This window comes from Trachinotus anak, unplaced genomic scaffold, assembly GCF_046630095.1.
Source record: "Trachinotus anak isolate AG129_WGS33_773 ecotype Australia unplaced genomic scaffold, CSIRO_AGI_Tana_v1 ptg000016l, whole genome shotgun sequence".
In the NCBI taxonomy this organism is placed as follows: Eukaryota; Metazoa; Chordata; class Actinopteri; order Carangiformes; family Carangidae; genus Trachinotus; species Trachinotus anak.
In genome coordinates, this window is record NW_027273867.1 from 16552501 (window position 1) to 16776728 (window position 224228).

At 39.7% G+C, this 224228-nt stretch overlaps 18 protein-coding genes and 1 long non-coding RNA gene across 32 annotated transcripts; 9 read left to right on the top strand and 10 right to left on the bottom strand.

Annotated features, from left to right (window-relative positions):
* Window positions 1-2860: 2860 nt before the first annotated feature.
* Window positions 2861-5993, bottom strand: LOC139634346 (CD59 glycoprotein-like). Its single transcript, XM_071500743.1, has 3 exons — window positions 5422-5993; window positions 3834-3941; window positions 2861-3072 (listed from the first exon to the last, which is right to left on the bottom strand). Exons 1-3 carry the CDS (start codon window positions 5474-5476, stop codon window positions 2912-2914), a joined length of 324 nt encoding a protein of 107 aa, XP_071356844.1. The 5' UTR covers window positions 5477-5993; the 3' UTR covers window positions 2861-2911.
* A 12146-nt stretch (window positions 5994-18139) lies between these two features.
* On the top strand, window positions 18140-26322 carry slc39a4 (solute carrier family 39 member 4). The gene is made up of 12 exons (XM_071500971.1): window positions 18140-18483; window positions 20406-20756; window positions 22152-22347; window positions 22520-22686; window positions 23123-23306; window positions 23709-23881; window positions 24017-24214; window positions 24392-24490; window positions 24773-24818; window positions 24937-25089; window positions 25183-25370; window positions 25466-26322. The coding sequence occupies exons 1-12, from the start codon at window positions 18274-18276 to the stop codon at window positions 25592-25594; spliced, it is 2094 nt and encodes a 697-aa protein (XP_071357072.1). The 5' UTR covers window positions 18140-18273; the 3' UTR covers window positions 25595-26322.
* Window positions 26323-30717: 4395 nt separating this feature from the next.
* On the bottom strand, window positions 30718-43956 carry recql4 (RecQ helicase-like 4). Of its 3 annotated transcripts, none has more exons than XM_071500688.1 (28): window positions 43561-43956; window positions 42790-42823; window positions 42587-42684; window positions 42354-42500; window positions 42042-42208; window positions 40410-41442; window positions 40223-40305; window positions 40035-40131; window positions 39504-39669; window positions 39138-39251; window positions 38742-38906; window positions 38551-38643; window positions 38311-38447; window positions 38099-38182; window positions 37531-37719; window positions 37132-37314; window positions 36808-37009; window positions 36413-36606; window positions 35956-36039; window positions 35505-35642; window positions 35247-35366; window positions 34765-35014; window positions 34260-34389; window positions 33895-34061; window positions 33477-33654; window positions 32906-33059; window positions 32709-32817; window positions 30718-31074 (listed from the first exon to the last, which is right to left on the bottom strand). In XM_071500688.1, the coding sequence occupies exons 1-28, from the start codon at window positions 43642-43644 to the stop codon at window positions 30953-30955; spliced, it is 4722 nt and encodes a 1573-aa protein (XP_071356789.1). In that variant the 5' UTR covers window positions 43645-43956; the 3' UTR covers window positions 30718-30952. The 3 variants fall into 3 exon arrangements, with proteins under 3 accessions (XP_071356789.1, XP_071356791.1, XP_071356788.1); XM_071500690.1 differs by having other exon boundaries at window positions 34765-35011; window positions 40035-40134; XM_071500687.1 differs by having other exon boundaries at window positions 40035-40134.
* A 1695-nt stretch (window positions 43957-45651) lies between these two features.
* On the bottom strand, window positions 45652-53893 carry cndp2 (carnosine dipeptidase 2). 2 transcript variants are annotated; one of them, XM_071500336.1, is made up of 12 exons: window positions 53758-53893; window positions 52562-52642; window positions 52055-52198; window positions 51609-51771; window positions 49849-49937; window positions 48300-48500; window positions 48054-48138; window positions 47783-47943; window positions 47491-47655; window positions 46753-46894; window positions 46103-46250; window positions 45652-45860 (listed from the first exon to the last, which is right to left on the bottom strand). In XM_071500336.1, exons 2-12 carry the CDS (start codon window positions 52619-52621, stop codon window positions 45794-45796), a joined length of 1425 nt encoding a protein of 474 aa, XP_071356437.1. In that variant the 5' UTR covers window positions 52622-52642; window positions 53758-53893; the 3' UTR covers window positions 45652-45793. The 2 variants fall into 2 exon arrangements, with proteins under 2 accessions (XP_071356437.1, XP_071356436.1); XM_071500335.1 differs by lacking the exon at window positions 53758-53893 and having other exon boundaries at window positions 52562-52780.
* A 1290-nt stretch (window positions 53894-55183) lies between these two features.
* On the bottom strand, window positions 55184-59986 carry LOC139634211 (zona pellucida sperm-binding protein 4-like). The gene is made up of 12 exons (XM_071500524.1): window positions 59771-59986; window positions 58808-59119; window positions 58596-58705; window positions 58273-58447; window positions 57781-57903; window positions 57510-57679; window positions 56825-56922; window positions 56567-56715; window positions 56250-56427; window positions 56025-56160; window positions 55344-55418; window positions 55184-55261 (listed from the first exon to the last, which is right to left on the bottom strand). The coding sequence occupies exons 1-12, from the start codon at window positions 59919-59921 to the stop codon at window positions 55253-55255; spliced, it is 1686 nt and encodes a 561-aa protein (XP_071356625.1). The 5' UTR covers window positions 59922-59986; the 3' UTR covers window positions 55184-55252.
* Window positions 59987-60945: 959 nt separating this feature from the next.
* dus3l (dihydrouridine synthase 3-like (S. cerevisiae)) lies at window positions 60946-68365 on the bottom strand. The gene is made up of 16 exons (XM_071500523.1): window positions 68069-68365; window positions 67569-67682; window positions 66275-66518; window positions 65817-66168; window positions 65555-65631; window positions 65335-65430; window positions 65062-65103; window positions 64682-64834; window positions 64382-64498; window positions 63765-63830; window positions 63512-63622; window positions 62850-62946; window positions 62594-62669; window positions 62131-62319; window positions 61251-61379; window positions 60946-61134 (listed from the first exon to the last, which is right to left on the bottom strand). The coding sequence occupies exons 2-16, from the start codon at window positions 67643-67645 to the stop codon at window positions 61062-61064; spliced, it is 1899 nt and encodes a 632-aa protein (XP_071356624.1). The 5' UTR covers window positions 67646-67682; window positions 68069-68365; the 3' UTR covers window positions 60946-61061.
* Window positions 68366-68634: 269 nt separating this feature from the next.
* On the bottom strand, window positions 68635-71094 carry LOC139633626 (transcription termination factor 1, mitochondrial). Of its 3 annotated transcripts, none has more exons than XM_071499406.1 (2): window positions 71010-71094; window positions 68635-70450 (listed from the first exon to the last, which is right to left on the bottom strand). In XM_071499406.1, the coding sequence occupies exon 2, from the start codon at window positions 70399-70401 to the stop codon at window positions 69241-69243; it is 1161 nt and encodes a 386-aa protein (XP_071355507.1). In that variant the 5' UTR covers window positions 70402-70450; window positions 71010-71094; the 3' UTR covers window positions 68635-69240. The 3 variants fall into 3 exon arrangements, with proteins under 3 accessions (XP_071355507.1, XP_071355509.1, XP_071355508.1); XM_071499408.1 differs by having other exon boundaries at window positions 68635-70432; window positions 71010-71074; XM_071499407.1 differs by lacking the exon at window positions 71010-71094 and adding an exon at window positions 70845-70964.
* A 4180-nt stretch (window positions 71095-75274) lies between these two features.
* akap9 (A kinase (PRKA) anchor protein 9) lies at window positions 75275-139297 on the top strand. 4 transcript variants are annotated; one of them, XM_071499398.1, is made up of 55 exons: window positions 75275-75523; window positions 83887-84159; window positions 87345-87389; window positions 88330-88392; window positions 89722-89871; window positions 90129-90284; window positions 90514-90711; window positions 90823-93699; window positions 95152-95235; window positions 96953-97100; window positions 97329-97399; window positions 97481-97598; window positions 97848-97945; window positions 98035-98128; window positions 98612-98846; window positions 100702-100762; window positions 101691-102038; window positions 102556-102834; window positions 104647-104786; window positions 105085-105296; window positions 107571-107803; window positions 113032-113194; window positions 115552-115646; window positions 116458-116575; window positions 117635-117673; window positions 118641-118873; window positions 120650-120769; window positions 123571-123747; window positions 124097-124201; window positions 124766-124918; window positions 125422-125508; window positions 125968-127017; window positions 127966-128103; window positions 128193-128237; window positions 128353-128493; window positions 129073-129117; window positions 129295-130131; window positions 130611-130668; window positions 131207-131328; window positions 131631-131819; window positions 131942-132109; window positions 132726-132831; window positions 133003-133198; window positions 133587-133737; window positions 133858-134190; window positions 134436-134735; window positions 134822-135048; window positions 135724-135829; window positions 136067-136261; window positions 136516-136719; window positions 136986-137218; window positions 137343-137437; window positions 137530-137677; window positions 137863-137993; window positions 138758-139297. In XM_071499398.1, exons 1-55 carry the CDS (start codon window positions 75476-75478, stop codon window positions 138799-138801), a joined length of 12483 nt encoding a protein of 4160 aa, XP_071355499.1. In that variant the 5' UTR covers window positions 75275-75475; the 3' UTR covers window positions 138802-139297. The 4 variants fall into 4 exon arrangements, with proteins under 4 accessions (XP_071355499.1, XP_071355502.1, XP_071355500.1 ...); XM_071499401.1 differs by lacking the exon at window positions 125422-125508; XM_071499399.1 differs by lacking the exon at window positions 117635-117673.
* A 999-nt stretch (window positions 139298-140296) lies between these two features.
* On the bottom strand, window positions 140297-144319 carry cyp51 (cytochrome P450, family 51). The gene is made up of 10 exons (XM_071499405.1): window positions 143986-144319; window positions 143792-143890; window positions 143451-143627; window positions 143176-143302; window positions 142798-142972; window positions 142475-142594; window positions 142106-142301; window positions 141721-141816; window positions 141337-141505; window positions 140297-140973 (listed from the first exon to the last, which is right to left on the bottom strand). The coding sequence occupies exons 1-10, from the start codon at window positions 144145-144147 to the stop codon at window positions 140795-140797; spliced, it is 1500 nt and encodes a 499-aa protein (XP_071355506.1). The 5' UTR covers window positions 144148-144319; the 3' UTR covers window positions 140297-140794.
* Window positions 144320-144379: 60 nt separating this feature from the next.
* On the top strand, window positions 144380-147068 carry LOC139633630 (uncharacterized). Its single transcript, XR_011693792.1, has 3 exons — window positions 144380-144469; window positions 146685-146840; window positions 146929-147068. It is a non-coding gene; the product is annotated as an uncharacterized lncRNA (long non-coding RNA).
* Window positions 145069-152729, bottom strand: krit1 (KRIT1 ankyrin repeat containing). Of its 2 annotated transcripts, none has more exons than XM_071499402.1 (17): window positions 152539-152729; window positions 150712-150881; window positions 150451-150607; window positions 150071-150163; window positions 149845-149974; window positions 149511-149754; window positions 149112-149227; window positions 148811-148954; window positions 148537-148693; window positions 147862-147969; window positions 147179-147335; window positions 146911-147062; window positions 146649-146815; window positions 146322-146409; window positions 146011-146217; window positions 145542-145658; window positions 145069-145406 (listed from the first exon to the last, which is right to left on the bottom strand). In XM_071499402.1, exons 2-17 carry the CDS (start codon window positions 150811-150813, stop codon window positions 145317-145319), a joined length of 2229 nt encoding a protein of 742 aa, XP_071355503.1. In that variant the 5' UTR covers window positions 150814-150881; window positions 152539-152729; the 3' UTR covers window positions 145069-145316. The 2 variants fall into 2 exon arrangements, with proteins under 2 accessions (XP_071355503.1, XP_071355504.1); XM_071499403.1 differs by lacking the exon at window positions 152539-152729 and adding an exon at window positions 152413-152531.
* A 1064-nt stretch (window positions 152730-153793) lies between these two features.
* On the bottom strand, window positions 153794-156112 carry rpz2 (rapunzel 2). The gene is made up of 2 exons (XM_071499413.1): window positions 156013-156112; window positions 153794-154869 (listed from the first exon to the last, which is right to left on the bottom strand). Exon 2 carries the CDS (start codon window positions 154814-154816, stop codon window positions 154124-154126), a length of 693 nt encoding a protein of 230 aa, XP_071355514.1. The 5' UTR covers window positions 154817-154869; window positions 156013-156112; the 3' UTR covers window positions 153794-154123.
* A 5168-nt stretch (window positions 156113-161280) lies between these two features.
* On the top strand, window positions 161281-164698 carry LOC139633627 (1-phosphatidylinositol phosphodiesterase). Of its 4 annotated transcripts, none has more exons than XM_071499410.1 (5): window positions 161281-161385; window positions 161484-161520; window positions 162297-162392; window positions 162941-163511; window positions 164143-164698. In XM_071499410.1, exons 3-5 carry the CDS (start codon window positions 162325-162327, stop codon window positions 164521-164523), a joined length of 1020 nt encoding a protein of 339 aa, XP_071355511.1. In that variant the 5' UTR covers window positions 161281-161385; window positions 161484-161520; window positions 162297-162324; the 3' UTR covers window positions 164524-164698. The 4 variants fall into 4 exon arrangements, with proteins under 4 accessions (XP_071355511.1, XP_071355512.1, XP_071355510.1 ...); XM_071499412.1 differs by having other exon boundaries at window positions 161290-161385; window positions 161484-161565; XM_071499411.1 differs by having other exon boundaries at window positions 161286-161565.
* A 1076-nt stretch (window positions 164699-165774) lies between these two features.
* Window positions 165775-169381, top strand: LOC139633634 (transmembrane protein 272-like). 2 transcript variants are annotated; one of them, XM_071499419.1, is made up of 5 exons: window positions 165775-166218; window positions 166293-166358; window positions 166459-166509; window positions 166614-166805; window positions 168591-169381. In XM_071499419.1, the coding sequence occupies exons 2-5, from the start codon at window positions 166298-166300 to the stop codon at window positions 168851-168853; spliced, it is 567 nt and encodes a 188-aa protein (XP_071355520.1). In that variant the 5' UTR covers window positions 165775-166218; window positions 166293-166297; the 3' UTR covers window positions 168854-169381. The 2 variants fall into 2 exon arrangements, with proteins under 2 accessions (XP_071355520.1, XP_071355521.1); XM_071499420.1 differs by having other exon boundaries at window positions 166296-166358.
* A 267-nt stretch (window positions 169382-169648) lies between these two features.
* On the top strand, window positions 169649-173726 carry mrpl9 (mitochondrial ribosomal protein L9). Its single transcript, XM_071499415.1, has 7 exons — window positions 169649-169908; window positions 171452-171611; window positions 171775-171899; window positions 171992-172045; window positions 172206-172307; window positions 172431-172514; window positions 172853-173726. The coding sequence occupies exons 1-7, from the start codon at window positions 169828-169830 to the stop codon at window positions 173174-173176; spliced, it is 930 nt and encodes a 309-aa protein (XP_071355516.1). The 5' UTR covers window positions 169649-169827; the 3' UTR covers window positions 173177-173726.
* A 1046-nt stretch (window positions 173727-174772) lies between these two features.
* On the bottom strand, window positions 174773-180872 carry prcc (proline rich mitotic checkpoint control factor). The gene is made up of 7 exons (XM_071499414.1): window positions 179212-180872; window positions 179064-179111; window positions 178134-178622; window positions 177653-177748; window positions 177265-177411; window positions 176692-176757; window positions 174773-175712 (listed from the first exon to the last, which is right to left on the bottom strand). The coding sequence occupies exons 1-7, from the start codon at window positions 179515-179517 to the stop codon at window positions 175626-175628; spliced, it is 1239 nt and encodes a 412-aa protein (XP_071355515.1). The 5' UTR covers window positions 179518-180872; the 3' UTR covers window positions 174773-175625.
* Window positions 180873-181198: 326 nt separating this feature from the next.
* LOC139633633 (hepatoma-derived growth factor-like) lies at window positions 181199-189082 on the top strand. Its single transcript, XM_071499418.1, has 6 exons — window positions 181199-181690; window positions 183877-183953; window positions 184564-184702; window positions 185243-185401; window positions 185508-185696; window positions 187161-189082. The coding sequence occupies exons 1-6, from the start codon at window positions 181604-181606 to the stop codon at window positions 187179-187181; spliced, it is 672 nt and encodes a 223-aa protein (XP_071355519.1). The 5' UTR covers window positions 181199-181603; the 3' UTR covers window positions 187182-189082.
* A 3883-nt stretch (window positions 189083-192965) lies between these two features.
* On the top strand, window positions 192966-196536 carry mrpl24 (mitochondrial ribosomal protein L24). The gene is made up of 6 exons (XM_071500692.1): window positions 192966-193096; window positions 193345-193531; window positions 194451-194546; window positions 194993-195096; window positions 195476-195606; window positions 196097-196536. Exons 1-6 carry the CDS (start codon window positions 192996-192998, stop codon window positions 196231-196233), a joined length of 756 nt encoding a protein of 251 aa, XP_071356793.1. The 5' UTR covers window positions 192966-192995; the 3' UTR covers window positions 196234-196536.
* A 6615-nt stretch (window positions 196537-203151) lies between these two features.
* Window positions 203152-222406, top strand: LOC139634367 (brevican core protein-like). Its single transcript, XM_071500775.1, has 14 exons — window positions 203152-203350; window positions 209699-209778; window positions 210008-210385; window positions 210949-211123; window positions 211430-211557; window positions 211836-212129; window positions 212391-213248; window positions 213829-215547; window positions 219560-219667; window positions 219840-219998; window positions 220119-220201; window positions 220708-220852; window positions 220999-221181; window positions 221534-222406. Exons 1-14 carry the CDS (start codon window positions 203331-203333, stop codon window positions 221653-221655), a joined length of 4452 nt encoding a protein of 1483 aa, XP_071356876.1. The 5' UTR covers window positions 203152-203330; the 3' UTR covers window positions 221656-222406.
* The last annotated feature ends 1822 nt before the right edge of the window (window positions 222407-224228 follow it).

Genomic DNA, 224228 nt, shown 5'->3' on the forward strand with positions numbered 1-224228 from the left:
ACCAAGTCAACAACTACTCTGAATTTGCTGAAATATGACGCATTTCCAATTCTGTTCTGTTCTATTTCTTAATGGCAACATTGTGGCTTTTTGCAGTTGCCTTTAAAGTTCAACAAAGTACAACGTAAAGATACCCTGTGGAGTTTCTGACAACTAATAGCTCTATTAATCCCTCTATTAATAGCTTCATTTTGAGTTCTCTCATGCAGACACACAAGGATGATTGTGTGTCTGCATGAGAGAACACAAAACACATTTTTGCACTCTAACACACCAGGACACAAGCACACAGGCCATGTGATACCTGCAGTATACCTGTAGCTGATTTGCCACTATTCATCCAAATAACATTGGCAATAACATGTAAAAAAGCATAACAATACACCAAGGAAGGCTATGAGGAAGAAGACTGCTAACAAGTACAGACAAATATTTAACTAATGTTGAATATGTAATGCAGTGTCCAACAAGGAGGGAAATGCATTCAGCATGTTTGTTAAAAAAGCGAGGGTACATACAATGTGCAGCATTTAGACAGAAAATTTAAAAAAAAATAATAAAACACTGGCACATCGAGAAACATATTTACCAATTTCACAACACAGTATAACAAAACATGCTGCAAGTACAGAGTGCACAACCAAATACAGAAACACAGTGAAGCTGGCCAACCAGTCAAACCCTGTCTTCTACAAATCATGTTTACATAATACCAATTTGTTTTAATGATTTGCAGTTACACTCCCACACCCCCATCACTGGGTATTGAGGCCACAAATGAAAAGCCTCAAATCAGCAGCTGCAGCAGAGAAGAAGCTGCTGATTGGATGCACGAACTGCAAGCATCCCAAATCAGCACTTGTACTTGAGTACAATTCTCCACTACTCTGACAACCCACTGTGTGCCGGCTAATGCAGCCTACATCATATGCAGGTCATGAAGTAATAAGTAACCTCATCCCCAACTCAAGCGCCAAGGAGAGTTCATTGACTTTCAGTGTCCACCAGAAACTTTGTTTGTTTTTAACGTCATTGGATTTTGTTCTGGGCAGCACTTCTGTACTTGCTTGTGTTTTTTACTCTTGCTTTTACATTTGTTTTTTGTTTTTTTGTATGTGTCTGTATCTCGTGGTGTTTTCTGTACAGTCAGTGTTTTTTATGGTGCATTTGTGTTGTCACATTGTTAACAGTGTTTCCTTCATTTGATTGCCTTTTGTCTATTTGCAAGTGTTCTTTTGCTGCAGTGGATTGAGCCCTCAGGGCCACTGTACTTTATAATTTGTATTTTGTTGATTATCCTTTCTTATATCCTGATTACATAACCAAAGGAACACTGATTCCACTCAATATAGGCCACTTTAGTCCCTTTTTCACACTCACACCTGGTCTTCTCCTCGGCACAATGTTAGCATTGAGATTCTGATGTAAAATCAAGTGTGAGAAATGTTTTTAATTATCTAGCCACCTGGACGGGGTTGTAGCACATACACACACCAACACACACATATGTTGCACATAATACAATCATGCTTCGATGAACATTGATGTATAAGAAAACATTTTGGAAATTTTTTTTCCAAAATAAATGTCCTCACTCGATCTCATTTTGTGACTTGTCAGGACCTCAGGAGGATAGAATAACGCACACACACACACACACACACACGCATGCATGCACACACACACACACACACACACACACACACACACACATTGTTTCAGGTAACAGATGTTGTCCTTCTTTTAATTAAAGTCAATGAATTAAGACATTATATTTACTCACTGCTGCAGAAACCCCCAACACACACACACACAAACACGCACACACACATGCACACACACACACGCACACATATTCATTTCTGTCCTCTCTGCATTACTCTATAATTGGCTGTAGGGGAACTCTTCAGCTTGTTTAGAAACTCAGTGAGATTTTAATTATTATTCAAGGGCAGCAGCAGACACTTACACAGTCCTGGACTTTGATGTTGTTCTTCAGACTGTTTTCAAGCTCTTGTTGTGCTTCAGCAAGTTTAAGACTCTTATTGAGAGCTTTTGAAATCACAGGTTTGAGTCCAGCCCTCAAACACTGGACTGGTGGTTTGTGCTTCAGCCCAATGAGCCACAAAGAGCATCATGGTGTTGACCCTGAATCTCTCTGCATGATTTTTTTCCCCTTTGTCTCGCCCTCCTTCTCAGTCTTTCCACATGTGGTCTGGATGAAAGGGATATATTTTATCTTCAAAAAATATTTGTTCTTGCTAAATTTTGTGTTGTTTTTGCTTCTAGAGATGAATGAAAAAATGGAACTGGAAATGGTGAATGTTACCTTGCCTTGAAATACCAACTAAAATCTGACATACAATAAAATCCTAATAAAGCATCCTTTATAAATTTATAACTAATTGCTTAATTAATGACTTCAAATCATGGCTAATGAAGGTCTATTGATTAGCTATAAGCCTTTAAGAAGAAGCACTTTCAGGGACAGTAGCCATATGGTTAGCACCTCACGGTTGACAGCATTTACAAGCAGTAGGCATTTAATAAATGGTTAATGTACTTATAAACAGATATTAGGACATTTTTAAGTGTCTCTTTTAATATAGAGTATTTTTCAAGTTACAGTTGTTAACATTAACACTTATATCTGCTAACAACTACATTATAGTGTGTGATAAACCGTTTATAAAATGTTTATGGACTGCTTATAGATAGGAGGTTTTGAAGTAAAGTAAAGTAAAAATAGAATGTGAAAAATCATCAAAATGATTCTTTCTGTTTGCAGGAGATCACTGTTGAGTGTTTAACAATGTTTAACAACAATTAAATGCAACAAATGAGAGTCAACACACCGAAATCAGGACTAAAAACTTTATTTATTTTTTATTTCTTTCTTCTTTTTTATGCATTAACCAAAAAAATCTTTAACTTTGTCAAGAAAACTTTTTTCTTGAGAGTTGCAGAGTCCGGACTGACAGCAGGAGTAAGTGAATTTAGTGACAGGGAATCTGACGGCCAGAGTCCTGAATTCACAGTCCGTGTACCTGATGCACTGGGTGTAGGTCGTTTCTGAATGGAGACAGTTTGAGAAGCACAGCATGAGTTTCGTGGGCTTTATCATAACAGAAAAAACGCCCACACACATTTTAGAGAAAGAGTATTCAGAGAAATTTTTGCCCTAAATGATGGATCTAAAATAACCTCCAGGGTTTCATTTGTCTAGTCCTGTGTAATGTACTTAACTATTATACCACATATACTGTGGCCAAGAAAGCCTGATGCAATGTGACATAGTAAAGCAAACAGACAAAAAAACACATGATGAAAACATCAGGTCCACTCTAACAACACCTACATCACAAAAAAAATTGGAGACAAGCACAAATTATGAAACGATCGCCAACACATATACGTCATAAAGAAATAAAGCATTGTTTCTTTGACCAATAGATGAGCATCTAACTAAATGAGCATCTAACTGCTATTGATTATTTTTTGAGACTTTGACAATAAGTATTAATCATCATTGGCATCTTGAAATGTTACCATCCAAAGTTTCTGTATGAGCAGGTCTGACAAGGACAAGATGTCTCAACCAAATCTAACATTTCCCTATGTATTGTTATTATCAGTTGTCGTAATAGTCGTAAAGTTTAGGTTAGAACACAACATATTTTCGTAAGTCAAAGCAGCCACATTTTCTGCTTCCATTCCTCCAGTCACATGAAACTTTATTTGATGTTATTTCTTCTTAAACAGTCATTTAATGGAGAACTTCAATATCATGGGATTAAGTACGCCCTGAGTTTTGTTTCCTTTACTGTGCTTACCTTCACTGACGAGTTTGAGGCAGCTGTCTTCCCCTTGCTCGCACTCCTGTTTGACTTCACATGTGGTGGAGGAGCCATCGGGGCAGGAGTAACACTGCAGCGAGAGGCCTGGGGAGACAGAGTTCACCTGATTCAGGCAGTGACTGTGAACATAAACTCACCTCCCAACATCACAAACCACAGACGATGATGATGATGCACTGAGATGGACTGAGATCAAGCTTTACTTTGCTTTACTTAAGGACGATTCAAATCCTCGCACTTTTGAAATGAATAGTTTGACATTTTGGTTGTTGTTAGGTGAGAAAATTGATACCATTCTTTTTTTATTTTAATAGGAAGCTATAGCCAGCAGCAGGTTACCTGAGCATAGAGAGCAGAAACAGGTGAAAGCAGTTGGTCTGGCTTTGTCCAAAATCCACTTGTCAGCACCTCTAAAGCTCTTTATTTAACATGTTATACCTCTTTTTGTTGAATCCATACAAAAACTGAAGTGTAAAAATTAAAACTTGGGATGTTATGGGGGGTTATGTACTGTACTATTTCTTGGCCAGGTGTGGTAGCTTCCTAGTTGGTTGGTTGGAGGACTTCGTTGGTTGGTTGCAGACGTGCAGGACTGTGTTACTTTTATACCAAGACATATGACAGATTCCCCCTGTTTACAGGCTCTATGCTAAGATAAGCTAACTAGCTTCTGGCTGTAGCTTCTTAATTACTGTACAATCATGAGAGTGATATTAATCTTCTCATTTCTCTCTCTCTCTCTACAAGACTGTATCCAAAAATAACGAACTGGTCTTTCAATGCAAAGGCTAAACAATAGCTCTTTATTTTCACTGATATTTACATATTGAACAAACTTATATAGTCGTTTTCTTTTATTATGTGGCTTTACTTTGCATGTCCATGGTGTTTTTTACCTTTACCTAACCTATTTTGTAGTTTTCTCGTTTCTATTTCTGACTATATCTTAGTGTCAGACATTAAGGTGTATGTCTGTATAATCTGAATATGGTTTTGTGAGTCTATGTATATTTTTGTTTTGGTTTATGAAACTGTGGGATTTAATGTTGGGAAGCGAAACTTATAGAAAAATAGAAATAGAAACCTATGGCATACTGTAGAAGACAGACTTTCCTAAGATGAACTATAAAACAGCTGAGTATCACTGTAAATGTCACTACATGCCTGTCTCCACCTTGATGAATAAAAGCATGGCAGACTGTTAAAAGCTCAACAACTATGAAACAAAAAACATCCCTGACATGTTGTATTTTAATAAACCAAACCGAAAAGCTATACACAACCGTGTACAGAGCAAACTGCATGTTCTGAAAGATGATTGCAAATATTATGAATGAATATTCATCACCGACTTTTCATAGTGTGAACTGGAAGCACATGACACAAAACACAAACTATGCACTGATCTGCCAAAACGTTCCCTCAGGCTGTTATGTGTCCTCTTTGCGAAACATGTAATCTCCCTGACTTAGCCCCACATGGATGCGCTTTTCAATTTAAGAAAGAAAAGAAAAGAGTGAGCATTAATGAAAGAGTTTCTTCTTCAGACTCCCTTTTTTCTTACCAAATCCAAACATGGCAAAGCTGACAGCCAGGCACAACACCACAGAGCTCCTCATGGTGACTGGACGCACTGTCACGTCTGACAATCAAAACAAAAAGCACAGTTTCCAATTTTGTCACAGCTGGATAAAAGGCTGGGAATTAACTTTGTGGCAGTAAAAAAAGGATAATATACAGAGTGTAAAGAAACAAAAGACATTTGAACACATGCCACCTCTGCATCTTTCATGTTGTTGTCAGTTTGGTGAAGAGATTTTTCAGTGAAACCAGCCCGGTTTATTGTGTGCATGTTACTTTTTCCATTGTCATTGACTGTCTGGAGTTATGGATTACCATTGTTTGGTTAAACAAAACTAAATGATTGGAAATTCCTTCCATTAACTAACAAAATAGGACCTAAAATTGACTTAAGAGAATAAGACAGACAGAAATTAGGACATAAAATATAAACATTTGAAGGAAACACTAAAAAATATATATTATTAATATTTACAGACTTATCCATGAAATAAACATTTTCACTACAATTTGTTAGTTGTCATGCACTCACCTGTGTATGAGAAGGAAATGACTTTCAGCTGGTGAAGAAGAGGCTTTTTGGAACAGCAAGTAAACAGCCCACTTGTTTGGGTTCAGAGTCTATGTGTGGATTTGATTCAAATGTTTACAAATTGGCCAATACAGCCCAATGTTTGTGTAACACAGAGTAAGAAGATAGATACTGATGAGGTTCTGAGGTTTCTGTCAGGATATTTATTAATTTTTTTACTAATGCTTGTCTCTTATACCTTATGAAAATCTACATGTCTGTGGCATCAAGTGATAAGTCATTTAGAAGTAGACAGATGACACAACAGTCAACAGAGAGAAAATGAGGGCAGGCAGGGCAGTGACTGATTACATATCAATTATGGTAATTCGCCTTGTGGAAAAACACAATAATCTTATTATTGAGGTTTTTACCAGAGATTATGTAATGACAGGGAGAAACAAGGAGGAGCAAATAGACAAATTAAAGGAGAAAGCAAGGTGGAGTAGAGTAAAAGAAAAAGGAAAGAAAAGGTCATGCAAGACAGGAAGTTAGTACAACAGAGTCGAAGAAAATAGAGACAAAAGAGCAGAGGAACAGATGACAGAAAGACAGAGAAAGAGACTAAAGTTAAACAGTGTGAGACCATTGTTCATAATGCGACATAAGGATTGCTTTCTGTATCAGTTCATAACACATCCACTCTGCCTGAACGGAGGAGTCATGTGCTGTGAGCTGGTAAACTATTGCTGCAGGATTCGCCCTTAAAGTCAGATAAGTGTAATATTTCTGTCCATCACAGAGGGAGGAGAGTCAGCACTTTTCCGCAGAGAGAGAGGCTGAAAAGAATCAGCGTTAACTCTGCTGAATTTGTAACGTACCTTCAGGAGGAAGAAAGCAAACAGCAAACCTTCAAGTGAAGCTATAAAGATAGCATGGACAAAACATGTGTGTGTGTGTGCATCATATTTTATCTGCTTATTTGATCAGATGAGCAGAAGTGGACACAGTTTTGTTTTATTTCAGTTCTTTCTTAACATGGCAAAATACTTCAACAATAAGAAATACGTGTATAAGAAGAAACTTAAGTCCATAAAGTTTCTTGCAATCTGAGAAGGTGTTGAGGATGAGTCTGGTGATATTTTTGTCTTATTCTTCAATAAATTCCATGAAAATACTCAAACAATTTTATTCTGCTAAGTATTTCCTGTAGCTCAGTTCCAGTCACTAGTTTTCATTGCACGTTCACTTGAAAACACCAGAAATTTAAAAAAAAAAACTCCAAATATCACAACAAATAAGATAAAAGCAAAATGCAACTTTGAGAATAAATCATCATATGCATGAAGTTTGTGACTGAAATGTTTAGTAAAGAGATGAAAAAGGATCTGTATGGAGAGATGAGGAGAATGTAACGTTCCTCAAAGTAACACATGAAACAAGCAGAATTGCCACATTTTCAATCATCTTTTCTAAGTTTTTTACCACAACTGTAAAGTTAGTGCCCCCAGCTGTTTACGTCTTCACATTACAGCCATTGATGGAAATGCGCATTAATTCCCATTTATTTTCTGTTGCAGACTTCTCAAAATTCCGTTTAAATTGGTGCCCCACTGTTAAAACTATTAAAACACAGTGAGCCACACATCCCTTCACTACCATGAACATGACCACTGTAGTTTATTTTGAATCAATCCCACACGCGCCATCCTGCTGCTGTAAATAATTACTATCGGTAGAAATGTGTATTCATTCACAGCTGAAAATAGTCCCTAACAAAGGTTCTATTTACGTCTGTTCATGTAACATTTGCTGAAAACAACAGTGTCCGGCTGTTCTGGAAACAAATGGTTTAAAATAAAACTGTATTATTATAAGACTTACATCTTCAGTAGAAACAAGTGGACGTTTGTTGGCATGAAACAGGCAGAACAAGGAGGTTGGAACATACTGAGAGACAGACTACTTAGTTGTTGCTTTTTGTCTGTTCATGAGATTTATTGACAACAAGAAATTATAGATGCAAACGTTATCTAATAAAACAGAGCACTAGTTAAATCATAATGTGATGGTAAAAGCACCTGAACCAGCAGTGACCTGAAATGACTGGGACTCAAATCAAGGAAAAAACTTTGTTAAACCTGAATCTCAAATTCAGAAAACCAAAAGACTTCAACCCCATCAAATTCGGTTTGAGACAAATAGCTTCATGCTGTGTTTTTCTATTAACAATGAAAACTGCCAGGAGAGCTGTTTTTTTTATTATGAAGTTTTATTTCTGTAAAGTGACTCAACCTCCCACCGCTGTCAGCAGTGACATAAGTTTTATGTCAATAAACATTCAATCAGGACTGAAACTCTGCTGCGAGTGTTATGAGTTTCATAATCCTGAATTCGTATTAAGTCCTCTTTCTTCACGCTCTCTCTGCAGGTCATTGTATGCTGCAGAGCCTGCTGGAGGCATCGACTCAGAGTTCACACACACACACACACACACACACTCATATGCATGCAGCAGAAGCATGAAATCAAGTTCATGTTACAGTTTTTCCACTCTAAGTATTTTCTTTATGAACCTGCAGCTTTTTGAATCGGCTCTAGCCCCAGTGCTTACAGGAAGAAAGATCATTTCAATGTATAATAGATAAGATTATATTATAACCTGTAAAAGTTTATAGTAATAAAACTGTAAAAGTTGTGTCTTTACAGATCTACGAGTAATAAGAATCAATTAAAAAGAATAATTTTATTTGGGAATCCAGTCTGTGTTATGTTTAATTCAGAGGAGTCTGAGGTATAATTGTGTATCATTTTTCCCAGGGGAAAGCTCCACATTTTCTCACAGAGGTTTAAACGTCGCCATCTCAAAGCAACATGACTTTCCTTTGCCATTGCAGCTATTTAGGTTAATGACTGGCTGTCCTGCTGCTCATTACTTCTTGTCTGAGCCCGGGTTAAAGGCTGGTGTAATGAGGCAAACCAACTCTTTCATTTGTATCTGCTGCTGACTCCAGCTTCAGTAGGGTTTTCTTTCTCAGGCAGGATTTCCTACTTTTTTAGTTACATGTTTAGTTAAAAAAAAAAACAAAAAAAAAAAACACTGGCATTATGTGATGGCTTTGTTTTTCCGTAAAGGGCACAAATGATTGTAAAGTCAAACTGCAATCAAATCAATGGTTTTATGAAAAGGTCAGAACTTCTTAGCCGCCATGATTTCAAAAGAGAACCTGAAGTACTGTTGCTGTTGATACAAGAGTAATATCTTTGTTTTCTGTCCAGACATGACAGAATTCAATAATGTAAAAAAAATTGACCTCATTCATACTAAAGCTAGTTTGCAGCCAACTATACCATGCTCCCCTGTAGTTACTGTTGCTTCATCTGTCAGGCTGTTTTCTTCACATCATATGTGGTGTGCTCACATCATATTAGCATGACCAGTTTACCACTCATAAATAACGTTCATGTCAACATCCAAACCATAATAACTACTGGGAAAGTCACATTCCTCTGAAAGCCCTGATACATCTGACTTGACTTAAAAAAACCTTAACCCCTAGCCCGAACACAACAAATGTCAACAAGTGAACAAGTATTTTTAATCGTAACGCATCCAACTCAGCAGTAAAAGAACCATCACTCAACTTTATTACACTTTGTTTAAATGACTCTCTTTCATATGTGGTCATTAATACTGCCGCTTTGCAATTTTTTTTTTTTTTTCCAAGTTTGTTTTTGTGGAAATGAACAGTTTGTTTCATTGTGGACATTTTGTAATTTCATCACCGCAGGCCGGAGAACTACACAGTCCAGCTCTGACTTACACAAACAGAGCTCCCTCAGCCAGGAACGATGGCCTGTGTCAATGATCTGACAGGTTCAACTGACCATTTTACAGATTGATGGAGTTTGTGATTGGCAACACATTCATGGATAAGGGATTAAACAAGTGGAATTAACCTCAAACTGTCATAAATTTCCCTCATAATGCTTTCTTTCTCTCTCCCTCTCTCTTCTGTTCTCAATCCACGTTCCCCTAGGGTTCCTTTTCTTGTTTCTCTCTTACTGTCTTTCCCATCCCCCTTTCCTTTTTTTCTCATTTTGTCCTTCATTCATTGAGTCACTGCTCTTTTTCATTTTTTTTTCTTTACTCTTTTTACATCTCTCCCCTCTCTCTCCTTCAATCTGCCACCATTTCTCTCTGTCTTTCTCTCATTTCCCAGTCCACTGAGTTAAATATGGGAAATCCAAACCAATCAGGCCATGACATGGTTATTATTTTTAACTGATTTTTTTAATTCCCTCTCTCTCTCTCTCTCTCTCTGTATCTATCTCTCTTTCTCTCTCTCTTAGCCTGTCTGTCTGTCTCTCTGTCACTTGTTCTCTTCCTCCCTCCCTCTACATCGTTTTATTCTCTTTGTGTCTCAGTCAGTGTTCCGTCCATCTGCAAGGTTTCTGCACCTTGAGATTTAAAACCATGAATTAATAAATCATTAACATTTGACCAAGGTGTGTGTGTGTGAGTGTGTGTGTGTGTGTGTGTGTGTATGTGGGTGCCTATTGGAGGATTCTCAAAAAAATAAAGCCTACCATGAATTAAGAAACCATCCACTGGATGCGCACACACAAGTATGCTCTGAAGTATTTTTTCCACTCGGATGATCCACGAGAAACTCTAAATGAAAGAGGTTCCATAAGAAATGCATGCAGATTTGCACAAACTACATGTATTATGCAAATTGTGCTCCAACCGGGCAAAATTACTCACCTCATCCAGGGAATAAAACACACATGTCAGAACTCAACGTGTGGAGCAGATTGTGAGTGTTTGTAATATCTTGTGCAGAGATGGGGAGGGTGCCTGCAGTTTTTGGATAAATGATGCAGCAGCAAGGTGGAATATAAAAGTATAGATCAGGAATCAGGAATGATTGTACTTCTTCTTGTTTGATTTGTGTGAAAACCCATGGCAATCTTATAATTTCATGGAAGACTGAGTCATAAAAACTGCTCTTTTTTGGCCACTTGGGGGCAGTGAAAAGAAGTTGTGCATATACTATTAACAAATCGATATCCTTTAAGCTGATATGGTGAACTTTTTCTCAAACAGTTGCATCTTCACACATCCAGCAGCAACAACATCACCAACTCCAGAAGGAAATATCTTGATCTTTAGCTGCTAAATGCTCCATTTTGTTCACAACCTACTCACTAAATGTGTCTGTTTGCTATTTAGCTTTGAGCAGGTAGAGGACAGAGGGGTTTTTAGAGCTGTTTTGCCCAAACAATGCTATGAGAGTGGTGAGAGTGAACCAGAACAGTAAAGTGGTGGGTCAGACAGCTAAACAACAAGTTAAAGCCAAGAGGAGCTTCAGATTCAGGTGATAATTCTCTGTAGGTTCATCACTACAACATTAAACCCCTTTCACAATGTTATATTGTTTTTACTTTGTAATTTCATGCATTGGTATTATAGAAAATATAGATTATAGCCACTATATCACATAGGCTACTGTAGTTTCAGTAAGATCATTGCTGTGAAACTGCCTGATCTGTCTCACATCTTCTACTAGGCAGTAATTTTAGAGGCTGGAGTGAAATAAATGAGTAATAAAAGTATTATATTGTGAGTCTGAGCTTCTCCCCTGAGGACAAAATTTAGAGTGAGAGGGTGAAAGATTTTTTTATTCATCCGGACATAAAATTGTTAAATGCTCACAGTCTGTCACTGCTGTGGATACATCTTGGATTTTGATGTCCCATTATCTAAACAGTTTTTTGTTATCTTGCTTAGTTCATTTTACTATCTTTAACATATTTTTATAACACTGTTTATGTATATGATATACTTTTATGTACATTTTTATGTTTTGTGGGTCTTGCGTTCAAGTGTAACCTCATTGATATAAATGGGGTGAACAAAGTCATAGAAAACACTTGTGAGTATAGCACCACAAACTACAGCCTCCAGAACGATCACACAGGTGAATCAGCACCTCTCTGAAACAGTTAAAGCAAAAAAGCTAACATTACAGCCGTCCCCTTACATTTCCAAGGTCATATTACCTGTGATGTCCTAGTTCAGCACGCATGCATGCATGCATCAGCATGTGTGACACAGGTCCCTGTACTCTGACAAACTAAGGACATTCGCTCAGACACTCAGATCCCACAGGACAGCAGTTTTCAACCTGTCCGGTCATTTTCAGGACACTCACGATTAAGTGGTGTAACTACCCTTTAATTAGATGTAGGAAGAAATGGTGTCCTCATTAAGGACGTAATTAACTCAATCAATGAACGCTAAAGAGCACTGAAATACCAATTAAACCTCACATACATGCACAACAGTTGTCGTAGTGTAATGTGTAGTGTGTAGTGTGTGTGTGTGTGTGTGTGTTTTTAATATCTTATAGGGTCCAAATGTCTAGAGAACAAACCTGTGGTTGGGTGTGTGAGGGTTAATACACTAAATGAATAACTGTATAGGGTTGAGAGAGAGAGAGAGAACATGGTATAGGTAGTATAATTATCTGAAGTGACCTGAGTGTCCATGCATGTAGGACATATCTGTTCTCTCTCTCTCTGATTCTCACCGTTTTTACTTCCTCTCTCATCCTCTCATCCCTCCATCTTCATTCGTTTTTCCACACTTAAACTTCATAACTCTCTCAACCCATCACTGTCCCATCTTTCATGATTCCTCCTTAACTATTTGAGGATAATTCACCTCTTCCACCCACTTCATCATACCTCCATCGCTGGACTCGTTCCACGTCCCCATAACAAAAGTCCAAAGTTTGTGTTGCATTTTCAAATATCAAAAAACATGTAAAATTAGTTAAGACTGAAAGTTCATTCTTGACCTTGGAAACAGCACCTGACAAAAAATATCTCACCAGAAAGTAAAAGGAGCAAAATAACAAAATGTTAGGTACAGTAACAGATTCCATGAAGAAACTTTGCTATTTTCAGTGTAAAAACATACACATACACTCAGTTTATGAAGTACAGCTACTGAAACTAATGCAGTGTAATACAACAGCTATGGTATGGTAGGGGTTTAATGTTCAGTTTTTGTTTAAACTGTTGCTCCATTGCTGACTCTACCCTTATTGATATAACATAATATTAGGCGTTGTATTAACAACACCAGTATGATGTAATATTATCTAACAGCACCACCATCATCTCCCAAATGGTAAAGAAATGGGTTTCATATTGTGTACAACTGAAATGGCTTGTCTTTATCTCTAAAGCATGAGAAAGCAACTGTACCATAGAAGAAGTTAGAAGATTCCTCTGGATCAGGGCAAGACTAGAGTTATTCATTGTGTCTTATTCCCTTCTTAGAGAACATCTGACCAAAATAAAGAAATATGGTAAAATTCAAAAAATACAATGTAAGTATGTGATCATTTATTTTTCAAATCTATCTTTTGTGAGTCCACCAACATATACTAAACATATACTAAATATTAAATTGCAGGAGTACTCTTTTAATTCTCAAGGGGAAAAAACATAATTTGCAAACTGAAAAAGAGAAAAGCAGCCGCCCTGTTCTTCAGTGTATCAGGACAATCAGGACTGTATCCAGACTGTGGACAACCTTCTACCTCTGAATCCTACGTCTAAATAATGAAATAAACTCTAAATGATGTTCTTAATGAATTAAAGAGAGAGAGAAGTGAGGAGGGGGGATCAGGATCAGGTCTAGGACAGATCTTATGTCTTCCTTTACCCTTGTTTCTGCCTTGTTTTTTCACTTCATTGGAAGGATGTGCAGCTCTGTGGGAAATTGTCTTGGTAGATTATCAGTGCTTGTGTGTGTGTGTGTGTGTGTGTGTGTGTGTGTGTGTGTGTGTGTGTGTGTGTGTACATACTCATGGTCGTATGTCCTTGTTCATGTCATACATTTTGTGTTTGTGTTCATTTTGCCATAGTGTGTGTGCATGTGTGTGGATTACTAATGTTTGGTATTTATTTCCAGAGCTGTAGAAAGCTCTGTTTGACTTTTTCACAGCAGGAGGTCTTGCTTCAATCACATGCCCCCTGTGTGTGTGTGTGTGTGTGTGTGTGTGTGTGTGTGTGTGTTTCTGAGTGTTCTTTCTGCAGTTTCTATGTGTGCCCATATTTGCCCAGTTGCAACATGTGTGTGTCTTTGAACTTGCTTTATTGTGTTTCAGCAGATTTTGTGTCTGTGTGTGTGTGTGTGTGTGTGTGTGTGTGTGTGTGTGTGTGTGTAGGCATAATGTGCATTCGGGTGTGTGTGTGTGCACGCATATGTATGTGGGGGTGTGTGTGTCGTCCAGGGTACATATAACTGGATTAGCCGTCATGCTTTTATTTTTGTAATGGAAACATCAGCTTCAGAAAGAAAGTAGGGCTGTGGCCAGGCAGCGAGTGTGTATGAGACACGGGGGAGAGGGGGAGAAAGATGGGGGAGTCGGGTATTCTGTGAAAAGAACTTCTTCCTCCAAGATGTTTTTCAGCTTCATGTTTGCTTCAAACAGCAGTATAGAAACTGAATCTGGGTTGTCATCTGCTATGAGAAAGACCTGTGCCTCAAATACCAGCACATTTAGAACATTTTTCAAATTTTACTTTATTTTGAAAAGACATATATTTCAAACAGCAATAATAACACCAAACAAGCAAAATGTGGGAGACGTTTGATATAGTTGATAGGTGGCTGATAAGTTTGCACTTATTATTTGAGGACTTAATGTATGAAACATGAATAGCATAAAGTGTGTAGGATAAGAGGTAGTTTAAGTTGTATTCCAGAAATGTATTATTGCACTTCTATAAACTTGGACAATTCCTTATTTAAATAGGCAAAATCTGTGCAGCATTTGCCAAAGTGTTCTGATATTTAGTCCCTGATATAAGTCAAGTAAAAAAAAAAAAGTAGTTTTGATTTAAATATATTTATTTGTTCATTTTGTTTTGACATGTTTTTCATTCACTGCTGGTAGTTGTTTTTAATTGTTTAGGTCTCTGAAAAACAACACTATCAGGGAAAAAAGAGCAGTGGGTGGTCATCAAACATCCTTTTGGAAATGGTGAAGCAAAGATCAGTTATACTGTATGTAATGCAAACTGAAATAGTGATAAACAGTTATGTGTGCTTTGTGTCCAATCAATCATAGATATATTTAATAAGCATGTGCTTTGAGATTGCATGTGTGTGTGTGTGTGTGTGTGTGTGTGTGTACAGTGGTGGACTTGATGAATGTGTGTGTTGAGAACATCTACAGGTTTGCATGACAGACAATGTAATGGAGAGTGACATGACGATGGGGGGTGTGAAAACAGGTCACTGGAAAGTGTGTGTTTTGTCTCAGAGATTAGCAGAGCAGAGTCACCATGCCTGTGTGTGTGTGTGTGTGTGTGTGTGTGTGTGTGTGTGTGTGTGTGCAGGGGCAGATGTCCAGGGTCCCATGCCATAAGCGAGCTTGTGTGTGTGTTGCTGTCCGTTCATATGTGTGAAGTGACGTGCAGCCAATCAACTCAATGTCCTTCTCTTCAGTGATTTCTACGGCCGACTGTGAGTCACTGTTGACGCGATTACCGCTCATGTTTCATGTTTCAGGCCTGAAGCAACAACACAAAAAGTCGGGATTTGTGAAGCTCACCACTGTGAAAGTACAAGCAAAACAACACTGCAGTAAAAACAGCTATGGCCTGATTCATTTCTAGAGACAATTAAAAGATTAATTCCTCAGCACATTTCTTGCTGTTTTCTTTTTCCTGACGATTTGTTTCAGTCCACACTCCAGGGAAATGAACTGGCTGGTCACTCATGTGCAGGCAAATTTTGACAACAACAGATTTTGAGACTCAGCAATAAAAGCAATTTTGGCAATGCTGCAGAGCTGAACATAAGTTTAGGAATAGATTACAAGACCAAGCTCTACTGTTGTTTGTCATTTTACAGCTAAATGACCACAGAAGTGAGAGAAACAGCTTTCCCCTGCAAGCTTACTTCACTCATGTGAACTGGCTCCTTAATTTCATGTAGTAATTAAGTGTTAATAAGGCTTTAAAGTGCAGCTGAAGAATTGAATGAATGAATGACATGTACACGCTGGACTTTTTCTGTTTCAGTGCATGTGTGTGTGTGTGTGTGTGGAGGAGTGGGTCTTTCTGTTGCTGTATTGTTTTCCACTGCACTGTTTTATTGGGAGAAATTTTCATTTTGTGTAACTATTATTTATTCATTGTTTGTGTATTATTTACAGGCAGCATTTTCAATTTCAAAATAAGTCTTAAATCACATGCTAAAATAAAAAAAATCATAAAATACAGTATATTAAAATGTTTTATTCATTGTACTTAGGCAATAACTAAAATTGTTAACCTCGACATAAGTTAACAGCATCTGTTACCAAACTAAATACTGACAGCTTGTTATTTAAATCCAATTTGACATGTAATTATATTGTAATAATTCCTATAAATTCAATTCGAACCTTAAACACTTAAAATTCTTCTACTCACACCAGAGACCTCATAAGCTATCAGATTTAATGTTATGAGCCTGTAAAGACTCTGGTTTTATTGTTTGGGGACATGTAGAGGTTTCACAGAGACAGATATATGAATGACTGTGATATTACACAAAGCAATTGTACCATCTAGTGGTTAATACAGGAACACACACACACACACACACACACACGCGTGCACATGTTTCACATTTGTAATGTCTGTTTAATATTCATGTTCGGTGAGAGTGTGTGTCAGTAGAGGAGGATGAATGTTTGCTGTTTTTATGCTAGAAGATAAATATGTATGTGAACTACATCGAGCTGTGAAACCACAATCAAAAGGTTTATGTGCTTGGTGTACCTGTTCTTGTGCAGGGACTGTCAGTCAAAATACTGAGTCAGTGTTTCTGTGGTTCACTCATGGGGCATATTATCAATGTTTGTAACTCTAACCCTTAGCTTAAATTCATTAGGCTAAAACATGAGTACCTTTGAGCTTTTAATGTTAAATTACTTGTGGACTATGCCACCAACCCAACATGAAATCCTTAATTTCCTTATTCTAGGATGGAAAGTTCTTTGCCTTAAATTGTTGAAAAAAAAAAGGTTATTTTGTGACTGATTGTTTTTCAGGAAGCTATCATCTAACAAGGAAACATACAGACTGACTTTAAAACCACATGTTCATTTTTGAAATAACTCTTAATAACACAAAAGCTCTCTGAGATGACATTAGCCTCACGCCATTAGTTTCCTTTATAGATGCAACAATCTGTTCAACTGATGATACATTTGGATAACCACTTAGCATACATTATGTTTAATATGTTATTGCTGATTAGGGTGGGAGGTTAAGCAGCTCAATGGCCCCTTCTTCTTGTAACTATTGATTTACCGGTTTAACGAGACTTGTCTGAATATCACCTGAGTAATGGTGATGGTTGGTCTGTATGTGAGGTTATTATGCAAAACTGAGTAATTCATCAAAGTGGATCATATCAGTGGCCTGGATCTAATCAAAACCTGCTTAGTTTGACTCATTGTTTTGTTGACTTCTAAGTGACATGGTCAGCATGTGTCACTGTCAGTGCGTCTAGCTAGCACATGTTGTTCTGTTATGCCAGATAGGGTGGGGACAGTTACAACGAGCTGTTGTAACTGTCCCTGTAACTGTCACAGTAACAGTAGCTCCATTACTGTTATTTAATAAACATTATTGAACAAATAAAGAATACTATAATAGCATTGTATAAATAAATCACGCTATATTATCGTAAAACAATGCATATTTTCAGAATACTATGCTTAATGAGGCAAAAAGCAAAAGTTAGTAAGTGAAATTTTGATATACTTTCAATATGTTGCAACCTTCGTGTTGCATCTGTCCCCATGTCGGGGTCAGGCGCATAATTATAAATCTTCCATTCAAATAAGTGATGTGAATGATAAGTCATATGTAATCATCTATAAAGGCTATAGCTAATTAGCAGACAGATGTAAGTAACATGTAGAAGTTTGGTTGGTCTAGTCCAAACAGTGCCCAGTCTCCCCCTAGAGGTGATGTAGACCTCTCCTCTGCCCTGTACAGGTGTCAATAGGTTTAATGGACAGGTATAGGACAGCACAGGCCACGAGTCTCAGCCAATCACAAGCCAGAGTGCAGGTGCAGTGAAACTGCAGTGGTTTTAAACCGAGAACAGCTGTGAGCTGAGCTCTATATAACTCAATGTGTCTGTAGAAATACATTGGGACTGTGTCAGCCTTCATCTGCCTGTTCTGCACTGTTTTCTTAGTATTAAAAATTGTAAAAGATTTTAAATCAAGGTTCAAGATGCTCTCGTCTGCGCTTTTCCTTCTCTCTCTGTTTGCTGGTTGGGGTTTGCTCGCTCCTGTCTCGGGCTCTCCCGCTGTGGAGGCAGTCTACAGGGATGTGGTCAGCATCGTGTCTCCGGGACAGCAGTCTCTGACCGGGGAGTCCCTTCGCTGCCTCTTTAATATCCTGGAGAAACGTGTGCAGTGCGGCGAAGTGTCGTGTGAAAAGGTAAGCTTTATTAACTCCGCAGGCAGGCTGGAGAGCCAGGTGCAGGGCTGCAGGCTCTGCGGGGAGAGGTCAAGGTCCAACAGCTATTAACCAGCTCTACCTGCTGTTCCAGCGACCACACTGACAAACTGGATTTCTTCATGGAAATCTTTCTATACCCACCAAGTTACTTTATCATATGAATTTTTGCCCCCACTGTGCATGCAAGTGTTGTACTGTAGAAAGTGAGGATTTGAAAAGTTGGATTCACTCTTCACCGGCTCTCAGCCAAAACCTGAAAATCACTAATTGTTATTTATCACAAGTTATGTATTTTCATTATGTCTACATGTAGGATAGCTTATTAAACTCATTAAACAGGGTTCTCAGTGAAACCTGAAATAGTAAGTGCGCTGTAATCTCATGATGTCCTGTTGAATTTAACCAGCAGGTTATATAAATAAGGACAAATAGATGTGAACACAGTCATGAGAAGTCAAGAGAACCGACATCTCCAAAACCAAGACAATTCATATGTGACTTATTAACGAGAAGCATGTGATTTAAAAAAAAAAGTAAAATAAAAAATCTAACCCCTGTGCATACACACAACACATGTGGGCGATGATACTATATTTTTCTGATTATTATTATGTCACTAAACTACACAAATCCTCATGTAGTTCAGCCGTGTTGGCTTCACAGTGTCAGAGCCTGGCCGCTGTATCTTGCTTGTGATTTTCTGAATGTTGCACATGAAGCTTTTTCCTTTCTGTTAATCAGTAGTTATTGTAAAAATGTAACCGTCAAGTCCATGGAGGCAGGGTGGTTCTGCATACCTCGATCCAATGCAAATATTTAATAATAAAACCAAGATTTCAGTCGCTATGCTTGGGCGATGTTTGACAGAAGGGTCTCTCAAAGCTTATAAAGGCATCAGCATCAAAAAGAATGCACATCTTAATACAACAACCTATTCATATATATTTCTTAGTCTGAGACGTTACACTATAAACTTCAATTACTTTATCACAGTTTTAATTCACAATCTATAGTTACTGGAGCACTAGTCCATATGTTTATTTTATGAAGGGCACTTTTATGTATTTGCAGGCAACTTGGATGAACCCATTGTGTCAGTGAGTGTGAGTGAAGTTTTTGAACTTCCAACGTCAGCTGTAATGGACAGTGCATGTCAAGTGTTCACAACTAAATGAAAAAGATGAAAAACAGCTTTAGCGCACAGGTGATAGCTCGGATTGGATGACTCTTACCGTTTCTAAAAAAAGAACTGATATCAAATGAAGCAGTGAGACTTTTCAGTAGTTATACAGGCTTGTAATATTTTGTGAATTGCCTATTGCCAGTAAACTTGAAACAGGCTCAATAAAATAATAAACCTTGTCTGATCCACAGTAAAAGTCTTACATGTCTGTTTGACACTGACATTGACAAAATGTCAAAGAGTCCTGTACTTTCACCTGGTAATTTAATATTATGGCCACATGCAACCTTTGTTTCCTGTTTTGACTGTTTAATGGGTCGATTCATCCAAATTACAAAAGTAAAAATAACCAACATATTTTCTCACATACCACCACTGGTATTTAACCATGTTAGATAGTTTTGGTTTTCTGTGCTGAGTCTTCCTCTAAAATTCAATTTAAAAATCCATCATCAAGGTTACTTGCAAAAAAAAACTCCATATAAACCATATTCTATTATTCTATTGCCCTCTTCTTGTTATCTGAAAAGGTTTCTAATAAAAGGCACTAAAAAAGATGTAGATTGACTATAGGTTGTTGTTTATCAAGTGTATGTAAGTGTGTGTTTTTTTCTGCATTGTGTGTTTTTATCAAAGCTAATTATGCTTATAAGGTTATATGTGTATTATATTCTATTAATTGCTTTCACCTGTATGTTTTTCTTTGCTGTCTGCACAGTGTGATCTAACAGATGCCGTTCACCAGCTGATCAGCAATCACTCCATGCACGGAGAGGACGAAACTGGAAAGGGCAGCAGAAATGTAACCGTCAGTGTATCTCAGTTCACCCATGTTGCTGCTGGCTGCGTCCTGTACCTGGCTTCTCCGGGCCTGGTCTGCACCGCAGTAAGCCAGGGGAGGTGGGGAGAGGAGACCGAACATTTCCTGCACAGAATCACACATCATGACCACCATGAACACCAGCACGGGAGTAAAGGGGTGCGCCATGACCACGAATACATCGACGTTCATGGATTAGAAGTCGTGCTTCAGGAGCTTCATCACCATTATGAGCCATCACACAGTGAGGTGAGCTTGTGACTACAGCCAAAAAAAAAAAAAATCTGTGGTCTGTTCTTACCGTACTACTTACTATTAACACTACCGAAAAGTACCAACATTAATAATTAACATTAATCAGTTCCTGCAATTATTGCAGTACAATTGAGTAATTAATGTTGATTGTTTCACCAAAATGTCTGCTGTAAAAAATGTATATTTAATTCCACATGGACATGGTAATTTGCAGTTTGTGATCATTGCTGCTTTTTTATTTATTCATGTCTAAATATTAGACTTTCCAGACGTCACTCACGCACATGCAGAGTGACAGTATTTCAGCCATACTTTACTCTTGCGCTTGGTCCTTGCAGTATTTATCTTATCGTACTTGGGTGATGCCTGCAGTTAGACCTGCTAGGCTTTGCCCTGTACTCAGCCACATCACCGTCACACCAGTCATCACAATAAAAACATGTCTTTTGTATCTCAGAAGGCATACGAAAGAGAGTTCAATAAAGTCAGCCACCACAGCAGTGATAAGTTCACTGAACATGTCTTTTTTTCTTCCTGGAAGGAAAGTCTTTATTTTCAATTTTCTCAATTTTCTCCAAACATCTATCCTTTTCTATATTTAGTTTGTTTTGTTTTTTTGGTTTTTTTTAAATTATGTTGTTTGTTGATCCTCTTTAGAATACAGTAGATGAACTTTTGTTCATCTCTTGTATTCTGTTGTCAACTGTGTTTCCATAATCTGGGCATTAACATTCCTATGTAGCTACTTAAGCAATGTTAACAGTGACAAAACTATCAGGAATCCTTAACAACAATACACATGCTTGTAACTGTTAATAATAATAGAAATAAACATAAACATCTGAATTAATTTGACGCAAGATGAATGATCAGTTCAAAGTTTCTTCATCAGTTTTGAAAATGGAAAAACCAACTGAGTTAATTGAACCCGGGAAAATAAATTCATTGAATTTAAGATATTAAATTGAATCAACAACTGATCAGTCATTCCGACAAATAAAAACTGGAGTTTAAATCAAGTTGAAATTTATTAAACTTACATTTAGATGTTAATGAGAAAATATTAGTTGAGTCCATTAAATTCCTGCATGAAATTGTGATAATGAATATCTCAGTGATGTTAAATTGGAGTAAAGATTTAGATTTTGAAGTTACACCAGCATTACCAGGATATAGCAGAGATGTATTCACAGTTATCTACATAATGTTTTTAATCCCCCTCCGTGAAGTAGCCTCAAAGCAACTGCTTGAATTCAGTTAAAAATATGAAGACAGTGAACACTCCTGACACTGATATACACAACTCTACTGTGGTTGAGTGAATTAGTAAAACTCTCTGTCATCCCCCTTTTCCTTGTCCTTCCTCTTCATCATCACCATGGTAACCAGAACTGTGTAGAAGCCAGTGACATCATGGCAGATGCATCATCACCAGACCAGAGACAGGAAGTGGGTGCGGCTTTGGGTCGCGTCCTGTATCACGCCCTGCAAGGTGACTGCTTTGTCAGCCAGTCCCTGCCCGAGGAGAGCTTCTTCCTGGACTACATCATAGACCGTCTGGGCTCAGAGAACTTTACTGTCGGGGGTAAATATCCAGCACAAATTCTAAAGAAAAAAACATGGACACAGATACATACATAGCCAGAGGTGCAGAAATAAAATAAAAAAGAAATAAAAAAAGGTATAAATGTGACAAGTAAAACTGAGTTAACTGGAAACCTACATGAATCCGATGGTTGTTTATTTGTGCTCTGTAGATTTGGAGGCTTTTATGCAGAGTCTGAACATAGGGCCTGTGCACGAACATGAGCATGGTCACCTGGAGGATGATCACGCTGATCATGATCACAGTGGTGCAAGATGGAGGAAGAGGAGCCGTCATGGACATCATGAAGGGCACGAAGGGAACACTACCTGGGATCAGGTATATATGGCAACATACAGTGCACAAGATGTGATCTGTTTACACCTGACTTCAGACAGGTGCATAGGTGAATAAGTCATGAGTCAAAGCCCAACGTTGTAACAAAAAGACTCTTAAAGACACCACCTTTAGCTGTGATGTTATTTTCTGACTTTCTGGAGTAAATAGTAGTTAGTAATTGGCAGTATAACTGATAATGAAAATAAGCATTAATTCTAACAAAAATAAACTGACATTAAATAACGAAATAGGTAACAGGATTTTTGTTAGTGGTTTTACTGACTGTTAAAGGAGCAAATTTCCTTGATTTTCATGTTTTCGTATTTACAGAAAAACACACAGTGCATGAGGAGCGCCAGTGTTAGATTTTACTACAGTCCCTCAGAGAACATCAGGCAGCTAACAACCAATGCTCAAATGTTTTGATTTCTCCCAGCACTGTTTCTCGGCTGAAGACCTGGTCCTGATCTTTGGCCTGGAGGACAACAGCTCTGCCTCCTCCGGTCTGGGCCGGTCTGCCGTGGCTCGACTCAGCCCTGCGTTCGTCCAGCAGATCCTGAGCGGAGCCTGTGCAGACATCGCAGAAGAAGTAAGACCAGATGGGCTCACCAAGACTGAGAGTAAGTGGGTGTGTTTGTGTTTGTGGACTTGAGTGACTAACAGTGATCCCGCCTCCACTAGCCTACTGGAAATATTAGAAGATGCCAGTGCGGATGTTGCATGTTGTTGAGTGAGCTTGGGAAATAGTTTTGATTCACAGGTTTTCATGTTTTGAGGTTTTGTTCACCTTTCAATAAAATAAGCCAGTTTGCATACATTTTTTAGATTGTATTTTTTATACATTGCGTAATTTAATTTACATTATTTTTTCTTTAGATGCATTTCTTTGCTTTTTTTTTTTTTTTTGTTGATGAACATTAATAGGAACAACATCTTCCTCTTCTCTCTCAGGTTCATGTTTGGCTCTTATTCAACACGTTGTTGACCCCGATCCCTGTCTCTGCTCTTTCTTCCTGTTGCAGGATACCTCTATGCAACCATCGCCAATGTGGTGATAACACTGACGTCCATGTTTGGGATTGTGGTGCTGCTGTGTACCTCCTGCACTGGTGTGTTCCAGCTGTGTATCCAGTTTTGCATCAGTATGGCTGTAGGTTCACTGACTGGAGACGCCTTACTGCACCTGCTACCCATGGTGAGCGATTGAAACCCTTTCAAAGCTGCATCAAGAGATTGTTTTAAACCACTGAGTTTATACCTTTAACACTCATGTCGATTTTTTGTGCAACATATACTGATTTTGACTTCTTCTCGCGGCGTCTTTGTCCAGTTTCTAGGTTTACATGTGCACTCGCACGGAAGCGACAGCCAGAGGCACTCACAGCAAAGTCACCACGAAGAAACTCCTGACTACATTTACAAGTTGTTGGTTTTGATGGCTGGGATTTACTACTTCTACCTGATGGAAACAATCTTCTCTCTGGTCACATATAAAGAAAATCACCACCATCACCAACACCATCATGCGGTGAGAAGAAAAAACAACATACCTCTACTGCCTTTTTATTCTTGAGTCTGCCTTGAAATGCTTAGAAATTATTTGTGGTGCATAAAGGTGTATTTCCTCCTGGATGACTTCTCTTCCTCTATTCATTCTTCCTCTTGCAGTCTTTAACCAGTTTTCTCATTTTCTCTCTCTCTTCAGGAAGAATCAGAGCCTCACCACTGTGACCATGGGAGGGTTTTAGAGATGTATCAACAGGAAAGGAAACAAAAAGACAAGTCGGCATCAAAAGTCGACCTGGTGAGAAGTGTCACATTAACACCTGACATCTCAGGTGGAATACTGATCAAAAGTGGGAATGAAAAGATTTTTTAACCAGAAAAAATAAGAAATAAAAAGTGTATGTGTTCACTGAACTTGCTTCTATTAGTTATGAGAAATGTTGGACTGTCTGAAACCTTCAGCAAACAATTTGGAAAAATTTGAACCAGAACCAAACATATTTAATGTCAATAACAGGATGTGTTACTGGATGTTTTCTAGGCAATTAAATTTGATTTCTACATGTCATCTACATTTCAGGTTGGCAATGAAGACAACATAAAATCACCAAAAGACCGCACCAGGGGTGAGTAAAGTAGTTTCCAACAAGAACAGGCACGATATCATCAAGCTGTGATGATGGTGCTCATCATTGCGGCTGCTATAACTACAATAATTGTAACTTTGTCTCTCTGCGTCTGCAGAACAGCGTCTGCTGCCTTATATGATTACGATCGGTGACGGGATCCACAACTTTGCAGACGGCTTAGCAATGGGCGCAGCTTTCTCCCTGTCATGGAAATCTGGTTTGGCTACATCACTGGCTGTGCTCTGCCATGAGCTACCACATGAACTGGGTAAAGAACACACCCAAAGGCAGGCAAGTGTCTCGATATGATCATTTTTCAACAATTTCTCAACATCATCCTGTTGCGTTTGTTTCTCTCCAGGCGATTTTGCCATTCTGCTGCACAGTGGCATGTCTGTCCGCAAGGCGTTGCTTTTGAACGTTGGCAGCGCCATGACCTCGTTTATCGGCCTGTACATCGCTCTGTCTGTCGCCACTGACGTCGTGGCCCAACAGTGGATAGCTGCCATCACTGCAGGACTCTTCCTGTACGTGGGACTGGCTGATATGGTGAGTGCGTGTGTTTTACAGTTAATGAAAGACAACAGAATGAGTCGTGTATAAATGATAGACAGAGAAAGATGATTCCTCCATCTCTTCTCCAGCTCCCCACCATGGTCCACATCAGCAACAAGAGACCCTGGCTGATGTTTCTGCTGCAGAACGTCGGCCTCCTGAGCGGGTGGGGTATTCTGTTGCTGTTGTCACTTTACGAAGAGAAGATCAGCTTTTAATGCACAGACTCGTGACAAGACACAGTCTGTGTGCTTTGCTTCTGGTATAATCCATGCAGAATGTAATATCAATGAATGAACGACACATACAGTGACATTTATGCACATTACACATAAGCAACCATGGTGGACACACTGAAAAGGCTTAAGTAGAAAGACCACTGCCAGACACTCCGGATTCCCACTGACAAAAATGTAAAAGATAAGGAACTAATCCAGTCCTACATGTTTTTGAAATGTGATTAAAATTAGCTCTGCACCTTAAATCCCTTAAACTCCAAAATCCCTTCACTAACTTTGTGCTGAGAAATTAAACAGTGGCCTCCCTGTGACCTCTCCTGTGTATTTGTGTGAATTTATTAAGTCCCACAAATAGTGGTGGGAAAAAATATTAGAAGCATCTTACTACGTAATGCAATCCAGTACAAGAACACAACAAACTACAGCCAGGAGATCATATCTGTACTGTACAGAATGTTCTGGTTAAAAAAAAAAAGTTAACTCTTTACCAGTGCTGACATAATCTCACCTCATCATTGTTCCTCACTTTTTATGAAGCGTTTTGTGACCGGTGACACAGCCACAAACATCATCTTCGCTCAGCTGATTTTTTTACAGATAAAGTAACTTAATCATAAAACTACAATTGATGCTGGACTGTTCAGTGAGGTATATCTCTTGTATTTTTGCTGTGTTTGAAAAATTTAAATAAAAAACTTAAAACACTTTATGGTCATTTCTTTTTTTTTTTTTCTGCCTAAAGTGTATGAAGAATTAAAACACATTTACACTTTGGAAATAAGGAGGCAAAACTGCCTTCACTCACTTCATGCAGTGGTTTGGACCTTTGGATATTCTTCATTGTGTCTTTGATGAATATAAATTTTGATTTTAATGTTGGCATTGAAAGCTCTATAAAATGTTGGTGTTGATAAGATTTAAAAAATCAAGATTTAAAATAAATTAAAAAATAGATATGTAATCTAAGTAAATGAAGCCAGAGGCACAGTGGAAACTGGGCTTTTTATCTGTTTCATCTAATCTCCTCGACCTACAGGTTATGTGAACATCTTCATGAGGGACAGAGTCCACTGACAACTCACCGCACAAAGAGGGAGACATACATTCACTGAGCACTTTATTAGGAACACCTGCTTATCCGTGCAATTATCCACTCAGCCAATCATGTGGCAGCAGTGCAGTGCATTAAACACATGCACATACAGGTCAGGAGCTTCAGTTAATGTTCACATCAAACATCAGAATGGGGAAAAATGTGATCTAATGTGATGCTCAGCCTATCTGAGTGTTGTTGCTGACTACATGCATCTCTTTATGGCCACAATTTATCCATATTCTAATGGCTACTTGCAAAAGCAACAGTCATCTCAAACTGGTTTCAAGAATATGACGGTGAGTTCAGTGAACTTCAGTGTCCTCCCAAGTCACCAGATCGAAATCAAACAAAACAAAGGGAGGCCCTACCTGCCATTAGTATGTGCTTCTAATAAAGTGCTTTGTGCTTTGAAGTGCTAATAAAGATTGGAATAGAAATAGGATGAATTTACGGGTTGATTCCAAAGTGTAGAAACATCTCAAAGATGATCAAGAGAAATCGGAGCCACCCAAGACAAAATCCTGTTTTCTTTTTAGTTACTATAAGGTATTCAGTGTAGACCGGGGTGGCACAGTGGCCCCGTCTTACCGCCTCACAGCAAGAAGGTTCTGGGTTCGAACCCCTTTCTGTGTGGAGTTTGCATGTTCTCCCCATGTCTGTGTGAGTTTCCTCCGGGTACTCCAGCTTCCTCCCACAGCCCAAAGACATGCACATTAGGTTAATTGGTGACTCTAAATTGCCTGTAGGTGTGAATGTGAATGTGCCTGGTTGTTTTTCTCTATATGTCAGCCCTGTTATTGACTGGTGACCTGTCCAGGGTGTACCCCGCCCTCACCCAGTGTTGGCTGGGATTGGCTCCAGCTCCAGCCCTCCCTGCGACCCTGCACAGATGAGCGGTATAGATAATGAATGAATGAGTGTAGATTGATGAAGAAGAGAATGAATTTAAAAGATTTAAGCATAAGGCCGTAACATAACAACATGTGAGAAAAGTGAAGGGGCCTCAATACTTTCTTAATGCACTGTATATGTTTGCATATAGTACGTATGCTTAGTCATGACTAGTGTCTACTTTCTCTCAGACAACATGACCCATTTAATCACCACATGTAGGATGTGTACTTATCCTTTAAGCATATGCCATAAAAAATAAAAAAAAATACAGAGATTATAGCATGTGGCTGCTGACAGAGGACAGAGGATTTTCTTCAAGTCAGCTTTCCAACTTGGCATCTGTCATTTAAAGAGGTTTAATGAGCCCCTTGAGTCATATAATTTTACCAATAAAACACTTCATAAATACATCTAAAAGTGGACCTTTGAGCTGAGCATTATAATAGATAATATGTCTTTTCCTGTAGTGTTGACAGACACAGTCTGATTTTACAGACAGAAAATGAACAAAGAGTAAAGAAAGACCAAGACAGAGAGCCTTGTCTAGTTGGTTTTTACATCTTCATAAAGAAGTGTGTCTTTATGTGTCTAGTGACATAGACAGATGAAAGACTGAAATAAAAGAAACAGCAAAGGACTGAAAGAAAAAGCCTTAAATAAAAACTGCCTGTGAATGGATGAAATGTCAATGTGGACTTGAGTTACTGTAATGTCTGGAGTGCAAGTGATCATTTTTGAGACACACACAGTACAATACATGAAGCGTGTACAGTGATTGTTGAGACTGGATGACTGTTATTAAAGGGAGGGGATGAGTAATGTTCAGGTTAGTCTTGGTCAGGTCACTTGGTGACAGCATGTAGGTAGGTGGTGATGCTGTTCATATCCCACACTTAGATGTAACTGGGTCAGTATGTAAGCTGTGCTGAGTCATATGTTGCACTGAGCCCATGTTAAATTCTGTACCATGTTACATGTTTTTCCAAATGTTGTTTCCTAAGGAACCTCACTCAGTAAAGTTAGAAAAATCCCCCTCTCTCTCTGTGCCACATATTTCAAAACAGAAGATAAACCATCCCTTTAACAGCCTGGGTGACCTTGACCTTTGACCACCAAAATCTAATCAGTTGATCCTAGAGTCCAAATGGATATCTTTGCCAAATTTGAAGGGATTCCCTTGAGCAGAGGCCAAAACTGTGTTTTGTGGGGTCACCGTGACATGAACCTTTGACCACCAAAATCTAATCAGTTCATCCTTGAGTCCAAGTGAATGTTTGTGCCAAATTTGAAGAAGTTCCCTGAAGGCGTTACCGAGATATCGTGTTCCCAAGAATGAGACAGGGAACTTGAAAACATAATGCCTTCAGCCCTGGCAGTCGCAGAGGCATATAAACATTTATCAAACATATATAAATACCAAAGTCAACTGATACTGAAGTTAAATTGATCAACTAAAGTGTACATACACATGCTTCTGAGTTTTTGTCTCTACCAGCTCACAATGTGTTTGTTGACCTGTTAAGAAAGAATTAGTCAGTTGTGCTAAGACAAGCACATTCCCTTATTTATCTAAAGAGCCAGTCTTGTTCAAGAATAAACATTGACAAGGAGTGGCTGTCATTTGTGCATTGATCGATGTCACCTAATCCTCTTTATTAACCTTTCCAGAAAAGGCTGAATTAATGACCCAGTATTTCCCAGAGGTGTGTGTATTATCACATGACAGCTAACTCCAGTAAGCTCCTCTAGACTTCAAGTGTTGGCCACTGGGCAAACCTTGAAAACCTTGAAACCTTGTATTTGTCATGGGGTTGGCATGTCTTTAAAATTCAAATAAATGTTTTGAGTATTGTTCCGGCAGCCTCGTTTAAATAACCCATCCACCAACATTAACAGATGGTGGAAAGACAACCATGGGAAGTGCATTTGACCCCACAATTTACAATATATATGCTCAGTGGACAGATTTCTTGACATTTTATGGCATGTTTCCAAAGTCAAAGCAGATATGCAAAAGTCAGAGTCCAATGTAAAACACAATGAGTGGCTGCCACCTCAGCCGTGTAGCGGCATTGCTGGCTTTCACCCTGAATGTTGGCCTGGCTGTTTCATTTTCCTCATTCTAAACAGCACGTCTTATCTTTCATCTTTTATCTTCTGCATTACAAATTAATGTGAGGCGGTATGTTTGCCATTTCTCTTAAAATCAATACCACTCTCGTGTCTCTAGAGTAAATATGAATCTGCAGCCAGGAGACAGACGTTGACAGACAGAGACAGTTAGCTTAGCTTAGACTGGAGGCAGCTGAGACATTTTGCAAGTCAAGCTATCTGCTTTCCCCATTTCCAGTCTTTGTTTTTAAGCTAAGCTAACCGGCTACTAGCTGTGACTTTATATTTAACAACATATTGAGGTATTTGGTATCCTATTCCCCAAAATGTCAAAACTATTTCTTTTCAGAAAATGTACATTTTCAAACAAGTAAAACATGGCAACTGTTGTAGAAAATAAACAAGGTTAAATTAAAAGCAAGAATCAAGTCATGCTGTTGCAGAATCATGCTTCTTTTAACTGTAATAAACTCATTTGCTCACTTATTCCACTACTGCTCTTTATGGTAACGCCAGACAATTAAACCTTGTGTTGTTAAAGTTTATGATTCACAAGGTCCGTGTGCGTCTGCTGAAGTTGAGAAAATGTTTAACAAAAGGTGATACAAAGGATTTGTGGAAAATCCAGCACACGACTTCAGAAAGTGACTCACCAAGAGTCATAAGGTATTGTGGTCAATACAAGTCAATATTTGCATTCTTATCCAGAGTTTCGTGGTTCATTGACACAGTGGGGTGGTGGGAGGAGAAATCCCACTCTGTTTTTGCTCTTCAATTTGTACTTCCTCATATCAGGTCATTTCTGGGTCAGGACTTTTCTTTTCTCTGATGTTTGAGTCAGTTTAAAAACCAAACATACTACATCCAAGAGTTTTTTTCCCCATTTATGTGAAAATAAAAAAATCTCAGAAAAGTATTTAAAAATCACCTTCCCTGTCTCCCGGCCTCCTGAAAAGATATTCTGGAGATATTTGAAATAGATGTCACTGCAAGACCAAGCTAGAAAAATAGGAAGATTTTATTTAAATACAGCCTACAAAGAAAAACTTTCAAATACATGTACAAAACCTAACATTGTAGAAAACAGCACAAGTTAAATGATTTAACATGATGGAATAAAAATTACATATAAAAACAGGCATTTTATGGGAAAAATCCACAGATGTGAGTGACCGAGTTAGTGAACGCACTCACGGTATGCATGTTCAGATTTGTTTATGTGCACATTTGGTCGATCACTTGAAGCAAATGATCTCCTGAGTGGCCAGTCTGATGAGCTGGTTGAAGTCAAACTGGATGTATTTCCTCCAGTAGCGTCTGTCTTTGCCGTAGGTCTGAGCAGGATAGCACGGACTGCCTGAAAGACACATTTCAGCTTAGGTATATGCAAGTCCTTAACTTAAGCATCAATGCTCATTCACGGCTGATGAATGCACTTTAGACTAGGATAAAATAACCCCTGATTCATCTCTGCCTACAATCCAGGAAGATACAGATGTGGCCCAAAAAAATGGCAACCCAACACCTCATTGAAACAAAGCTCTGTTCTTCCTGAGACGTGTTGAAATGAAAAGCTCTTTTGTCACCTGCATGCTTTTGGTTTGCTATGAAGTTACTCAAAGAAGCTGTGGAAAAAGGTTTCTAATGGAACGGTGATAAATAAGTAGATTATGGTGATATTTCAAGCAGACTATTGTCTTCAGTTAATATCACATGTGTCTTCATTCTTACAATTTGTAGTTTGGTGTCATTGTGCGCACCATACTGAACATGCACAAGAGGAAGAAGAGAGTTATCTGAGGAGACAAGGAAGAAAATAACTGGAAACCATGGTCAAGGTTAAGGTTATAAGATCATTTCCAAGCAGCCAAATAGTCCAACAGCTGCTAATAATATTGACACATTTAAGGTCCATGGGGCTGTAGCAAACCTCCCTGGATGTGGTTGCAAGAGGAAAAGTGATTTCAGATTAAAATGGATTGATAAAAAGGAAGGAAAAAAGAAAAAAAAAAAAAACAGATACAAGCTGATGTCCAAGATCAAGGTACTACATTGTCCAGGTGCAGCACACACTGCTTTCTGAAAGTGGGCTGCAAGAGCTGAAACCCAGAGTTTGGAGAAGGCACCCATCAAACTTGAGAGACCTGGAGCAGTTTGCTCAAGAAGAGCAGGATAAACTACCGAGTGAGAAGTGAAGATGTCTCATGAAGAGCTACAAATAGTGCTTGACTGCAGTGACAACAAAATATTAGGTTAAGGGTTGCAATATTTTTTTCCCCATGTCATTTTCATTTGTTGTATTATTCAAAATAATGTTTAATCAAAAGTAACATAAAGATCATCTTCATTAGGTAAAGAAAGTAAAGCAAAACAAAAGCAACATCACAAGTGTAAATATAAAATCCTGGAATATTTACAATTTCTCATGTCACCTTTTCTTCTGACAGTTTAGCTGAGAGATAGCAGCTGTATTAGTTTTGGTTCATGAGAGTCTAAAAAGGGAATTAAAAGGTAAGCTCTGAAATTCTGGATGCAGGGGATGGGAGCTGTGGAGTGGGCAACAGCCTGCACCAGGTGAAACAGAGCCAGTGAGTTTGTGTGATCGAATTATAGGGAAATCAGTGAGCATGTATTAAGGTGTTGCATCGTCATTTTGTAATTAAATATGTTTTTTAATTTGAGAGAATATAATGTTTGAACCTAGCTCAGTTTTTCAAATATCCCCCAGACAGAGCCCTGTCTTAGTGATTGTTAACACTGTCAATCTCACAATTTTCCTATTGGTCCTATAACGCCCTCTAGAGGTCCAGAGATTCATTGGATAGTCTGATGTGCTTGGCTTTGAAAAACTGACTTGTGATAAAAAAGTATGAATAAAAATATTGTTTAGCTTCATAAAATACTTGCTTAGTGCACAGGAATTTTAGGGCCTGGTGGTTAAATGCTTTCACATTATGTAGTAACATTGCTCAGAGGTTTGTGTGTTCTCACCTATGCCATGGAGGATTCTAGCAACAGCTCTTCCAGAAAACTTCTCATCACTCCGGTTGGCAAGAAAACTCCTGATGTCTGCTCTGATCTGACTTTCCCAGTCAAGCAGCTACAAACCAGAATATTCAAAGAATTCAAGACTATATTCAGCTTCATATTCAGTCATATTTGCCTGATAACCATCCTGCATGCTTCACCTTATATTTGTCGAGCTCCTCAATGTCCACTGGTCTGAGCGTGTGGTCTCGGTCTCTCCTCTTGTCAAAGTACTCAGAGAGAAGGTTTTTCAGCTGCAGACTGCGACTCACATCCAAATCATCAACGCAGGATGAAACACTTTGGAAGGCAACGCTGGGAAAAACAGCACACACACAGCTTTGAGTCAGTCCTTTTAACCCTCAAAAGCCCCTGCAAGAGACCGTTTGAATGCTGCTCAACCATTAGATGAGATTTTTGCAGGTTTCTCAAGAACCTATGCTGTTTTTTGTTTTTTTGCAACATTGATTAATTATTTATTTCTTGGAAATAATTGAGAGATCAGTGGGGTTCACTAAAGCAAAACAGATAAGGCCATGTCAGTCACAAAGTATGGAATAAACTGCAACCATCTAAGACCAATACAAACAAGAATATCCTATTAAAAGATCTGAAAACATTCTCCACATTTATTATTCACAATTGTGAAAGAATCATTTCTAAGCTGAACAATACAGATAAAGAGGAAGTTAACTGGAGGGTGAAACATTACAATTTTTAACAGTTGTGTACCTCTTGAAGGACTTGAAACAGGTGGTCAGCTGGTAGAGCTGTGTCCTCTCTTGGTCCTGCACTCGATTATGGAGGAACTGACAAACTTTGTCCATCTCCTCATCACTAAGGTCTCCATAGGAGCGGAAGTAGAAAGATGGTGAGGAGAATTCAACGAGGACACCGCTACGCCCGCCAGCTGTAACACAAGTATTCATAACCAATTGTTTCTGTGTATCAGTAGTCAACCTTTCAACATTGTTGGCTTTATCAGACACTGACAGTAAATCAAAAAGAGGGTCAGAATGTTTGTTACCCATAACACAAAAAGATCCTGGACCTGGACCTTGCTAATTTGCAGATAGTTCAAATAAACTAAACTTAATTAACACCAGATGACAGTAAAGGACATAGCTCACAAACACACTGGTAAACAAACCTCTATCAGTGCTCCACTGCAGCTGTCTGAGTCCTCTCTTCACAAGAGGAAGCTGCCATCCCATAGTGTCCGCAACCTCGACAACATCGAACTCCAATTGATCACACGTCTCCACTCGCTCGCCCGCCATCCGCCTTCTGGCCAGAACCACAGCAACAGGAGGACAGCTGTGGGGAGGGAAAAGTAAAATTAATTCAACCTGATTTCATTCTAATCTATCTAACGATAAATAACAGATCCATATCTTCATGTAAACAGACGCACACATTCATGCACACACACAGTGCAAACTGGCACATACAGTGTGTGCAGCTTTTTAAGGGCACTGTACCAGAATATATTTCAGAGCGTCAAAGATTTCATACATTTTAGTGATTTTCTGGAGCTGCCTCGGTCCATAATAGCAGCTGACTTTACACACGGACATGGTGGGGTGGAGAAGTTCCACGAAGCGCTGAGGATGCAGCTCCAGATAGCAGAGCAGAGTCTCCACACCTGAAACACACAAAGAAAGAGAGAAAGAAAGAGTTCAACGTTTATGTTCTGCTCTACTTGTTTGGTCTTATTTAGTGTTTCTCCTATCAGTGATTTTTCACTGAAGTTGGTGCATTTGGAGCATCACAGCCACCATATTCTTCCACTGGGCCCATCTTCTCTGGGTTGAATTAGTATTTTAATAGTAATTGTAATTTAATTGTAATAAAAATGTTTTAAAAAAAACAATAATTTTAAGATTTCTGTTTATGTAACTCTACATGTCATTGACCTGTTCTCCAACGTACATACTGCATCTACTACCACACTTTTTTCCCTTTTTTTGATGTATTTATTTATGTATATGTGTGTACGTTTGTGTGCATTTCGACTTACCTTCCTCTGTGATGTCCAGAGCCTCGACGGTCTGCTGGATGGGAATTGCTCTCTCGTGCGTGTGACACACTCGCTCTCTGGGCCAATCACTGCTCTCTCCTTCGTAGTCTCTTGGCGAATCATCAGTCCCTTTCACTTCAGCTCCATCATCTTTTACTGCCTGCTCCTCTTTCTTCTCCTCCTCCTTTTCCTTTCCTTCATCTCTGTCTTCGTGGACGGGTAACTCCGCTGAATCGGGATGTGACGTCTCCTTGCAGTGAAAACAAGGGCAGATAATGCACTTGTTGTGTCCAAAATACTGATGCCTACTTATAACTTTGTAAAATGTGTCCTTGTTAAAAAGAACTAAAAATGATCAACAGTACACTGCTCAAACTTCAGTGTTTCAATTGCCTTATTTTCTTCAGTGTTATCTGCATTTTCACTGTCTTTCATTTGGTTAAAAAGAAAGAATAAAAGATATTAAAGAGCATTTTAATTACCTGTGCAGCAGCAGGTTTTGGTTTGTCCGTATGCACTATGTCCTGCTGAGAAGGAGGGTTCAGGCTGCTCTCCTGTTCACACACATCCATCATCTCCAACAGCTCAGTGTCTTCAATGTCCTACACATACAGACAGGCACAGCGTTTTTTTGTTTTTTTTTACTTTACAGAAACGTTGAGTTACATGGACTCAAAAACACTTCTTGGAACAGCATGCAGACAACAGACACACACACACGCAGAGCAGGGGGCAGTTACCTTGATGAGTTCCTGTTGTTTCTGGTGTATCTGCTTACATTTGCATGGAGGGAAAACTTTCTGGACCAGCCTCTTCACTGTGTAGTAGTCCACTGTGTCTGCATAGATATGACGGCGGAGCTCATGGAGGTCTCCACCCTGCACACAAATACACAGGCAGTAAATTCACTTATACTTGGAACACAGGACCAAGACACACAGATAAAAATTTTTATCAAATGTAGCCAACACAACTGAGTTATCCCAAAATATATCTTTCTACAGTCTGATCAATTTGCTTTTATTGTTTGAATCACAGTTTAAATACTTTCACAGATTAGTTTATATCACTGGAATAAAAAGTAAGATGACATTGTCATTATCCAATAACAAACCCTGTGTTTTGGGCTGTGAGCTCTGAAACAGTTAGAGTCAGGTTAGTTCCTTCCTAAATAAACAGTTTAATTCTCACCTCAGGGTCCAGGAAGAGGTGACAATGGGCCGGTTCTCCATCTCTCCCTGCCCTCCCAATCTCCTGAACATAGCTCTCAAAGCTCTGGAAAAACAATTACCAGTCAGAGAATACTGATACAGGCAGGACTTGGGCCATAATAGATATAAACTCATATATCTAATAAAGTTTGGAAGCTCTCAATCCACTAAATCCTCATGCAATAAAAAAAAAACAATAAAGCAAAACTGCCATGGAAAAAATGAGTTCCTTATTCTTGCCAGATTTTGGGTTTTTGTTGCAATGTGTGAGTTTAAGATCCAGTTGAATCTCTTCAACCATCTATGTTTTATTTATGCTTATGGCCACAAGCATTACCACTATTGATATGGTTGCAAATTACAAGAAGAGTTTATTAGTCACACACTGAGTCAGGGCTGTAGCTTCACTGGGATTACAGAGTTTGAAGACGACGCACCTTTGGCATGTTGTAGTGGATGATACCACGGACGTCAGATTTATCGAGGCCCATGCCAAACGCCACAGTGGCCACAACTATTCTAAGCTCCCCGCACATGAAGTTGTTCTGGACCCGACGCCGCTCTGATGCCGACAGGCCGGCGTGGTACGACTCGGCCTGCCATTTCAGTGGTTTACGAATCTTCTTCCTCGCTGAGTACAGAAAGACGTGACATTGTGAAAACAAGAGGGAGGTTTTGATTAACGTAATACAGCAGCTTTCTATCATGTTGTTGGCTGAAGTTTAGCATGTCGTGTTATTTTAAGTTTACACCTTCCCCTGACATTTCTCTCTCCATTTTATTGAAAAATGAATTAGTCTTTAATTGAAAACATGAATTATTCTTCCCTTACCCAGCTCTTTCTTTCTCTGTCCTACAGGGTTGTCCTGTGCCCGGCTGCTGCCACTGGTTTGGTTGTTTTCTTTAACCAGCACTCCCTGCAGGCAGGTCCTGAGCAGAGCTGCCACGCGGGTAGTCTCCTCTCTTCTGGTGCAGTAGACGATGACGGAGTCCAGACAACCAAAACGATCACCTCTCAACAAGGACACCAAAGCCTTAAAATTTAATGACAGGGGAGAGGCAGATAAAAAGAGAGTAAGAGAGTTTTAAATATTTATAAACAGAAAGAAGGGAACAGATGGAGTCTGTGAGAGGGGGCACACATAAATAATCTCACCTGATCCTTCTCTCTGTCCATGGACACAGACAGATGCAGGTTAGGAGGCACTGCTGCAGATCTGACTGCAATACCGTTTTGATCAGTGATGTCCAGATGCTGAGCGATGTCCAGAGCAGTAGACAGCGTGGCTGTAGCAGTAAGTCCCAGCAGGCACTGCACTCCCAAACGCTCTCTTAGTACCTACAAATACACACCAAAAAAAAAAAAAAAAAAAATCAGACTGTGTTGTAGTTATTAGTGATACGTATATACATCAATATGCGAGAGTCAAAATTTAAGCTATGAACAGGAGAAAAGTCTGAGATCAAAATGTACAATATTCTAAAAGAATGAGCAGATTGATGAAAGCACAACAAAAGATACCTGCAGTCCACACACACACCATCATCCACCCACCTTGCAGAGCCTCAGGTAGCAGGGTCTGAAGTTGTGTGACCACTCAGAGACACAATGAGCTTCGTCTATACAAGCGAAGGCCACAGGAGGGAGCTCCTGAGCAGAGGGCAGACACCCTGCACCCGAGCCACCTCCACCAACCAAAGCCTCTGGAGAGAGGAGCAACACACACACCTGGCCTGACTTCACCTGGACAAAGAGAGGAAGAGAGCACAGTCAGGGCGGGAAATACTACTAGACATACAACAGTCTGTGTCCAAGCCAAGATTTCTCTTTGGTTTAAGAATGATCAAAACAACACTAGACTATGCTAGGTTATTTTTTTTTGCACAAAAAAATCTGTGACAACTGGACCAACTCCATCTGCTGATGAAGATCATGTGATTAATCAAAAGCTCCAGGACAGCTATTAAATACACCTAGAGGTGAGATTGTGATTGAGAATTAGACAAGACTGGATTAAAAAATAAATTATTTCCAGTAACATTTTGTGATTTTTGCATTAAACTCCCTCAGAACTGAGAGGGAGAGGAGTGGTGACTGTGGAGACTCCTGTGATGGGCGTTACCTTTTCTATCGCAGCTTCTCTCTGTTTCATCGTCATGTTGGAGTGGATACAGGCAGCTTTCAGCTTGGCTGGCAGGCCAGACAGCTGGAGACACACAAGAGACATTCACAACAGCTGCATCACTCTTCACAGTGAGAGTATATGTCTGTTTTGTGACGTTCAAGTATGACAATAAAATGTTGTCTGATTTCTTCATGTGAAGTTGTGATTACCTGATCATCCATTAGTGAGACGAGAGGTGAAATGACCAGTGTGATGCATTTTGATCTCTGAGCGTATAAGTAGGCTGGAAGCTGATAGCACAATGATTTACCCATCCCTGTTGACAACACTACGAGGGTAGAGAGACCTAAAGAGAGACAGAAAAACGTAAAAAAAAAAAAACAGGTGATAGCTACACAGATAAAATACATACAGAGAGTCTGTGTAGTGTGTTTTGTGAATGTACGTACCAGACAGGATCCTCATGATGGCCTCCTCCTGTCCAGGCCTAAATGACTTATAGCCGAGGTCTTGCAGAGCTGCATACACGTCAGCAGGTGTTGCTAAACACACATATACACAAAGAGTTAAAGTTTGAGAAAATCTGTTGATTTTTATCTGACCCATTTTTAAAAATGCATGGCGTTACTTGTGTGTTTACCCTGGACTTTTCCATCATCTGTGAGATGATACAGCGGTGCCATCGGTGGCGTGGGAGCAGGCCGCTCGTAGTCGGGACGAATCACATTCAACAACACCTCATCTTGATGTTTACGATCCGCTTCATTTTCTTGGTGCTGCTCCGCGATGACACTGGGAGATGACACTGGAACACACAAACACATCAGGATTCACACAAACATGACAAACACACAAGTAATAGTAATTATTGCTAATCAAGAAAGTGCAAAAAACAATAACAACACACATTTATTTGAAAAACAAATAAACATAAAAAAAATATATTAATTGTTTATACATAATAAAAAAGATATTTTCTCAATATTTAGGAACAAAGACACTGGTTAGTTGAGGTGGAAAACATCAACAGACGTACCGAGTGGCTGAGGTCGCAGTGTTCCCGTTGCCCTGGCGACCTCCTCCAGAGTTGGCAGCTCAAACGGCTCCTCTTCAACAGGCTGCTCCTCAGGAACAGGAGGAGGAGGAGGGGCTACAAAACAGGGTTCAGGGGTATTTGTTGTTGTTCATCAGTGCAGCTTTTCAGACATGATGACATGTGTGTAACATAGCGCCCATAGCTACAGCTAAAGAATGTGAGTGGAATTAAATATGACAAAGTGAGATGAAGTGACAAGTTAAGAAAAATATGGAAGCAAACCTTCAGTTTTCGTGTCATGCATTTTTTAAGTAACTAAGTAAAAGTAAAAGGTTTTCATTTGTTATGCTTTTCACTCTCTGATACCTCGTCCCTTGCAGTCGATGGCCCAGTGTCCAGTCCCTCCACACTTGTAGCAGGTGTCACCCTGACGACTGAGCCCCCCTCTAAAGCCTCCTCTCCTCCCTCTGCCAAAATATCCACCACCTCCACCAAAGCGTTCACCTTTCAGCTGGAATTTCTGCATGTACAACTGAAACACATACAACAGATTCAAATATTCAAAAATACATAAATACAGACATGCTTTTGTTACTCGGGAGTCATGTGAATATATGATGAATATATAATGTATAAGATTTCTGGGAGAATGATACACAAATACATCCATTCTTCACAATGATTTTGAAGCTAGGTTGTGTATATTTAGTAATAAACAAAGCTAATCAATCAGATTTGGGTGGGAATTACACAACACGACACAGCAGGACAACTGAAGACAAGTCATACCTTTAATATTTCAATTCTAAGGTCAATTCTCTAAACACTAGGGATTAGTCATAGACACGTCAATATATGGGAAAATCCTGCATTCACACACACATACACAAAACTGACCTGTTTGCGTAGAGCCATCCCTCTGAGTGCGTATCCTTTGACGTGAGATTTCTTCTTCAGATTTATCTTCACAAAGTTACCCTCTGCACCTTTCATGCTTCTGTCAAAATTAAAAAACGATTTCACACAGGCTACAAAAAGAGACACTGCGGCAGCATTCTGCAGTGCAGGGTTGTGTATGATCTTACCTGGCTCTGACAGGCTGCGTGTGATACATTCTCTTCGACACAAACTCCTCCTCTACTTCCCCTAACAGGTTCTCCTGCGGCACCTTGACAAAAATGATACCACATCTGTTCATCTTCACTGAATGTGTCTGCACAGAAACACTATGAAACAACAAGCCCCAGGATGGACAGAAATTTAACTCCTTACCTTTTTTGGCACCTTAGTTTGTTTCTCCTCTTCTCCCTCTTCCTCTACATTTTTCTTGGCTCTCCTTTTCTTCCCTTCTCCTTGAGCTGGGCTGGAGCTCAACCCAGAGCTCTCCTCTTTCTTTTTCCCATTCCTCCTTTTCTTTTTCACTCCTCCCTCCTGTGTCACCTCTCCCTCCATGTCCTCTCCCTCTCTCTGCCTCTTCCTCCCTCTCTTCTTTGTACCTTTGGACTTGGGACTGCTCTCACCATCACCGTCTGATGTTGGAGGCGGCGTCAGCCCTCTTTGCATCTCTTCATCTCCCTTTCCTTTCACTTTTTCCTCCTTCTGTCCTCCTTTGCTTTTTCTAGTGGGTTTTGGTGCACTGTCACTGCCTATTTTGTCACTAGCAATGCTCTTAAAGCCTTCATCTCTTCCCAAGTCTACTGCCCCTCTTCTTTCTCCCTCTGTACCTATTTCTCCTTCTCCTACTCTTTTACCTCCTTGCATTTCTCCTTCTGTTTCTCTCTCTACTTTTCTGCCCATCTCCAGGTTGCCTGCTCCAGGAATCTCCTCTGCTCCCATCTCCCCAAACACCTGACACCTCTCTAACCACTTCCTATCAACAAAACTCATCCTCCTGGCAGGAGATGGTCTTCCTCCAGTACATTTACCTCTGAGACCTCCAAGAAACTGTGGGCTTCCTCTCAAAGGACCAAAACCTCGATGTGGAGTTCCTAATGTCTCAGAGTTCTCCTTTTTCTCTCCTGAAGCTAATTTACTGTCATTTAACTTTCCCGTGGTTCCAACATCTTCTCTTGAAGTTTCTACACTACGAAGAGGAGACAACAAGGCAGAAGAGGGAGCTAGACTAGAGCCATTTTGATTTTGTGAGCTAATGATTTTACTGTTACTACTACTACCACAACCACTGGCAGCATCTGAAGGTTCATCACTAAACTCTCTGACAGGTTCGAACGGTTCAAACGGCTCTTCAGGCTCCACTGGATCCAGCGTCTTTGAAGCCAGGAACCCCACACACATCGTTACTCTTCTGTGAACAAGGACGTAGTTAGGAAGGACTCATTAGTGGTCATTCCACTCAAATCAAAGTTTTTAAATAGCTTGTATATTTAAGATGGGGGTACATAGCTGGGCTACAATTATTTCATTACAGTGGTGGTTGTTTAATAATAAATAATAACAACAGTTTCTATAAATATTTTATAAAAGTTAGTCAACTTTATACTGAAAAATCAAAATATCTGTGTTTGTGTACTGTCTTGTCAAATAATATTACAAGTCAAATTTTAATTTGATTATTTTGATTATTGATTAAATATTTCAGTCATTTATGAGGCAAAAATACCAAAACACTTCTCTGGTGTCACTTCTTCAATGTGAAGATTTTCTGCTTTCTCTTTTTGGTGTCATTGTAAATTGGACATCTTTGGGTTTTAGACAGTTGGTTGGATGACTCTAGAATGTCTTCTGACAATTCAAAGACTAAACAATTAATCAATAATGACAGTAATCATTAGTTGCAGACTGAATTGCAATGCAATACTCAGCAAAACATGGTTATTTATCTAACTGTGAAAATGCACAGATAATATGGCGCTACCATTAAAAGCCACTCTTTAATGTAATTACCTCGGTGTGAAGGGGCTGGATTTGGGGTCACTGGATGTGGTCTTGTCAGCAGCAGCAGCAGCAGCAGCAGAAACAGGGCTGTTTTTCTGACCTGTCTGTCCACCTTTTAAGGAGTTTAGAGGCACTCGACCAGGAAGGACCGATTTCCTCAGTGAGACAGGTTTCTCCTGGAAGAACAAAAGGAAATTTTAACAACGGCACAAAGCGGCTGTTACCGTGATCAATCACTCCATCTTGGCAAAGTGGTGAAGCCCGGGTTGTTTTCATAGAAACAAATCTTTTCCCTCATTCAAACCATAAAGTGCGCCTCACCTTACTGAGTGTAGCCAGGTTGTTTTTAAGCTTCAGGCCATAGTATTGGGCCGAGGCCTTAAGACTGTCTCTGTCCTGGGACGTCAGTCTAGGAGAAGACACAGGCAACGTACTGCGATTCAGGTGGGCTCCCCAGCTGTCTGACTCCTGAACAGACAGACGACAAAGACGCATGACAGAGAAACAAACAACGGTGGAGGACAACAAAGAAAAGTACAATTTGGACGTCTGACCTTAGCTGTAGATCTGGACTGTTCAGTGCGTTCGCTGGCTGCATCACTGCTGCTGTTCTCTTTGGCTTGTTTCAAATTGCGATACTCTTTATACAGCTCTGAAATACAGACACATAAAGTGATTTATGCTGCAGTTGGACTAAATGTACAAGTCAAGGAAATATATACGTTTATCTATAATGGAATTAAAGGCCAGTACTCACTCCTGGTCTCCTCTGGAGCTTGGTCAATATCCTCCTAGAAATTAAAGAGCATTATAATATTCAACTTTTATTATCATTAATCAAAGCTAAAAGAAAATAATTTCAAACATGCCAATTATGCATATCCTTCCACTGAATTCTTTAAATTAAGATTCAATTTCAAGAGTAATGTCTACTCCTTTGAAACATCTTTTTCATTGTCTTTACCAGCTATAATGGAAACAAAGGTAAGAATCCTTTAAACACAACAATACATCTGTAGTATTCAAACCACAGGTAGATGTATGGTTTGGTTGTGAAACTGGAAAATCTGCTGAGTGACACAATTGTCACAATGGCAAAAATACTGAATACACAAAGCAAAAAAAACATGAAAACCTGACTCACTTCATAACAAATATAGGGTGTAATGTAAATCCCTGAAATGTATGAATTCAAAATCTGCAAAAGCACTGCTGTGCAGTTTAATAGTGCTTGACAGTACTAACCTTTAATTTACATTGAAGACCAAGTCATGTTAATTTATTCATTTTGGATTCAGTAGTAGTTTATTTTATCAGCTACAATAATCTGTATTGTTTTTGATTATTATTATTTTTTTTTTTTAATTTCTCCTACCACTCAGACATACGCCAAAGATTTTTAACACCATGATTGACCTGAATTTATCTTTTAAGAAAGGTAAATAAACGTTGGAGTTCGTGAATTAAAAGAAAATAACAGTATAAAAAACATACAGAACATGCTACTGTGCGCTAACATTTAACTCACCTTGTTGGGTTTCCTCTGGTGCTGTTTGACGAACCCCAGCTCCCAGCCCTTCAGCTGCAGCTTCACCTCGTTGTAGCGATCCATGAAGACCCCAGGGTCGAGAAAACAAACACACCACCTCTCCGACACTTTCAGCACCACCTCACTCTGCTATGCTGCGAACATAATGTGGGGCGCAACTGCATCGACACGAAAGTTATCCAACTTTAAAAACGCACCGCCATTGTTCGCATTTTCTCATAGTGCTTTAGTTTTTCAAACCTTCATGTTTTTAGTGAGTGTGACTTATTTCAGCTTCTCATTCCTTCAATAAAAGTTGCTGTTACGTTTGTAGTGCTGCTTCCGCTGTGTGGTGTTTACGATTTTCCCGCGCCGGAAAAAAAGAGCGACAATTTGTGTTGCCAGGTTTCTTCATGTATCCCCCAATCTTAGAAAACACGCACTTCTATTCTGTGGTGAAAACTTGTATTAATGACCGTAATCTTATTAAAGACTAATAATGAGCATATAAATGACAGCGGTAAAAAAAAAAAAAAAAAAAAAAAAACTTGATGTAATATGTAGAGCTGTCTCTAATTTCTGATTCATGCATGAAAAAAACAGCACAATGGCCAATCAAAACCAGCCAACCAGATATCAAAACAAGCCTCTCCCAAACCATATACACTGCTTTTAAAGTTCAACAGCATTGTTATCATTGCCAGGTACATTTTAATGTCTACAAATTACCACCATAAACCTTTAGTGTGCCAGCATTAATAGCAGTTTTACCTAAACAGTTGTTTCACAGTTATTTCATTATCATAAATAAAATGTATTTCTGTACTTAGTTACATGTTGGTAGGATTTTGGTATATATTTTTTTTTTCATTTGCAATATGGATTTTTTGAATTGTAGATATCGTGTAATTTGCATGTCTAATAAGTCTACCCAACCAGCAGGCAAAAAAAATTCAATCAGTGGCAACACTTCAAAACCAGCCCAATTCCGTAGAAAAATCGCAAATCTGGCAACCCTGAGCAGCACCTCCTCTTCCTGGCTCCAAACGGGCGCGCGCGCGCACGCACACACACACACACACACACACACACACACACACACACACACACACACACACACACACACACACCGCCTCCTTCATTAAAGCGACAGTGTGACCTTTGTCAGATCTATGTTTATGACACAAACTGAATTTAGTGATCAAAACTTCTGACATGACAGGAGACAGGACATATTTCTTTCACTTGTCACAATATCACCCTGCATAAAGCCATGTGATTCAAAATGTCATAAAATATACTGTACAATCATAGCCCTGTTTTGATTTTTTCAAAGATAATGAGAAGAAAAATACTTTCCCCCTTTTTCTGTTCCGTCAGTAATGTACAATGTGTTCTGCTATGTATTGGTTGTTACTAGTATTTAAAAGAATCACACTTGCAAACACCAAAATCATCAACTACCATCTTAACAATCACCACATGCAGTTACTTTATTTAGACCATGTAACAAAGCCTTGCACATTTTTGTCAGAATGAGCCCACAGTGTTTAGTTTAAATGATGTTAGTCTCTGAGTATATGGCAGGACATTTTCTGTCCAAAGCTTTACTTCATTTTTAATATTCTTTTTCAGCTAGATTTGGCTTTGACTTCACAGATCTTGCTTTTGTCAGCTTCTTGTTACCGAGGCCTCAGATTGGAACAGTAAAAACTGCTAACATTATTTTCTACTATTCTATTTTTTTTTTCTTTATCCTGATCTGTTATGGCAAAACAATCTGATCTTCCCTTTGCATTTACACCTGGTATTTTTTATTGCATTTTCATTATCCAGCTGCAGGTGTCAAAGACTGGATATAAGGTAAATGTAAACCCAAACACAATGCAGGACAGACTATTTCCAGAAGTGGTCATGCTGATCCAATCACATTCTGATCAAAATGCACTTACCCTTTGCATTAACATGCGTTTTTGCTTATCCAGATACAGATCACAATTAAATACCAGCTGTAAATGGGGTGATAGTTAACCTAAACAGAGAATTGATGTTCTGCATTTAAGCAACAACAATGAAACAGGACAGCAACAGTAACAAAGAAAAGCTGTTTTATTACCAGGAGGCAGAGTGTATAAAATGTTTACTGTGGATGGTCAATAATGCAATATAGGCTATGAATCTGATAGTGAGGAAGGACATTATTTTACATTTTTCATGATGAGACATCATTCATTCATTCCAGTTGGGAAACCTCGTGGAAGTATGCACCCAGCATCTTTGTTCCCTGAATGTAGTTGGATCTGAAAAAGCAAACACAAAAACACTGACGATTAAACAGTGAATAGTAGTATTTGCTTCAAGCTGCAATAATATATTCAAAATTGTCACTGTAACTTTTGGGTGGAAAACCGCGACAAGAACTTATACTGGTACTTGAACTATAACTAAATTTAACATAACATAAAACTAAATGTGGATCAACAGCCTCAAAACAACCTGAGTAGTAATTTTTCACACCTTCTTATTCTAGTGACCAACATACCTGTTGATTTTCTCATTCTGGGAGTGAGCTCCATCATCAGAGGATCCAACTGGAAGCAGCATGACGTTACGCCCAGTGGCCTCCTGGAAAGTCAGGGTGACGGGGATGCTTCCACCCTCGCGTGTCAGGTCAGGCTCCACACCAAAGACTAGAGCACAGCAAGGAGCACGAGACAAAGACAACGACAGGAATAGTCAATATGAGTAAAACATGGAAATGAAAACAACAATGAAATTCAATGTCAATTCAATATCAATTTTAAATTAATAATTAAAATGTACTTTCACCCAAATTACAAAAATATTTCTCACTTATCCTATGCAATATCAAGTCCTTCAGAGTTGGGCTTTTAGACAGACTTGAATTCTTACCATTTCTTACAGTGACATCTGTGGATTACCCTAAGTAACCAGGAAATTGTTTGTGAGGAGAGACCCTAGTTTTGTCTTTCAAATTTTTTTTCCAGTAATTTCAGCACTACAAACAAAACTTTTGTAGCTCTTTAAGCCTAGGTCAAAAACTTTGGCCTATAAAACCAAAGCTAAATGAACAGTGGGGGTAAGTAGAAGTATGTGTTCAGTATTTTGAGTGAACTAATTCTTTAATTATATATATATTTCTGTCATTCTCCTGTCATTCCATCTTTGTACCTGTCTTCATGGCCTTTCGACCGGCCATGTAGTGTGGGTGGTTGAAGTCAGAGACCCAGGCCTTGGCTCCGTGGCCCATGTAGACATTCAGTTTGTTGGGGGTTCCCAGTTCAGCAAATTTCTTCTTCAGATGGTCAATAACCTTGAAAATATAAAAGAAAAATATTAGTGAGGCCCAAGCACCAATCAGACTTTCAATAAGTTTGTTTGTGAGGACAAATGTTGGATATTTTAGTTAGAGGTTAAGAGGTTATTAAAAAGAGTCCAGGCTAAGGCTAGAGCTGACATTTCGTCCAAACTCTTGTCGTTTTCATGCTGATTCAGTCTGTTTTAAAACATTTCTTTGACCACATCTTCACAAACATACAGTTATGTAGTTTTTTTCATTTGGTGCCGGTATCAGCAGGTCACACTCATTTTTCCTCTGTAATGTACATTACATTACAATTTATCAGTCAACAGCTATAATTTTATACATTTAATCAAAAGGCCAAACAACAACAATTTAGGTTGCCCTGTAAATCTGCTTCACTGCAACAATTTAAGTTGTAGATGCAATATTCTCTCCAAAGCAGCGTGACCGAGTGAGTTATCTGATGACACACAACCTGGGGCTCAAATGGTTGGCAAAGTCATCAAGTTTTTAGTTCCATTTGCAGACACTAATATTTTCCACACAATGACCTTTACAGGATTCACATCACATGAGCACTCCCAGATGATCAGAGTGAAGGTTACCTGCTTCTCCACAACTTTGGGGTCCATGTCAGGGACAAGGCGGATGGAGAACTTGCCGATGACCTTGCGGGGGATAACAGTCTTGGCTCCTGCTTCAGCAAAAGCCCCCTCGATACCATGGAGAGAAAGAGATGGGTACCTCCAGCGGTGCATTAGGATTTGTTCCTACAGGAAAAAATTAAGACGAGTACACGTTAAATTAGGATGAACTGCCTTTATGTGACTCAGAGTAGTGCAGCAGTGTTTTTATTTTAACTTTAAGTGATGTAAAGAACAGAAATCAGTCCCTTGCCTTGGAGTCATGCAGCAGTTGTTTCACTCCAACATCTTTGCAGTACTCATCCAAGTCAAATTCGATTTTCTCATACAGCTTTGTCTCCTCTTCTGTCACATCGGCCACGTCCTTGTACAAGTCAGGAACCAAAATCTTCCCCTTCTTGTCTACCAGGGAGCCTGTTTGGGAAATGACAAACATGAGAATAAAACTACTACAGTTCAGAGAAACACACATTTGTCTCCAACACTGCACTAAAATGGGTTTTATATTAATCAGCTCCACTTGCCCATGAGTGCAATAAGATCGGTCATGGCCTCATGAACAGAGCCGCCAAACACCCCTGAGTGTAGGTCCTTCTCACAGCACTCCACCTTCAAAGTTAGGAATAAATGAATCATTTTAATGTGCTGCATCGAAACCCAGTTTCACAAAACGCTGGTGTACACTGGTGTTAATACTGCAACACTATGACAGTAGGAATAGTTTCACTTTTCCTACAGTTGAACTGATTACACAAAAAATCTGACTCCACCTCAATGAAGAAGTAGCAGATTCCTCTCAGCCCGTAGGTGATGCAGGGTTTGGTCTTGCCCAGCCAGTAGTTGTCAGAGATGCAGACATAGTCCACGTCTTTTAAGAAGGTGTCTTTTCGGTTAAACACCAGTTCATCCAGGCCCTCGGATCCAGACTCCTCCATCCCCTCAAAACAGAATTTGATGTTGATGGGAAGCTCCTGCAACATGGAAAAATGTTCACATCTGTTAAAACTTCATCACCATCACAACAATAAAGATCAGAAGGATGAAAGACCAGTTTAAGTTGAAAATGACGGTCGTTCTGATCCTGACTGCGTTGACTGGAGCTCTTTAATTCATGTTCAGCACATCCTATGTCATTGTGATTTTTTTTTGTAAGACAAACAGTTTCAGTTGTCAAATACTGTTTCAGGGACAAATAAAGGTGATTCCAAAAAAAAAACAGGTGACATGACTTGGTTTAATCATTAAGTGATCAGTGGATAAGACCAGCAAGACCATTAACCATTTCATCCAGAGACCTTTGACCACTTATCCTGCTGACAGCTCTAAAGTGATCAACAAGTAATTACCAAATCAGCTCTGAACTTTAACACAAAGATAATCAATTTTTCAGAGTGATGCAGAATCATTTTGGAAAAGAAGTTAATCAAATCCACTATGCTTTATCTAAATATTCCATATCTATAGTTTTTGCGTTAACACCAGTTCATCCTTCATTAAAAACACAACATCTTGTCCTGGAATCAAGATGTATACCAACTTTTAAGGCCATATCCACCCAAAAATACAAATTAAATGTATCATATCATAATTTAGAGCCAGTTTAAAAAATGCATGTTTGTTACAATGACATATCACTATTATATCCACAAAAAAAACAGAAGATGGTCCTTTTAGCGTAATATAGCACAGCGTCAAAGTCAAAAATCCAAAAACCTGAAATGACTTGTTACAACAACGCAAGCTGTTCCAAACGCAACTTTGAAAACAAAAGACAATATTTCAGTGCGAGTACACAAGAAATGGTTGCAACCATGAATCATCATTCTATTCGCTCTACATAGCGTCCAAACAATAAATCAATATACCTCCTTATATTTCCACCTCAACATTCAAACAGCATTCCACTCAGTTCAGTCTGATTGTTCTTAACATTTCCCATCACTGGTCAACCACACCCAACTTACCAAGTCATGCAAAAGCAGCTTCAGGTTATTTTGGACAAACAGGTTTGCTGTCACCATCCCCAAAGTAAAAGGCTCTAAAAAACTGTCATTATTGTTATTGGCTGGTTGGACATCAAGATGACACACAGTTGTGTTTGCTGTTGTGTAGCTCTGACTCTCACATCATTGCATTATTTCTGATCATTTAAGCCATTTGTCTCGGCATATAGAAAAGACAAAGCTTGGTTTGTGAGTGCATGACACTGACAGAGCTGCTGTCGGGCTCAAAGCGAAAGGTCTGATTTACTTGATGCACGGCGCATCATTGTAGAGTTTTAGATCCAGTAATAAAAACCAAACTGTGATGTAACTTCACCTGCTGGATCTTCTGGTAGGCCTCAATGCAGTTAAACCAGGCCAACACTGGACCCTTGTCATCAGTTGAACCTCTTCCATAGAGCTTACCTGCAAAAAGAAAACAGTGTTTTAGTTTAAAGCCCCTGTGAGCAGAATTTGGTTGTGATCAAAGCATCTTTCAAATTTCAAGAAACACTTGACTCAGGTAACATCTTTTTTTCCCTGGTGTCACCCTACTAGTCATGGATGTAAGAGTAGAAAAGTTATCTATCCATCCATTTTTACTCAAGACAACAATTTTGTTCTCTACTGTGTAATAACAACAACCTCACAACCTCTTGGGGTTGCTATGGCTATAGACCTTTAGTCTCAGTCAAATAAAACACTCAATTTGTGCTAATAGGCAGGGACTAGCTAGTGATACACACAAAGTTACAGAACGCTTCCACATAATAAAACAATGCTAGACAAAAAGAAGTAGATTACAAAACATAATATAAGCAAGAAAAGAGCTGAACAGACAGGAATGAGAAAGGAGGAAGTGGATGTGGTGCTTTCTGTCAGCTGACTAACACCAGAAAATACACAAGATCATTTGGATGCACAAAAAAAAAAAAAAAAAAGGCAAACAAAAGAAGGAAGGCAGCAAGATGTTGTCCCAATATATATTAGAAATAAACTTCCAATATATGTGGTTTAATACTGTGACAGAACAGATGAGTCCTAATCTGTACTGCACAAGGTCAACAGTGAAAAAGGAATCTGAGGGTCAATTTACATTTACATTTAATCACTTGGCAGACCTTTTATCCAAATTTGTGCTAAGACACTTGGTCACAGGTTTTGTAACCACATCAGCGAGTGTTGTTGAACACACGATAAAGGTCATTTAAGTTAAGCATTTGCATCAATGTGTCAAGTCTCACTGTGCACAGGCACCAGTTCAAGAACGCTGTAATGTTTCTGTCAAGCAAAAACAATGCAAGGCATTTAGTCACATTCCAGATTGTGAGTAGTGAAGTAGAAGGTGTTTAGCAAATGAATATGGAACATAAGTACACCCAAAAAGACTCAATAGCATATGTCACTGAGCAATATACTGTATTTACTAAATAAAATGTTTAACTTGAGCCCCTTTGTTTTCTGAAAAGCTGAGCCTATAACTGATTCTTCTCAAAAACAACAGCACTGGTTAAACTTGAACTGTGAGGTTTGCAGATAAGATTAAGGCAAGGTAACTGGGCTGGACTTTGGAAATATGCAGCTAGCTGTGATACAATCACAAGTACAAACCTGATAAAAGCTCAAAGAACAAAGTTACTTTTAGTAATGATGATGAAAACAACTCATCTGTTCACCAAAAAAGGGGATATTATGTTATTCTTATGTATACTGGGGTGTAAATGACATTACGCAGCTTTTGATAAATGGTTCTGATGCTAAATTACCAGTTTCATTTTCTTCAGTAGGGCAGTCACGCCTCACTTAAACTAGGTGAGGCATGACTTCATTCCACTGTCCTCTTTGTTTGTCAAAAGGACATGTTAGTCATTCATTTCAGTTTTGATGCCATAAGTTCACAAAGCTAAGAACGAAAGTGGTGTTATCATTAGGTAGAAGACTGGGAACAGAGAAGCTGAGATTAATCAAATCATGTCTCATCTTCCATTCAAGTCTTCTTCAATAACATTCAGCAAAGTGGTTTCATTTTGCAAATCCTACCAAAGTAGCTTCATGGTAATTTTATACCAAATGTAGTTGAATAAGTTCTGCTCTTACCATCTTTCTCCACCAGAGTGAAGGGCTCTGTATCCCAGCCGTCATCAATACTGGCTGGCTGGACATCAAGGTGGCCGTAGATACACACAGTCTTCTTACCCGGGTCTGACCCCAGACGCCCCAGGACGATAGGAGGCAGGGGGATCTCCTCTCCAGAGGGAAGCTATATGAACAAAATGTTCAATATAATGACTATAAAACACAATAGCAGTAGAGAAATGGCCTAGATTGGAGGAAAGGTTAAGGTTTCTAATAAAAAGTAGCTGCATCCTGTTAAATCAGGCACAGTGATTCAAAAGCAGCATGATCCCCTAAACACAGGTTATATATTAAAAATCAATATAAAAGTTATCCATTAGTCATTGTGACATACAAGTTAAGTTAACTGGCACAGCAAGTAACAAATGAAACTAACAGCACAACAGCATTCTCTCATGCAGTCTTACCGTCTGTTTGCCGATGTCCACCATCTCCACTGTGCCCCCCAGCCTCTCAATGTCCTTGGCTGCCATCTCCATCATCTTCTTGATCTCCCCGCGCTTCTCAGGCCAAGCAGACACACTCTGGACTCCGACCCATTCAGCGAGGCGCTAAGAAACAGGATAAAATCACACACATTTAATTGTCTAAGAAAACGTAGGTAGTTTGAGAAGGCTCAGATTTAGTGAAAGCTTCAGTCAATCCACAACAGCTACAGTTAACGTGTCACTGGATCTACTGTGATTTCATGACATCCACTGGCTCAACATTTATGACATTTGGCATACACTCTAATTCAAGCTCACTCAAAGTTGCTCCTCAGTTTTAAAGACAACACTAAAACAAGTCAAGAGAGGTATTTGGCTACAGTCTCATTACAGTCAATGATTAGCTGGGCATAACAGCAAGAGGTCCTACAGAGAGTAATCCTACATTTAAATATTATGTCAAATCCTCAGTCAGATTGATCTTACCTGCACATACAGATCCTGGTGTTCGTCCACATACTTGAAAAGTGCGGTGAGATGAGCCATCTTTGCCAGTGACAGGAGGAGCTGAGGGTTTCACAGGCAGAACGGTGTGAGAGTCTATCTCAAACCCTGTGCTATTTTATGGAAGGACAAAGAACACGCCCCCCGCTAACTGCTGACTGCTGCTGTATTTCCAGCTCCTCTGTCATGCACATAAGCGGTGACACTGACAGAGGAGCGAGGTTTATATCAGGAAGTGGAGCTGGTGCAATTTTGCAACGCTACATACACAGCTGACTGGACTGCAGTTTCGATCTTGGAGTTTTTAAATCAACACCTGAAAGAGTACAGTCAAGTTACATCATTATATGCTAAATAATGGTATATACTATGGGAGAAGGCTCAGCTTCATCTACCACATCACAAGAAAATGTCAGATGCTTTAACTTTAGTGCACTGTTGCCCGTATTCATTCACTGAATTTTTCATTAAATTATTTCCCTTTGTGACTTTTGTGACCTGAGAGATTTGTCCAAGTTACATACCTTATAATGTGACAATTAAAGACTCCACTCATAAACTTTATTAAAACAGAAAAACAGGCTCTGAATTCTTGGTTAACTCTGTAAATAAGCTTTCAAGCAAACTGTTTAATAGGAAGTGTTTCAGTAGAATAAGAATAATACTGTATATTAACAACATATATATACTTTGGACATTAATATAGCCTATAAATCTGTGCATACCTTTAATATTATTTACACACATACTTCTGTTAAGAGAATATTAATTATTTTTTCACATTAAAATAATCAAAAGATTCGTTTTAACTGGGACAGTCATTTGTTTGTACACCTGTACTTTATAACTACACATAACTTTAACTGGAGCGTTGAAATGACTTGGTCAAGTTTGCTACATACTGTACCAACACTGCGCTTTGAAAACAAGCCTAGATCAACAAATCTCCAGCTAACAGAGAAAGCAAAGCAGAAGAGAGACATGTGATATTAGCTGGTTGGCTAATTCAATGCCTCAAACAGCAGATGTATAACTTAAGGTTTGCACTGAAAGAGAGCTAGCCTGTCTGGCTAATTTCTGAAACGCATGAATTATCACTGAAACCGCCTGTTCAGTAGTCAGGACTCACTTCGTATCTATCACCAACACAACTGACCGCCACATGTGACTCCTCTCACCTGACACACGGCTCCAGTGTTTGTTACCGACGGACAGCGCTGTTGCTTGAATGTTGAGGCAGAACCGGCAACTCACTCCAGTTTATGACCACAGTGGACGTTCAGGCGCAAAGGATTGTGGGTAAGCGGCAACTGCCTCGTCATGTTGACCCCATGTTGACTGCGGTGAGCCAAATGGTCCAGAGACGTTTTAAGGAGGAGAGCTGCCTCCACTACATTTATTTGATAATTTACACATTTAATGTATATCATTGTAGGTTAGCATAAGGAAACACTTTATTGATCCACTGGGGGAAATTTTCAAGCAGAATATAAAATTACCCCCCCCCCTTTATTGATTGCATCATTAAAGTGATGAACACAATGTATTAAAAAATGATAAAATACACATTATTTCATATTTTTCTTAAATGGGCCAATCTCCAAAAGGAGTACCTTTACTTTTGCAACTTTAAGTAAATATTTCTGCTATGTAAGTAAAAGATCAGATTTTTTTCCCCCCACAACTGATGTGAGGTCTTTTTGAAAATAAAATTTTGAGATTATATTGCTTTATTTTCTTGTAATCTTAACCTGAGTTTTGGCAATTTATAAATTGTCTTTTAATTGTCTTCAATTTAACACTTCATTTATTGTCATTTTTTGCTGACTGGAATATGTAGTAAAGCCACTAGACATAAAATGTATCTGTAGCCAACAACTTCTGGTATCCCTACAGAGATAATTGAGCATGATCACATGACCTACCACTATATGGCCCAGGACAGCATCCTGAGAGACTGGCTATTTCATTTGGTCTGTCTATTTGTCTGCTTTAGTGAAGAGCAAAGGCTCCACTACCATCAAATTTGATGTGCATTCATGGTCCCAGCAGGATGTTACAACGTAGTGAACGTTTATAATAAAGTGTGTGGATTCATGTTTTCCAGATTTTGAACCCTTTATATTCAGTTTTCAGGCCACAATGTTCTGAGGATTCCATTGCATTCATTTTGTACCCGAACTCTCTCCAGTAAAACAAGACAATTTGTGCTTGTGTTTCCAGGTTAATGTTCATTTGATTACTTTTCATTTCATTAAAGAAATGGCAAAATGATAGACTGTATAATAAGATGGACCCATAGGTTTCTGAGAGGTATACAACATACTGACAGACCAATATATCTAGACAGTTTTAGTGGTGTTTGATGTTGAGACAGTCCACATTAGTATTTTTCCATGAAAATGATAAGTCATAGCATTTTATTTTTCCTTCATGTTGCCATTTTCTCTGCTCTTATGATACACCTTATATTTTATACTGAATCATGTGCATAGTAACAGTACATTCCTTCAAATTGTCTGGAAAATGCTGCAAAAAAGTTTTGCAAACTTACACACCAGTAGTAATCTCTCACATCTACATTTTAAGAAAGAAACCACCAGAAACTGTTACCATTTTATAAAATGTTGCATTTATCTCCGTTCATCATTCTTAAGTCTTTACTGCAATTCCTTATGGTGCCTAGAAGGAAAGAGAATTTGATTAGAAATTTTCAATTTAAAAAAAAATAAAATAACACAATTTATGAAGTTTACAGGCTCACCTTCCCATCAAAACACCGCTCTTCACATGTCTTTTCTGCTGGCCTACAGACTTCTGCAGAGCACATGAAATAGATCTGCAGGGGAAAGATTCACCATGTGAGGAAATTAGGTTTATGACAACAGCATTTTTAAAATTTGAGCACAGACAAAACATTTTTAGGCAAGCAGTACATATTACCATATTTTGTAAATCTAATTTTAACTTTGTAATAATTTGAGCGTAAGTAAATTTCCTCTAGTCAACAAATAATTGTATTAATATAACAGACCTCTGATGTCATCTCATTACTGTGTCAAGGCTCTGCAACAGTGCTCATGTGAGTCCATCCCATACACAAACCTCACCCGGTGGTTTTCTCAATACACCGAGCCAAAACATCATGACCACCCCAGCCTAACATGTCATTGGTCCTTCAAGGCACCTTATGGTATCTGGTAGTTAGCAACAGATCCTTTAAGTTGCATAGATGTTCTTGCATACACCACCCCGTCCTCAGGTTCACCTCACTACTGCTGAGCAGAACACTTCATAAGCCTTGCTGTTCAAAGATGCTGCACTGCAGCTGCCTGGCCATAATGATTTGGCCCTTGTTAAAGTCAATCTGTGCTGTTGCTGCAGGACAATGTTATTTGGACTAGTGAGTCATCACAATGCTTTAGCTTGGTGTATTTTGACATACTTCTTCATTGAGGTACTTGTTTGTCTTTTGATCCATAAACTGGAAGGCATTGACCACAAAGCGCCTCTGGTGGCGATTTTTGGGAAGGTCACTGACTTTAAGGATGGACACATTTGGATCATAAGGGTTGGCACACCTACAGAGGTAAACATATCTTATTGTTAAGTGGACAGAGGGCAAAGATGTGTTTTCATACCCGTGCAGCAGGTTCACAGTCATGCTTACCCTTCATAAACAAGTACAAGTGCATTCTTTGCAGAGCGAGGGTAAGCTAGACAGTAATTGACAAGAATTACTGCATCTGGTTTTGGAGACTTCAGGCGCAGTTCAAGATACACGGGATTGCCAAGAAGCAGTCGCAAGGGCTGATGGTAAGTGGGAAGGTAACTTGAATATGTCTTATCTGTTGGGATTATACAGACAAGCAACAAACTGAGTGAAATTAAATAAAATGTAACATTTGAGAGATACTTGTGTACAATCTCACGCCAGCCAATATTACATACTGCATTTGGTTTTAAAATAATGCATGAATACCAGACCTTTAGCAATTCTCAGCTGAACACCATATAAGCCAGTGGAAATTACTGATGACGGCAAGTCAGGAGTCGGGATCTTGACCATGTAGCCAATGCTGGCCAGTGATTGGTGACGAATGCCGTCTTTGCCATACCGGCACTCAACCATGAACCTACAAAAGATGTGGGTTAAGTACAGCATGTTTAAGCTTGGCACAATATGCATGAGAAGATGAGGCTTTAAAAAGCAACAGCATTAAATGTACTTTATAACCCACTAACCTGAGTGGATCACTTCTTGTAATTATGCCATACTTGAGGTTTAGAGCTTGGACAATAGTCTGCACCTCAGCCAGGTAGATCTTTGTCTCACCAACTTCCTGCAGAGAAAAGTCATTTTTCCTTTCCTCAGGTAGTAGCCTCAGTGTCTCATGTTACACAACATGTATGATGTACTGCCTGAAGCACATCACCAAGACTACCAGTATGTTTAGAGTGATGTGTCGTCTTAAAATCTCAAAGCCCATAAATATTTCATCTTATAGATGAGACACAAGTAGTGACTGCTTGGACTGATGTCACAAGCATGTTGCTATATTCAAATGTCAGTAACAAGACTTTCTGAAGAGTCTTGTACTGCAATACTACATGTAAGCATCTCATGGCACCTGATTAAAAAGGACCAACTTCTGACAATTTTGCCACAGTGGCAGGTCAGTAAGTCCTGTGTCAATGGTAAAAATGTTGGTACAATAAAAGCCATCAAGTCTATGCTGATGAGTTACAGCACCACATTTTTGGATATTTACCTTCTTTAAAAAGCATTAGCAATCAAACTCAAGTCTTAGGACCCTCTAGTTTTGGACATAAACACAAGATATGAAGCATTCCAGCTACAAACTGACAACACTTGAGAGCAGGTCAAGAGTCATTTAAAAAATAAAATAAAATTCACAGGACAACTTACATAAGCGCGAGCTCCACATTCTGTAACTTTGAATTTAAAGATGGCGACCTTGTCATTAACAATGACTGGTTTACAGTTTGTACCAGGAAGAACAAGCTTGGTGGGGTCTATAGTGATGGAGGCAGAGTCTTGGCGAATGGCGAAAACGAAGTGTTGATCCCCTGTGCACTCTAGTGAGAAAATACAGTTATACCAGAACTATCAGTTACCCAATTTCCAAAGTTCTTATTAGAGGATGAACTAAGAAAAAGTATCTAAACAGAATCCTTACCATCCATTGGATAGTAGCAGGCAGATGTAGAGGAATCCACACAGCACCCCATCTTTTCACAATCTGAGGAAGATATTCCTGACTGGCCACAAGTCACCTGCTCCCCCGAGACAACAGCACAATCTGAAACAAAGAAATAAATGCAACATTCCTTTTAAAAGCAGTCACCTTAACAAAAAAAAAAAAAAAAACCAACCCCCCCCCCCCCCCACACACACACACACACACACACACACACACACACACACAAGTCCATCTGCCCAACCAAGAAAAGTTAAGCCAACTCACAAAAGACAGAATCTGGATTATGAGACCAAGAAAATGCATTGGTCTCATTAAAGAATTCACAATGCATACTGCGTGATATGGATACAGCATCAATATCCCACATGTATGCACATTTTCTCTTATAACAACTGTAGTAAATCCATCACATCAGCAATTCAGTTCTTGTATTCAGATAAGTTGCTGTGTTGTTGAGTTTGCACTCACTTTTTGCTTTTGGTGCAGTGGTTGGGTTAGGGCAATTTTGCTTGTGTTGGGGTTTGTCACTGGAGCGAGGGAACTGGCCAGGGTCAAACTTCAGACTTTCCTCACAAGATGCAGTACCGACTTGTGTCTGACCAAACTCATCGACGTACAACAACTGCAGGCTGTAGCCGTCGGTCTGAAATCATTTCAAACAATTTTGCACAAGACATTAACTGAATTTCAGATAAGCAGACAAAACTACATAGAATGGCAATAACATTTAATTGTACTCAAGATTTTTTAAAAATTAACTGAGCCAAGGCAGTTACTTTTCAACAACTTACATGTTTCACGTTGCACCCAGTGAAGGGTACAGTCAACGTGTTCTCGAGAAGGTTCACGTCATAACCACAAGACTCTGGAGCATCCATGACAGACAGCAGATCCTTTGAGCCTGGAGGGAGGGGGGGCATAAGTCATAGTAAGCAGAGAACATGCATTCAGCAAAATTAAGGACTTGACTTCAAAATAAGCAGAGAAGTCAAAAGGTACGTACCCAAAACTTTAACTTCACTTAAATAACCTGTTGGCAGAGTAATGTGGAAGCCATCTTCACTACAGACAACAGCTAGCCCAGAAGAACGCGGACTGGTACTGCTGGTCCAGCTCCTTGGAAGGGCGTCTACAAATTCCACCTGGTATCCACCATTTGTACCACTGGCCCAGTTTCTTGGACCAAAATCTTCACTTTCCAGCTGGAATCCATGGTCAGCAAAAGGGTCTAAGTTGTCACTGGTGGCAGCACCTTCAACTTCAGGAAGTGCATCTTCAGGAATTGTTTCATCACTGTCAAACTCATTGCTGTTATCTGTAGGAGACCATCATCACAGCTTATTTAGTACACATGGCCGCGCACTGATTTTACTTAATTTATCTGGGCAATCAAGTTTAATACATTAGTCCTCACCTAAAAAGATCTGTATTCATTTGTATCAAGAAATATAGAGAGATGGATGCTCCCATTAGAGTTCATGTTGAGCTCCAGCCCCAGGCGTTCTTTGCTCATTCTGACATTTTGGAGACAAAAACAGGCCTAAAAACCTCCCCCATGCATGCCTTACATTTACATCTGGATCTGAAAAGGTTACCTGAGACTGAAATTTTAAAATAATGTTAAAATCTCTGGTCATCCATGTTTTTGATTTATGGAAACACTAATTTCTTGGCCAGTCATATTATATTACCCCCTGAATTAGAGTTTATTGTAGCTATTAAACTGCAGCCAATTGTTTAATTTGGTTAAATAAGCTGCAGAAAGCTGACTGAATAATTAATAACTTAAAGTGTGGTTTAAAGAACAAAAGCCAATGCTAATTGAAGATTTAAGGCAGTTGGGCTGGTTTAAGTCAAATTATATTTGGTGTAAATATTAAAATGTAGGCTAATGCAGGAACAGCAGAAGTAAAGACATGTAAAGAAGAGTCAAAGTCAGTGAGTTTTTTGTTGTTGTTTTTTTTACCTGGCGATGTAAAGCCAGCAGATTCACCCCACTGCCCTGACTCGTAGAAACTGAAGAGCTGAGTTTCGTTGATCCGCTCCCAGCCCCGGACTGAAGCCAACAGCAGAGCCCCAGACAGGACCACCAGAAACTCGACCCCGATCCCAGCCATGGATCCAAGCGAAAGCCCGCCTGCGCCCGCTGAACGCCGGATAAAGACGCCGCCTCCTGCCGCGGTACTAGTAGTGGTTTGGGGTTAATTAGTTGCATCTGGTAGGAGCTAATCAATGTCTCACCTGCGCAATATGAAAACCGCCCATTTGCGCTGAAGAAGGCTGGAAGAAATGCAAGGTCAGTGTCATGCTTCTTAATAACTTAAAAAAAAAAAAATGTATTTGCCTTTACAACAATTTTGTGGCCTAAATGCATAAAATACAAATTAGACTTCATATATATAATATACTTTGGACACATTTTGAAAACTTGAAGGCACCCGGTGCAGTGCAACAGCTCTGAAGCTTATAATGGTCAGTTTTGAGGTGTTGATTCAACTGTGCATCCATTATTGAGGTCATAAATAGTGGCAATGTTGTACAAAGCTGCTTTGTATTGAAATGGGTTTCTAATAATCTTCCTTAATGTGCTGAGCGAGACACCTGTCAGTATGTTGTAGTCCAGTTTAACACCACTGCAAACTACAGCTTCAGTAATGAACAGTTACATTAATACTTCTCTGACAGTATCGATCAAAACTGAACATTATCAGTCTTAGTAAAGGTAAAAACTCTGGCTGAGTTTGTATCGGACTGCATTTGATTTTACAGGTGTACCTAATAAGATGGCCGCTGAGTCCATTTTTCAGACATAAACTCATTCTTTTTTATAGATGTTACAATGTAAAATCACACTATCATCACAACCATATTTTGCCGTGCTCCAAGAACATCTCCTCCTTAGTGTTTATTTCCGGTGACTCAATTTCATAAAACAACAAAATGAGTAAACTCATCTATCTTTTCTCCACTAATTAAAAAAGACAAACAACATATGTAGAGATTTCACAGAACATCACAGGATTATTACTGGGTTTTTGGGTTTTGTGTTATAAAGTTATTCAAATTCAAATCATAAATCATACCCTTTCTCATTTTAAATCATTGAAAAACATTAAAAAAAAAACAAAACATGGAAATATCTTAGTGTGCCCAAAGACTTTATTGCATATATTTTAAGTACACAAACACCCATGTATTCTACAACTGCACCACAGGTCAAATAAACAGACTATTACACAGTCTTTATCGTTTGAAGATCACTTGTAGGCATTTGCTTTATGTTTCGGCAAAAAGTTGAAATTCTTCGGTACAGGTCCAAGTAGCATTTCACTGGAGAATGGAGAGCGTAAAAAGTTATAATCATAAAATGCATTAATTTAATTTATTTTTTAATCTTAATGCAGCTTTATACTGAATAGTGTTATTTAAAACAGTTTTAGGCTCACCTAATCCTGACCCAGTCCCCGACATTTTGACTGGCCATCAGTGACTCCAGGTAGTTTCTGCCCATGTAGTACGGAGGTCGCTCATTGATCTTCTGAGGCACTCGCTCCAGCAGGCCCACTGGAATATACCTGAGTCAGAGAAAGAGAGATCATCCTTACTTTCTCTCCAGTCCACTTTTCAGTTGGTATTCAGTGTTAATAACCAGATTATATTTGATGGTCTTGTTGTCACAGTTCAGTATTTAAGATATGCTAATATCTAGATGTTAGGCCTTTTGGCCTAATTCACAAAGTGGAGCTGTGACAGAAGAGCCTCCTTTCTTCTTTTTCTGAGACCCCACAAAATGAATCTCAAAATAAATTGTGGTGTCAGGTATGTACACTTTTCCACCACAAAAACGGACACTGAAACTTGTGAGATAAATGCTATCTCCATTATATTCTATTTCAATCCCACCAGGTTTGTAAACTGTAAATAGTTCAGGGTATAGTAGTATTCTATAATTTCAGTTAAATCTTGCTGTCACATGTATATGTAGTCACTTTTAATTTCAGCTTTTAATTACTGAAAAAAAATGAATGAATGAATTTATGCCCTATTGACCAATTCTTCCATTCATTCATAAACATCATTTATTTTGAGTACAAAACTCTTCCCTTCTCTCATTCCAAATGTATCCATGGCAACATAAATTGCCATGGAAATTTGGACAAAAATCAGTCTGTTAAACACATTTTTAAGATATCAAACAGTTTGATGACTTAAAACAGCATGACTAACAGTGGGCCTGCTATTTAAATACTGCATTACCTTATGAAAAACAGTATTGAATCTTGCTTGTCTATAGTTGAAGAAATAGAATATTATGATGGTGCCCACCTGCACATGAAGGACAGCCACTCCAGCATGAAGGTGCGGGTCTTCTCCACACCTCGAGTGTCAGAGCCCCAGTGCTCCAGACCGAAGTTGGTGAAATCCCTGAGGATGTCCAGTCGCTCACTGGACGAGATGTCCCAGTGTCTGCTCTCCTTTATCTCAGTGAAGAGCCAAGGCTTAATGAGAGCACCCCTGAAGAGACCAAGTAAAAACATGCATAGCTGGCTGAACATTTTACTCAATTTTAAAATTAAAGTTAAAGTTCATCACAAAGATAATTGGGATCTGTAATATGGAGTAAATCCTCCACTTGGGATTCCCTGTGGATTTACTGTCCTCTTAGTTACTGCAAAAGTAAGAAAGCACAATATAGCAAATAAATAGAGGGAAGACAAAATAAAAAAAAGGATGGATGGAAGACATTGACTTGTAAGCCCTTATTTATTATTATATCCATACGGCGTACCTTGCAATCATTAAACCAGAAACTCCGGTCTCTCTTGCTTTCATGGCATCTTCATAGGACAGAATGTCTCCATTTCCTGGAACAATAAAATCAGATCACCTTAGTTCACCTGCAATAAGTTATTCTTCAATGGCCTGTTAAAGATTTTACACCCTTTTTTTCCACATTAGTGGGGGTTGTTTTTCTAGTATTTGTCTCCTTATTTACATTTTGTGCTCATCAGTACTCTTTACAAACTCTCTACAAATCCACATACCAAAAAGTGAGATAGGACTAGCCAGCTTGGAGCAGGTGGTGATATAATCCCAGTCAGCTAATTTAGTGTAGCGCTGCTCTCTGGATCGGCCATGCAACTGCAAAAAAACAACATCATCAGCTCTATATCATCACAATCTGACGGTGACTTCATGTTTTATTCATTTTCAAACATAAAAATAAAACAGACAATGGAAAAAAATAATATGCATGACTGATAAAAGACAAGGTGCTTGGAAACACACCATACAGAGGAATCATTGTCAGTATGACAAGGACACACATTTATTATATTATTATAATAAGAGTGAAACAAAATGAGAAATGGTAGCTCATCTTAGATAAACAATCGTATCAGGGGGATCTTTAACATTACATTTTAAATTGTGCTCTACTTTGTTGAGTGATGAGCCAAACACAGCATTATGCCAAAGATAAAGGGGGTGATTCACCCAAAGGTGCCCAGTCCACACAGACTTACAAGACATGATTGAAATTAAACTCATGTGTTTCCACATCTGTGCTGTGACTGTATTAAATATGATTTTCAACATGTGAAGTGGGACGATAGCTTTTCACACTGCTCAAACCCATCTCTCTTTTTACAGCTGCAATAACGTTTCACATTCACAGTATTAATGCTTCTGCTACTAAAGCACTTACTGTGATCATGGAGACACCCCAAGTTTTCATCTCTGGGATGAGTCTGTGTGCTATGTTGCTCTTCTCATGAACACCAGTGCGGATCTTGACTGTTAAAGGGACATCAAGGACCTTCAGGAAGAGAAACCTATGTTTTTATTCAGCCTTTGTAATCCAAGACAGACACTCTCCCTAAAAAGTCAACAGCATTAGATTGCCTCAATGGAAAAAACAATAAATATAATGTTTTAAAGTAGGTAAAGCACACACTTACATAGTTCATTCCCTTAACTATCTGTTCAAACTTTCTGGTGCGTGTCATCAAGCCACAGCCTCCGCCCTGATGAGGAAGAGCAAACAAACACCATCTGTGAACGAGTGCCATTTTGATGTTTATCATGTCCTGTCCAATGCTGGTGTCTATGCTTTACACACTGTATCGTAAAACACAAAAATTCATCTGAGCTCACAGGTACCATCATGATACCATGTTTGTTCACCTTAATTAACCTCTCTTATTTACCCATGTAAAAGTAAATGTCTGTCGCAGGGGTTATCCACTTCACTTCAAACATCAACAAAATATGGAATTTGGCCAGGGGTGACAGAATTAATCAACTCTTTCTCAACCAGTGCAGAAAAACAAAATTTAATTGCCTAAGAGCAGAGTTTGATGAAATTTTACGGAGCATGATTGTCATCCTCTTTGTATGTGGTTTAGATATAGGTGAAACTAGCCAAAAAAGGTTTGGCAGTATTGATTTGAAAATCTCTCACACTGTGGTCCATGTGTGTAAAGTTGCAAAAATCTACACTGCATGGAGGGAGAATGTGAACACTTGCAATTGTCAATAAATCTGAATGGAGCAACCTGGTTAGATGAGGGTTTACCTTCTTGTAGACAAGATCAATGGGGCATCCAGAGTTGATGTCCACAAAGTCAACATCAGTGTTGTTGTTGATGAGCTCTGCACACCTCGTCATGGTGTCAGGGAAGCAGCCCTCCACCTGGAGACACAATGTGGACTTCAGAACTGAGGCGATCCTCACTCTCACACAAAAACCTTTCTTCACGGGGAAGCAGACACTGCCAAAGTCCACAAGCCTTGTTTGTAACCACAACATGAGCAGAGTCGCTCAACAACTCTGAGGAGTTCTGAAGAGTTTTAACATCTTCTAAGATGACCTCACCTGGACACCGAAAAGATCTTCACTTTCATGCCTCTTGAGGAGGGCCCACTCTGACTGCTGCCCCTGCAGCAGGTTTGTGCACATGGCCATCTCCCCACAGGTGATGTCTGCACCAAAACGCTTGCACACACGACGGAAAGGCAGATTTCCACACTGAGAAAAGAGAGGGAAGCTTTTAGCTAGTCGAAAAGCTAATTTATGGGCTTTAATATAACTTAGTTAGCAATCTATCTAATGTGATTGGGTTTAAATTTAACATAAAATCAAGTACCCTGCACTTCTTCAACTTAAAAATATATATTTTTTGTAAACTGACATAATTTTGAACCATTTAACACATTAACACAGACTTCAATATTCATTTCAGTGGTTGTACTTACAGTTGTTAGAGGAGCAAGGTAGAGCTTGTCTCGAAAATCCACCTTGACCACAGAAACACAAAAACATACTCCTTATTCATGAACCGACACTACTAGTACACTGATTTTATTTCTCTTTCATATTTATCAGTATTAGTTGGCTTTTACTAATTTGTACAATTATTTTGCAAGAAAAACGATTACACAACATTCCTAGTGTTATTTCAAATTAGTCACCAAACTACTTATAAAAAAAATAAATTTTTGGAGGAGAGATAGTTGGCTGAGATGTACCTGTTTCTTTTCATATGGGCGCAGCTTGATGACATCTGCATCAGTCAGTGGGCCAATAGTCTGCACTGGAGGCTGTTTCTCTGGACTGGCCTGCAGCTGGTCACAAAGAAAACATGTAAAAAAAATAGCTGCAAACCACCTTGCAACACTCAACACATCCATTCATCAGCAAACTGATAGACTGGCAATAAGAGGTGGTGCTGTGAGTAGATGTTTGTACCTGTGTCTCTGCTTCAGTCGACACAAGCTGCTCCCCTCCTGTTGGATCTGCAGATACCTGAGCTGCACAGGCTTCACCTGGGAATGTCACAGAACTGAATTACAAAACCAAATTCAAATCCATTGAAATTTCACATTTACACATTCGTTTACACTGCTGATTGTGGAAACACTGGCAGAATACTAACAATATTCCTGGGGGGAATTTGCGTTGCCATTAGATCATGTGTATATGTGAAAAGTAAATATCTAAAACCACTTACCGTTACCTTGCTGTTCTTTTTTGTCTCTGTTGTTTGAAAGTGTTTTCAGGTACTCTGCTGACTTCTTGAAGGCCACCGAACGCTTCCTCAGACGATTCTGGAGGTCCTTACTCAGGCTGTTCTTCACCGGGTTTCTGCCTTCATGAGCCTTAACTAGATCTGTGTTCTCCATGGTTTTGAAGTCAGGTGTCGTGTGCGCCTTGGCAAAGCGGCAGGAGAGACCATAAGCACACTTTCCAAATGTGTCATAGACGTAGCAGCTTTGCCCGATGTCAGCAGGCTTAGAGGCCATGTACTCAGCGACGTCATGATGGAAGTGGCATTTGTCTCCGAAGGGACATTCCCTGTTGGCCTACATGGACAGGAGAAGTCATGACAGTGACTATCAGATGACACAGCGATTGAAAAGTAGGTACTGTATGTGGCATTTGTGAATGGTCATTTAAAGCTGGATATACCTGAATGACTGATTGACACAGTCGCTTTTCATCATAGGTGGTTGGCTTTATGTGTGGCCTTGACTTATTTTGCCCTCGAAGGCGTTTTCCATCTGGCTCGAGTTTGACCTTTTTAGCCTCTGGTTCCTCCACACAGATCTCCTTTGTCTCCTTGACTGTGTCATTATCACTGGCCTTTTCTCCCTTTGAGCCCTGCCACTCAGAGTCAATAAACCCATGAAATTTTTCTTTGGTTGTTAGGAATCTGCAATGAGAAGAAGAAGAAATGTAAACATCCTGCTGTTTCATAGTATGACATGTAACATACCTGAAGAAAGTAGTTGTGTCCCAGTTTTGTTCTACATACTATTTCTAAGCATTTTTTTTTGCATGAAGTGTGTCCACATTGGAAAAGAGGCAAAAGTTCACTTGATGGACACTAATGTCCCACAATGCAATGGACAAGGGAAATGCCAGACAGTTACAAATCTTGAAAACCTAAAAAAAATAAAGTATTAAACTTCTGGAGAGCCAAATTTGTTTATCTTTGTTAATAACAGAAGTAATACAAAGACATAGTTTGACTGGAGGGTCATGTATTGCAACACCTTCTGTTAGTAGAAATGAGAAAAAGACAGATTTCTTGTATACTAGCTATAAAAAACAATAAACAGAGAATAAGCATGAATTAATTCACATTACGTTTTATCAAATTTGCTCACTGTTATCTATTTTTACCATCTCTGTTAATGGTAAAATGACTTAAGCTGCTACTGGTACAGACCAGCCTGTCCTTGTAAAACTGCAGCAAGATATACATCCATACTCTGTGCAATAAGTCAAGTGCATTCAGTAAAGGCTGTTAAGACTTTTTGCTGACTGTGCAGTTCTCTTTGCTTCATCAGACAAAGCAGCAGGCAGTGTGAAATGGTTAGGGGAGGGTGCAGCAACTCCAAGTTTGAGACTGTTATACTGGGAATAAAGGTGGACTGCTCTTTTCAGATTGAGTTACTATTACTAGTTGGTGCCCCGAGGAATTCGAGTATCTGAGTATTATTTCCCAGTGAGGATAAGATGGAGGATGAAAACATGAGTGGTGGAGGCAGTGATACTAGCACTATAATGAACAGAAGTCATGATGCCTAACTAGTGTTTTGTCAGCTGTCACATCATCTGTCTAACTTTAGATTCTTCCACCAAAACACTCATACACACACTTTAGATAACACTTCAAACCTCATGTCTGAAGTGATTTCCAGTTTCAAGGGCGACTCAGATTGATTCTGATGTGTGCCACACATGGCAAGTTGCTTACTCTGGTCTGATGGCAGCTTCACCCTTTACAGCCACATTTGTCCCTGTTTTAACAGCGTCTTCTGCTTCTTTTTCCATGACACCTTCGCAGGTTTTTCCCCCCCAAGTCCTTTCGCTGAAACAGGTGATTATATTAGTTTATCACTTTGGATCAAAATACAACATGACAATAATAATCATCTCATGACCCTGAGCTGTATGTCTTGCACACACTTAACCTCATAATCAAAATCAGCTTTTTTTGGCCAAGTATACTGTGCATACAAGGAATCTGGCCTTCAATGTCCTTGCACTAAGTACCAACAACATGATGAGGAAGATATATAACACATGTATAAACATGAACATAATCCCACGGCATCCTCTCTCTTGTTCTGTTCTGGTAGATTTAACTGCGCTCCACATTATTGCTAACTTAATCTTAACCTATGCTCCGTTTACTTTTCATATAAAGTGGCTGTGTGGTTAAGTTTAACAATCAATATTACCCGAGGTACTTACCTGTAACTTTTAAGGTTTCAGACAAAACTGCTACTGTGGTATACTTTTCTGCAACGGTGAAATTAATGGATTAAGCCGGACCCTGCTAACAAGCTAACAGCTAACAGAAGACAGTTGACATCTGTAACACCCTGGACAACAACTAATGTAATTTTCTGCTGTTTAAAAGTCTCATTAAAAAATGTCGTCGAATAAAGTTAACTTGTCCTGCACATCTGTTTCTCCCCCCTGAGAGGAACAGCAACAATCCGGCAGCGTGAAGAAAAGCTTGTGCAGCTGTTAGGCTAAGTCCGTGGTGAACTGGCCGGCGAACATTGGTTCCGCAGAGTAGAGAGCATATTCCTTAGCTTTCAGATTAAACTCTTAAATAATATAAAGGTTAAATTACTGAATCATTTTAATGGATGTCTGTATTCAAGAGATGAGAATACCCTTATTATTTGAATATGCATAACATGTTTTACTCAAAATGGTACAGACCCATCTTTTATACTGCTAAAAACAGACAAAAAATACCTGTTTATACAAGTACATAAAAGAACAGGAAGTATGGATGGAAAATGTAGTCAGATTTTATGCCCTTGTTTGGACATCACCTTTATTTCAAGATTGCATCTACATTTAGTCATTTACAAACAATGAACAAGAAAAAAAGCAGCCTGACAGCTTTGAGCAGCTGTCAATATTTAACATACTTTTCAATACACTACTGAAACAGTTAATAGTCCATTAATTGATTAGTCAGTCAACATAAAATTAAGTGATACCTTTTTTGATACTTGATTATTTGTTAGTCTTTTTTTCAAAAATGCCAAACATTCAAACCCTCCAGTCTCTAAACTGTGAGGATTTGCTCATTTCTTTATCTTGTGTGATGGCAAAGTGAAGCTGATTGGACAAAACCAGCAATTTGAAGATGTCACCATGGACTTTGGAAAGCTGTGAATGTCATGTTTACTATTTTCTGACACTTTAGAAACCAAACAATTAATCAAGAAAATCTATTGGCAGATTCATGGATAATGAAGTTGTAGCCCTACAAGATAATGGAACTTATATTTTAGTGACAAGATGAAGTTACAAATGTTGAAACCAGAAGGTATGATTATCCTGAAGCTACATTCAAGTATAAGCAGCCACCAACATTGTCTTAACATTATAAGCAACTACATTCATTCATCTGCTGAGACAGAAAGCTTTTCTATCTTTGCATCAAACCGCTTTCGGCTAGAGTCCAGGATGTTGATGCCATTCTTCTGGAAGTCATATCCCACTCTCTGAAGCTCCTCTAGTCGCGCTGTAATGTTCTGTGTGCTGTAGTCCAAAACCTTGGGCTTCTCCAGTATCTGCTGCATCGTTATTCCTCCTGCCAGGAGACAGTCCAGTTTAGAGCTCAATGTGTCTGGCCCAATGTAGAGAACCATTGGATAGCTAATGATCAGTTTTTTGATGTCAGCTTTCTCACAGCCAAGTGAAGCCATCTTCTGCTGAAGGCTGTTAAAATTCTTTTTCAGATACTCATTGGAAAGGTCCAGAATTTCTGCTCCAGGGCCTTGCAAAAGAGCCAGCAGCTCTGAATCGCTTAGCTCGAGAGATGCTCTCAGGTTATCAATGTTTGTCTTAACTCTCTTTATGCTTCGGATAAGAATGTAAAGGTTTCTGGATATGACAGATCTGACAAACTGCTCTGGATTATTCCCACCAAGCTCTGCACAGACATCTTCCAGAAACTCCACCATCTGCTTGTTGAGCTCTAAGCTGTTGGAGAAAGTCCGTGGTGCTGTGGTCAGAAGCCGGTGGAGGTCTTTGGTGTTCAGTCCCAACGAGGTCAGAAAAGCTATGTTCTTCTCCAAGTTCCAGTTATCACTGGACCGAAAGAAAGACTCAGGTGAACGTTCCAGGATGGTCACAATTTCTGAATCCGTCTTGAAGATGTTTCTCCACAGCTCCCAGCGCTGTTCCAAGTGAGAAATGGAGCGGGTGATGGCGCGAGGATAACGAGATATGATGCTGGCGATGACTCGGCGGCTGGCACCTTTTCCTTGCAGAAACTGAGCAAGGCCTTTCTCGTTAGTGAAGGCTTTACGAAGCACCCCAGGCTGACGCTGGCGTGCCATCTTCACATCAACTCCCATGAGATTCAGGTTCTCCAGCAGAGATTCATTCTCTGTGTTCACCGGTGGCTTCGTCTCATCTCCTCCTGTAGGAGCACTGCAAAGCCTCCTGGGAAGGCATGTTGCTCTCAACAGTACTTTGATGAGCCCAAAGCTGTGCTGCCAAGTCGCCGATTGATGGAGGCTGAGGAGAGCCCTCACTCCAGGTGCCACAGCCATTTTCAGTGAGGAGAGCTACTCTGTCACATCACTGCCAGTGTCAGTAGAACTACAGGAAGAAAAATAAACATTTATCTAATGTCAGGTCAAAATAGCAAAAGAACTCAAACACAACTCAACACAGATAACAACTGGTAATAATGAGAATGTCTTCATGTACTCAGATCCTTCACCTTCACAGATGCTTGAAATAAAAGAAGCCATACCACACTATAAAAATCCCCTATTACCAGCCAAAGGTACATATTACTGAAATAAAAGCACAGGCGGTATTATAGGGTGTCATATAACTTTTTATGTGTGTTGCATTTACATATTAATTATTATCAATTAACATTACATTGTTGTATCTGGTTAAATTGGAGCTAAGTTGAACTCTAATTACATTTAACTCAAATAGAAAGGAGTAAAAAGCACAAATGTAAAGTTGTCCAGTGTAGCACCTCAAATCTGAACTTCAGTGTGTGTTTCCTGCCACCTCTGCAGCGCTGAGGTGAACTTCAAACCGAAAGTATCTGCTTTTTTTTTGTGAAGTTGCCCCTCGGTAGACTGACAATGTTGCATGATGCCTTTAGCATTGTTGCAGAAACGTATCAAACAGCACATACCATGTTTATATCCATATGCGGCTTCTCTCTGTGTGGTAGGTGCCGGGGAGATGGGCATGTTTTTGGACAGGACACAGCGGAAACGTGAACTTTGACCCCCACCGTGAAGCATGTTGTTGATTAGGGCCATCTAGCGCCGTGGAGTTAAAAAAAAAAAAAAAAAAAAGTGTAATTTTCAACCACTAGATGGAAGCAAGGGGCTGACATTTAGGAGTTTGGTTTCCACATGAGATTGTAGCGTAACTGATGATAAAATGAGAATCAGTTGGAATAAGAGGGCATTTAACCCGGTCACAATAATGTTGCTGTGTTCATCTAGGTCAGTACATCACAGTGATGAGGTAGGAAACACACAAGTTGCAGCTCTGTAAGCAGGATTTTAGAAATTTTTTCATCAGCCAAATTGATAAATGAAGTTGACAATTCGTATTAAATAAGTAAACTGGTTCAACTGTTTAATTGTGTTTTCTGTACATTTTCTTTCTGCAGTGGATGGTGTGAATGTTCAAGGCCTTCTCCACAATGCTAGGGTGTTGTTCTGGTGGAAATTGCTGCTTTATATTTTAATTTAATTTCACTATTGTTACATAAAATTAGTCTATAAAGTGCTGTATTCTATGGTAGAGAGGAGTTTACATAAAACACCCAGATTTCCCCATACAACACAAAGGGCAGGACCTTTGTATTTTCACTGGTGGCGACAGCCCTGTGTAATTACTGCTACTTTGCACAGAATGTACACAGACATTTTTTTTGGCTATTCATAGCTATATTATGATACCTGGGAAGTTTAATGCTTTGCATAATGATAAACAACGCTAAGTTACAGAATATATTCGACTGTGGGTTCAAGACATTAATGCTCAATTTTGTGAGAGCCATATGGCTGACGTTGTTGTATGCCCATGAGATACAAGAGACCATTTGGCATGTGTTGTGGCTCACAGCGTGGCAGTGAAAAACCTGCTGACCCACTGCCTCTCTTTACAGATGAGTCCACCACTTATGAATATTTTAATACAGCACAGTGATACTGTCATTATGCAAATGAACTTTCTCTCTGCTGCTGTGAGGCTAAAGTGAGTGTAGTGTTTTGGACAAAACAGTTTCCTCCATTTTATTTAGTCTCGGTCATCATCAGGACACCATTTATTTTCCGTTTATACATGTAGTTCCACTTTTCTCACACTTGTCCAAAGCACTTTTGACTGTGTTTGCATAACGATGTGATTTGGAGAAACTCTTCTGGCCTACGCTGCTGCCTGATTAAATCATTTTTAGTGAAGGGCAAATGATGAGACGGGAAAAGTGGAAGAGATGAGACAGAAAGTTGCATCTGAATTTGATCTTACGCTGATAAGAGGGAACGAATCAGAGCCCATGGCCACTCAAACTAAACCTGTGGCTTATGCTACATAATAATTTTTTAAAAATCCAATTTTTCAAAATAAAAGAAATGCAACATGCATCTTCCACCACTCTTATACTGAATTCATCTTGTGTGAGTCGTGTTCAGAGGGGCATTGATTCAAATTCACAGCGTTTATAGGTGTTTTCTAAAATGTGGTGTAGTGTACCTAATAAATAGGCAAATTAGTGTGCAGCATGCCCCTTTATTTCTGGTTGAAGTCAACTTGTGTGCAGTTCACTATGTGTCTGTTGAAATCCGGTCACATCGCCTGTTTTGTGTTATTGCTGAACGTCTACTGGACATTGTGGGCTCTTTTGAAACAATAAGGCTGCCATTCTGTCAATTATTAGGCAGCCGTGTCCTTTCATACAGTGTTTATCCTGCTAATGACGAAAAAATAAGATAAATCAAAAGGCTGCTGACTCAACTGATTTTAAACCTGCAGGAACTGATTATTTGGAGAATTGGGGGCAGCAGAGATCAGGATGGAAAAACATCATTGAGCTAAACTGGTGAGTTATTTTCTGTTGTTACATAGGAGCCGTGGCTGCCCTCAGTGTAGCTTCCACACTCCCACAGAGGAGACATGGAAAGCTCTGATGGCTGGATGGACGCCATGGTATCGGCTGTCAAGGGCAGCAGCTGAGACCAGGCCTCGGCTCCAGGTGTCACCGCTGAGCTTCAAGCTTGTGCTGTTGTCTGGAGGAACAAATCCTGCCTGATGCACAGTTCTGCCTTCACGCAACACTGCTGTTGTGTTTTTAATATTACATGGAATCCTGTCCTGATCCATTTGATGGGGTCTACTTGGTAAAGTTTCTTGGTTAACGGTTGACACAGTACTCCTTCAGTGAATCAATAATTCAGAAACTGACGAAGCTTTCAAATGCTCAGTGGCTCCTGCAGACTTTGTTGCACAAGCAGCGAGTGCTCACAGGTGGGATCAAACAGGTTATAATGTCCAAAAGAAGATGGGTGGAATTCAAGATCTGCCAGACGATAAGCTGCTCAGCTCCTGTCAGCCGAAGACGCAGAGCATCCTCTCCTGCTGCTGCGGCTGCTGCTGCCGCTGGTATGTTTCCATTCAGCAATTTAAGAAGCAGAATAGAAACTTACAGTGTGGGAACTTGTGAATGCAGCAGGTTTTGTTTGAACATTTCATATTTTATAAAAATCATGTTGAGCCACAAAGTAAGAGAATATTTTAATTTAAAGATGCTTGGACAATAACCAGGGCTCTGGCTAAAATTGAGGACAAAATGTGTTTGTTTTCTGTGAATGTGCAGTTTCTAACAACCTGAAAGGGAGTTTGCATCTACGTTTAACTCTCCACCAGAATAATATGCATTATTTTATTTTATTTTATAATTGACTGACATTATAATATAATCTGGACTTATCATAAAGTCATAATAGAGTTACATCCTGGAAATGTCTGCAGAGCATATACAAGGCAAGTCTTTAGCTTCCAACAAGTGACCATGCATCATCATATCCTGTTCTAATTATATGTGAACTATTTGAAGAAACAGATCACTTCCACAATGAGTCTGAAGGTAAAATATTGGCTATCCTTTCCACTATTGCCTCCCATCTGTCCTAGAAGCTGATGCCAGTCTCTCATGTTACCTGCTGTCCCCTTTCAGCCATGCAAGACAGCTCAAATGTTTCCTCTTTAAGGAAATAAATTCCACTATTGTTTAAAACATACCCAAAATAACCCAGTCAGCTGTTGTACTGCAAAATGTGAGGTGATGGATGAAGCCTTTATCAGGAGAAAATACAGCTTTGAAATGAAAATATTTAGTGTTTAGTCTCAAGTGGGACAACTCGGGCAACCTCTCCTCCTGTTACCATAGAAACTGTGCAGACATTTTAAGCAGAATTCAGACTGCATATAATACAGTGAAATGTATGTCATTATTAAAAATTATAATAATCACATATGTTGATTATATTATTGATAATAATTCACAAAATTGCTGTACATTAATTGTAACATTTAGTGATTCTACAATTGTCTGTATTGCCTCGATAAATAACCATTTCTTTTAAACTTCAGTGATTGAAACATGAGAAAAAACTAAATTAATAAGCAAAAATAACAGAGATATAAAGTTTATTCAAGATGTTTTAAAGAGTCAGCAAATGTTCAGTTATTATGCTGCAAGTACAATTACTAAGATGCTGTGTTTCAACAATTATGGGGTACATGCATCCCCATTTGATGCCACTTTACAGGTCTACTCCACAAAGAAATATTGTACTTTTTACTCCACTAAATTAATTTTTAAGGTATATTGTAGTTTCTTTACAAATCAAGATTTTACACACAATATGATGAGCTTTTAAAATAAATCCAACTACTCACCAGTATGTAAAGTGGTTAAAATTACTTCCACCCTGACATAAAATGGCACTTACAGATCATTTTACCCCCCCCCCCAGGATTTGGAAAGGCACACACGGGGTCTCACTGCTTACAATGCATATCAGAGCAAAACCCAAACCATGAGGTCCTTCTGGAAGTTTCTTCCCTCTCCACACAGGTTTATGGAGCTCAACCCGAGTGACCATCAGGTCCTTGGTCACCTCAGGTCCTTCTCCCCTGATTGCTCTGAAGGATCCCTGTTGTTCCACCTCATGGCTTGGTCTTTGCTCTGATATGCACCGTCAGCTGTGAGGCCTTACATAGACAGGTGTGTCTGTAGTACATCAATGGCACAAACATATTCGGATAGCAAAGCTGATTCCGATTCTGAGAAAAATTCCGACCTTTATAACGGCGCCTGAAGGCACCACCAGTGGAATGACAGTGGGCGTGGCCGTGAAGGCACCTACACGACGTCATCATGGTTGAGTCTCATGTTTACGTGGAAAACATGGCGGCGGACTACCAACAAGGAGACAGCAGCTAGTAAAAAGCGGGTGGAAGTCTCTGACAGCGAGCTGTGAGCCGGACGACAGAGATCTAACCGCTGGCTTTTTAGTTTTCTCTCGCTGATATTTCGTATGAAGCAGCTTCCCTCTCGTTTCCGCAGCAGGGACAGCGGTGATGGAAGACGAGGAGAGGCAGAAGAAGCTGGAGGCCGGCAAAGCAAAGGTAGGACTCTCAGTTTCTGGTGTTAGCTCAGTAAGTCAGTAACACCGCTATCACGGCTGTGAAGTAGTAACTTAATGTTGCTGACAACTTATTTTCTCACAGCTGGGTCTGTCAGCTGTTTTTTTTTTTAATACCCTCCCCCCTCCCTACCCTTCATACCCCCCCCCCCTCTCAGCTGTCAGTCCCAGCAAACATGCGCCCCGCACTGACAGCCGGCGCTGGGTTTGCTGCAGCTCGCCACCACCTCCTTTGTCATGCAGCATGTCTGAAACGTTACCCCGGTGCCGCCTTTCTGTGCCCGCGACGTTAAACTTAATCACCCGCAAGTCAGGCCGCCACATCGTTACCGGAGGCTTACAGACGCCGGCTGAAGTGAGGCTTGACAGGCTGGTGGAACAGGATTTACAGGACATATCCCCACTAGCTAGAGCAAACATTGCCCCACATGTTAGACTTGTGCTGCCATTAGCGTTATCAATAAGCAGCATCAAGAATTAGGTCAGGACAACCCCCCCCCCCCCCCCCCCCCCCCCCCCCCCACACACACACACACACACACACACACACACACCTTCTCACCCGCCTTGCCATCCAGCAACTTATGCCATAGGGTAGGATAATGGTGGATCTAATGTTGCCTTGTAAACCTGGGTGAATATCCATGTCAGTTTTATTTTGTCACAGAAATGAGCTTGTTTGGTGGCAATGAAATAAATGGCACGCTGCACTGCCTGAGACATGCACTTATAACTTTGACTGAGGTGTTGCATGACCTTGCAGCACAGTTATTGATAAATGTGAACTCAAACATCTGAATTCTTCAGAGCAGTACGTGACGTGCAGACCTCTCTCTGGTCCCATAATAGATAAATGTACCTTATTATAATTCACCCTGAAGACAGTCGGCTAATTGGATCAAGCATGTGTACAGCAGAGAGTGCAATTAAATAGGAAAATGTTTGGATCAGTGTATAATCTAATTAGTGTATAATTAATCCTTATCACTTTATTTTAGCTGAAGTACTTGTCACCACTATTATTAACTATTCCTTACTCTCCAAATTGATGCTTCTCTGTAAACCTCATACATTTACGGACATTATAATAAAAGTCGGTATTGAGAATCTTGACTTCAAAAGGTGCTAAAATCCAAACACTTTTCACCCTGACACTGCAGAGAAGCATCTGATATGCTGTGCTGGATGTGTCATTTGGTCTCTCCTGGATTCACAGTAGTTTTGGTGCTCTTGCTTCTAGGTTCGCACAGTGGGAGGGACCTTAAGAGAGACCATCTCCCTGGTTATGGCTTTGGCATTTTGGTTTATAAAAGGCCCCTCTGTACTGCAGGGGGATTTCACCGCTGTTTTCATAATAGTTCCATGTCACCATGTTGTCACATGCAAAGGAGAAACCTGCACAAGTAATTTCACTGAATAACACATTGATAATGGCTCACAGGGATATCCAGGACATTATTATTTATTAATAGCCTCCCAAACTCTAGCTGGATCCTGCAAGCTTACATTGAATCCAAGCTGATATATGCTGGAGTCAGTTAGCAAGCTGTGGGCAGGGTTTGGATGATGACATGACATGACTTGCTTTAGCGCTTCCAAAATTTAAGAAAACTTGTTTTAACTCTAAAATAAATAATGACTCTGCATCCTTTGCCTCATTTTTTTTTTTAACAGAAATTGATTTTGGTGATAGTTCAGAAAAATATGACTTTTTCAGAACAGCAGTTTGAAAAGACTAGTGACAGTGACTGGTTGTTTCTTGAATCAGGTGTAGGAAGCGTCCATGCTGATGTCTGAGTGAAGTTAAAACTGTCAGTCATCTATTGTATAGCTTGCTCGAATTGATGTACGAAGAAAGTGCCTATTAGTCATTCCAAACAATGAGCAAAGCACCAATTGTGGGCTGGTGTTTCCAAGCTATTGTTCCAAGACATTAGCTGCAGATTTATTGTTCTTTTCACTTCTCTGTGAGGAAAATGGGCCATATTGACAAGTGCCTTAATGGCACCCTTAAATCTCATCTTTTGAGAGTGTTCTTGAAAAACACCCATCACTGCAACAATGATGGGTGTAAGATGGTGTAAGATTTTGTGTCAGGTCAAAATAACTCACAGGCTCAGATGCCGTATGACACCTTTTACAATCATTACGGGGGAAGATTGTGACTTCAGCGCTCTCGCTTCTTGATATTTCTTCACCAACATGTTTGCTATGCTTGCTTCAACAAGGCTTCTAAGAATAAAGTCACCTTCTAGTGCCACTTATAGGAAAAAATTGTGTATAATTCTCTTTGTAGTCCAGTGCAGTTACATTTTATCAACTTAAACATGGAAACGAGATGTTTCATGTCAGTGGTTGTCACAAGTTAAGATTGAGATGTTTGCTTCTTTTTGTCTGTACATCAGTCCTGCTCTGTCTGTCCGTCAGTCCATCACACTCAGTATGCTGAGCAGCGCTGATATTTAATGTCACTTTAGGGAATAAAGTGTGCCAGACCATTTGCTGTTCCTGCATTTTCAGAACTGTACCGATTGGCTCAGGGGGTGGGCACTGCAGTATTTGCTTAATTTGGCCCAAGGGATGCAGACGTGACTCACTAAGGATCGCATGCTTGTTTGTTTCTCTGCTTCTCTGATGTGTGTTACGGGCACATATTACAAATGTGCAAGTAGAGCTTCTGCTATTATGCTAATGGCTTAATGTATTTACTTTGTATCCATGCAGAATTGGGTAGCTTGCTGCCAAATGAGGATCAGGGAAGTGAATATCTGGTGACCAATGTTGTAATGCTTCTGTTTGTGCTTTTGACTGCTAATTGTGATGCTAGAAAGATGCCTTATTGACATTATCTACAAGCCAAATTGCAATACGCTATAGTCTTAAACGAACCTTTTATAGTGATAAAAGTAGGCTTTCTCGGGGTTTCCAGATAGCCTACAGGTCAGTGTCACTGTCGGGCAGCGTTGGAGGTTTTGAGGACAGCAAAGGTACAAGTTAATCTACTTAGCAAAGGCCTGAATAGTTAATCCTTCAGGTGACTAAGCATGAATACAGTCTGCATCGCTCTATGTGGTGAATGGGCTATAACCATCATGGCTTATTAACTGGCTTAAATGATGGAGAGTTTTACTTTCAGGCTACAGTATTTATCACCTGTAATGCAACAACAAAACACTGAATACTTTTGAAACCCTTGTTTTGGCATGCTCTGCTGCTCGAGAAGGGATTGCCAGGTGATTAATTGAATGTGATGGTCTAACAGCTGCCCAGTTTTAATTAGCTACAGCCTGGATGATGACTGGACTGAATTTTCTGTGCCATTCTATAAACGTTCCTGATGACGGGGGGGGGGGGGGGGGGGGGGGCACTTTACCCTCCTTTGATAAGTCGTTTTCATTTGATGCAATATCGCAATAGCCAGCATCTTGCAGAGAGCTCTAGAGGCAGGAAAGTATAGATGTCATTTGAAGATGCTCTGGCACACCATAACTGATAACTAATGGACATGATGCAAGAGGCTGTCTGGGCTTCACTGTCAAGTATGAGAGAAAATGTTTTCAGACTGGAACAAGCATCTGTTTGCACAAAATGCCTCATTCCTCACAGCTTTAAGACAATAGTTTGTTTCATCAAGATCAGATTTTAACTCTTGGGACCATAATGTTTTTTTTTTGCTGTTTTTTTTAGTCTCGTGTTTCGGTGTGTTTGATCACGCACATAATATTTTTTGCCAGTCTGGTTTGTGTCAGTTCACAAGCTTGGAAAATGTTAAGTCATGACATTGTGTTAGAGAACAGCTGCAGTTTGTTATGGATGAAAATGTATTCCATAACTTACACAAACTTCCAAAAAAAACAAGGTGCTACATTTTTGGTGTATAAGACAAGGAAATGAAATTATGGGATGGAAGAGGGTGAGGACATGCAAAAATCACCCTGTAGGCTAGATTCAAACCCAGGGCGGTGCACCTACATGCCATGTACTTCAGATGGCCAAATTCCAGCATATAGTTGAAGTTAGATTGGATTATTTTAATAGAAAAATATTATTGGCCCATGGTTCATGCCAGTACTGAGCTGTTACACATGAAAAGAAAAATTTTAAAGCTGTGGCTGATGTAATGCATTGCTTTTTTGGAACAGCCTTCTTTTGAGACGTTTCTGTGTTTCATGGTGGACTCAGTTGTCTCTAGGATTAGGAAGGAGACTGTGGCTGCTGTCATTAGGAGGATGATGCTGCACAAGCACCTCAATAATTCTCTGGAGTAGCTATAAGATACTTGACATTGACTGTGGCTCGGAGTTCGTGAAAAAGCAAAGGCATGTAGGATTGTGAAAAATAAGATTATATTTCAGAGAGAAACAAGAACCACCTTCTCTCTCACTACGATTCTGACAATATTTACAATAATTATTCAGCCCCATTATGCACATGAGAAGTATTGCTGTTAAAGGATATAAACCACAGAAATGACTCTACTTGCCACTCAAAACATTGGTGTAAAGAGACTCCAGTACAGCTTTTAACCCTTGTCTTTAAGACATACATGTGACATGGTGACTCCTCTGCCTCTATGTTTGGAGCCTCTTTCACAGATGTAGCTCCACCTGTTGTGCTGATGGTGAAACAGGTGGGGCTGACGTAGCTTCAGTTGCTGTTGCTTTGTTTTCGGGTCTATTAGCTATCGTTGCCGTGTTAACTGGTAAGTGTGTGTAAAATAGGGGATTTAGGCCCTCAAGTAGCTGCGTGTTGACTAACACAGTGTTTCTGGCTCCGTCATTGGCACATGACATGACATGGGAGGCAGTGAGCTTCCCTTTAGCGCCAGTGGACTGTTTACAGCAGTGCTGGGAAATCATAAAATAAACTATAGAACTCCACTTTGTTACTTACTGTGAGTTACTATGAGTCCTTTGTAAGTTACACTTGTTAACAGTATATGACATAAGCCTCACATGTACTAAACTACTTGCCTTAAATAGACTTGTGCGTTAAGTGTGCTTTTTTTTTTCTTCTGGGAAGAACATTAACTTTTTGTATGTCATAATTTCATAAAAACATAAGAGTTACTGATGTTGACCTATTGTTATTGGCCAGCTCTGTTTCTCAATTATTATCATGGATAACATAAAGCTGTTCAAACCATTTCAAATAAAGTTTGTACATACTGATATTTGCACTTCTTGATGTTAACATTTTTATAGTAACAATTTACAGGGATGACTAATAGCCTAAAGATCAAGATGCTTGAGAGCCAAAATGTGTTGGCTGTACATATGTAGGAGTGGACAGATTTTCTATCAAACCAACTGAAAAACTGCAGATAGATAAAATAATCAGACAGTAATATGTGTTTTAATCACTGATGTCATATCAGTGTGATATCATATACAAGTCCAGTATTGTCATTGATCAGTCCTGTTCATTGATTACAATAAAGCCCATAATGGCCTGATACACCCAGCAACAATAAAGGAATAGCTATTATAGATATAATAGATATTAACTCTATGGTAAAATGTATTTTATGGTAGACAAGTCTATACAGTGCAGTGATATTATTGTTATTGCCAGAACCTTATGGTGTATTTATACAGTAAACACATTTTCCTTATGCTTCCACAATGTCTAAAGTTGCATAAGGTTTAGACATACATCAGTGTTCAATCAACAGTCACAACATTCGCTGTCACCTGTAACATTAACGCCAGGTTGTCATCACCATTTAGTGGAGGTCACCACCTTAGAAAAATCAAACACAGTTTAGTGGATGTTGTTGTTGATGCTGTTTGGCAGCTACTATTAGACACAGATTTAAAAAAAACAAAACAAAAACAAAAACAAATAGCCTCTGTATAAAATAAGCTTGTGTAAATGTTTTCAGACAGCAGATGGTGATACACCTACGTAGTCTCTGCTTCCCAGATGGTGATATAGCTACACAGGCTCCGTTCCTCCATATGCTCAGCCAGCGCTCTGGTCTGCCCTGCCAAATAGGACAGCCCGCTATGATAAGCAGCTCAATGAAAGGCCGGGGTTCCCTATATATTTTTCCAAAACACAGGGTGATTTCTGCTGGCAGGTCCATTGCATATTGCACATTACTGCTCGCGTGTTATTCTGATTCAGTCAGAAATAAAGAACAGCCCTGTTGTAGTCATTGTAACATCACAGCACTCAGTTCCCATTCTGTAAGGCTGGCATTCATTCATATCTCACTCTGTGTGCCCTGCTATTTGATGGATAAAGCGCTTCTGATAATACAGATAGGTAGGTATATTTGGACCAGGGGTGGAGCGTGTGTGGAGGTGCAGAGGCACAGATCAAGAGCCCTTTGAGCTTTTTAGCTGTGTGTTGTAGGTGGGGTACGTGATCATGACACCCACTCTCAGCTCTATCCTGTCAACCTCTAACCTTTTGTGCAGCATCGCCAAAACAGACCAGTCAAAAAGTGCTTACTTTTGTGCTAGCTCTGCTGCTACAGGAGAGGGGTTTGGTCATTTTTCAGGCTACAATGACCAAACATTTTGATTCCACCTTCTCAAATGTCAGGATTTGGTTATTTTGTGACAAGCATGTTTGTGATAAGCTGTGATTAACTGAATATTGATGGGTTTTTGGACTGAAATAAAACAAGCTTTTAGAATTGATCCCCTTGGGCTGTGAGGCATTTCTGTATTGTTTTTATTTCAAAATAATCACACTTTTCTCTAGAGCCAGTGCAGACCCAAAGCAAAGTATTTAAAGTCTATACACTGTAGTTGATTATACTTAAAGGTGGACTCAACAACACTAACATGCCTTGTATGTATCCTTGGGGCCTTGCAAAGGTGTTCAGTACTTTACCTTTCCAATAAAACATTTGCATACATGCTGAAACCTGCATTGTTTACATCCATGTTTACTTCCAGTCTAGGACAGGATATGACTAGATGTATTCTAGTTTAGGTCTGTGATGTCTGTCATGGGGCACAGAGGCATTTCCCAGACAGGTGAGCAGGCATTAGCACGGTATCCTTGGCAACAGCCTATCTATATCAATGTCAGTCCACGCAGCACCTGTGGTATGACACCTGTAGCCCTGCTGTCTGCCCTGTTCAGCTGACTCTGCCACCTCTTTTCTGTCACCCGCTGCTCATACATAATGGAGATCTGTAGTACTGAGAGAGAGAGAGGGAGAGAGAGTGATACCTCACGGCCAGTTGGAAATTAGATTAGCGCATGTAATATGTGCTCATATTACATGTGTGACTTCACCTCATAATTATAAGTGTGTGTGTGTGAGTTGGTTGAGCAGGTTCATAAGTTTTTCATAGCTATAACAAGATGTGAAAAGACATTTCAACATGACACAAATGATGACACTGGGGGGGAATACAGTATGCTAATTTCCTAGAAGTTGCAACTTCTAATTCAGCTAATTAAAGGAAAGTAGAGACCGTTCAATTAGTACACTTCCAATATGTGACATTCTCCTACACCTCAACATATATGAGTTACCATAATAAATGAATAATGAATTCATATTTACTTACTTATCTGGAGCCATGCTTTTAAGGAAAAAAACTTTTTCCCTATAGCTTGTACCACATTACATTTTTTTTTTTAAGGAAAACTGAGATCCAGTGGTTATCTACAGTATGGGTTTCTGTTTAAAGGAAGAATTATGGACTGATTGAAACCAATCAACCGATTTGACAATATTATGGAGAAAACAAAAGATTTATAGCTCTAATCCCAGATATGAAGCCTCAGTAAACACAAACACTCCCTTGTTCAATCCTTGGTACTTGGTACTTCTACCCCCCCAAAAAAGTTTTTTCTATTCTCTTTCTCACTATTTAAAATACTAATCAGGAACATGTTAATGGTTGTTTAGACAGATTGTTGACATAGTTTAAAAATGTAATCCCTTTAGTCGGGATTAGCGCCTGGCACAGCAAGAAGCATGTGTCGGGTCATATGGACACAGGGAGGGAGGATTCACTCTGAGCAGGGAAGACGCCGTTTTGGGGCACACAATGTTTCGCTTGAGTTTCACCAAACTGTGCAGACTAAGAGTAGGTTGACATGTTTTATTTTTTTTTAAATGTATTACCTCTGTAGACAGACTAATTAGTTGTGAATTAGGCTAAAGTAGGTGATTATTTCCCTATAGTCTGAGCATTAGGGTCAAACAACATTTTGAATAGAATCAACGATGTAGACTAGAGAATACTCAAAAGGATGGTTGCTAAAGTGTTTGGTACTGTATTTATTTTTTTTTTTTACCTCCAAGGACAACCCTTTGAAGTATGAATTTTAGTTTTTATCTTTAACCTTCCTGTTTCTCTGTTCCCTCTCCAGCTGGCTGAGTACCGCCAGAGAAAAGCTCACGCCGACTCCCAGAAGAAACAGAAAAAGAAGAAGAAAAAGAAGACAGCGGAGGACTCGGAGGGGGATTCGCAGGGAAGGGTGGAGGTCGAGCCGGATCAATCTGTGGGAGGAGAGGAGGTCTCGGGCGGTGGACAAGATGGGTCACAAGAAGGAACTAAAGCCCCACCCACCACGGAGTTTACCTTCGCAAGGACGCTGCGGAGCGGAGAGACTGTCAAGCATGACCAGACCTACACCATAGAGGTAGATACTTAACACTGGAAATATTGACACATACTGAGCTCAAGTCTATTTCCTTTTGACAAATTTTGTGTTGTTGGACAAAGTGTTCAAATTCAGCATCTGTGGCACCAAAAATCATAATGTACAAATAATGTTATTTCACAGTTCAGAAAGGCTGCAAGTTATGATTATTTTCTCTCTCAATTGATTTGGTGAATCTTTGCACGATTAATGGCCTGGTCTTTTGTAGTTTAGTGTTCAAATTTCCTAAAGTCTAAGCTGATATAATGAGACTGGTTGTTTTGTCCAAAACCAAAGGATATTCAGGAAATGTTCACATTTTAGAAGCTGAAGTGAAGTCACTGAGCCTTTGCCATTGTTACTCAAAAAAATACTTAAAACAAGAAAATGATTATCAAAATAGTTGCCAATTAATTTTCTCATGAGCAGCCAATCAATTCATAGACTAATGATTTTTATGTATTCAGTCTATTTTAATTCAGAGTGCAGCTAATTTTATGGAGAATTGTGGACAAATCAGTGAAACCATCAACCTGTTCCTAGTATTCAGAGTAAAAATGACTTTCTTCCAGTGAACTGCAGTGCTGTATGAATCAAAAAACAAATATACAGATGCCATGTCCCGCCAAGTTGATGAAAGGAGTCGATTCTACAGTCTCCAATTGAAATTCATGACTTGTTTGCAGCATTTTTATCTCCCTATTATGTTTTTAGATTGTCCGTCTGTCTATCCCACTCCCGTGAGCTTGATATGTCAAGAGCACCTTGAGGGAATTTCTTAAAATTTAGTACAAACGTTCACTAGGACTCAATAATGAACTGAGTAGATTTTGGTGGTCAAAGGTCAAGGTCACTGTGACTGCACACAACACGTCTTTGGCCATAACTCAAGAATTCACACGCTAATAAACTGCAGCTGGACAGGTTGTCGGAGGCATTCAACTGTGAGGTGGTAATTCTTGTTTAGTTTAAGATTTAAACAAAATCATATTGACAGTTACAAATTTGTTAAGCCACAAAAACAAACAAATAAATAAGTGATATTTCAAGTACTCATACATTACCCAAAATAAAATCCATAAATGTGCATTTGTAATAATTGCTTAAGTTCATAAAAGACATCTTGTAATAATAAAGCAATTAACTTTATTTTATGGAATGAATCATTAAACTATGGCTTCACTATTTTATGCTAGCTGGTGACACCTCAAGATATATTCTTTCATTCATTCTTCCCGTGGTGTTACAAATTAAAAAGTTCAGTCTCTAAAAGCTTAATTTTATTCGTGTCACGACTGCTCCCTCTGCACCTAGAAAGTCTTTTTGGGCTGCAGGTTCATTTTATTGCTTCAGTTTTTTTTTTTTATTATTAATGTGTACTTAGCTTATAGGTTATGGATTTTATTTGATTAATAATATAATACTTACAGCTTTAGCTTTAAAAAATCCTTGAGCCAGTGTCCAACAGAGATACTTTGCTTTTTATGCATTATGTGTGTGTAGTGCTGCTTTGTGGCCATTTATGTGAAGAATACACAGAATTGCTGGGTGTAAATTTTAAAATATTCCAAACTTGTGAAAGTTGTTTGGTTGTTTGGGGATTTGGTGAACGTTCAGCAGCTTTGTTCTCTCCTTGCATAATACATCACTGACGGATAACTTCATCAAGCATGCTTTTTGAATCTTAACACAGAGATGATAAGATTCAATGTTGATGTATTCTGTGAATTCATTTCCTATTCACAAGTACTACTGTAGCCCTTCCAAGCCCTGTTTCTTGTGATTTAAAAAATGGTCAGTCAAAGGAATATTTCTTTTCCCACATAAACATCTTTGAAATTCTAATTGGTGTTGGGTCTCTAAGCTTTGCAAACATACACGACCTTCAAACCTGTAATGAATGCATTCGATAAATGGAAAAGCTGCAGCCTGAACATTCAGGCTGTATAATGATTATGATAAGTAAATATTCAGGCAGTTACATTATCCTGTAGAAAATCAGCCGTCTAAAAGCGCGACCCGAGGGCCCTTACACATTTTTTAAATCATCGTTCGAGCCCTCTCAGGCTCTTATTATTGGCACTGTGCAGCCTCTCTTTCCATGAACCCACTGTACATTTGATGCAGCACATGCCCACAAAACTACTGGTTGCCATGGAAACAGACAATTGCCTTTAAACAGGCTGAGATGCGTCGGTCCGCGCAACCAATTCCTGTGGCCTTGCAATACTTTTCAGCAGACCTTAAGGTTGATTGAATGTATGAATGTGTTGTTTTTTTTTTTACCTTGGGAGCAAACCTCATCTGCTCTGTTACAAAAGACTGTGGGACATGCTGTATTTTTCTGCTGCACAGATAGGACCTGTTATCTATGCATTGCAAACAAATGAAAGTTGTGAATTTTGAGATCATGCAAGGTGGTATGTGTGAATTATCTATGCAGATAAATGGTTTAACCACTTAGAATTAAATATTTGGGTTCCCCTCCGTCTTTGTTGTTTTCCTCTCAACAATCTGTTGTTCTTATCCCAGACAAAACGGCCACGGTGCTTGGTTCTCTGCTGCTTTCTGTGAGCATGAAAGGGTTGCTGTGGAAACACAACTGGATCAAAGTTTTCTATACCGTCAGTACAGTCTTTCACAGGCATCTGAAAGAGATGAGAACTGAAAGTACAAGTGTGTTGACTCATTGATGCCTGTTAGACATCAGCGTTTGCAAGTAAAATTTGCATCACATTCTCTTATCAAAGAGGTTTTAATAAAATGCAAACATACTATGTTTAGGGATATATTCTATCACATTCGATTTCTCTTCTGTTCCAGCCTGCACACAGTTTCAATTTATGACCCTTAGAATTAACCCGAAAAAAGATTTCACTGATGGCCGTCATCAGTCTGTGGGAGTGGGAACGGGGCTGTGTAGCAGAAATGGGTTAGACACACATTTGATTGCAGAGTGCCTTCTGAAGTAGACTGAACATTTTAGTATGTGCATTTTATATTGCATTTGAAGACCCCTTTTCATCTCACAATAGAAGACCCCACGATTTAAATGAGGTTCAGCTGGAATTAAGTGTTTATTTGTGGTTAGTGTGATGCAGTGATTTGTCTTGTGCTATGATTGAAATCACACAAACTGAAATGTGAAGTATTAATGAAATTGCTTTACTTTTTCTCTTTTCCAGCCGGAGAGTGAAGTGTCTACTACTGCTGAAGATTATTCCTCAGAGGTGAGATGACTTCTCTCAAAACATGTCATCACCATTTCTTCAATTTCATGGTGACTCAAATTGTTTTTCACAGTGCCAAGTTTATATTCGTGCAGACTAAGCATCTCTGCATTCGGCTGCTAGTGTGGCTGTGTCATAGGGGATTTATGGGCTGCAACACACTTTCTGTTTTGGAAAATCCTCATCTTGAAGCTACTGATGGGACTGTTTGATAACTGACTGCCAGAGGATGCAGTTTACAGAGTTTCACAGACTGAGGAAGATTTAGCCCAGGGCTATATACATGCCCTTAGTTGTCATGGTTTTGCATTATTTACATGTAGCTTGTTAATTAGTTTGGCAGCACGTTCTTGCTGTTTTCTTTGGAGACCGGCAACAAGTGTGGAAGGATGCAGGTCACTGCAGTCGGTCAGTTTCATGGCTTATCTCGTCATCATTATCCGCTGAGTCAGACCACTTCACAGGTGATAACGTGATCATGTGCTGAGAGAATTTGTCTTTGGCGCATAAATAACTTTTCCTGTTCTGATACTGTGTCCCTGCCTGCTGCGCAACCTGTCTGACTGTGAGCCAGTCGAATAAAACAGTCGGTGTTTGTAACAGGGAGACAATTCAAAGGCAGCAGCATCTGAAATTCTTAAAACTGTTCTTCTTTATTTGCTGCTGTTTTGTTGCCAAATGACACTTGACAATACAGGTTAAAACATTGAAAGCAACTATTATTAATGTAAGACAAAATCTAAAGTAGCAGTAGGATGATTTATATATGATTTATATGATTCATTCTTTTAGTAAAACCAACATTTAATAAAGAATATAAATCGTACAAATCATCAGACTTGGTACAAATCTGCCCAGGGATGATTTCTGAAATTATGTGGGCTTTTTCATTGCAGTTGCCAAACTTTAATGTTTCACTGACAGCATTGTGAATTAACAGGTAAATGGATGCCATGATGTGATGACAGAGAATCTAATGATGTCTTCGAAGGATTTTATCTGGGTACAGTAATCTGATCAAGCAGTTCTTTTGGCTCTGCTTTTAGCTTTGCTCGAAAACCCTCCGACTGCTGGATTTTACTCTCTTTTTGCTTCACATTTTAATATTCTTCTGCAAAATTTCCTGTAGCCCACTAACCACGCCTGTTTTATGATGCCTTTAACTTGACTGGATAGCAACATGCAATACTTGTAAGGTATTTGAAATGCATGCAAAGAAGAAAAAAAATCATACTATCTTATAAACTCTCGTTTTGAAAGCACAAATGACTCAGGAGTTTAGGCTTTAACCGGGCTTTGTGACATTTTAGAGGTGTAAATTATCTCTGAAAGCTGGAGGAGAATGACGTGAGCGAGGGTGAATGATGGAAAACGAGGGAGAGGACAGTGAAGTGCTTGAAGGAGAGAGCACAGGAGGTGTTACACAAAGACTTTCTCTCTTTAGATTCATTGAGGTGATAGTCGAACAGAGGTGCAAGGATGACAGTGAGGTGTCAGGGACGAGTATTAGTGCATTAACCAAGTCAGAACTGATCTATAGGACTGAGTACTGTTTGAAATATATCTGCGCTAGCATAACTTACCATTTCGACATTTTCATTGAATTAATTATTCAAATGAAATTAAAGAAATAGTTGTTATTTCATCGTGGGAGATGAAAACTATTAATTATTTCCCATATGATCAGCATTCAACAGCATTTCAAATGAGAAGTGCGACACAGTGATATTAAAGCATTTTTTTGCAGATGTGGGACATTGAGTTAGGTCAGATCTCATTTGGGCTCTAGTGGTAGCGAAAGGAAATCTAAGAGATGGAATTGCAACCATAGTTGAACAATTTTGAACTTAGAACCAATTTTACCTGTACTGAGGTTATAGGTTTTTATTTACAGCAGAAGCCTATATTGTTATTTTTCTAGTAATAAAGAAATATCAAATATAGGCATTGCTTTGTTCCTCTGATTCCCTTGAGTTACTTCGAGAACCCACAGAAATCAGACCTAATTCACTGTCAGCAATCTGAAGAATTCAAGAAACCTGGAAAAAGGATAAATACATTTTAAAAGCAATAGAGCATTTTCTTTCCAAGAACAGACTTAACTCTGCTTAACTCTGCAACAAAATAAACAAAACATTTTTCAACAGGAACAGTTGATAACATCGATATATTTCCTACACATTTCTTCATGTGGCTCCTGGCTCTTGTAACTAACTGCTGTTGCTCTGTGGTGGTGACTAAGTGTGGAACTCACTCCTGAAACCTCATCTTAGATCCTTTGCCAAAACCACGTAAATGCTGTGCTAACTCCTACTGTTACTGTCCTATTCAGGAGGAGGTGGAGCCTCTGCAACAGGTGACAAAGGGAGGTACGATGCAGGATATGGAGGATGCGCTCGCTGCCAAGACCCAGGCAGTGGAGGAGCTGAGTCGAGAGCTTGAGGAAATCAGGGCTACCTTTGGTACAGAAGGAGTGCAGCAGGTTGATATTTACTGTATACTGTATTATATACATTCCTTTGGAGTTTTAGCATTTCTGTACATCTGCACATTAAGACTACTGCCAGTGAAATTAGAAAATATATAGTAATAATATATTAGTAAGAGATTATTTTAACAGTTTTGATTATCACATTTCAGCATTTTAAAATACCTGTTTCTTGCTGTTGTTTCATACCTTGGTTGAAACTTAAGTTGAATATGGGGTAATTTTACTTAATGCCAATTTTTCTTTCATAGCTGCAGGACTTCGAAGCTGCTCTGAAGCAGCGAGATGGCATCATCACCCAGCTCACAGCTAACCTTCAGCAGGCTCGTGAAGAGAAAGACGAGATCATGAAAGAATTCCTGGAGCTGACAGAACAAAGCCAAAAACTCCAAATTCAGTTCCAGCAGGTGGGAACTCAGAATTTTTGTTTTAGCCTAAACTATTATATTATATTCCTCCATTCTATCCTTTTACACACAGTTAATCATTTTGTACTACTGCTTTTTCTCCATCTGTCCAATTCGCAAATAATCTGTGTGTGGGGGTGAGCTTGCACATATTATGAACAGGAAGTGAAATGCTTATCCTTAATTTTTCCGTATCCTGAATACTCTCCACTCTGACTAATAATCACAGCTTCAGGCGGGCGAGACACTGAGGAATACCAGCCACAGCAGCACAGCAGCTGATCTTCTGCAGGCCAGGCAGCAGCTCGTCCAGTACCAACAGCAGCTGGAGGAAATGAACATGGAGGTCAGAAAGCACCAGGAGAGGAGCAGTGAACAGCTGGAACACATCAACCAGCTCCAGCACAAACTCAGCGAGATGGAGATGGTAAGAAGTTGCCTAGTTTGTTAACACCAGATCATTAGTAGGTATATTTTAGACATTTATTCGAGTGGTTACACTCTATGTTCTCAATGTTACCTTTTGTTTTTGTTGCAGTCAGGGAGAAGGTCAGAGGAGTCATTTACACAAAGGATAAACAAAAAGGACCTGCTGATTGCTGAACAAGAAAAAGTCATTGTGAGTCAGGAGCAGTCGCTGACAGAGTTAAGAACAGCAGAGCAATCTCTAGCACAAACACTGAAAGAGAAAAGTCAGTTCATTTCAGAGCAAACTGCAATAATCACAGAACATGATAGGTCATTGACCCTCCTCAGAGAGGAACTTGCTAATGTTGGAAGGACTACAGATGAGAATGTTATCCACCCTTCAGATGAGAAAGACCTGATGATAGCGGAGCAAGAGAGAGTCATTTCAGAACGGGACTGCTCTCTTACACAGCTCGAGGATGAGCTTGAGTCATCTGAAAAACGCCTGCGCGACCTCCAGCAGCGAATGGCTGCAAAAGAATCAGAGCTTGAAAGGTGCCTGGATGATTTGGAAAGCACTAAGTCTGACTTAGAAAGCTCTAAAAGTGAAATGGAAAGTTGTAAATTACAACTGGAGAAAGAGAGACAAGAGTTAGAAAGCTGCAAGGGTGAACTTGCAACCTCCAGGCAGAAAGAGCGAATGTCCTCTAATGAAATCATGCAGCTCATGGGCACGGTAGAGGACCTGCAGAAACGCTGTCACCAGGGCAGCCTGTCTGAGAGTGACACCATCCAAAAAATGCAGGAAGAGACTTTGAGGAAGCTTGAACTTCTCAGGGCAGAGCTGGATGAGATGTACGGCCAGCAGATTGTCCAGATGAAGCAGGAGCTTAATTTGCAACATGCAGCGAAAGTAGAGCAAATGATTCAGCAACATAGTGTTGAGCTTGAGCTTCTAAAAGCACAACTGTCTCAAAGCTCCACTGTTAGCACTGTTGAGGTGGACACTCTCAATGCTAAGATTAAGGACCTTCAGGAGACATTAGAGCAATCCCAAGCAATGCACGATAAAACCATACATGAGCTAAGCCAAGTCGCGCAGGAAAAGTTGAACCTGCAGGTTAAGGTTGAGGAGCTTCTGCAAGATCTTCGTTCTGCTAAAGAAAAAGTGGAGCTGGTCTCCCACAGTCTTATCTCTCAGGAAAACCAACAAGGTGAACTGCAGCGCCTCCAGAAGATGACTGAGAATCTGAAGAGTGAATTGGCTGCTGCTCAGGAAGCTGCACAAGAGGCAGAAACAAAACACGAATCAGAAGTAACCAATTACAAGATCAAGTTGGAGATGCTAGAAAGGGAGAAAGATGCTGTGCTGGACCGCATGGCTGAGTCACAGGAAGCAGAGCTGGAACGACTGAGGACTCAGCTTCTGTTTAGCCACGAGGAAGAACTCACCCTTCTGCGGGAAGAATTGCAAAGGGAGAGCTTCCTGAACACAGAAAACCTTCTCAACGAAGCTGCTATCAAACACGAGAGAGCATTGGACGAACTGCGTGTTAGTTATGAGGAAGAACTACATTTGTTACGAGGAGAGAAGGCGAGTTTTACTGAGGAACGAGATGAGCTTTTGCACCAGATTCTTGGCCTGAAAGAAGATCTAAACCTAGCTTTGCACAGCTCCAAAGCAGACGAGCTTGTCCTGCAGCTCCAAGAGCTTCAGGTGGAGCTCGAGGAACTTAGAAAGGGAGGAGAAGAACGGGGTAGAATGGAAAACGAAATTAAGGCATTGCGAAAGAAGACAGAAGCACTCGAAAAACAGACAAAAGAGAAAGAACAGTGTTGGGAGAACCAATGCAAAGAGCAGGAATTAGAAAAGAAGACGTTGATAGAATCTAATAACACTTTAAAAGGAGAATTAGACTCAAAAATTATGACCATTGAGACAGTCACAGCAGAGAAGAATCAAATACAGCAACAAGTGGATGGGCTTAGAGAGGAAATTGAAAAGCAGAAGAATACTTTCTCTTTTGCGGAAAAGAATTTTGAGGTGAATTATCAGGAGTTGAAGGAGGAGTACATGTGTCTCATGAAAGTGAAGACACAGTTAGAAGAGAGGACACTGAAGGAGACGCTGGAGTTTGAGGCGAAAATTTCCAGCCTTCAGTCGCAGATTCGGGAGCTGGAGGAGAGCAGCACAGAGATCAACATGGAGGACACAAATACAGATACTAAAGCTTTGATAGAAAAAGATACTACTGAGCTAATGGAGAAACTTAATGTTACTTTGAGTGAGAAGGAAAGCTTGGCTGGGAGGCTGTCTGAAGTTACAGAGCAACTGATGTTCGCAGAGAGCAAAGTGGGACAGCTGGAAGGAGAGCTGTTGGAAGTGAGAGAAGAAAACGCAAAGGTCAACGCCCAAAATGAAGGCTTGGGGAAAGAACTGGAAAAGAAACAGGAGATTATGAGAGAGCAGATGAGGGGGCAGGATGCCCAGAGAAAAGCTAAGTTCCAGAGGGAAGAACAAGCTGTTGAGCCAGTTTGTTCTTTTGAGGATCATCACCCTCAGATTCAATCTCTGCAAGAGGAGATAAAGGCTCTCCAGTCCCTCTTACGGACAGCTGAAGCCGAGAGAGACAGCATCAGGCAGACCCTGGAGCTCCAGAGGCTTTCACAGGCTCCATCTCCAGCAGCAGTCCAGTCCTCGGGGGAGGGACCTGTTGAAGGACGATCCTCCCCGCAAAAGTCCACAGCCTCAGGGTCAAGCAGGCGCAAGAGACGGCAGAGGTTGAAGCAGGAGCGCAAACTGGCCATTTCTCTGTCAGACAGCAGAGAAGAAAGACAAAGGGAGGAGGAAGAGGAGGCAGTGGCAGAGGAAGAGAGAGCTACAAGTGCCGCAGAGCAGGAGATGCAGCCTCAGATGGAGAGCCAGGTTATGTCATGTTCACAGGAGAGGGCCAGTAAGAAGGACTCCACTGATGGGTACCAGGGAGACGGAGACCACAACAAACGGGTAGGCACCCACACGCATCTACTGCACCACTCTTCACTAAAAACGGCCGCACTGCATTTTCTGTCTGATGAAATTATATGTTTGATTGATTCAAGGGCTTTTCCAAAAACTGTGCTTGTCAGAAGAAAGCGCTGTTCAAATTGCATGTATCACATTCACAGTTAATGCAGTGATGTCTGGTATTGTTATTAGCCTCATCAGAAATGTGTGCACTGCATTCACAGCCACACCAAGCTTTAACACTGAAAGAGAATATGACTGAGGCATTTCAGCACTGACATGTTTTCTCTCTAGTGACAAACAGTCATGATTGCAAATTGCCTGAGCGTCTGCAGGCTTGCTCTCAAAGGTAGCACTGAGCAGCACAGACACACAGACCGGTGTGTTAATAGATGGCCATATTTTTAAGTTCGTGCACACCATTCAGTGGCATAAAGTAGAGCTATTGTGCAGAGAATAATGCTCAAGAGAAAATGTACACGCAGTCCAGCCTGCATACAAGTGTCAAGACTATCGATATTCTGCTCATTGCTACTTTTAGAGGGGCACCATGCAATGTGTATGCTCTGCTTTTGTTTGATGCTGCTCGTCCTCAGTCTGACTCTAATGTTGTTTTTTTAAAAGGAAAATAATCACCCTCAATCTTCTGTTAGCTTTGAATCGTTGCCGTTGTGTAGAAATGTGTACATTCTAGTTTCTTTCCATCCTGCAGGGAGTGAAGGGTTTGAGGTGAGAAGCCATTTTACCCCAGTCACTTCTGTGTCTGTGTCTCAGTTACACCAAGCAAAAGATAGTTTACAGTGTCTGTCTGCCATTTCACATCTGTGGTTCATATTGTTTTTGTCACGTCCTGGGTTGGAGCACTGCACATGGTCCAGGATCTTATTGTCTTTGACCAAAAACACCTAAAATGCAATTGTTGAAGTCTTTAAAATGATTGAAACATTTGCCTTTGCTGCGTAGTAGCATGGGAAAATGACATTTTATTAGATACAACTTTGATGTTGCGTGTAAGACGTTCTACATTTGCACAGTCAACACCAGAACTTAAAGCAGGTGTTTTTTAAATGAGGTTCTGTGTATAGTCACACACACACACACACACACACACACACACACACACACACACACACACACACACACACTGACTAACTTCAAGCAAAGCTGATACGAGGGCTTTATAAACAACACTCTAGAGTAATTCTTCCTGGTGAAACAGAATTGAAATAAAGGTAAAATAGAAAAAAATATAGCAGATAGTTTTAATAACAATTTGACTTCTTCACTTACTATATAGTGACTGTCCCTCTCAGGAAGTGATCCATAATGGCACATCCTGTCTTTCTGTCCATTGATGTCATATTTGTCTGCATTTGTGCTGGGACAAGATTTCAGACAGTTTAAAAAAAAAAAAAAAAAACTACAATATTTTTCCTCTGCTTGCTTATTTAGGTGAGCAGACATGGGATGGGCGGCCACCACATGGATCCAGTCGTGTGTCATGGAGCAGAGGAAGAAAGAGACACCACTGAGCATGTAAATGCCACTTAAGCTCACATCCTGCCCTTTGCTTTGCAGTGTCAGAAGTTGCTTTGATGCAGCACATCATACAGTATAAAGGTCGATAAATACAATGGGCCTCATGTGATAACAGTTTTGTGTCCTTATCCTGAATCTCTCTTATTATTTGTGAGGTCTTCACAAAAGTGTTTTCTTTTTCTTAACTGTGCTAATTTGTCAGAAAATGCTCATTTCAGCCTGATCAAGAGGATGTGTACTTGTGAGATTTGATCGTTTGCATTATCACTGTCCCCAAATTGCTAAATAAGGTTACTTGCTCTGCTTGGTTTGTGAACAAATCACACAAATTAGAGCACAAAAAAAAGAACAACTGAACTGTCCTGAGGTCACAAATCAACAGAGGAAAACAGCAACTTGAGCAGTGTCACCAGTTATATTAGAGGGCTGAGCTGCACTGTGACAGAAATGAAGGAGCAAAGCAGTCCATGACATTACACTGTGGGTGCAATGGATGATCCTCGACAGCGCCCTGAGACTGTCGTCAGAGTGAGAGAAATTTCCTTGCAACTACTGCACCGTATAAGTTGCTGTGCTAAAATATGACGATGAAATCTAGAAACCATCTGAAGCCTCACAGCAAAATGACATGGTGAACACAATAATTATTTGACCATAAGTTTATATTATCAATGTATTTTATTGTAGTGTATTCCCATTTGATATTAAACTCCAAATGAATTAATATTTTGACAATTCGTCCTAAGACAAGTATTTTTCCCTCAGTGGAGACAGGGAGAGTATCTGTACATGACTCGAAAAACAGGTTTGGAATATCTTGTCCTCATGAAAAAGCTAGGCACGTAAAAACTGCAAATTGCCACAAGTTGTCTTTAATCACTCAATGTGCCACTTAAAAACAAAAGTAGTGTAAGAGTTTGTAAGAGGAAGTCCTGCACAGGGGCCAATAAATGCAGCATGTTTATTCTAGGTTGTAGTAGTCGGGGTTATGTTCCTCAGCAAACTTGTATGATTTTCACCATTGAAGTATTTCACTTTTTGTTGTTGGTGTGCGTGTAGCAGCAGCACATCACAACACAGCTGCAACCTGTTTGTTACCTGCATGTTTTCGAGCAGCAGCATCTGAGTGGTCACAGCTTTGAAAAGCCTCTCGTCCGTGCACCATCAGATGTAGCACGGATGGGGATATTGTATCATAACAAAGCAGTTTAAATACAGCCTAATTAAAATGTAGAGGGCACTTTAAAAGCATGTGACATCAAAGGTACCAGAATTGTAATTTCATAATTGCGTAACCCTGACAAATCTGTGCTAATGCATAATGCATAATTAGAGAGAGAGGCTTCGATGTGCGCCTTTTGTTCTCGTTTACAGAAGTAATAATAGCAGATCTCTCATCCTGGAGACAGATGGCTCGTGCCACTGCTCTGTCGTAGACACAGGATTATGTTATTTAATCATTTAGCTCTTCTGATTAGCAAATGGAGGTGCCATGCTGCATATTTGAACTTGTAATCAATTATCAGTGATGTGTAAAACTCGTCAATCTCTAGCTTTCTCTTTTTCCCATTCAGAGTTGTCTTGTTGACCACTTTTAGGAATATTAAGACAAATGCTCAAATATATAAAAGCACATTATATACATTGAAAATCGTGTGCCCATGTGCATTACTACAACTCTGTTAATGTGATGGTATCTTCTTCCTGTGGTAAGGGTGAGTGCAGGCTGCAGATGGAGGCCCAGCGCATCAGCCTGTCGCAGATCCATGCTGCCCAGCTCGAGCTGCTGCAGGAGGAGACGGACGCCCGCACTTACTCTCTGGAGCTGAAACGGCAAAAGCGGAAAGATCATGGTGACCTGGGTGAGCCGATGTGTAGTTGTTTGCCTTTGTGTGTATCTGTGTTTGTGGCAAAGCAGTGGTCCCCTCAGGAGCTTTGATCCATCATTCATGAGGGATCAAAAGGGAACAGGATTTTGGTTGGCTGATATATCAACTGTTTGTGCTTTGTTATAGGTGTATGTGTGTCTTTGTCAATGAAACATTGAGAACATTTGAAATTAAATCTGTCTTAATTTTACATTTTTACAGATGAGCCAAAAACCTTCAAATATCAGAACATGTTACAAGCTGTGTCAGAAGAATGCAGTGAGATCATTCTGGTAACTATTGAACTCAGATTTTCTGAATTTCATTCACATGTTTTTCTACATTACCATAACATGCAACCATGTCTCTTTCAGTCTTTCCGAAAGATGTTTGGTGAAGATGTGTTGGAGAGTGTTGATGTGGGCCAGCTGCCTCCTTCAGAGGAAAGACTAGAAACTAGTGAATCCACCTCCATTGTACTGGAGGCCAGAGGTACATTTTTAAAAACAGTTTTAAGAACTAAAAATTAAAAAAATAAGCATTGCAGATACTAAAACCTGTGTTCCAGGTGAATGTCTGTATATGTTCTTTATATTTGTATCCAACTCTGCATATTCAAAACCCAGCAACACATTTGTACGTAATCAAATAAAAAAAAAAAAAAAAAAAAAAAAAATCTAACATGAGGTTAATTAAAATTTCATGTAATCTAATAACGCTCATTGCTTCTTCTTATTGTAGAGCTGTACAGAAATCTTCAGCAGGTGAGGGAGAGGATTGAGCAGGAACATCAGCAACTGTCACAGCTCCAGGCTCTGCTGAAAGCTGATGGGAACAAGGTGAAATATGTTGATTGAGTCTATTTAACGAACAGATAGGATGGAAGTGTGTTAACAGAGAAACACTAACCAATCTGTCGTTGTCCTAGATGATGGAATTGCAGGTGGCGTACGATGAACTGAAGAGCAGCAGTGAGAAGCAGATCTCTGACCTAGGTGTGCATATTGCCAACTTAAGCAAAGGTAAACCTGGAGTTAAACTCACTCATGAAAATTTAAAAGCAAATAAGTTAAACGCGAGGGTCAAGTCACTGAGCGAAAACACAGATATGTTAGTTGAATATTCTGTGGCATCCTTTCTGTTGCACACTAACAGTTCCTGGTTTTCAGCCACAACTCATCCAGCATTATTTACTCAAATGGTAATTAAGACTTTAATGACAGTGTTAAAACATTTCACACCCTGCATGTGCATATACTGTAAAACATATACCTGTAAATAGCAAATATCTGTTAACTTGTTAATTAGTTTTAAAAGGGTTTAAAAAGGTTTTTGTTGTTGTTGTATTGTGGCTTTTATTTGTTTCTTTCATTGCTCTCTGCGCCCTGATGTCTTACTATATGTAGATGTGACCTTTTGCCACTGCAGAGGCGCATTTTCCCCAGAAGGAACATTCAAGTTTCATCTTACAGGGTCTGATCTTCATTTCACTCTGTATCGGTTAGATTCAGAGGAGCGGACTGGAGCACCATCTACCTCCCTAACCATGGAATTACAGAGGCTGAAGTTGGAGGCTCAGGAGAAGCAGCTGCAGCTGGAGGAGAGTCACAGGCAAGAGATGGAGCATCTCAGAGCTCACTACCAGCAGCAGGCCACAGAGACCGAGGAGCGATACGCCACGGAGCTCTTCATGCTGCAGCAGCGGCTGCAGGAGGTCACAGGCTCTCAGACCCACTACAGGTGATGCCATAGACCTAGCCAAGTGCCTTTGTACAGCAAACACTCCTTACGCAGATAATGATTGGGGACAAAATTTTGATGAATGAAATGTTAACTACAAGAAACATAAAAGGTGACATTTTCAAACATAAAAACGTTTAAAACTCGACTTGTTTCACATTTGAGTTTCAAAATTCTCATCTCTGTGATGTTATGATGCAAGAGAATATACCTTTATATTTGTTCCAGTATATCCAACGAATATCCACTGGTTCCTCTCAGGCATGAGAGCTGTTTACAAAGAGACAATAGTGATCTGATAAATTTTGTAAATAATTTAGTTTGACTTTCTCTTTCTCTCCCATTTTCAGTTTTCTTTGATTAAGAAAAAGTTGTCTCAATAGTTGTTCACTTGATTGATTTCTACAGTCCATGTGTCAGAGGAGTATGAGCTGACTGAGCTACATGATCTCCTCCAGATAACTTCTAATGCAAGCTGGTCTGCACATCCTGTGTAGCACGTGGAAGCTCCCTGACCCAGTTACATTGACAACAACTAATGAAATATTCACTAGGCTGTTTAAAGCCTTATTCATGCCTTTTGTTAGCCCACTAACCTATAAAAGTACCTTTCAGCCATTTCAGATGGCTTCCTGGCAAGTGATCCTTGAAGCACAGTAGTGCTGGAAAGCAGACGAGATGAATGAAACATCATGAAGCACTCAGTAGGAAACTGATTTAGTTTCTTGATGAACCTCAGGTTCACACTGAAATGGAAAAAGTATCAGGTATTTGCTGTCAGGTGCAAAGATATATAAAGATATGTAAAGATCTTCATGTATAGTCTGTAGTATAAACACGTGTATCACCCATGGTTTAGTACACAGGATATATTCCTCTTAGAACAGTAAATTACACAGAATAAGAGGTAATTTTTTACTATAAACCACTCATATCTCTGACATACTAGTTGTTAACTTCTATTCTGTAAACTATATTACTGAGGGTGTGCTCTTCCTTGTGGCTGCTGAGGAGTCCCACTATTACAATGAAAACGGAGATGCTGCTGCCCTCTGCTGTTTGATTTTGTGAAACACTTATTACAGTGGTTTTCTTAAAACCTTGTTTGCAGCCAAACCCTGGCTGTGTTCAAGAAAAAGATTCTCAGGCATACAGTAAAAAGTGGAATCTAATCACATATATCCAGATACGCTATATGCACTGTATTATGTAATATTCATGTCCACATACATGGGTTTTGGAGTCTTGGTTGGACAAAATAAGGAACTTGAAAATGCTACTTTGGATTTAGGAAATTATAAAGGGAAATGTTTCTCTTTTTTAATATACGTGTTAACCCATTAATCAACACATTAATTGATAATGGAAATAATCATTAGCTGCAGCCATGACTTCAGTTTGTATTTACTTAAAACATTTTTTGAATTTCAATATTGTTTTATATATAATATGTTTTGTTGTTGTTTCTAAGCCCAATTTAAAATCAAATGGCATCACAGAGAAATATTGAGACTTAAATGCTCATAGTTGGAAAGCATGTGAGTTTTGGGTTTTGCACTTGACTTGTATGAAAGTAAGTGGGATAGTCTCCTTTGTCATATTACTGTAGAATTTTTTGGTAATGACAGTCCAGGATGCATTTATGGTTAGTAATACCGGAACCAGTGTCCCTTGTGAGCTTCAGGGTCCTTATAGATGCAGAATTTATATTAATTCTTGCCTGTAACATAGTAATAAAACAAGTCTGGATAAATATTTTTTGAAGAGAATGAAGAAAGGAGAATCTGTATCAAACATTTAAACTTATATGAGATCTGCAGAACAATTCATTTTGACATTGCGTTTTGTCTTTCAGCCTGTCCGCAGTTCCGGAGTCCAGCTCTGAGAGGACGGAGGAGCACAGCAAGGAACTAAAGGTTTGGTTCCTACATTTTACCCTCATCTAAATCTCCCATGTCACATGCATCACATCTAACTATGAGCTTAAATGTGTACATGCATTAAGGCGCTATGACAGTAAGGGTGGATGGGAGGGGGCAGTTGCAGCCTTTAGGCTAAAACATGTCCTGAATCCCCAGCTTTGCTCCAGAAGCAGCATCGTGAGCAGACCTATATCTCACGATTAAAAGGGTTGGATGTTATATAACCCGGCACTTCAGCGTCTTACTCAGGAACCAAGCGGACTTACTCTAGTCTTGGCGGCTGCATGAAAGGAGGATTCTGTCTTGCGTGAAGGAACTGCACTGTGTTTAGGCCATCCCTCACTCACATCACACCAACTCCCATCCTCTCTTAGTGTGTCATTCTCACTCCCTCCAACCTCAGAACTCCACAGCTCATGTGTTTGAGGCTCTGACATCCTCATGCCGAGATCAGAGAGGAAGACAGTGGAAGATTGAGAGACGCTCAGGAGGAGCAAGAACCGGAGCGGAACTGAAAAAACTGGGCATGACATTAAGACATTATATGTTTGGGTTGGAAATGTTAAGCTTGAGGCGAGTGGTAGGGAAGAAGCTGAGTGACTGTGAAACAGACGAGACAGGGATTCATCATGAGACAGAGCAGTAGTGTCTTAGGGGAAAATGTAGCTGTAATGTAATGCAAGACATCTCTTTTTTGCTTTATCATCCCTGGGGTCAGAGAGAACAAAATGGTGTATTTATCAGTGGTCAAAGGGAGGGTGGGTTTTGGCTACAGTAAAGATGTTTATTTCAGGAACAGTCTTGAGGAACTTTTATTGTCCATAACTTCATATCTTGTTATCCACTTCATTTTAAAACACTCCACTTCAATTTTTGTAACTCTTCCTCCCCTCCTCTTCTCTGCTTTCTACACTCTTCACAGGAGCTGGATGAGGAGGAATTATCAGAGGCAGGTGGGGAGCTGCGCTGGTCTACCAGGTCTGCAGGCCTGACGGCACAGCTGCAGGCACTGAGGAAAGCGCTCTATCACAAGTATCTCCAAGAAGTGGCTGCACTCAAAGAACAGCACAGCAGCGAGCTGAGGAGACTCAGAGAGGAAAGGGAGCAGGAGAGGAAAACAGAGGAGCGCCAGAAAGGGAGAGGAGAGAAAGAGCAAGATCTCAACGGTATCATCGGCGCTGGAAGCTCCACTGAGAGCCTCGGGGCTGCCGGGCAGGTCGTGCTGGAAGAGAAACAACTCCTGGAGAGAGTAGAGGAGGAAGTTGCCAAAGTAGGTGGCCATGCATTTTGTATTTTCATGCATCTGTCATGTGCAGCCAGTATCAATAAAACTGTAGTCAGTAGATAGTTGTATTTTTTTATTCATATGAAACAAACAGGAGAAAAATCAGTAATCACTTAAGACATTTTATTAAATGATAATTCACTGGTTCTTGCTTCTCAAATTTCATGAATATTTCCTGCTGACTTGTGTGATAGTAAACTGAATATCTGTGGGTGCTGGACTGTAGAGTTGACAAAACAAAACATCTAAAGATGTCATATGGGCTTTGGGAAGTTTCATTTTCACTTTTTCTCACGTTTTATTGACCAAACAGTTAATTAACAAAATAATCGGTAGAGTAATTGATAATGAAACTAATCACCACAGCCCTAATTATGGCACAAACCTAAAAGGTGACACAAAGAGAAAAGAAGACCCAAAGAGTTATTCTGAAAAATATGAAATGTCCCACATCATACAGAGGCTTAAAAAAATATATCTTTGTTTCTGTGTGTTCTGACAGGCCATAGTTCAGATGTCAGTGGAGTTTGCACAGCAGACTGAGCTGGCCCGAATCAGCAAGCGTGCCTGCCAGGCGAGCACCTCCATGCAGACCCAGCCGAATGAGGAGGAGGTGGAGGAGAGGGAGAACGAGGAGCGGACTCCCAAAGCTTCTCTCACCCTGGGCGCCTGGCGGGAGGAGGTGGAGAGGGAGAGGCTGGAAAGGGAGCTGGAGGAGAGGAACACCGAGATCCGAAAGCTAAAAGAGGAGCTGCGGAAACCTGAAACAGCACCTGAGCAGGTCAGTGTCGCTAATGTGATGATTTACTTTCACTGCCCTTCAAAAACAAATACAAAAAAATTTTATTCATTTCATCTGGGAGAAGTCATCACTGCTGTGTCAGTGATTTTTAGATGCACTGTCAGTGCAGTGAGGTGCTGCATCGATTGGACTGAATCTATATACTGTATCATTCATAATGTTGTTTTTCTCTGCCTTTTACCTGCTCACTGTGACTTTGTGTCCATATACTGCAGTCAGCTCTGCTATACTTACCTTTATACAATAAAGTGAGGGACTAACATGCATTGAAACAGTTAATTTAATAATCACACATGACCATAACCAGTTTTAGAGGAAAAATAGTTTCTCAGTATCAAAAAAAGAATATATCAGATTCTAGATCATGTACAGTTTCATCATCTTTCTACTCCATGTGCCCTGGTTTCCTCATGTTGATTTAGGTTTCTTTTTTTCAAAGCACTGCTCGTTCCTCGAAGAGCTAATCCCAGGGCCTGTTAGCCTTTCACTAACCATTTATTGCATGATTAGGCTTTAACTGTGTGAAAGCAGTGACTGTCAGGTTCAGTGTTCTTTGTCAGATCAGTTGCTCCAACACACTCTTGGTGGTGATTTAGATTCATGGTTATTTAGTAAAAGTTCTTAGGATCCTGTTACTGGTTTAGATTAATTTTAATGAGTCACTGGCATGTCTTCTTTTGTCCCAGCTGAGATGTTTACATGCTCTATGTTATTCTCTCCTAAATTCTCCTGACTGATCTCAAACAAGCCCGACCGGACATCCAGTCAAAGTGATCATTGTGGAGTTGATCCACAGAAAATAAGAAGGTTGATAAAGGTGATTTAGAAGGCCAGAAGGATCTGTTGTTAAGACAACTCCAGCATAAAGCTTTTATTTTGGACAAACCTTCTCAAATGTAAAAAAAAATACGGATGAAGTCGGTCTAGATTATAAATTCTGAGAGTGAAGTTTTGCCTCACAATTTCACAAAACAAACTAAGTTGGTAATGATGAGCCTAAGGATGAATAATCAATAATCGATTATTTGGTGTTACAGTTCATGAATGCTCCATGGCTTTGTATCCACCTCTATGCACTCTATGCATAATTGCATTACTATTTTGCCCAATTTGTTTTCTTCTTGTTTTAGTTGGTTGGTCAATATACTTTTTGATTTCAATACCACAGTCATGTAAATTTGAATCTGGTAAAATACACAATTTTTACTTTGTAGCATATTAAAGAAATACATGCAATATAAAAAAACAAATTTAACTGTAATGCAGTTTACCACAAACCACACACTTGAAGGATCACTCCAGACAAGTCAGTCCTGTCAAGTCTGCAGTACTGAATGTTGTCTATTAGAAAACTATAGTGTATAAATGTCATTGAAAACATGTGTCCTTATATCTGGCTGAAAAACATGTTCTTTGGTTGAAACCAGTGCCAGTCTCGCTCATCTGCAGTCTCTGCACAGTGGTTGTGTCTGTGAGAGAAGCAGAGCTGCATTTCTGCCGTTTCCCCAGGAGGTGGAGTCACTGTGTCTCAGGTGCACCTGTTGCCATAGCAGCACAAAGATAGCAGTGTTTCTCTTGGCTCCAAGGGGGTTAGAAGTGCGTCTTTGTGTGTTTGTGTGCTTGTAAAGGGGCTGTGTGTTAACGTGTGCCGTATTTGAATTCACTTTTACTAATGGTCGCACATTCAGCCACACTGCCCACTGCTGTGGAGAGTTTTCAGAGGTCTGTTTATCCAACTGCAACTTTGCGATGACGGGGCTGCTGTCTGTGTTCTCTCTCCTGCCTGTCCAGGCTATTAAGAAGAGAGAAGATGATCAGGGGGAAGATGAGGAAGAGGAAGATCCAGGCGGGCCGGGAACAAAGCAGGCTTATGAACACAAATCATCCTCATCACAGCATGATGGAGAGTCCACCGATAAGGACACTGAAAGGTAGTGTTGCATTCATCCTGCTCTCTAATCTGCTAATAATCAAATCAGCATTTGTGCCCATAGAAAAGTTGTTCCTTTATGATAATCCGCTTCATGTTTCTTTGTTTTATTTTTGTACATAAATCAGAAAAGATTAATGCTGATTGAAGCCAAAGTAGGCTCAGTTTTTACTGTGTTACAAATGACTTGTTACTGTAACCTCAAGCCATTCTATTAGCCAACTGACATTCCCTTTCTAATTACACTTGAGATATTTAATCGCAGTTGGTACTAACTACATGTTTTCTCTTGTTTTCAGAAACCTGTTGCGTAAGGCCAACGAGAAGCTTAGTCAGGTGCTGATTGATGTCCTGAAGACAACTGCAGCAGCAGAGGAAACTATGGGCCTCCACATGCAAAGTCTGCGTGATGCTTCCGGTGAAGGTCAGCAGGCTGCACTGCCCCACTCCACCTCACAGAGAGCAACCTGCCAAGGGGTCAACACTCAGCCCGTCAGGCCTTATACTGCAGGCAAGTATCACAAAGGTTTAGAAATAGTTTAGGTAAATGCTGATCTCCTCATACCAGCAACAGATTCAAAAGTCCATCTGTAAATAGAGAGTGCTCAGTTTGAACATTGTGCTACAGTTGTTTGTGGGTTAGAGTTGTTGTTTAGCAAAGAAAACATCAGAAAGAACAGTATAAATTTTACAAAGTGTAATTATGCATATTCTTAGTGTACAAAATCTCAGTATTGGACTTTAAAAATATTGCTGTGCTCTGCAGTTCCACGATTGCATCTGCACTACATAAGGATCCAGGGCCATCATCGGACTGGGATCCCAAATCCACTTTATGAAATATAATAGAGCGGATCTTAGAATCAGTTTGCATTTATTAAGTAAAAAAAAAAAACATCTGCAAACTAAGTACTACAGATTAATTTATTATTATTTAAACCACATTTATTGGGGTGTTTAAATTTGTTTTAACTTGGACTTAGAGAGTTCAGTTTCAACTGTGATTTGTGAAACTCACAACAAAGTATGACACATTGACAGCATCAAAGTCACAGCCAGAGTGTTGTTAGTAGCAGTGACTCCTCTGTTGTTAATGTTGTCTAGTGCAATGGAGCGAAGTGGCCACCATGGCAACATGATCAACAAAGAGTTAACCCTCTTCTCTTTTTTCATTTAGCCTAAAGTTTTTAGTTCAGTTTCTATATTGATATAGAATGCATACACAAAGACAATGTGATCACATAATGTACAAATTGCTGCAAGGACAGTTAGTCCTTTAATTCATATCTCAGATATAAATATCATGTTTGCTTGCAGCCTGAATGGTTCATTGTAAGTGAATGTGGTGACTCCATGGCAGCAAGAGACAACAAAGTCTCATGATAACAGTACAATCCTAATCCTCTGACAAAACCGTACCTGGTGATTAATTGACCAACCTATCATTCAGCTCTTTCTTTTTAAAAGTAAAATAGTAAAATCTAAATTTAGAAAATGTGTCAACACTATGTGCTCAGCTTCATTCTGATCTTAACTATGTCTGTGCTCTGTTTCAATGCTTTCTGTTACTTATAATACAGTATTACAGATATCTAGATATAAATTGAAAATTGGTTTAAAAAAAAAAAAAAAAAAAAAAAAAAAAACAGTTGTCCCAGTCACCATATGGTCACCTAGGTGGATGGTTGCAGCTGATCTTATCACGTGCTTGCAGGCAAATTATGGTTGGTGCTTGTGAAATTACATACCTGCGTGAGGATTTGTATGTGCAACGAATGCAGCTGTTTATCAGGGTTTGTATGTAAATAATTTTTAAATTAGGTTAAGTAGCAATGTTCCAGTAAAATACACAAAAGCACCACTTACAGAGGGGCAATTATATCCAAGCATCATGCCACAGAACTGCACATCTCAGATAGACAACAGTACTGTGCTCTATATAAGTTATTGCATGTGACCGTAGAGATTGAACCATAAAGTTTGGCCCATACTGCCGCCTCGTGTTGTCATGATATTCCTCTACAAATGTGAACATGAAGTTACAAAGTGAAGTAACTGAATGTGAATGATAGCACAGTAGCTTAAAGGCAGTTGTATGAGTGTAGTGTTCCAATTTGGCCTGTACGATGTATGCACCTACTTCCATGCTATAGTTTTATTTTCAGTACTTCAAGTCATCAGCATAAACCACACAGCACTCGCATCTTTATGCCTCTGTGCTGGTGACAGCCGTGACCAGAGGCATTATGTTTACATCCGTACGTCCCATTCTTGTAAATGTGATGTATCAGGAACGCCTTGAGGGAATTTTTTCAAATTTGGTACAAATGTTCACTTGGACTCGAGGATGAACTAAAGAGATGTTGGTGGTCAAAGGTCAAGGTCACACTTACCTCACAAAATATGGCCATAATTTAAGAATTCATATGCTAATTCTGACAAAATACACTTCCCTCAAAGTCTTCACCATATATCTGGACAAACATGGATGTAAACTGCAACTTAACTGGTTGTGGGAGGAATACAATCATTAGGCGGTAATTCTAGTTGAAGGTTGCATTTGTCCTACACAAAGTTTTTTTTTTTTTACTGTTTAACTTAAAATAGCTTAACATTTAGTATTTCCAGCAATATTTTACATGGTTGTATAGGTGATACCTTCACAGTACCTTGTTTTATCTATCTAATCAACTTATAAGCCATAAAATATCTGAGTGGAGTACTGCGTTAAACCTCAGCTCTGTGTGTGATGCATTTCTGCTCTATGTTCCTCTGGTCACACCAGGTCCCACTGCAGAAAGCTGGAAGGGCGGTGAAACCAGCGCACACGATGTGAGGTCGTGGTCTGGGGAGACAGAGGCCGACGGGTGTCTGGAGGTATCCCAACAGATGATGGACAGCCTGCTGTTGGGGGCGGGGACACAGTTAGAGAACGAGGAATATCTAATGGGCATCAGCAGCCGACTCCAAACAGCTCTGGAGAAGATGCTAATGGCCATCTCTGACAGCACTAACCAGGTACAAACCAAACATTGTTGGCCGTGTGGTCTGGGATTAGAGTTTGTGTTAGTCTGCTCCCATTCACAGCACCGACTGGTTAGCTCACCTCATATACTTGCCTTAATGCAAATGGCTATGAACTATGAAATATCATATAAACTGAGCATGGGTTATCCTGGTCCCAGAGCTCTGAATCACTGCTCACATGTCAGATTTGTTTAGTGATTCAATCAATAAAATGTAAATATGCATTAATTCTAACACAATTGTGAACTAAATTAATGTAAGTTAAGGAACATGAATGAAGGTTATCTTAGCTTAGCATATAGAATAGAACAGGGAAAGAAACAGATATCCTGGCTCCGTCCAAAGGTAAAGAAATACACTTAAACACACCTAAAGCTCCCTGGTGAACACATTATATTTTGTTTTTTAAAACTGTTCAAAAGTGTAGAAACTACAGTTCACCAAATCTTGGCTAAGCAGCCAGCCCTATGGATCTTCTTATCAAATCCTCTTTGATTAAGCATAACTCCCAAAATGTCAAACTATTCCTTTAAAAAAACTAATATTGCTCATTTTAACTTAGAAAAGTTTCCTGATTCATATAGATTTGATAATATAATATATTAAGCCAGACATCTGAAGCCACCTTTATATACTTGACACATTTTTAATACTCATCTCTACAGGCTGTTAAGGTTCAATACCTGTACCTAGTTTACCCCTGGTCAGGTGAAGTGGATTATGGCAAGTTGAGGTTTCAGAGGAATTCATCATGAACAGTCCTGTGTGTTTGTGTGTTTGTGTCTAAATAATAACCAATAAACAGAAAGCTCTGGTGACACATTTAGCTTTTGTCAAAACATTTAAATGACCGTACGCAACACTGTTAACCCTCTCTGTGGGTTTCTAAGCCTGTTCATGGAGGTATAATGGGGATGATGTTGCACAAATGTGGCAACAACAAAGTTGGCCTGTCTAGAATTCACACACAAAGGAGCTGCCTCATTCCCAGTGGTTGCCTGTAGATACGAGCAGTATTTACACTGTTCTTTTGTTAAGCTGACCAGCCTATCGTCGTCCAGTGGGACAGAGCAACTCCACCCCCCCTCAGGCCGTCTGTGTAGCAGTGTCAGGCCACAGAGACGGGGGCCAGCTTAACTAGGCCATTGAATGTGTTACTGTAACTGACTGCACGGCGCATCTTCCCGTTGGCTGAAATTCACGCGTTATTCACGCTGAGATGGGCTTTATCTTGGTGATCTAAAAATAGCTTTAAAGAAATTTCAGCCTGAGTAACACAACATCATTTCCCCTGCATCCATCCACACTACAAAATGCATGCTCTATTCTGTTGAATCATTTCACATATTTTGGGTTTTTAAAGAGTAAATTCACCAGATTGTGACTACAATAAACCCACACTTGTGGTTTCTTTTGCCTTAGATGATAATCAAACTAGTTGATTTTGTCAATTTGTCATTTTTAGAATTATTACATAATATAGCTGCAGTTCATTTACTATGTATATTTTGACATCCGAGTCACAGTCAAGTTTTTGTGTTACTAAAGAATAGTGATGAAATGATAAGTTGATTAAATGGCAACAGCTTTGATTATTGAGTCATTGTTTTCTGTAGAATTTATTTTTAACAAAAAATAATTGTTTTATTATGTAAACGAGAAATGGTTTTCAAACTCTTCTGAGACAGTAGACTGGATATCTTTGAGTTTTGGACAGTTGGATGGATAAAACAAGACATTTATATATGACAACATGAGTTCTGGGAAAATATTTCTTAACAGATTAATGAACAAAATAATGAGCAGCCTCAGTAAGGACGATATAGATATACAAGCTGCTTACATACACCATTTACATCTCATCCAAGTATACACAATTAACAGCACAATAAACTTGTAACCAACAAAGCCTTTAATGGTTTACTCAATGATTTTCTTGTTGCCATCGATCCAGTGTACATTAGTCTTTCAGGGAGCCGTGCTGGATCATCATGTCTGGGCTGTGAAGCTGCGTCGTGAACAGAGATTGATGTATCAAGCCGGACAGGAATGTTAAGTGTCTTTGTTGAACTCCTGCTGTAAATAATTTGCTCGGGGAAGGTGTTTACTCACTCATCTCACGCCTCCCATTATCTACCGGTGAGACATCTCAGTGAGACGTAGAAATTGTTCATGTGCAGCGAGTTATGACGGCTGACATGCCAAACAGAGACAGTAGGTGGGACCAAGAGACCGAATGTCAGAACACCTTAATTACTTCTTTTTATGGCTATACAGAGAGGGAATCCGGTTTGACCACTTTTTGTGGAAAGGGTGTGTATTGTCTGTGGTTATTTGTATCTATGGGGAGGGTGAGTGAGATCTATTTGCAAATCTACCTGGCCCCTCAGGATTGAAGCCACGCCTGCTTCCCTCCCACTTTTGCTGAACAGTATTCTGCTGTGTGCGATCAGTATAGGAAGTGTTCCTGACTGAGTAGGGAAAGCTGCCCTGGAAGTCTGGGATTTCATCTTTTTTTTTTAAAAGCACATGGGTAGATGGAGGAAATGTGAGTGTAACAGAGTGACATAAGTAAACCTCGGCTGACAGGAGAGCTATCCGGCATCAGTGAGTAATGTGGTGTGAGCGAGAGGCATGTGTGGAGAGGGAATGACAGTCCAAGAAGGAAGTAAGGAGGAAAGAGTGAGCGGCTGTCATTTCACCCTCGGTCGGCTGCCGCTTGGACTAAACAATTAAAAGGGGCCTCTGGGAGGCTTCCCTGCAGGTCGGGGTTGCTACGGTGGCATAGTATTGTTAATGAATCTCCAGAGAGAGAGAGAGAGAGCAGAGAGAGAGAGAGAGAGCTGGAGCAACTGCGGGGGAGTGAGGTTTACAGAGCGGCATGATATGCTTTTACTCTGAAGAAAGAAGGTCAGAAATAACATCAAGTCTTCAAAGAGGACATGAAGAGGAGAAATGCTTGCCTTTGTGTTTACATACCTTCTGTGGTTATGTTCAGGAATGCCCTTTAAGCTGCTGTACAAAGCTATGGCTTCCACCTGCTGACGAGGATGACACTTTTTGGAAGGCCTATAAAAATTCTCACCGTTGCCGGATGATTTTCTGTCTCAATATTTACCTGGAACTTGTTCTACCTCAACTAGGCAGCATGTGATTGACGTGAATGTCACCCCCTCCAAATGTTGTTTACTCTTCTTGCGTGTGTGGCAAACACATAGAAACTGTTGCCTGGAGCTATCCACAACGTCCTCTCACTGCTTCATTCCCCACTGGACTTTATTGTCATTTGCGGTTGCACAGCTCAGCCTGTCGGATCATGGCAAATTGAAAGGTCTTTTGATGATTCCAGAAAAACAGCTCCAACGTAACAAAACAAGGTTGGAAGTTCTCCCTTCATTCATCCATCCTTTACCATGGATTCCTACCGCTCTTACTGGAACTCGAGAAGGGAGAGCAGCATATGGGTGGAGGGGGAGGATCAGGATGTGTATGAGGTGGAATCTCGTGTACCCCTTCCCCGACCTTTCCCAATCTGCAGCACCTTGAACGAGAGGAATGCTGTGGTGGTGCAGACACAGATCTCGCATGTCAATCACAGGACTAATGGTCACTTGCTTAAGGTTATCTCCAAAATCTCCCTGCCCACTCCTCCTTATACAGTAAGTTTTTCACCTTTAACCCACATCTGTACAGTTTTTAAATTATACATATTGAGTAGGTTCATGCAGTTTTAAACAGTCTCTACATTCAGGACATGCACTGTTGATTAATATCTTATAGGCAAATTTCTTCACAGCCTGTTTATGTAGCTCAGGTCTACAAATGCAGATGTGATGCAAGTTAAATGCCTTTCTTAAGCAGGCACACAGCAGTTCTTTCTGTGCTGCTTTTGAATCAGTAGGTGAAAGATTATATGACTTCTATGTGGCAGGGTCACTTTACCACTTCCTGCTTCCCGTAATATTACAATAAGACCTTTGCTCAGGGAGATATGGAAATCTATGGAAAGTAACTGTGAAATGAATGTGGCCACGCTGGAGGTAAATTGCATAATGACGACTTTATGGCAGTTCCTCAAGGAAAAGATGCTTTCTGTCACCTGACCAGACATTTAACATAGAAACGTGATCATTATCTCAGTGTATTTCTCACATTTGCATACACCTTGTTTTGTTATTGACTTTTGTACAAGTTTCCTCTTTTGCGCAATGTAAGTAATGCACATATGTTGGGTAAAAACAGATTGCAGTAAAAACATTGCACATTATACATAAAGACAATTAACTATGTTGTCAAGCCATTTGCAAAAGTGGTATATTCTTAAAGGTGACAACAAAATGCAAAATGGGAGTAAATTAAAAATAGCTTGCTTAATGTCATTTATCAATTTGCTTTTTGTCTGGAAAACCTTTAAGTGAATCAAACTGTTATTGAGCTAAAATCTGCCTCTTTTATTAAGTAGACGAAATCAAAGTTTCCAAAATGGGCTGGAAGATTTACTTGAAATCAATATCTACTGTATGTATATATAGAATATCACAATATGGCAAATGTATACAGAATCACATGATGTTGACAGCAAAAACTAATTTCAGAATTATTTATTTCTGAAAACATAAACGTGTAGAACAATAACATGATATGATCATGTCATCACATGATCATCATCATCAGCAGGTAAGTGCAGCTGTATTCTTCAGTACCACTGCAAACAATGGATTTCATAATTAGCCCTTTCACATGATAAATGGATATCTTGTTTGTCATGGGATAATCCAGGGATTTAATATGTCGCTTCCATAACGTTGTAGAATTAGCAAGAGACAGATTTGAAAAGAAGGGTGAAAACTGAAGCAGCAGCGACTAGACATCCTGACTTGTAGATCCTATTATTATGGGTCAAACTCAAAAATTATTACATTTTCCACTTCCATTATTGCAATTTGATAGTATCTCTGATTAGCTTTCCTGCCTCCTAAATGCCCACTTCTTTTTAACTCTAACCCCAGTTTGTAATTCAAGCTTTCTGCTGTCTCAAACCCATTATAACTCTGATGACACCATCAGCCACCAAAGTAGTTCTGCTTATGACAAGCAAACTGATCTTCATTTGTGAAAATAAAGCGATTAACATTAAAAACATCAGAAATTAATGTTTGCTAAGATTATTTAATGCATAAACCAGTCATTCCTTCCAAACACCATCTCTTTCCTCTCAGCTTGAACATGCCCGGATGACCCAGACCGAGCTGATGCAGGAGTCCTTCCGCCACAACCAGGAGATGAGTGAGCTGCTGCAGAAGCAGGAGGAGCTGCAGGAGAGAGTGTCAGAGGAGGCCCGGGCACGGGAGCAGCTGGCTCTGGAGCTTCATCGCGCTGAGGGTAAATGTTGTTTTGTTTTTTTTTTAAACATGAAAAACTGTCTGTATTGGTCCATTTTTACAAAATCGGATCAGCATGAAATGAGTCGCATCTTAATTTGATATAAATGTTGAAGGGTTTTTATGTGCTCCAGGAGGCTTAGCACCAGCTTTCAGTGTTTACGGGCCCTCTCAAAGACATTTCCTTCAAAGCAGTCACTCTCTTTATGAGAGGAAATGCAATTTCACTCACAATTTCTCTGGGCCTACTGATTTGTGATCTAAGAGTGATTACAGAAAACAGAGCACGCTGCACTAGTGAGCATAAGGAACTGAAGTGAAAATACATGTGTGCATGTGTTTGGGGGGGTGGGGGGTGTTGTTACTGGGAGTGAGGGGATCAGCTGTTTGAAAGGGAGAGTGAAGGAGCGTGAGACCATCTGTGGTGAGAAATCGACAAATGGTAATCAGTGTTTGTGAGCCTGTCTCTGGTTTGTGTTTGAACAATTGATTGTATCTGCATGACATCTAAATAACTGTGTATGGCAGTGAATGTATTTATGTGGGAATCGATCCTCAAGCCAATGACAGTAGGATGTTTTTTTTTTTTGCAACTTGAGAACAGTTTAAGTGCAGTGACAGATTTTTTCGGGGAGGGGGGGCAGCTAACTCGCTGTCACATCCATGTCAGAGACAGCTGGTCCATGAGGGTCAACTGTTTCAACCACATCCCCTCTCACACACACTAAACCCAGCCGACTGGGCTGTTTTCAAGTCCCCTTCAGTAAGTGTAATGTCCAGCCGTCATTTTTGGACACACTGAACAGTGGTGAGTTTATAGCTATTTCTAATATGATATTGTCTTTTACTTGAGTAGGATCCTGTTACGATGCTTGTTTTATGGATATCCAACAGAGCTGCTGAAGAATAGCAAATATTTACCATCATAGAAAAGCTTTACAATTTTATAGGTCTGACAATCAAAGAGGGAGACCATAAAGAGATTAAGGCTGCAACAATAATCCTTATTAGTTAATTTGCTGATTATTTTCCTGATTATTCATTTAGTCTACAAAATGTTTAAAAATGTGGACAAATTTATTGTAGAAGTAAAACCTGAAGTTTTAAGAAGTTGATACTAGAAAATATTTGATGTGTTTATTTGCACCTAAAAACAATTTTCAAAATAGTTGCTGCCACACAGCAAAGAGTTACAGAGCAGCTGTTCCTATCGGGTCACATGCCATGTTTCTTCTTCATTAACTCTGAGGGAGTGTTTTAGTGTCTCGTGGACATCTACTTTGGTAAATGTCAATGAATTGAAAGACAAATATTTCTTCTTCTATTGTGTGGATGAAACACGCAGGTAAATGCTCAGGGTGTGGCCTTTTCAAACTGGTTTTGAGTTGAGTGACAGGATGATGTGATGGTTGATGGGGCGTCTAATATATCAGTGAATGCGAAGCCTGTCTTTGAACCAGGGAAAAGGTTAAGTTAGCTGGCTGTAATGTCATGATGATGTGTTTTTGTAGAGTGAGGAGAACTCTCTGTGTTTATTCAGCCAGTAATCATGTGCATCTGATGGCTGTGTATCGTGGAGGGATCCCTCCTTAAGCAAACTTTACACACAGCTTCGGTTCCTGCTCACGTCTGAAATAAAATGATCCGCAGAAAACACAGGTGACATTTACCATCTGTCTGTCTCAGTTTTAGGTCAGATAAAGAGCTCTTTGAGGCCGCATGAGCCACAAACAGGCAGAATCAGGACAGAAAATACATAAATTTGACCTTAGCGCTGGCCTCATTTGACACCAAAGTTACAGTTACAGTAAATAAATAAATATTTTCTGACCAGTCTGCTAGTGTGTGAATACCTCCTCTGCTGTATCTATGAACTTAATGCCCTCCTGGTGCATAATGCTTGCTGACCTGTGACAGAGCAGTACAGTAATCATAGAGCTTTGCATTGTGTTTACAGCTCAGTCTTACACTTCATGTCAAGCAAAATGGGTCAGACATGTTCATCTCTGCATTTGTATGCATGTTTGTGGGCCTGGGTGTGTTTCTATGTTTTTGTTTGCCTTTGTATTGTTGGTAACCTTGGATTTTGTATCCCACTGTTAAGTGCTCATTCATTTGGATGGCTGCCTTGTGTGTGTGTGTGTGTGTGTGTGTGTGTGTGTGTGTGTGTGTGTGTGTGTGTGTGTGTGTGTGTGTGTGTCTGTGACGGAAGCTTGACAACAAGAATCAACAAATTCTCAAACTAATTCTCCTGTTGAGTGATCGCAGGATTGGGATAAAACAAAAGATGAAAGAGGGAAATTTCAAGTATTTCAGCATCGTTTCTAACCATCCTCCTCTCACTTTATCCACCTTCAGGTTTGATTGATGGCTACACGGGTGAACGGGCTGCATTGGAGGAGCAGTTGCGTCAGAAGGAAGAGCTCCAGCTGAGCCTCGAGCAAGAGCTGCAGGTGAGGCATTCCAGCTGCAGAGAGGAGGAAAAAAAATTTTTTTTTTTTTTTTTTTCAATGAGATGGCACATGACTATGTAAAGAGTAGATTTCCGTATTTTGCCTCTGGCATGGCATAGTAGTGACTCTGCCAGAAGCAAAAGCATAAAATGTGAGGCATTAGATAGTGTTGATTCTCTTGAGAGTCATATTCATGTATGATCACGTCCAGGTGATATTATTATGCAGTATTCTTCTTTCAGCAAATCTCATTAAAAGGCCCAAACCAACAATAATTTGACAGACAGGCATTTTCCATGTAGCTAAAATCAAATATATTTTTTTTCCATTCTCCATTGTAATACATTAAAAACACAGCCACTCTCTTGCACTGGGTGACATGTTCCTTCACTACCATGAACATGGGTGTTGAAGTTTATTTTGAGTCAAGCCTACATACACCATACTGTTGCTGTCAATGTCACTAGTGCACCAAATCCACCACTGAAAATAGTCCCAATAAATGCCAAGTTTATCTTTTGAGTAAAATGTTTTTAAAAAATTACAGTCTTCTGCTCATAAGAATATATACTGTACATATACATTATAGTTTATGACTAATTTTAAAGATTTACGTCTTCAGTAGTCCTTTGGGCTTAAAGACACAGACAGGGTTGGAAATTACTGAACTAACACAAAATTGGTTCTGGTCTGGTTTTTTGTGGGATTTGTTGATGAGAAGAAAAATATGGAATAGCATCACCCTTATCCTTTACGTAACTACATTTATTTAAATTTAATTTCTCCTGTCCTCTTACCTTTTTCCCTGCAGGTTACAAGTAGCCGGCTGCACGAGTTGGAGCAGGAGAGGCTTCAGATGCAGGAGGAGCGGGAGCTGCTGGCACGGCAACAGGACGCTATGAGGGAGAACGCGGGGCCCCGTGAGCTTCGTACGTATCCCAGAACTCTCTTACCAAAGGCGGGAAGAAATAGACATGCATTTTTAAATAAACTACAGTACTCAGAAGTTGTTATTATCCTTACATATGAAAGGAAAATATTTGGAAATCTAAGTTATTCAACATGGTCTGAACATTGAGTGTAGGTGTAAATTTTTTTGGTGTGTAGACATCATTGTCTACGCACCTGTTTTTCTTTTTGTCAAGCAAAAAGAAAAACAGAGTAAATGAATCTCAGCTCCTTTGTCTAAAGTAAGTAAGGTCAAAGTTGCTCTTGTAAACTGAAACAAAAACCATCCTTTGAATTACTTGCCATGGCTTGATTTGACGTGAATCAATAACCAGAGTCAGCTGCTTGTCGTATAGCAGTTGTCAATGTTTTAGACCCTCTTTCAAAGCACTGTATACATCATATTTACAGTATACAATTCCTAGATCTGCAATTATACTGGTTTCAGCGAAAGATCTAAAGCTTATTTAAAGGTGCACAACACTCATTTTGATGTCTTCTGTAGTTGTGTTGCTGTGTCCTTATGAAAGTGATTTAAAAAAGTTTATGAGTATGAGATAACTGCGCAGCAATATCAGTGACAGATTTAAAGACCAAGGGTCAAAAAGTCAATACAATTTTTATTTTGTTGAATCTTTTTTTTCAATGTAACAATACTGAGCTAACTCTTTGGGTTTATCTACATTTCTTAAACTCTTGTGACACAAGTCATAAATTTACAGGTACTTTCCAAGAAGTGCTCCGGAAACATCAAGTTTGATAACAGTATCTGCTAATTTTGCACTATATAACCCCTGTATTATCAAAAAGGTATCCCATGAGTTCATTCACTTATTAAATGGTGAGTAATCTGTATTTAAGGGTATAAACCAGATTGGGCTACTTCAGAAACCTTTTCCTTTCACAGCATCCTTTCTGCAGCCTTAACCTACTATGAGACAGACAGAAAAGCACTGCCAGTCTGTCTTCACCTTTCTTTCTCCTGTTCATGACAAAAACAAGAGCATGTTAAACTCCTGTGCTTTCTTATTCTCCTGTAGGCCTAGTTGAAGCTGCATTGGTTGCAGCACCTGAAGCAGGTGTGTCCTCTTTGAGCATGGCTCAGTCATATCTATATGTTCTTTTAATTGTCTACTGTAGCTGAGTGACAGTGTATCTAACCCTAATCCAACAACTCACCAACAAAGCTTGGAGCTTGCTTGCTATGGGCTCACAAACTCACTCAGTTCAATCACTAACCTTTGCTTCGGCTTTTCATTTTGATTGATTTTGTCCTGGTTTGTCATTTTTAATGTCTTGGAGTCAGTGTTAGCCCTCATTTTAGCATGATGAAATGAAAGTAATCTTCAGACATTTATATGTAGTCATTATTTCCTAATTGTCAACCATCTTCACTCTGAATTGAGGTATCGTTATGAATATTTTAGGTCTGTAGATGCTGTGTTTACAGTATTTGTTTGAGTGAGATGATTGACCGTTCAGGAAGTCCTTCTCCCCTGCCTGTAAATGCTTATTGGGCATGGATATTGCAATGTCTGGACTGTCCACGTGTCTGATCTGTCATCTGCACTCTCTCACCTTGTTACTTTTGCACTAATCCTGCGGGGTTTGATCCTGGGTGAACTGGCGGGGGTTGTTCACTGGTGACAGCAGGAGGGTAAAGAGGCACCATGATGGGTGGTCATTTTTGGTAACGGGGCATTATGTTGGGAAGCTGACTGAGATGTTAGAAGAGTCTGACTTTAGCCATTTATTCAGATGGTGCAGTTGTAAAAAGAACCAAAGTACATGAAATCAGAAGCATTTTGAAGAGAACTATTCTTTTAAAACCCCAATGTTGCATGGGAAAGATGATCAACACGGCAAAACGCAAAATTAGCATTAAATCTAATCACAAGGCTCAAAGACGTCAGACTCTTCAGATCCATCTCAGCATCCTGTTGATCACTGAAATCAAACCTGAATGACTAAATAACTCAACCACCTTTGGTTGTCAGGCAGTGTCAAGCAGCTAACCTCTCCTCTTTCCTCCATCGTATCCCGTAGACCTGCTGAAGGAGACGGAGAAGCTGATGAAAGAGAAGGTGGAGGTCCAGCGTCAGGCAGAGAAGGAGAACTCCGACCTCCTGAAGCAGGTGAAGCTGCTGGAGGCGGAGCTGGAGGAACAGGTCAACAGGGTGATCGAGTTGGAGCACGCTCAGAGGACGGAGAGTGGAGACCTGCAACAACAGGTCCAAGCTCTGGAGAAACAGCTGGAGAAGAACAGGAAGTTCCTCGACGTAAGTGACAAAGAAAATGAACTCTAACGTCTGATGCTGTTTTATTAAATGTTCTTAAGTCTGTAAGATATAGGTATATTATATTTTATTCGCGTGAATCATTTCAGTACATCAAATTCTTTCACCAGTTCTCATTGGAAAGGAAATGATTAGTTGAGAATTTTGTCAGTCAAATCAAATCCATTTTAGGCAAAAATGCAAAAACAATTATCTGTTTCCCTTTTCTTAAAGGTGAATATTTGTTGCTTTTCTATTTCTTTTATCACAGTAGATGAATATTTTTTTTTTTTTTTTTTTTTTTTAGACTGTTGAAAAAAATGCAATTTGAAGATACCACCTTTGGCTGTTTGAAATTGTGATAGGCATGTTTAATTATTTTCAGACATTTTATGAATTTTAATTTTAATTAATAATGAAAATAAATGTTAGTTGCAGTCCTAGCTCTGAATATATTTCCTCTTCGAGGAAACTTTTTTCTGATCCACTTGCATCTTATTGTCCCGCATCAGTCACGCAAATAACCAAAGCAGCATGAAACAAATTATATCTGTCTTGAAGCTATGTGCCTTATAAGGTGTATATTATAATAATGGTGAGTCTTTCTTGTGACAGGAAGCCACACAAATTATTTACTAACACCTTTATATTTTCTATCAAAAGGTTTAGCGTAGAAAGTTTACTTTACTTGTTTGACAGTTGACTTTAGGACTGATTTAGATATTGGTAAATAAAAGCTTAGTGTTCACTTGCAGGTGGATAATTTGAAACAGGGATTGGGTTGAGGCAGGGCTAGCTGTCAATGACAGGTTAATGCTCGGCCTAGTAAGCCTATCTGAAAGCTTAACTGATACTTCTCATGTTTTTGGCAGACAGCTACCTCATATTTGTCTCATGGTCTAATGAGTTTTGTTCCCATCATCGTAAATAGGCCACTTGGCCAGGAGCTGGCATGCAATTGTCTGGATGTGGTTTGAATGCAGAATCCTTTTATTCTGTCCTGTTGTTGTCTGTTACACACAAATATTAAATAAGCACATTTGTTAACATGTAATTTTCTAATTAAATTATTTGGCCAATCCTCTATTATAGGCATAAACACAGACAGTCTTATTTCTGCAGTAAAAATGGAAATCCTGATGTCACTTGCGTTTCTATTTTGACAGCAACATGTTTTTCTGTTTAGTTAATGTACTCGACTTTTTGTGACCAGTTACCAAGTCATTTCATTTCAGTTCATTTTGAGCTCAGGCTTTGCTTGAAAGTTGAGACTCTGTAGTTCAGTTTCTGTTGTAAACATTTTTGAGAAAAACTGCTGCACCTGGATATATCACTCCTGCCATGTAGTTACATGTACTGTAGTACATGTTACTTGTACGATCTATAAATTATACAAAATTCACATAATGTTTGCATATTCTCAACTATACATTCTCTATATAGCTGCTCTTACAATCTGTAGGTCTCTCTCTACATAACTATTCATGGTGAATTACTACCAAGTTATATTATCATCTGTAGGATGATAATAAATTATTAATAATAATCCTACTAACAGTTAAGCTAATCTAACTACGACATGAGCTAACGCTTAAAGTGTAGTACTTCCTTTAGCTCAGATTTGTTCTGTAAAACAGAAGGGAAGAAATACTTCAAGTCCCCAATCATTCAACAAACTGTCAAAAATATGTAGCTCTCTTTAGCTTCTCTCTGTTTTAACATTTCTACTATTATTAATTTATCTGCCTTTCCCCTTTCGGTCTTTATTTTGGTGTCCAGGAACAAGCTGTGGACCGAGAACATGAGAGGGACTTCTTCCAGCAGGAGATCCAGAAACTGGAGCAGCAGCTGAAGAATCCGAAGAAGCTTCAGACCGGCTCTGAGCAAAGAAACCAAGAGGTAACAGGAGAAAGATCTGTTCTCTGCCAGGGGACCAGGCAGTAATAGAGATGCTCATTTTCTGTGCATAACATTGTTGTGGCTACAACACTAGGCTCAGAGTCGCACAGCAGAACAATAGAACTGGTAGAATTACCTATGCTGCCTTGAAAGTGATACCAAATAGTGGGAGTGTTACGCAGGTTAAAGAGTGAAACTGATGTTTGTCCATGTGATCTTTTGTAAGTTGTGTAATAGTGGGTTTTATTTCCATGATCATCAAATACACAAAACACTGAAGGTGAGGTCTAACACTTGCTAACATTAATCACTGCACCGGTGCAGCTTTTCCTCAAGTATAAGACTCTCTTTAAAATAAAGCCAGGTGTCTGCATCAGGTGCATTTTGATTACATAATATGAAATTTGACCTCTGATGTCAGTGCATAATCATGTCAGGTCATGTGACAGTTCACAGACTAAATTCAAATGATTTTGCTTAAAGCTGCTCTAATCAATATTTTTATATGAACAGTGGATCAAGTTACTGTGTGATGTGAAGGGGTCATTGGTAGAGACGAACTGAAAGAGAATTATCATGTGTTTACATCTTTCTCCACAGATTTTAACCATGCCTTATTTAAGCTGTCAGCATGGTCACCAAATCACAGAAAGATATTTCATCTCTCATCTCATTCTTCACAGCAACTGTTTTTTTGCGTATTTTCTGTGCCTGCGTTGCTTTTGCTGTTCTGCTGCTCAAGTACCCGTCATTATTTACCTTCACCATCTAGCCTCCAGTTTTCTCTGGGCAATGAGAAATGTTTTGATCAACACTGTCATGTTGTGGCATTGCAGCACATTTGTAGCATTAAGTCCTCAAGCCAATCGATTGAATCCTTGTTTTCACCCTGTTTATCGTCAGATTTTTTAAAATATCAGCTGTTCTGGGACATGGACCCTCAGTGCATTTCACTGGTCTGATCTGAAACGTCATTTGACAAGATAAATCAGTCATTCATTCAGGGGAAAATGACTGTGATGCTCAGTGTTATCAAAACGTTCTGTCCTTTCTTACAATACTGTCTGTAATAACTGAACTATACTTGTGTTGCACCTACTGTTTATTAGTCTTTTACCTGCCTGATCAGAGCAGAAAAGATAAAGGTCAGAGTGACCAGTTCATTCCCTCTTAAGTTAGATCAAGACTCAAATAATATAATTTGTGATTGCAGCTTTACCCAGCCCTTCGTTCTATGCGTTCCTTGTGTTTGAAGCATACATTTTATATTCCAGTTGCGTTTCTGCTTTAAACTCACAAGCTAATACCCCTGAGATAACCTCTACCAATTCTATAATTCCCAGATTCATGCCACGTTTTTATCACTAAGTGCTTTTTCACCCCCTTTTACCCTTGAACTCTCCATCCTCTTCTCCCTTATGCCTCTGCCTTTTTTCTCCCATGGCTATTGCAGGTGGATGGAGTAACCTTTAAGGTATTGCTTCTAGCTTCATGTAGAAGTCTCTTCCCCAGAGAGCAGTTAGTGCATTTTAGTAATCCTGCCCAACCCTGTAGCAATTAATGACCAGTCCATCTCTGTTATCCCCTGCTGTTTCCATTCTCAAGTTTGATCCTTTTCTACTGTATGTCTTTGTCTGTAAGCGTCTGATCGTCAAAACTCTGTCGTTTCTTGACTGATCCATCCTCTTGCCTCTCACACAAATGTCTCATCATAAAATTTAACAACAAAATGATCAGATGAGGTAAACTAACCTCAAATTCAAGCTTGTTTTTTGTCAAAATTGGACCAAATCTTATTGTTGCATTGTTAAATTCCTAAACTTTTTAATGAAATTTTGATCGTGGCCAAGTTTTTGCTCATTATGAAAATGAAGCAATGTAAAATAAAAGTATAACAATCCAACGAAGTAATTTGTGAACCTAGCCACTTGGCTTGCTTTAACATTGTTTGCCACATTAGCAGTGCCGTTATAGATTTTTCTGTTCCTCAGACACCATCTTCAAATATTCAAAAATGAGCAGGTCTCTTTTCACGTTTGATATAAAGACAAACTTGTGTTGACTATAATGTCATCCATACATGAACCAAAAGAGAATTTATGGTAAAATAAAACTTAAACAACTATAAATAGCCTATTCTGTGCTGAAGTACCCTGATGAAGAGTCCATCCTTCATTATAGTCATTAATCTTTAAAGAAGGGCTGTCAGTGAAGGGATATATTTCATGTGGCTCACATTTTACAGTTTCATCTTGATTTGAATAGAATCTCTGTTTTCTGTGGCACAAGAACCATAAAAATTAATTTCATTTCATAGATGTCAGTCAGTCCTTGATGAGGCAACATCATTTCCTCGTCTAATTGATCAAAGGGAACAGTTTACTATCCAGACACTCTATGAGACACTCTAGACTATTCTACAATAAGAACATATCATCAACGTCTCCAAGTTCTTGGTTCATCCTAAACGAATCTTCCTCCCGTTGACCCGTCTTCCTCCTCCTCATTGATCTGCTGCTTGTTTTCCGTCTCACAGGTGGATCAGTTACCTGCCAGCCGCCCTCCTGGTTACTGTACTGCTCCATGCTTTGTGTCCTCCTGAATGAAATCTCTTTCTCCCTTCTGTCCCTGCACCTCTTTTCTCTCCCACCCCCCTCCTTTCTCAGGTGGATCAGCTGACCTACCAGCTAGCTGCACATGTACCAGCTATGCTGAAGCTAGTGAACGAATCTCACTGAACAATCACTCCTCTCTCTCCCTCTCCCTTCGTCTTTCTCTCTCTCTCTTCCTCTTGCTACCAGGTGGACCAGCTGACCTCCCAGCTGAAGGAGAAGGCGGATTGGTGCAGTGAGCTGCTGCTCAGCTCAGAGCAGCTGCGTCGTGAGTTGGGAGAGCGCGACGAAGAGATTGACAAGCTGGAGAGCCGCATCCGCGAGCTGGAGCAGGCCCTGCTGGCCAGCGCTGAGTCCCTGGAGAAGGTAAGGGAGGGGAGGGGAGGGGGAGATGAAGGATGTGCTGGAGACTAGAGTAGAGACAGACAGAGAAAAACCTGAACAGTAGCTGTGAAGCATGGCAGACATGGTGTGTGTGTGTGTGTGTGTGTGTGTGTGTGTGTGTGTGTGTGTGTGTGTGTGTGTGTGTGTGTGTGTGTGTGTGTGAGAGGATGTAGATGAGAGATGATTCCTTTGGCACAATACAGGAAACAATACGTGTGATTACAAGACGCTGCCTCTTCATGTCTTTCTGCATGTTTTAAATAACAGCTGAACTAAATAGTTTCTTTCAAATGTGTTTTTTTATTTGTGCGTGTGTGTGTGTGTGGCGCAGGTTGAACAAAAGAAGCAGCATGCATCCATCACAGAGACCAGACACTCCACACTGGAGGCTCAGTTGCAGACGGAGAGAGAAGCTCTGGAGCGGAAAGAGAAGGAGGTAGAGTGATGTTCAGTTTGTGCTTTAAGGGTTTTCAAATCAGCCAACCTGCTTATTTTATATCACTTCCCAGTATACATTGTTAGATCTTTGATAGTGAACAGTTCATATTAAACCTACATTGTGTTTACACTGACGCTCATAATATCCATTTACCAATATGTTATAAAGGACAGACATTGGTTTTTGGAAAGTAGCATACATGCACACATATTAATATGTGTTCAGTATGATGTCTGGCAAAAACATTTTTTGCAAATATATTTACGGATGACTCCTGGATTATTAAACTTGGGAGAAACAAAAATTAAACTGTACCTAAAGAATCTTTCAAAAGCAGAGAAGACAAGTATTTTCCTTCATGATGCAAAAGACCAGATCATTAACATAAAACAAACAGTCCTACAGGGAAAAAACAGCAGTGCTTATGATGTTAAGGTCATTAATATTCGGCATCTTCTGTTTAAGCACAGAAATAATAAACATTCGGTAGCTTTAGTCCCAACTCTGAGGTGCATGTTGTGTCTCTTCTAAAGTCCTTGTCATGTGTACCTGTCGCCTCAGATCTGTAACCTGGAGGAGCAGCTGGAGCAGTTCAGAGAGGAGCTGGAGAACAAGAGTGAGGAGGTGCAGCAGCTTCACATGCAGCTGGAGATCCAGAGGAAGGAGATCAGCAGCCAGCAGCAGTACCTAGAAACAAGGGACAGCATGCTCCAGGTGAACAGACATTATATCTGTAAACAGGATTGTGAAGTCCGGCTGTTCGATGACACTGGGTAGCACCACTGGTCTAAAACTACTGACCAATGTGATATATGTAACTTTGTCAAGTAAACTTCCACTGAGTTAAAGCTGCAACATAACGTTTGGCTTAATCAAGAAACCGAAACTGCTCCCTACAGTTGTAAACAGATATATAACACAACAACATTATTTTTTATAACATTGATATCTCTGCTCACAAACTGCTAAAATGCTTTTGTTCAGATGGTCAGTTTTTTTAATAGAATATTTGCTCTATGTTGCTGATTTTAATTTGCACATTTTTAGGTTTTCTTTTGCCCATCATTCTGCCATGTAAGACGAAAGACTGCCGCTGCGACACATTTCTTCTTTGACTCAGTTTTTGAACTTTCAGTAGTCCACCACTGACTCTGAGTGGACTTTTCGCGTGACGTGTTTATTAATAGCCATCGCATTATAATCTCTGACTTTTGAAGGTGATGGAGGACAAGGACAGGGAAATAGCACTTCTTAATGAACAGATCACTAAGCTTCAACACATGGAAACAGCTTCCGATAACAAGGTAACACAATATGCGTATACGAAATAGAACCAAAGTCTATTTCGAATACGCATAGCTCCGTGGTAGTGCATCATTGTGTGTGTTCTCTGGTTTCCTTTTCGCTTATACTTTTGTTGGCTCCCTTTTTATTTCCCATTTTTTATGTTTTTTGTTGGGTTTGTTTTTTTGTTTTATGCTTGTTTTGTCTCGGTAAGTAGATCCACAGCACCATCTTTAGTTGTGAGGTGATCATTTGCTCGTGTGAGGTGGCTTATTAAACCTCTGAGTCTCTATATGGCACTAATATTGTGTTCAACAAATTTTGATTAAAAATGGCAGTGAAAACTACATCTTCAAGGGCCAAAGAATCTTTCTAAGCTCAGCAGGGGCTCAGAGGTTTAACCAAGTAGCGGGATATCCATTGACTCCTCAAAGTTGAGTATTTTTATGGTTTAATAATGTCCATGTTTTACTCTGTAGGAAATTGATGAGAGGGATGAGCTGATAAAAGACCTAGAGTCCCAGGTGGAGTGCCTCCGGAGTGAACAAGAGCGCTTGAAGAGGAATAATGAGGAGGAGCTTGACCAATTGAATGCAGTCATAGATAAACTTCAGGAGGAACTGGCCAATATCGAGCAAAAACAGGCTGCAGAGGAAGACGAGGACGTCAGGGCTGAGCCAGAGAGCAGCGAATGGGGGCCAAATAAAGAGGAGTACGATGAAATGAAGCAGAGAATGGACCTGGCCACCATCGAGCTCGATACACTGAAAACAGAGCACAGTAAGCTGCTGGAGACATACCTGCACTTGAAAGAGAGCACTGAAGCTTTGGCTGAAACAGAGAAACTGGACAGTTCAGAGGGCGAACTTGAAGAAGCTCTCAGAGAGAAGACTGCAGGTCTTGTAGTCATGCAGGCCCAAGTGCAAGCTCTAGAGCAGAGCGCAACATCCAGGGTGGAGGAGTTAGGGGTCCGTATCCGGGAGCTTGAAGACTTGGTCAGTGAAAGAGACAATGAGTTAAGCCACTGTCGCCTCCTTGTGGAGCAAACACAGAGCCATGCAGATGGTCTCCAACAGAAGGTCTCTAATCTGGAGGAAAATCTGAGGGAGAAGGTGGCTGAAGCACTGGTCAGCCAAGCCACCCTGGAGGCCTTCCAGCAGCAGCAGCAGCAGCAGCAGCAGCAGCAGTCACAAGGATCCAAAGAAGACCAGGACCTGCAGAGAGATGCAGAGCAACATGTGGAGCCACATGTCCACGACTTTGGTGACTTTGGTATTCCCCAAATGGATTTCAGCGGACTGGGTCAAGCAAGACAAGTTGCCACTGGGAAAGTTGTCCATCTGACCCAGAAGCTTAGGGAGCTGGAGGTGGGACTCAGTGGGATGCAGAAAGACCAAGAGCTCCAGAAGCAGCTGCTCTCCAGCTCTGAGGAGGAGGTGCTGGAGTATGAGAGGAGGCTGGCTGTGCTCATGGACCTGCTCAGTCAGATGAAGGCCAGGAGTCACGAGAGGACTTCACCAACTGTGGAGGTAAGAGTAGTAGTACTGTAATAGTCTCGCACCTAACCTCCCATAAAACCACAAATTGTTGTTTTTACTCTGTAGTAGTCAGGTAGTTTGACAACGTCAGAGGTGAGACGCAAAAATAATAGCATGCATTAATTAAAAGTAATTTTATTACTAATTTGACTTCTCACTGAAACGTTTAAGTACACAACTACACTTTTTGTGTAAAAATGTGATAAAATGTCACTACTTGTGTTGAAACTGTCACCAACCATACCAGTTTGAATCCCAGCTCCAGAATGGACCTTAGAAGCTTTCATCTCAGGTTTTTGATTATTAATTTAAATTTTCCTCTTACTCATGATAGAATGGGTATAAATGAATATTCGATATTAAAAAAATTAGAATAGCATCCTCAGGATTAGTGGAGACATTAGTATATTTATCCATCTAAGAATGACAAATTTAATCCTGTTGGTACAAGGAAGAAGGATGCTTAATCAGTTTCACATTTAATAAGTCCAGGAAACCATAAGGTTTTGTTGAAGATGACAAAAAATAGTCACAGGAAAGAAGGCAGAGTAAGTTTAAAAGCCTTTATTTAGTCAGGCGTACTGATTTTAAATGCCAGCTGGTTTTGATTTTTTTCATCAGGGCTGAAATTATAAGAACAGACTTTAGACAAAACACTGGCATTAAACATAAATCTTGAGGCCATGGATTAATGTCTTGAAGTAAAAAGAAGATCTTAAAGTTGAATGCAATGCTTGTCTTTCTCACCTATGTGTACACTATGTGATGAACACCAAATCTATGAACTGAATGGACTCTATATTGGAGCACATTTGTGGGTCTTCCCTGCACTCAGATTAATGGTTAACCACCAAAAACCCAGTGTGGTTGTTCTGATTAAGTGTCAGACAGTGAATTGTTGTCTCTGATAGGTTTGGATCTTTGTGACCTTTTTATCAGGCCTCCTCTGCTGATTACCAGTCGGCTGTGTCAGAGCTTCTTCAGGAGTTGCAGGACGTTAAAGACGAGACCTCGGCCACCAAAGAGCAGCTGGACAGCTACAAGGAGAGCTGCAGCAGACTCCAGGAGGAGCTCCAAGTATGTCACATTAAATGGCTTATCAGTGTTCATACTTATTTTGAGAGTATTTCTGATGTTTGGTGGTAACCATCGGCTTTTCTTTCTAGGAAAAAACTGTAACAATAGAGAGACTGCAAGACCAACTTCAAAAGGTAAAATTAAAAATATGTTCCTGCACAGTTTCCATTTTTTAGAAATCAGTGTTTTCTCAGAAGCAGGTTTGCTTACTGGCTAGTCTTGTCTAATACTACAACCTGGTCGGCTTAGGTGTCATCTAGTGGCAGCGAAGAAGTCAAGCTGTCTGAGCTTCAACGGGAACTCATGGAGGCTCAAGATGAGGCAGCAGCCACCAAAGAGGAGCTGAACAGCTGCAGGGAGAGCCTGGAGAAGCTACAGGAGCTGCTGCAGGTACAGAGCCAGTTGGACCTTCACTGTCCTGTTCTGTCTCTGCTGCTGAGTTCTGTAAAATCCACCTTTACAGCCTTCATTGCAGAAAAAAAGATACTTTTCTTTATGTTTTTGCATTTATTTATCAACAAGTTGTCATTTTACACTTCACCTGAAATTGATACTTATATATATTTTTGCAAATGCATTTGTTTGATTTTAACTTTCTTGCTGAGAGTTGGATGAGGAGATCAATACCACTCTTGTCTGTACGGTAAACATGTAGCTGGAGCCAGCAGCCAGTTAGCTTAGCCTAGCATAAAGGAAACAGGGAAACAGCAAGCCTGGCCCTGTGTGACAAAATCCAAAATCCAGCACTTCTAAAGCTCATTAATTAACATGTTATATCCAAAGCACAGCCACACCTTGACTATTTTTTACAATCCTTTTTTGTATGGGTTTAACAAAGAAAGGAGGTGCTGGTAGGTAGATTTTGTGTCCTTCAAACAGAGCCAGGTTAGATGTTTAGTTAGTTCATCAACCATGTATGTAAGGATTTATTTTTACACATTTTATTTACATACAATTGTGTTTTTAAAGGAGCGGGAAATGACCATTGCTCACCTCAAAGGAGAACTTTTCCAAGTAAGTCAGAAGTGTTTGATCTTCATTTTCTGCACTATATTTGATGTACAGTAGTATCAGTATATTTTTATTTCTCAAAAACTGATCAGATTGTTGTTTTTTTTATGAAAACTTATATTATTTCATGATACCTGGCTGTATGTACAGCATTTGACTACAGGCCTATCTTTCCACCAGGTAAAATCTGAAGAAGACAGAGCCAACAGGACAGAGTTGCTGCAGGAGCTCCAGGAGGTCAAAAATGATGCAGCGTCCACCAAAGAAGAACTCAAAAGCTACAGGGAGAATAATCAGAAACTGCAGGAGGAGCTCCAAGTCCGTGAAGTTTCCTTTTCTAAACTCAAAGAAGAGCTCCAGGAGTTGAGAATGAACATGGATACCACCAAAGAAGAGCTCAGCAGCTACAGACAGCACAATGAGAAACTCCAGGATGAACTGCATGCCCGTGAACTGTCCATTTCCAAGCTCAAAGAGGAACTGCAGGAGGTGCAAACAGCGTTGATGAAGACAGCAGACTCTGGTCCTGCATCTCCATCTCCTTCTCCCTCTCCTTCTCCGTCTCCTCAGCTTCAATCCTCCGCCACCACCCAGCCCAAGAAGAAAGGAACCAAACAGCTGCCTGGTAAGGGGAGCAGTGCCAAAGACAAACCATCTCTGTCCCGGAAAAACTCTGCTGCTTCCAGCCAGTCCTCCAACAAATCTCGCAGCTCGCGGCTGAACAGCAGCTCCGAGCAGCAACACGTGGCCATAACAGACTCGTTCACACAGACCGAACCTTTCCAAATGTCTGATCTCAGCCCGCAAAGCAAGTCTGCCACCAAAGAGGAGATGGAGGAGGTGATCGGGGAGTTTCAGGAGAAGATTGTGCAGATGCAGGAGCTCCATGCAGCAGAAATCCTGGACATGGAGGCTCGGCATATTTCAGAGAGCGAGAACCTGCGGAGAGACACACATGCCTTGGAGGACGAATGTAAAGCCCTCAAGGCTGTCATTGACAAGCTGCGCTCTACTGAGGTGAGGACAGGAAACAAGAAGGAAGGTGTTTGATAATTTTAATGTTTTATGCTTTAAACTGAAAGCCAGTTTTGTGTAAAAAAGTTGCAGAGCACCCTGTCTTGTTGACATTATGGAATTTGAAGCCGTTTTTAATGAGCTTGTGTTTTTCCATTTGTCTGAAAACCACCAGGAACTTCAGACATCTTCACATGGCTAATTTGTTCCAACCAAAAGCCCAAAGATATTCAACATACAATGATATAAAATAGAGAAAAGTAGCAAATCCTCACATTTGAGATTTTTGTTAAAATAAATCACTTTTTAGGACTGTTAATGATTACATTTCAGCAAAAAATTGTTTCAGCTGTTTTCATTTTCATGAAATGTAATCAAATGTTTTTAAATTGTTTAATACCGAGTACCCACGTGCAAAGAAGTGTTGTAGTCGTCTATAATACAGAGAGAGATTTATTTGAATAATTTTTCCTCCTTTCTAGGTCCCTGCATCAAGACAAGACCGTCCTACACCACTGTTCAAAGATGGATACACCAGTGGTAAGATACAGCACATTCATTACTCCTGTGAACTACTCCTCTGTTCACATTAGTGTTTCAAAACTGTTTTTTCCCCAACAAAATAAAATCATCTTTCATTTGTGTTCATTAAGAATACACTGAAACTGATGCAATGTTTTTTCCCCGCATCCTTTATGTGTTTAGGGGTTTTGCTTCAGTAAACAATTTGCAGAAATAACCTGAGAGCTATAAACAACATAATCCTGAGAGAGCAGTCTGCTGCTCTGATTTCAGCGCCAGTGTGTTTCAGCTGTTAGTTTATGTGGCAGTAGTGTTTGAAGTGGGGCGTTGTTTTATATTAGAGGAGTTGTCCCCCAAGAATTTTGCTCTTTGAATCTCTTTTCATTAGAGATCAACAATTCAGAACAGTTTGTCATGACCTTGTGTTAATTTCACACATTAGCAGGGGTAATAATTTTCATACTGTGATGCTGCCATTGTTAGGTAAATGTGAATGTTCTGTAATCATTAAACATTTTTAGTATTTTGCTTCAATAGAATTTTTGTGCTCTTGCAGACAGCAGCTCAGACTACAGCCAGCGGACTGGATATGACCTCCCGAGCTTGCAGCAGGAGTTCAGGACGACTCCAGAGGGCGCGAGGAGAGAAGCTGATGATCCACTGCCTGACCGGATCAAGGTATAACCTCCTTATCAACACTGACCTAGAGCTCTGAAAAATCATATGAGACTTAATATCAGTTGGGAATTTAGTTATTGTTTGTATTGTATGTTGTGTGTGATCTGTTCTGTGCTCTGTTCTTTTCTTTCAAACCAAGTGTCTCGAATGAAATTATGTATTTTGCGTTTTGTTTCTGTGTCTGCCTCCTGTATGTGTAAGCATCACTTAAGATATGACTGTTCGGGGCTTTATTTTTATTTTTTTTTCCTGAACTAGACAAGAATGAAAGCAACATCTCTGTGTGGTGTTTGTGTATTTAGATGTTGCTCCGTGAGGTGCACCAGGAGGGCATGCAGGTTCTCTCTCTATCAGAGCTTCCTCTCTCTGAAGGCGAGCCAGGCAGCCAGTTCAACGTCCAGGGCTGGGTGAAGGAAAGAGACGCTTTGCTCGCAACCGTCCAGTCTCTCAAAGGCCTCATCACTCAGATGCAGACACACAGAGAAACACAGGTAGAGGAAACCTGCCAAGAGTCTTCACAAAGCACTGCAATATTTTAGTTTAAAGCGTCAAAGGTGATTCAGATGTCAGGTTGTCACACTGTGTTGATCCTTGTGTCTCTGACTTTCGGCAGACGTCAGGAAATGCGGACTGGCGTGCGGAGCTCCTGGATGCAGTAAGGCAGGTGTTTCTGAGGGAACGAAGCGTGCTGAAGAACACCCTCTACAGCCAGCTGGACATGCTGGACACCAGTGATGCCATCATCCACCTCAATCAGTTGGAGCGCAGACTGGCGGAACAGGTCAGTTATAGCGAAAATTTTGTTGTAGATGAGGTTAAGTCTAGGATCTAAAGATTTTGGCGAATGATTCATACCAGAGACTAAAAGTCAAGATTCCTGTAACTTGACCTCTGCTGCTTTGACCATATTCTAACATGCCTGTCACAAGGCCCTCAACTTTATGGAAGTGCAGTATAAAATCTGGGCGGTATCTCTTTAAAATGACTCCTTGGTGTCAACAGTTGTACATATAAACTGAGGGTAAAGGTGCCTTTTAAATAAAACTGAAGGAACAAGACATGTGACTTTTATCAATTATTGTTGAAATTCAATACTGGATGCTGTAGCAATAATTATAAAATAAATTCTGTTAAAAAAAATTGACAACAGTAATTATGGAGTGCATTTTTCATGTGTATGTGTTCTATGGCATTTAATGAACTATCTATCTATCTGTCTATTAACTCCACCTGATGATTTTACATGATGTTATTTCAATCTCTGGCTTTTACCCAAGAGATGACAAAAGTCTGTACATTATTGTAGAGAGACAACCTTCTCCTGTCATTCATCTCCACTGTTGTCATTTAAAGCTGTCCATAACCAAAAAGTTGTTCTTTTTGTGATCCTGATACAGGACGCCCACCACAGAGACGCGATGGGTTCACTCCTCAGCGCAGAGAGGTCCAGTCTCATCTCTGAGATTCATCAGCTCCGTGGTCAACTAGAGCAACTCCATCAAGGTGAACCTGTTCAAAAAATCTCTTAAAGCCTAAATTTTATTACTGTTTATATCACACAATCTAATCATAAACACAGATTTCAGTTTTTTAATTTGGCTGCTGATTTAATATGAAATCCCATATGTCCTTGTACATTCTGTGACTGATGTTTTTCTAATTGTTTACATTCAGGTGTCCAGCCTGCGGTGTCTTTGGCTAGTGAATGCAGCATGAAGGAGCAGAGGGGGGGAGGAGGAGCAGATGGAGAGGCAGAGGCCGACAGGCTGCTGGCGGAAGAGCTGAAGGTTGAACTGTCCCAGACTAAACTAGAGCTGGAGACAACGCTCAAGACTCAGCACAAACACCTCAAAGAGCTGGACACACTCAGGTTAGACATGATGTTTGCTCACCGATACGTAACCAACACACCTGGATACATTCAGTAACTGCGAGGCTTAACTAAGACAGTGATCAGAGACTTAATAATAAGAGTGTTTGAAATGCTTTCACAGGTGTTTAAAACACTGTATTTTCTGTTAATTATGGAAACTTTTCGTGTTTACAGTTGAGCTATAGGAAGGAAATGTGAGGTGAGATTCAAAGTTCCCGGGCCTGAATTGAATCATGGATGTTGCAGTTATGTGGTCTGCACCTCATCATTAGTCCTGCATTTTACCCCCTGCATTGACACTTCCAGTCACAGCTGGTTAATTTGAGGGACCCAGGTTCAACAAACCTAAAATAGAGAGTATGACTAAGATTATCTTTGTCTACAGGGCAGAGGTATCGAAGAAGGCTGCTGAGGTGGACGCACTCAGTGACCAGCTCACAGAGGAGAGGAAGAGAAGCAGAGATCTTCAGTGGGCCATGGAGAAGGAGAAATGTCGAACTGGGAGAACCGAGGAGAGTAAGCGAGAAGAGCTGGAGGTAAGAATGGATTAATTACAGGGGCATTTACTTTGGAAAACTAGTTAGTGTTTTAAGTCCTTAACCGTCTCAGCTTTCTTATTGTTATTTGACAAAGTTGTATCTCTATTTTTTTGTTAGGACCTCCACCTCAGTCTGGAGGAGCAGAAAAGCCGTGTGGCCCAGCTGACCGTGACCTTGGACCAGGAGCGGCAGGCCTCCTCCCAGCTCTCCCAGCAGGCTGAGCAGGAGCGTCTGAGTCTCCACAGACGCCTCCAGGAGCTGCAGGTACAGCTGGAAACAGAGCGAGCCAAGGCCCAGGAGATGAGCACCGCGCTGGGGAGAGAGAGGGAGCTGCGGACAGGTGTCTCCTCCGACAATGAGGAGCGGGTCGAGGTGGACAGGAAGGGGGCTGAAGAGGAGGGGAGTCTGCTGGAAAGATTGCAGAGGGAGCTAGATGACAAGCATGCACAGGTGGGATGTTTGTGGGTTTTTGTTCTCTACTGAATTTGCTCCAAACAGCCTCAAGACAAATATATAAATATTGATTAATTGCATGATTGTCAGAATTTTTTTTTTTATCTTATCCACAAATGTATTTAAACAGACATCTATTACTGGTTTATCTCCTTTCTACTCCTACATTATTAAGTAGCAAACATCTACCTTGATCACTAGAAGCATTTTCATCTTAGTTTAACCCCACTTTTCTTCCTCAGGTGGTGCATCTCCTCAGTCAGGTGGAGGCCGAGAGGCTTGAGGTGGTGCGAAAAGAGGAGGAGATGACTTTGGCGAGTCAGAGGTCGAGACGGGATGAGGAGGCGCTGCTGGAGGCTCGGGCCCAGCTGGAGAGCCTTGAAGCACGAATGTCAGAGACCCAGGAGCAACTGGAGAGAGAGGTGCAGAGGAGGAAAAGCCTGGAAGAAGAGAAGGAGCGACTGGAGGAGAGGCTAACCCGAGCAGGAGAGCAGGGAGGACAGAGGGAGGGGGGTGGACCTCAGCAGGCTGACAGCCACAGTGTAAGTATCACAGAATTACATAATCCATACATTTTAGAGTAATTGAATTAGGATGAATTAGAGCAATATTGTGTTCATCCAAACAGCAGGATGTATGGCACAATGAGTCCACCAACCGCACCAAAGACTGGGTGCAGAAGACTGGAAATGTTCTGTCTGCCAGCTCCAGCACATCCCCCCACCAGGAGGTCTCTCCCACAGGTCACACCAGTGGACCACATCATGGGCCATGGCGCACAGTCGACAAGATCGTGGGCAAACTCCACCTCATTTCCTCGAAGATCCGCAGCATGGCGAACAAAACTACTGGCAGGTAAATAAAGTATATATAAGTATATATAAATAATCAATATTTTCATATTAACAGTGGATCACATGACGCCTGTAGTGACAAATCTACAGAAAATTATCACCCAGCTCTGTGGTCACTCTCAGCTCAGTAGTCCTTTTTAGCATCTTTCAATTCATTGTTTTGGTAATGGCCCTGAGCTGTGCTGTTTAGGTTCACTCTGATCACATCAGCATCTTTTTCAGCAGCTATTTTCAGTTTCAATAAACAGACTCTATTCTAATTGCTGAGGACCAAGTAGCAGAGAGACAAAGTTAGCAATTAGCTGCTGAGCATTTTTTAGCAGTTAAAGAGCCAGGAGCTGTTGGAGACTGAATATTGGACTTATATTTGTCTAGTAGCCTGAAACACAACTCCAGATGAATGCTATTGTTGTTTTACCTGTTAAGCGAGTTCATTTCGTCAACTTAAAGGATGATGTGGCAAAAAAAAAAAAATCACTTATTGAAGGTTTACATTAATGTAAATGATTTAATATCATTGTTGAAGCTGCTTTATAGCAGCTATCGAAACAATTTGTATGAGGTCATATGCAACATAAACAAACAAACAGAATCTATAAATGCATCCTGATATGCAGACCTTCCCTAATGCAGCCTGTAAATTATCCATTCATTAATTTCTATATGTTCTGTACAGGCTGACTGCAGAGGTCGACAGTGAAGAGTTGTCCTGGGTGCAGTCCAGTGTTGATGAGGTCATCACTATGTTGCAGCAATCCCCGGGTCTACCCTCCGTCCCTGAGGTCAGTAAATGTTTTGGGTTTTTTGGGGGGTTTTAATGTCATCACTTCTACACACTGTATATTTCTGGATTTGTCTGTCTGTGCAAGACATGTATGAGTCAGAATTTATTTCACTCACTCAAACAATGAGCTGATGACCTTGAGTCAACGGTTCACGTTTGTTTTCCGAACATTTGACATCTGTTGATGTCTACACGATTGTGACTGCTTGTCGATCCCCTGTGTGTTTTCCCTCAGAGCGTGTCCCTGCTGGCAGGAGGCTCCTCCAGCTCCTCCAACTCCCTGACGGAGCGGCTGCTGAGGCAGAATGCTGAGCTGACAGGGTTTGTCAGCCGTCTGACTGAAGAGAAGAACGATCTGAGGAACCACACGCTCCGCTTGGAAGAAGAGCTCAGACGTTACAGGCAGGCTGGACTGGCATCAGGAGACAGCGTGAGTACATGACAGAAAAACGTACTGATAAGAGACTGAAAACAGCTGTTTCTATAATTAGTAAGGCACAGTAATAAAAAGAACTTTGTTTTCTGGGGACTTATATTAGACGGGATGTTAGAAACTTAGGCCATTTAAAACTGAAATGAATCTTCCTGGCTTCCAGGCTCAAATATCAGCTTTAATTTTGTTTGTACCATGTCATGCCTGCAGACTTTAAATAAAATTGTTGTATTATTTATTTCCTCCTGCAGTCCGGCACCCGGAGAGGAGCGTCAAAGATGGACTCAGCAAGTATGCTGCTCTCCCAGGAGCGGGAGGCTTGGACTCGAGAGAAAGTCCGTCTGGAGAAAGCTTTACATCTGGCTCAGTCTCAGGTGGCCCGACTCAGGGGAGAGATGAGGACCGACACCCTGCGAGAGATAACTGGACCTGAGGCTGACAATGCTGCACTGAAGGTCAGCTAACAGCTGCTAATAAGTCATTTAGCATGAGGAGTTTGGAGTTTGTTAACTGTATCAGCTCTAAGAAAAAGAGTCGGTGTAAACCTGTATTAAATGACCACTGAGAACAAGTAACCATGAAGTAAATCTGTAAAAACTGCAAATTCAATACTGATGCTTGTGTTCTTGTTAAGTGAATCAGGAGGAAGTCGATCCACTGTTAAGAAAAGATCATCTGTTAATTCCTTTTCCCTTCTTTTCTCTGTGTCTGCTGCTTACAGAGGATGTATGGGAAGTACCTGAGGTCAGAAAGCTTCCGCAAAGCACTGATCTACCAGAAAAAGTATCTGCTGTTGCTGCTGGGCGGTTTCCAGGAGTGTGAGGAAGCCACGCTATCACTGCTCTCCAGGATGGGCAGCCGGCCGTCACTCTCCAGCCTGGAGTCCCTCAGCCAGCGCCGCCGGGGGCTGATGCGTTTCCGATCTGCCGTCCGAGTCTCTATCGCCCTCTCCAGGTAGGCAGCTGGAGCTCTGGGTTTATTGATTTTATAAGTAATGAGTGTGGATTAGAGAGATTTTGTTGTTATGTTACCAAACTAACTTACTAACTAACTAAATGTTTTTTTTCTGTTAATGCAGAATGCGTTTCCTAGTGAAGCGATGGCACAAGGCGACAGGGATGAGCGCCACAGCCTCCTGCATTGTCAGCAAAAATGGAACAGGACAAACATTAGGTAATCTCACTGTAACATTTTTTTTTTCTTCTACATGCTGGAAAATATCATTTTGATGTGACGTTCAAAACATTTTCCTTTATCTCTCTCAGGTACAGAGGCAAGAGATTCACCATATCTTCACCCAGGCAGCGTGGAGATGTACAGAGAGAGAGGCAGTGGAGGAGGTGTTGTCTCCAGCAGCAGAGGGAGAAGTGGGCGGGAATCCCCCCGATCAGCTGTCTCCTCCACACACCACAGGTACAACTTACAGTGAGGCTGTTATTAACAATCACTAATATCATCAATTAATCTATCATCCATTTTTTTCGCTTAGTCTATGAAATGGCAAAATAATGACTGGATTTGGCCAAATGTGTTGTGGTGAAATGTCACACCAGTTCTGTTCATAAAGAGGTGATTACTGTTGTTTCCACACTGTGCAGGTTTCACATAGGCGGAGACCACGGAGCTCTCACCTGTTCCCACCTGCAGAGCTACGACCCCGACCGAGCGCTCACTGACTACATCTCCAGACTGGAGGCCCTGCAGAGGAGACTGGGGAGTGTGACATCAGGTAACATACATGCAGTGCAGCGCTTAAGTGACAGGGTTTCTGCGGGAATCAGATGTTTTTAAACGTCATGTATACAAGAAACCCTGTTTCTAAATAGCCTTTATGAGGCTACTGAATGTCCTTAGGTAGTTAGCTGTAGAAAACGACTTTAACTGACGACTAACTGCTGGTAAAATTGAGACACATTCATGCTCTAAGGACAAACTAGCAACAATTAGCATTTTGTTTCACTAGTACACTTAAAATAAGCTGTGGCACCAAAAGGTTTTTGACAAGAAGTTTTGAGTCTTCAATGTTCTTAACAACAAATCGTAAAGGTGATGTAAACGCCACAAGAGCACAACGTTAAAATCTTGTTGTGCCATTTCAGTAATTTGGTATTTTTATGTCACACCACGGAAAAAAAGTCTTAAATTACATAAAAAAACAAACGATTTTGTTCAATTTTCTAGCATGTCAACAGCAGTCACAACAATAGAAGCATCTCGCGAAGCCATGAATACCACAGCAGTGTTATGGACCCTCATCAATATGATAAACACAGCTGCATTCTAAGGCACCACCTCACACAAATATGTAAGAGATTCTGTAAAAATATATGTAGTACATCATCCAAAACAGTGAATTACTTGAGGAGAGGACTAAACTCACTGTTTGCAAATTCTTTGCATAAAATTCTTTTGTATTATCATAATGCAGTTTTGCCCCCTAAACCAGCCCTGTGCTTTGTTCTCAAATTTACTTAACTTTTATTTTCTCCGCAGGTGCTTCTTCATATGCTCAATTGCACTTTGGCTTGAGAAGATAGATGCTGACAAGTTACTTTGGCTTGAAGAAACTCAGTTGCCTTTTCTCGTGCTGAGCGCTCTGCTGTTTTCTATCATTCTGGTGTGGACTGTATCTTTCCATGTGGACCAAAACACATTTTTTTATTAGTGTACAACATGTATTCAGGCTTTTTTGTCGCCAGCACTTGAAAAACAGCTATGTTTGTAATTTAATCTGCCTCTTTGTTGTTGGATGAACTACAATCATGTATATTTGTCTAATGCTAATTTAAGACCTTGTGATTAATTTATGTTTGTGTTGTATGGGTGGAGCGTTATGTGGAGAATGTTTGGATTTACTGTTAAGGAGGCTGCTACTGGATATCCTACACTACACTGTGTTTTGTTTAGACCAGACAGACTACAGAGGACATTTGTAGAGAACGTATTTTTGTAAAGCGTAGGAGCTTTGAATTTTCTGGGTATTTTGTCAAAAACTGAAATAAAGAGGACTACATTATTTGAAGAACTGGTGTACTTTCTTCTCTTGTTTCTTTGGGTCTTACATTAAGTCATTGTCTACATTTTTCTGCAAAGAAACTTCAAAATTAAAAAAAAAAAAAAATCCTCCCAAAACATTCACAATATATAGTTAATTTTCTACTTTTACATTGTTCATATCATATTAAGACAAATGTCAATTTCTCCATCAAGTATATTTTATTCATAGTTGCAGTTCAGTCATTCTTTGAAGCGTTCCATTTTTTGCAAGCAGCCAAAAATATTTTATGTGATAATTTAGGCTGTACCTTAAGTTTTTTTTGTGATTTTGCTGTGATATAATGGGATAAAGGTTCTAAGTCAAATAAGGGCCAAATGTTTTGAAAGTTACTTTTTAAGGAAGGCATCATTATGCATAGATATTCATGGACATTTGAATATTATCAAGTTTTTTTGTTTTGTTTTTTTTCTTTTTTATGAGGAAAAAAAAATACTAAAGAGTTGAGAAGCTGAGAAGCCCAAACTTGTTTCAAATAGTGTTAAGTAGTGTTGCAGCTGCAAAAACATCTCATCAGGTGACTTTTTACAGGCTCAGGGTGCTGGACAGCTACTGTGCAGGTAAACTCACAATGGTGTCTGCACTTGTTTCATCTGATTATATCTCCTCCCAGAGACAGTTCGATTAATATCTATCTCAGTACTCTTTGTTGAGGGTGCAACAACTCATATTTTTATTATTAGTAGGTAGTAGGGTTAATAAAGTTCACAAACAATCTCACCACAAGGTTTATTAGAAGCTGTTCTGGAGCCTTCAAACATATCACATCGTCTTCCTCTGCAGATCAAGTTTCCTTGTTATCATGGTGTCGTAGATGTTAAAATTAAAATTTTCTCACATTTCTCTGTAAGTTCTCTACACTTCCAATGACAACTGGACAAAGCTCATCTGCTACTTAACATCATGTGATGTGTCAGCTGACTACTGCTCAACTGACAGCTGCTCTTTCTAAGGTCAATAATGAACTTATATCCACAGGATTTTTAAAAGTTTAATGGATAGCCAAGGAAAAAAAAACACCTATAAATTCTCTTTTAACATGATTCTGCGACAAAGAAGAGCAAAACTTTCTTCCTGGTTTCACTCGGTGAAGTTATCCACTGAATAAAACCTGCCTCACGGGACCCACGGGCTTAATTCAGTCTCCCCTTTGTGAAGGCACTATTATTTCTCCATTTCTGTTTTTTTTATAAAGGATTCACATTGTGAATATGAGCATCAGTGTTCAGATCAGAGTCACACAAGTGTATTTTGCTCTGGAAATACAAGTATCTAAAAATAACAAATTATGTTGACATTCAGACAAAGGGCTGGACTCAAGATCTAAATAAAGGAATCATAAAAGCACAGGCTCGATATTAAGACAGAGCAAAGTTCATTCATCTAAAATTTGTCCCTGGAAGTAAAAGATCCACTTCAAACACTCAGGACGTTGGACTGTTTCCTCCTGTCTTTGCTCCTCGCCTTTCAGTCTCTCACTGTTTCCTCCTCTTGTATCTGATGATGGGGTTGTGAGGCGTGTGGATCATTGTGGTGTAGTTGATTGTGGGGAAATACCCGTCCACCAGGTCAAAGTCGTACATGCGCAGTAAAGTGGACCAGATGGTTTTGATCTGGACGTAGGCAAAGTTCTCCCCAATGCAACGATGACGGCCTGAAATACAGACAAGAAAAGAGTTTGATACAGTTTGACTTATGTGCCTCAGCATTTCTTTTACCGCATTTAATTTCAAATAGTAACGCTACATGGAAATCAAAAGATTCTTTACACTCTTTAAAGGGTGTCCATTGGAATAGCTTGTTATGAGATACAGGTAAGGAACTGAGCTCTATTTGTCAAGACAGTCCTTGTGAGGAATACTGAAGAATACAAAGAAGAAAAACGACATTTTGTTTGACTTATTGTCAGCTAGCGTTGGAAAAGTCTGTCCCCAGCACACAAATTGTGACAATATAACTTGTGTAAGTTAATCAGCATGTCTTTCAGTGTTTGCTAGTTTTAAATTATTATTCTCACCAGCTCCAAATGGCACGTAGGCAAACTTCTCCCCTGCAGCAGGGTTGTCGTTAAGGTAGCGGTTGGGTTGGAACTCCATCCTCTCCACCCAGGTGTCTTGCAGACGGTGATTGACGGTTGGGGAGACGCAGACCTGGTGGCCCACAGGGATAGTGTAGCCTGCTGCAGTCTGAGAGTGAAAAAAACAGGGTCAATACACAAAATGTTGTGTGTAATGTGTAATGCACTGCACCAAAGGGAGGAACTGTTTTTATAAAGTACTAATATAAGAAATTTCAGAAGAACGTGGAGAATGTCCTCTGTTCACGTAGAAGTGAGCTGTGACTTGCAACTGGACTAAATGTAGAGAATATGTAATGTGAATATTCATCCAGGTGGACTAACCTGAGGAGAGCGAGCCATCCTCATCATGGTCATGATGGGCGGGCGGAGACGCAGGGTCTCCTTTAAACAGCGCTCCAACAAACTGAGATCCTTCAGCTGGGGACGAGACCAGGACAATATATTAGGACGATTAAAGTGATCCTTAGTTTGAAACCTAATTATTTCACACCAATGTATTTTATTTTATTTTATTTACTTAATTTATTCATAGTGTTCAAGTAGAACTGTGATGTAATGGTGTATTGAATTTATATCAGTCCATTTCCTGTACAAAATAAGTTTTAATAGTATTTTAGTGATTCCAACCATAATAACAGTAAAATAATTACAATAAGATAAGTGCATATCTACATTGCTCTCATTCAGGTAAATGGGGGATTCTTACCTGATCAAAGTCGAGTGGAGGCAGGTCTTCTCCACACACAGCCCTCTGCTCAGCATAGCAGCGCTCCTGCAGAGCCTTGTCTCTGGCCAGGAAGAAACCCATCCAGGCGCTGGTGGTGGAGGATGTGTGCTGACCCGCCAGGAGAAGACCAATCAGCATCCCTGCGATCTCATTATCATTCAGGGGACGTCCATCTCTAAAGTCGGAGCACAATCATTTTGGGGCTTAGAAATGGTTCAGACGTTTTGATGGCACTTTCAGCAACCACTGGAATTTCACTGCAGCACGCAGTAAATACAAGGTTTTATAGGCGAGTAGTGAGCCAATTTATCTTCACCTTAACTTCTTGAAAGACTGAAGGTCTCTTACTTGTAGGTGGCATCGATGAGGGTCTGCAGGATGTCGTCCACTTTCTCTCCAGATTGCCTTCGTTTCTGAATCACCTTAAAGAAGATGTTCTTGATCTCTCTGTGAGCTTTGTCCCTCTTCCTAGTAAACAAGAGTGAAATATTTTGACCTGCAATACAGCGCTTTCCACTTAATCACCTGCAGAATTTTTGTTTCTTCTACTTCTCTGGTATTGGAATTTTTCCCGCCCTTGTTTCTTTTCAGGGGTGTATTTTAAATGAAATCTAGTCTCAGCTTCATGCTGCGGCAGATGTGTTTATCTTACGCTCGTCCAGCTGTCCTACCTGAAGCTGGGCAGAGGCAGCCAGGTGGGCAGGAGCCAGGCAGCGTGGCTGAATCCCCCGTCCAGGTCAGCATAGAGCTGGGCCACTCGCTCGTTCAGCATGCTGCGGATCTCCTTCCCATGCAGGCAGCTGCTGGCTGTCAGGATGATCAGCTCAGACAAGGCCTCAAACAGGTCTGAGACAAGCAAAGGTTCATTCAGTAAGAACCAGGAGTAACAATCAGATATAATCAATCATCATACAACTCATTAAATAATGTAAACAGCAGTCTAGTTACAATTGTTAATATTGGATGTCACAAAAGTTTGGGTTAAAGAAAACCAAAACAAATTTTCTAGGATTCATGTTTTCAATAATGTGGTGTGTAAATGATCTTACTTCTCTCTCCACTGTCTCCCCATCTCTCAAAATACTCTACGGTCTCTGCCTCAATGATTTTCACATGCTCTTTGAAATGAGCAATGTTCAGTCCGGTCTTCAACATCTTCTTTTGTTCCAGAAAGAGCTGCAACATATTAAATATTACAGACGATCTGATACAACTGTATTTCATTTTTAAGCAACCATGAGTGTAGCAGAACTGTAACTTTCTTCCTGTTGTACCTACGAGGGTTTTGCTAATGAATGTGATCTGACATTTCCGAAAAACTCACAGGATTTGGCACATCGTAGGCAACTCCTTTGCCAAACACTGGGGTGGTCAGTTTGGAGTAGACGTCCTCGGCGTTTAGGTCGTCATTCTTGCTGTTGAACAGCAGTGTTGCTGCTTCACTGCCCAGCAGGTAGGTGAAGGTTTTCCCCACCATGGTGAAACTGAACACAGGGCCGTACTGTGAGAGGACAGCAGAGATACAAGGGTTAAAACACTGCACTTATGAATTAAAAGACTTCTGCAGCTTTTCTGTCCTTAAACACCTTTTATCACTTTTTTTTTAATTTACTTAGCTGCATACACCATATGCAGCTGATGATGATGGGTCACAAGTGGACTTACTTTTTCATAGGCATCTTCAAGAAATTCAATGGGACTTTTCCCAAAAGCAATGGCATGACCCAGGAAGGGGATGCTGGATGGTATGTAAGGTGGGTATTTCTGCAAAAAAAAAGAAAAGAAGTTGATAATGAACACAAACTGGCTGTGCAATTCAGCAACCATTTCTGACGCAGGTGTTTTGTTTTTGAACTTACCAGATCCTTGTCAGGGGACTGTTTGAGCAGCATTTTGGAAATATATCCCAGGGTGAGAGTGATGACAGAGGCTGCCAGCACTATGGAGGTCAGGTTGTCGTTCATTCTCCCGACAGTGTCCCCCAGCAGTTTAGTGCTCATCTGATACAAGTGCATCGACATGTTAACTCCCCTGGCTGGATGTGGTGTCCCACAAAAAAAAAACAAGCGTTTCACTGCTCCACCAAAAGCCTGGAAGAAAATCTTCAGACGTCCATCTGCCGAAACCCGTCCCTTGGTCTGATGTTGGAGTGGGGGCAGCTGGTGATAACCCCCCCAGCATCTGTACCTGTCAACGCTGGTCCTGCCCCCGCCTGACCAACGGGAGCTTCCTATTGGCTGTTGACCCCGTGTCTGTCAAGCGACTGCCACTGTGATTGGCTGACGCTGCCTGAACCGATGTCTTGCTATATGACGTCACCGCCGGCAGGACGACCATCGATTCGTAAGGATTTTTGAAAAGATGTTAATTATTGAAATTGTTCAACAGTTTTAAAAATTTGACTAATTAAAACTGATTTAGCTGCTTAGTTAAAAGTTCCTCTTATTTTCGGTTCCCTGACAAATACATAAATATAACTCCAAGACATTGATAATTTATCGTAGAGAAAATTAGCTAAGTTAGCTATCTGCAGTTTACTGTCAGTGTACATGAGGCTAATCTGCTACATATTCAAGGAAAATTGGATGTTAATAAAATGGCAAACTGAAATAGCAAAATGTCATCTTCATCTCAACAAAAGCACAGTGTTAAGTTTAAAAGTTTAGATATGTTGTAAGACTGAAAAGGAATATTTCACAGTGAAATATGCACTAATAACCCTCAAAATCTGTTATTTACATTCTAACCATACGTGAAACTAGTTACATTATTTCATGCCCATCATTTTTAAAATTACATTATTTATATTGGGTATTTATTTAATAAATTTATAAATATGCAAGTGTCTCATTTTTCATGCAAATGATCACAGCAACTTTTAGTTTATGCATTAAGATCATTTAGTTTAAAGTTTTACAACAAAAATGAACAAGACAAGTTCATCCATACATCAATCAGTTTATTAAAACAAAACATTAAATAATACACATATTTACATGCAATGAAAATATATGACATGTCAAAACACACAATGTGAAGTTGTGAAAGATATTGGTGAGCCTAATATACAAAAAGGGGCGTTTGTGGAGGTGCCGACTTTGCTCTCCATCCAGAGTTTTTGCAGTCGATGAAAGTCTGTGAGAAGAACCTGCACTGGGATTTTCAGCAGCTGTGGTTTCTTCAACAGTTTTCAGCCATAGGCATATTTGTCTGTTACAGATTTGTCATTTGGAGTCATCTGTCCACTCAGCTTCATTAAAAGCTTCACAATAAGGCCAGCCTGTGAGGAAATAATGAACATTAGAGAGACAATATTGTCATACTTTCAATTCCCAATTTTCATATTGACAAATACAAAAAAATGTTCAAAACAAATTTGAACCACTTGAATTTAGTAACATCCTTGAGCGATTACCTGTTTTGTGTGCACAATGAAGTTCATTTTGTTGTCACCGCTGTGTATCTGGAAGTACTGATCAGCATGTCCAAGCTGCCACATGAATGTGCCATACTCTAAACTGATGAGAAGAACCTAGGAGTGCAGAGATTTAACTAATTATCATATTAACCGTGCATATGCACAACATGTTAAATTAACACACTAAACAAGACTTAAAAAAGGACACTCAAATCAAGCCTGTTCATGGGGTTTAAACTATTGGAATCATAGGCTATAACTAGTAATTGAGCTATTCTGTCTTAAACTGAGCTTAGCAGAAAAGTTAAACACCAAATACATCCTTGAAGCCTTAGGTCTGTACATATTCAAAATCATCTCACTCACAAACCACATCGATCACCGTGAACTTCTGTCCATTTCAGTTTAAATCAGATCACATAGGAAAATTTGGCATTTAGCTGAAGTTTGAAATATGGCATGATACCTTAGTCTCCATGTTCATGAGGTGCAACCCTTTCGTGTTGACCCCGACATAGACGCGGATGACTTTGTGGTTGCTGGCACTGGCCTTGGTGTAGACCTGGCCCGTAAAGAAAGCGGCTCCATAGGTCGGGATGTCCCAGCAGTTCTGCAGGAAGAGTCGCTGCAGGTGGTGCATCTCTTTGCTCACCCCCTCGCTGGTGCTCAGGGCCTGTCAGAGAAGGAGGAAAGGAAAGGCAGTGAGTCACCTCAGGGAGCAGCTCGGTTTCATTTTCAGTCTGAAAGGAATTTTCACAAAGAAAAACTTGAGCATACTTTGTATTCATGAAGAATCCTGTTGGTCCAGTGGTACGCTTTGCTTTTCACCTTTAATATCGGCACAATAGATTTGAGGTTTTCCTCACTGTTGAAAATAAAACACAGAGAAAATCAGCTTTTCCCTTTGTACACCAATCAAGCAGAGTTTGAATCATTTTTGCACTTTAAACTAACAGTATTTAAACTGAATTAATGTCTTGTGAATATTATTCATGCAATTCCCTAATATTATTACTCCAAACATAGCCCAACTGAGAAGTTTTATTTATCATATCAGTGCTGTACGGATTTAAGCACAAACATAATTTGAAACCAGTCTTTTACTTGAGGAATCCTTGCTTGTGCTTCTTGCTCTCATAGTTGCCGTAGATGATCTGCAGGAGGAGGCTGGCGAGGGTGATCAGCTTGCTGTCTGGAGCGGGAAAGAAGCCCTTGAGGAGGCAGTGACGCGCCTCATCGAACAGGATGAGGATGGCCAGCGGATCCTCCACCTGGAACAAGACAGTGTGCAGCAGAGTGAGGACTTTTTAAGTAACATATCCACAATATATATGAAATTAGTTGCCTCTTGTGAAATGGGAGCTACCTTTTTCTCAATTTCCAGAGGCAGGCGGACATCCCTGCGGAGAAAGAGCTGAGGTGTCTCCCTTTGAGGATCCAGCACTGTCAGGTCTGTCACAATTTCAGTCCAGATCCGCAGGTGCTGCAGGGGCTTATGGTATGGCTTCAGCTGCAGGTCTGACACACAATACACACCAATATTTTCTCTTCAAGTGTTTGATTGTTGTTGGTTTCATAGCCATTGAATGAATGCAAGAGCGCTTTCGGAACATGTGTTTAACGTATGGACTCACGGAGGTTCTCAGAGCAGATCCAGATAGTAAAGTACTGCTGGGTCTCCTGAGAAAGACGCATTCCCTCCATGATCTGCTGTACCGTTGTGTTGTTGCCGTGCTTTAGCTCCACAGAGCGATAAGAGCCGTCCATGCGGTAGATACGCACCTTCTCATACTGTGGAACACACACAAAATCAAGTGAAACAGCTTAGTCATGAGTCATTAAAAACTAGTTTAAAAAAAAAAAAGAAATCACTTTGACCTATGCTTAAGGAAACAGCACCATCTAGTGACAAGCCTATTTAACTGCTACGGAAACATGTCAGACACTGAATAAATGATTTGACACTTTGCTTCAAGAGCCCAACATGTGCACAATTCTGTATTCATTTCAAATATATACATCTTACGTAATACGTAATCTCAAAGTCATCAGGGCATAACTATTCCCATATTTAGACTGTGTCCTGTAGAAGAGTTGATAACAGTATGGATCAAGTGAGCAGATACTAAGATATATGAATGAAAAAAAGCCTGAGTTCATCTGCAAAAAAACCAAAGTCTCACTGCAGCTGAGAGGGATCAATCTCAACATGAAAACTCGAACAGCTGGTTATGGCTGATGAAGGCACACACTGCCTCGATACTGTTTTCATGTTTGCGATAGAAACAGAGCAATCAGTGTTTGATGTGCAACTCACAGGTTTGCTGCTGGCTTGTTGCAGAAGCTTCACCGTCTCCTCCCATTCGTTCTGTTTGTTCTCCTCACACACTTGTAGAGGTGATTTCTTCTGTTGGTCTTCTATGTGCTGTTGGTGGTGATATTTGCTGTTTATTGTCTACATATTGTAGCTGTATCAGTACATTTACTACGACGAAACATGAAACACATGCATGTACGTATATGGTATATTGCTAATTTCCAATATCTAGTTTTAGAAGTAAACCTTCCAAAATGGCACAGTCCAGTATAATCAGCAAATATTCAATATATCAAACTGTAAACGCATTATTGATGTTAACCTGTTAATACCAGGAGAAGGCCCTCTGCTTATCATGATATTTTTACATTAAGGGCACATTTTGTTTCAATTTAACCAAATCAAATAATCTTAATCAAATAACGTGCTAAAGTACTTAAGGTAAACAGTCACATTGTTTTGCTGTGTTTACCAGTTTCTACAATGGATATAGTGTTGTTCTATGTGGACGAAATACATTATTCCTAATGGAGTAGTGCATGTAGGTGTAGCATTGACACCAATATCATTAATTATTTTTTTTTAATTATAAAAGCCTTTTGATCTTCCAACGCAGCCTTGAAGAAAAAGCAGAGGAGTAAAGTCTAAAGAAAACTCCAGCATCACATTTCGTACCCGGTCGATCTCGGGGTGCTGCAGCAAGAGTTGCACTATCTCTGCGTGGCCTCCTCTGGCTGCAAAGTGCAGAGGGGAGCTGAGCTGGCCGTTCAGCAGGTTCGGATTACAGTTACCTTTCTCCAGCAGCAGCTTGGTTGCTTTGACTTTACCATGCCTGGACAGAAGCAAACAAATACAACTGATCATTAACGGGACAAAATAAAGTCCCAGAAAAAAAACACTTACAGATGCTGCAGAGTTTCTCAGGCAGCGAGACAAGCTCCACACTCACCAGCAGGCATAGTGAATAGGAGCCCAGTGGTCACTGTCCAGCTGCTTGACAGAGAAACCGCTCTCCAGAAGCTTAGAGAGCAGCTCTGTGTCGCCTTCACAGGCACTGCGGTGGAGAGGAAAGTCTTCCACCCACTGGCGCTCCCTGCAGAGACAGAGGAAATTTGTGTTCAGTATCTGTCTTACAGCATTTTATCGCTTAGATGTCACGGAAAACAGAGAAGAAAGACACAGAGAAGAACAGAAGTTAGCAGCATATAGCAGCAATGACTGTGGTTCATTAAGAGGAGAGAACTTCTCACTTGTCTTCTGTCACACAGTTGGGGCCATGTTGCCACTTTTCCCTCTTGGGGATCTGGATCTTAGAGTAGTCCGGTGCTCCGAGCCCAAAGTATGGGTTGATAATAACTTTGTCCACCTGTTAAAATAAGGACAGATAGGCAGAGTTTGTATAATTAAAAAAAAAATAATAATAAAATAAAATAAAAAAGCACCTTTCTTATTTAAAATTTCAAAACGTATTAAGGTTGAGATGCTATCTTTGTGTCATCCAATCCTCTGTGGTCAATGATGGCAAATATCCATCTTTCAGGTTTCTTCTGGTTCAAAATAAAATCCACCAGATGTCCAAATACAGAAACATCTCCCTTTCCAAATATGTCTTTCTAAACACCACCTTACTGTACGATGAGGTCTCTCACCCGGTTGGTGTACTGCAGATCAGAGCCGTAGAGTGGGTTGAGGATGCACATGTCTGCCTTCTCCAAGGACATCATCTTGCTCTTGATTTCCAGGGCAGTATAGCCCATGTGCAAACCCTCATCACTCAGTTTGCCCTCACTGCTGTAGGCCGGGTTGCTGACGTTGGTCTTCACCCGCTCTACGGGAGCTGGCCGGAACAGAGCGGGGATGGCGTGAGGTACGGTGTGCTGCTCTGCTAACCATCTGCGGAGGTCAAAGAGGAAAAGTTAAAGCCGCATCACCAGTGTCACTTACTCGCAAAATGAAGACCATGTTTTCAAAAATGATCCTCACTTGTCTAATGCCAGGAGCATCTTGGAGGTGATGGAGCAAAAGTGAGCGCTGGTCTCACTACACACCCGCATGATGTCCTGGAAGCAGTAGAAGCTGGGGCTCCCAGCGCTGTAGACAGGCTTGCTGTTGTCTGTTTGGAAGGACTCATTAACGTACAATATGTGCAGTTTAAACTGTCACATAGTTGTGGTCTAGTGTAGACACAAGATACTGTTTTTTTGCTCACCTTTAACACTGACTGGCACAACAAAAAGTGAGGCTTCTTTCCCTTCATTGGCTCCATCAAGAGGAAATTTCTTCATGTGCACCACACGTTTTCCTGCCAACCAAAACGGTGCTTAGAGCAGTGGTTTCCAAGCCTCTAAAAACTATTCAAATCAGACAGTCTAAGAAGGCAATGTCAGTCTCAGCTCAGACACATGCAGCCTGTGACAAGGGGTCATAAATAAATAGATCATTTCTTCACTTATGGTGTCAGGAGGCAAAAAGGTTACTGCATTGAACCACTGGTTTAAATGGGGTCAGCAGCGGAGAGCCTGTCTTGAATTAATTTATTCATTTTTGAAAACAGAAATATGCATGATGCTACAAATGTCAGAGACTCACCTATGAAGCTTTGATTGTTGGATATCGGTCTGATTGTTTCATCTACATAATCCAATATGGATTTGGATTTGTCTCCTCCTGCTTGGATCTTCGTTGCGAGGAGGACTTTCTTTCTTTTCTTCTCCTTCCCTTCCAAAGGCACTTCAATCAGCAGGATCTTTACAAGCACCAGAGGAAACGTTCATCATACTGTTATATTTTAGATTGCCTTTTTTCTTTTGAGCACAGCAGGTCATCAACTGTCGGACTCAGCACATTTACCTCATAGGCTTTGGCTCTGTACTCCTTTGAGCTCAGGCTGACTTGACTCTTTGGCCGAATGACAGCAACAAACACCTCCTCGAGGCAGTCCTCGTTGCCCATTGTGCCAACTTTTCCTCAGTCCCGACAACACATCCTACACAAAGGCCAAATGCTGTGCAGAGGCATGCCTGATCACATGGAGAAAATATTATCATGACAAATTAGCTAAGTCGTTTAACTATGACAGGACTAATGTCCATCATGTGCATGTTGTGGTTAGAGCCTAAAAAAAATAAATACCACAATAGTTTTCAATCAATATTAATTCTGCTATCAAAAGTTTTGAGAGTTATTTGTTTATCTTTATCAAACAAAAAATGACAAATCGTCTTTGGTTGCATCTTGACAAATGCGAGGATTTTCTGCTTCTTATATGATGATATTTCCATATTTAATATTTTAATTACATATCTTTGGGTTTCGAACAGTTGGTCAGAGAAAACAACCAAAACAAGCAATTTGAAATTTAGGCTCCGGAAAGTTGGGAGGGGCATTTTTTAGTATTTCCTTACATTTTAAAGACCAAACAAGTAATTGATAAATCAAAAAATAACATATTAATTGATAATGAAAATAATCATTAGTTGCAGCCCTAAATATATCATAAACTTCTCCAGGAGAAAGAACATTTGATAACCCTCACTGTTATAATACATTATGATTAGACAATATCATTATCAAAAATAAAACATTACAGTTGTTCTTGGCCTTTGTTACTGCTATGGTAAAAAAAAAAAAAAAAAATCATTCAGTGGCAGAGGAACGAACTGCAGTTACAGGCCATGATCAGACACACTCAGTGTTAGTCACACCACCATTTATACTTATAGCTTTTTATGCATCATGTGTAAAGCATAAACAACCGAGATATCTTGAAGTGTTGCCATGTACTGACAGCTATTTTCGTTACTGATTAATCTGCCTATATTTTTTTTATTTCATGGATTAGTTTTTTATGTTTATTAAATGTTCTAGAGGTAAAATGTCCATGTAATGTCCCAGGGGCCAGGGTGACATCTTTAAACTGATTGTTTTATCTGACCATTAGTCAAAAAACCAAAATGACTCAATTTACTGTTGTGTATGATGGAGAAAAACTAAACCCAGCCAGTGTTTTGGCGTTTTGCTTTACAAATGGCATAAATGATGGAGAGTTGTTGATTAATTTGATTAATGATGAATCATTTCAACTCTAATCACACCTGTGATGGTTTATATGTGTGTGAATAACGCTTAACACATTATAGAGACTTAGCAACATTCATAATGCATTCTTCACATGTTATAATGCGGTTTGTGGGTCTCTACAATTCACTATCGTAAGGTTTTACTGCTCGTCGATTTCGGAGAGAGGAAAAAGTTGACTGGTGTACACAAAAGTAGAAATAAAAATAAATAAAATAGATCACAGGCGAATAAACCACACCTCTGTGGGCTGTGTGAAATATCTCCCGAACAGATAATGAGCCAATACGTGTTTAAATGTTGAGGATAAAATAATTTTCATAGCCATTATTTCACAAATCTACTTGTTGAGCTTAAAGGAAGGTGACGCCCCGGAAACCAAACTCAGTTGTCTCTGAACAGTTATTACACCAAGTCTTTCACACGCTGACTTTCACATCTTTCCCAGTGCTGCCGGATCTATCCAGCTGTCACCTTTTCTTCTCCACGACAGCCGGGATCAACTTTTAGTCCTGAATCAGCAGCTGTAGCCGGGATGCTACTAACTCCCATCACCACCGCCACCGTCGCTTTTCCGCTCGTTGAACAGCAGAAACTCACCGAGAGCGACGCGACTCGTCCTCAAACCGGACCAAACGCAGCCTTTCCCCCGCTGTCAGACAGAGCTACTCAGGGAAATGCCACAGTCCGCTGCTCCAGGTGGACCTCCAGAGGAGATTTATGTGTTAAAAGTGGTCTCAGGCCTTTTCATTAGGGGCAGGGCTGCAGAGACAAACAGAGGAATCACGTTACGTTTCATTGCAGCAGCTCCGGTCGGAAAACAGAGGACTCTGGTGGTGAGGGGGACTCAGTGCGGGCTGCAGAGCAAACACTGTTTGATTTGAAGTTTTCATAAAATTACTGATTTTTCATAATAGTTCAGTTTCTCTCTGTGTGCTTCAACTCACTTCTGTGATTCACATCTAAACCTTTTTCACTGCTTCCACTACAGCTTGTGTTCTTCATCCCTTTTCTCTTTCCTTTTCATCTCTTCATACTTCTGCTTCTTCATACGAATTCAAGGCAGCAATCCCTCCACAATTTCATCAGAAATTGCAGTTTCTAGATATAACTGTAATTCCTTTATTTTTATTCTGGTAGAGTAGTTTTCCATGAGCATTGTAGCTGCTATTATGTCTCTAAAAACATGTATTTTAGCTTCGAGCTCTTGTTCTATAACTAATAAAATACACCCATTCCTAGGGCCACCTAAAGTGTTCAAATAATACAATTCTTCGAAAAAAAAAAAAGTCATATGAAAAGCAAACAAAAATATATCAGCGAAATAATCAAATGAGTGTTTAAAACCCAGCTTGCTGTTATGAAATGTTATTTCACCCATCTAAAAATGTTGCAATTGATGCAATTTTGTTTGCTTGTCTCAGTATTTGGTATCTCTGGAAACTTTGGCTCTACAGCATGAGGTGGTACTGACAGGAATCACTGGCAGGTCAGGGATTAATGACTTCATACAACATTATCTTTTATTACCATTATCACCATCTTAGTTATTGTCATATGCTGACTTGGCATTCCAGCATTTAACCTCGGCAGGTGAGCTCAAGTTCCTCATTTCTCTGGTATTGTGAAAGCACTTCCTGTTTCATTTGGGTTTAGGTATATTCAACAGGTGTAATCAGAGCAGTTTTTTCTAGAAGAGGTGGGTTTGTGTGTGTTTCATGCATATAAAGTATGAATACATTTTGAATTGCAAGCTATGTCCTTATAGAAGGCCTTATTACACACTCTAACAAGTAAAGCATGACTTTTTATGTATAAATTGTTGATTTTAGTGTAGATAAAATTGATGAATCAATTGATAATTTATACATTTTAATTGAAACGATTGTATAAAACTTCAGCATTTATTGGTATGTAGCATTAAGCAGCTGAAACATACAGTGGTCTCTTTGAAACAAAAAATAACATACAATGTTGCAATGTTGATGCAATAACTAAATGCTGCAATACATACATCAGCTGCAGCTAAAGTACACAAACACAGACATGGCTTTGGTTTTACATATATATTTATATTATAATATAATTTGTCATTTTTCATTGGTCCACAGCTGAGAGAAGAGATAGTGTTCCCTGTGATGTTGCCTTCAAACCCAGAGGATGTCCTCTCTCCGTTGGTCCATGTTCAGGACGACTTGTCTTTGTCTTTGCACTGACTGAGCACCTCCTGCATCTTCTTCTGGATGTCCTCCACCCTCTTAGACCACTTCTCCCGCACCTCATCTTCATCGTCCTCTGTAACAGCTGTGTAGGCCATGAGTGCGATGAGGCCCATGTGGAACAGGTGGGCGATGTGTGAACAGCGTAGTTCCATGATCTCACGGTCGCCATCGCAGTTTTCCAGATACACCTTCAGCAGGGGTCTTCCGAACAGCGAGTTTGCACCCATCACACCACGGTAGTACACATCCAGGCTCATGTCGCTCTTGTCTCTCTCATATATCTTCTCAAAGGTCTCCATGTATTGCTGGGTGTTATCTGGATCTTTCTTCACCCGTGCCACCATGCTGTTGAAGGCAGCGTACTGGTGCTTGATGTACTCTTCATACTTGCCAAAGGTTTCATTCACCTCGTCGATTCGGATCTGCCTGAGGCATTGTTGGTTTTTTTGGGAGATGCTCTCCAGCTTGGTGTGGATTGCCTGGAAGTCCTTGTCCAGAGCATGGCCCTCCTCGTCAGTCAGGCCTTTGCGAGCCACCCCAACCAGGGAGGAGACGATGCCAAAGATGGGGTCGATGGAGGAGGCAAAGGAGGACACCTTCTCGACACAGCACAGCACCTTGGCTGCAGTTTTCTTTATCTGTCCTGCATCAGCCATCACTGTTGCTTTTCTTCTGCCACTTTAAGGTCCACACAATGTGAGTCTGGAGGCTGGAGAGACAAAAAACAGGCACCATAACGCTATAAAACTTAATCCATATTCTGCATAGTACCTCAGCATCTGACCACAAACTTTCTAGATACAGTAAACAAGAGCTTTAAATCAAAACTAGGTCACAGAGAGTCAAATATTGCTTCTTTTTCCATTAAATTAAGTTCATGGCTAACCCTGAGGTTACCGGGCCTACAGGCCACATGTCACCAGCTGCTGCATGTATGCCATACTGCCAAAGGTGTCATCTTACACTCTAAGGTTACTAACCCACAATGAGGCTCCTGTGTGATACACAGAGCTTCAACATGTGGCCAGAGAAAGACGCTATAGCTGGAAGTAAAGAATATTTTCATCATTGATATAACTTACCATTATTTAATTGATTAAACAGAAAATAGCCAGAAAATAATACAATATGACCACCACAATCCCCCAAAGTCCAAGTTTACATATTAAAATACCTTTTTTTTTTTGTTTACCGATACTCTGAAACCCAAAGATATATAATTAGATATCAATAGTGAATCAATGATCAAAATAGTTGCCTGCAGCTATAGGGGAAACTTGTTTTTGTTCCTCCACAAAGTGGGAATTAAACATTCAGTTAAAAATTGTGAAATTATTTTATAGAATATTGTTTATAATAAAGCACTGAAGTGCAGTATTACAGATGATATATTAGTAATATACAACTAATTTGAGAGACCACAGACTCAAATCCAACTGTGACTGATTTTTTCCTCATAGTTTTGATGTTACTCATCCTTCTCAATGCTGTCCTGCTGGAAAAATAACTCAGGGACAACAGTGGGTGTGTCTTGATTTGTAGTAACACAAGAAAGACTGGAAATAAACAAATGGTTACAGCTCGTGACCCTCGGTCTGTCATCTTTAGCAGTTCAAATAAACTCCAGTAGCTATTTGGCACCTTTAACTTTAACTCAGGGTGTGCTGCTGTTTTGTTTTCGAGCTTGTTTCTCTCATTTCCTGATTTCTAACCACGCACACATATGGATCCTCAATCATTCACTCACTTTACCTTCATTTCATCATTCCCAGCTGACTCAGCTATCACCCAGAATACAAACATCCTTCAGAGCAGAGATTACAAAGCACTTAGGCAGCAGATGTTTACTCACCAGAGATAAAACTGTTGGTATCCCTCTGTCTACTGAAGCCGTCTGCCTTTGCTTTCCACCATTTTCCTCCCTAATCAAAAAAACGGACAGCCCCCTTCTGCCAAATAAGGAAGTAAAAACAAGGAAGTGACTCATGCATGCCCTGTGCTGATTGGATGAGGGGAGTTCTTCCAGATCAACTGCAGGTCCAACCACAGGCTGCAATACAGACGCTGGATGACAGGGTATCCTTTTCATTGTGTTGTTGTAATTGTTGGTCCCCACACCTTCCAAACCAGTATAAGTGACCAAATACCACAGATCAAGATTCACAAGTGAAAGAGAGTGTCATACGTAATAACCAGGAAACACAATCACTCCCAGTATTTCTATTTCTGAGTATCACTGTAAAGACTGATACCTCTGATTAAGTCTTTTGGCAGCTACACTGACAGAACACAAGGATTTAAAGCATAAAGATACATTTTCTTACTTATGTCAGCTGGTATCAACGCAAGCAGATAGATTTTGTTTCATTTGGCAAATTTATTAAATACAATTGAGATCATTTCAGTTTTGTTTTCTGTGCTCACTGCATTAGAAATAACATATAAACAACAACTTGTATTCTGCTTGTCCACTTCATTGGACAAAACACTTTACCTTTCATTCACTCATTCACACAGTCTTTTGAAATTAAAATAACAAAACAATCGTGACTTGGTGACCAAACGTAAGCAATACAGTCCTACTATGCAACTCAAGTGCATGAGTAAATATAAACAAGGCATTAAATATAGCAAAAAATATATATTAAAAATTCAACAGCAACATTTCTTCCCAGAAACAATGTCACAGAAAATGCTGTCAACAGTTTTTATAGAGGTTGATTCTGTGTAAGAAGAACTTTGCAACTCAAACAAAACCAAAGCTTTACTGCATCGTGAAATACCAGCCGCTGTAAGAGAGAAAACATATGACAAGTCTGTATTTCTACATTTCTCAATTTTTAAACATTTCATATACTGTATATTAATTAATTGTGAAATTAAAGAGGTGGTGGTCTAAATGATGTTTCAAAGCCTTCAGTATTAAGTGTCTTTTTTATATTTTGTGCCCTTAAGTCATGAAATTGAAGAATATTGACTCTTAAAAAGTAAAAGTTCTTTACATTTTATTGGTGCGTAATTGTAGAATTCAAACTCTCTACAATCATTAAAACCCTCAGACATTTTGACATGTTACGGTAGGAAAAGCACAAGTGTCAATAAAATGAATGGTGTCTGAGTTTCATTTAGCAGCCACAGTTTTGGGGTCTTTGTATTGTGCATGCTGGTTCACTGTCAATGTTGTTGGTAAAAAGTGTGCTGTGTTTCCTACTATGACAAGTCAAAATGTCAAAGGTCACGACATTTACGGTTCATCTCCCACATAGTATGCTGAGGACATCAAGTGTCAAAGTGACAAGGGCTTTTTTTCTGGAGGATGACGTGTGTGTGTGTGTGTGTGTGTGTGTTGCATTAAAGGCCTCTATTAAGTTCAACATTATTCTTTTTGATGAATTCTGTATTTATGTGGTGCTGATAGTAACAATAAACTCTTCATTTATACTTTGTATTGTGACGGCCCTCTGTCTCTGCCATGACCCACAGGGTGATATCTTGTCTTTGGCTGCTGTTTGTATTTTGTGTGTCCTTTTAGGTCCCTTTGGGTCCTTTACATTAGTACAACTGGGTGCACCAGAACGGTCCATCCATCAGTCGTCCCCATTTTCCTCCTCACTCCATGCTGGATCTCCCCGCTGCTCCATGTGCTTTCTTTTGTTTGGCTTGGTTTAGTTGTACGTCTCTTTCTTTTACACTATACAACACATACATCATACATCTACTCACTAACACTTCTGATATACTGAGTGACCAATTGACACATCTAGTTGATGTATTGTGTTTCCATTTATGTAAAACACTTTGAAACAAAAATATCAAAACAATGTTGATACCATTGTCACAATTATGCAATAATGAAAGGTGTTGGAACTAGAAGTGCATTAACAAGTGCATGCATGGCTTCTGTTTGTTGCTTATTGGTTAATTTTAGTCATTGGTGAATGGCAGAGAACATGGACCTGCACATTATTGCAGGCCTTCCATTCAGTGTTGATCCACAATGTTCTCCTCTGACTTCCTCTGGATGTCTTCCACCCTCTTGGTTGACTTTTCCCAAATTTGGCTCTTATCTTCCTTGGTAACAGCTCCATAGGCCATGACTATGGTAAGTTAATTTGTAGTTCATACAGAGCATAAAGTAAAGGCAATTAAAAACAAATACTCAATACTTAATGTCTTTTGTACCAGTAGGAAGATTTTTGCGTCATCTAGTTGTAATAGCAAGAATGGCACTATGGCACACAGCAATACATGCTCAGGCCTCTGACTCTGCCTCCTCGTCAGCTTCCTGGTCTCACAGTTATCAGCCCACATACTAATTTTTCAGTGTCAAATTCATTACCATAGTGGTGATACCTTGAGAAACACTTACCATCAGTTTTAATGTACATTTTATTGAAATGCCGAGTGTTTGCATTGATTTGGTAAAAGTTAAGAAAAACGCCACATATCCTGGGTTTCACCTGGATTCACCTAGCCTGATTATTTATTAAAAGCAGGAATGTCTATGCTGCTCACTCTGGGTATACAATCAATATTTACAGCTAACCAAATATTGTTTAACAGGACAAGGACAAACCTGTTGTGTAATGTTTGACTAGTGATATGATACAAAATGGGAAAACATCTGCAGATTACTACTCTCTCTCTCACACACACACAAACACACACACACACACTCACACACATACATTGTTCAGATACACTCTCCCTGACCCCTCAGAGCTCAGGACCTCATGCTCCCTCGGCCTGTGTCCTATGAATGGTCAGACTGAGATGAATTCATCTGTGGCATGTTCATTCAAGCATATTAATTTCAAGCGTCTTTGTCATAATGATGTCACTCATACAGCCTCTGAGATGTGTTGCTCTCTTGCATATATTCTGATCCAGTCCAGGCGTCTGGCAGATCGACAACAGAATGAGAAAAAGATCATTTCAAATATGGTACATATTGTCCAGCTTCTTGCTCTACATGGTCATGTGATTTTCTCTTTTGTCTCCCATAAATCCTCTGATCCAACACTTATAATTTAATTGTGTTTCAACAACAGATTTGTGCCAATTAGGTGCTGCCAGGCTCCATGAAAATGTAATTAACGACCACCTTGATGACAGTGGTGGAAAGTTTGTTTTCATCACGTTTTGATTTCACAATCAAGCCTAAGTTTTTGCAGGGACATTTGTCTGGCTGGGTAATATCAACCTGGACAGATTGAATATGGGGATGTTAATGTAGCCATCGGTTCTTTGGTAACAACTGAGACGAGATTGTTCTGGGAGGAAGGGCCTGTCAGGCCAAATTACGTGTTGCTTTGTTCCTGTGTTGAGCGTATACAAGAGAGATGATGTCTGTGTTAGAGCGGGATGTCACTTGGACGTATCAGATCTGAAACTGTATCCTCCGCGTGCATGTTAAAAAGGAGCAAAGAAGCATTTCATGTATATCTCTCTGCAAAAGTTATTTTTCTTAACACGAGACAGAGAAGAATCTTCCTTCACAGACTAGGCACATCCACACCCTAAAGGTGGAGGAGGTGGCAGGAGGCGATAAGGTCACACTGTGATCTCTGTTTTCTCAAAACTTTTCTCCACAAGCCAAGGTCATTCTCTGCACAACATCTTCTTTCTCTCAGGTACATTTAGCCCCTGTGATCTGATACAAAGTAGAAACTAAAGCAAAACAGAACACGCTATAAAAAAGGTCAGTTGCAGTTCAGTTCTTTTGTTTGTCATTTGGGTAAAGCACATTATGAAACAATCATAAATGATAGTACATACATTTCCATTAAGCAAAAAGGCAATTCATTAATTTCCATTACGGTCATAACTTCATAAGTTGTATGAGTGTATGAAATTGCAAATAAAGGCTGTATTGCACTGATTGTCATCATGGTGCTTGCCAGTAAAGTTTTTGTGGAACCTGGCAGCCTATTTATAATTTCATATATAATGCTAGTTGCCCTTCAGTGGGTTTGGTTCATTGTCGAGGTTGCTGAAGTGGATTTTAGCCTGAGTAGGAAGAGACAGTGGAGCACACGGATCAGGTTGCAGTCACTAGTTTGTAGGAAAACATATGTCTGTGCAGCAACAGAAGTGCAAGTTGATCTGGATGATCTTGTTTCACACCTTTCTGAAAATCAAGCTTTGTCTGAGGAAACAGATGTCCTAGCTGGATGATGTGACACTTTTTCTTGTGATGTTCTCAAGATGAAAAAGCTCCATGCAAACTACTAGATCAGTTTGTGTGTGGTTTTGTTAACATCAGGATCAAGTCAGGCACCTCAAATTTCCCCTCAATCAACACCTAGTGTTGTGCTTTATGCTATATGTTTTATTTATTTATTTATATAATTTTTGTTTCTGCATGTCCAGATCCCCATTTTGGATTGTTGTTTGTTTTTATGCTGACAAGTGTGTTACATGTAGGTTGTTTATGACCAAACCCATTGAATCTCTATATAAACTTCAGGACTTACTTACATCACATAATTACAGAGAGGAGCTGTTCTGAAGACACGATGCACTCCTCCTCCTTTTAGGCACTTCATATTCTCTCTGTTTGTTGACTGTTATTTTATCCACCACCTATAATTTAATTAAAATGTAGGCATTCACACTGAGCCAAACAAAAAGTCAAATAATGCTTTTGTTTTTTTTTCTTAAGATAACGTGTTGTATGCAAAAATATGGGCGTGGACTATAGACTATAGACTATATTAAATTTTTATGTCAAAATTAAAACTGCAAGTTCTCCCAATTGGAATTCTTACTTTTTTTATTGATAGATACCTTATCAATATTGGGCCTATTTTGGGGCTTTCTCTAAGTGATAAGAAACGCTGTGGGAAATCACTCAGCTGCAGTTAATGCACATGGACTCCTCATCGCTGTAAGAAATTTTAAAGATTAGTAGAAAGTTTTGAGTCTTTCTACTGATCAGATTCAGATTTTGTGTTTTACCCTTTACCCTTCACTGTTCGTACTGGCCTTTTAAAATAATAAACCAGAGCAAAAAGTCAGAGGAATTCATGTTTACCCTCCTCCTTAGCTTGATTTGAAGCAGGAAAACATTGTGTCAATCTATGATGCAATGTGTTTCTGAAACGCAATAAATGAGGGACGTGACCAGATGAATACCCTCGCACACATACACCCCACCCTCGCACACAAACACACCCCTCTACTCGCACCCCAGCGTGCTCACAGAGAGCTCAGCTCCTCTATGGTATTTCCGAAATAACATCCTGGGTCGACACACTGACTCTGTCATTTTGTCTGTGACCCCTCCACTCTGCTCTTTGTCTCTTTTTCTGTCATCTCCAGGCACTCCAGTCTCAGGACGAACACCTCCTGGTTTCAGGTAGGAACCGAAGCAAACCAGAGCAGCACATGGACACATCAGCAGGTTTGACACAGCAGCAGTGGATGGTTTTGTTCAGTTTTGGGATTAGAAAGCTTTAATCCTGCCATTGAATTTGCCTGGAGGGGTGAGCTGAGGTCAACCTCAGCCTGTACTGGGATCAAATTGTTTCCACTGTGTGTTTGGTTTTTTATTGCCTGACATACTTTTGTGCAGGGAAAGTGCTTTTTTTTTTTCTTTTTCTTTTTCTTTTTATACTAATATGCAGGTGCATACTTGCCTGGGAGAGAATTAGAGTTGGGAGGAAATTGAGTTTTATTTCAAGCAGTGCAGAGATCAAAGCCATGGGCAGAAAGAGAGGAAGCAATGTTCACATACCCCTCAACTAAGTCAAGGATACAAACGTTAAGTTTGTATAAGCCATACAACATTAGCAAGCATACAGTATGAGGTTTTTACGATAATTTCTCAGGTGATTGTTAAGATCTTGGCTGTGTCGTATCAACTTGTAGTCAGGAAAATACTCCGTAGTAATAGAATGATTTAAAAAACCTGAAGGATTTATTCACTCAGTCTAAACAGGTGCAGTGTGAATGAAGTAAAGAATCACGGCATCAGGATGGACGTTTGAATTATTGCTTGTGCTGCTCTTGATTGACCACTTAATTGATTTGTTGGTTTGCCCTGGCTACTTAAATGATCATCTTATTGGCTGATTTTTTTACTCACATTGATTCCATTCAACTAAATATTGAGCTCATCTGTATTATTCACAGATCCTGTCATCAGACCTGAGAAATCAGCATGATGAACATCAGAGAACGCCCAGTGAAGATGCACAAGATGGTAACTGAGCTGATGGTCCTGCTGGGGTGAGTATGTTGAGATCATGCCACAGATGGATCACATAGACTGATCTCCATTGTGATATCCATTCCCCTTTTAGGTTAAAAAAAAAAAAAAAAATCAGTACAACTTTATCCCTGCATGAGCAATTGTCTGAAGAACTCTCCACCCAAATCACCAAATGTCACAAATCAAATAACAATCAAAGGTTATAAGCATAAAAATATACAGAATACATATATAAATAAATATACATATCCAAAATGTCTGAAAAAAAACACATGAGTAGTAAAGCAGTAATTTCACCCATTTATGGATTTTTTTTTTTTACCATATTACATATTTTTTGTGTGTTTACTCTTGTGCAAGTAATGATCAAGAAATCTAATGGGCTAATTTAATCATTTGAGTGCTGATATTTGTTCTTTACTTGGAAAAACATAAGAGATTTATCTATTTCTGTCACCATTAATCATAGGAAACTTATATGAAAACTTGTGAGGTGGCTGATGTTTAAAGGTTGATGCATTTACTGGACAAAATATGTTTCTGACAAATGTCTCTTACATTGTAGAGCCATTAGTTTGAGTTACGGTGCCATTCAGAGACCTGACTATGATGACACCCCCAACCCAGAGTTCCTCAACCCATCCTGGATGGCCAGTATTCCTGATGATCAGCCGCTGTCTGAGGTCACCATGCCTGGAACCCACAACACCATGGCCCTGTACGGCGGTGTGTATGCTGAATGCCAGACCTGGAGCCTGGCTTCCCAGCTCCAGGCAGGTGTCCGCTTTCTGGATGTCCGGGTGCGTCACGTCAACGGGAACCTCACCATCCATCATGGGGTCTCCTATCAGCGGGCGCACTTTGGCCACGTGCTGGAGGGTGTAGCTGACTTCCTGCAAGAGTACCCCAGTGAGACTGTGCTGATGCGTATAAAGGAGGAGTTCAGCGAGACAAATGACATCTATGGTGCTGTGGTAGACTTCATCCACCGTTACGCTCACTGGGACCTGCTGTGGCACAGCCGGCTCGTGCCATCCATGGGAGAAGCCCGAGGGAAACTCATCGTCCTGCAAGACTTTTCTGGGCCAGACTTGGGAATGCGCTATGGATCCCTGAACATAGCAGACGACTGGAAGGTATGAGAGGTTATGTATTGATTTACATAGCCTTTTTTAATTTTTTGAATTAATGCTCTTTATTGAATTTTCCAAATGACAGACAAAAGACATACAGCGTGTATATTTAAAAAAACGTAGAAATTCTAATTAAAAAAAAGAGAAATTAATCAATACACCCAGAAATAACATGCTGATACAGATCATTCACCGGACCTAATACCTGCACAGAAGAGGCACTATTAGTCACTCCAATTTCTTATTCCAGTGACTGTGGTAAAATAGGATATACAAGGTTTTCATATTGACCAAAATTTAGTAGATTTTCCTCTTATGGTAAATTAGATTTTGTTTACATTTTACTTTACATGAAACATGACATCTTTCAACCACCAGGCATGAGAAGGGAGTTTTGGATTTTAGGATTAGATGCCATTGTAAATATTCATAGACCAGGCAGCAGTCTCTGGTTTTACATAGAAAATTCCTGTTAAAGGATTTGGTTCAATTGTTATGAAGTGAGCATCGCTCAGGAATTTAAAGACTGAGCCCCAGAAATTATGCAGCTCACAACCAAAGCATGTGAGTTAGAGTAAATGCTTTTAAACTAAAATGCTTTTTTGGGTGACTTAAGGTTTGCTGTTCTCTGTAGGTTCCCACACTTCTGCATGTGAAGGAGAAATGGCAGAGTGTCTATGAACACCTGGAGGCTGCACCTGCAGGAGACAGAGCCCGGATCTTTCTAACCTACAGCAGTGGAGCTGGTGTGTTCGCGTACCCCAGAGCTGTCGCTCAGCGCATCAATGCACAACTGTACGACTACCTTAGGGCCAAGACAGACCTGAACCAGCGCCTAGGAATCATATGCATGGACTTCCCTGCTGCTCCCATTATTCAAACGATCATTGACTTCCAACTAGAGGTCATAAGGAGAACGCAGGCCTTTAACTCAGTTCCTAGCAAGGCAAGTTTGAAACATACAATTTCTTCACTGAAAAAGAGGGGGAGAGAAGATTTTAAAATTGATGTTTGAGCCAAAATCAAGCACGTGTAAGGGAACAGTAGGCTGATCAATGACGGTACAATCAATGAGGCATCACTAGGGACACCAAATTCAGCTGTTGTAGCTTGGATGCAATAGTGAGATGTAACTTTACCACTGTAATGAATATGATTTGAATTACCATTAAATTATACCTCAGATGAAATTTGTCATTGTGTCATTCACCAAAGAAACAAAGTGAAGAATATTTGCAGTAATAAACTGCCGGGGAAGTGTATTACGATTACTGTTTTCACAAATCTCGTGAACATACATCATTAGTCAAGTCATTTCTTAGCTGTGGTAAAGCCCAAATAAGCCAAATAAATAACTATCTACCATTCTAGCTGGAAGAATGAACGCCAGTCCAAAATCTGAGACAGAGGTTGGTTGACTTTGCAGGGGTCACTGCCAGGTTGCGTGGGTCTGTGAGCAGCTCTCAAGAGTTGTGTGTGAGCCAGGACGGATGGAAGCAGTCATGTTTCATTGTCACAGGGTGGCAGTGTGGCTGCAGAGGCGCTTAGCATCAGACTGTGATGGTACTAACATTCGTTACTGGCTCGATAGGGAACAAGTGTGTCAACATTTGCATCACAAACCCTCTTCAACTGTCACACTGCTGTTTCACCATGATTTGCTAAAATTGAACCACACTGAACCACTGAAGCAGAAAGCTAATTTCACCTTGGCTTTATTGTCTTTGCAGGCTTGTAAAAACAATTTTTATTATTTTATTCAACAACAATTTAAAAGGGCACTCCACAAATGTTACATGTTTAAAGGGGAATTGTGCTGATTATACACATTAAAGTGTATTTATTGGTACTGGGGAGCACAACTGCACAAAAAGTTGTATAAATCCTTTTGGGGCACCAGAGGGAGCTGTATAAAATGTGATAATTGGCATCAGTTGTTAGGTCTAAGCTGTGAGTACTGTCATACTGCAGCCACAGACTCCAAACTGATGATGTTTCTATTGTTAAAAAGCCAGGATTCTGTCTCATCATAGTAAAATACATTTTCTACTAATCATCTTAAAATTGCATATTATATTAACTAATAAGGCTTTATTATTTACAAAGACAACCCAAACCAACAATAAGCGGGTACACTCAGTTTTTAGTGTGCAACTGCTCTATGGGAAATAGTGGATACCGCATTAGATATGTGTGATGAAAGACACTGTGTTTTAACCACACTGAGAGAGCTGATAACACAGCTCTTCCTGACTGTGCACTCTACCTGCGTGTGCACCACCGAGTCTGTTCTTTGCTACATTACATTGACTGAACCCTCATGCTGCACCATGCAATGATGATGATTATGTTTAATGAACTGCAAAATTTTAAATTTCAGAAAAAACTGCAATTGCAATTGAAGGACACCATGGGAGCAGTTTGTGACTTAAAACACACTTTGCATGCAGATTATTTGTATCAGATAAAAAGAACGGATTTTATCATAATTTCCTCTTAGTTAGATGCAGAGGGCATTGCGAAACAGTTGTTGAAATGCTTTGCCTTGGGCAATATGCCTTAACATCCTGCCAAAGCATTAGAGGGTGTTAACAAAGTGTCAGCGTTGGTAACACATGACCAATGCAGACTCAAAGTTGTGCATTTGTACATTTAGTGAAAACTGGAAGAAGAAAAAGGCTTTGAAGTGTCTCCATCCACAGCTGGACAGGTACAGTGTAACGCATGCGCTTGTAGCTTTCCTTGTTGACATCTCATGACTAACAGCTCCTTCTTTCTCTGCAGTAGATATGAACCCGTCTCCGCAGGAGTATTTCAGGCCACAAAATGCCGTGGCGATTGCTTCACTTGGTTAGAGTACTTGTCTCCATCATATTCATGACTTCATTTTGCATTATTTCATCTGTTTAACTGTCAAACTAATTCTTGACCTTGTCCCTTTTTCATGTAGTTGTGGTGAATATTATTTGGTGGATGATTATGATTGCAGCGATTGGATTGGGTAGGTTTATTATTTTGTGATTTTTGCCAGCAAGCAGTATGTCCTGGCATCTTATTCTTGGCCTGAATGTTATATATTCATGTTGTTGTTCTGCTGCATCATAGGGGCTACAAATATGAGCCATTGTCCAGTACAGCCCAAAATCCCAATCTACCTGATAGTGTTGGGAACGGTCAGCATCGTCTCTTTTGCTCTGACCTACACCAAGAGCACCTGGAAAGGTGGCGCTGTCTTCATCCTGAGCTCGGCCTGCGTGGGTCTGCTGCACCTCTTCACTTTCTGCTGGTTCATTACAGGTGGGAGAAACTATCAGAAGGATAGACTGAAGAAATCTTGCATGACATCAGGCAGTGATGGAAAGCAGTGATGGAAAGCATAGCAAATCTACACTTAAAGAATCGTCACTAGCACTTATTGCTGCGCTAACACTTCTTATCGCACTTAGCCTTGATTGTTCCCCTTTCTGTAAGTCGCTTTGGATAAAAGCGTCTGCTAAATGACTAAATGTAAATGTAATGTAAAACGTAAAGTAACTAGTGTTTCACTGTTGACATTTCATGATAGTTTATACTTCTATTCCACTACAGTTCAGTGGAAACAGTATATAAAACAGTTCAAATTAGGCTTAAAAGATCACTGGTGCTTCAGAAAATATATCAGCTAAAACTTTGTGATAAGCACATTAATCAGATAAGAAGAGAGGGGGATAATGAGATAGCTGATATCATTCTACAATCACATCACAATGAGAAAATGTTACATAAATATCGTCCGTGAAGTTAAAACCCATGAGCCCACAGGGGACACTGGGCCAAACTACACCACTAAGGTATGAGGTTCTATTTTATGTCTGCAAAAATATTTTAAAGGTTTTTTGGTTAATACATGTATTGTTTTATTGCAACATAATTCCATAATAACATTTACATTAAATGCAGCACTTCACGCTAAAAATGATTTAATTTGTTGGATTTTTATAAAGTTTTTCTTCTTGATTGTTGCTTATTTAGTCATGACTTTAATATTAAAGAGAAATATTTAAGATATAAATGGAACTTTGGAAGTTATAAGTTTAAAAAAAAAACAGTTCAAAACCACAATTCAACAACAAAGTCAGGACTGTAGGTCTGACTTGATCAGAATTAATTGACAGTGACAACAACCAACCAGTTGCTGCCAGAATTGTATTCAAATGCTGCTGAATTCTGATTGGTGCATGGAACTACGCGGCATAACTTTTTTCCTCTCTGAGTCACACCCACAGAGACCACAGACAGAAGTTAAGTGAAGGCATTATCAAGTAATACCAGATCAGGATCACCAATAACCAATCATAACCAATACTGATAAAAGCAGCTATATGTAGAAATAAGTTCCTATGATCTATGAGGTGAATGCATTATTAATATGCTACTTCTGAATATAGTTTAGTCACCATCAAATAATTTGCCATACATAAGGCATTTCTTTTTACTGTTGCTTACTAAATCACATGCATGTTTAAACAAAATACAGTGTTTCCTCAGGGCTAACTGTTCTTCCTTAAGTCTGGTCAAACACCAGTTTAATCTGGTGCTAATTATAGGAACATTACTGAAAAAGTTAATTTAGTTAAAGTTTTGTTTACAAACAGATGTTAATTGCCAGAGGAAAAAACCCCCACTCAATTTAAATAAAACTTGCAGGGAATGTAACTGCCATGATATCACCCAATAAATGAAATATGAAAAAACCAAAATGAAAAAAATATAAATAAAAAATTGGACTATCTTCTCAGTGTCATGGGGGGCTTTTTAGTGGATGTATGACCACAGCATTTCTAAAATCCTGGAACACCAGCTGCAAAGATGCACATGCATGAATGTATCCAGGATGTGATCTGACAAATGATGGACTTTTTTAAAATTTTTTATTTTTATCAATCTTTTGGACAATAGTATCAATATCCAAAACAAGACTTTGTTTTAGTGGTATTGATACTTTGGGGATCAATCTACCCATCCCTAACAGATATCTCTTAAGTGCAATAATACAGACTGTTCTGTATATGCTGTCTAATATGTGCTGTCTGTCCCTTGTAGGCACTGTCTGGGTTTATTCTGTATATCCTCCCAACTACACAGCAGGACAACCATCGTACTGTCATAAGATACCCTTCCTGTTTGCCTTTGTTTTCACCACCGTGGTGTGGGCCTTTGTGGTTCTCATGTTCTTCTGTGGCTGTTGCTTCGGTGCAGTGACATGCTGTACCACTGTTGAGGCAAGACACCGATTGATACCTAATCGCAATACTTTCTATGGTGGGACAGGTAATTTTCGAGAGCCAATTGTTAGTGATGTGTGATTTGAATCCTTGTCCGTGTCTTCACAATAGGTTTTATAGGAGTGAAAATTTCCCAAGATTTTGACAGTAACAATCCTGATTCTGCTCCTGCTGTTGAGGTTTATTTTTATTATTTGTGGTAGTTTTTCTACACAGACGCAGTGTATGAAAGGATCAAATGTAAGATCTGCTGAAACATCGCATCACTTTGAAACGATAGCACTGTCATGTCAAGTGCTTCCTGCTTACACCAATGCCAAACAGTAAACATTTGAGCCAGCAGAAGATACGATCTTGAACAATCTAGTGGTGGAATACAGTACATTGAGTCAGTATTGAGATGAAACATAAATACATATTAGTATTGTGTATTTTCATATTGTAATCTACTATGTGTGTACAGTGCAATGCCTTTTTTGACTGCAACATTTAAGATAGTATCTTAACAATTAATTTTGCGATATTGCCTGAAAATAAAAGTTTGATGTCTTGTTTGCATCATTTACAATATGTGTATAAGAGTAAAATATATTAAATAAATTGATGTTTTTGATTAGTCCTGTGTGTTATTGAGCACCCAAGTTTGGTCAAGTTTGGTTTAAGTATACTCATGAGTGGGATGATGTGTGATGATGTGTGAAAAAACAAACAAACAGTGGAACAGTAAAAGAAACAAAAAGAAAGGAAGGCGTATTTTATAGTAGAGTTCGTTTAGATTTAATTGTATAACATAAAGTTTCTATATCTTATATTATTTTCCACGGTTGCGACTGTTATTTCAGGATTTATCCGGGACTGCTGTTGCAGCAGATGGGGTCCTTTTACGTCACTAAAAAGCGACGCTCGTTAGCTTTAGCTAACATACATGCTGCGGTGACTCCAGCGACTACCGAAAGATAAACGAATGGTCGCGTTGGCTGTACAGACACTGTGATAAAACATTTCAGAGTTTTGATAAATCCGATAAAGGCGGTTGTCTGCGGTGTTGACCGAACATGTGGAGCTCAGGCCGCCGCGTCCTTCGGGATCTGCTCAGCCAGGCTGCTGTCCGGAGTTTGTCCCTGACTCCTGCTCAGGTCAGTGTCCCTGCACATTTAAATGAAACATCACTAACAGCTGTCTGTGTACCAAGCAGTACCATAATATCTTGCAGTGAATGCTAAATTATTACTAATATCTTAGACACTGTTTGCTCGTTCTTGAAGTTGTAAAATAAAATCTGAGGACAGAGACTGAACTAAAATAAAAACTGTGCTCTCGGGCTCTTCTTCTCTCTTTGCTTACATTAGCTTAGCTTACATTATTTCCTACATTACTATTGTTTCTCAATTTTTTTCTGTTTTTATATGCACTATAAAATGGGCTAAGAAAAACATTTTCAAATCCAATGCAATGAATATATATGTACACATACATTTATATAGTCGTCAGTTAACTAGGAACACCTAACTAAAGCAAATGTAGTCTAGTAAAATAAATCCTCCTTCATTAAGACTATAATGTTTAATTTTTGCAGAAAATATTGAGGTGTTGATTCAACTGCATGTTAATTTCGTGAGATGCAGTTTGTGATGCTGTTGAATTGTAGGAGTTATAGGAACAGGTGTTTCTATTTTAACTGTCCATTTATATCAACGAATCTCTGTGTAATGCATTACAGTTCAACAAAAGCACAAACTGCAGTCTCCAATATAATTATACAGTTGAATCAACAGCTCCCTATAAAAATTAAAACAAAAACTGAACACTGTAAAATGTATTAGATTGCATTAGTTTTAGTAACAGATAAATAACTTTGTCAGTTTCCATCTAGTCTACAGTGCCACTTTCTTCTCCGTTTCCATGTCATAGCCTTTTAATAAGCCGTGATTAATATTTCAACCAACTATTCATCCTTAGCCTTATGGGGTCATTTGTAAAATTACAAAGATCAAGCAGAGAAATGTTCATACTAACATTATAGAGTTTCCCAAAATGGTTATTTTTATGGCAAGGTGTTGTGCATGAATATATTGAAATAGATTATCTGGACATTTGTATTTTGACCCCTGGCCATGACACGCATCAGTCCATCCTTTAAGATGCACTTTATCATGTAGTTACAAGGGTTAACTAAATATCCTTGGTACTTTTTGAGTGCTTGTATTTTGCAGATTTTGGAACTGGAATTTTTGTGATTTTTTTTTTTTTTTTTTCCTGCAACATGTCACCTAATACAACTTTTAATTTATTAACAGAATTAATTAATGCTGTTTAATAAAAACAACTTTCTTAAAATGGGCATATCTGAAACTTGTTTTGTATCTGGTTTGTGCTAAGACAGAGAGATAAATGTTGATAGGTGGTGGTCAGTATGGTTAAAGATTTAAATATCGAGTTTTAGGGTCCAGTAACCCACATTGCTTCACTCCTGTAACCTATAACATTCTCAGTCCAGCTTTTCTTTTGCCAGAGAGCCATAACAATAATAACAGTAAAGAACCCATACAATTAACATAAAATGAACATTTACAAAGGTTACAGGTCACCTTTTGTTTAAAAAAAAAAAAAAAAGATGTGTATCTTAGACTTTAAAGTTTAAGTCTAAGTCTAATTTCTGGGTGCTTAATGTTTCCACAGAATACAGTGGTGGTGGAGCGATGGTGGCAGGTCCCCTTGTCAAAAGTAGGCAGCCCGCCAAGGCTTCACCCTCGAAGACACAAAATCTACAAGTTGGTTGAAGACACCAAAAACGCTCCCAAGACAAAGATGGAGCTCATTCTAACTCAGACAGTACCAAGTGAGTATCTTCAGTGCATTTAACAAATCAAATACACCTAAATTACGAACGTAAGTGACCCATCATGGAATATTTTCAGGGACTTAGAATCAGCATAGAATCAATATATGAAGGGATGTTGACTTCAAAATAAGTGGGATGTTTTCTTGGTTTGTTCTGACAGAGCTCGGTGGGCGAGGAGACACAGTGTTTGTGAAAAAATCAGTTGGCCGAAACAAGCTGCTGCCCCAAGGTCTTGCAGTGTATCCATCACCGGAGAACAAAGAGATGTTTGCTGAGGAGTTAAGAGTGTGTACTGTTCTTTAACATGTTTAGTTTTCCTCTACATATTAGACTGCAGAGTTTGGCTATTTATCACTGCTACCTTCCTTTATCCACAGCTTCTGCGTGAGGGGAGGCCAGAGGACAGACTTCAAACCCGCACTGGACAACTGGTGAGCATTCGTCCACTGAAGATCTTTGAGAAGTATTTCACTTTTCAAAGACTGTCTTCATTACCAGGGTCTTCTGCCGGAGTCAGTTATTGAGAAGTGAAAGGAACAACAGACCGACAGCTGTTACTTCTTTAACTAAGGGTTCCTGGTGTTTTTACAGACGGTGGAGTTCCTTAAACGCTCCAAGCTGAAGATCAACAAAATGCCCTCTGAAGAATTCCAGCTCACTAAAGAGATCATCTGCAGACAGTTTCTTAAGAAGGTATGTCAGTCTTTCTTATCCTCACTTTACATGATCCAGATAAAACACTGAGAAATGTGCTGTTGTAATTAAGTAAGTGCTTCTCTAATCTGTTTATTGACTAAAACAAAAACTTTTTCTTAGCTGGGAGTTGTTGTGCCACCTCATGCACTGAGTCTTCCGTTTGAGCCAATCAAGGACTTGGGAGACTACTGGTGTGACATTACAGTAAGAGACTTATTTTTCAGTCCGTGTACCTCCAAGTTATAGCTGCCTTTTAATAGTTAGAAACCGATTTGTATGAAGTAGCAAATAGTTAAAATGTTGTAGATAAGCGTTTATTACATGTGGGAAATGCATGTTGTAGGAAATAAATAAGTTTTTATGTTCTTGCAAAATGTTGAAACCACATAAAACAAAGACTTAACAGTTTCCTGGAGAATTTCATTGGAGTTTGACTGAAGCTGCATGGATAATGTATAAAAACAATTAAAAAGCTCAAAAACAGGAGCAGGTTTGGCTGTTGTTCTATCACAACACATATTCTTCATATTTTTATCTTCCAGGTTAACGGAATAAGCACAGTTCGCATCCCCATGTCACTGGTGCCATATGAAGACCCATCTGCAAGTTACCAGCGGCAGTTGAAAAGACAAAAGCAGCAGCAGGCAGCTGCAGACATTTCTGAGGCCGCTGATGAAGATGAAGCAGTTGTGAAGGCAGTTTCTGATGCAGCAGTGGAGGCTGAGGCTGGTAAAGACTCAGTGAGTCAAGTTAGTGCAGCTTCAGCCTCAGCAGGAGGTTCTGCTGCTGAGGAAACCACAGCCTCAGCTACGCAGACGAATCAAGACACAACAGCACCACCAAGTGACAGGCCGAAAAAAGATTAAAGGATTCCAAACGAGGACGTCCACACTACTGCAGTGGATCGTGTTAACCTATAATACACATTATACATGCTTAAAAACAGTTGTGGGTTTAATTATATAAATGTTTTTCATCTGGTATACACAGAGCAAATGTTTTAGCAAGTCAACACAACCTCCTGTCACTTAAGTCAGTGTATCCTTCTGATGGTTGTACACACAACATGAAACAATAATGTAGTAATATGTAAGAGGAATTTATTATCTAATTTTAGGGCCACTGTAAATACACAGTGTTGTTTAAAAAAAAAAAAAAAGGTTATGTTGCCTCAGTAGGCTGACCTCAATGTTCAAAAAATGCTGGGGAATTATGTTTTTCATGTTAATTATAGTGGGATAACATGATTTTATTTTTTATTTTTTCCATTATTTTACTGCATCATTGTGATAGTGGTCATAATAAAAAACAGCCCAGTGGCCTTCAAAGTTATGGAGCCAGGAAAGAAAATGATTTATTGATCAGGTTTAACTCAACCACACGCAAAACAAAAGAATAAAGGAAGCAAAAAAGGTCTTTCCCAGTGTCACCCAACTAACTTACCAGCATCAGGAGTCCCCCACCCCTCCAATCTGCTAATGTCAGTGTACAGCGGCATGCCTTGCCAATCCTATGTGTATGTGTCTAATGATGCATTAAGGAGATTTGCTAATTATAGATCTGTAGAGCAAATGTTCTTTGTACTGTCTCAATGGAACTCAAGTTTAAGGTGCAACAATAAGAAAAATCTGGAGCTCACAAAGTAATCAGCTGAAGCTCTTTTACTTGTATTCCTGTCTCTGAGATATGTCACACAAGTACTGCAGGTGACCTACCTATAACATTTCAAAGCAATCCCTGGGCTGCTGGTATGTTTAAGATATTTATGTCTGCCAATATCAGATGAGGCTGCAAGGCAGACCATGTTGTGCCTGTGTTAGTACAGTGAGCCACCACCGCCACCTAGCCATAGTTTACATATGGAGCTCTTTGCAAAATCCAATGTGTATGACAAATAGTGCATGTAGGAGCAAGCTGGCCCATGAGTTCACATTGCTACTCTTGAAGAACTAACAGAATCCCTATTGATTGATTTCCAATCTATTGCTTTGATAAAGACAAAGGAAAACATCTTAAACTTCACAATGATGTCAATACCTCCATGAAAAGCTATTCAAAAAAGGCTTCTTTGCATTGTAGAGGATTTGAAGCAATAAGCACCTTTACGTCTAAAAGAAAGCAGATATCTGCAATATTCTCCAGAGCTGGAGAGGATGGCAGTATTTTGTTTCACCTCTGCACAGTTCATAGCATTTTCCCTTAACAAGAGTGGTCAGCTTATTTAAAACATCCTGGCACACTGGCAGTGGACAAGCCACATACACAGATATTCTTGATTCATTATGACAGAATTTTCCTAAAACTGGAGCAGGAGAAAGAAATATAAGAGCCTCCTCTCAACCAGCTAAAATAAAATAAAAGCTTCACAAAATGTATTCCCAATTTTGAACCATTATTGGGATTTTGGAGAAAAATACTGAACCTGGAGGTTGCATGCGGGATTCAACCAAATAAAACTGAGGTAAAGTTCCTATTTAATGTCAAAAACATATAGTTCTCTAGCCTGATCGTCACTAAAGTACTAAAATGCATGTTTGGTTCTCTGGCAATTTATTAATTAAAAAAATAAAATAAAATCACAATAACTGGGAATAAATAGTAATGACCACACAGATATGAACAACCTTTACAAGCAAATGCAACATGTTTCTTTTGCAATATCATTTTTATTTTTCATTACAAAGTTGTTGTTTCAACATATAAATATGTATGTGTATGTATATGTGTCACAGCTTTCTAATAACTCCAGTTCTTTTCTCATTATCAACGGAAACATGTTACTAATATTTGTATGATTGCCAGAGAACCAAGCCTTTTAAATAGGGACGTCACAAAAAAAAGGAGTCATACATCAATGTCCATAATCTTATGAACAGGAAGCACACACACATTCAAAAGGAAAAAAAAATTGTAATGGACACTTCAGGGTCACATTACATCCTCTCTTTCACTGACTGACCATAGGTACATTAAAAATACCTTTACACTCTTATATATAGGTATAGTGCCAGTTTAGAAAATGAGCGAAATTACTGTTTATTTATGATAAACTACAGTCAAAGAAGAGTTTAATTGCTCTAAGTGGAGTTTTGATGTGTGAGTAACACCTTATCAAACAGTTGATCAAAACAACTATTGAATATTAACAGTTCAACACAAATTCAGGATGGAGGAAAAGAGGGAAAATCTGTATTAAGGTATGTATACTGTTTTTCCCCAAACACAACCTTCCCTTTGTTTGGGGAATCTGGAAAGCTCTAGTCTACTTTCTGATGCAGGGTTTCCAAATGCCACCGAGAGTCCACAGCGTGACATTTAGAAACCGTATTTGGCCTGGGTCTGCCGGCGGGTTAGCTTGTTATCTGCCCAGCTGTTCTTCAGCTCCAGCTCACGTTCCTTTGCCTGTGAAAGATGAAATTAGGCAAAATTTTAGGTCGTACAAATAATGCCTTTCAGAGAGGTAAACAAAGACTTAAAAACATATTACTTTTTGGTAAATGTAACCAATTTTTCAAGGACAGAGGAGACAATCCAGTGTCTTATCTTTTATTAAATTTAATGTGCTATAATTTGGAAATGCTTGAGACCACAGATATCACGGGGAAACCTGATAAGCCAAAAGCCTGAGTACACAGACATATACGAGCTCTGAAGACCAACCAGTGCAGCAATACAAATAAATCCCCACCCTGTATGCTCAAACACTGAATACCATCTGAGGTGTGTACAAATAAAACGTGTGATACAACACCATCATCCATTACTCCCTGAAAAGCCAAATTCTCTGAAAGTTAAACAAATAAGGTCAAGAGAGCTTGTTTGATTGCCTTGAGATTTTTTGCAGTCTACTGTAGAAAAACCGCAGACATACAGTACTCAGCACAAGGCTCAAGGTTTGCTCCGTACAAACAGGCATAGCAGCCAACAACATGGAGCTGGATGTGTGTGGACATGTCACACTGTGAGTGCAGACTCCTGGTATGTTGGTAGCGAAATTCTGACTTTCATTCTGCTCTCCATCTCTTTCAAAACCAACTGAAAATCATTCATGAATTTCAAGTGTTGCTAAGTCAGTCTTGCACTACGAGCTCTTGCTTTAGCTACAATATATTTACATTATTGAAGCATTTTAAGAGTTACACTGACTTTTTTTATCCAGAAGTTGGCAGAAAAAAAAAAACACCAAAAACTCTGGACAGACAGATGATTAAATTATTTTGGTGATGCAAGATAAACTGCCTGAAAATCCAATTTCAAATATTAGGTGTGGTCCTTTAAAAAGCCCTGATGTACATCCGAAAAGGCAGTGCAGGCATGAGTACATGAAAAAAATGTACTCAAGAAACTTATAGAGTGTAATTTGAGCTTTAGCAGCATTCACCTGGTGAATGAGATATGTTATCTGATGCTTGCGCCGCTGTTGTCCTGTAGGTTGTTCTCCTTTTTTCTGCAGGAAAGAAGAGGAAAAAGTAGAAGTTACATTAAATTGCAACACAAAACTATTCCTGCTTGGAATTAGTTGACAGTCCTGTGTTAGCTTATGTGTCCACTCAGTGAAGCCTTCACACGTTTTGTTTCTTTGCAAAACCGAAAAGGCTCGTGAGAGATTTGGACATGCTTGGCTTGTTTTCTTTAATATATTTGACTTTCATGAAATCATTTTGGTAATTTGCTTAGTTAATACTAAACCCATCTGCATTTTATACTCGGTAGAAACCTAAAAAGTCAAATCATCAAAGCCATTTCCTGTATGCCTTAATGAGTTCCCAGTCTCAACTGAACGTTAATCAGTAGTAAGCAAAAGTATACAACATCTTGCCCCTGTTCAATGAAAGAAGTCCCCTGCAACTGAGCCAAAACCTCAACATAAAACTAAGAGCAACCTTACACCCAATCCTATCAGTTCTGGGCATACACATGCAAAACTTGCAGCCAACACAAGAGATCAGGTTACCTTGCTGAAGGACTGGCGGTTCTGCTTCTCTTCTGTCATGCTCTTGGTCATCCACTGCTGGTTGCCACTCAGTTGGTCGTCTCCCTTGATCTCCAGAAATTTCACCTCCTCTTTGCCTCTGTTTCTTTTCCCCTGCAGCCGCATAAACTGAAGCAAAAGAAAAAAAGCCTTGTTGAGTCACACTGTTGCAGCCCAATTCCCTTTTTTATTTTGTTTTTTTTTTTTATTATGGGATATTGTTGAATTTAAATTGTGGGTATGAAACACACAAACACTAGCATGACAACACACCAGACAACTGCAACATTAGAATCAATTAAAGGAAAGTATGGAGTAGCATCACATCTACACAAAATAATTTGGGGAATAAAAGCAGCAAACTTCTTACCGCTTCATCATCAAACATGGCAGAGTGACCAGGCTCTTCAGCCTCCTCTGATAATTCGGGGTTGGGATCTTGGTAGTATGACTCGTTATAGTATTCCTGCCCAAGGAAAAAAATGTTTGGGATGTCACTCACATGGTGGTTGTTCCCCATAGTATGAATGCTTGAGGATTTAGAGGCTAAACCTTGTATGTGGCTCTGTGGCCTTTAAGTATATTTATGTTGTATCATTAAGGCATGTGAAGGTGCACTTATATTTTTGAATGTGTCACATTACCATCTGTGCTGTAAATCTGTGGTATGTGAATAGATAATGTGCAGGAGCATGTATGCCTCAGCAGTCAAGGTTTCCATGGTTGCACTCAGATTTTATTTATTATATACAGTTCTGACAAGTAGAAAACATAGTGTAATCTGAGTCTAATGCGTTCCAGATGACAAGTCAGGTCATAAGGTTATAAGAAACTGTATGAATCATGGTTACCTGAGGGAAAGCCTCTGGGCCTGTCATGGGCTGCTGATACTGAGAATATTGACTTCCCCATGCACCAACTCCCTCGTGGTTCCCCCCAAAGTCGAGAGGAGCATCTGACTGACCAGGCTCATCAGCAGCTGCAATAGGTAGAGGCTCTGCAGGGGCTCCTGGCTCAGGGTCTAAGCTTGGAACGACTGCAGGGAGGGGCTGGGAGCTTTCGCCTAGGGAGAAGTAGTTCTGCGGGGTTATGTCCTCTTCATTATCCTGGTCATCAGCAGCTATTTGTCGAGCCATCTGCAGGGCAGCTGACTTTGCTGCAGCTTTGATAGCAGAGGGAGATGCACTAGAACCAAGCAAACCCTGAGCAGGCGTTCCAGGCTTGGGTCCTTTGGGCTCTTGCCGTTTAGTGAGCGCATGAGGAATCAGGAGTCTGTCAGTCTCCTTTACTGTCAGGTTTTTGGGTTGGGGCAGAAGGGCAGCCAGGCCTGAGCCTGCACCCTGGGAGAAACAAGATATGGGTGGAAATGTGATGTGCGAGTTCAGGGAATGACTTTAGTATAATGTGGTAAAATAATATATTCTGTGTCACTGGTTTCCTCTCTTTTTATTTATTTATAGCCTTATTATAAGAGTAGAAAAATTGAGAAGAACACCAGAGGAGACACAAAAGAGGGAGGCAGAAGAGTTAAATCTAGGTTGTTGTGGGTATCATATACTGCTCTATCTGCAGCATGTGCAAGTGTTACATGCAAAACATTATGGATAATGGTTAAACTCCAGTGTTTTGTTAGTCACAAAAACATTGTATCAAGTGCATACAATCATATAATGTGATTATGAGAAGGTCAGACATGTCAGCTGAATTACTGCTTTATTATCTGGGATAGAGAAATGAGTGAACATTGTATTCTGTCTTTTGTCACAGTGAGATGTTCTCACCTGAGGTTGTAGTTTCTTTTTTGCTGGTTCGTCATCATCAGAGTCTGACTATGGACAAGAAATACATAGATTCTGAATTACAACCTGATTGCATGCCACAAGAGCTGCATTATGTATAAGCAAACGGTTGATCAGGCTCAGTACTCACATCGTGTCTCTGGATCTGTGGCACAGTGATCTTGACAGGCTCTGCTCGCTTCCTCGGCTTAGGCAGACTAGAAAGGAAGCCTCCCTTAGATGGTGGAGGATCTAGGTCATCTTTTGACGTGCTGTCCCCCGCTGAAGGATTCGCTTTTGTCTCCCTGCTTGGTCCATCGTTTCGTCCTGCAGATCCTGGCTTTTTGGGTGCAGGCAGGAGTGAGAAGAGCCCTCCCGCGCTGACTTTGCTCTCCGGTGCGGCGGAGGTTTCCTCGGAGTCACTATCATCACTGCTGCCATAGGCGACTAAAGACATGTTGGCTGATGTTATTAAAGATGATTAATCTGCAGTAACTCGTGGACATGGATAACCACTTCCCCTTGATTTGGTCTCCAGGAGTCGTACTCACTCTGGCTTTTCGAGGAGCTGACTTCCAATAAAGGTACGATAATCTTTGATCGATATAGTCACAGTGATAATAAAATAATTCCAGATGAAGTATCACAGAAAGCACAGCGGGTTAAAAGAGGGCCTCACAGTGAGCTCGTGAAATGAAAGGACTGTCCCAACTTCACAGCGCTAGCTAATGCTAGCTAGGCCGCCGCAGTAAACGATATTAGCTTACCGACCACTTCTTGCTTAGCCAAATTAAATTCGTCACAGAACTGTTTGCACATCGGTTGATGTAGTAGGTATATTTTTACACTACAAAACGGCGACTGTAGTATGATGTTACGCCGACAAATGCATTTAGTTAGTCCCTAGACTCCATCAAAACATTCGCCTCCATCATTCATGATTGAAAGAAGGACAGCTGCGCAGCTTTCTGCGCAGCCATTTCTTCTTCGTGTGTTTATTTTGAGTTGCTACACAATTTACCGCCCCTAACGGACTGAATTTGCATCATTATCAATTTACAGTATGAAAAATTTATCTCAGTAACCCTGGGTGAGCTACAATTAAACACACATTTAATGTCCTGTATTTTTCTTTATTTCGGATTTTAGTAAATAACACCGCACAATCAAAACGTACACATTATGGGTATGTTATTATCAGATTTTAGCATCATTTTGAGAATGAACATGTCACTATTTCACTACTTTTAGGACAACTAAATGATAAATGAATAAAGACTTCATCATTTCTGCTTTGCAGTTTTTATTCCTGGCAGTGTGTAAGATGATTTCAACACCATTAACATTTACAAAAAAGGATAATTGAACACTTAATTGAATAAAAACATAAGGGCCTAACTGTCGTAGTGTAACTGTTTTCTCCTTGTTGTCTTCATTTATACTGTATAGCCAAAGTCATGTGTATAATATGGCCAAAAGCATGTGGGCACATAAACCTAGATTACAATTTGAGCAAAGGAGGTGAGGGGGTGCCCACGGGCCCAGGTCCCCAGGGCAGCAAAATCCCTAGGTTTACTATGCAGTGATTAGTTTGTTGAATTGATTAATATGGACTGATACTGAAATGTTGTTATGCTGCATGTTTACTTAATCTCGAGTCCCTGTTGTGTAGTGTGCTCCTGTGTTAAAATCCATGCAATGTTAAGAGAAATCAAGGGGCTGAATAGGAGCCCACAATTCATTTTTGCCATAGGCCCCCTTAGTGAATTAGCACAGCCATGGCTAGCCTCTTAGTTCCAATTAAATTAGTTCCTATTTAAATTTCTAGGTACAGGTATTTCTGGGGTGTAGAAAACCTGCACATAATTTACAAATAGTGGCAGGAAAAAGGGGGGGGGGGGGGGTTAATGGGGGCCCAGCTGCTAATTTTTGCCCAGGTGCATTTTAGCAGTTTCATCCAGCCATGTAAATTAAGCCCAATTTGTAGGTGACTAAAGATCAATACATTAGAGGAAACCGAATTTCCCTGTCAAAAAGATCCTCTTCACACCATCAAGTAATCGCTGATTTATTGACCGCTCTTCTAAATGTGGTGTTATTTTTTTTACATTAGAAATTCTCAGTAGGAGTCAACAGGGGCGCTAACTGTGCAACTTCATCAGGTACTGGGGGCGCGTCTGCGGAGGGAAGCGGGTTTCAATTTCAAACCCAAACAGTCCGAGGGACGAGCCAGTGCATTGTGGGATAACGCGTAAACCAAATAGTTACAGCGTTTAAGTTGAATTTGAAACGTTATTCAAACATACACCACAACGGTGTCGCTACCACCGGCCGTGGTTACAGTCCACAGGATCCGCGAAAAAAAAAAAGTCGCCCGCCGCGTCTTCGCTCCAGTTTTCCGCGCCTGGTTTATTTGGATGAGAAACCGACGCTTGGCTTGTTTGTTGCAGGTGTTGACCAATCCGGGCTCTGTAGCACATAAAACTAGCACCGTGTTTTAATTACACATATATCTGACATAGCAAGCCATTTCTGCAAGAAACATGCCGAGGTCCAACAGGCAAAAGGAATACAAACCTGGAGATCTTGTGTTTGCTAAAATGAAGGGGTACCCACACTGGCCTGCGAGGGTAAGCACACGACGTTAAATTTTCTTATTTCCAGCTTTATGTTTGGTCTTCATTTCAGTTCGTGTGGCAGCCTGCTCCTATCACTTGTTTACCTGCGAGGCCTAACAGCGGTTAGCTACCATGAGTTAGCCTAGCTCGGTTGTGTTCGCTAACGTTGCCCAGCATCCACACAGCTAGCCCACCGTAGACGGTTGCAAATTTCTTTCGGGTGATTCATCGTGTGGGCAGACGCTTCATTACCCTGCACAGCTAACTAAATATGAATGTTGTTGCTAGCTGCTCTTTGCCACCAACGCCGCTTTTTAATGTGGCGCTTCGGTCTCCAGGGGGGCCTGTTAGGTTAGCCTAATGTTAACTTTAAGCTTAACCGTTAAAAAGAGCAGTTGGGTAACAGAACGTAAACTGTAAAATAACGGTCATGTCACCCGCAACAGTAACGTCCGCCCAGAAGAAAACGTTATCGTAACGTTTCAGTTAGGTTATTAATGCGAAGCCACGCTGTTACTCAGTTAAGTGTTAAATAAGTTTCTTTTTTTAATTAACTGTTGCATTACAAACAGCACATGGCTGCTTGTGTAGCCATATGCCTCGGTACTTTGTAAACATGACTGCCTGCCTACACTTGTTGTGGTAAGTGACAGCGTTTCTGTTCGTAACGTTCAAATCACGTCCATTACGTTAAACTTGGGTTCAGGCTAATAAAAACGGTGGTATAACACCATAACGTAATGTCTGCCCGGTCCATAAACGCACAGTAGGCTGACATTGCCGTCAGTGTTTCCTAATCAGACAGCATGGGAGAAATGTGAACTTTATGGGTAGTTACACTAAGTTTTCCTCTAAAACGCACCTTCACTCAGATTTTTATGAATACATAGTGAGAGAGAAAAGGGCGAAATAACCAATACAGCTTGGAACTTGCACCTCACTGCACAAAAGCCAAAATTAAAACGGAAAACTGTGGAAATTAAACATGCAATCCCCAACCTCAGTTTGCCTGTACAGTTGAAAAGGAGACATTGTAGTTTAGGTCTGTGTTTCTGTTTCCAATGCAGCAACCGTTCTTGCAGTTAAATAAGATTTATCACTTCAACCCATACAAAAATTCATTTATTAAGAGTACCTCTAAATAAAAACTGATGAATTTACGCCATCGGCCCTAATAATGAAGTGACTGTCAGCATTGCTCTGTTCCTCTTCCCTCCTATTTCTCAGTCTTATCAGCCATGCCTCATCTCAGCAGGCTGCAGGCCCTGCCCCACCTATCCTGAAACAGTGGCCCTATCTGGGAATGCCAAAAGGCCTGTCTGACAGGCGGTCTGGCAGAGGCAAACGGACGCCACGCTTGGCCATCATAATAGTGCTTTCCTGCGCCTCTGTATCTTTTTAAAGAACAAATAAATACTTGCACAGTGGTGGAGCCAAACAGCACACTGCAAGGATGTTAAACATGAGAAGGAACCAAAAAAGCATAGTGACCTCTGCTCTCAGTGGGCTCATCAGCAGTTAGATTAGGGGGGATTTTACGGTAGGCAGTGTGACCTCATCAAGCCAAGATAACTCCATTGTGTTGCATGACTCTCCAGTCATATAAGCCTAATTTGGCATTAAAAGCCCAAACTCAATTAATTAATCAATTTACAGGAAGTGAATGGTCGACAATTTTGATAATCAAAAATAAGTAATTTATCAAGTAAAGTGCTAAATATTTTCTGGTTCAACCTGATCAAATGTGAGGATTTGCTGCTCTTTGGTTTTTTATCATTATAAATGAAATAATGTTTTTGGGCTTTAGCCTGTTGGTCTAACAAGCAATTTGACAATGTTACCTTGAGTTCTCCCAACTTGTGATGAGCCTTTCTTCACTGTAGGAAAAAAAGAATCAACAGGTTAATCAATAATGAAAATAATCCATTCAGGCTGATCCTCAGATATGGCATGTGAATATACATTCCAGCTCTGAATAAGTTTTTCAAATTTAGTTTATTTAACTTGTAACATAAGAAAGAATACAAGTGACCATCTTCAATATGACATTCATCTTGAAAACCAGTGTTTTTTGCGAAGTCGGTACCAGAATCTACTTTTGAGTTAGTGCTTTATCATCATTTTACTATCTAAAGAGCTGCAAGGATTTTTGGGGTCATCAGCATCCTTTTTTAACGGGCTGTATTCTTAATTCACAGATTGATGAGTTACCTGAAGGAGCAGTGAAGTCGCCCTCAAACAAATACCAGGTGTTCTTTTTTGGAACACATGAGACGTGAGTATTTTAATCAATTAATGTTATTAATCTTATGCCAAGTGGAGCCTAAATGATGACAGAAACTTAAAGCATTTAAAAAAAAAAAACTGAACATCATACTCATACAAATTTTTGTGTTATGGGAAATACAGTTAATGGTGTACATTTGTTAAAAAAAATTACTTTCATTACTACTAACAGTAATTTTCATTGAGATATTTATTTGTTTAAGTAATGCAATTATGTTATACATGTAAAGGTCTAAATCAATATATTTTTGTAACTACTGGATTGTCATTAAATTCCATATAGATATACATGGTTTCCAGATTTTTTTTTTTTTAGCAGCTTTGGTGACTTAGTGACCTTTACCCAACAATGTCAGATCTAAATTTTCCTTCATCACCTCTTTGTCCAAGCAGAGTTACCTTAAACTGGCCACGATTTTCACTGATTAGTTTACGCAGCTCAAGCAATGAATTGACTAATCATTGTAATCACTAAAATATATAGTGAGGTAATGTAATGTGTTGTAATCTGTCCAAATGTCAAATAGACACAAATTGTGTGCTTGACTGGATGGGTGTACATAGTAAGAAAAATACTGAGTAATGTTTGACCACTATAGGGCATTCCTGGGGGCCAAGGATTTGTTCCCGTATGATGAATGTAAGGAGAAGTTTGGAAAAGCAAACAAGAGGAAGGGCTTTGCTGAGGGACTCTGGGAGATCGAGAACAACCCCACTGTCACGCATGAAGGCTACGAGGTGGGTCGATTTTTAGGATGGAGGCAAGATGTTTGTTCTACACTACTCTGAGCGCATAATGAGATGCATTATATCAATCAAGCATTGAGGCTGTGTCAAGTAATTGGCTTGTGTAGCAACAGAGCCCAAAACTTGCAGCCAACGCAACACTTGGAGTGATCTTTGGATTTTTGTTGTTTTTACCTCTAGTAGCGCTATGGAGCAAATTTTATGATGGCCCTCAAACCCAGGGAAGAAGAACACTGCAAGCTAATACAGAATGTAAAAAATGGATTTGCAAAAATAGAAATTGGAAAAAACTTTGTTGTTTTGGTGTGAACTCTGAATATAATCAAAACTTTTGTGTGTTTACAAGAAAACTCCAGAGAGTACAGTGATGATTTCCACAAAAATCTTCATGTCTGTATGAGCACAGTGAAATCAAATTGCATTCTACTTTTCTTTGAGTGTTCAACTTATTTATTTATTTTTTTTATAAACTGTTGTGGGTCCAGTCTTTGTTTTCTTTTCTTTCACTAATATTTGAATATCTGTCTTTAGTCATCAAAGAAGGACAATGCATCAGAAGGAGCAGGGGACACAGGTAGTTCGGAGAAAGCAGATGCCGAGGGCAGCAGTGATGAGGATGAAGGGGCCTTGGTCATTGATGAGAAGAATGAGAGGGGAGGAACCAAACGAAAAGCAGAGGAGTCCACAGAGGTGAGCTGTGAGCCAGTCAGTTGTACACAGTACAAGTAAAAAAACATCATATTCACTTCATTGTTGAGCTATCTGTCTCTCTGACACTTCCTCAAACCTTCGGTAGGCATCTCCCAAGCGGCCGAAGGATACAGGAGCAGAAGGTGACTCTAAAGTAGACGGCAACAAGTCTAACACAGAGCCCAAGCTCAACGATGTGGCTGGTCCCAAGGCAACTGCTCCCTCTTCACAGAGCGAGTCAAAACCAGAGGCCCAGGAAAATGCTCCAGCAGGAGGCCAACTAACAGCAGATAAGGTGAAACTCTACTTATCAATGTTGTTTACCAGGGAAATATTAAATTATTAGGGCTCACTGTGGGCTTCAAGGACCATAATGATGATGTTTTTCCATTTTTTTGCTCAGTAACTACAAACTGTGTGGACATTATAGGTGTCTACTTAGTTCAAAGCAGCCACTGTTCGCAGTTCACTATGAAAGTATGAAAAACCTAATTGCAGACACTAGAAATTTGTTTTAGATTGGTAATCCATCACGGTGGACGTTTAGTTTGCTTTAGTTGCATTCATGTGCTTGTGTGTAGCTCTGAACTTTGAGCAAAAAAAAACATTACCATCTATTAATCCATTTATAAGATGACCCTACTTATAGGGCGACAACACTTTTCCCCATTCCTGTAGGGAAAGTTTCCCCAAGATACCAACAGAGAATCCTTTTGTAAAAGTAAAGTAAAACCCCACATTTGTGCAGCTTGTCTCTGTCACACACTCTCTGCTCAGGCTCTTAGAAGCGGTCACTAAGGACATCAGGAGACGCTTTCAACTTGTTTTCACTCGTCAGGAATTTATTTCCTCTGTGACAGATAAACATGTTAGACTAGGCAAACGAAACACTTCGGGGATAATTAACTCTTAGCAGCCACATTATAAACCGACTTGAAGAAATTTGCTAGCCCAGCAACATTAAGGCTACAGACAATCCATCATGTAACACTTTCTGTACAAGCTGCTGTTGAGTCAGTACTCTCTCCATTCTAAAATAATAACTGCTGTTGTAGATGTAGTCCTAAAATATAATAAATAATACAACCCCACTTTTAGAAGCATCATTTTTAGAAAAAATATTATATTTCTGTCAGTTCAAGTACTTTCATTTGATAGTTTTTGGAAAATCAAATCCAGTAGTACAAATGGTAAATATCATGGATGTTTGGGGGACCTAATAGCCAAGTGGTTAGGCCACATACCACATGGGCGCAAATGCTCTAAGCAAGCGAGTCCCTGGTTTGACTCACGGCTGGCTAGAGTCTTTGCTGCATGTCATTACCCTTCTCTCTGTTCCACTTCCTGTCACTCTACACTTTCCTATCAAATAAAGGCATAAAATGGCCAAAAAATAACTTCTGTTTACAGAAGGATTATTTGATTTTGGCACTTTCTTGCATAACAGTTTCTTGAATGGCAGCCCATCCGCCAGTCTTGTAGCTGGAAACGTCCCACAAGCACTTGAATGCACCAACACTTAAACTTTTTTTTTAAGTTGTTTTTTTAAATTTTCACTGAAAACAGTGGCTGTAACTCATCTAAAAAGCTTAAAAAATATTCTACTAGCTATATATAATATATAGTTTTGCAAAAAATAAAGGACCATACAAAAATACATTGTGAAAATTCAACATGTATGTACTGTCAGAGATGCATTAATGAAACGATAAGAGATAGTAATAATTCCTCTAATTGCTTTCAACTCTTCTTCCCACAGCCTGTGACAGATAGTGCTTAACATCAACTCAGAAGAAAACCAAGAAACTTTGACGCTTCTCTCTGGAATTTAAGCATCAACATGGTTACCTGCAGGATGCCAGATTTCAGCAGTTTCATTAATAGGAGAATTTAAAAAAAAAAAAAAAAAAAACTAAGTGTTTGTATTGAGAGACAAACAAATCCTCATTTGCCATTTTTGGGATATCATATATCCCAGAAACAAAAAGTTTGCTAATCTGATTTCAAACAATTGAACTGAGCACTTTAAGGCTCATTTATAAATGGGATTTTGGTGTGTATATATTTTTTATTTCTAAGTGCAATTACATGATTACAAAGACTAAATGCTAGGTGTCAAAACATTTTTCAGTTTAGAGGGAATAAACACTGAATATATAATAAATTAAATTTAAAAAAAAGAAAACATTTAAACAAAAAAATTAAATTTATTTGACAAAGACTCCAATTTAATGGTTTTAAAACATAGATATTGTACAGGAACAAGAACAAATTTTCCACCATGATCTCAGCTTTAGTTTATAAATTACTTGTTTTATTTCATTTCTTTCACCTAGCTTCTTAGCTTCATCTAAATCATTTATTCACTTGTTGGATATATGAGTTGCACTTTCAGAATCTTTTTTTCCACTGCCCCATTAATCATTGACTAGTTTACTATGATGTTTTTATGCAACACAGGTTTTGTTGCATTGTAGTATGCTTCATTGCAGGTGACCAAATTATGTGATTAATTGCACAGGATCCCGCATGTAGCCTACGTGGCTTTCGAACATATTGAATATGTAAACCCCATTTGAGAAGAACTATTTTAGGATTTAAAGAGTTACTTTGTAAACCCCTCTGTAATTTCCTGTAACTGATAATGTGCGTTATTAAAAGCAGAAAGACATTCCTGAATGTTGTTGTGTCCGAGCCTGGTCTTGAAACTTTTCAAGTCAAGGTGGAGTAATGGCATTTTTGAGGGGGGAAAATTAATAGTCGCCACTTTTTCTGGGGAAATTATCTGGCAAACTTAAAAAATCCACCAACTCAACTCTCAGATTCATGTTATTATAATTTCCTACTACGCTCACATTAATGCTGCCATTGCTTGATACTGGAGATGTAATTGTGAAGAACACTTAATTGTATTTAGTAATTGGTTGTACCAAGTATGTTTGTTTGTTTTTTTGGGGGTTTTTTTTCAGGACTGAAGTGTATTGCTGACATTGTTGATACCAACATATGATCCACACAAATTGTGTTTTTGAAAGTAATCAAATTGACAAAGAATCTACGGAGTGAACAATCTGTAAATCTTAAGTTTCTTACTTTTGGTTTCTTACCCTCCTAACTGGAATATGAGTCTGTTTTACGTCAATGTCTTATTATTTTGGCTGTGAAACAAAGTTGTGATGTTTTAAAAATGTGTTTTATTCAAAAGTTTTGTTTTGACATGTTGGTCAATATGTAGTGTTGTTATTTTACACTATTTGTAATTTTCAAGGTTCAAGTCTTTTTTTTTTTTTCTTTTTTTTTTTAGATACTTGGCCTTCTCACCATGTTACTTTGATGTCCTAGCCATTGCTTCAGTGTTCTCTATTTGGCAACATGAGCCCACAGTTTATCAAATTATTATTATTAAGGGAAATCACAGTTCTTAAAAGTGAAAATATTTCTGTCTGTTGGGTCTAAGATGGCCACCTTCCTATCGCCACACCACAGATTTCAACATTTGAAATGCTCAAAGTGCCCCGCTCAGATCTGCAGTTAATTCCAAGGGTATAATTTGGTATTCAAGTGTAATTCTTGGTTTAGCTTTCTGTGTTACTTTCGGAAGCTGCCATTCATCTTAATCTGCTGCTTGGTTTACTATTGTAGTTGCCAGTCCATTTAATAAATCTGTTGATTACAAAACAACTGTTTTTGTCATGTTTACAACCAGAAAACACTGTTTGTATATTATAGGTTATTCACTTCCCCACACTGGAAAGCACCTAAAGCAATCAGATCTTAGTCACTGTATTCTACAGTTACTTTTCTCTTTTTTTTAAATCACCCTCTTGAGTCATACAGCACTTTATAAACCACATTGTTGAGACTCCCTGGCTCACAAATCACGTTTCAAGCAGGGGGGAAATCAACTGTTCAAACCAACCAGACCTAATGAATCATTTCACATCCTATTTTTCACTTTGTTACAAATGCATGAAACTAATGATGGCACCTTTTTACATGTGTGTGTGCACTTGTCATAAATAATTTGCTCTCAAGAGAGGCTTGCAGCACAGTTTTTGGGCTTTAGGCTGTGATAGCTGAACTACTTTTGGTGTTATATAAGATGTCCTGACAGCTTTGAATTTGTCATGGAGTTTGGTTGAGTATGACTTATTTAAATACAGTGTTTGGTTGGTGATAAAGTTTTAAATCCATGCTCATTTCACCTTTTATGATATCCATAACGGACTGGGCTGAAACTTCTTGTGTTTTTGTTTTTGTATTGATGTGTAAATGCTCTCTGTGGCAATTGGTACAGTACTAGTTCGGTTCCTATAAATATCTCCCAGCTTTGTCACAGTGCCACCACAGTATAACTTGTAGTAACTAATTGTATTTACCTCAATGGGCCTATTTCAACTGTTCAACCAATCCAGATTTTGCAGTTGAACTACTGTTGTCAATGCAAATGAGTTTAGTAAATACAGTGATGCTGCGGCATAACTCAAGACTTGGCCACAACATCATAAATGTAGATAGGATATTGGAGTATATCTGCAAATGAGCATGAAAATAACCTCCATATCTTTTTTGTTCTAAATGTTCTGGATCAAAACATATTTCCTTTTTATTTACCTGAACAAAATAAAAATGACAAGAACAGTAAGGGGAATATAATGGAAATTATAAGGTATATATGAAGTATATATATATAGTATATGAAGTATACTTTATAAAACCAATAATCACGTGATAAGACGATGGAAATTTGCGCAAATTTTTCGTTTCTTTTTTTAGAATAAAACATTTTCCTATTAAAACTGTCACCTGAATGATTTTGCTTAAAAATAAGAAAACACTTGTTGGATTGATTCAGTGAAACCCGACTTTCTAATGTGAGATGGCTGTATTCAGTATTCTGAGATTTAATGTTGTGCCTAAAGCAATATAATCTTCAACTAATCCCAAAATAACTTTCCTTTGAAAGTTTTTATGCAGTTTATGTGCTTATGTCTCCGCTCCTTTGATTGGTCATTTTCAACACCGGACGCTGGATTGGCCACTGAATCAGACGTCAATGTCGCCGCCATATTGGACCTGGCAAGACTGGCCTGTAAAAAATTACGAAGAGAGAGAGTGTGTGTGTATTAATGTTGGGCTGACATAACTGAAGTACTCACATGGTGTAAAATATATGATTTTTTTTTAATCTTTATTAAACATTTTAAAATTAAAAGGCATCATCAACATCAATCTGATCCCTTGCTCATTTCCTTATTTTATTTAATTATTATTTCAGTGGCTCTGCTTTCTCTGCATGTGTTTTCCCTTCATGTCATTTTATTTCAAGATTTCAGTCCTGTATGTTTTTGTGGTTATGATAGGAATATTTATTGTCCAGTGGTTATAAGGTTATAAATAAAAGTTGGTTTAAAAAGAAAATAAGTCTTATGTAAGTGCAGTTGGATTCTCTGCACCACAGTCATTATGAACTCACGTCTTTCCTTGACCTCATGACGGTTTCCGTCAAGGTCAAGGAAAAGTGGTTAGAAGAGGAGATTATTTTGACTTTTTGACCCAGCCAAGAATTTCCAGAAGTGTTAAATTGTGTCACAAACATATAGATGCTCTGTTGTTTCTACATTTATGTGGGTCTGCTGCATTGATGTAATACATCCATGGTCTACTGTGGTGAAACTACAATGGTGGGTCACTTTAAATGTTGCTGCAGCAAGGAACTGTGGGACGGCATTCACTCCTTACCTTTTGTAAAGGAATGTCCAGTGTTTCCTATGCTATCTTGGCTCAATTGTCAAGTGTCTATGGGATTGAATAACATAATTATGATTCCCCTGACCTAATGACCAGGAATTGAGCAAAACAAATCAATTAAACTGGTGGGGTGAGGGGGTGCCTCTTTCCAAGGTTTGTCTGATGGGAAGCCCACAGTCTCAGACTTTGAAAAACCCCTGACTTAGAGAACTCCCCCAGCTCTTTTCATGGCTGTCACTTATATACTTCCAGGTCATTTCACTCAGGAACCTTCCTAAACTAAATGACTTTTCAACTGCAGCCCAGGTTTGAGTGAAAGTCTGAGTGTTTTGAACATAATATTCACACAGATGGACAGAGGAGGAGTGGAGTACACTGCAGGGTGTTTTGAGGATGTTTTTTTTTCTGCTGTAATAACTGGACACCGCACCACTGCTATTTTCAGAGCTAAGCAGGTGAATGTTTTTTTACCTGGTTTGTGTTTGCTGCAGAGACTTTTCTTTATTTTTGAAGGAGTGTCACTTAGTTTGGACTGAGTCTGTGACTCATGACTGAGTCATCTTAATATTTTGAAAAATCATATGAAAATCAACATTAGTCACCAGCTTTTGGAGGCAAATTTATAGGAAAATATCCTCAAACACACACACCAAAAAAAAAATCTATTCGACTATATGATTGTGATGGTTTAACATTTGAGTACATGATCTCCAAGAAAATGCATGTTAAGATGCTGGGAACTTGTCTGGTTAAAGCTTCAGTCCTGTCACCACAGACCTGCAGTTCAGAGAGGAGCCGGGCTCCTACTTCAACATAGAAACTTCATTCAAGCTTTAAAATGTTTATCTCAACTACAACATTATTGGTTGTATTCAGTTTTTCTATATATATTTCACAATTTCCAAAATATTCAATTTTTTCTGACTTTTTTTTTTCCACTCAGGTGAATGGTGAGAATGTTGAAAATCTCTAGTTTTGCACAACTTTTCATGTATTGTTCAATCCCTTCTACTCATTCATACTTTCAGGTAGAAACTCAAAAGTAAAAATGTTCAGAAACATTCCTTCATTTTTGGTGGTATTCAACTTTTAAACCCGGTTCATAGTTTTTACACGGTGACAGATGAAGTTTCATGAATGTTTCGGAACTTTTTCAGATTTTTTACATCCATGTGTATGTAGCTGGAGTGGGTAACATAACAGGAAGAGTGGGGAGAAGCTGTTCAACTGGTCTGAAAATGTTCTGTTTAACTCATCCTCATGGCCACGAACGTCACTCTTCCCTCATCATTTTTGTCAGAACATATCCACATTTGTCTTCTTTCACACAGTGTGTCTACCAAAGCACAGTGACTCACTGAATTTGAACTGTGAGCCTCTGAACAACAGGAGTACCATCCAACTGCCCCACTGGCTCCAATGTTAACTGAATATGGAGGAAAACGGGGAGAGAGGCCTTTTTAAAATCGCTGCACCTCTTGCATTTTTGACACCACAAACAAATATTTACTATCCCTGCATTCGGCAACAGATGCAGCTGTGTTATTTCAGAGGCTGCTGTTGAGCTGTATTGCACTGCAGAGAGGTGTGAACGTCGTTCATCCTCCCCTCGATGATTTGGATGACAAAATAAAAGCAACACCTGTCAGTACAATACAATGCAGTGCAGTTCAACAGCAGCACAGGCTCCATCCTTGAGATGATCTCACAGCTGAATCGATACTTCTTCAACAGTTTCCACAAAGACTGAACATTGTAACCTTCATGACGGTTGCTTGCTGTCAGTGGCCCACATCCTCCCCACAAATCAATCCCTCACAGCTGCTTGACTTGGCTACTGCCCATGCGTGTAGCTCGTCCTCCGGCCCGGCAGGTGGCGCTGCTCCCTGCTGCTGCTGCTGGTGCAGCGCTAGCTACTGCATGTGACATTGACATCAACAGAGGGTAACATCTTTTGCATGTCGTTCACTCAGTTTTCTTTTACTGGGGTTTTATTGATAGATATGTAGCAGTATCTTTTTTTTTTTTTTACATGTTTCAGGAAGTAGTGGTGTTTGTTTATCGGCTGTGACACAACGCTAAATGTGGCTACTCCGCAAGCTAACGTTAGCCTAGCCTGGGTTGAGTGTTGTCAGTGGAGGCTGCATCTTTTTGTCCGAGCGTTAACTGACAAGGTTTATTTTGTCCTGTAGCACAATGAGGCTGACCAGTCTCCTGTCGATGGCAGCCAGGGTCGTTGTGCCCAAGGATTACCGGTACGGCACGAACAGACCGTGGACAGTGGCTGCTAAAAGGCAAAATCCTCCCGGGAGGAGGAGGAGGAAGGTGTTCGTGGAGCCTGTAGCACCAGAGGACTGGTCTGTAGTCAGAGGGGACATGGTGAGAAACTCGGATAAGGGGAAAAAGTAAAGTGAGGATGCTTCAAAAAACAATCAATTGTTCTTATTTATCAGTGTCTCAGTGTCCTGTCAGTGCCTCTGCATGCAGGACCACTTGTTGTTGTCTCTGAATAGTTCTTTATGACTCTAGCTGTATGTTTGGGCTCATTCTTATGTCACACAATGATGGTGTCGTATAAGCATCTAAATATCTAAACTGAATAAAACTTTTGCAAAGTGCTAAATATTATTAAATTATTATCTAACTCAAATTTTGATAAACCTGACAGCAGGAACTGTAGTGGTACGGGTCTGTCTGTAGGGCACACTCCTTACCTATCAACATCTGGTCTGCACATCCTGAATCTGGACTTTTGTAGTTTCTTCTTGTGAAGTCTGACCCAAGTCTAAGTCTCAGTTCTGAAGTAATGGAAATTATATTGTTTCAGAACAACAGGAACAGAACAGGACTAGACAACAGTTAAAATGGCAGCAGAACAACAAGTTATATTAACTCAAATATATCATCGTATTGTTATTTAGCTTATTTAGCTTACTTGTCTCTCTGAAGGTAACTAGTTTTTAGAATGAGTACAATATGTACATGTTCCAGCTCACACTTGTTAACTTGTTTAATGCTGAGCCAACTTCAATAGAATATTTTTACTCGAGGAATTGAAGCTTTGATAATTTTTCCAGCATTGTTAATGAAGCTGATTAAAGTAGTATTGTACATAATAGTAGTATTAATACATGTGTGCCATAGATGGGGCTTGATTATTCCAAAAGGATCCAGTGGCTGGGGTGGTAAAACTTCACATGTTTGGTAAAAGCTGGATTGATATAAGTAAGTGGTAGATTTAAAAAAAAAAAAAAAAGTTCATACAACATATAGTTAAAAATATGCTTTCATTTCTCAGGTGGAGATTCTCGCAGGGAAGGACAAAGGGAAGCAGGGAAAAGTGATCCAAGTCTTCAGACACAGGAACTGGGTTATCTTGGAGGGACTGAACACAGTAAGGCAATAACCTTTTTTTCAGAGAAAACTGGACAGACTTTGCTTATAACCACTGTGTCTAACAAGAAAATTAGAAGCAGTTACAATTTGTATGATACACATTATATCAAAGTGTACATGGTGTTGTTGACGATGAAAAGCTTGCAGTGTCTGTTCTTTCTACACAAAGTGCTGATGCTTTAACATACATGTAAACAAAACTCACAGAGATGATGCTGCCAATCTTTCCTTTCACCAAAAACTAATCGGTAAAATTGTCATGGTCATTAATTTTAAATGCCAGTGTAAAACCCTCTGTAAAACCCGTATTATTTAGCTCCACCAGATGGAGCCAGATGTCTGGGGTCAGGGTTGTTTTGGGTGTAACTGCTGACAAAATGCACCGAAAAAGCTATTTCGCCACCAGCAGGTCGGAGAGCTGTAAACTATTGTTTTCTATGGCAGCATTACAGGTATATTGGACGAAGTGAGGATTATCGTGGGACCTACATTGCCAGTGAGGCTCCTTTGCTGCTGCGCGATGTCGTCCTCATAGACCCCTCAGACAGGTATGGTTGTAGTTATAGTTGCAGCTATGCATGTGCACACATCTCAGGACCTTAGCAATAGCTGAACCACAGGTAAGCAGTCAAAATGAGTTGTGGTTCTCCTTCTAGATGGTGTTTCATTGTTATCTGCAGCCCAAAGTACTGCATCTCTGCACTGAAGATAAAGCTATAATTCGTGGTATTGATATGATACCATAGTATACCAATAAGGTAAAATCTCTAATGTTTGTGTGTTGTAGTTGATGCTTGTTTTATTCTCCACACCACCATTAAAACGAATGCCCCTCTTCAAACTGCTTCTACCACTTTCTTCATAAATGCACCTGATCTTTGGTATCTTAACAGACAGGATTTTAACATACTGATATTGATCTCCCAGGAAGCCCACTGAAGTGGAGTGGAAATTCACAGAGGAGGGTGAGAGAGTCCGAGTGTCTGTCAGGACAGGTCGAATCATCCCTAAGCCTGTTGTGGAGCGACGAGATGGCATCGTACCAGAGCAGTGGAAAGGTGTGTATGTGTGTTTTAGTTGGAGGGGTATTCTTCTCAGGACCCAAAACTGATGCAGTTTATTCCATGTGTAGTTAATAGTCAGCACATAAAACCAGCTCTTTCTTTCCACCCTGTGCAGACTTGAATAACAAATTTAAAAAAAAAAAAAAAAAAAAAAAAAAAAAAGATTTCAGAGTGATCCAGTTTGAGTCTTTGGTTCACAGTGGAAAAATTCTCTTCTGAACTAGAGGATACATGGGAAGCACAAACCATTACCAATGCTGAGCAACCCTCTAACTTGTACATCTGAACACATTGTTCCTGTTACTTAGATTTTGTCTTCGTTAAAGCTCCTGTCTTTTGAGATTCTACAGTCTGTCCAAATAAGTCTGTACCTGTGTCAGTTTCATGAGTATAGCTAAAACTGCCTCATGTTAGAAAAAACTTTTTACTTTTCATGATCTGTTACATTTTTGGATGTGGCCTGTTTTTCTTTGAACCCTCACAGATGGTCCCAAAGACACCAGTCCTGAAGACACTCTAAAAAAGACCTATGTACCGTCTCTGAAAACCCTGGAGGAAGAGGTCATGGAGAAGATGGGTATTCAGGAGAACAAGCGACACCGAAGATCCTACTGGTACTGACCAGAGAAATTGGAGACACTCACGTCCCCCATCGTGTTACCCAGATTTCACAGCGACTCTGAAGATAGCCATGCTGAGTCATGTTGAAGGACATATCAAAAGACGCTGTCAGGATGACATGAGTAAGGCTTTTGATGTTAAAATACTGGTGCAACATACAAGTTATTATGGAAATTATACGGAAAGGCTTGCAGGTGAAACAGATGTGCAACTTAAATGTTTCCTGAATCTTTCTCTATTTACAGAGATATCACAGTTTGTTTCTTTATAATATAATAAATAAATGTCACATAAACCAATTAATTTAATGTTTTTTGCTCTATTTATTAATGAGGTACTTCATTTTTACTAAAACAAAAAACTACACTACAAGGTATTATATAAAAGTGTAAAGTTTAAAATGATATTTTGTTGATCTAACACGGGAGTCATGCAGTGAGCAGGTATGAATTGGTGCATGTGAGGCTAAGATGGCGGTAACTAAAGCCAACATCAGGAGAACAGCAGTGATTTCTGGTTGACACTGATGTTCATGCAAGTTCACACAGTACAGTAGCTCCTGTAACTGAGAGGGTGAATTACTTGACGTTTAGTGTTGAATTATACATCATACATGCAGACTGGAAGACTGGAAAACTGATATTGTTCCTGGTATTGGCAGGGTTAATAATGGCAATGGTTGCAGCCTGTTTGGATTACTCATAAGGCTGAAAATAGCCATATTATTTTACAGAAGCCCAGACATGCTGCTCTCCAAAAGTTAAAGACCTTAGACAAATGAGTCTGTCTTTCCAACATGTCTGGGAAACAGTGAGGAGAAGGAAATGACTTGGGAGGAGACTATACAGACTGAATAGTTTCAACAAAGTTTGCACTCACTTCATTTGACTCTTTATACACTGGCACTGCATGTTATTCCTGTGATCTGCCACTGTTTTTGCATCAGGTTTCAAATATGACCTCACCCATGAGTTTCACCCCAGAGTTTCATGTAAAAAAAAAAAAAGATTCATACTGTGAAAGGGCTCAGAAAAAATCAATGTATATCTAGTAAGATTCACATTTTAACTGTTTGTCAACTTCATTTTACCATCTTTTTCTATCAAACTAATGATGGAAATCTCCCTGGTTCTATCAAACCAGGTTGCAATTAAATGTAATCAGTTTCTTCACTGTGGAATTACTCCGGCACTCCTTGCTTACCTTAGTGTATACTTTTCAAAATAATTGACCTCTAGAGCTAGTTGGTATAAAATAAAAGTAATTTTCTAAATGATTTAGATCCCATGCCCTTTTCCTTCATATCCATATAGCTTACAAAGCCAGTATCAATGAGTTGGAGAGACATGCCTTTGGAAAGATGTAGCTGGGTCTGTAGTGACATATAACTGATCAGAATTGGATTACAGTCGATTCATATGATGAAAAGAAAGATGACGGGAAATAGAAAAAATTGATGCAATTGTGCTGTCAACCTCACTACTACCCATCTCCCTGGAAACATTTTCACATTACAGGAAATGCACAGGTATAATTAATAACATCAGTAATGACCACATTTCATTTAGTTGTGAAGGTTCCAGTGCACCCTGGCTCACTGTCCTCCTGTCATGGTTTACTGAGACACCAGTGTTTCTCCTGCTAAAACCAGTCAAATGTCATCTGTTAAAATGTTAAATAGAGATGCTGAAGAACATTTTTACAGCAGCTGTTGAAGAAGGATAGAGTATTAATTGTTCACTTACTCCAGTCTCTCCAGCTGGTCGACACATTCAAACTGGCAGCCTCTAAAGTTTCCCTCGCTTGTCCGCCAGAACTTTAAAATCGCTAAATACGTATTCAGGGTTTCTTGGATCTCAAAACACCTTCACACAAACCATCATGATCCTGCGAAGGTGTCCGACTGGGAGGACACCAAGGTCAAAATATGTCTGATCAGCTTGCAGCTCATTACATTATCATCTGCAGTGCCAATACAATAAATAATAATAAGATTATACCGTAATGTTAGTCACCAAATTGCTTTTGGTTAATGTGAACATCAGTCATCATTTAAATTCAGGGCTGAACATCATGTCCTCTTAATTGTTTCTGGTAATTTGGAGAGCTCAGCATCCTGAGGAGCAGTTCTATTCTCATATTCCCAATTACACATGAACAGATTTTTACGGTTTTTTGCAAAAATGAATAAAACTAGAATGTATAAAATATAATAAAGGGATTCAATATTCTGTATTTTTTAACCAGAATTATATAGTGGGCTAATGTGAAGGGAGATAAACATCTATGGAAAATTAAAAAGAAAGAAATTTTTTAAAAGAAACTGTAAAATCTGTCAGGCTGTTTTGGTGACTACTATGGCCCTGATCAAATACTATTTTTCACTTTTAAAAAAACTGGCACCCTACAGCAACACTCCCTTCACTTAAAATATCCCACTATCACTATAAATATCCCATTTTATCCATATCTGTCCATGAAACACTCAGTCTTTTTTAAGTTCGTCCTCAGCTGTACATTTATCAATGATATATGAGGGAGGCGGCCGACGAAGTGTATGAAGTCTCTTTTTCCTTGCTGGTTAACCACTAGTATTGCTTTACAGAGAGACCAAGTTAACTTGTTGCCAGATCTCCAGCTGCAGAAGCAACTAGCCTCCCCTCCAGGCACTGACACAAAAAAAACGATGTGTCATAGATTATATAATTGCATCAAAATTTCTCAGTGGCTCTCCATACCCTAATTTCTGGTCAGCGCAGAAGCATCATGCAGAAAGCATGGCAGGCTGCTGGTTTGGCCAATGAGTGGAGCAGCTTTCCCACACTCGTCCCTCCAGAACCAGTTTGCCTCTGCCACTTTGCATCCAAGAAGGAATAAAAACAGCCAGTCAGCGGAAACAGGGTTTTGAGGTTTTGCTTTTATGGGAGGAAAAATGATTCAAAGGCTGGTCGTCTTTCCTGTCAATGCTTGAGCGTCGTATTTTAGTCTGGGATTATATCAAGGTAAAGTGTAAAATTGGCAAAGTGGAACCTTTGTATTGCTTCATTTGTCCTGATTTTTTCCGTTTTTGCAAAAGCACAAACTTATGGCCATCTCCACTTGTGCATGGAAGAAAGAGTTTTAAGAATGGCCAACTACTAATCTATACTTTGTGGTAAATTGACAGCAATTCTGGTAACCCAGTTAAATAAAACCACTGAACATGACTCAAGCAGAATTAAGAATACATAAAAATAAACTGCAGGCTTTGCTCTGTATTTTAGCTGAGTCACTTTTGCTTCTCAGCCACGTAAACTAATGAATCCCACCTGGCGGCGTTGGCCACACATGTCAGAGTCGAATTCACCAACAAAAGTGTTATTGTTCATTCACTTAAAAAGTCAGATTATAGTATGTAGCATCCTTTAAACATACCTGAATTTGTTTTAAAGAACTACTTGTAGTCATTTGATACTCTCTCTCTCTACAAGATGGACTGGTTGCTGTGCAGATTTTAAAACATAAAAAAAACATATAATTTTAGAAATTCACCCCTGCCTCATAGGTTGGATTACATTGTCCTTGCAGAAACAGAGGGACTTGCGATCATGCAAACATCTCCAGAACATCTGAAGACACTTTAAGGCTAAATTTCAGTGTTGCTCCTGACTCACTTGATGATCTAAGCTCAGCTCACAATATAATGATAGTGTCTAATTATAGGCTGGTTGTTTGATGGCTGCTGGAAAATGTTAACGTTAGCTTGTATGCAGGTCTGAGGCATGGCTTGCAAGCATGTTTAACTATGTTTGGTCTAATTTAGTTGGCTCTCACTGGGTTCTTCAGTATGTTACAGCTCAGCTTAAAAAGAAGCTAAAGCACTGCTCTTACTTCTGCTGTTTAAGTGTTTCATCCAGAAACTGTTTATGGGTTTTATGTTCAGTTTGACTAGTTCACTGAATTTGCAGACCTGTAGTTCAAGGAAAAAAAACCCAAATACTCTACGTGTATCATATGGTCATCTAAAACTTGTATAAAACACAGAGAAATCTGTCAAGAAATGTCAAGAGTGAAATTACCTTTAGTTAGTCAGTAAAGTCTCAACTGGTATCAAACCTTTTTACACCACCGGGATATGGTGGTGATACTGGACAAACCCAGTCTCTGCTTCTCACAGTATTTCTTCCTCATGGAAAGTCCACTCACTAACATTATTATTTCAAACCATTTTGGAGAGGAAGCCTATATGACGTCAGTGGTGGAAGAATTCATTATATCCTGTACCTTAGAAAAAGTATCTGTACAACAGTTATGCAGAATTGCCCCTTTTAATGTTATATTATTACATTTTATATATTAGCATTATTGATGCATAGAAGCATTTTTATCTCGTACACAGGTAATTCTAACTACATTATATTCTAAATTATTAAAATATAATGTCAGAAAATCGAAATACTTGAGTGAAGTACTGTTCTGGAGTAAATGTACTAAGTTACTTTCCACCAAGGTATGACACACAGACACTGCACATAAATTATTCAAATCAACACAGTCCACTCCTTATATAAGATGTGATCTTTATGGACGTTCTAAAACTAAAAAGTTTTCTGCAGTTTAACCACAAGGTCCTTTTAGTAGCTCATATCATATCACATGAGCTTCATCAGCAGACGGAGTTTGTTCAGTTGTTGAAATTTCTTCTATGCACTTGAATGGCTTTTCTACGTAATTTTGGCTAAACAGCAGAAACGCCAAGTAAACACATGATAAATTGAACTTCAGAGCATTCTCAAGTCAGGTGCTCTAAGGACACTGTAAGTGTCCTGACTGAGCTGAATGGATGGAGTCTTTGGAAGGAGGGCTGACTTTCCGAATCACCATACTCTACGACCCTGCTGCTGAAGGCACATGGCAGCAGGGAGGGTGACGTTTTACAGTGAGCATAACTGCTGACTGGGCTTGAATCAATCTGGGTCACTATGACAGTCAGTCATGGCTAAAGTTGGACTGAAGCACACCTCTGATCTTTGTGCTCTGAGCGTTGACTTTTCCCTCTCAGACAGTCCTGCTGGTATCTGAGTGTCAGATTCCTCAGGTGTGCAGCAACAACTGCTGCTGCCGAGCCTCAGGACAACCACTACAAAGCACCATTCAGCCTGTCTGCAGAGGGCACACACTCCACTTGACCCTATTCGTCTTCTGTGCGTCTCTGTGTCATACAGTATAAACAGCTGGCAGGATCCAGCGCTGAGCCAAGGGCATACTTGGAGTTATACTGTATGTAACTGATAATGACCACAGCTTTCACCTCGGCTATAAATCTCAGACGTCACTCGCTGAAATGAGATTCTAGTCAGCTCTACACTCTTTCTCTCCACACCCACGATTTTATTTATTGTTATTTCTGTCTTTTCTGTTCACATGACATCTATTTCATGTCTGTCTTGCTTATAAAATCCTCGAACAGCCTTCTCACACATCTTTTACACAATTTTGTAACTTGGATGGATTTCCGTGAAATCTTATACACACATTTGTGGCCCCTGGAGGACAAACCCCTCTGACTCTGGTGATCCTCTGACCTTTCCTCTAGCATCACATTTTTGTTTATCCAGAGAAATATCTCAACATCCACTACTGTAGATTAACTGGCACAACATTTTGCCCAGAAATTCATGGCTCCCAGAGGACGAAGCCTTTAGCTCAAAGCCCCAAAGAGTAAAGCCTCACAGAACTGCAAGCATGGCTGTAGATTCTTTGTCCTGTTTATTCTTCACACAACCTCTGTCACATTTTGTGTGTAGAAACAAGTGCAACGCTGTGACTAGTTTTTACAGAGAGACTGTCCCTAAATCTGCACTGTTATTCCCTTTTTTTTTTTTTTTTTTTTACAGTTCATCACATCTTACCCCTTTCAATGATGGCAGGCTTGTTGATTTTTCTTGAGACGCACCGTGTCAAATCTACTTTTCAGTGCTACATTTTACTGAATACGTTTTTGTTCAGTTTCTTTACTAGATGATGACAGGACACATAATGCATGAAGAAAAAAAAAGGGTTGGAGAGGAATGGAGGTGTGGTCAAAACTCATTTTTGCCCAGGGGCCCCATGTAGGTTAATCTGGCCATGAAAGGGGGACAAATGCATGCATTATTTCTTTTCAACAGCATTTATATAAACCCTTTTCAGCTCGTTCTTATACAGCCATAAAAAGATATAACTAATGTAGTGTAATCAAAAAATACATTTCTATTTTTATGCAACTTTAAGGTACAGTTTGTACTGGTAAATAAATATGAGTTTTTATTTCTGGATTACCTGCAGTTAATGACTATCAAACTGTGTCACTGCATTGAGTTTCATGATGTCAAATCAAATGCAGGCATGATGCGGTCTGTCTCACAGGGAATATTTCTTTGATGTTTAGTTGTTGCAAGCAGCTCATTAGTGGTGATGCATGCAAACCTGTTCGGTGTGATTAAAAAGGAAACAACCACAGTCCACTTATAAGTGACGTGGCAGCAAAACAAGAGGATGAGTCACTGTTGTTGTCAAAAACTATAGAGACAGCTCCCTCATCCTCCTCCACCAGTACAGGTGACTGTGCTGCAATATCACTACCTGCAGTAGCATCAGCTGCCTGCCCTGCTGACTCAACTCATCCTGGTTTATCCAAATGACGCTCAATACATTTGTCGTTTCCCTGCAGGGGGAAAAAAAAAAAAAAAAACCCAAAAAACATATAGGTCATCTCCTCAGTGCAGGCTTCACTTCACAGCCTATAACATCGGTTATTTTAGATGTCATCCCTCCCAATCTCCCTTGACAGGCATGCGCCATCTCCATCCCGATTGTTGGGTGAAAAAGTGGGCAGTTCAGGATTTCATATGTGGCCTCACTTTCTCTCTGCTCCCTCCTTTTCTTTCCAAGCCTCGGAGTCGGTCGGACAGCAGCGGTCCCAGCTCCCGGTACACACACACACACACACATATACCTGCGCAGAGCATCCACAGCCAGTTTCCCGCTGACAGGACAGTAGTCGCACTGCAGCAGGCTGTGAGGAGCTGAGGGAAAATACTTTTTACAGCCAAGAAGTCCATCCCGCATCAGCTGAAATGCTGCTGAGAAGAATCCGGTAGGTTTTCCTTTGAGTTGCTGTGATGATGATGGTGGTGGTGGTGGTGGTGATGATGATGATGATGATGATGCGCAGTTGATGCAGTTTTGTCGTTTCAAACTTCTTTTAAACTCAGAATATCATGTTATAAATGATGGTGTCATTTAAGAAGATGACCCCTCACCGGTTTATTGGACTGTAACAGCTGCTGCCCTCAGCAGAGATACTGAAACTGTGGGCTTGCTATTTTCTCCCCATTGTGTGGAACTGACGCAGTTAGTTAAGAATAACTTTTTTTGTTCATAAGCTTTGTGTTTTTTTTTTGTTTTTTTTTTGTTTTTTTTGTTGTTTTTTTTGTGTTTTCTTGCACAGCATGAAAGTCACACTTAAGCAGAGCATGCATTTGGTTGATGTGTTTCTGGAGGGCTCACTCACTTCCACTTTGTCCTCATCACCCTATGATAGTCTGGTCACCGATCACATGAAACTGAAAGGATGACTCAAACAGACTTACTTCTCCTCTACACTTGTAGCCAGCAGCTCTTATATGTGATCCACTCTGTAAATGCCACTTTTCAGCGAGTAAGGCACGGATGCTGCTGTATTTAAGCTCTGAGGCGGTGCTCCTGAGCCCTGCAGGAGGTACAAGAAGCTACTTTTTGTCCTAAGTGCACTTTTAGCCTCCACTTTCTGTGCTGCACCTTGGGGCTCAGGTGGACCTCAGTAATGGACAGGTAGAGCAGTGGACTTCTAAAGATTCCTCTCTAATGTCTGTCTAATGGCTCTCTGTCTGATGTTTTTACCTCTGGAGCAAGTGAAACTGAAAACACCGGTTCTTTCTGAGCAAATATTTACAGGATGTATCCCATGACCATTGAATCCTTTATAATAAACAGAGACGGAGACATCAACACCTGAATTTGGTAGTCTAGTGCTAACATCAGGCAACAAAAGCAGATTCGGACTTCAGATTAGCCATAACCTCATCTCTAACATTAACACTGAAATTCTATAAAGGAAATTTCAGTTGTATTCGTTTTATAATGGTTAGAAATTCAGTGGACATTTTATAAATGAGGATCGATGGAGTGCTGCATGTTACATACGGAACAAGGGTGGGGACCTCTCAGCTGATGTAGTAACTCTTGTTGTTATCTAGTCTTGTCCCAGACCTTTGAACTGCAGCTGAAATCATGGATTTTTACAGCAACTGAAATATTTACATACAATAATGAATGGGTCTGATTTTCACACCAGTAGATATCAGATAGGGCAACATAATGAAGGAAGGGTCTGGGCAGGAAAATGCTAACTGTGTGATGGTAATTTAATTACACAATTACAGGTCTGTACTTTAGCTGAAGCTTGAGAAATTAATAAAAAATTACATTTATTTGTTTTGTCCCTTCCTATTTCACTCATTCAGGTTATTTTGAGGTTCATAGACCCTTATTGAAAATGATCAGTCATTTTCTGTCTGTTTCATAGACTTTGGAGCAGAAAGTAAAGATCCTTGAGGCAAATTTATGATTTGTAATATTGGGCTTCATAAGTTAAATTTGCAATTTTTCTTGAAATAGTCCATAAAAAGTCATCAATGTGAGGTAGCTAGTCTTATAGAAAGTGTAAAGTCAAGATGTAAGATGTAATAAAAACACACATTTATCTATTCATTTGGTTAAAGTCTGAAATCTGGCAGCCACCTTTGTATCTGTTGGGAGCATCAAGCAGATCTTGCATCATTGAATGTATGCTGTATATGAATAGCTGACTGCTGAAGAGGCTCAAATTAAAGAGTTCTTTACAGGAAATTGCAATTCAGTAGGCCATTCACTGCCTTTCATTCAACTCAGTTCATTGTTTTATTGTCAGCAACACATGGCAGAGCTCAGACTGGAGACACCCTGATTTCCAGGCACAGAGGGAGTTCGCAACCAAGTGGTTTATAATAGGCTGGCAGTGCACAGGCTGTGGTCCATCCATGGAGCTGTTGAGTCAGGATTGAGATCAGGTGTTTGTTTGAAGTGTCCTTTGAGTCTTTCCCAGGCATACTGGGTGGTGAAATATCTGGTGGGCGTATTTGCCAAAATTGCCATCTTGATAGAAGACAGACATTTGGTTTGTCAGAGATGTCTGTGAAATGTAGTTTGGGAAGTGGGGGTGAATCCTTTGAGCATGTGCAACTCATCGGATGTGTGGAGGCGCTACATTTGATGGGGGTGGGAGCCAGAGGAGTGGTGTTGAGTAAATAGTCTGACCTGGATCAGACAGGGGCAACTTAAGTACACAGACGCCATGTAGAGATACACAGTGAGGGGATGACTGTACACCATCTGCTGCCTGGAAGGCTCACAGATCAGCTTGTTTCCGAGCGTCACCTGAGCCCTCCCCCCTAGAGGACGGCATCCTGTTAAGAATCATTCTCAGATATGTAAAGACAATGTTTCCCCTTCCACTGACTTTAATTCTTTGGCAGCTGTTGAAATGTTGCATTTAATAAGCAACACTTGACTGGTGTTTGGTGCCTGATTTTGCAGAAGGACTCCAACTTCAGTAAGAAACTTTCCAGTGATTTAAGCTGTGGTGCTTAAGTTATCAGGCAGATGTCATCGGCATAAATGAGTTTGTGGGATCTGGTTTTGGGGTTTCATTTCTGTGGAGGTTGGCAAGGGTTAGTGCAGGAAATGATCCTTGAGAGAGCCCGTCCTCTTCATACACTCATAATCTGTGCAGAGTGAATCCTTTGTTGTTGACCAGAAATCTGACCATTACCCACAAAGACTAGATAAGCAGCGATAGAAATATGTACTCTAATTAGTTCTCTGATTTTAGATTACAAGATTTCTGCTAAATGAGATGGAGGAGAGTAAGGATGGTAAGGAATAACAGGGAAAAAGTACTTGCCAAAGTACTATTTAAACTGTCCATTCCTCTACTTCATTCATATTATATATTTTGTTTGAACTCAAGTCAATAAATCTGAAATCTGAAATTAAAAAAAAAAGAACTGGAGATGAAAGGAGAGGGATAAAGCCACAACGCTCATGTGGTATAGACAGTAACTTGGAGTGGAGTGGATTTCTTCCTTGTCAAAACACACTTACTGTGCATTTAAGAGATCCCTACTGTACTTTATCATAGACCTATTAGTGCCAAAGCCAGTCCCAGCTCAGCTCTCCACAGACCTTACATCAGTCAAACCAGTGTCTCTGCATGTTTGAGCTGGCTGAACTGGGATCAGCAGTCATTTTCTGGCTTGTCGGTGGAGACGAGGTTTTCCTGATCTGACCTTGATGCAGACTGCTGCAGAGACCACCCACAAGATGTATCAACCAAGTTTTAGTTGCCAGTGTATCGCTGACAGGGATCTCAGCATCTAATTATATGTTCCTTGTTTACTGTTACGTCTTGCATGAAAGATCCAAGCTGGCCAGTGTTATTTTGAGCCTGATTTTTCATGTGTCTGCTCCACTGATGACCAAAATGTCAGTCTACTTTCACTTACTTGTCTGCGTCTGCAGGACGAGGATTAGTTCTGCTTGTGGATAATGCATTGGCTGCAGTTTGTAAACCTGTAGATGCAGTGGGTGGCATTGATTTTAGCTTGACTTGCCTTCGTTGTTACTCACGTTAAAAAGGGCAGAGCTGCAGAGTGCCTGATGGTGGCGAGATCACGTATGTCAGCACAAACTCTCACAACAGTTATACCGATTGAAAGAGTGTGCGGTGCCTGAATGTGGCTGTTCCCTTTGTATGGAGCCCGCTCATTCTTAGTGGTTTATAACTTTCCTTTTCCATGCCTGAAAAGAGCAAGAGAAAAGACAGAGAAAGAGCAAGCAAGTGTGCCAGTGCCCTGTCCTTTAATTTTGCCTGAAGCCTTTTGTAAGGGAGTCGGTATGAAGTGAAAGCACAGTGTGCAGCTGTCCTCCTGGCCCACTGCTCGCTTTTTGTGAGAAGTTTTCTTGTCAAGAATACTAATAGTGATACCAGCTCTGTGGAGTCCACCCAGCTGGTCAGGGAAACAGGCGACACTTATTCTGCCATCAAGGAGGCCATTTAATATGTCACAGTTTAGTGAGCTGCGTTTGTGTCAGCCGCTTACGAGGGATGTGTTTGATTTACAGACTCAGAAATTTTTAGTACGTCTCAAACCTCTGACCTTGTTGGTATTACTATTTAGCTATTATTTAGCTTTCACATTAAAGAAGACAGCTCCTCATCTTGACATAAATAAAGGAGGTTGGCACGCGCGCGCACACACACACACACACACACACACACACACACAGTACCTCCTCTGTGCTTTGCTATGGATTTCTTCGGAGGCTCTTTTCAACATGTGCCCATCAAGGGTTTCGTTGTTTCGGTGACATCAGCAGCAGTCAAAATCTGGGACGTCTTTGTTACGTTTTTCTAGACTTCTTTAAAGCCAGCAGAAATATCTCCTCTGAAACAACATGAGCATATCATATCAGCACATCAGGAAAACCCCATCATTTCAATCAGCCTCGCCTTCATTTTCACACTCTCCATTGTGGTCATGTTGAAAAAGTGACAAATCAAGCTACATTATCCTTCATTTTTGAGATTGCTGTCCTAAAATGCAATGCTTAAAGGAAAATAGAGGAGCAACTCACAAAAATAATTGCCCCAAGAACACCTTTAGAAAAACAAAGAATATATATTATATTTTTCTTAAAACATTTTGATGTCTATTGGCCAATTTTAATTGGCAGTAGCTTCCTACTGTATAATGGTAAATTAATTGATGCCTGATGATGCACATTCTCTATTTCCTGTATATTACCTGCAAAAACATTACACTACAAACATTATATTATATAATATAGCTAGATTATATATAAAACTTTACACTCTCAATATTTCAGGTACAAGAAATGATGATTTGTCGCTTGTCAAGTGGGCTGGTTGGATAAAAGCAATAACACATATCCTGTATTCAATATCTCTGAAATCTAACAGCATAGAAAGATCAAACAGTGTAGAGCCGGATGTAATAAATGCTATCAGCACTAAGCAGTGTGGTACAGATTAAATCACCTGAGAAGAAAGAAACACCTTGATATCAACATGCAAACTGTGCCACATTTCTAAATGAAAAAAGGCACTTTAAATGAATAATGATGAATGAACATTTGCAGCTTCATGGCTGCATCAGGAGGTTGAGTGAGGTCACTGTGAGCATCCTGCCATGCCTGCTGGGTTAATAACAGGGCCAGACTGGTGACGGAGCGCTGGCAGGATGCCGCTGGGCTGAGACGCCGTGTCATTAGCTCCCGGAGGTGATGAATGGCCTGTGGTCAGGAGCCTGTGCTCCCTGCTGCCCTTTGAAAACCAGAGAAGTTGCTCTTTCATACAGCCTGGTTGAGCTTTGAGATACGTTTTTCAGTATTTTATGGGACTTGTGTTTTACAGAACGATTCTCGTCCAATTTCATGATGTCTGTAAAACAAAGAACCTTTCTTGCCCAGTTCAGCTGGTTCTTTCCAAATGTATGATGTATATGTTCAGTGACAAGTTTATTAGGTGCACTCAGCAAAAATCCAATTTAATACAGATCCCTTCATGAAGGTTGTAATGTTCAGCTTTTATTGAAATTATTTTAGAGAGGTGTTGATTCAAATTTGTGACATTTTATTACATTATAGGTCTTTCTGGTGTTATTCTATACAATGAATATTCAACGAGACTAGTCTAACTCTTAGAAATGTCTCTCAGTATAATACTAAGCACCTTACAGGAATAATCTTTAATTCTAAAACAATATCTACTCCCAAACGCAGATTCTATGGTGAACTGTCTTGTTTGTTATTAGGAGTTTGGGTTATAGGGCCCTTTCCCTCATCTTTATTGTGTATATCTGCCCACATGAAGTTATTTGTTTTTACAACATGTATCTTCTCAATTTCCAGTGGTCATATTCAGCCCTACATTATGTTATATATACATAAAAGCAGAAATCATATTAAATACAAAGGCTTCCTTTTTATCCAGCTGTTTGTACGTGTCCAGGACCAAAACCACAGTAGGTGGATGCTGTGGTGAAGGTACTGTTATACAGGTTGTGCCCTTTAATATTACAATAAATCAGTTTGGTGAGATCAATGGAGCGTGTTCCCCTGACTAGCTGAACCAACACAATACATGACTTCCAGTATCAGAAATTGCTCTGGCTATTAAAGGTTAAATATGTGTGAAATTGGAAACTGGAAATGAATTATTCATTCATCACTTTTTATGTCCCTTCCTTCCTGAATCTACCGTAGGAATTCTTTATTAATCTTCATATGTATCAAAATGTTTCTTAATTTTTTTTTAAATTTGTTTATCTCTTTATCTTCACAGACATGTCCAAATTTTATCACTTCTCTGTGCAGTCTGGCATCTCACTCTGGCCTTCCCCACCCAAACACCATCTGCATATGGTACGTCTACATTTTCCTATTACCTCTTTCTTTTAGTGAAAATATTAATGAGTCATAATATGACATAAAATACCCTGTATCAGAGAGGCCAGTGTTTGTCATTCAGTTATAAGCAAAGGATACAGTACAAAGGTGCATTTAAAAGTGAGGGCATGATTCACTGTTCCCAGCAAATTTACAGAGCTGCTCTGCTCTTCACGCTCTGTATCCTCCATCTTTTTTTCTGCAGATGATGTCCAGTCCCTCCAGGTGAACATCCCCCACTCAGGTCCGGTTTTCGCCCCAATGGGCAGCTCCATCTCCATCCCCTGCTTTGTGTCTCTGTCCTCCACACCTACCACCTCCTCCTCTTCCCCAGTTGTACCACGGGTCAAGTGGACCGTGGTGTCTGGTGGGGTGGAGACACAGATCTTGGTGGCGCGGGGTGAAAGGGTGAAGGTCAACGAAGCGTACAGAGATCGTGCAGCATTGCTCAACAACACATCCTCTGCAGATGACTTGTCACTGTGGCTGGGAGATTTGCGCTCCAGTGACTCGGGTCACTATCGCTGCGAGGTGCAGCAGGGCCTGGAGGACGCTAGTGACCTTGTACAGCTCAAGGTCAAAGGTAACAAAATGGCAGATATGGATCATTGTTGAACCTTTTGGAAGATTAAGAAGAATGTATAGTATAGGTCCTATAGGAGACAACATAACAAGTTTAATAACAATGGTATTGGTATGCTATTGCTTACTTTGACTGTAATCTTCCTGTTCCAAAACATTGTGCATAAATCAACTTTTTAAGAAATTTCAGAGGCATTTTGTACAAATTATCTAATTTCTTTGAAAGCAATAAAAGGGGTCAACAAATATTTATTTTTTAATGTTTTTGTGATACTGCCTTGGTTGTAAATATCATATTCTCGTTATGTCTATTTTGAATATGATATTAGTCTAAGATGTGATGTTTGACTGGTGTATATTAGTTTTGTTTCATTACCTTAATTGTTAGACTCTGTTTCTTAGAATGATGCTTATTTTACATTACTATTACATGGAAAGGTTTTGAAACTAAACAAGGATCTTTAACATTTTTTACAAATAATATGTAGTTGACTTCCACAATTCCCCTGACTGATTTTGCTGTGCTTTTCATGTCTGTGTGCATGTGCATGTTTGTGTGTTTAGGTGTTGTATTTCACTACAGAGATGCTTTGGGCCGGTACTCGTTTTCCTTCCATCAGGCCCAGAGGGCTTGTGAAGCCATTGGGGCAGAAATCGCCACTGCTGACCAGCTGCTGGCAGCTTATTATGACGGATATGAGCAGTGTGATGCAGGCTGGCTGGCAGACCAGTCTGTCAGGTATTTAAACACCTCTGTATCTTCCATATGATGCTCACACTCTGCACAAATACTCAAACACTCAATGCTTTAAAGGATGCGCCTACTCATGGAAATATTATAGTTACAGTGTTTAGTCTTTTTTTCACAATTTGTCCAAATGGAGCCTGATGTATCTGCTATTTTTAGAAACTACAGAATCTATGGGTTTTAACAATACTTGGATGCTCAGTATGAATTAATTGTAATCACTGACTTGCTGTTCAGTCAGGAAAACTTTCAAGGTTAATGTTACATAACCATTGCTGATTGTTTCCTTTCTTCCAGATACCCAATCCAAGTGCCCCGTGAAGGTTGCTATGGAGACATGGATGGGCAACCTGGAGTTAGAAACTATGGGACAATGGATCCAGATGATCTTTTTGATGTTTATTGTTACGTGGAACAAATTGATGGTAGGAATCATAACAAATATTTCTATAGCTAATGGCATCACTGATACTAATTTTTTTAGGCCAGTACTGATATCAGTATTTGAGCTGCAATAAATGAAAAGCTACAATAACAATATATCAGACATTATTAATTTCAACATTTTTGATCCCTTAAATTTGGTTGTTATAGTGAGATTTGTGTATAATGTATGTATTAAATAGGACAGGTTTGTGTTGAATAATGAACATTTAGCCAGTACTAAATTAGTAAACTTTATTAAAATATTTTGTGTTTGTAGGAGAGGTGTTCCACGACCCTGTCCCACAGCAGCTGTCATTTGATGAAGCGCAGGCATACTGCAGAAATGCAGGGGCAGAGCTAGCTACAACAGCACAGCTGTACTTGGCATGGAGTGAAGGTCTGGACCGTTGTAGCCCCGGCTGGCTGTCTGATGGCAGTGTGCGCTACCCCATCATAACCCCCAGAGAGCGCTGTGGAGGCCCCCAGGCAGGTGTCAAAACGCTCTACCGCTTCAGCAACCAAACTGGTTTCCCAGAGCCATCCAGCCTTCATGATGTGTACTGTTTCAAAGGTGAGTGTTTTGTGCCTCAAAAATAAATTACTACTCATGTGAACAAAAATTTTAAGTATGAATACTATAGGCACACAGCAATTAATACTTCGCTTTTACCCTATATGAAATACATTTTATAAAAATGCATTTTGTGAACATTATGATATGTGTAAATTTTATTAACAATTTGTATGTGTGTAATTAAACTGTAAAAAGATGGACTAAAGTTGTTTTCATACCTGTTACATCATGTTTTAACTACTTATCTATCCTCTACAGATAACAGAGTTGCTCCCACTGACTCTCCTATGGACTACATGGCCACAGAGCCTGAAGACTTTGGACAAGATGTAGTTATTCTTACGGAAACAGATCAAGAGCTGCAACTGAACCAGCATACTGAGCAAGTGGAGCGAGAGGCTCAAAGTGCGCTTGAATCTTTTCCCTTTGTCTCCCAACCTTCCACTGAGGAAAACCTGGTTGACACAACAGTTATATCATACACAACGGAGTCTCCCCTCAACACCACATCTACATTGGACCTCCTGAAGCCATTTGATGAAACTTCATCTTCTACAGAAATGAGCACTCCCTCCCAGAGTCCTGCAGCACTAATGAACAGCACCAGCAGCAGCACAGAAACCTACAATTTCCCACAAAACACATCATTACTGCCCAGTGTTTACAATGAGACAGATTCAAACCTGAACTTCACCTTCCACCAGTTTGAACTTGAAAACACCACAGGCTTTCCTGAACCATCATATGAACCTCACACACATAACTGGACTGCACCAGACACAAACCCTGAAGAACATACACAGCCATCTGAGAGGCTGAAGGATTCCCAAGAAATACAAGAGACCAACTTTGGTTTAAATGGATCACAAGCCAATTACAGCAAGACAGACAGCAACCATACTCAAGAGGAGAATATCATGGAGGCAACACCAATGACTCCTGACAACATGCTCCAAGTGAAGATAGAGGAGGCAGCAGAGGCTGGGCCTTCGCAGATGTCTCTCTTGACTCAGTCACCAAGAGAAGAAGAGCTTCTTACACAAACCACTCAAGCTCCCATCAAAAACCGTACTTCACTGTGGCTCCCTTTTGATGGCTCTGGAGATATTTCTCAAGGTATGAATTTAATAGCATTATGATATGAAACAGTCTACAGCCATGCTAGTAGCTCTGTGAGGCTGTAGCTACTTAGCTAAATGCTAACATGTACACAGTGACAATGTTAATATGCTGATGATTAGCAGGTATAATGTTTTCCATGTTGATTATTTTAGTTTAGTGGGTTAGCATGCTAACATTTGCTAAGTAGCACTATATACAAATTACAACTGAGGATGATGGAAATGTCAATAATTGTCAATATTTGTTTGTAAACCAAAGTACTGGACACATAAGAAGTCATCGTTACAGCACTAGCTGTACCAAATTTCACGGCAATCCATCTATCGTGACTATTATCAATTATCAAGAAAGAAATATCAACCCCATGGTGAAGGGGAAAAAAGATCAAGGCATAGCCACACACAGCTAGATTTGTTCTCTTGGGAACAGGGATATTTGTAGATCTGGAAGTGATGGACCAACTGACTGTATCTGCACTCTACAGAGCCATATGCTAGCATGGCCAAAATCATCAGTATCTTAATAGATACTTAAGATACTTACAGCTTTAAACATGTTTTGTGTTGTTTTCCAGAGAGTGACCTTGAGGTTGAAGCAATGAGTTTCATCTCTACATCAGATTCTTCCACTTCCAGCGTCACCACTCATTCGTCACCTTCCGCTACAGCTAGCAGCGCTCCAGCTGAGCCCCAGACTGTACTCCCAGATCCAACATCTTCATCTGGGTCACAAAACATTGATAAAGTGGACTTCGATATCCTCTCCACAGCAGCACAAGTATGGGAGTCTTCCACTTCTAAACAGGAAGGAAGTACAAGCTTAGAAACTGAAGACACAGTCACCACAGAAAGTGAAGAAAAACAGCTGTACCCGACAAAGGCTGAAGACAGCCTTGTTTCAGGACTAAGTTTAGCTACCACTCCAGAGTCTCCAGAGGGGTCAAACACATCTCAGTTGCCTCCTGATTCCACCACAGCACGATATCAGACATCATCATACAGAGTGTATTTAAATACTGCGACCGCTGCTTATGAAGAGGCAAGTGGACAGGAGCCTGGTACAGTTACTGTAATCCTTGGAGAAGACTTTAAAGTTGCTCCAGCCCTTGAAGAGGATATTACAGTTAGCAAAATCCTTGAGGAGGAAGTTTCCCCAACCAGTGAAGAGGAGACTAAAATTTCCTTTTCACTGGAACAGGAAGTTTCCCCAACCCCCGAAGACGACATTACAGTTACCCCAAACCTTGAAGATGAAGTTAAAGTTGCCCCAACTTTAGGAGAAGCTAAAGTTTCCTTTTCACTGGAAGAGGAAGCTACAGTTGTCCCAACCCATGAGGAAGAAACTGCACCAGTGTTTGAAGAAGAAACTAACGTTGCCCCAGCCCTTGAAGAAGAAGCTCATGTTGCCCCAACCCTTGAAGAAGAAGCTCACACTGCCCCAACCCTTGAAGAAGAAGCTCACACTGCCCCAACCCTTGAAGAAGCTACTGTTGCCGCGACTCTTGAAGAAGCTACTGTTGCCCCGACTCTTGAAGAAGCTACTCTTGCCCCGACTCTTGAAGAAGCTACTGTTGCCCTGACTCTTGAAGAAGCTAATGTTGCCCCAACCAATAAAGAAGAAGCTAACGTTGCCCCAACCCTTGAAGTAGAAGCTTACATCACCCCAATCCTTGAGGGAGAAGCTAACATTGCTCCAACCGTTGAAGAAGATACTAAAGTTGCCCCAACCCTTGAAGAAGAAGCTAATGTTTCCCCACCCTTAGAGGAAGAAGCTGATATTGCCTCAGCCTTAGAAGAAGAAACTATCATTGCCTCAACCATTGAAAATGAAGCTAACATTGCCTCAACCTCAGGAGAAGTAGTGAACATTGCCTCAACCGTTGAGGACTTTACCGTCTTTCCTCTTGATTCTCAAACATCTAACTGGGCTATGCTGACCACCACAGCTGAACCCCAAGAATCTCTGAATGATCTTGAGTACAGCGGGAAAACCTCCTCCATCACCTCCACACCAGCACCAGATGCCTCCTCAAGTACAAAATCCACCGCTGCTACAACAAAGACAACCACAGCCACCATCACAACCACCACACACTGGTCCAGACGCACCTGGAGCCCAACCACCTCAACAGCAAGGGTTCACCACAAGACGACAGAGCCCCAGAAGGTGATGCACCTCATACCACCAGTGGATCAGGGTCTGGTGGATGTTGAGTTTAGTCTCACCCAGCCACCCACTCTGCTTATCTTGCCCAATGAGAGGGCAGCTGTAGGCGGTACAGGGAAATCTTCAGGTAATGTTAAAGCCACTCTCATCAGCCTAACCGTCCTCCTCTTGCTACTCGACGCAATGATCCACTAAAATCCCTGGTCTGTCCTCTGCCCCAACCTGCCTTTGTTCCATTTTCTGTAAAACACCTCCCTTCCTTTTCAAACGACTTCCCACGTTTGTTTCACTTGTCTCAGAAAGCCCACTCACCCTTCTGACTCCTCCCACTTCTCACTTCTGTCCTTGTGATCCCACCTCCCCTTCAAGATACTCACACTGGGACAGCTCCCATTTGACATTTGTCAACAGTACAGTTTCGTTATGCATGATGTTTTCTTCCTCATCCAAAGATTGACTTCTGTGAAGTACTGTAATATAGTGGTATGCTTGAATGAGTGTTTTAGTGGTTCTTCTACATGATGAACATTTCACAGAACCTTGATCAGTGGATTTTGTTTTCAGAAATAATCCCTTCACCAAACAAGTGCAAATTATTCTCTGCACCATCATTTTCTTCCTGCTAACTGTCAAAGCTCATTGTGTTTTTGCAGTAATCTGGAAGTAACATGACAAAGGGACTCTGTAACAGCATTTACATTGTAACAGCAATGACCAGTGCTATCGCAATAATGTATTATATTTAATCCATAACTGTCAGGTCATCAACTGTTAAAAATTGTTCTCTTTCCTCAGATTTTCAGACTATTTTAGACAGTTTAGTACCAGAAGCACAGATTATTATGTTTATAAGCACAAATATTGTTCAGTGATGATTTGTTGTGAGTGGTAGCACTTAGCAACAAGTTTTTGAATGTTCTTTATGGGTCATTAATGTTTCAAACTCAAATCATGTTCTATTGTTTAATCATAATCGTTCAAGATTTGTATAGTATTGTGTTTTTAGGTGCAATAATGATAAAGTCAACTAAGTGATGTTTGTTTCTCGTCTCGCCATCAGTTTAAATCTTTTATTTTCTTTTTCTACAGTCTCAAACACTTTAGTTTGAAATTTGATGCCTCAGTATATTAAATATATTGAGCATTAGTTTCTACAACTAAATAAAGCAGCCTCAGAAACCTGTAAGAAAACCGAATTCTGCCAAGAAAAGAAAAAGTAAAAAGTAAAAGTAAAAATCTTTATGGTAAGTCAGAACTTTCACTACATGTAATGGTCTCATATTTGTGAGGTAGTATCTCATAATTTTGAGTTACCCTGTGTATTGTTAATTTTATAATGTATAACTTTACATCTTTTTTTGTCTTTTCCTGGCAGAAATTGGTTTCTGCAGAACTGGTCACATAATTACTTCCACTCGAAACTCCAAATCCAGGGAATTGCTGTTCAATACAGTGGGTAGTTACAAGTCTAATATTTTAATCAGAGAATGAGGGAATTTAATTTCTAGAGGACATTTCATTACAAACTCACTGTAGTTTATTTCAAAGTGATACACCACAGTTCTTCAGAACAGAAACCAAAAATAGAATTAAAAATGATGCAAAGACATACCAACCAGAGTGGCATGTATTTACAGGCACTTATTTTAAGATAAGATAATCATTCCAATGAGCCATATTTGTGGTGATAATTGATTCGCCTTGCGCAGCAGCTTCACTCAGCATTTCTGCGATTACATTCAGGCCTAGAGTCTCTCCAAATATATATATTCTATAAATTCCTATTTAAAAAGTACATTAATGACACAATATACACAGTAATTGAAAATATAATGACTCACAAGTACCATTATTCTTGGGAAGGCAATGATTTAAAAAGTTAATTAAAAGGGAATTACAGGAAACAACAGCTGATATACAAGAAGCTCTGAAAAGAGGACAAAATATTTCACTGCAGTTATCATGGTTGTGATGCCATAGCCTGCATCATGTCAGATTTATCCACATCTGCTACATGTTCTCAAATTCAAACTTAAGCCTCCAGACACACAGCAATTAATCCAAAGTAGCAGGTACAGTTTTGTTTAATAATGTTTAACTCATTTAAACTTACCATATAGACCCTTTTTTACTGGTAGAGTGTTACTATTCATGATGGTGAGAAAGTAGGGAAAGCATTTGCACTCAGATCTGTGCAACATACATTTTGAGGCATAATTTCAGTATTCAATATGATTTGGTGAGCAGTTTATATATTGGACTATTCATAGTGATGCAAGACTGGAGAGTCTACAGCTAACAAAGGCTGAGAAAGTGGGAAAGCTGCCATTCATTCAGTAATTCAAATTACTGACCTTACCTTAACCGAGACAATTTATCGTCACATGAGGAAAACTACACTACAACTACAAAATACATCATGTAGACTCTTCACAGAATGAGAACTCAGCCAAGGCTCTTAGTGTTGTGCAAACTTGAAAAAAAAAAAATCTTTGTGCAGAAGCCAACTTGAGTAACAGGTTTCACTGTTTAAGACTTCAAAAGTATATCAATGGTTTTCCATGCCTCAGTTTTACTTTGACTGCATATGATTCTCATTAGTCTTGTGTAAGGCAGTTATTACCTTTCATACACACACTGACTCAAAAAGATCCGTCTAAATAGCAGTATATGGGTGTTAAGTATAATGACAGACACCACAGAGTTCTTATTTATAGGGTGTCAGAGGAAACAAATAAACCAAAACCACTTGTAAAATGTCTAATTTCAGTTTGGACACTCATGCCACCATTTTGCCTTCTTTTACAAATTTAGAAAATTAAACTGAAACTCCAATCCTTCTTTTTTCTTCAGGGCTTAAAATAACTGCCTTCTGATGGTAACACTTGGCACTGAATCTTAAGGTGAAAAGATATTTCCTTTGTACAGTGTGAGCATCCATACAGGACGTAGACAACACAAAGTCATCATTTTCTAAATATGTCACACAAAAACTTCAATCCAGCATAAGAAAACACACATTTTATGGGGGGAAAAAAATTAATTCATTACATTATTTAAGAGTTAATTGAGCCGTCACACAATCTGAATAATGAGAATGAAAATAGGAGTCTGTAACAAATGTATACAGGTATAAAGAGTGAAACACCAAGCATCAGAAGAGGATTTTTCACAGTAGACACCCAATGCCAGGAGTCTTTATCAACATGCACTGTTGTGTATTTGTGTCCACCATGATGTGTCACATACTTGAATATGTAACAACCAACGGAAACAATTTCTGCTTCTGCACATAAGCAGACAGTACACTTTGGTAGAGAGTAGTTACTGAAACACATCACAGCAATATTTGTTGATTATTGTGTGTCACTATATAACTGCATTTTAAAACATGTTGGCATGTTAAACTCAACTAACAAAATAATATTTTGTGCAACATACAGGGGTGAACTACAGTTTTCACTTCCACACCACAGAAAATCAAGCTGAAACTGTGTGGATAGTGTAGAAAACTGTGACCAGTCAGCTGATGCCCTTTTATAATAATACGACCCAGTCACAGTGTAAAATAATTTGTCATCATTAATGCTCCAGCTTACACAAATATGTTGATCCATAAGGAGGAATGGGAGAAAAAGATAGAAAGATGATCTAGGAAGACCCACCCAAACCTGCTGCAAGAACAGGACCTGAGGAGTTTGACATCATGACTCGCTCAAGTTTGTCCTCTGCTGCCATCTTTTGGCTGACGTGGATCACAATGCTTTTTATGTATGATGCGTATTTTATCAGAGGATGTGTCCTGAAATGTACCACTCTTTCTGTGTATATATATTCACTGAACTCATGTATATATATATCTAAATTCACATTGCTTTGTTTTGCACATAATTACAATAGTACAGAGTGTGCATGCACAATAGATTTGATATATAATTTCAAGATTTTTGAGCCACCACATCCACCTTTTTTCTGATAATTCTCCTACTTTCATTTGTCCTTGCACATACATGCAAATGTTTCTGTTTCTGTGTTTCTCCCTTTTAACAATAACTATATAATAAATGTCCTGTGCTGTCATGCATTTTAAGTAACAGTAAGTGTCATCTCCCAATGACTGGACCTCTGTTGTGTTTCAGATGCCTGTGTGGATGACCCCTGTCTCAATGGAGGCACCTGCACAGACCGAGATGGACAGATTAAATGTCTCTGTCTGCCAACATATGGAGGAGACTTCTGTCAGACTGGTGAGGTCTCTGCTGGGACCTGTTGCTGGTCCATGTGCCACAAATTTCTAAATACATTTTTGTTTGATCAAAAAACCTGTGGTCAAGAATTAAGGGTGATTCCCACGTGTATGTAAGCAACTGAGAGTAACTGTAGTCTGAAGACCTCCTTTTTCCTCTGTGGTTCTCTCAGACCTGGAGCGATGTGAGCCAGGCTGGGATAAGTTCCATGGCTTCTGTTACCGACACTTCAGCCAGCGTCTGAGCTGGGAGGTCGCAGAGCAGCACTGTCGCATGCAGGGAGCTCACCTGGTGTCCATCATGACCCCTGAGGAACAGAATTACATCAACAGTAGGTTCACTGTGCCAACTGGTTGTATATACAGGAAATCAGATTAGTTAGTAATAGTCAGTTTATTTATTTATTGTTTCATGAGGATTGGGTATTTTATCTTATTGTCCTCCTCTCCAGGCAACTACAAAGAATACCAGTGGACTGGTCTGAACGATAAGACTATTGAGGATGATTTCCGCTGGTCTGATGGCAACCCCCTGGTGAGTAACATTAGAAACCAGGAGAAACAAATACACAGGCTTGTAGGCTAGAGATCTATGACCACCAAACATTTCACAGTGCATCACAGACAGATTAACACTGCTTAGTTGAAGATGTCTAAACAGAGGTTTTTTGTTTTAAAATGTTGGAAACCTTACTAAACATTTGGTATTTTGTACTTACATAGCCTATTTCATTTATTAGATCTTCCCATTTTTGATAGTGGTTGTTTTATTTGCGTGAATTCTCTAATTATTTGACATTAAGCAAAACTAACTACATTATATTGTTTTGATACCTATTATTATATTTATATATTTTTAATTTCTCAAACATTAACATTACAGAGTTGTAGCCTGCCTAAAAAAATTGCATACCATTGTTTGATATGAACTCATAAAGAACATGCACAGACTTTACATTTCCATACAGTATATTATGAATATTATTTCCTTGCATGCAAATAAATCTAAAAGCTTCAGCATCTTTTTCTCCATGTTTACAGCTGTATGAGAACTGGTACAGAGGGCAGCCCGACAGCTATTTTCTCTCTGGAGAAGACTGTGTGGTGATGGTGTGGCACGATGATGGACGCTGGAGTGATGTGCCTTGCAACTATCACCTGGCCTACACCTGCAAGAAAGGCACCTGTGAGTAAATGAGCAAGAATGAGCACCTAAGTCATCGTTTAAAACTTCTTATGAATGGGCTCAGCTCCCCCGTGTGGTTGTTTTTGGTTATTACCTCACTATACATCAGCGATTTCTACAAGCTGATGTGTTTCTCTCTTCAACAGCCCATTGTGGTCCACCACCAAAGGTCCGAAATGCTTCCACATTTGGAAAAGCTCGTCAGAGATATGAAACTAATGCAGTTGTACGTTATCACTGCGCCAAAGGGTTTCAACAGAGACTAAATCCTCTGATCAGATGTCTGTCTGGAGGCATGTGGGAGAGGCCCCAAATTCTGTGCATCCCTGGTAAGACAGGAGATTATCTTACCCCTGACAAAAATAATCTTTATTTCCTAAAACCGTCATGAACACTATGTCTGACATAAGGTTAATGGTAATTGCATTTATAGTCTGTACTTTGAATTATCTCTGGTTTGGTTTAGTTTTATTCCGTTATAAACAGCTTACACATAAAAGAAGGAGAACACCAAAATGGGGACCTGGACAAGAAAAAGTATAAAAAGGAAATAAAATTTAACATACAAACAAACAAACAAAAACTAAAAAAGATTTTGACAAATTTGGTGTTATATGTAAAATTAAAGCATGGCACAGGAAAAAAATACAAAAAAATTAATATCATTTATTTATTTTTCAGAGGCTGGAGGTCCTACCCAGCACCCTGAGGTGACATCACCAACCAACAGCAACTTTGCAGCAATTGAAGACGAGTTTGAGGCCACTAAGAAGACACCACAGTACTGGGACATCAAGTTTTAAAAGTCAGCCATGCTTTCCTTGTCTTGTTCTCTTAAACGCTGCTGTTGTAACATGACAAGATGTAAAGAATCGAGTGCTTTTACCAATGATTGCTCAAACAGGACAAAATGAACCACAAAAACACAGAAACACAGAACTGAACTTCCTCTTTGCCACGGAGCCTTGGTGCAAACCAAGGCTCCAATTTCTTTTGAGGGAGACATTATTTACTTAAAAAAAAACATTCCTATTTTTTGATCTTCTTTAAAATACTTTCTAATGTATTTGGTTATGGAGATTTTTAAAGGTTAATGCAGTGACTGGCAGAGCAAAAAAGAGGTTTAAGTGATGACCTGATAAGTCCTTTTCACTACACAGAAATACAGTAAATTACAATGCCAGCTCCAAATCTACATGAATAAATATTCTCTTTGTGGTTTTTGTTACATCAAGAACCTTTTTATAAAATGGTGCTAATGTCTTCAAGACCGTCGTATCCAACAGAGATTTTTGTTTTCAGTGTAATGTAGGAATAGACATTTTCCTGCTTTCAAAGAATCCTACAACTCCAAAGCACAAAGTCAACCTTAACAAATAGTCAATAAATACTGTACATAGGCTATATACATTTTCACACCTGTGATTGCTGTCCGCATTTTTCCGACAGAAACCTTTGATTTCCAGCAGACACAGTTTTGTTCGTCAGCTTTATGTTGTAATAAAGTTTTGTAGAACAGAGCAAAGAATAAATTGTTCTCTTATTTTACCCTTAGCACTGTGTGTGGGCTTCATTTCATGTGTGAGGTGGACATAGTAATAAGAAGCTGACATTGATTTTTGGTGATATGGTCTGTGTGTTAACAGAAAAAAATATTAAGATCACTTTTGCGGAGTACGTGGATGGAGATTCTGCAATGTAGGCCTACAAGTCGTTTTAAGAGGGAATGGATGACAGAGAAAGTAGGATTTTGATGAAACCCTTGAAAAAGAGAGTGTGATGAAATCCTTAAGTGTAGTCATAGTATTAATTAATAATTAATAAATGAACTTATTTATTAATGATTTTTTAGAAGCAAAATAATAATGAAAGAATAAAAACCCTGATGGACAAACTACCAGCAGATTTCTTCTTCTAAACAGTGAAAACTAAACAACAGTGAGCTGTGTTGCATATTATAAATACCATATAAATACTAAAAATGAGTGAAAATAAATACAAACTGATTAATCCTGGACATGAATTGGGATATAACATGTAGGCTAAAGAAAACGTGGTTTGTCGATTTCATAAAGACTTTCTAACTCCAATATCAGTTGTGTACGCCCCAAGCCGCGACTGAAAAATGAAGCCAACACGGAAGTGCCAAAAACTGCAGTGTCCTCTGGGTCAGCAGCGGTGGCCTGAGGTGCAGCAGCCCGCTCCCCCTCTCTGTCCCTGAGGGGAAGAACCGTCCTGGACGTCCTCATCATCACCTCTCTAACTCCCCACGTCCTCAGTGTGTGCTCAGTATACAGTAGCTCAGTGTTCAGTGGCATTCATCATTTAAATTAAATCTTTATAAAAAATAATTTTGATATATTTTTCATTTTCCAATCAAATATCTGTGAAACAGAACAGTGAAAAATAGAAAGAGCAATGACAGGACAGCAGTGCACAGTTTTGGTTGTTTTGTTTTTTAAAGAAGGCATGCCGTATAAATATGCTTCTCAATGAGAGAAAGTAAATGTAATAACTTTATCTGATGAGTTGTAGTTATCTGTCACATGCAGCATCAACAAAATCCATAAACCTAAGCAGAGAGTGAAGGACTGTTCAATGTTCATAAGCTGCAGCAGCAGGTGAAGGTAAACTGCAAGTAAAAGTCCAACTATGCTCAAAGTTGAAGTTAGTCATAAACAATATTCATAAAGGTACAGTTCATTCATTTGAAACATTTTGATTAATGTCTTAAATGTAACTTATATTATTCCTGTGCCTAAGGACATTTAAGTCTGTATAATCCTAAAGCTAGAAATCACATACAGTGCATCCGGAAAGTATTCACAGCACTTTGCTTTTTCCACATTTTGTTTTGTTACAGCCTTATTCTTTTATTAAGTGAAAAGAGTTTGCTTGAAACTTTTGCAAATTTATTAAAAATAAGAAACAAAAATATAACATGTACATAAGTATTCACAGCCCTTGCTCAATACTTTGTTGAAGCACCTTTGGCAGCAATTACAGCCTCAAGTCTTTTTGAGTATGATGCTACAAGCTCGGCACACCTATGTTTGGGCAGGTTCTCCCATTCTTCTCTGCAGAACCTCTCAAGCTCCATCAGGTTGGATGGGGAGCGTCGGTGCGCAGCCGTTTGCAGATTTCTCCAGAGATGTTCAATCGGGTTCAAGTCTGGGCTCTGGCTGGGCCACTCAAGGACATTCACAGAGTTGTCCCGAAGCCACTCCTTTGTTATCTTGGCTGTGTGCTTAGGGTCATTATCCTGTTGGAAGATGAACCTTCGCCCCATTCTGAGGTCCAGAGCGCTCTGGAGCAGGTTATCATCGAGGATGTCTCTGTACATTGCTGCATTCATCTTTCCCTCAACCCTGACTAG

What these genes read in the sequence shown, in the direction of transcription:
- slc39a4 (XM_071500971.1), top strand. Translation starts at nt 18,274, where the DNA reads ATGCTCTCGTCTGCGCTTTTCCTTCTCTCTCTGTTTGCTGGTTGGGGT. An exon ending in GGAACACTACCTGGGATCAG is followed by an intron (nt 22,687 to 23,122) that starts GTATATATGGCA and finishes GATTTCTCCCAG; the next exon opens with CACTGTTTCTCGGCTGAAGA. An exon ending in ACCAAAAGACCGCACCAGGG is followed by an intron (nt 24,819 to 24,936) that starts GTGAGTAAAGTA and finishes CTGCGTCTGCAG; the next exon opens with AACAGCGTCTGCTGCCTTAT.
- cyp51 (XM_071499405.1), bottom strand. Translation starts at nt 144,147, where the DNA reads ATGTCGATGCACTTGTATCAGATGAGCACTAAACTGCTGGGGGACACT. An exon ending in CCTACGATGTGCCAAATCCT is followed by an intron (nt 143,303 to 143,450) that starts GTGAGTTTTTCG and finishes AATATGTTGCAG; the next exon opens with CTCTTTCTGGAACAAAAGAA. An exon ending in CTCATCGATGCCACCTACAA is followed by an intron (nt 142,302 to 142,474) that starts GTAAGAGACCTT and finishes CTCCGACTTTAG; the next exon opens with AGATGGACGTCCCCTGAATG.
- mrpl24 (XM_071500692.1), top strand. Translation starts at nt 192,996, where the DNA reads ATGCGTGTAGCTCGTCCTCCGGCCCGGCAGGTGGCGCTGCTCCCTGCT. An exon ending in GACATTGACATCAACAGAGG is followed by an intron (nt 193,097 to 193,344) that starts GTAACATCTTTT and finishes TTTGTCCTGTAG; the next exon opens with CACAATGAGGCTGACCAGTC. An exon ending in CGTACCAGAGCAGTGGAAAG is followed by an intron (nt 195,607 to 196,096) that starts GTGTGTATGTGT and finishes GAACCCTCACAG; the next exon opens with ATGGTCCCAAAGACACCAGT.
- LOC139633633 (XM_071499418.1), top strand. Translation starts at nt 181,604, where the DNA reads ATGCCGAGGTCCAACAGGCAAAAGGAATACAAACCTGGAGATCTTGTG. An exon ending in TTTTTTGGAACACATGAGAC is followed by an intron (nt 183,954 to 184,563) that starts GTGAGTATTTTA and finishes TGACCACTATAG; the next exon opens with GGCATTCCTGGGGGCCAAGG. An exon ending in TCACGCATGAAGGCTACGAG is followed by an intron (nt 184,703 to 185,242) that starts GTGGGTCGATTT and finishes ATCTGTCTTTAG; the next exon opens with TCATCAAAGAAGGACAATGC.
- recql4 (XM_071500687.1), bottom strand. Translation starts at nt 43,644, where the DNA reads ATGGATCGCTACAACGAGGTGAAGCTGCAGCTGAAGGGCTGGGAGCTG. An exon ending in ACTGCGACCTCAGCCACTCG is followed by an intron (nt 38,907 to 39,137) that starts GTACGTCTGTTG and finishes TGTGTGTTCCAG; the next exon opens with TGTCATCTCCCAGTGTCATC. An exon ending in CATCATGAGGATCCTGTCTG is followed by an intron (nt 38,448 to 38,550) that starts GTACGTACATTC and finishes GTCTCTCTTTAG; the next exon opens with GTCTCTCTACCCTCGTAGTG.
- dus3l (XM_071500523.1), bottom strand. Translation starts at nt 67,645, where the DNA reads ATGGAAAAAGAAGCAGAAGACGCTGTTAAAACAGGGACAAATGTGGCT. An exon ending in AAGATCTTTTCGGTGTCCAG is followed by an intron (nt 64,499 to 64,681) that starts GTGAGGTCATCT and finishes TTGTGTCTCCAG; the next exon opens with GTGGAGGGCTGCTTCCCTGA. An exon ending in GGGGTGTCTCCATGATCACA is followed by an intron (nt 62,947 to 63,511) that starts GTAAGTGCTTTA and finishes GTTTTTTTGCAG; the next exon opens with TTGCATGGCCGATCCAGAGA.
- mrpl9 (XM_071499415.1), top strand. Translation starts at nt 169,828, where the DNA reads ATGTGGAGCTCAGGCCGCCGCGTCCTTCGGGATCTGCTCAGCCAGGCT. An exon ending in TCTAACTCAGACAGTACCAA is followed by an intron (nt 171,612 to 171,774) that starts GTGAGTATCTTC and finishes TTGTTCTGACAG; the next exon opens with AGCTCGGTGGGCGAGGAGAC. An exon ending in AAACCCGCACTGGACAACTG is followed by an intron (nt 172,046 to 172,205) that starts GTGAGCATTCGT and finishes GTGTTTTTACAG; the next exon opens with ACGGTGGAGTTCCTTAAACG.
- akap9 (XM_071499398.1), top strand. Translation starts at nt 75,476, where the DNA reads ATGGAAGACGAGGAGAGGCAGAAGAAGCTGGAGGCCGGCAAAGCAAAG. An exon ending in GCGCTGAGTCCCTGGAGAAG is followed by an intron (nt 123,748 to 124,096) that starts GTAAGGGAGGGG and finishes TGTGTGGCGCAG; the next exon opens with GTTGAACAAAAGAAGCAGCA. An exon ending in GTCTCCTCCACACACCACAG is followed by an intron (nt 137,678 to 137,862) that starts GTACAACTTACA and finishes CACACTGTGCAG; the next exon opens with GTTTCACATAGGCGGAGACC.
- LOC139634346 (XM_071500743.1), bottom strand. Translation starts at nt 5,476, where the DNA reads ATGAGGAGCTCTGTGGTGTTGTGCCTGGCTGTCAGCTTTGCCATGTTT. An exon ending in CTTTGCCATGTTTGGATTTG is followed by an intron (nt 3,942 to 5,421) that starts GTAAGAAAAAAG and finishes CTGTCTCCCCAG; the next exon opens with GCCTCTCGCTGCAGTGTTAC. An exon ending in CCTCAAACTCGTCAGTGAAG is followed by an intron (nt 3,073 to 3,833) that starts GTAAGCACAGTA and finishes GTCTCCATTCAG; the next exon opens with AAACGACCTACACCCAGTGC.
- LOC139634211 (XM_071500524.1), bottom strand. Translation starts at nt 59,921, where the DNA reads ATGGCTGGGATCGGGGTCGAGTTTCTGGTGGTCCTGTCTGGGGCTCTG. An exon ending in CTGGGTGCAACGTGAAACAT is followed by an intron (nt 58,448 to 58,595) that starts GTAAGTTGTTGA and finishes AAATGATTTCAG; the next exon opens with ACCGACGGCTACAGCCTGCA. An exon ending in ACAAGTACCTCAATGAAGAA is followed by an intron (nt 55,419 to 56,024) that starts GTATGTCAAAAT and finishes TTTCCCCTGCAG; the next exon opens with ATCTATTTCATGTGCTCTGC.
- LOC139633626 (XM_071499406.1), bottom strand. Translation starts at nt 70,401, where the DNA reads ATGGCTGTGGCACCTGGAGTGAGGGCTCTCCTCAGCCTCCATCAATCG.
- prcc (XM_071499414.1), bottom strand. Translation starts at nt 179,517, where the DNA reads ATGTCTTTAGTCGCCTATGGCAGCAGTGATGATAGTGACTCCGAGGAA. An exon ending in CCATGTTTGATGATGAAGCG is followed by an intron (nt 177,412 to 177,652) that starts GTAAGAAGTTTG and finishes CTTTTGCTTCAG; the next exon opens with TTTATGCGGCTGCAGGGGAA. An exon ending in ACCGCCAGTCCTTCAGCAAG is followed by an intron (nt 176,758 to 177,264) that starts GTAACCTGATCT and finishes TCTTTCCTGCAG; the next exon opens with AAAAAAGGAGAACAACCTAC.
- LOC139633627 (XM_071499410.1), top strand. Translation starts at nt 162,325, where the DNA reads ATGATGAACATCAGAGAACGCCCAGTGAAGATGCACAAGATGGTAACT. An exon ending in GAGCTGATGGTCCTGCTGGG is followed by an intron (nt 162,393 to 162,940) that starts GTGAGTATGTTG and finishes CTTACATTGTAG; the next exon opens with AGCCATTAGTTTGAGTTACG. An exon ending in ACATAGCAGACGACTGGAAG is followed by an intron (nt 163,512 to 164,142) that starts GTATGAGAGGTT and finishes TGTTCTCTGTAG; the next exon opens with GTTCCCACACTTCTGCATGT.
- rpz2 (XM_071499413.1), bottom strand. Translation starts at nt 154,816, where the DNA reads ATGGCTGATGCAGGACAGATAAAGAAAACTGCAGCCAAGGTGCTGTGC.
- krit1 (XM_071499402.1), bottom strand. Translation starts at nt 150,813, where the DNA reads ATGGGCAACGAGGACTGCCTCGAGGAGGTGTTTGTTGCTGTCATTCGG. An exon ending in CCTATTCACTATGCCTGCTG is followed by an intron (nt 148,694 to 148,810) that starts GTGAGTGTGGAG and finishes GCTTCTGTCCAG; the next exon opens with GCATGGTAAAGTCAAAGCAA. An exon ending in GATCTGCTCTGAGAACCTCC is followed by an intron (nt 147,063 to 147,178) that starts GTGAGTCCATAC and finishes ATTGTGTGTCAG; the next exon opens with ACCTGCAGCTGAAGCCATAC.
- LOC139633634 (XM_071499419.1), top strand. Translation starts at nt 166,298, where the DNA reads ATGAACCCGTCTCCGCAGGAGTATTTCAGGCCACAAAATGCCGTGGCG. An exon ending in GATTGCAGCGATTGGATTGG is followed by an intron (nt 166,510 to 166,613) that starts GTAGGTTTATTA and finishes GCTGCATCATAG; the next exon opens with GGGCTACAAATATGAGCCAT. An exon ending in TTTCTGCTGGTTCATTACAG is followed by an intron (nt 166,806 to 168,590) that starts GTGGGAGAAACT and finishes TGTCCCTTGTAG; the next exon opens with GCACTGTCTGGGTTTATTCT.
- cndp2 (XM_071500336.1), bottom strand. Translation starts at nt 52,621, where the DNA reads ATGGCTCATCTCACCGCACTTTTCAAGTATGTGGACGAACACCAGGAT. An exon ending in ACCAGGATCTGTATGTGCAG is followed by an intron (nt 52,199 to 52,561) that starts GTAAGATCAATC and finishes CCTGTTTCTTAG; the next exon opens with CGCCTCGCTGAATGGGTCGG. An exon ending in CGATCTTATTGCACTCATGG is followed by an intron (nt 47,944 to 48,053) that starts GCAAGTGGAGCT and finishes TTTCCCAAACAG; the next exon opens with GCTCCCTGGTAGACAAGAAG.
- LOC139634367 (XM_071500775.1), top strand. Translation starts at nt 203,331, where the DNA reads ATGCTGCTGAGAAGAATCCG. An exon ending in ATGCTGCTGAGAAGAATCCG is followed by an intron (nt 203,351 to 209,698) that starts GTAGGTTTTCCT and finishes TTATCTTCACAG; the next exon opens with ACATGTCCAAATTTTATCAC. An exon ending in TTACGTGGAACAAATTGATG is followed by an intron (nt 211,558 to 211,835) that starts GTAGGAATCATA and finishes TTGTGTTTGTAG; the next exon opens with GAGAGGTGTTCCACGACCCT.